The sequence below is a fragment of the Carassius carassius genome, chromosome 44 (genome assembly GCF_963082965.1).
Source record: "Carassius carassius chromosome 44, fCarCar2.1, whole genome shotgun sequence".
NCBI classification, from domain to species: Eukaryota; Metazoa; Chordata; class Actinopteri; order Cypriniformes; family Cyprinidae; genus Carassius; species Carassius carassius.
The window spans coordinates 3,939,942-4,228,299 of NC_081798.1; the positions used below are offsets into that span (position 1 = coordinate 3,939,942).

Consider the following 288,358-nt stretch of genomic DNA (forward strand, 5'->3'; position numbering starts at 1 on the left):
GGTCATCACACAAAACAGATGCTTGAATATGGAGCATCTAAAAAAAACATTCCTTTATTAACTTTAAGTTCCTCATGTTGCAATGTCATTCTGACAGTGCTGTGTGCCATTCAGAATTTAAATGCAAATACCTTTTTTACATTTCAGTTCAGTTACAGAATTTAAATTCAGACAATAATATTAAACTCCATCCATCCATCCACTTAGTATGTTGTGTTTTAAAAGATATTGGGGAAAAGTAGGTGTTTTTAATTCCAGGTCAGTATTCTGTGGGTGCAACCAATTCAAATTATGACAGATCTCCTGAAATACTTCAATTTTGAATTTCACCTAACCTTGAATCTTGATTAGAGGTCCCGTTGTGACTCATTGTCAGAAGCCGCCCAGTGGTGACTCAGGGGTCAGGATTTCATCAGCGTCTCTCTCAGTCTACAGTGATGTTGTACAGCTCACACACTGCTCCTGACCTACATATGTGCTCATGTGTTCCCTTTTAGGTTCCTTTAACTCCTCTGATTAGTTCTTATTGTGTATGCCAGCGGGTCGCTGGTTCTAATCAGGTGGTCTTTGGTCAGCTCTGCGTCTGGGACTAATCGAGCTGTGGTTTAACCCCTTCCTACAGTCACTTCAACATCTGAATCACCAAACTGGTGATGTCATCACCCTTCTTTTACCTCTTTGTCCCAGGTGAGTAGAAAAGCAGCCCAGGACTGTTTCTTTTCCACTAAAATTCCACTCTCAAGTCTGAGACCACATGTAAAATATGGATTCTTTTTTTTTTAACCCGAGAATAAACAGAACCCACCATCTAAAATAATTAATTTCAGAAGTGAAAGTAGACAATAAATAAGTTTTTTGGATAATATTCAGCTGGTCGTGTGATCCAACTTGGTGGTTCCCTTGAGGTGACCTTAAACCGTTTTTATCAGGCTACTGAAATGATTAGAATCTCGTGTTTGTGTACGTATATGATTTTGCAAATATGTATTTTATATTTATTATATTTTTCAAAACTACCATGGTGGCTGTTTACAGTATTTTAACATTTAGAAAAATGGGCCATGTACACGCACACACACACACACACACACACACACACACACACACACACACACACACACACACACACACACACACACACACTTATTTATTTATTATACACACTAGGGAATAAATAGATAAAATTATTCAAAATTAATTACTAGTTATGTTTTCCTTTTCACTAAACTTCATGAGACTGTGTTGAAAATAAACAGCTTTTATTAGGCTACTGAAATTACTGGAATAAGTGTACATGGTTTATATATACAAGTAAGTAGTGTAGTAAGTAAGTAAATTATGTCAGATATATATTTTTGTGATATCAAAAAATATGATTCATTCTGGCATGATAATTGCTGTAACTACATAATCTGGTTCTAATCTTTTTTTTTCTTCACTATTGCAGTGTTATTAGTAGTCTCACTGAGAAAATAGTTTTACATTATATAATTTCGATTTTCTGGTAGCATTTTAAATTGGTATGGTATGGTATGGCATTTATCTATTTATTTTTGTTGTTGTATTCCAGTTTTAGTTATTTTAGTTTTGTTTACATCAAGTTAAACTAAATGAAAATGATAAATGTTGCCTCGGAAACCAGCTGAAATAAAATTAGTTATTATATACGTATATATACACTTCTTTTAGAAGTGCTCTATCTCACCTGAAAACTGTTCATTGTAGTGATATCACAAAATTATTTGCAGCCATATACACTACTGATGTATACCATTGATACATATATCTCAAACTTTTTTTTTTAAAGTTCAAGCCGAGGTGGGAGGCTGAGCTCGAAGACTGATATCTTCTAACTATAAACTGGCATAGTTTTCTCACACCGTAACATCACTTTTTGATAAATCTGTCCATTTTGTGCATTCTTTCTCCTCTCTGTCTTTCTACATCAGTCAAGGAAACATATTTTCATGTGCCCTCCTGCTGAAAAACATGAGTGTATCTTGGGCTTTGTTTGTAGGCGTGTTTGTGAGTTATTATCAGACGGGTGAAGGCAGAAGAACAGAAGGCACACAGACATCAGAGCACCAGGAGGAACAGCATGTGACCCAATCCTCACACTCATGAAGATCACAGTCCGATTTCTATAGCCTATTAATAAAAACCATAAAGATCCCATTGAGATTCATAGGCTGATATAACTGACTTTAACAACACAATCCACATGCTCCTCAAATCTTTGATACAGCTACTGGATTAATTAAAAGAATAATTAACCCCAAAATATACATTTGTCATCCAAGATGTAGATGAGTTTGTTTCTTCATCGGAACAGGTTTGGAGACATTTAACGTTAAATCATTTGCTCACCAATGGATGCTCAGCAGTGAATGGGTGCCATCAGAATTAGAGTCCAAAAAATTGATAAAAACATCACAATAATCCACAAGTTATTCAATTAATCACTGAACACCTTGAAAAGCTGTGTGTTGTATGAAACAAATTCTTTACTAAGATGTTTTTAAGAGTCCTCTATCCATAATATGAATTAGAGAAAAAGTTGCCTCGTCTTAAATCAGAAGAGAAATAATGCACAGATCAAGCATTATTGTATAACAGTCCTAAACAATTCTAAACTAATATGTTGGTGGATTTTGATGTCAGCGACAACAGAAGATGGGCTTTTTTTTTTACTGAAAGAAGTGTTATTATGGACAATGGACTCTCATTTCAGCCAGAAGTGACAGTTTAAAGCTAAAAACACTTTAATAATGAATTTGTTTCTTACAAACACGCAGCTTTTAACTTCACAAGATGTTAATTGATGAACTGGAATGATATGGATTGTGGATTATTGTGGAGTTTTTATCAGCTGTTTGGACCCTCATTCTGACGGCACCCATTCACTGCAGAGGATCCAATGGTGAGTGAGTGATATAATGCTAAATTTCTCCAAATCTGTTTTTACATTGGATGGTCTGAGGGTCAGTAAATCTTCATTTTGGGTGAACTGTTTCTTTAAACTCTACACACTGAAGGTTCAGAAGTCGATCTGCAGGTGTTCGGCTGCCTTTACACCTGCCCAACTCAAACACACTGATGTGTATAATTGGTTGGGTCCTCTATTATGCCATTAACTGGTGGTTCTAAACATTTATCTATCCATTTTTCCTGCTGGGCATTTCTAGGCTATTAGCATAATTAACAAAAGTGCTTATTAAATGAGTCACCTCATACTGATCTTATTGCTCCTGTATTACTGCATATACTAATTGGAGGCCTGGAACGACTGGACTGTTGGATAGACAGATCTGGTGTCAGTCAGAGACATTAACAGGCTAATTATAATGCTAATTACAACAAAGGAAACTTAAATAGAGTTAATTTATTTTCTTCTCCATTATTCTGAACCGTGAGGCTATAAGGTTTGTTTTACTGTTATGAGCAACTACTGAAAATTGCTTTGCATAAATGGCAGTTCAGCTTAAAATAGCGGTTGAAATTAATAAATTACAGTCTGAAATGTTGATAAATGATATGGCCTTCTTCAAAACTATGAAGGCTGACCACACTGCAGATAGCTGCCAAAAAACACTCAAGCGCAAGTTTACAACTTCCAAGTATAAAACTATTTATTGCAGGCAGTGAAAGGCGAATCTTGAAATCGCGGGGGGGGGGGGGGGGGGGGTTGGAAACGAGTGTAAGCCCTGATGAACTGAACTGCTCAAGCTGAACAAATGGAAATACTCAGAGCCCTGGGAAGTGAGGTGTCTAGAGACGACTAAAATAGGTGCACCTGGAGTCCAAATTTCACTTGGTGCTACAATGAATAAAACATGGTCAGCTCTCGCTCTCTTTCTTCTCTCTCTTTCTCTTTGTTCCTTTCTCTCGGTTTCAGATTCAATTCACTGAGCTTTATTGGCATGACAAATAACATTACATTTGGATTGCCACAGCGGTAGCAGACAAACTGCGGACAATCGTTTTAATAAAGAGCAGGGCCTAATAAATGATGAATTATGTTCAATGAAATATGCCTCGTCAAGTATAATGACTATAATAACGGAAAAAGTATTATTTAACAAAGTGCAAAGAATACATTTGTTTTGGTTATGTGCTGTTCTTGAGATAATGGCACTCATATCAAAGTCATATCCTTTTAAGTTCAATTTACAGCCGTCTTTGTAACCTAAAAGCGTCACAAATATATTAATAAAAAATGGTCATCAAAGGTATTGTAGACTATTGTTCAAAAGTTTGGGGCCAGTAGGGTTAGGGTTAGGGTTAGAATTTTTTTTTTTTTTTGAAAGAAGGGTCACCAAGGCTGCATTTATTTGATCATAAATACAGTAAAACAGTAATATTATTACAATTTTACATAACATTTTCTGTTTTTATGTGTTTTAAAATGCAATTTATTTTTTTGTCACATGATCCTTCAGAAATCAATGTAATATGCTGATTAGCTGCTCAAAAAAAATCTCATAATTCTCAATATTGAAAAAAGCTGCATAATTTGTGTGTGTTAGTGTAATCTAGGATCCATTTTTCAGGATTCTTTGATAAATACAAAGTTCAATAGAACAGTGTTTATGTATAAAAACTTGTAGAAATCTTTTGTATTAGAAACACTTTTGATCAGTTTAATGAACAGAAATGTGAATATAGATTCTTTAGCTTAAATAATGCTAAAAACTCAATTAAGTTTGAATGTGCACTTAGGGCATTAATAGACCAATTTAATATTTGTATAAAAACTGTAGTTTAGCTTGTGTAGGCTTACATCAGTGATCCTCAAATCTGGCTTGCGAGATTCACTTTCCTGCAGAGTTTAGCTTCAACCCAGATCAAACAAACCTACCTGTGATTTTCAAATCATCCTGAAGACATCATTAGCAAAACAAGGTGTGTTTGATTAGGGTTAGAGCTAAACTCTGCAGGAAAGTGGCTCGCATGCCAGATTTGAGGATCAGTGGTTACATGGACATGCAAATCGCTTTTAGATTCACACCAAAACACCTTTAGGATATGATATTGCTTCAATTTCAATTTTGGTGAGAATGCAATTTCATCCAGCGGACCAAAGAACCAGATAATATCGGTAATGATCCCTAGGGATCTAAAACCAAAAATGTAACGTATAAATAAAGCACCCATGAGTGTTAGCAAAAAGTCTTATAATTGGATGTAGTTAAAAACGTCTCAAGGTTACGTATGTAACCCTAGTTCCTTGAAGGAACGAGACGCTGCGTCGAAACGCTTTTGGGGAACGTCCCTGACGAGACCGACTCTGAATATCGTGTGCAATCAGTCCATCGGAAAGGCGTGACGTCACGGGCGGGGTGACGTAGCGACCAGGAAGCTATAAAAGCACGTGCCGTGCAGCTGGCTTCAGCTTCGAGTAGGGAAGCAAGCGCCGGCAGGGGTGCCGGGAGTATGGCTCTGCGACGCAGCGTCTCGTTCCTTCAAGGAACTAGGGTTACATACGTAACCTTGAGACGTTCCTTTTCAGGAACTCGAGCTGCGTCGAAACGCTTTTGGGGAACGATGTGCCCACGCTGCCAGACTTCCAAATCCCTGCCTAGTGTGTAGTCAAAAGAGCACAGCTAAGACGAGAGAACAGAAGAGCCCGGCGTGGCTCGCATGTCAAGATCGTAAAATCGGACAAATGTGGAGGGCGTGGACCACCCCGCAGCGTTGCAGATGTCCAAGAGGGACACACCTGCTGAGAAGGCCTTGGAGGCCGCCATACTCCGAGTAGAGTGAGCCTTGGCCCCCAAAGGAGGGGGAAGACCAGAGGACTCATAGGAGAAGTTGATAGCCTCGACTATCCAACGACTAAGGGTCTGCTTGGTGGCAGGAGAACCCTTGTTAGAAGGACCGTAGCAAACAAGCAATTGGTCTGATTTCCTCCACAGGGCAGCTCTGTGGACGTATGCGTCCAGTGCTCGCACTGGACACATACAGTTTAGCTTCTCTTGGTCTGGCTCCCGAAAGGGAGGAGGACAGAAGGCCTGCAGTACGATAGGCTGTGGTGTAACAGAGGGAACCTTCGGAACGTAACCCGCTCGAGGGTATAAGAATGCTTTGGCCATACCAGGGGCAAAGTCTAAGTAGGTAGGGGCCACCGAAAGGGCCTGAAGATCTCCAACTCTCTTTAGTGAGGTGATTGCCAGTAATAGGGCAGTTTTAAGTGTCAGATGTCTATCTGAGATATCTTGTATTGGCTCGAATGGAGCTTTACAAAGAGCCTCTAGAACCACAACCAAATCCCAGGGGGGAACACGGGATCGTACTGGAGGTCTCAGCCTCAGCGCACCGCGGAGGAAACGTGTAACTAGGGGGTGTCTACCCACTGACTGACCATTGAAAGGGACGTGGAAAGCAGCTATGGCCGCCACGTACACCTTTAAGGTGGAGTGGGATAACCCCGCAGAGAGCCTGGCTTGTAAAAACTCCAGAACTGTACCAACTGGGCAGTCTGCTGGGTCAAGCTGGCGGTCTCTGCACCATGAAGTGAAGAGCTTCCACTTCAGGGCGTACAGTTTCCTCGTAGAGGGAGCTCTGGATTGGAGTAGGGTCTCAACAACCTCGGTTGAGAGACCAGCTGCTAACAGCTGTGCCCCCTCAGGGGCCACACCCACAGCTTCCACAACTCCGGGCGAGGGTGAATTATCGTGCCCTGCGCCTGTGAGAGTAGGTCTGTCCTGATCGGTATCTCCCACGGAGAGCCGTCGAGGAGCGAGACTAGATCTGAGAACCATACTCGGCCCGGCCAGAACGGGGCTACTAGTAGTAGACGGGCCCCGTCCCGGCGTACTCTCGCCAGAACTCCCGGGAGCAGAGCGATAGGGGGAAAAGCGTACAGACGAAGCCTCGGCCAGGTCTGTACCATAGCGTCCAGTCCCAGAGGAGCTGGATGAACTAGAGAGAACCAGAGGGGACATTGCGATGTCTCCTGAGTCGCAAAGAGGTCCACCTGGGCTGTACCAAATACTCTCCATATCTGCTTCACCACCTCGGGGTGAAGCATCCATTCCCCGGGCCTCGGCCCCTGTCTCGACAGTATGTCTGCTCCCACATTCAATCTCCCAGGAATATACGCTGCTCTGATCGAGAGGAGCTTGCCCTGGGACCACAGAAGGATCTGGTGTGCCAGCTTGTACAAGGGGCGCGAACGCAGACCCCCCTGGTGATTGATATAAGAGACCACTGATGTGTTGTCGGTGCGCACCAACACATGGTGACCTCTCAGGTCTGGGAGGAAATATTTCAATGCTCGATAGACCGCTAGTATCTCTAGGCAATTGATGTGCCATGTTAGATGGCGACCACTCCACAGACCGCGGGCAGGGTGGCCGCTCATGACCGCACCCCAACCGGTGAGGGACGCATCTGTCGCTAGCGTTACACGGCGACAAGGAACTCCCAGCACCGGGCCCTGATTCAAGAACCAAGGTTTCCTCCACATGTCTAAGGCACGAAGGCACCGCCGCGTGACCTTGATAACTCGACGTGGATTTCCCCTCGGGGAAAAGCCCTTGGACTTGAGCCACCACTGTAGGGGTCTCATGTACAGCAGGCCAAAAGGTATCACGTTGGACGCAGCTGCCATCAGCCCTAACAATCTCTGGAATTGTTTGACAGTGAGTGACTGGCCTTCTTTGACTCTCTCGACTGATGTGAGGATCGACTCGATCCGAGCAGGAGACAAACGTGCCTGCATCGTGGTCGAATTCCACACTACGCCTAGATAGGTGGTTCTCTGAACTGGAGAAAGTACACTCTTCTTGGCGTTTAGTCTCAAACCCAGCTCCCCCATGTGTGCGAGAACGACATCTCGATGTCGAGCCGCCATCTGCTCTGATTGAGCTAGGATCAACCAATCGTCGATATAATTTAAAATGCGGATGCCCTGCATACGGAGGGATACCAGAGCCGCATCCATACATTTCGTGAACGTGCGGGGTGAGAGTGCGAGGCCAAAGGGAAGTACTCGATATTGATAAGCTTTGCCCCCGAAAGCGAACCTCAGAAACTTCCTGTGTTGTGGAAGGATGGATATGTGGAAGTATGCGTCTTTGAGATCTATTGTGACAAACCAGTCCTCGGATCTGATTTGAGCTACAACCTGGTTGACAGTGAGCATCTTGAACTTCAGTGACATAACTGAGCGGTTCAGGAGACGCAAGTCTAGGATCGGACGCAACCCCCCATCCTTCTTTGGAACTATGAAATACCGGCTGTAAAATCCGGATTCCCTGTCTAGAGGAGGGACCACCTCGATGGCCTCCTTCCTTAATAGGGTATTCACTTCTTGTTCCATAGCCAGAGCCTGCTGGGGGCCGACCACAGTCGGTGTAACCCCGTTGAACTTCGGTGGTGGATGACCGAACTGAATGCAATAGCCTCTTTCTATTGTACGCAGGACCCATTGAGATACATTTGGCAGTAGCTTCCACGCTGCTAAATAATCTACTAAGGGAATCAGTCTCTCGAGACTGACCTCTGGTGTAAGAGGCCCCCGAAGGGGCGGCGAGCATCCCAGCTCCGCTACGCTCACGGGCGGAAGTAACTGCGAGTGGCGCTCGCTGGAGGCCGCTGCGCCCTGAAACTCTGGCAGGGTTGGCAGACCGACCTCCTGAGGGTACTGAGGTGAGACGGGCACCGTGTAATGAGGTGAACCGCGCTCTACCCCAGCAGGGGCTACCCTCTGGATCCTGGCGTCAGGATCTTTTCGTCGAGGACTTCTGGGCTTCGATGACAGATCTTAAATCGGCTTTCGCCCTAGAAGCCCCCGACTCAGAGCGTCGTTGCCCTCGGTCCCGACGTGGGGGAGCACGAGTGGCGACGCTCTGCTTCTGCGCTTCCCGGTGTGAGGAGCCGGTATGTGGCGTGGTCATCTCCCGCCCAGATGCACCACGAGAGCGACGAGGGAGGAAACTCTGGAACGCCGCCACCTGCTTGTGCGCCTCCTGGAACCTGTCGACGACAGTATTAACTGTGTCGCCGAACAGGCCCGAGGCTTGAAGCGGGGCGTCCAGGAGGCAGACCCTGTCTCGTTCTTTAATTTCTGACAGGGTCAGCCACAAATGCCTCTCCGCGGCCACTAAAGCTGCCATAGACCGCCCAATTGCGCGAGCGGTCTCCTTAGTGGCGCGGAGGGAGAGATCAGCGGTCTTTCTGAGTTCTTCAATCTCTTCAGACTTAATCCCCTCCCCCTCATCGACATCTCTCAGCAGGTCAGCCTGATAAGCTTGCAGGACTGCCATAGTATGAAGGCACGCCCCAGCCTGACCTGCTGCCACATAACCTTTGCCCACTAGCGATGATGTAACTCGAAGCGGCTTAGTGGGCAATGTCGGAGCCTTTAGAGACGAGGCCGAACCGGGTGACAGATAGCCCGCAAGCGTCTGTTCAACCCGTGGCATCGCTCTATAACCACGCTCTCCCAGCCCCATCACGTTGCCATAATATAGTGAATCAGGGCCAAAGAGGCGGGTCGAATACGGGTGTTTCCACGATCTCGATAACTCATCATGGAGATCGGGAAAATATGGAAGGCTCCGACGTGGAGGTGGTTGCTTCGGCCGCAGAAAGCGTTCGTCTAATTTGCTTCTCTGCGGCTCAGTCTGTTTTTCAGCAGGCCAGTCGATTTTTAATTTATCTACTGCCCGCGTGACCACCTCCAAAAGCTCCTCATACTGGGGCGACAGGGGTGGCGAATCCCCAGCAACAGTCTCCACATCGACCTCCTCGGAGGACGAGAGGTGAAGAGCTGATCCCTCACCCTGGGGGGAAGAAACCGACGAGCGTGCTTCCGAACCCAGGGTTTGGGCGCCGGATCTGGCAGATGAGGAAGGAGATAAGGACTGGCCCGTCTCCATTCCTTCTGACAGATCCACCTGCGAACCCCACGAGTGCAGCAGCCGCTCTGCCTCGGCAGAAGCGGGGCCAGCACCGCGAGGAACGCTGGTGAAGGCTCCCTCCTCGAAGAGAGCCCTCCGGGATCGAAGCGTCCGCATTGGCAAACGTTCGCAATGCGGGCAGTCGGCCCCCTCGAGAGCCGACTCAGCGTGCTTCGATCCCAGGCAAGCCACGCACAGCCTGTGTGTATCCCCACTCGTAATGTAGCGAGTGCAGGGAGGAACACACAGTCTGTAACGCGGCTTGGAATCGCCCTTCAAATGTTTGGTCTTTTGCTTCTGCTTAGGCATATTGAGCTGTTTTAGCGATCTTTTTAAGCTAAGGGACAGACAACAATAAATAGGACCAACAGGACAGACTTTTGCACATGCACACACAGAGCGCTTGCTGACAGATTCGAAGCTGAAGCCAGCTGCACGGCACGTGCTTTTATAGCTTCCTGGTCGCTACGTCACCCCGCCCGTGACGTCACGCCTTTCCGATGGACTGATTGCACACGATATTCAGAGTCGGTCTCGTCAGGGACGTTCCCCAAAAGCGTTTCGACGCAGCTCGAGTTCCTGAAAAGGAACAAGTAATTCTTTAGTAAAATTATGCTGACCATGCTCTTCTGTGGTCCATGTGGCGCTTTGACTGCCAGTCCAGTAGGTGGCAGGAATGCCGTTTTCTTTTTCTTCTGCTATTTTAATGGTGGTTGGCAAAACAACATTAAAAGGTGCATTTCTACCTCCTTAACTGCTTAAAAGTAGGTGATTTCAGAGAGGTTAACAATATCAAGTTAGCTTTGAAAACAAAAGATCCCACCCTCCATCCAAATCATTCTCCAAAGCCACGCCTCCTCCAAAACACATGAATGTGCACAGACAGACCAGAGGTTAACCAGCGACACGATGAGAGATGGTATTTTGATATTGATATGGAAACTGATATTTTGAAAAATGAATGACCAGTTTGCCAGTCACCAATATGTTGTATTATCTTTGGGATTTTACTTTCAGGGGCGATAATTAGTGTTTCTGTTTTGTCAGAATTCAGAAGCAAAAAGTTCTCACATAACCCCTGTTTGATACTAGTCAGACAGTTGATTAAAGAAGACAATTTATAGAACTCAATTTCCTTAAAGGAACAATACAGCTGGATATCATCCGCATACAGATGGTAAGGTATGTCGCTAAACTGACTAATTATGTGACCAAGAGGAAATATGTACAAGAGGAACAAGATAGGTCCCAAGACAGAACCCTGAGGTACCCCACACGACAACTCTGCAGTTTCAGACATAATCTGATTCACATAAACACTAAATTGAATTTAATTGAACAGAGATGACATAACTGAATTCAATGATGAACTGCCTTTAACTATCATTTTTTCATTATTGACACTGTTTTCCTAATGAATGTTGTTCAGTTGCTTTGACGCAATGTATTTTGTTTAAAGCGCTATATAAATAAAGGTGACTTTGACTTTGACTAAAACTTCTACCAGACAGGTAGAATGAAAACCATTTTAAAACTGATCCAGACATGCCAACCAGATCACAAAGTCTATTTATCATAATATTATGATCAATAGTGTCAAAAGCCAAAGAGATGTCCAACAAAACTAGCACTGTATATTCTTTCGAGTCAGCTAAAATCAAAATATCACTTGAGACTTTAAGTAACGCCATTTCTGTGGAATGTTTTTTACGAAAACCAGACTGGAATTTGTCAAATAACTCTCTTTTATTTCTCTAGAAAAAGCTTGAGTTTAAGGTTACTGTTTATTTTACATTTCTCTAAAGTTCTTATAGGTCCATCTCCTCCTCTTTGCAGTGTCTCTGGTCATACTAAGCTGCTTTTGTTGTGCAGAAGTCTTTGTGTTGTCCTAGGGCATTACTGAAGGTTCAGTTTTCTTCATTGGTTCAGATTTGACTTTTATCAAGTTTTATGCCTACAGTCAGCCTCTTCCTCTTTCTTTATTGCTCATTCTCAAATCTAAAAATAACCTTTCCATAAAAGTCTAGATTCCCTGTGTCATTTTGAAGTTTCATGGCCCTCATTTGTGTTGTCAGCGGCAGCAGTGTGACATCAGCAGTGATCCAATTTACATTCACATCCCCTATTTGACTTGGAAATATGTCACATTATGGAAGTAAAACGGATTGTAAAGTGGAACCTATAAAATGTCTTTTGGAAAACATTCTTCTTTTGTAGATTTTTTTATTTATTTATGTTATTTGTTTGATATTTTGTTACTTAATAATAAAATGCATTTTTTATGGATTTAGCATTAAATAACTTGTTCACTAATGGATCCCCTGCAGTGAATGGGTGCCGTCAAAATAGAAGTCCAAACAGCTGATAAAAACACCACAATAATCCACACCACTCCAGCTCATCAGTTAACGGTGGAGAAGCTGCATGTTTTTAAGAAACAAATTCATCAAGACTTTAAACCGTGGCAAAAATTGTTTTCTCTTTCCGTTATATCACTTTCTCCAGTGAAAAAAATCTCATCTGGATCAGAAGAGAAATATGCACAGATCAAGCAGTGTTTACAAGTGAAAACAAAATACATGTGTGGAGACTCAAAACTTGACTTTTATGGATTACGGACTTGTATTTTGGCCATAAGTGATGTATTAAAGTTAAAATGGCTTAATAATGAATTTGTTTCTCACAAACACACAGCTTTTCAATTCACATGATGGACTGGCATGGTGTGGATTACTTGTGGATTATTGTGATGTTTTTATCAGCTGTTTGGGCTATTATTCTGACGGCACCCATTCACTGCAGAGGAACTGGTGAGGATATATTTCTCCAAATCTGTTCTGATGAAAAAACAAACTCATTTACATCTTGGTTGGCCTGAGTGTTAGTAAATTTTAAGCAAGTTTTCATTTATTCCTTTATTTGTATAAATACTTTTAGTAAAAAGGTTTTTGTTTTCACTGAAACATCATGGCCTGACAAGCTTAATTTGTTGCCAGGCATGTGCACATTTACAACTGGCATATTAAAACTCAAATCGCTGGGCTGAATAACATTGTCAGTGGTCTTTAGTTCACTGATAGACTTAATCTGTGTTCGTACATGTGTATTATCAAGTGCTCTATTTATGGTATGATTATGCCAGCCAGAACTCAGCAGTGCATCTCTTATAGACCGTCCTAAATGGATCTCTCCTGGAGTGGAGCGGCTATTTCCATTATGCTACATTTGTATCTCACGCTATTATTGCTCAGATAGCACTGAAAGATGCAGTTCTGTTCTGGGTTTCTGTTACAGACCTTGATGGGTCTCCATTTACATTAATGGTCCCATTTTGCTGGATAAAAGCCTGCTGAGTTTGGCCTGTAGCTTAGAATGGCGGATCCTGGATCACTCGCTGTGTTTGTGAAAACACCTTTGCTTAATTTTTTAGTTGTGTTATTTTGGTGTTTATGGAAACAACCTGCACTTTAGAAAAAGGGAATTACATTTTATCCATCATAAAAGGTTTTTTGGAATCGCATATACTAAGAAATTATTTAGAATCCACATAAAAAACATGCTACCCCTATCAATATTCCTGCAAAATGTTATCCAAACTAGTATTTTTTTTTATATTTGTCATAAAATAATTTACTAGAAAATTATTTTACTGTTTGCTATTTATTCAGTTTACAGAAATTGATGTAGTTTATACTTCTGAATTGAATTTGCTTGTTAATTTAACAATTATTGTCAAATTTACAGTCCTTACGTACATTTTCTATTTGAATTGGCTACTATTATAGACTCTGATTATTTTGTTGATTGCATGCTTTATTTATGATGTTGTTTTTGTTTATTTGTTGTTGTGTCATCTTTTTACTTACCGATGTTCATCGATTGTCGCTGTTTGCGTGTTTAGGGTCCATATGATTCTATATAAATGATTGCATATAAGATTTGCTTTGCCAGACGTTCTCTTGGGGCAAAGATTGTGCAGTTCTTAATAAATAAAAGTTATGAGTTATGATTAAAAAAAATGTGATTTTAAAAATAATAATAATTTGCTAGTTGATAATTTACTGAACAATAACTCTTGCCAGAACAAGATTTTAGGCTAAACTCTAGATTTATTTTTTTTGCTTTTGCCCATTCAGGTGTGTTTTTGTATATTTTGAAAATATTACAAGCGAAAATGTTCGAAACTGCACCAGTTACAAAACTTTCCACTATAGTGAGCAAAAACCCAAATCTGACCGGCAGTCAGTCAGTCATTATTGAGTCATTGGTAAAGCAATTTGGGTTTTCAAAGATAAATGTTGTCCATGAATCCTGGATACATGGCAGCTGTTCATTTCCTCTCTGATTATACCTTGATTATTAACTTTCTCAATAATTAAATTATAACAGTGTATTCTTCAGCCATTTCCAAACATCCAAAAGATCCCAGCAGAAATCTTTGAGTGCTCCTGAAAATGCATTTCCACAGTTCCAGTTTTTTTTTTTTTTTAAAGAGAAGCGTTTCAGATTCAGTGTGGTTATTCCATCCATCCCAAATCATCAGCACACCATTAGGACACACATGTGCCGGTAATGCTATGTTTGGCAATGTGTTTAATATCTCATTTTTCCAGTATATGTCCATCAGCACATCTGCCTCTTTCATATAATTCCACTGCACGGATCTTCTTTAACAACTGAAGTTCACATGAAACATCCTGTATAACCATCTCTCGGTTATTTTGAGCAATCAAAATAAGCACTCTGACCCTTCGGGACCCCAGCTGTGATGGCTTAAGGCCTTCTGATGTCCTTCAAATGATTTGCCAGTAGCTCTTCTCCTGGCTGATGGTGACAGAGTGCCATACCGCCACACAGTGCTGCGTAATCTAATAGCGGGGCCAGTGCCGGCCGGCCCACTCTTACCCTCCGCTCGCTCTCATATGAGGAGGAGGGCTAATGTAATCTGTTCAAGCCGCTAGAATCAGCCGGTAATTAGATTTGTCTGTTCATGATGTGTATGTGGAGGACTGACTCATCTTTTCCTTAAATCTCTGCTGCACAGGAATGTGTCAAATAAACTCTCGGTTTGCCATTGAACTTTTCAACTTGAGCAGTGGAACCAAAAAAGGCACTGCTGTGAAGGTGAGGTGTTGCTTTCATGATTCCGTCCCAGTACACTTAACAAATGGGACAAGACCACCCATCAGAGAACCTCTACAGTGCTGAAAGGATGACATCCTTTTGTAGGCCAAAACCTGGAAATGATGTAGCATTTTAGCACTCCCAGTTCCATCATCCTGAAGTTAAGGTTTTTTTATGGGCTTTTGGGTAAATGCCTCAAATATAGTTTGTGGTTAACATAAACTCAAGATATTTTCATCTTTTATTCTATGACATAGATACATTAGTATACCCACTGTGATTTTTTTAAGGGTTTAATGAACAAAACTGGACTCTGAAGATTATCAGGAACATTAAACGTCATCACGTCAAACGGGTATCCATTAGTCCACTTTTACAGCCTGGTTGTGTTGACTCTTGCAGACTATTCTAACTCAAACCTTCATGGAAAATGCTTTTTAAATTAAAACTGAAGGAACTGTCCCATAGTGGTGATATTAAAGTCTTGTTACAGTGTTGTAGTTCATTAATAGCCTGCCTTTTGCTTTTTACTTTTGGTGATTGTATTTAGCTAGGCATCAAAATTCATGAATGTTGTATCAAAATGTTTTCATGTGTAAGAATCAAAAACTTTTTTTGGTCAAAGAGATTAAATTTTCTCACAGAGAGAAATACTTTTAACTGGGCTTTAAATATAGGCATAACTAATATAATATTGACTTATTTGATAGTAATTCTAAAAGTAAAAACATACTAGATTGTTAACAATCTAAGGGGATTTGAAATGTAATTTTAGAGTAAAAAAAACGTAAATTGACATTACCAGAATTCTGTGCCTGCGTGACGCTTCACATCTAATGTTTTTTCATTAATATATATATATATATATATAATCAGTTATGTAAATTAGGATTTTAATGTTACATGTTATTAAATGAATGTTTATTCCATTTTTTTTAAGTGTTTCATGTGTTCCCTTGATGGTGTTTTGTATTTTTATGACATTATGCACCTTTTAAATTAGTATTTACTTTAGCTTATGAAAAATGATTTGCTTGTTTAGCTAGCATTCTCTTTACCACCTGTGTTTCTGTGGTGGTTGTCAGTGTTTTATAAAAGTTCAAAACTGCTTATGATAATTCAGTAAGTCTTTTCTGTAAATTTTAGTTTAATCAGAAAAACCTTATGGTAGCATGTTTTTTTACAGTAATGTTCTGGCAACCACAAGTGTTTTTTTTTTTTTACCGTAAATTTAATGGATGGATGGATGGATTTATTAAAAAATTGGAGGGAACATGGATTTTTCTTAATAATCTAATTGATTAATTTACTGTTTTTGCTTTTTAAATAAGTGGTAGGTCTTCTATTAGATGTCAGGATATTGCTAACACAGATCCCGATATACCTTGATGCCTTCCTACCGCTATAAGAAGGTGAGACTACATTTTTCAGACACAGCCAATTTGAAAAGAGATAATTCAGACCTTATATGTTCCCTTGGTGACACCTGCAGGAGGCAAGGATATTTTATTTTTTTTGCAAGTGACATATTATAAATCACAAATTTCATTTACATTATAGTAGATGTTTTGCCAGTGGGAGTCTTGTAGTCGCCGAGCAGCTTTGAGATGAATGGGATTGCTAAAGGGTTGGTTTCTCCAGGCATTCTGGAATCTGCCTGGCTTATGATGTACTCATGCAGTACTGCAAAAATCCAAAAGGGGGCGCACAACATCAGCAGAGATAGGCTACTCACTGGAGGCTGAGAGTTAGATTCAGGTTCACAGTTCACCCATGATCAGATAATTAATGAAACCTTATAAGATGCCGTGTATCCTTTCATTATGCTAAATGGAAGCAAACAGATGGGATTGATTTCTAACTTTTTTTCGTGGCAAAGAAGTCACTGAATGTTTACTCTGCATGGTAAAGTGAGGACCTGAAATGAACTCCGTGGTTATAAATTGCTCATAATCCTCTGGAGATGGTCTTAATGTTATGATATTTGTCTGCATCATCAGAGCCTTTGTGTGTGGGTGTGTTCAGTAATTTTATAGCACATCTGTCGATGCGCAGTCTTTTCTAAAGCACTGCTTTCATGTGTGTTTCATTCGCCAATTAGTCTCAATGACTACACATGTTTTTAAAAGGATCTTTTTGTGAAAGTCTCAGCTTTTAAAGGACTAAAGTGAGATAACCCTAGGATATTAATTTCAGTGTACTGGCCAGTCATGGAATCCGTATCTGCAGCAGTTTTGAGCCAGCAGGCATTTAAAGTTTACAGTTGGGCTTCATATGGGACTTGATGACCTTCACAAGCTTCATCAGAGCAGGCCTGTCTGCAGCTGCAGAGACATTTCACATTCAGCTATGTTCTGTGTCGGGGACATTTACTTTTACAAGGAGCATGGGGCTCACGGTTTCTGTGGTTACATGGACCCTTGAAATGTGCAGGTCTTAAAAACTAGTGCAAGATGTTGTTTTTAAGACGAGAATGTTGAAAGTGTGTTGAGGGCTTGATAAAATGCAGAGCCTGCAGTTATTAATACTATAGCGGGAGAGTTTACTGAGCTTTACATACAAAATGAAGTGGATCATTACTACTATGCATTGTGCATCTTTCAATTTAATTATTTTTTACATTTCACACACTCACAAACACACACACATACACACACACACACACACACACACACACACACACACACACACACACAGTACAGAAACCTTATAATTTTAAATGTTTTTAATGAAGTGTCTTATGCTCACTAAGCCTGCATTTATTTGATAAAAAAATTGAGTAAAACAGTAATGTTTTGAAATGTAATTACAATTCATTTAAATAAAAATAACCATTTTCTATCTGAATTTATTTTAATATTCAAACAGAAAATTAGCATAGTTAATTAATATTTAATATAATGGAATATTTCCATGTGATCTTGTGATGAACTTTTAAAATAAAAGTTATAGTTAATAAAGTGCCAGAGGTGGATGAGAGCGTATTTCTGAGTCTTAATAGCAATATTTCCAAACAATCACAAAGCAAACATAGATTTATTTGATTTATTAAGACATTGTATTCGACTAAGTGAGGAGTAACACCTAACCTGAAGCAAAACTCCTGTGAGAAAGTGTTTGTATATTTGCGGTTTCTCCATCTCATCTAACGAAAATGCTCAATTAAAGCTTCAGCTGCCGTCCGACAAACGTACAGCTCTGTTTGAAGCTTTATTGGAAAGGTTTGCTTGTTCCCTCATGTATAGTTTTACACACACACACACAGCGGTTGCTGGCCGTGTGCAGCAGATCTTTCAGGAAAGAAAAAACAGATGTGGCCTCTTGTCTCTGTTAGCCACATCTCTCTTCAGGCCAATATACATTTCCAACTGACTGCTTTTAAGAAAGTGACCTATTACGCTGACAGATATATTTTTCAAACATTGTCCGGACTTGTCAAAAGATTTCCACGAGGGAGAGTAATTTGTTTGTGAACAGTTTATTAGCAACAGCGGAAACATTTCCTCTCAGAGCGTCTATTAGGGCTTTCAGTGTATGAATATGACTGCTGATGGATCTTATGCAGCAGTGAAGGACGAGATAAGACGATGTCTGAATGAAACAAATTCAAGTGAGAGAATCCAGCCATAGGGTCAACTCCAGTGAGTCACGCTGCCCTCTGCTGGCAAACACTTCATGTCAGGCCACTACGAGTAAAAGTAGTGTGAATCACATCTTTTCTGTCTATATATGACAGAAGTATAAGTAGCACTGGTATATTTGTAGCAATAGTCAACAATACATTTTATGGGTCTAAATTGTTGATTTTTGCCAAAAATCATTAGGATATTAAGTAAAGATCATGCTCCATGAAAATTTCCTACCATAAATATATCAAAACTTAATTTTTGATTAGTAATATGCATTGGCAAGAACTTCATTTGGACAACTTTAATGTAGATTTTCTCAATATTTTTTTTTTTTTTTTGCAGATTCCAGATTTTCTAATAGTTGTATCTCAGCCCAAATATTGTCCTATCATAACAAAGACATTAATACTTTTATTCAGCAATGATGCTTTAAATTGATTAAAAGTGACAGTAAAAACAGGTATAATGTAAATCACTGCAACCACTTTTCAACTCTGATAATATTAAAACATCTAAAACATCTATCTATCTATCTATCTATCTATCTATCTATCTATCTATCTATCTATCTATCTATCTATCTATCTATCTATCTATCTATCTATCTATCTATCTATCTATCTCATTGCAAACAGTGAGCATTTTGTCTTTTTCAAATTTGTCATTAAAATATTAATGAATGAGCAAGTCCTAGAGTGAGATAAACGCTGTACTGTAATGCTTGTAATATTATCTCTAAAATCTTTCTCATTGATTTTCATCATAACATGTCTTTACTGCAAAAAATAAAATAAATAAATAAACAATTAAAATACAATAAACTAAGGAAACTTCTCTTATTCAGATAGGCACATGCTGTTTTTAATATCAGCGAAGTTGAGTCATCAATCTATTTTAATATCGTTGTATTTTATAATAAACAAGCACAACTTTTTTGTTAATATTTAAATATTTTGTGACATGCATGATTGTGATGTACCTTCCCTGTTTTGTCTCCTCCTTTCTGTATACTGTTTGAGGTATAATCATTTCACAATCTCCTCCACAAGTCATTAAGCTCTCCATGCTCCATACATATATGCATAAAACTCCTTTAATACATGAGCACCATTAATCTCTGTAGCATCTTTAAAAGCAGAATTAAACTTTCATTTGTATTTTTCTTTGCTATGTGTCCGTTGAGCCCACAGCCTACTCTACTGCTTAAATATTAATCAGTGCTGAATCACACATTGAGGACTCTCTCTCTCTCTCTCTCTCTCTCTCTTAATGTGCACATCCGTCTCTAGCAGTTTTACACTTAATACAGCAACAAGCACCACCCCTCTTCTCTCATTTGATGATTTAGCCTGGATGATGGAGCGCTTGCTGTGATTTTACCATGCATGATCACTGCCCTTGTTCTTCCTCGACCTGCATTCCTATCAACCAATCTAGTTTTTAAGGTTTGATTTAGAGATTGGTTTTAGGCTAAAGACTTGGGTTGAACTGTTATGAACCTACAAGCTTCCTCTGACGTGTGGTATAGTTATTCGTTTTAGGATAAAGACTATGTTTATTTGTTAGGAATGTTGTGGAAAAAGAACTTGCCCTAGTTGGTCACCTTAAAGAACTACTAGCATGATACACTGTAATTTTCCCCTCCAAAGTTGTAAATAAAAAGTATTTGGAGTATGTTGAATAGTAGTATGCTCTATGCTCCGCTTCTCTCAAACGCGTTGTTTTCTACAAAATTCCCTCCTTCAGACAAGCGCAGTCTGCTCTGATTGGCCAACTGACCCAGTGCATTGTGATTGGCCGAACACAGCAAGCACTCATCAGAAATGTAACTCCCCTTTCCATAATCCCTAGCTTCATCTTTCAAAATAAATGTAAAGACAGTTAATAATGTGATGAAGCTCGTATGTGTTTGCAGTACACAAGCCGAGGACGGTTAAGACAGCTGACTCAACTGTGTGACCCTGTCTCTCTTTCTCTAACACATGCACAACATGCAAAACTCTGCATTTGAACAGTCAATAGCAAATACTTAAACTAATAAGAAAGCATACTTGCAGTATCTGATTCAGAAGCGTCTGAAGTCAGAATGACCTTCTCTCCTAGGTTCACGAAATGGTCGTCCATAAAATGCGTTGCTGTTCTGTTGTAAGTAATCTTAAAGATTCCTAAATGCATCTACTTTCGGAAGGCCAAATAAAGTGCTTTTGCTTTAGCCTAGATACACACAGCATCTCCCTGACATGGCTGCTTCAACTCTAACCGGTTACTGAAACCACACCTTCTTTCTTTGCGTGAACATGTGGGAGGCATTATGCAAATATTTCCACATAGTGACGTAGACGTGGGGGCGTGTTTGAATGAGCCGTTTTAGGGGGGCGTGGCGTCTTAACTTTGATAAATAATATCTCTTTGGATTTGAGATTTAGTCTACTTTACAGATCTACTTCATGCACCAAGAGCTTGTAACACTCCAAAGAGAAAGGAAAAATTGAAATCGGATCATATGACCCCTTTAAATTACAAACTAATTTTTTTTGGTATAAATAAATGCCTAATGTTATAACTGAATGACGTAATATCGTAAAATACAGCCGAGTTACCGTAATGATTGTAATATTACTCCTTAACCTTTAGGGAAAAGTTCTGGTAAGAGCTGGCATTTAGTTTTTACCGTAAATTTACAAACAGTTTTATATTGCTGTGCTCAGTTTAGAACATTGTAGCGTGTCACACACCCACACATCTCTGCAATTATCATTCTTTATCTAATGCGAACTGTAGTTAAGTTTCATTTCATTTAATGGCCTCCTTAATGGGCAATATCTCCAAAGTGTGCAGGTCCAGGCGGTCCCTCTCGCCGAGCAGCTCCGCCCCGCAGTCGAGGACAGACAGCGGAGAGACCGAGACATGTGCTGAGAGAGAGACAGCGCGCTGTGGAGGCAGGACCGCTCGTCTTTAGGTAGGAAAGACAGAAAATGTCATTTCGCACTTGTGAGAGCGTCGTCGGTCTGTGAGGAACAGCAAGTTGTTGACGCGAAGAAGCGACATTTAAAGCGCCACGGCATCAACTTTGCGCGTGATGCGGCGCGCGCGGGTTCAGCATCGCGTCTGTGAGAGCACCGCGAGACCGCAACCGAGATAACTTTCACACGGCAGTTCGTCACGGAAGTGTAGGCTACTTTTTCCTCTCATTGACTGCTGATAAAGAAGACCGACTCGCTTCAGGCGGCTTCAGAGAGAGGAGACGCACGGACCGCGCGCGCGAGTGTGGAGTACCGGCAGGATTTTTGAGCGCGCGCGTTCGCCTGAATGGATGCTTACGATCTGGCCACTTTTTTACGAGTCTGAGAAAAGTTTTTGAAAGCCGCTGGAAGGAAGAATGGACGCGAAAAGCGAGCATTATTGAAGTTTGACACGCAGCGCGATCTTCATGGAAACATCTCAAGCTATGGAGGTCGAGATGCTGGATGGACCCTCCGTGAGAAGTTCATTCGCTGAGCTTTGACTTTACTTGTATTCCTTCGCTGAAGAATGTGATCCGTGTGAATAAGACTCACCCACACGTGATCGTTCTTCTTAAGCGCACCTGTTATTATTAACTGAGCTTGTAATTATCTCCCCGTTTGCGTTGACATTATGGACAAGAACTCTATTGCGTATCAGATGGAGTTGACGCTTTTCATGGTCGTTGTCCTGTTTTGGGTCACCGTGTGTGCGGATGACAGTAAAATCATTTCAGACCGGTATGCTGTGTACTGGAACAGCACGAATCCCAGGTAAGAAACACCTCGGTTCATCAGGAGTCCATGGGAGTCGAGTGTACCTGCTTCTGCAGAGTCATGACTGGCAGGAGTTCTTTCAAACTACAATCAGGGCAGAGTTGTGCGCTTTTTTAGTTGGACCTTTTTATCTAAATATATACTTTTTATATACCTATATTTAAATTAAAAACCAAATATATTTATATAAATATACAGGTGATTCTTCAATTAGGTAAACTTGTGACCCTCCAGTGGAAAAAGGGCTTTTTGTGAACAACCATTATAACAGTTTTAACAGATTACAATTAAAAGTTTATTATTATTATTATTATTATTGTGCATCTTTAGTGAGTTTTTCCTAATTTTAAATAGTTTAAAATCTTTTAAATGTTGCATCTGCAATGCTTTATCTACATTAGGCTCGTCCTCTACCTAGACATTTAAATCTTTACTTTTCCCTTTTCCCCCAAGAACCTTAAAAATTCAGTTTTGGTGTATTCATGTCAAAGATTCAACACCCCAATATTTTCATTACCATCTCGTTGAACAAATGAGTTTCCTCTAAAAAAAAGTTTCTTACTAGTTATCATGCACATAAAAAGTCCATAGTTTTTTATATTATTCTTCATACATTAAAAAAAAAGATATTAATTTAATGGCAGTGTATTTTGTGCTTACTCAACATTTCTTCACAAATTTAGAAATATCATTACCATCACACATTATTAATTATACTGAAATCCACTTGAAATCTGATCAGGCCATGCTCAGATTTTTATTGTAGTACATGTTTTATTATAGATCAACATACATTTTAAGTTAGTGAAATGTATCCAATTGAAAAATGACCATATATTTAATTTAATTGTATTTTTATATGATCAGATCTGGTACAAGTTACGTAACTCAGTCTGAAACATGCAAAGTCCTTCCTTTGAGTTTTTCATGAGTGATTTCACACAAGAAACAATGAAGATTTCAAAACACACACAAACAGGCCTCAACTGGGCACTGTTTTAACAGCTTGTGTGTTCCATTTGAAAGTACTTACAGGGCTTCTCACAAAATCAGCCTCTCTATGAGCACATTGTAACTTTTATTGCACACTTACTGTTTGACACTGTTATGAGTTACTGAGGACTGTATGCTGCGTTACATTATGTGCCGTTGGTCCGTAGAGTTGATAATCACCAACATTATGCTAATGAATGCCTACTTTTATATCTTGTCAGCTTTAAAGACACTGTTATTTTGTTTTCCATTCTTTCATCATGGATGTTCCTGAGGTGGGACCAGTACTCTAGACCTTTCTTTTCATATCACCATATGGTTTAAATAGTCTAAGATGAAGCGGCCCTTTCCGAACACCCCAGCACCCCTCATCAGAGCGCTCTCCGAGGCCGTTTCTGGCAGAGGACGGAGCTTTGTGTAACCACACAGTCAAACATTACATGCCAGAGTTTTAACCAGTATGAGTAATTATTGAGAAGTCCACAGATGTTTGTTCACATCAGTAGTTCTGTGAAGAAGTTTTTTGAGCTTTTGTACTTTGTGCTGGGGATTGTTGCTTTTTGTATGTTTGCATGGAACGGGTTTTGAGAAAAACAATAGATTTGAATTTAGGAATCATTTTTACTTGCGTACTGTTTTTTTCCAGTTAATCGCAATAGAAGAAACAAAGAGTTTCTGTTAATGAGTGTATAAAAGTTTTTTTTTTGTTTTTTTTTATTATAAGAAAGTGATTGAACATAGCTTTAGTCTTTATAATGTTTATGGGCTTGATTAAAAAAAATGGCTTATGCATTATATAGAATAAGTTACAATAATACATTTTATATATATATATATATATATACATACATGTGTGTGTAATTTTGTAAAAATATATTAGACCCCTCCACCCTTTAAAAAAAGCAAAATTATTCACAGATCTAAAAGAATAAAGGTTAAAAACGTTTCCTGCTTCTGTATTCCATGCGTCAATACATTCAAAAAATTTAAATTGTGAATACGGCATGTCTGGATAATTATTTTTTTCTATATTTTTCCACATGTAAGTTTGTGTGTGCTGTGTTATGTCAGGGCAGTGAAATGTTTGTTCAGCTAAACTTCCCTCTGAATGTGTGTGTGTGAGAGAGAGAGAGCTCAGGGAAAAGCATCTCTATTATTAGGTTGTAGAGTGTTTTAACCCATGCTATCGATTTTACCGGTCAGCCCGTAGATCTATGAGATATACGTATCAGATCTTCCAAGTTTGGATTTTCAGAAACCCAGAGCAGATGTGCATTGTAGCTCTGTTGATTGGGCTTGGTTGTTTGAAGCCCTGCGAAACTGAAATTAGAGTTCGCTGGCTTCATTGTGATCTGTGGTTTTCCTGCATGCCACCATAAAAGCCAGCGGTTCTGTCTGGTGTGGTTTGAATCAGGCCCTGACGGTTTGAGTCTGTTACGTGGCTCAATTAGGAGTGTGAGACTGAAATGACTTGTGCTAAATGACCCCAATCAGAGCATAAATAAATACACTGAAATACATTTCTGCTCGGTATGAGTTGAGCCCGGAGGTGTCGATTTAACCCTTGTGCCTGTACGGTGAGGCCTTATGACGAGGCTGGTAGCTTAGAAGAAGCAGTTAAGGTGAAAAGTGAGTTTTCATGTAGGGTACGCCATCATGCAGATTGCCCGTGCAGCACTTTCGGACAGTTTCAGAACGGAGCTATTCAGGTCTGAAGAGTGATCATTTTCATGAATCCTTGCATTACATTAGTTTAAGCCATTTAGTGGACGCTCTTATCTGTAGCGACTTTAATTTCATTATTAAAAAGCAGAACCACATGGCATACTCTTTTATGGATGTTTTGCTAAACATTGCAAAATTTTTATAGTTTGATTATTTTGTATTTTATTTATTAATGTTATCAGTATTTTATTTAATTATTCTTTTTAATTAAAAAATATTAAAAATTTGAATTCATCAATTAAATAAAATATTTTTCATGTGCAGGTAAAAAATGTGCAATGGATTATTTTGATTTTTGATTTTTACAAATAAAGATTTTTAAACGGCTCTCTTTTAACATCCTGTTATGATATCCATATGATATATTTTTTTTAATCCACTATAATAAGAAACAATTGTACTTGAAGGGAAAACTTCAAGCTCCTTAAAGCTAAACTTTCTTCTTTGTATGGTTTTATTTTGCTGGCTTTTTGTCACAGTGTAATTGGTTCCTCAAGGTTATGAGGGATGTCTGGTGTCAGAGGACTCCTGTATGAGGGCAAGACACAGATCTGCCTGTATGGATCCACATGGATTTTATTCTCTTAGGGTCATTAACCTCTATTGTGATTAGAATGCCTGAAATGAATGACTTCAATCTTGACCTTGGCTGTTCGTGTCAAACTCCAGCTCCTGTAGGTGGCATCGCACCATGTTCTGCCCCAGTTTACCGATTTGTCCGCCATTTTGTGAACCCTCACACTTGCCTCTGGAATATGGTGCAAACTGGAGACAAAAAATGGAGTATGGGGTTAATGCAGTCATACTATGACAACTTACCAGGGATAGTTTTTTTTCTTTATTGTTTTGTTAGCAGCATTTTGAAACTTTTTTTAAAATAATTTTGTTACCGTTGTAATAATGATCTAGTTTAGTGTGGAAAAATCCAAGTGCTAAATGTCGTTAAATATATTATTTCAGTGACAAGTTATCGTTGTAATAAAGCCTGTCTTTTTAGACACTGGATTTGTTTGCTCAAATAATAGTTTTGCATCAAAAAGTGTGCTGAATTATTATTTTTATCTGTTTTAGTTCTCTATTTTATTTCTATGTGGCAAGTCATATACAGGTGTACCCAGTGCCCAGTTTATTGCGCCTGACATTAATAGATTTTTCTGTTTTAGGCAGCACTTAGAGTTAAGTCAGCTTCCACTTCTTTGTTTGTGCGTTCCTTCCGTACGTGTGTTTATAATTCATTTCAGGCAGCTGCAGGGTGGCAATTTACAGTCTACTTTCATCCAGACAGAAATACCTCAATTTTCACAATGCATGACCGAGTGTTTCTTCTGCTAGGACTGTGACCTGCCGTCCTGAGGGTCAAGGGAACAATTTTGCCTCTTTGTAGGAAAACACTCTGAGAGAAAACCCATTCCAACCACCGATTCGCCATCCATCCCGTGACTTATTGCAACTTTAGCATGAGATCGCCGTTTTGTTCGGCGGTTTAATCAAATTAACTCATCCATTAAAGTGTATAAATATAATCATTGTTTTTTTTTTCTCAATGACCCTCGTCCATTAATACGCAGTTGCAACAGTGAGGGAAAGCACTTAAACTGACAGCGCTCCGGGAGCAGTGAATTCGTTAGTTTTGGAAATCAGATTACAGTGGGAATGACGGTCAGCTGTGTCCACTTGCTAAAACAACAGTGCGTCTTTTAAGATGGGTGCATGCAGTCACGCAGCCTCTCTGGTGCTGCGTTTCTATGAGATTACGGGCTACTTCAGTTGTGGAACTGTAGGGAGAAATTCAGTTACTGAGGTCTATAGGTCACCAGTTGTTATAGCTATAATGCTTCCATTCGGTTTACAGCTGGACTTCAGAGTCATCTGCTAATGATTATCAATGACAGAATGTTTCATGAAACCTTTTTTTCCCCCCTAAATACATGGCCGAAAAGGGAATGGAGCCCTCGCCGGGAGTGAATAATGCAAATGGTCTGACACCATATTGCATCAAAAGGCTCTAACATATAATTAAAGTTTAAAGTCAGCAGTATGAAAGACATTTTGTAATCAGTACTCTAGGTTCAAAGTTGTGCTAAATAAAATGTCCCAGAATCGGCATATTCAGTTTTCACCATTAATCAAAGTTACATTACTGCAGGCTAAAATAAAACATCCCGCTGCTTCAGTCACTGAATGGTGGGAAACCGTTGTGCTTCTCTAAATTTGTATTGCAGGGTAACATAACCCTCTCCGCCATTATCTGCACTGTCCTGTCACCCTGCAACAAAATGACGGCTTACACGTGAACATTTACACAGATGTGACATGCTATCCAAACACTTTTTTGCACAAACAGACAACAAAAAACTAAAATTCAACGTTGATGTTTATTAATGCATGTTTGGTTGTGTTTTAAAGCTGAATATTTGAAGTGTCCTCGAGTCGTTCGAGTAGTTAATTTGTTTACGCCGGGTTGTTTTTTAAAACAGTGTTTTATTTGGCTTTCGTTCTTTTGTTTTAATAAATGCATTAGTTTCTTTTGTCTGCTTTCAGGAAGTTTCGAATCACTCAGTTTAGTCAGTACAAACTCTCTTATACTAAGCTGCAGCCGAAATGCTTTCGGCACAGGCGTCATGACGGTTAGTTTTCACACTTTCTTGACGCGGACACAAACAAGAATATATTCCCAGGACCTTACAGGGCACCTTATCACCCCTGCGTCCTCACCTCTTTGTGCGACAGTTTATTTTTGTCTGTTTTTATACCCAGCAACAGCCCCAATCACAACGACACCCTGCCTTCTGTATTACTCATAAATTTTAATGCCTGACCCACATTCACGCAGCATATTGGCAGTCACGTGCATCCAGGGAGCTCAAACTTGGTTTGAGGTAGGTGCTCTTTCATGGGTGGATCTTTCCCCCGATGGAAGAGAAAACGAATGATTTCAAAGCAGTGTTGCACACCGGTTTTGGTTTAAATATCAAATCTGAGGACTGGGTGTTTGTGTAAAGTCTTCTTGTTTTGCTTTCATCCAGGTGCCATTGAGTTCTCGGTCAAGTTAGCTCGGGACGCTCCTCTCTCTCAGGACCAAGGCCTAGTCTACAGTATTTATGAGGCACAGAGTGCCAGGAAGCCCTCCCTCAAATGGAATGGTGTGTTTTTAAGTGACGTGAGATGCTCTATTTATCACCAAACCTCTTTCTCATATGTATTGTGGTTCGAATTGGCTTTAATTATTATTATTTTTTATTAAAAATAATATATTGCTTTTTTACATTTTTTAAAAAAAAAATGTAAAATTACTACAAGCATGATTTTTGGATTTTTTTTTTAATCACATTTCTCAAAGTAATTTTTAAGACACAAGACATCGCATTGTTTAATTTGCTCATTAAACAAATGCTCTATTTAAATTCTTCAGGAACAATAGTTCTGTTGACCCAAATAAAGTCGGCTCATTATGTCCATCCTCAAACTCCTAATTTCTCTCCTCGAGTGAGTTTTATTTTATTTCGGAAATACACTCAGCTCTCCGCTAAGAAATGGAGGGTCATTTTATGCCTCAATCCTAATTTGTGAAATGGTTTCTACAAAGCCCATTTGTACAAGAGGTTTATATTTTATAATGCTTAAAAAGCCTGACTTTAATCATCTGTACTATAACGGAAAATGAAAGTCGTGCTGTAAGCATTATAGAGTAGCAGAAAGAAAATTATGTGCAATATTTAACAGGACCATGCACTCACTGTGTAAAAAAATACAGAATTGGGAATTTTAAACAATTAATTTTACTTATAAGATATTATGGCCCTTAATATAATCTAACAAAACTGAATGTTGTGTCATTATGTGGACAACTCAGTGTATCATTTGAAAGCTTCGAGATTTAGTATGCTGCTGTTTTCTATTGAGTTTCTAACAGATTTTCAAGTTCAAAATAGACTTTAAATCAGCATGCTCCTGAGATCATATTTCTTAATTGTTCTGAGAGATGAGATCATTTGAAGTTTTGAAATGTTTTTGAGGGCATAAGGTGTCAGATGTACACAGTCTGGATAGAGCAGTGCCGGTGAGAAGACTTTTGTGCTATTCTGTGCATCAAAATGGTTTTTTATTGGTTTTTCAAATGTATTTTCTAATTTAAATGATAAATAAAAATAAATGTAATTTTTTTTACGTACTATGAATAAAATTATGGCAGTAATCATTGCCAAATGACAGTAACGGTAGAATTTTTGAAACACATATGCTGTTTAAACATACGTTTAAAGCAAAATTTAAATTTTACAGTAAAATATATCAAGTGAAAGATATGTCCGCTTGCAATATAATTCTTAAATATGTGACGTAAATATTTTTAGCAATAGCCAAAAAACACTGTATGTGTCAAAATTATCGATTTTTCTTTTATGCCAAAAATCATTAGGATATTAAGTAAAGATCATGTTCCATTAAGATATTTTGTAATTAGTAATATGCATTGCTAAGAACTTCATTTGGACAACTTTAAAGGTGATTTTCTCAGTATTTAGATTTTTTTTGCACCCTCAGAATCCAGATATTCAAATAGTTATTTCTCTGCCAAATATTGTCCTATCAAACTATACATCAATGGAAATCTTATTTATTCAGCTTTCAGATGATGTATAAATCTCAATTTCGAGAAATTGACCCTTATGACTGGTTTGTGGTCCAGTGTCACATATATATAGTTATTTGATTGTTTATTCTTTCTCTGGGGGGAAAAAGATTGCTAAAATATTTTACTAAATTATAAATATCAGTAATCTGTAAATTGTATTACCACATTGATTTTGGCAAAACCCGGCTGTGATACTACATAAAAAATTGCTTAAGTAATTAAATGAAGTTTATAGGAAAATGTGATTGCTGATCTTGCAGTCACCCGATTGACTTTTATTTGATGTGAAATATATTTTATTTAGACTGTTTTGCATGTGTCGCCATCTCCCTGTAGCAGAATTAGTGCTGATGTGTTCAGTTGATTCACCTGTTTTCACTTTGCAAATGTCTCTTTTCACCAACGTGGGTGTAAAGCCACTGAACACATGGTTCTGTCTTCAAGTGAGAGGGAGGAGCTGCTCACACATCTCAGTAGGCCTTGACCTTCAAATAACTCGACATTTCTAAAGGAAAAGAATAGGAGAGCATGTGAGAAGTGGAACATTGCCCCTTTAGTCATCTGGGAGTTTTCTCTCTTGAACTGCAGATACGTCAAACCTGTCATTCTTGAAGAACCAGAGAAAATCCCCATTATGCGGGAAGTGTTGGCAGAGCAGGGACTTGGGTTTGGAAACAATCCATAAGGGAAAAAGGCAGAGCCTTACCCTGAATACCTGCTGCATGCTCACGTCCAGGGTTAGTGGGTCAGTTTTTAAATGCATGGCTGTATCACCTCATGCATGCTGCACTGCAAAATCTTAAGACGTGCTGTAGCTATACTTTGCTCAGACAGATCCAGCCCTGCATTTACTTAATGCAAAATTTTTCAATTTTTGTGCTACTTTGCAGTTATATTTTGACTTAAAAAATAAGATATACATTGTAAAATCCAATATTTATATACCAAACAAATTTTCTTTATTTATTTTTTATTTATTTATTGTTTTTGTGTGTGTTGTGTTTTATGTCTTTATGTAATACATTTTTTTTCAGTGCAAACTTATGAATTCCAGGAAATATCATATTTTATTCATACAATTAACACTGATATTATAATTAGACATACATTAACATTGCATATTGTTTAATGTCAAATATAGGCAGCTGTCCACACTGATTTTCAATAGTTGTATATGTTGTTGAGTAAGTACATAAAGATCTATGGAGATATTATGATATTACTGAATCCAAATCAGGTTTCATTATTTTTGTTAGAACAATTTACGATCGATTGATTTCATTATAGGTGCAAGTCAGAATTGAGACATTCCTATTACTCCAGTTTATGAAAGTATTTATATATATATATAATGATCATGCATTTGTAGAGAAATGCAGCTCAAAGAACAGTGTAAACTGGCAGCTTGAATATTATTAGATGCTTTCAAAATATTGCTTAATGCATTCGAACAGAGATGGTACGGTAGTTTTTGCTACGGGAGAAGCAGAATTAGTTCAGAATTTACTTTTAGTGACAAACTGTTGTTTTCTTTGTCAGGAGCAGGAGTGGACAAGCGAGTCAGTTTCTGAACCCCTTTTTTCGCTCCAAGAACAAAACCAATCATGTCTCATACTGAAAAAACTGCCATTTTAGAAGACCTCTGATGACAGGGTTCTGCAATCTTTCTTGAGAAAACTATGAAACTATGCTGCACAAGTTTATTTAGCAAACAGATGTTTACAAGTTATAATGGTGTGGGCTTATTTTTGAAAATTCTTTTTTGTTTAGGCATACACCTTAAAGTCTTTTACGAACCTTGTAGTAAAAATAGCTGTAGTAAAATTGATCATGAGTGATTTATTTTATTTTATTTTTTGCACAGCTTGAAAAAAGCACGGTGCACAAAATATTATTTGACTTGCAACATCTACAGATCCAAATTTAGAAAATGCGACACGTTCCACAGAAGCAACCCCTTTTTATGCCCCACTCGACATCTGTCACATACTATGCTGATATGCTGTAAAAATATAATAAACTTTCCCTCCCAAAGTGAAAAAATCCCTGATGTTTGTTATACCTGTATGTTTGTTACATTGAGGATCAGTTAGTTTTCTCAGCTTATTTGTGAAAGGCAAAGAGACACAGTAAAACAGAGAGAGAGAGAGAGAGAGTGTGTGCGGTACAGACTGTTCATGGAGCATGATGGGTATGATGATTGAGCTGTGTGCAGGCGGTACCGTGTATGCCCAAAACGGCCTCAGAAATGCCATGGCTGCCCCCAAATGTAGGTCACTGTGACAGGCAAAGCAAAAAATCAAATTCTTGCAAGCCTGCTGTGAAGCTGTAGTACCTTTGTTTTAATGTATATAGGAACTCTTGAAAATTTATTATTTTTTTAAAGACTTTCTGAAAAATGGGTGATAAATATTGCTAAATACTAACATTGCTAAAGTGCAATTGTATCAAAGGTTTTAAGTGCTATGTTCTTGCATACACAGGGATGTGGGTGTTGTGAGGACATTTGCGTTTTAGTCACAAATTTTTTTATACACCACTGGAACTAAATAGTGGATTTGGCTTCAGTGGGTCAGTATGTTCAGTTCAGATTTGTGCTGAAAATAAGTTTCACATAAAAACCCATTGAGAACCTCCCAGAGAAGCTAGAGAAGTACTTACCTTGCACATTTCCATGCCCATACAGTACATTATTTCACCGTGAGATGGCTAATCCCGGCGCAGGTGTGATCACGGATTGGTGTCTCACCTTTAGCTCTGTGAATGAGCACAGGACACTGGAAGATTAACTGGGCTGTGTTGTGAGTTTAAACAGGATTAGCCATTTTAACTCAGGTGCTATGCTAACAGGATTATGCCTATAGACTCCCTTCAGCTCCACCATTCCAGCATCCAATTGTGGTCCAAAACAAAGGTGCGTTTGACACCCCGCACATAATTGTTGTCGACAGACATTTGGCCACACGTTCAGTGTTTGTTTTTTGAAGTTTAAATACTTTGTAGCATCCCATTTTAATATGCTAACTACAAGTAAGACATTCATGAGTTAATTCTCCTGAAACATTGTCTCTGAGGCGCTATCAAAACAAACTCAGTTTGATTGCCAGTTTCGACCAGCCTGCCATAGCAACAGCGGCCTTCACCTATGGTGTGAGCTTGGGGGCGAGGCTGTCTGTTATTGACCAATCAGAAACATGGGTAACTTGTTTGAAAACAGTTGTTATATTCTGGAAGTAAATTGTGTTTTGTGATGATGATTCCAAGCTTCGACTTAACACAACCTGAACAACATTATATTCCTTTTTAATTTAACTGGATGTGTTCTTTGAAACGTTTCATACTTTGATGATGTGAATGCTTAGCGTCGTTGGTGTGTTTGGATGCGTCATAGTGAATGAGATGGATTCTCAGCGCCGTTTTCTGTTCACATGATGTTCTGGTTATAAGTATCACATGCATCACGTTCTGTGTGACAAGGCTTGATGACGGCTTGCAGGACTTTGGTCTGTTCAAGGCCAAACAGAGAGAAAATCCCAAGAGGGATGTGTTTTTAATCCAAGGATTTTGCCTTGAAAAGCCAAACTCCTCCAGAGGGCTTTGAGGTTCCTACAGAATTCCTCGGCTCCTCAGCCACGTCTCAAGGGGGAGGAAAGAAACTGCATGTCTGCTGATAAAGAAAGATTATTGTTGGAAATTAATTATTGTGTAATTTTATTGAAGTCTCGAATGAAATGCATTCATGAAACATGTATTACAAGCCAAAAACTCATCAAAGCATTGAATATATATTGCATAGCTTTTTATATGATTATTAAAATATGGAGTAGTGATTTGTTCTGATCAACCATTGTCACAAATCTTATGTAATTATGAATTGTGGTTACATTATTTTCATCACTGTACTAATAAATATGTAGCATGTTTTCGGCTTCTCTCTTTGGCTACATGCTTTTTGAAGAGTTTAACTAAAGCGATGCGTAACAACTTTTTTTAATATTACATTTTTCCAAACGCCACGTGGGAACTGTTCACGTTTAAGAAATAAAACATCCCTGATCTTGCAGAGGGCATCTCTAAATCATTTCTCTGACAGGTAAAGGGCTCTTAACAGGGCAAGCTGGAGTTCATCAAAGCGGGCGCTTTTATGATAGGACGTACCTCAATTCTCGTTGTGAATTTTCCAACCATTTTAAATATCAAGCCTCTATGCTTAATTACTGTATTGATATTGATTTTATGGATGCATAATTGTCATTGTTTAGTATTTCTGGGTTGATACTAAATTTTAGATTCCGGTACAATACCAGCCCATTTCCGCAATAGCAATATTAAATGTATAGCCCAATGCAAAAAAAGTCAATAGGGAGATATTATTAAAATAATAAATTTACCTATATTACATTTACATTTATTCATTTAGCAGACGCTTTTATCCAAAGCGACTTACAGATGAGGACAGTGGAAGCAATCAAAAACAACAAAAAGAGCAATGAAATATAAGTGCTATAACAAGTCTCAGTTAGGTTAACACAATACATGTAGCATGGGATTTTAAATAATATAATAAATAAAAAGAAAACAGATAGAATAAAAAAAAGAATAGAGCAAGCTAGTGTTAGAGGTCTTTACACATACACACACACACACACACACACACACATACAATTGCAAAATTAATGAAAAGAAAATAGAATACAAAAAGATTAGAAAGGTAGTTAGATTTTTTTTTAAGAATAGAATTAGAATAGTGAGTGTTAAAGTTAGAGGGTCAAATAAAGATAAACCTATATTAAATTTAATTGATTTCAAGCTGGATAAGAATAACAGAAAAAAACAACTATTTATTTACGCTATATAAAATGAATGAAATTAATTTAAATTGTCAAAGAAATCTCCAAAATTTCCAGAAATGTTTCCTTTTATTGAGCATTTAAATCATTTATTTTGATTAATATTGCTTATTTATTTTAGAGTGTGTAATTTTTTCCTTCTTTTTTTCCCCTCAGTATCCGAATGCCTGTGTAAAATGAGATGTCTTCTATAAAATATTGAGTCGCATTATTAGTAATGATGAATCATTTTTAAATTCTGTAATCAATGTTTTGCATTTTCAAACCATGCATTTATGTTTTTCCCCGACTCTTAAGCATTAACTCTGTATTCACACTTAACATCACACTACCTGAATAGAACACATTTTCATCAGTTACCAAAGTGTGCAAAATATTGTTATTGTGTTAACATAGTATTGTTGTATTGATTTATATATGTATTATATTATATTTATTATTTTATTTAATTTTATTTTTTTGTACTATGCAAATGTATAGTTTAAGGTAATTAGTGATACAGGAATACATTGGGGTTGGTTTATTCACTTCTTCATTAAACTTGGAGGGAAATGTATGAAACTTCTGAGCGTAACCTTTCTTCATCTGTAGTTTGACCCAGATAGTTAATTATGATGGAGAATTCTCCTCAACGCTGAGGGCAGTCACAAGGTCAAATGAACGATCCATTTCTATCCTTTTTCTTCCAGATGTTTGGAGTGAAGTGACAATGGCAACAATCACAGGAGATTCAGTGTCATTAACCTCTTATTCCATCACCATTAACCCTCCGGTGGAGGAAAAAAACTTAACCAAACACATCAGTGAGACACATAATCTGTCTATATTGCTGTCAGTTCCTAATGTCTTATTTTTGGGTCACGCAGATGTGCTGTTTCATTGTGCGTGCGTGTGTGTGTGTGTGTGAGAATATTCTCAACACTGATAGCTCTATTTCAAAACCTAGTGAGCTGCCTTGCTGCATACGGGCTACATAAGTAACTCCATCCTGAGAAAAAATGTGTGACCTCTTGTGTGGCTGATTTGGAATGTTCGTCCACATGGATGAATAGGAGATGCGAGAAGAACGATACTCTAAAAAGAATAAGTATACACAGCGCATTGAATAAAATGGTCTTATTGTTGAAAAAATACATGCAACATTATTAATGGTGAATATTAAATTTCTATGCTATTATGTCATATATATATATATATATATATATATATATATATATATATATATATATATATATAAACATTTTTTTTTTGCAAATTTAAGAGTACATTTATCAAAGTATAATTAGTTAAATAAATAAATAAAAACTTTAAATGAGGGCAGATGTACTATACATTTTAAATTGAGCATGCAGAATTAAATATCCAGTTACAAAAAAGTTATGTTGAAATAAAATATTAATCTCTCAAAAAAAAAATATTTAATTTTATTTTAAATGACAAAAGCATTTCAATTAAGATATACATCATTAAATTCAAAAAGTCTGGCTGTGCTTAATGGGTACATTTTTGTACCCTTTAATCACACCCCGTTCCCATTAAGCTCAGATCATGTTTATTTAAAAATTCTTATTTTAAGGAAAATTTGTAAAGAATAATTGTAAAAACTTTTTTTTTGAAGGTACAAAGTCAGTCACACACAAAAAACAACAACAGAACATTAAATCAAGGCATTCAAGTTATATATTCATAATGAAGTGCCATCTAAGCACATTTCAGCATCTATACTAGTTCACGTTCAGCTAAGTAACGCATTCAAATAATAAAATGACAAAATCAAATAAAACACAACAATAAAACATTTAATTAATGGGGATGAACACAGAAACTAGCTTCATTATGAAACTCTTTTTAAATGGATGTCAGCTTGTCTATAGTCTCTTAAGGGTGGAATACACTTCATGATTTTTCCCCGATTTTCCACAGATTTAGAGTCTGGAGAAGTTGATGCTAGTTGCCAAAGATCAGAGCCAGTCTGCAGATTTGAGTTAACAGATTTTATAGAAAATCGATTAAATTAATTTAAAGTGACAACCATCAATTAATATTTAATGTCTGTTTATGAAGTATTTACATAGATGTTCAACGTGGAAGAGCTTAAAGAGAGCACACTGAGCTTAATTAGAGCAGCAACAATTTTTAATAAATTTAATGTAATATTTATTAAAATGACAGGATTTGGCTAAATAAATAGTCTTGCTAATGTGTTAAGTTCATACATATTTTAATATGAACAATTCTTATTAACAATATCTATGAAATTATACTTTTTCTTATTGATGTCACACTGAAGCTGTGTGATTTTCATATTAGTGCACCCTTTAAGCTCACCTTAAAATAATATGACATCTTTACAAATGACAGCACTGTAAAACGACAGACCATAAATAAACTGTCCATTTATAATATTATGGATGTAAAAGTGCTTGCCAGTAATGCCTGTGAATTAATATTTAAGCATAGCACACAATCTTATACAGCTAGTCAGCTAACTGTGTTCGGTAGCATCTGCGCTGTGCTGCTAAAATTATCTTTTGGATCTAATGTAATTATTTCCCACATCCAAGTTCTAGGTTATAATATGCAACAGTTTGAATTTTAATCTCTTAATTTTACAGCAAGTAGTGAATATTACCCAAAATAAAGGATTAAACATCTAAAAAAACACACATTTAAGAGGCTTCTGTTTTGGTGAAAGTTTTCAGACAGCTTTCAAAATGGCTGCCAGACAGTGTCAACATACGGAGACCCTTAACTCAGTGTGCAATGATCTGATTTACCTGAAATTATAGGAGGTATATAGTAACAAACATATAAATTGGTTAAGACATCAAGTAGGATAATATATATTTTTTTCTTTTTATAATATTATCTCAAAAATGGAAGTGTGCTTAATGGGTACGTTTACTCTAAATATCCGTTATCAACTGATACTGATAAATTAAAAAATCTCTAATGTTGCCTGAAAACTTAAACTGCCATTCAAAAATTTGACGTTGTTAATGAACAAATAAGTCTGGAGCTGTGACAAACAGCTTGTGCATAGCTATGGCATATGACACAACGAATGGAGCTATTCCCATAACAGCTCATTTTTATCAGTTCTTTTGTCTTTGGGTCGTTATATTTGTCACAGATTTCTGCTCGTTCTAAATCAGATACAGATAAAGTAGCACAGTAAAGATTACATTCATATAAATGCATTAGTGAGAGCGATTGCGGGTGTGAACTAATTCTACCTGGCAGCGTCTCTCTCTACTAGGGGTGAAGCTGTGGGATTTAGTTATTAAAAAATATAAGTGAGTGAAGTGACATTCGGCCAAGTATGGTGACCCATACTCAGAATTTGTGCTCTGCATTTAACCCATCCGAAGTGCACACACACAGAGCAGTGAACACACACACACACTGTGAACACACACCCGGAGCAGTGGGCAGCCATTTATGCTGCGGCGCCCGGGGAGCAGTTGGGGGTTCGGTGCCTTGCTCAAGGGCACCTCAGTCGTGGTATTGAGGGTGGTGAGAGAACTGTACATGCACTCCCCCCACCCACAATTCCTGCCGGCCCGGGACTCGAACCCACAACCCTTCGATTGGGAGTCCGATTCTCTAACCACCAGGCCACGACTTCCCCCCATATGCTTGAACTTTTCAGTTTCTAAGCTATTTTATTGGGAAAACACAGAACAGTGATGACAATACATTTCCGCACTGAATGATTCTGTGTGTGGTGATCTGCGCATGATGTACAAGCTAGTATCTGTAGCCTATGTGTGTGCGTTACAGTGCAGCAGCACATTAGATTAGAACGGCGATTAACTTACCTGTACAATAAGCTTTTTAAACCATGCATTGTCCCGTTCAATTTCGAGCATCCCGTAATATTATATAATCACACGGTTTGTGGAGCGCTTTAAGAGTATGCATTTATATTTCGTTTTATCTGTTTGGAAACAGAGTGTAAATGTGAAAGTCCTTCAGAGATTTCTTATCCTGTTACGCCCTCTATAGGCCCAGTGATAGTCAGCGTCAAGCTTTAAGCGTCATGGCAGAGCACTGAAGTTGACTAGTCTATGCAGTGTCTGAGAGATCTTGGATTTTATCAAAAATATCTTAATTTGTGTTCCAAAGTTGAATGAACGTCTTACGGGTTTGGAACGATATGAGGGTGAGTAATTAATGATTTTCATTTTTGGGTGAACTATACCTTAATATTGTGAAATAACAATCTAAAATATATTAAAATAGAGTTATTTTACAGTGTTTCAAAGCTGAATTTTCAGCATCATTACGCCAATCCATATTATCATATGATCCTTCAGACATCATTCTAATATGCTGATTTGCTGCTTAAGAAACATTTCTTATTGGTATCAATGTTGAAAACAGTTGTGCTGCTTAAAATTTGTGTGGAAACTTTGTTTTATATATATATATATATATATATATATATCTTTATTTTTTTTTTATTATTATTCTTTAATGAATAGAAAATTTAGAAGAACAGCATTTATTTGAAATAGAAATGTTTTGTAAAAAAATGTGAAAGTCTGTACTGTCAATTTTGACCAATTTAATGCATACTTGCTGAATAAAAGTATTAATTTCTTTCCAAAATCAAAATTGTACTGACCAAACCTTTTAAATGATAGTGTATACAGTATGTTTTAAATAGAGTAGGGACTATTTAAAAGTTTTTTCTTTTCGATACTAAATGATTGAATATTATAATTTATGCAGTTAAAGAAGAAATCATATATTAATTTCACTGAGCTCATGGCAATGCATTCTGGTGCAGAATACATGCAATTCTGTCTGAGAGCCCATCAAAAAAGAGGCAGCCTGGGACGCCTTAAAATGCTAACTAGATTTGGAAGAGCAGTGTGCATAGATGGCATCTATCCTGCTCTGTTTTCTGCTTCCTTACTGCATCATTAGCTCATCTCTTTGTCCTTCATTTATTCCACATGTCTGGCTGTTGGTCTTCAGCGGCTCTGCATGTCAACACATCACGGTCAGCAGGATTAACTTTTTCCTCTCCTTTAGAGAGCCTACCATTCGGACACACTAAGAAAATGACATTTGCCATTCCCATATGCTATCCAGATCAATTCTCGACAGCTAGCATGAAAAAAAAAATCACACACATAGTATAATACACTCCATTACCAGGCGCTCTGCGAAAATGTCTTTTTACCTCATGTAATGGTCACAGGACTCTCTCTTTTTTTTTTTAAAACCTGTAGCCAGTGGTCAAAGTAGCCGTTTGCTCACTAGGCAGCGGAACACTTAGTGCTTTTGAAAAGCCACTGCCTTATGCTGCTGCTTCTGCTTGGGTCGAGGAAAGAGGGAATTTCATGGGTCATTAGCATGGTTCATAACCACGCCTAATGCTAAGGACTTTTCAAGATGTGATCTCGGTGGGCCTGCATTTGATGGTCTAAAAAGAAAGAGCATTTGGGACCTTGCCTGGATGTGGGGGGAAGTTTCAGGGCACTGAACTGCCCGCCTGGAGGGAGACTAAGAGTCGAGCGGTGACTCACAGTGCGTTGAGTGATCTAAACATCCAGAGGACTGGAAAGGTGAGAGAGTTGATCTTTCAGTAACCTCTCTGTGACATCTGGAGATCCAAAACTTCAGCCTCAAGATCCGAGGGTTTGCGCCCAGAGAGTGGACGCGTTTGATGCCTTCGGAAGAGTGTCAGGCTCATTCTGGTTTGATCCCTTCGAGTCTCCCTTTCTAAGTGCTAGTAGGTGCTGGCCGAGGCCGTTTTAATCTGTCTGCAGAATGGGCAATTAGGAAATCCTCGGAAGCACCGGGCCACTGAGCCCTTTATTGAGGAGCTCACTCCATACACAGGGATTAAATCGGCAGAGAGAGACTCCGCTGCAAGGGTCTTTTCTGCCACATTAGCTTTTACAAAAGGGATTTCGAAGGTCTAGGAACAGCAGCCCCCTCCTTCTCTCCTTCCTCCGTCAGAGTTTGGCTGCTGCAATTAACCGGAGTTCCCATAGAAGGTGCGTCCGTGGGGCCGACCGGTACGAGGGCCCCCGCGTCTACTGCACTACGCCCATCGAACCTATAATTAAAGTTGAGACAACTCTCAGGACTGCGGAGATGATGGGGGGCTAAAGGCGCTTTGTTCAAGGCCTTTTCGGAGGAAATCAACCCTTGTTAGTTGAACCAGTCTGCATGACTGATCAGCTTCAACAGACTATGGGTTTGAGATGGGCTTTGTGTGCCAGAGAAGGGATGGCATCAGTAAAATGCATTGAGGACTACTCAGATAACTTCAAAAGCCAGTGGCTCAAACCGGCCTGCATCTAAGCTGACCAATATAGAAGACTAGACTTTCAATTGTTATTTAAATGACACTTGAATAGAGTCTGTTTGGCTTGAAAAAGGAAACTGTACTTTAAGACATCACGGTACCTGTAAAAGGCTAATACGTATTTACCGTTTGGTTCAGGACAGAGGTATTGCTGTACTACAGGCTGTTTTTCAATATGTTTACTTTGTTGAAAATGAAAAGAGACATATTTTATCCATTAGACAAACTTTATTAAATCCGGAGGCACTCAGGGGAACAAAGCAGAGGGATTATTGCTCTTTTACAAACGACTAGTTTTATATTACGATATATTGCCTCTTTAGCCACTATGAAACTCATTGCTGGCTTTGCCGGTGTTTGCACTTTGCAGAATGCTGGCCTCTGCAGTACAGGCTTGGGTCGCGGTGGCACAGAGCACCAGGCTTGTTAATGCTGCCCTTAATCCCTGCCTCTCAGGGGGCCCTTTACCCAACACCCACTCCGTCCTCCACTCAAGAGCCCTGGACAGTGGTCGACACTTTCACTGTGGAATGGCCTCAGGGTATCATTCCAGTCACAATCACATCGCCACACTGAGTTATGGCAAATGTTAAACACTGGCTTTTGCTTGTCTGATATCTGACAGAAAACTCAAGACACCCATGAGAGTTAGAAAACTCTCTTGAGTTTTTCTGGTTTTACTTTGGTTGGCAGAGTTTTTAATGGCTGATGCAGAGAAATGGAGAGCAGGGTGACTGATGGCCTTGTTGTGCCTCCAGAATGAATTTGGAACAAAAGCTTCGCAGAACAAATTGAACGCCTGTCTATTTGTCTCCCCCTTGGATGTTTATTTATTAAATATTCTGGCTTGATTATGTGGCCAGCAGTGTTGGGAAGTAACTAGTTACATGTAACAGGTTACATCAGATTTTTTCATCCACCCAGCCTCACCCACATAGAGATTTAATTGACTTCTTTCATAAATTGAATTGACTGCTCTTTTAAACATATCTCCTTACACCAAATACACAAAATTTTATTTTTAGCAACATCAAATGATCCCTGTAAGATTAGCTTTTTCTTTGTTATATGCCAGTGTTTCCTGTCATTGTCCTTGTTATGATTTTTAATCTGTATTAAGCTTCAGAAAGATCTCATAGTAAAAAGAGGTGCTGAAATCTTATTTTGTGGTGGTTGTGCTTTAAACTTAAATGATTAGAATCTTAATTCAAGTGTTGAGTACAACTATAAGGTTAATCATGCCTGGTTTAAATGTTTGAAAATGTTTAGCAGTTAAAAACATAAGAAATTTAGAAAAGTAATCAGATGTAATCAATTCCACGACTTTAATAAGGTAATTGAAATTGTTACACTACTTAATACATTTTAAATTGTTTAACTTGTAATCTGTAATCTACTACATATGCAAAGTAACCTTCCCAACACTGGTGGCAGGTGAAAATTCAGTATTCTTCGCTTTGTTGAACATGTTTTTGCAAAGTTTTCTCCACTAAACATATAGACTAGAAGTTTTTGCAGGAATTTTGGTGCTGTATAGAAATGTATTCTGTTGCTTCTTCATTGTCTAAAATCAGCAGTGATAAGAAATTATACAGGTTTTTGTTTGGATTGGTGGACAAAAATCCCCTTGAGCCATCTGTGCAAGGGACACTTTTTGTATGTTTGTGAACTTTTGACTACAGTTTGGACCAGAACACACAAAACGAATGCTTTGATTATTGGTTACTAAGGGGTCGTTTACACGACAATGTTTTCAGCCAAAAACGGGAAACTTTTAATGCGTTTTGCCTGTTCGTTTACATGACACCGGCATTTGGGGACTGAAAACACATATTTTTGAAAACGGGTTTCAAAGTGCACGTTTTTGAAAAAGCCACAGTTATCTTTTCCATGTAAACACCCAATACGGAAATCTTTGAACACGGTGATGTCATTGCACATGTGTAGTACGTGTTAGGTATGTAGACATGCACAGTACGTGTCGGTTTTAAAGGCAAGCGTGAACAAACATAGACAACAATGGCGGAGTACATGGTACTGTTGTTGCTGCTCAAGAGTTTGCTAACGCTTCTTCCGCAAAGTGTGGATTTACTTCACCAATATTAAAACCAACAGCGGACACGCATCATATATAACATATGATGGCCACTTCCTTAGGTCACAGTGCCAACTACTGGCCTGGCATGCGTAAATACAGCATTTTTGGCCGTTTTCGTGGAAATTGGTTTGAAAACGTTGTCATGTATGCGTGAAACTTTTTAAAATGCAAGGGAAAAACTTTTGATTTTTGACTACATCGTTGTCGTGTAAATGTAGCCTTAGACAAAAGCTCATATCTGGGAACACAGTGACCCCTCTGCAAACTCCATGTTATGATATTACCGCACTCCAGAAAAAGACTCCTCTCTAATGAAAAACAAACAACGCTCTCTTTATTGTCTTTTGCTGGCCTGTGATTTGATATACATTGTTTAATTTCTGTCAAGTAATATAGCATGTACTCATGAAATGGAAGCATTTTTAGTACACGAAGACTGTTCATTATGGATGACTTCAGATCGCTGCATGTAGCCTTTTCATAAATCATTTAAATCCAAAGAATAACTGTTGTTCATATCTTACCCTACCCGCAGGAAATGAGACCTAGTTACACACTGGTTCGAGCTATTTGGATCCAAGAAGAAAGAAATGGAATGAATTATGCCGTGCATTTATGTAATGGCACTTTTAAAGACATGCTTCCCTGATCAAAAAGAACTGGTTCATTGCAGCCTCCGGCCTCCTGGTACATTAAAACCATTACACTGTAAGATACAGAACCACATGCCAGTGATTGATAAGTGTTGCTTACAGTAAACACGTGTATTTACAATGTATCATTTAAACAGGGCCCCACATCCTTCAAGCTCTTTTCGGTGGAGGAGGGTGTTGGGAATCTGAAACATGATATTACAGCTCAGAGCTTTCAGTCACTCTGTGTTTACCCTTGGCCAGAAATCACTCAGGACTTTGCTGGTGTGAATTCCCACCACTGTAACCCAAGGCTAGCACTGAATTTGTCGAAATGCATTACACAGGTAGTCATCAGCCCGGGACCATGGTTCCTCTCTTTTGGGGGTTTCTCTGTTGCTCACAGTAGCACTTGGAGGGAGTCTTCATTACAAAAAAAGAACAGCTTGCTTTTGAGGCCAAATGGGGGTAAAAAAACCCCCCAAAAAAACAATATGGCCCTTACTCCTGCACTAGGTCAGAACTCCCATATACTGTACCACTTTTGGCCTCTAACTTTACTGTCGTACCTATTTCTGATAGCAAATATCCTGGCAGAGAACATATTTTCTCATGTATCACGGCCTGCATTTGGTATTTTCTCAGGAAAATCACAGCTGTGTGCAGGACTGGATGTGGGTGCATGTATAAGATTTTGTAATGTGTGTGTTTTTCAAGAATTATTTAAAGACACATTTGCTGTCTGATATTTCAGTCAGTTTTCTGATAATGAAGTTTTAGTGATTCAAGTTCTAAAATGGTAAGATTATAATTTGTTTTCTTATAGCTCGTTAATTAATACAAATGCTTAATTTTTTTTAAGGTCTTTCAAAGCACTTGTGGTTTAAATGCTATTTAACAAATGCCTTCATATAATTTGATGTTTTAATATGTTAAAAATTCCCCATTTATTAATTTACAAAATGTTTGTGTTGTAAAATTTAGCTGAGTGCCTTAATAGCCAATAAACTGATTGATTCCTATTGAGTTTCCTCATGAAAAATGGTTTTAGCATCAAGTTCAATTTCACCCCTCTGCTTTGTTGAACACTGTACAGAGTAATGCTGTTTGTTGTAAGTCATTAACTAAAAATCCCACCTTGACTGGCCTATAGGTCCACAGTAAATGCTTAATCACTGCCTAATACTACCACAATCCTCTGTTTACGAAACTATTTCATGTGCAAGAATCCATCTCCTCTGATTTCTTTTCACCTTGGCTTAAACCCACCTAGTTCTTCCTTTCTTTTCTTCATTTTTTGGGGCGGCCATATGAGCGGGGCAGAGGACGATGGTAAAGGCAGAGCAATAACAGGAGAGTTAATGGGATTATGCAAATGAGAGCGCTCTTAAAGGGCCCATTTGAAGTGTTTAATGGAGATTATGGAAATGGTTCACTGGCTTCAGCGTTTGGAGTGGAAATGAAAGGCGGTGGAAAGGTTTTGGGAGGAGGTTTGGTGAGGAGGGGACACAAATAAATAAATAAATCCAATGGGCCTGCTTGTCAGCATTGTGGGAGGAGAAGGCAGGATGGATTGGGGGATGATCCGACCAGGAGGAGGAGGAGATGGAGTGGAGAGAGCGAGATATTTGCTCAGCTAGAAGGTTATTATGCTCTTTTTGCGGTTTGGGGCAGAGGTTCAGTTTGCTCTCTGATTTAATGTTAATGTTACAAACTCATGAAAGTTTGGAAGCGCACTCATAGACCATTCTCCCCAAGAAGTGTGCTTCATGCTGGGGAAATTGCGGTTTTGAACTTGGAATCAATCACGAAAGTGCAGACGATGTTGGATACCCTTCTGTGAAACTGGATGTACGTAGAATTTGTGCTTGGATCTTTAGTCATGTCCAGGAAAAAATTCCTGAATGGGGAGTTTATAACTGAGACTTTAGAGAGGTGTTCTTCCCTCTTTAGTCATATCCAGCCAGATGTTTGACTAATGGCATTAAATCTGTTCCACAACGCAGCTTATTCTACCCAAGAACTGCCCACTCAGAGAAGAAGAGACTGTCATTTACAGTGACAATCTGCAGTTTTTTATAACGGAGGCAGGTTTCTGAAATAGATTATAATAGTAGACCTGTTTGAAAAAATAAATCATAAAAATAATGGTTCTGCTAAAAAAACAAAGTTATTTACAGTTCTTTTTATCTAGATAGTTGACTGCAAAGTGCACTAACCTGGACCTCAAAAAAAGTTATAACTTTAGTTGTAAAACCAGCCGATCATATAAGAGTTTTTATAAAAAAAATGGTGTAGGATTTGTTTTGATGGAAATTTTCTGAAATGGCTAGTAATTTTCACACACACAAAAAAATACAAAGAAATGGCAAGTAACAGAGGAAAATTTGAAGCAAAAAGAGTAAAGACTGAATAGCACCGTGAAACAAGTTTGACATGCTGAATACGGAAATCCCATTACTTTTGTGTATCGTTAATGTTGCTCATGAAAACTAAAACTATAGCTTAGTAAAGCTATTCTGTTATTACCCATGCATAAAAAATGGCACGGTGCATGCATAATACTGGTAACAACAGTTTAACATTAACATCTACCAAAAAGTAAGTTGTCCATTGTGTAGTATTTCCTTGTTGGTGCACTTCAGTCATATTATTTTCAACAGTATATCGAATGTGATGACAAGTCATATTGAGTGTTTGGGGCGATCTGCATGTAAAATGATGAAAGGCATATTAGTTTAATTTCTTATTAACAAACTGCCCTTCTTTACATTGTTTTTCAATTCTAGATCAGTTTCACAAGGGACCTCTGTGAATGGACAGTGATAAATGTGGATACATGGACGGCCCATGCGTATACCACGTAAATTCATTACTTAATAAAGTAATTGCGAAAACTCTGGATGTTTTATTTCCCACACAGATACGCAGGACTTGGCCTTGTTAGTTAAAGCTGTCCCTCTGTGTTTTTTTTAAACAAAAATGGCTTCCAAAGTAAGCACCCGTGTGGCTAACATATTTTAATGTTGGAAAAGCTGACTCAAGTGTTTGCTTGTATTTTCTACAGAGCCCCGGCCCTGAGAGCAAATAAACCCACCTGATCTCAGTCCATTGCTCATTGAACTAAGCGAGCAGAAGCAATTGAACATGCTGCACATTTGAGACTAATTTTCCCTGCCGTTAATTAAAGGGGCTCCCACACATTGCATGGCTCGGCTGTTTGAGCTCAGGATTTAATTGCCACAAGACACTTCAATAAACTGCAAAGGCTGAAACTATTAAAATGGACACTTTTACTTTTGCTGTTTTGTGTTGGAACGATTATACATTGGGCTGTTTGATAAATTCAGTCTCACAGAAACAAGGAACACATTTTGAAGCTGCTAGCTGGGCTAACTCCTCATTTAGCTGGAATTTAATGTCCATGTTCAATTTACAGAAGCTATGTTGATGTATGTCATGCTGTAACTATATATTAGCAGAGCTGAATTTCCCTCTTCATATTTTATTAACGCCAGTGAGTGCTAACGCTTTTTTATTGCAGAATTTAATATGTATTAGCTACTTAGCGGCCTAGCTTTTGTTTGTTTGTGGAATAAATTGTCCGTGGCTAGATTTTGTCCCCAGCACTGAAAGTTAGCACATATATTAGCAAATAAACTCAATGTTTTCATTTTAGTTTTGGATTGAAAGTTAGCAAACACTCTATTACAGATCTGATCTGTTGATTAATACATGCATAAACAAATTCAAAATGATTAATTAATTAATATTCATGAGCTAAGACTTTTTGTGATGTCATGACTTTCCTCTACGACTGTTATAAACAAACTGGCACCCATCGAAACATTAATTACTCTGTTACTATATATACTTGCATCGTATGTCTGTCGTTTCTGTCATTGTTAGCAGGAGGCAGAACGCCACATACCCTTGGAAAGCTATCAAGCATTTTATGTGTTACTGCACTGCTGGTTCTGTAATTAAAATTTACATCGGTGTTTAGGAGTGCATGTTTATTGTAAACTTTCTGAGCAGTGATTTGGCACCACACAGGTTGAGATGTTTGTAAGCGCTGCGTTTAATGTAGAAGAAAGCTCATTAGAGGGTAGTGCATGTATCTTTACTACTAGACCGGCTGAAATCTGTTCATTATTTAAGAGGATGCATTATTTAATCACTCTCTGCTGCGGTGCAGTGCAATGCTGAAGATTAAGATTTGTTTTGATGAATGATTATAGTCCACATGAGCGTTCGTTGTAAATACATTGCGTTTCCCCCCCCCACAAAAATACAAATGGCCCTTTTTTGATTCTTCATTAATTTTCATGGCTCTAACATAAAACTGTTTCTTTTCTATTAATGTCTGTTTATAAAGTGTTTGAAGATGCAAAATGGAGTTTTCACAATTTATTTGTTTTTCTTTGTATATATAATTTATATATTTTTTTCGTAATTTATATTATTTACAAAAGAAATACATATGAATTTAGCTATAATTTCATATATTATAGATAAATTAATATTTATTTATTTTTATGATCTCTTAAAATATCTTAGTTAAGGCCGTACGATTATAAAATGTACATCTCAAATACATAATAATATTAATTATAATAATAATCAGGTTTTTTTATTACCCAAAATAATATTTTAAACATTTTTTCAAAGTATGAGGGACATCAAGAATTACTTTTACTTTGTTACAAAATCAAAATATAACTTTTATCCTTTTTTTTTAATCATGGATACTCCTAGTTGTCATTGACCTGTTCGTTTTCTCCTTCCTTATTTTTTTACACCAACGCCTGTCATGGATTTCGAACCCGTTACATCACCTTAGATGTGTAGTAGTGTAAGAAACAGCCTATGCTTTTAGAATAACAGTAACCTGTCATCCAGCCTCAGGGCCTGTCCTCCCCAGGCCTGTCCACGTCCTCCTGTGCCGCGCTCACAGAATTAACACTCAAAGCTGGAGGAGAATCCGAATCGGGGTCCGACAAAATGAGGGTGGGCAGCAGGCCCGACAGTTCTGGCTCAAAGAGGAGCTGTGTTGAAAATTTAAAACAGCCCCGGACATGTTATTCTGTCAGCAGCACTTCAAAGTCACCGCTGGTTTAAAAGCAGGAAGAGCGAATCAAATTGACTTTGTGAAGTACTCGGTACATAAAACCCATTCTTCCCGTCCCGGAGCCTGCGGTTCGGATGGAATCCGAGAGGGCCTCAGTGCCGATACCTGTGCCTTTCATTCACTCATGGCACCAGATTGATAGCGTTAAAAAAATAAAGCATATAGAATAACCGAACATCAATGCTAACTGTCTCTCCTGTCAGTCTTTTCCAGCATAAATTGTGGTAGTTGAAAGACACGAGTCACCTTTCGGATAACCCCTCACGCCCGGCTTTCCGTCAGCTCCTCTGGCTCCTCTGGAAAGCTTTGTCTTGGAAATAGCAATCAGGGGTCCACATCAGAAAGCTTCGCTCCTAGTCCCGTTACTTAACTTTCATTCCCTGAAATTGATATCGAGTGATGAGGTAGATGAATCGCCCTCTGGGACGTGGGGTCCGCAGCCCCTCCCGGACTGTGGTCTGGACAAATGAGTAAGATTTGAGAGATGGAAAGGTGTCTTAGAGCTAATGTGGTTCTATTTCAGAATGCTCTGAATATATATCCCGGCCAACTCTATTATGGTATCATCAAAGAAAAATAATGATCTCCACGTTACTGACCGAAATTGAAAATCTCTCTCATCTTCGTCATCACTTAAACCGTTCGGTTTCACCCTGAACCATCAGGCTTTTTTAAAATGATGTGCCTTAGATGATTTTCAACAGAGATCTGGGCCATTTGTATTCAGGCTTTGACTTGGACAGCTCTTGTTTTGCAATGATGGATGCAAAAGCGTTCCCGACCCCGCAGGCTTCCTGTGCGCCTCGTCCTTGGGGCCGATTTCCTTTGAGAGCGGGAGCCGCGTGAGCACTTGGGTGGTGGATGGACACTCGAGTCCTTTCCTGTTTGGCGTCTGTATCTTCCCTTCAACCTGTTGAGACACACAGAGCCTGCAGCCGTTCCATTTAAACAGCAGCCTCTCCGTCTCCTCTCCAACTTTCATGTTAACAAGTGCTCCCAGGTGGGAGTTGCCATGGCGATTTCCCCATGGCTGCCTTGAAGACGGGATTGGGGCGGAACGGGGAGCAGGTTTGCCATAGACAGCTGAAGCCCCTTCTTTCGCCCTCTCCCATTTCCTCTCTCTGTTTTTTATGCACTCAAAGCTAAACCTCACCTCTTAGAGCATGGCTATAAATCAGCGATTTGCGTCCATCTGCAAAGTTGCGTCACTCAACCAAATTGAATTGCGCATAAAACGCCTTCAATTTGGCCTGAAGTGCTCACTCACGGAAGTCTCCGGTTACGCAGCGATGTCCGCAGATGCAAATTGAGTGATGGCGCATGAGCTTTGTTTTCATCTCAGTTGAAATGTTCATCCATCATAAATTTATTAGTCATAAATGTGCCTTACATAAATGCGCAAGCTATTCGACACATCATTTGAGCTCATTCTTCAGAAAATTGAGCATCACTTGAGCTCGATGCTGTTAAAGGTGATGTCTTTCTGCATTAAACAGTAATTTTCATCCACTTGGATGAACTTTCTTCGCTCAGGCTTTTATTGTTCCTCCCAAGACCAACATTCATGGGTCAATGGGAAATATGAGTGCGCAATATGAGAAAAAACTATATATATATATATATATATATATATATATATATATATATATATATATATATATATATAGATAAACACATGATACACATGATAGGTAAAAATTGATAGCCTGAATGCACTGTAAGTCACTTTGGATAAAAGCGTCTGCTAAATGCATAAATTTAATTTAATTTAATTTAATATATATGTGTGTGTGTTTATATATGTTTGTGATTATATACGTGTGTGTACGTACTATATATATGTATTTAATGTCATGAAAAAAAACATTTTAAGTGCATACAAAAAAATGTGTTGATGAAGTAAAGTTCATGTACTTTCTGGTCTAGACTAGTGCATGCTGGGTAGTTATTTATTTATTTATTTTTGTGAAAGCTGGATGACCAGTGGAGTCTAGCTGGTTAAGATAGTCAAAAAGCTTAGTGGAACACCATGCTATTAACCAGTAATACTGGTCCTTCATGCTGGGGTGGTAATGGTAACTATAGTTAATCTTTTCAGGTTGATTTTCTATTGCAGACTAGCCTAGTAAGTTGGCAATCAGCTAGCGATACACTGCAGGACAATAACGTCTTCCCTTGTTTTCCTTGCAGAAGTGACTGTGTCCTTCCTTAGTCTGAGATGAGATAGATATGGTATAAAAGGATATAGAGTCTTCTCTCATAGGTGTTCAGCATTCAGACATCTTCCTGGGGCAAATGTTGATCTATCTACACAGGTCAGGATTACGGGATTACACTCGCTTCTCCATACGCTGTAGTTCCCTTTAAAGCGCTCATCCTCAGTCCACTCATACTAGAGGGTGTGCTTACTTTCTTGGAGGAGGAATTTGAGCATCTACAGCATCTTCTGTAACCTTTCTTAGCCCAAACCACAAAGTAATTCAAAATAATTTATCTGCACAGTGTGAAAACTCAGGGAGATAGAGAGATTAAATCCTGATTATAGTTTCTTTATATCATAGTCTCAGTGCTTGAATTGAAGACTTTCTAAAAAAGCAACATCAGGTGAACAAACAAAAAAATTATATTTTTATTCAGCAAAATAAGCATTTATAAACAAAAACATCCCTATTTCAAATAAATGTTGTTCTTGTTGTTATTCATCAAAGAATATTTTCCACAAAAATATTAAACAGCACTGAACTGTTTTCAACTTTAATAATAATAATAAGAAATGTTACTGTAGATGAAGGATTACGTGAGACTGGAGTAATGATGCTAAAAATTGAAAAATTAAATCAATTACATTTAGAAGTATATTAAAAACTTATATAAAATAACCTATACAGTATTTCACAAAATTGGGGGGGGGGGGGTTGTTTTGTTTTGTTTTTTACTGTATTTTTTGCCAAATAAAAATAAGAGAACCGTTTTTGTGTGTGTGTTTGTGACTTTTACCATCTAATCCTATCATTTAATTTGTGATTATTATTATTATTATATTTCTTTTTTTTTTGGAATTTATTGAATAACTGTACTATTTATATATATATTAACCAATTTTGACTTTTATTATTGTCCTTATTAATTGGTAAATGGAATCAGCTGACTGGCAACAACTATGTCATAATTTGGCACAGAATTTGTCAATTTTTAACATTAGCTAGTCGGCAGTGTTGTTGCTAATGTGGTGATGATGTTATCCAGAGAGACGGCTGAAGGTCTGGAATCCATGGCAGCTTTCATTGGCCAAGGCCCGACCATGAGGCCGTTTGACTGACATGTCAAACAACCAATCATAATTCGTTTAGTTTCAGTATCATATTTTGGGGTGTGGAAATGTCTCCACAATAACAGAGCGGTGTGTAAAATTCTCAGATGTATTTTAAAGATTCTATGCCGCAAAATTACATACTTTTGTGAATCCAGGATTTAGTTGACACTGATAAGCGCTTGGCATCACAGTTGTAAACACGACGGCTTTCTTTTTTTCGTGAGGGTTTTGGTGCCATGGTATCTTTGTTACCAGGCAGAACGTTAAAGAACACGACACACAATGTCTCCCAGAAATCTTTTATAATTCAACCAATCCGATGACGACTTTGAAACTCCTGAAGTGTTTCCACTTTTGTGTGCCATACGCACCAGACGTTCAGCCAACGGTATGTTTTTTTTTTATGTTACTGACATGTAAAAATTTATGTCAGGTCTTACAGAAAAAAATACAGTGACATACATTTTATATAACCAGCTACAGCTTTAAAAAGCCAGTGTTCCAAACATGTGGAATTGGGCCGAACTTGACACCAAGACCAGCACTGTGGCAGCAAACCTCTTCACGACCAAAAGAGCTGTCAGTAGGCCTGATGGGATCGTAACGCATTAGATCATCGTGTTTAGCGTTTCTAGAACTGAACTGTGGCATATCGGAGTGATGAACTGGAATGAATTTGCTCTTGTGGATTTGTGTCAGTTTGATCGCTGTCAAAAGCAGAAATATTGTAATCAATTTCTCTTCATCCTCTCCCCTTGTTTTTCTCCTTCACACTGTCTGCTACAAGAAATGTTTCTTTCTAAGAAACATTAATGGACAGCTGAGATGTCCTGCCCTCTGCCGAAGCGCTGTCAGACCTGTGTGTCTCCATTCGCCCCCGAGGGCAGGCCGGAATGTCTTACTGTGCGGAAAAGTGTTTTTTTAGGGATAGCGATCGGGGAAGCGGTCGGAGTGGCCTCCTCTGTCATTCACTGCGCAGGATGATGCGTATCCTGAGGGCCATTTCAAATGGCTCCTCTCGTCTCCTCCGTAGTATTTGGGTGGAGCTGGAAGGCCTGCTGGCTAGAGAAATAGTTTTTATTCAATGCATACATAATCAGGCACCCTATCTGAGCGTTCACCTTTCTCTCTCCCGTACACACACATTACTGACGAGCAGTTCTGCTCCGAGGCTGACGCACATTATACACTCAGTTACACTAACACAATATGCGGCTGGAAACACGCACATACAGAGTTTTACTTTTTGTCCTCTCTCTGTCTGTACCCCAGCTGCTTGATCACACACATTTGGGGACGTCACATATATCATGCGTGCTCACACAAACACCCAGACACATGTAAAGACTTCCCGGGCGGCGGCGCTGATTGGCCTCTGCTTTTATTAATGGGCCAGATTCCCAATACGCTTTGTGTATACCCAGAATGCTCTGCTTTGTTTCCTCCAAGGAAGACGATGGATTAGTTCGAAACCGATGGTAGCTGCCTTGCTGTCCAGTCAGCCGAAGACTTATAGGGACAGTTCACCCAAAAATGTTCACTCTCATGTTGTTCCGAGTTTCTTTCTTCTTTTGAACACAATGGAAGATATTTTAAAGAATGTGTTAAACCAAACAGTATTTTTTTTTTCTGTGGAAGTGAATGGTGGCCATCAACTGCTCGGTTACTAATGTTCTTCAAAATATCTTCTTTTGAGTTCAACAGAAGATCATTCAACAGATTTGAAAACTTTTTTTTTTTACTATAATGATGATTGAGATGTGTACACTCACATCATAATAAAACTGAAGTAGTTGTTTCTGAGTGGGACAGGTTTGGGTTTTTCCATTGGTTGTTGATTGGATGGAGGTAGATCTGAATGCAAGCATGTGAGAAAGTGGCTTGTGAGTTCACATCACCAGAGAAAAGTCTGTCATTTCACCAAGAGTTTATGTTTTGATTGTGAATTATTAGGCAAAAACTAAAATGGATGCATGAGATTAATTGTTCATAATACAATCAATATCATGTACTCTAGAGACAAAATAGACAGTTTAAATGGAAACTTCTTCAAAATTATATAAAAAGATTTAAAAATCATGAGAAACCATGTTCAGTTCAAGAAGCCTTGATTCCCAGCTGGTTTCGGACACATCCATCATGATGATTTGTGGTAGAGTTTTTTACCCTGATGTGGGTATCTCTTGTGGATCGAATCACTAGCTTGACTTCAGACTGAGTAATAGAACCTTAAGGTAAGAAGTTTTAGGCAAAAACATTGACCAGTTTTGAGATTTTGGGCTATTTGGAATTTCATAATATATTGTTTGAAACTGTAGTTGAACGAAATTTCTACTTCAGCAGCATTTACACCAAACAGTTTTATTCTTAACCACATTCTGAAGGTATTTTCAGAAGGATTTGCTCATATATAATTTACCTGATTTTATAAACATTTTATTCCTCCCTGTCTTATTTATTGATTAATTTTTCTGGCTGTATTTTCAGATTTGATACAAAAAATTCTTACCCTTCTGTAAAAAAAAAAAAAAAACCTTTAGCTCTAATATGTCAATATATAACTCTGAAATGAAACAAGAATCTTCAATCTGGTATAATCATGTGTTCAGAATTTTGTTCAGGAAATGTATGCAAATTAGCACATGTTTAATTAGACAGTTCCTCATTTGCATATTTAAATATAACATCACAGAAAACTCGTAATACAAAAAAAATCAGCTTGGGAAAAATTTTTTGTACTCCATTCACCTGGTGTGTCTTGCCTTAAATTTTAACAGGCAAAATTTACTTTCGAAGTTCTTCTTTAAATTTCAATGATTTTTTTTTATTTATTTTTTTTTTTGCCTCTATCCCCCATGCGTCCATTTTTTTTAAAATGGAGGCTCTGATATAATCTGTGGAGCTGAGCATGCGGGATACTGCTGTGATTTAGGTCAGTTGTTTCGTTTGTTTTTATGGGCCGTTCGTAGCTCCCAAATGAAGTAGAAAAGATAGGATGAACACGGCCCACAGAGAAGCCAGACAAATGTGCTCTCCTGAAGCTGCCAGATACGGAACGAGAAAACGAGGGATGGTGGGTTTGGATGAGGACAAACTAAAAAAAGCAAGTCATCCTAGTTTCGGAGGTCCTGTTCAGTCTGCGTGCTGTCACACTCCAGACAGCCATGGTGCTCGAGACCCTCCAGAGAGAGAAGCTCCGCCCCTCCCCCCAAAACCGGCTCTCCTTGTGGGCCGGCTTTACCCCTCGCCCTATGTCTCGTCTCTGTTTAACGTGATACAATTTGGGGCTTTCAGCTTGCATGCTTTAATTCTTAAAGACAGGCCTCTATAAATTATTCATGCTTCCTTCGCCAGCTTTCTTTCTGCATATGGTGCTGGAGTATTACTGATGTGTGTGTCCTTGTGTGTGTTTGTGTTTGGGGTGTGGGGAAAGATGGGCCACAAAGGCAAAGCTAACGAATGCTGGGGACTTAGCAAGCTTCCTGTTTAGCATACCCCTTCAGAGGACTGGGTAACTCTTTTGCTCCCTCTCCCTTTGTGTGTACATTTATAGCTAAGGGACTGGTTCCTTCGCCAAAATAACTATATCATTTTAGCAATTGCCAGGCCTCTGCTAGCAGGAGTAAGAGATCATGGAGAGGAAGGTTTTGACTTTGGTTTAAATTTACGCCTCACTAGGACTTTCTTGCTCTGAAACAAAATGGAAGGACGAGGTTGACTAGTTTACAGCGTGGATCTGGATTTGATCAGTGCATTTTTAGTGGTTCTCTCTTCTTTTATCTTTCTTAATATTCATAGTATATGTGTTTCCACAAAGTGATTATTATTGATATTCATGGATGAGGAATTCTTGTCCATTTTAGAGAAGTTTCCTGTTTTTGTGCAGTTAGTTTCGGGATCCAAAATTATTTTGTCTGTCTGTCTGTCTAGATTTAGGTTATGTATATTCATAGATAGGCTGAAGAGCCCTAAATTATCTGATTTGTGGTATGGATACACTCACACAGCAGGGTTACCATTCAGAAAAAAAAATTGCTGAATCATTTATGAATTTTTTAATGCTCTTTTTTTTCTGCAGAGATAATAAAATAATTTTTATTATTTAAGAGGTATTAATATATTAGCTATACATTTAAAAAAAAAATATATATATATCTATTTATTAGTTACATTTTATATATTTAAATATTTTGTTTTTAATTTAATATTTATGTGTTCACTTGGAGAGAAAGAGTAACAGAGATAGATAGAGACAGATATAAAAAAATGAATTAAAATAAATAAATAAATAAATAAATAATCTAACATACCTTAAATAAAAATTGTATTTATTTAATTATCATTAAATTGGTGTTTTAATTATTTATTAAATTGATATATATATATATTAATATTAAGTGTAAATGAAAATACATATCTTTCTTTAACAATTATATTTAATTAATTTCCATTTATGCAGATTTATTTACATAAGTTTTCATAACTTTACATAAAATTTCATGAATTATTTATTTACTTTTTTGATGCTGTAAGGTTGCTAAGACAATATGCATCTTCTCTTGTCTTTCTTTTCCCCATTAAACATCTCTACCGTCTTCTTTTTTTTCTCTCATGTATACTTCCAATTCCTTTACTCACGACTAACCTGAGCGGTGACATCAAAGATAGTAAATAGGGAAAAAAATTAAATTTGATGCTTTTAAGTGCCCTTCAGAATGTTACTATAAAAACATAATACTTCATATTGCTTGAGAAAAATAAAACTCCCATCAAGAGAGAAATGCTTTTTGCCCACATAATGGTGTAGTTATGGCATCTACCAGCAGGTGCTATGTGGGTGATCAATACACAGCAAGGGAGCGGACTTTCTTAAATAAGGAGTTTGCCGATAGTTAGTATGGGCCTCTCTAAAAATGCCATTTTAGGCAGTGTGTCACTATCGAGTTGGACTTGAGTTACAAAATGGAGAGTGAGACTGAAGCTGGCGCTTTGGTAAAGCTCATTTTTGGTGGGATGCTGGGCAGCGGCTGGCAGAGAAACTTAGTGATTAGAAGTGAATTCGCTCACTCTCTGGAGAATTATTAATTACAGTCATTTAAATGTACCCAGCGCTGGCCATGTCCTGCTCTAAACACAGTGACTGAGTGTTGTTACAGAGAAATGAGCCTAACTTACTGCAATTACAGAGTCTAGCTGTTAGAGCCAAGAAAATGCTCAAAGAAAAAAGCCATTTCTCTTTTGCAGCGTTGCGCACAATGACTCACAGCTGTGACTGGAAGGCCGCTGTGAAAGAGAACGAACACGCTCCTATTTGATAAATTCGGTCCGGTTTCTCTTGCTCTCACCCTGGCTGAGGTCCTGAGTGGGAGTGGACTTGTGGATGGTGTGAATTTGCTTTCTGGTGCTTTGGTTGGGAAGTTCAGAGGCGTTTATGCCTTGGCACACTCGTCCAAGCACAGTCTGTCTCGGTAATTGTGGATATAAGCGGTCAGTCATGCTTTTCCTGCCCACCAGCTAACTGGACATACACGCCACTGGCGAGGCCAGAAATATCAGAGTGAGTGGATCTAGCTGAAATTGGGTGGACGTCTGTTTGCTGGCTATTCTTAAATTTTTAAAATTTTCCTTAAATTTGTATCCCTTTTCTTTGCCTCTACAAGACTTATCTGCTCATTCACACAGGCAGGCACGCAGGAAACTGAATAAAAATATCTGAATTACTGATTTCCTACTTACTTTTTTACTCTTTTGTATTATTAGCACACTGAAATTAAATTCAATGAATGTTCAATGAAATTATGCTATTTTTTATTTTTGCTAAAAATTTAGCAAATAATGTGCAAGATTTTGACAATACACTAAGTGTCAGTGTAATAAAAAAATGTTAATAGTGAATTCTGAAAGTTATTAATTAAATGAAGTTTTATTGTTTTTCATGCTTTCTACTTAAAAAAAAATGTATGTATGTGTGTGTGTGTGTGTGTGTATTTTGTATTTGTAAATTAGTTTTTAAATTCTAAACCATAAACCATCAGACTACAATTGGTCAACATCATTTTTTTCCCATGCTCTTGCATGTAAACTAATAGTTTAATATGGCACTTCCATTCCAAGCAGCATTGATCTTTGTAAGGACATTATCAAAATGTGATTAATTATTTTAACTATACTTCGATACCAGAGCTTTATGACTTCTTTCATTCATATAATCACCATATGCAGTCTCTGACTCTGACAGAGCTTTTAGTGAGACAATTGCATTACAAACTGAATACACCACCAATAATTCAGCTACTGTTCAAACATGATGAATTCAGTGCATTTTTCTTTTCTGGAAACGTGCTTTAATTAGCATCATCACCATCATAATCAACCTTCCTACGCTTTCTCCTTCATTAAACGATGTGTTTAAGTAATGGTTTTGATGACCGCTTGATTAGCAGTGTTAAATAGTTGTTTGTATTTTCACAGAGTGTTGTTTGTTTTCTCACATGCTCTTCAGAAAGCAGTTTTTGTGTGTGTGTGTGTGTATGGAGCTGTAATTCATTTTTACGTCTGGATTCATTTGTGTGGACGGAGCTCTCGATGGTTTGCGTTCTCTCACCTCGGATGACACTAATGACTCGTCCCTGTAAGCCCAGAGAGCGGCACAAGCCGCTGAGGATGTGAGAGGCACATAATTATTGCTTATTTCTGAATCGCCTGTTCCTGTTAATTTGTAAATGTGCTTCTTACAAGCAAACTTGTCAGAATGTGTTTGCATGTCGCAAACAAGAGCTTTTCTTGTATTCTACACGATTATGCTGTTACAGATTTTTTCTGACCTTCTGTGTAAGTTCCAGCATTGACACTGTAACAGTCAGTAGAAAAATGATTGACAGTTCAGGCTGTGTCTAACAAGACAGCAGTGGTCAAGTCCAATTTGTCATTTTTTTCTACTTTCCATAGTGTGGCAAGTTTGTTTTAGTCGATCAAACAAAACAACATCAGTCTGTCATCATTGTCAATATGATCGTATTTGAAGGAAGTATTGAGTATTGCATTGCACAAAAAATACTAAACTCAGCAAATTAAAGTAGCCCAATATTCCTGGACACGAGAGAGACCAGAAATTAAAATTCTGTCTTTATTTACTCACCCTCAAGTTGTTCTAAATCTTTTCTTTTGTTTTCTGTTAAATACAATAGAGGATATTTTGAAGAATGCAGGTAACCAAACAGTTGCTGATCCAAATTGACTTCCATTGTAAAAAAATTTCTATACTATGAAACTCAGTGGGGACCAGTAGCTGAACAACAATAACCAGAAACTCATACAGGTTTGGAACAACTCAAGGGTGAGTAAATAATGAAAGAATTAGATTTTTTGGGGGTGAACTATCCCTTTAACTAGCATAGTGCATATAATTCAGTCTTAGAAGAACTGGATGAGAGATTTGAGTTTGTTTTGACATCTCTGATTACTGATTGCAGATGACTTTGGAACTGTGAGCACTGTTCGAGATGTTGTTGAGATCTAGTGGTGACACATGTGAGAGAGCTTATTAATTATTCACAGCTCATTAATATTTGAACAACTTTTGTCTGCCAAATAAAAGTCATATGGTACAACCAACATGCTGAAACATAGGAAAAAAAGAGCCCCGTCACAGACCCTAATGACTGTGTGTCAAGGTCAGAGAGTTTCTTAAAATATTGGATAATTTGCCCTTTTTATGATAAAGCAAGACAAGTTCAGAGTGTAGCCTAAATAGCCATGTAATGTGACACCAAGGTGTAAGGTATAAAAGTTTATGAAATACATATGACACCAACATTAAAAGTCAGAGCACATTTTTTAAATTGATGTTTAAAAGTGTTTTCTTTTTCACTGGCTACGTTTACATGCAACCAAATAATCTATTTTTATTTGGATTGACGGTTCAATCGGACTGAAAAACCTTCATGTAAACACCTTAATCGATCCGATTGAGCTCAATCGGAATGAAATTTCAATTAGATTGAAGGGGCTGGTCTGTTCCTCTTCGAATAGGATTGAGAGTGCATGTAAACATCGATCGGATTGAACCACGAAACTGAAAAGACTGTGCATGTGCAATGACGCAGAAATAACGTAATTGTCGTATGACGTGCGGAACGAGCTCTCTTCCTTTTGCTTAAAATGTTGTATAAATGCACATCTTGTCAGTATAAAACTCACCTTTCACTCGGCATCTGTGAAGTGGAGCTGGAGAAACGTTTTGGATACTGATCCACAGGCAACCTGGTTTGGGCAGGGGGAGGGTTTTTTTTTTTGCATGATAAATATGAGCATCACAGCACAGCAGTTTATATGTATATATATCCATAAATTGATGAAATATTAATTCTGCTGTTAAAAACAAATAAAGAAACTGTGTAGGAGAGTGGTTATTATGTGCAAACAAAGATAAATTCGCTTTTCACTTTCACTATTTGTGTAGTGTGAGCATGTCAAAAAAATATATTCTGATTTGAAGCTTGTGATATAAATGCGCACATCAACCCGATCACTTTTTTTAGCGTTCATGTACACACTACATTCAGATTCATCAATCAGAATAAATTCAGTTCGATTGAACCAAAAATTGTGCATGCAAATGTAGCCGTTGTCCTATACAATTTAATTGTCTCGGTTTAATCTCTTTTCAATCTGACTGCCATTTATTGAGTCATTAAAGCTCATTTGTAATTTTTCTTTACTCTATGGGCCATACTGGACAGGAAGAGGCATCTCAGACCTGATAAATGTCTTTTCCGATTTTTGTTAGCATGCAGTGATTCATGCTCCTGGCAGCTTTATCCACCCTTCAAAAAGCCCATGAGTCAGTTCCTTGTCAAAGGTGTTTGCCACATCTGACTACACACGGAAAAGCGCTGCATAGTGCTAATCCTATAGAAAAGCTGAAATATGATGTTGTGCGCTGATCTATGAGGATTACTGTCCTCTAATTCAGAGGTAATCCCCTAAAGTGAATTCACTAATGACATTAGCACCTTTTTTTTCTGCTGGAGGGAAAATGGAAAGAAAAAGGCATCGCTTAAAGGACTGTGTGACCTCACATTGGATGTATCGATTGTGACATCACATCTACGGTTGGGAATCTTAAGAAGTTTTCCGGTTCCACTTCTGCCTAATGATTCTGATTTTGTTAGATATTTTTAAATAAAAAATATTAATGAAAACTAATAAACAGTAGTAGCATGAAGACATGACATTTTACAACAAAACATTGCATGCAGATCATTTTTATGACTGCATTCTGTCCGTTTTTTTTCATGCCGATTCCCTTTTCATTGGATTCTGCCTGTTTTCCATTTTTATGAATTCATTCTGTCCGTGTTTTCCATTTTTATGACTGGATCCTTTCAGTGTTTTCCATATCTGTTCAATTTTTATGACTGGATTCCGACAGTTTTTTCCATGATGATTCCATTTTTATGACTGGATCTTTTCCATAACGATTCCATTTTCATGACTGGATTCCACCTGTGTTTTCCTCGATGACTGCATTTTCTCTTATTGGAGTTTCCACATTTTCCACATCAATTCCATTTTTATTGCTGGATTCCATCCTTGTTTTCCAATGTCAATACCGTTTTTGTAAATGGAGTCCACCTGTTTTTTCCCATGTTGTTTTCACTTTTATGACTGCATTCCGACAGTTTTTTTTTTCCATGTCGATTCAGATTCCACCTGTGTTTTCCATGTTGATTCCATTTATTATTTTATTTTTTTATTTGTTGATTGGATTTTAGCCATTTTCCACCTCAATTCAATTTTTATGGTTGGATTCTGCTTGTTTTTTTTCCATGTCGATTCCTTTTTTAAGAATGGATTCCATCTGTGTTTTTCACAAAATGCCCTGCTATAAAAGGATCCACTCCCAGTGCTTCACCCACTTCACACCAGCACTGCTTGCAGAAACAAAAGTAATGAATTTCACACACTTCCAGTCTTATGAATAAAACTGGTTCTGGATAAGATCCGGTTCACAGTTCCCAAAAATCCCAACAGTAAAACATAGTTAGGTGTGGGCGGAGCTTCAGAAAGAATAGAGGATCCTGATTTCAGTCTCAATTATAAAGTGGTGGGCTTCCTTCCAGTGTCCTTGATGAGCTTCTTATTAATAACCAAGCACATGTTCAGGTTCTGATGAATTCAAGAGCACGTATCTGCGTCGCCAAAGTGAGACCCCTACCCCAGCCCCCCCTCTTCTCTTTCATTATTGCTTTTCTTTCCCCAACCTGCTGTGTTAAGTTGCATGAGTTGGACGTCAGGCTCTCTGGCAAACACGCTTGCTCGGTCTGTCAGATGTGACGGTGGGAGAATCGGTGGGTGATTAATGAACTCATGTCTGTTACCGAGTTCAAACCGTCTCCGCCAACTCATGGGTGGATGTGAGAGGCTGACAGCCCACGGCGGATTAGCCAGCGCTGGACTGTTTCCGTGTGGCTCTCAGTTCTGGAGCCTGAGGATTTAATCTGGACAAGAGAAACATGGCCACACGCCTCAAAAAATAGTATCCTTCAGCTCGATAGGAACAGCGTTTTGGCCCACGTTCTTATGCACTACCCGCTGAGCGTATTTACATGTCGTACAAAAGCGCGCAAGTAGACGAGTTTGTCAAATTCAGGCCCTTGAGCTTACTTCTGCCACAGCTGATCCATGTTTAGATGTTAAAAGAAACATATAGTTGCCATAGAAACCTTAGCAGGCCTCAGGCATAATGTACAATCAGCTGGTCATTATGAATAAATCCCAACAGGCTGAATCAGGGCTTGAAGGGGTTTATTCGGTCATAATGATGTCTGACTGTAAGTAATCCTGCTATTACAAGGCTACCTGCAAAATAAATAAGGTAAACGGACAAAGAAATAAAATAAAATTGTATCATTGTATTAACAAAGAGATGAAGTGAAGGGGTTATGTTAAGGCTTCAATTTATTTGCTCATATACAGTATAATATGCAAGGGAGCAATGTTGTTAGAGTAGACTACAAAAGCAAAAATGTATTAAATTGAAAATGTTGAAGATTTTATTTAAACAAATGTAGTAATAATAATAATAATAAAAATAATGTTCCAGAGTTATCACAATATTCTTAACGTTGTTCATTCAAGCTGTATATACTATATACTGTACACATTTTTATGGAATAGTAATTATACAGATACTGAGAAAATAGTGGTTCTTATGACAGTTTTTTTAGTGATGATATCAATTCTAAATAACTTGATATAACATACTGAAGGCCTTTTTAGTGGCTATTTATAATGAATTGATATAAATCTAAAATTCAGGATTCAAACTTGATGATTCGTTAAAATAATTATCTCATGAGGCATTTTCTCATGATTCAAACTGTAATCTGTATTTGTTTTAACTGTCATTATTTCACAGTACATACAGTAGCATTTAATTCAGACTGCATATTCAATTCACAACTTGAGTGAAATATGATTTTTTTTTTGTCATTCTGCTAACAAGTTGTGCAGAAAACACTGGCATAACCACAATAGAAACAATTACAAATGTGTATTTATAAGCATTTAAAGGAATTTCAAATTACAGTCATGCTCTTCTGCTTTGCTGTAACATTATACTGCCACGATAAATGAAAACCCATTGCAGTGTTAGACCAAAGAATGGGCACATGCACTCTAAATTTACAGACTTTAGGTCTCCTCAAGACCTTTTCAAGGGTCGTCATAGTTGTCTCTTCACACGGCTGTTTCTTCTCAGTGCTGGCTGCAGTTGCTCTAGAGACAAAACTGAAGGGTTTTTCTTGGATTCTGTGCTGTTCCTGTGGGTGTCTCTTTAGATTAACTTTGGCTGCTGATTTTTTTCCCATCAGGAAGAAAATGGCAAGAAAAATGGTGTTCTTTAACCCTGGGCAAATTTTCCAGGCCTGCTAAAGTGCTCCAATAAAAGGGGCCCCTTCAGTCCCAAGTGAAGCCTGAGCGTAGTTTATGGCCGCTTGCAGATATGGATGACTAGATTTCAGTGGCCTTGTTATAACCGCACTTTCCAGCTCCATTTTGTTTTTTAAAAAGCTGCTTGCTTATTATTCCGTTAATAAACTCACAGGTTAAAATTTAATTCAACTTTTATGTACAAGTTTCTTAGGTTGTCAGAAATGTTTTTTTGCGTGTTTCCTCTTGAAGCTCTTTCAAACCGGGCATCAGGACAATATGTTGAAAAATCCTTATCCAGTGAAAATACAGACATTCAGACATGCAGAAATTCTTTTCAATAAAAATCTGATGAGGCAAAATAATGTAAAAAGAGAATGTTTCTCAAAGTATGAGATGCCATGAAATATGCCACAAAAAAATCAATGATATTCAAAAGTGAAAGCAAACAGACATTGTTTTGTCTTTTGATTCATCTCAGAATAATTACATTTAAGATTATAATTATTATTAAGATTATTCTTAAAGGTCTTAAAGCAATAGTTCACTCATAAAGAAAAATCTTTTTTTACACAGCCTCATGTCTTTCCGACTATCCATGAATTCCTTACTCCCAAGAAAAGCCAATTTTTGAAGAATTATACTGGTCACAGATTGTGAAGAACCAGCTGAATTAGCATTATTTTAGTATCATTAAGGCTGTTATAGTTATTATTGTTATTCAGAATTAGATTTTATTTTTGTATTTTCTGTTTTAATTTTTTTACATTTAATTTTAAAGTTTTAGTAATTTAGTTGCATGTTTTTGCCATTAAAAAAAAATTTGTATACAGATTTTATTCATTTTTATTTCAGTTTTAGTTATTTTGGTACATCAAAGTAAACTAAATGTAAATAGGATTTTTACTAAAGTAAGTTTTACTATATATATATATATATATATATATAAAACCCTGGGAAAATTACTACTGTAGCTTTTAAATATCATAAAATTGGCCTGTGTATGCTTTGTTCTAAGTCTTCAGGAGTCATACAGATGCTTTTTGTGAGGATCAAAATCTATGTTCACACTGAGTCTTAGTGCTCAATTCTCAGATCCAATTTTTTTGTATAGCTGTTACTTTGTCTTTGAATTCTGTGGGGAAAATGTGGATTTGGTAACACTTTCACTGTGCGCCATCATACAGTAGTAAACACAGAGGATATAAAGTAAGCCATTATGCGTTTATTTATAGTATGATCTGCTGCAGAATTAATCGAAATTATGCACAGGCAACTTGAAAACAAATTAAGACAAGGACATGACAAAAGAAAGCAGAGTTTTGAAACTTTTATGATACGAGTCCTCATGTTTTGCTTGTAGAGTTGTCACTGTTATACACGAGTTCTGACACATTACACACACTTCCACTGATTACATTTTGCTACTGTCTTGATAACTTTGGGTTTGTAAAATCTTTGAAGCGTCTTCCGTCAGCGTGGAATTATGATGAATGACGATCTAGAGTGATTACATTGCAAAACATCTGAAATGGATCAGATATAGTACCACATATGGAAGTGGCACCAACCAGAATTGAAAAGATCAGATTCCATGCAGTTTGTGCTGTTCACACTGTCATGACAAAAACAGATCTGAGTCACATGTGAGCAAAAAAAAAAAATCAGATTTGGGCAGTGTTGGGTAAGTTACTCAAAAAAAGTAATCCACTACAAATTACTAATTACTTCTTTAAAATTGTAATTTGATTACATTACTGATTACTGCATTTAAAAAGTAATCAGGTTACTAATTACTTTACTTTCAATTTTACTTTACTTTTTAAGTTATCAAAGCTAGAAAATACACTACAAAGAGAAACTCATAGTTCTTTCAATAATTTAATAATGACTGAAAAAATACACAAGTAGCCTATTATTATTTTATAGCCTACACTCCAAATATCTACAAAAAATTTTTTGGTTTGTTTTGTAAAATAAATAAAACAAATAGGGTGTGCTTTCTGCATTCAGTCTCTGTGAATATCTTCCTGAAACGACTCACTGAAATGAATGAGAAATACAGTATATCTAAAGAAAGCTTGAAGTGTCTATTATTAAATGAAGTCATGTTAAAAACAAATACTCTTTGATAAAATAATCCTTATGAAACCAATGCGAGGTACAGTCTTTCCTGTCTGAGTTCCCCTATAATGTGTTCGCGCACATTGTGTGCTATAAGATAATCATCTACGCGAAACCAGGCTTGAGATGTGCAAACATGGAAATATTCACATCACCTCCATATGCAAAGAAAGATTTAAGTTTATCTTGGCTACTTTATGTTTTTGGAAGAAGACGCGCTGTGAGGAAAAAGCCTTGAATTGTGATGCCGAAGCTGCTTGATGCTGCAGATGATCTCATTCTGATGATTTTTACTTCATCATTTTTAACACTGCATTTGTAATTTAAAAAACTTAATTTTATTGGCATGAGTAACTGTAATCTTATTACATAAATTTAAAATGTAACCTATGACTTTACTGCGTTACTAGGAAATCGTTACAGTATAGTTACTTTGTAACACGTTATACCCAACTCTTGGGCCACATTTGCCTGCAGTGTGAACATAGCCAGTCATAGCAAGTCAAGACCAGTTCAGTTTGTAAATGAATAATTTAGATTCATTGTAAAGATCTGAATCAAAAGAGTGACTCATTTACAAAAGACATATTGCTACATCTCTTCTGAATGCCTCATGAAAGAGTCAAACAGGTTTTGAACAATGTGACATGAATTGCTCATATTTGGACAAATGCTTTAATCTGCTGCTTAACAAAAACTAGTTTTCGCAGAAAAACAAGAGGTGCCATTTTTCCATCGGTGTTTGCACCGTTGAGGGATCCTGCCTGCCTTTTGACTGATCTCTGGCTTGAAAAATCTCACTGGAGCAGCACCGAAGAGAAAGGCCAGCAAGTAACAAATTATTAAGCCGTGTTACTGCTGCCGATTCTCAGAGATGTGTCAGAAAAGAGGCTTTAATGAGCTTCTCCAATCAATAATCCTTTAACGAGGATAAGAACTCTCTGATGAAGTGGGATGCCGAATTCCCCTCCACAACATCCTTTTCCGCCTCTCACTCACCTGCTTTGTTTGTCTCAGTGGAGGCACGGTCACAGAACGCAGTGCTCCCCACATCGGCAATCTGCAGTTACACAGCGCCTCTCTCCCCACATTAGCGAGCTGCAATCACACAACGCACCCTGCATCGGCAATCTGCAGTCAATAGGCCGAAAAAGACTTTATTTGCGAGTATTGACAAATGGGATGATGAAGTCAGGATGGGTTCTCTCTCCCAACTCGGCTGGAAGTCTCATTCCATTTGGATCGAGAACAGACAGTGGTTGTTAAATTAATGATTCGAAAGACTGAGTTTGGGTCGAGATGGTAGGGATTGTTGAACAAAACATGAGAATTCAGTCATCATTTACTCACCCTCATTTTGTTTCAAACCCGTATGCTGTTATTTAAGTCTTTTGAAGAAATACAATATAGCTTTAGTGAGGAACAAGGAAAATTCAAGAGATTAATAAAACATGGGTTTGGAACAACATGAGGATGAGTAAATAATGACATTTTTGTGGGTTGAACTATATCTTTAAGGCTATATTGGTTGCAGTATACTGTATTTTTATGTTTTTAATCGTTTTTTGTTTTATTATTGTGCAGAGATATTGCAAAAACAGATATTTCCAAATTTCCATTTGGAGCCATGTCAGACAAGTAGATTTTTCTTATTCTCTCACCACGATCGTCATAGACACGCACATATTTTAATGCTCTTTCAATGCATTGCTCATTTATCTTGAGAACAAATGAGGTAAGTTATGACATTTTCTCGAAAAGATAGTGGAAAGCCAGAAGAATTCACCTCAGGTTTCAAAGATGAAACTGCTGACACAGATTCTTTGTTTCATTTCTTATTCACAGAGTGCAGGCACCCCTGTTGATTAATAATTCTCATGATTGATCCTCTTTCGCCAAATGACTGGATTGCAACAAAAGCTTGCAGAGATTTCCAAGAACAACTGACCTCTCTCTTTCTTCCTTTTAATTTCTTCCTGTGCCTTTTTCGGGCAGACTCTATCTTAAAGCTGAAGTGTGTAATTTTTCTGTCACTACTATCACCAACTGGAATAGTGAAAGTGATGAGTGTTTTCAAACATTTACAAAAGATTTCCATTGGCCGAGTCAACCATTAACCCCGCCCCAACTCATGCCATTGGCTGAATCACTGTTGCTGGTTGGGATCCTCAAAAAAAACCGAACAATGTTTTGAAAACACTTCAGTGGGTTTAGTCAGCCTACATATGGTTTATTTTTTATTCTTTTTTGACTAAATTTTTAAACTGAGTTAGGAGAAAGCATGGTATATAAGTATATATAAAAATAACATTGTTTACCTTTCAGAGATGGAAAATTATGATTTACTCACCTTGATGTGGTTTTAAACTTGCATGATTTGTGTCTATGTGTTTTTCAGAGGAAAGAAAATAATTAGGGCTGAACAATAAATCATATGTTAATTTTGATCAGGATTTCTAAAGAATAATCATCTGCAATATTTGTGGTTGTTTATCTTCAGTTTCATTTTAATTTGGCATTTGCATTATATTGCAAATGCCATGCCTCCACAAGCTTTCATGGTTGCTGTTGCCAGATGTTAAGGTTTGAAATCTCCCAATCAGAGCGTTTCTCTTAAATCGATAGATTTTCTGCCCAGTGGTTTGCTTAATCTTCCCAACCTGGCAACAATATGCACACACTCTCTGCATTACGGAAAAAGCACTAATGAACTAAAATGCCGGCAACATTTACATGTTGTGAGAAGCATTGACTGTAGGTGGCTGTTTCACTGATGCTGTTGTCACTGCAAAGTTGTTGCAATGATACTGTGGACTCAGGGCATCAGACAGGAGACTGTCCACGTTTAATGTGATTACTGTTGGATCCCACTGTGAGTTCACCTGCTGGAACATGTCCTATTATTGAAGTAAGAGGGAATGTACAGAAACTAAGTGTCACTGGGAGCTGATTCATTAGGCCCTATAAACACTCAAAACTCAACTACTTTATTGAACCATTTGGTTTCTGAATAACAAAACAAAACAAAAATGCATCATAAAAAAAAACTGGACATGACGGAGTTCAGAACTGTACTGCTAGGGACCCTGAGTGATTGCCCAAACCCTGTGGGGTGGTATTTTTAAGGATTTTGGAGGGGGGCTGTGGTGCATGTTCCCGTCAAAAGAAGGGTTGCCTCTCCACGCAGCCAACTGCTACTCAAGAGTAAGGCCAATGTTGCCTGTGGTAACCTCACAAAGCCAGCCATGGTTAGGTCATTGGAGGTTGGAAGGAGTGCAACACAACTCTTTTTTTTGCATAGATAAGGGGAGGGAGAGGGGGGCAGGTGGGGTTCAGGATTATGGGGATTGTCCTTTGGAAACCTTTTCATTTTTTCTCCAAATCTGATTAGCCTTTGAGATGTGTTTAGGCAAAAAGGGAGAGAGGGATGCAAGAGGGGGATGAGAGGGGTTAGATCTCTCATCCTTCAGCTTTGTTCACCTGCTATAGAAAGACTCAGTGTTTCACAGCAAATTAGGCTCTTAAGAGCTGTGGTCCAGAGGAGCTTGCAGCACTGACTGCCTATGTTTTGGTTTGCAGGTAATGAAGGGGTACATGTGTGTCTCTGTGTGTGTGTGTGTGTGTGTGTGTGTGTAGCAGTAAATTGTACAGTAAAACTTGGCAGCTGTGTAGCATATTTTTAGGTTATACAGATTGATTTTTGAATTGAAAAAAACTGCTCATTTTATTAATATAAATAATATTTATATTACTATATATTCACATTACCATATTACTTTTTTTTTGGTGAAACAAAAATAATAATGTAATAATTAATAATGTTCTGGTTCTTGTTTTCTCTCCTTGCAATACAGTTAACGGTAAAAGTTTTAAAGCATCATAAAAGCATTTGTAAAGTTGCTGATACTTATTTAAAGCCATATGGTTGGTTTTTGTGAGGACCAGACCAAAATTTAAGTCCGCCCTAACAACATCCTGGCTCTCATTCTGTTGACTGACTTGAGAAGATCTAACTCACAAAAAGGATTTGTTTACAATGTCTACGATTCCTGATTGAACTGTTCTTAGAAGTCAGTTGATTCAGTTCTCAAAAAAAAAAAACATCTGTCCATCACCCAAAGTTACTGTATTACTTAAGAATTTTTTAATCATAATGCGTACGTCACTTTTATGTGTTTTCTTTAGAAAAGATATAGAAAAAGAGCAACCAGCACATTAAACAGAATATCTCCTTTTGTCTTTCTTAAAAATGAAAGAACATCATACAAGATGAGAGTGAGTAAATTATGAGAGAATGTATATTTTTAAATGAACAATCCCTTCAGGTCATTCTAAAATTTGATCTAGGGTTCTTTTGAAAGCGTGTGGTACTCCTGCATTATACATGCTTTATCCAGCAAGAGGGGCCCATTCCCTGTTTCCACAGTGCTAAACTGGGCTCAGCGCCCACTCTACAGTAAATTCATGACACGGGCATTTGGCCTACGGTCTCTCCGACTGTGGAAAAATGAGCGGGCAGGAAGCTCTGAGCCTTTGTTCTCGCAGGAAAACACCATGGTCACATGGTATATGATGGCACTGATGCTTAAACAAACGTAAAAGGAGGGAAAGACAGACCGAGAGAGAATATAGATGAGTGAAATTTTGCACGCATGAAAGATAAAAGATACGAGACAGCTGTGTCTGCAGCCCATAGGAGCTTGTTTGCAAAGTCATTTTTCATCGCTGGGTTTCAGACCAACATTATGTTTCTTGAAACTACACAAATTTTCTGTGATTTCTTGTAATGATATCTAATCTTAATTGCATGTGTAACTGGTCATTTTTTTGCTCAGCAAATAGCTGAGAAGGGGGTAGTTCTGTCGTTCCATTCGCTGACTTTTTCAAACCCATATCCACATCTGTGTTTAATATCCTCCTTGATTTGGCGTTCCAATGTTTAATGGAAGTAGTTATTGTCATTACTTTGTACACATTGGCTGATGTGTTGTTATTAAAATGACTGTAATTTATAGCAAAATGCAAGTGTATGTTCGAGTAATTGGAAGTATAAAATCTCTGATGGGAAGCCAGTAAATGTACCGTTTCCCAGATCATGAGCAATTCATATGAAAAATGAGCCCGACGTATGTAGGGTTCCCTGTCACTCACAATGCAAAAAAGTTGGAGGCCATTTCATCTGTGCACGATACTTCTCTTAAAATCATCTCTGTATAATATATCGCACATTCTCGAATCCAAAAAGAAGCCTTAAATGCTTTCATCTGCTCAGTTGGATTACTCTAAAGCATTCTTTAAGGAACGGGAAAAGAAGAATTCCCGAAAGATAAAGGATCCAATATTGCTGTGCTGTTCTCCCCTCAATAACTCCTTCAGGATCAAATGTTTTACAGAGAGAACACCTGCACTTGTTCTTGACAAAAGCAGAAAACACTTGGATAAGTGGAGCTCCATGTCATCATTAACCCAAGACCTACATTCCCCCTTCACGTCTCTAAAACAAACTCCTGATTCTTGTGAAGCTTCGCACCCCTGCCGAGCTGCTCTTGAAGTTACGGGCCGTCCTGCGAGGAAGAATGGAGACTCTATGAGAACTGAACTCTTTCAGTCTGGTGGGGGGGGGGGGGGCTCTGCCTCTGCCTCTTTGTCTGGATGGAGACGGATTCTGTGACCAACTAGTGTTTTATTGGTTAGCGGAGAGCAAGAGGCTCTGTTGTATGTGTCCTCCTGAGAAGTGTGTGACTGAATATTCAGCTCTTCCCTCCCTGTGGCCTCTTCTTTGCCATTGAGGAAAGATACACTGTGTGTCTAAACCTCATTAGAAGAATAGCGAGCGTGTTGTTTTTTAGAGAAAGAGAAACCCAGGAAAGGAGTAGGTGGTCTGGTCAGGCAGCATCCTCCAGCAAGGAATGTCTAGGGTTCAATAAGAGTTAAGCTGTATCGACGGCATCTGTGGCGTAATGCCGATGACCTCCGAAAATAATTACAGCTTGTCCGTTAGCTGAATTTTTTGACTCACATGACTTTTAAAAGTTATGTGGTGTAATCATCAAGTAAAAATAATTAATATTTTGAATACGTTTGATTGCACTGTATGCATCTTGATATTTTTCAAAATGTTTTCAAGGCAATTTATTTACAGTATTTAGTGTCAGGTAATGGCTCTGTTGATGTAGTTAACCTACAACAGTAGTTTAACCTCTAAAATGACTATTTAGACAATATTTAAATGCTCAGATACACTTTCATAAAACAGAAGATTTGACAAAATTATAAGCTGTACAGTTTGGCTTTTAAACCTTTCAAATGCTGGCGCCGGTTACTTCCAGATTTTCTCAAATTGTGATTTTGAATAACTGTGGAATGAGTCACAATTATTTTCTGTGGTAATTAACATTAATCAACAAACACTGTTGATTGAGCGTAACTTTTGACACCAAGGCTCCAAGACAGTTGAATTTTCAAACAGCTTCTCAACAAAACAACTAAAAAAGAAAAGCTCTCATAAAAACCTTCACATGTTCGTGATTAGTTTGTACTTTTTATCCAGTCGCAGTGGAAAGTGAAATTTGATTGAGTTCACTTCCAGTTTTCCTCTTCAGGAAAAATACTTTCCAATGGCTCGTCATTAGAAACATGCACGTATGTGACCTTAAAAACACTCTGATCTGATCGGTTATTGTTCAGAACATCCAAATGTTTGGAACCACCAACAATTATTGTTTGCTTTAGAAAATGAACTGTTTGTTTTTATGAGAATTTCAAGTGACTTAAAAGAAAACATTTAACTCAAAACTAAATTTGTGTCAGACATCCTTGAAACGTTTCTAATTCCATTTTTTTTCTCTCTTTCTTTCTCTCTCTCTCTTTCTGGTTTGTCTCAACTTGGATTGCTGCTGTCATGGAAAAGGTATGTGCTCCAAGAGATAATCTTGTTTTTTTTTTTTTTTTTTAATGTCTAACAAGTAAATTCTTCTATTACTTTTTAATTTTTATTTATTTATTTATTTATTGCTAAATCCATTTCGTAACAAGACACAAATGCTCACATTTCCGACTGAAATAAAATATTTGGTCACACTTTTTTTTATGGGTCCAATTCTCACCATTACCTACGCCTTAATAAACTCCTAATTTGTTACTTATTAATAGTTAAGGTATTGGGTAGAATTTGGCATGTAGAATATGGTCATGCAGAATATGTGCTTTATAAGTACTAATAAGCAGGCAGTATGTTAATAATAGACATTCTAATAAGCAACTAGTTAATAGTGAGAACTGGTCCCTTTATTAGTTTATAAGTTTTACCGAATATTCAATGAAAGTGAAATTTAATTAGTTAGGAATTGATGTAGAATAAAAAATATATATATATACTATTTTGATGGAAAAAATAAATGTATTAGATTTTTCGTTATTTAATTTTAACATGTGTGACTGTGGACCACAAAACCAGTCTTAAGTGTCAATTTTTCAAAATTGAGATTTATACATTATCTGATATATTCCATTAATGTATGGTTTATTAGGATCGGACAATATTTTGCTGAGATACAACTATTTGAAAATCTGGAATCTGAGGATGCAAAAAAAAAAAATCAAAAATCATGAGAAAATCACTTTTGAAGTTGTCCAAATGAATTATTTACTTAATATCCTAATAATTTTTGGCTTTGGATATTGGTTTTTTTGGTTATTGCTAAAAATATACCCCAGCAACTTAAGGATGGTTTTGTGGTCCAGGGTCACATATTTTACTGCATATCGCCCAGGTTTGATGATTTATATATTCTTTGTCAGTATGGTTCTGCTGAATGCTAAATATAAACACACACACACACACACACACACACACACATATATATATATATATATATATATATCGGGAAAAAAAAAACTGAAACCCACCCTAAAGCCAGAGCTTTTGAGGGTGAGATCTTCTCGGCAAAGAGTCTGTGAATCCCCAATGGATGTGGCACTCCAGACTTCAGTCCTTTTTCCTGAGAAACTACATTATCTGCAATGCAGGACAGGTTCCTGTCTCCCTCAGCAATGAGTAGTAGTGTGCTTTTTTAGTTCTCGATGGACAGAACTGCTGAACGTGAACTGTTTTAGTGTCGCATCAATACACCAATTAGAAGCAAAGGCAGTGTGCTTTTTAAACCACACCACAGATCTTCAGCTGGTGTAGTTAACCCGGAGCGGAAACCCCACGTTTCTAGCCTGCTCGTCCTTTTGAAGATCACTCATGAGGTCTGTAACATGGACCTGGGGTTTGTGGGTTAGTGGATAAGCCGAGTCGCTGAGCTGAATATGAATGTTTGAGCGTGTGCAGTCATGCAGATGAGTGAATGTTTGTGTGTGTGTGTGTGTGTGTGTGTGTGTACATACTGAGGGTTTGAGCCTGAAATGCACTGTTTATTTATCAACGGTGCACAATGAAATCTTGTTTTCTTTGAAAGCAAAGATGATGCTCCTGTCTTTCCCATGAGAAGTCTACAGTGTGCGTTTAACTGTCCATGGCTTGTACATAAGTGTTTCGTATATGCATTAAATTAGAAGCATGAGAACGCGACAGGTTCTTGAAAGCTTCGTGGTCCTGCACATAACAGCGACCTCATGATTTAAAAGTAATTTTTGGCCTAAAATTTCTCTCCTGAGTACTAAATGAAGATGAATGGCTTTCCTCGCTCTCTCGTTGCTCCCTTGTTTGGGCAGCTTTGCTCTTGTCATGTACAGTTCTGCTCAGTATCGCTCAAAAACGGTAAAAAAAGGGCCCAAATGATGTCTAAGATATATTATCTAGCGGATTTGACAGCATAAGATCTTTTCCAATCTAATGGCTCTTTATTGGCCTAATGATGAATTTCTGTTAAAGCGTCCAGCGTAAAACAATCTCTAATGGCCTCGTGTCATGAGAGAAGAAATCATTGCGGGGGTCAGCGCTGGAATTTTCTAGCTCCGCCAGCGCTTCTCATTTAGCATTCGCTTTGTCAGTCTTGTTAAATAATTGCCGTCCCTGGCTGGGAAGCGAGTAGGTTCTCCTGTTAATATAAGTTTAGTAAGAGGCTCTTGACAGCGATATTCCATAATTCAATTAAAATTGATTCAGTTTAGTCTGTCTGGGAATATGGTTTTTGCTTCACTCCTCGTAAATCGAGAGCAGAGCTGTTCTGCTTCGAGTGATGCTAAGTCACTGTTGACATTGCAAAGCTGTTTGGAGTCACGGTCACATGTACAAACACAATTTGGACGAGAATGTAGTCGCTTGTGTCATTGACGTAATTTGAGAATATGCAAAGACATTGTATTGTTTCTGTGTAGCTACCCATAACACAGAAAATGCAAGAGTGTCTCAAATGGTTTGATCAACAAAAAGTAAGACCAGTTGCTGTTTGTTTGTGAAGGGCAAGACTCTGTCTTGCAGTGGTTTAAGCGGCCTTTTTGTGAGCAACGTAGCTTATTTGAGTGTTATAATCTGATTGATAACTACAGACAAGTCGTTTAAAAACAATCTAGTCCGTTAGTGAGTTTGCCCAAAAAAAATTCTCACATTAAAATGAATTTATTGATGTTTGTAACCTTTTTGACTCCAAGGACCCCCATTGTCCACAACATGAATTTTTCAGTTGTTTGTGCTTTACTGGCTAAGAATTAAGGATACATATTTTTACTTGAAATTTCTACTTAATAAAATATTTTAGAGCTTGGCATAACTAGAAAAAATATATAACAAAAACGTATAATAACAAATGAATCATATCAAATTGTACAACTCTCTTATGTCAAGAAATCACATTTTATAATTATTTAAATAAAAAGAAAATGTTTTGAGGGTGGTGAATTAAAATAAGATTTTTTTTAAGTAACTTCAATGATTTTTTTGTCTTTATTTTAAGTCTCAAATAAGAAGCCCTAAATGATCCTTGACTGTTGCGTTTTGCATCTTTTTTTTCTTTTCTTTTTACATTTGAAGTGATGTGTGAAGTAGTCGTCTTAGTTTTAAAAAGTTTTAAAAAGAAATCTTGAGGCATTTTTTTTCTATTTTGTTATTTGTAAATGTATAACTTGCTTTGTACACCAAGAAACATCTCCATGAGCTGAAACAGGGTTTTGATTCTGATTAGTAGACTTGTCATTCAGTTTATACACCGTCTAGTTGATTGTAAAAACATAATATCATACTACGATGAACTGATTTTACTTAGAAGAATGGATGACTAAACTCATCTCACAGACAGAGAGTCTGGAGATTTTGAATCTTTTCATGTAAGGAAATGGTTTTGGGTTAGTACAGAGAAGCAGACTGAAGGCCCCTCTGAGGTGGTCCACACGCTTCCTTCGCCGTTGCTCTCCTGCCAGAGGATTGGATTTCTTCAAGCCAAAGTCCTCAGTTTGTCTTTTTGACAGAGGAGAGCGGCTTGCGAGACTTTTCTCTGCAGATATGCCTGCTCCTAGGTTTGAGAGAGCTTTATGACTGGTCTTACAAATGTCTGCTGTCTGAACTGGTGGCTCATCTTGGCTGTAAGAGCAGATGCATTCAGACATCTTTTGATGGACAGTGGGCAACTTTATAAACCAGTATTTATTATATTACAGTCTCCTGTAGAAAAAATAGTTTTGTTTTGTTTTATTTTATTTTATTTATTTATTTATGTTTTATTTAATTGTTTTGTCTGGCTTTATTTAATTTACATCTGTGAGTAACTATAGAATGAGTTATTTTCTGTGGTTATCAGAATGGATCAACAAACACCGCTGACTAAGCGTAACTTTTGAAAAAAAAATTTCTCCTTCTCAAGTTGTGTTCACAACATTCCCATGTTCATGATTAGTTTGTATTTTTTATCTAGTGGAAAGTAAGATTTGATCCAATTTATTTTGTTTCTTCTTTAGAATGATACTTTCCAACAATTCTTTTCACATGATTAAAGGGATAGTTCACCCAAAAATGAAAATTATGTCATAAATAACTCACCCTCATGTCATTCCAAACTCGTGATACCTCCGTTCATCTTCGGAACACAGTTTAAGATATTTTAGATTTAGTCCGAGAGTTTTCCTTCCTTTGAAACTGTGTGTACGGTATACTGTCCATGTCCAGAAAGGTAAGAAAAACATCATCAAAGTAGTCCATGTGACATCAGAGGGTCAGTTAGAATATTTTGAAGCATCGAAAATACATTTTGGTCCAAAAAAAACAAAAACTACGACTTTATTCAGCATTGTCTTCTCTTCCGTGTCTGTTGTGAGCGCGAGAACGAGTCAATCTTTTGTTCGTTATCTGGCTCGGCTCTGTGTTCATCTTCAGTTCTCTCTTCACAGCAGTTCAGTCAGTGTACTGTTTGAGTAAATGAATTACTCCGGGATATTGGTTTGTTTTAACTCAGAGGGAGTGTCAGCCACATTAAACAAGTTAACAGCTTAAGTCATTTGTGGATTAATGCGTATTGGAGACGCGAACCATTTAAAACGATTCAGTTCGATTTGGTGAACTGGTTCAAGAAGATCCGGTTACATCGAATGATTTGTTCTGGAACCGGATATCACAAACTGCTTTGTTTTGAACTCTCTCTCACAACAGACACGGAAGAGAAGACAATGCTGAATAAAGTCGTAGTTTTTGTTATTTTTGAACTAAAATGTATTTTCTAACTGACCCTCTGATGTCACATGGACTACTTTGATGATGTTTTTCTTACCTTTCTGGACATGGACAGTATACCGTACAAACAGCTTCAGTGGAGGAACTGAGAGCTCTCGGACTAAATCTAAAATATCTTAAACTCTTAACGACATGAGGATGAGTTATTAATGACATAATTTTCATTTTTGGGTGAACTATCCCTTTAACATTTCATCAAAAACATGCACGAATGTGACCTTACAAACACTCTGTTTGTGGATATTGTTTCGAAAATTTGAATGTTTTAGAAATGATTATTTGCTTTAGAAATTGAAAAAAATAAAACTCAAAATTTTATTCTAAATATCTACATATAAAATGCAGTTTTAAATATGTATTTATTCATTTATTTACATAGAGCAAAGAAAGGGATTTTGGCCATTGAGGTTAAAGGGGCAAGTCCCTGTTTAGGAGACATAGCTGTCTCTCTACCTACTGTCCGGGGATGTGGACGTGAAGACCCTTTCTACCAGCTGCCCCTCTGTCATCTCAGGGGTCAAAGGTTAAGCTGTGTGGCCACTCATCTGGAACCAGCAGCCATCACCAGATGCCTTTGCTGATACCATGGTTCCCTCTGTTCAGACACACACATACACAGCAGCAGTCTGCTGAAGGCCATTCATAGCTGTTTTTAAGTGGCACCCAGCTGTTGGAGAGGCAGTAGGAATCTCACATTCCCTCACTTCTGTTTAGAGCTCAGTCTGGGCTTAGTTAATTGTTAAACCAGATTCATCAGCTGATGGGCCCCTTTTTGAGTGGTTATGTGGTAAATCCACTTACTGAAATAGACTGTTGACAACTACAAAGCAGAGGACACCTGAGATAGCACTTCAGTTTCAAGGTTTTGTGCTTGGTTTGAACATAATATGAGGCCTGAATGCTATGTGTATGTCAGGAAGCTGGGTTTTACCAGGGAACATGTGTTACAAAATATTATTTTAATGAAAATCTTGAAATGTTGACTTTAAGTGGTTGGTTTAGTAGGTGATAGTAAATGTCATTAACTTAATTTCAGTAGAAGTCAGCGTAAGAACAAATGTGCTTGTGGGTTTAGGGTACATTTGCTAAAATTAGAGCAGTTCTTTTCTTTCTTTTTTTCAGTTTAAAATTTCATAATTTGTGGATATACAATAATGTACAGAAGTTATGTTTTTAAATTAATTATATTTTTATATTTTTATTTTGCAAAGGTGCATTATACTGATCATAAGTAACCATAAAGAAAAGTATTTCTAATAAATAAATGCTGTTCTTTTGAACTTACTATTGATTAAAACATACTGAAAGAAAAAAAAAGCAGCACAACTGTTTATATCATTGATGGAAATAAGAAATGTTTCTTGGAGCAACAAAGCAGCATATTAGAATGATTTCTGAAGGGTCATGTGACACTAAAGACTTGAGTAATGATGCTAAAATTTAGCTTTGCATCACAGCAGTAAATTATATTTTAAATCATATTACATTACATCACAGTTCTTTTAAATTATAATATTATTATACAATACTACTGTTTTACTGTATCAAATAAATGCAGCACTGATGAGCATAAAAAAACTTTTAGCAAAAGTATTAAACCAACCTCAAATCAATTACAGAATTTAAAATAGATCATTTTAATCATATTTTATCAATACTTTGCTGCAGTTAATAAACTATATTATCAGCATTTTCTTTTTTCACTGAGCTTCACTGGGCAATGAATTCTGGGATTGCCCTCGCTGAGAGGATGCATGGAATGCTGTCTGCCAAAATCAGGCATCTACCTTTTGGAACAGCCTTTGATGCCCTCAAATGCTGTCTGCAGAGGAAGCTCATTGGCTTTTGGAACAGAGCGTGAATGTGTCCATGTGGATGACTCTGTCTGTGTTGCGCTGGATGTGTGGATAGTGAAGACGCAGTGTAGTCCTGATCACCTGAGTCCCGCCGTGGGTCTCTGGGTGATTGGGAACGTCTTAAAAGATGGCGAAGCGCTGACCGTGGAACAGCGTGATCCGTCACTGGCTCCTCACAGATCGCCTTTCATCCCCTCTTCAGGGCATCCTTCAGCCACTCTCTCCATAGGTGGGTTAATCGTCCCAATCACTGGCCATGACACTGTTTGTCTGTGGGATTTGCATGAAATTTTAATGAGTGATTGGATTAAAATGGCTAGGGCCGTGCTCCCAGCAGCCTGTAGCATGTAATCCCTGCCGTGGCAGGCTAGCGATAAGGGCACGTACTGGCCCAGTGTGAGCAAAACCCCTGAATGGCCAAGAGCAGCAGCGCAGACGCCCAGATACAAAGATGCACAAATCCTTCTCTGATTGGCCATGCTTAGAGTCTGCAGCTTTTTCATTGGCTCACCAGAAACCATTTGAAAATCACCAGGGTGGTTCAGTGGTGGAGTGACATTCACTATCTGAATCATGTAAAAAGAAGAAGTTAATTTTTCTTCTGATTGGAGAAGAAGAAAGGGAAAAGAACGTAAAAGAATGGGGAAAAAAATCCACATTTGTTTTTCTTTATATCAGGGCTTCATCCCTTTATCGAGCACCCCCTATGCTTATTAATGTTTATTATATAAATGGTAACTGTAACCTTTTATATCAATATAAAAGTAATAGGTATAATATAAATGTAAAAAAAAACCACATTTTCTAATACAATTTAAGATATTATAACAGTAATATAATGTACTGATTTATATATTATAAATATAGTACTTAATTTTTAAATTATTTATATGTATATATGTTTTATATATATATATAGTTGTAGTTTAATTTAATTGGCTATATGAAATAAGAAAAGATAAATAAAACTTTGGATTTCAAAGTACAAGAGAGAAAAAAAATCATTTAGCAATTTAGACTTTTAGTCAATCTTATTTTTGCAGCATTTCTACCAACTCCAGGTGTATGCAAATGCTTCTTGGGGGAAAATCCTTGCCCTTTTCACAATAAGGAATCTCAGAGAAGGTGTATTGTTGTCCAGCCTCTTTGATTTTCCTTCCATATCCAGGACTGACAGGCAGCCACCTCAGGGGTTGTGTGAATACAGCAGACATGCACCCAAGCAGAACAAATCTTCCCTCCCTCTGCCCCCCTCATAGTACTATACCTCAGGACACTTCAAAAGTAACCTGACCACTACACACATTCACAATATGCTGAAAAAAACTACATAAAAAAGGAAAGAAGGGAGATGGCGTTACTCGCACTGAACACGGACCCTTTATTTGAATTTTCTACGGTTTTGAGGCCGAACTCATCGCTGAACTAAATAGCAAAGTGGCTACAGAAAAAGTGTCTACTCAGCAGAACCCAAGTATTAAAAAATATTCTTCCAGGTTATAAGAGCCAGGATGACCTACAGATAGAAAAATAAAACATAACCATGTTATTTCCAGACCCAGTGCTGTTAAATAGTTCCATCCCAGAGCCTGAAATGTAATAAAGTTCACGGCATGTGTTCAACGCTGTGAATCTGTAAGGACATTTCTCTCCATTCCTCACGTTTCTGCTTCTAAAACCCAGATGAGATTGAATTACCCATGGAAATCTGGCACAAATATGCAACTTTTTCCGCTCTTTTAGTTTTTCCTGTTATAATGGATCCCTACTGTGAAGTTCCCCAATAAAGACTAAGAACAGACAGGTTAACGTGACCATGTTGCGTCACGCTAGTGCTATAGCATCCTGCAGACAACGAACTTGTGACATGGGAAAGGTTTCATTTGAACAGTGGGGGTCGATATATAAAAGGGGTCACATGGAGTACAGATGAATCTCTGTACATGGCGGCACATTGTATTTTGTTGATTTTTAGAGTTTTGCCTGAGATTGAACATACAGATCAGATAATCTAGCTGTTTGTGGCAGAGAGAACGTGCTATTTAGAACATTAAGAGCTTTTGCTCTGCGGTGTATGTTTCAGGATATAATATTCATGCATTCCAAATGAGTGACCGAGAGAGAGAGCAAATGCAAGCACTGATGGAGTTCACTGAGACTGGAAAATCCTCCAGTCCATTGGCAAAATGATAGAGGCCTATTTTCAGATTAGGCTGTTATCCAGGGCTTTTAAAAGCTGAGATCCAAACCGTATTTGTAAAAAAAAAAAAAAAAAAAAAAAGAAAAAAAGTCTCAGATATCATCTTTATCTTAAAGATTTTTGATTTGTGGCCAAGTTTTTCCCTGGGGATTATTGGAAAATTACTATGTGTCTTATGAAGAGGCTTTTAGCGGAGGTGGCCAGCTTTCTGAAATTAATACATATTTCTAGTTGTTTTTATTATTTAATATTCTTTTATATTTGTTATTATTGTTATTATTTATTATTTTGAGAGCATTTCAATAGCTTTTGCATAGGTCTAAACCAAAAATGAGTTAATAATTATATATTGTAAGAATTAATTATATACTGTAATTTGAATACTCCTTAAAATATGATATGCTAAGTAAGACATGTCAACTTATGTTTTTACATTAATTTAACTAATGAAAAGAAATTCAAATTAAACTTTAGAAATTCATATATATATATATATATATATATATATATATACCAGCAAAAACAGAGAGGGGGGGAAAAAAGGGGTCGTCTGGTCACCCTACTTTTAGCACAACTGGTGCGTCATTAAGTGTCTTTTTACTATTGTGAATAGGCTAAAACAAGAGCCTTGTCTTCTGTGTGTGGGTGTCTAGTAAATACACTCCTGTCTGTCATTCACTAGAGAGGTGTTATAGGCATTGAATTTCAGTGTCTGAAGGGCTACAAATCAATGGCATTGACCTGAGACTTTTATTACCTGCTGAGCAGAACTGATAGACAAGTCTTTACTGAGTGTCTCGTTTGATCAGGCGTTGGCAGGCCATTGGTCTCTCCACCCGTTCCCATCTTTCTTCAGCCTGTTCTGTGAGCTTTCCACCCATTTCTCCCTTTGTGTGGCTTATGTTGTTTAATTTTACTGTTGTGTTTTTAAATCTCACAGTTGCAATTTTATTTATCATAATTGTGACTCCAGATCTCTCACTTGCAACTTTGTCTGACACTTGTGACTTACTTGTAATGAATTAATTGAGTATCTATTTTTATGAATAAAAATTTGGAAATGTAATTTATATTTGTACTTTTGTAGCTGCTTTATATTCCATATCTCCCAGCTGTGACTTTATATTTTACTATTCTGACATTATTTATTGTAATTGTGACTTCAGATCTTTCAGTTTCGACTTAGTCACACAGTTGAGACTTAATTGTGAATTTAATGCAATATCTTCCATTGCGACTTTATTGTCACTACCATTTATGATATTTTGTGTTGTAACCTTATATTTGGTTTTATATTTTATAGAAATTTTTACTTCATATCTCACAATTGCAACTTTGCTTCTCAGAATAATTATTTAGCAGTTGTGACTTCATAGCTCACATTTGCGACTTTTTTATAATTGCGACATTATATCCAGCAATTGTGACTTCATATCTTGCACTGTAACATTTGATTTCACAATTCCAACTTTATTTCTCATCTTTTTTTAATTCTGACATTATTATAATTCTGACTTCAGATCTCACAGTTGCGACTATTTCTCATAAGTACGACTTTCGAGACTTGTGTGTGACGGTTGGTGAATAATTCAAGCTGTGAACATGCGTTGATGGCCCATCACATTCAACACTGAAGAGGGCCCATGTGGAACCTTTTTAAGTAATTAAATGTCATGACCAATAATGGGAGATGAATTTCTCAAGCTGTTTTATGGCCAAGCTCCACAAATTCTTTACCAAGAAAAAAAAGAGGTATTTGCAAGAAAAAGATGTGTTTGCGTCTGCTCCTAAATCAGAACCAAGCGACATTTTCTTAACCTGCTCCTTTCTGTTGCTTGGATCGATTATCCCCGCTTCAGAATTGACAGATGCTGTATGTATGTGGGCCGTTTTTTAAGAACTCAATGGGAGAGCACCTCTCTAAGGAGAGAAACCTCTAGACTCAACCCACAGCATTCTGCAGAAATCTTTTTTATTTTTTTTTGGGCTGCTGCCCCATTCAGACCTGCCTCACATTCACCAGCTCACATGAAAAATAGGAGAGAATGTGAACCGGATTGTCCTGCTTGTTGGCCATTCATTTATTAACACAAACAAATGGGTTGGGAAATAGGGGCGGGACTGGTGGGGGAATGGAAAAGAAAGCGGTCCAGAAGTGAACCGCAGCGATGTAGCCAAAATGAGGGGGTTTGAGACCGGGCCGACCTGACTGCATGCTGGGATCCTCAAAAGGCATTTGCCTTCCCCCTTTCTTAACCCCGCCCACACGTGGAAAAGGAGGAGGCGTCCCGGCCTGCTTTGCGCAATCGATTGGTCATGGCTGTAGGGCAGGTTAAACAGCTTGTGGGGTTCAAGCAGTGCCCGTCTCCCCCTTAGCAGATGTCTGGGAATCTTGGGAAATGGAGGTGGCTGCTAAGGCACAGATGCATGGCTGCGATTAGTTAGTGGTGGCATAGCTTAGACTAATTTTTGAGGGGTAGAAGCCTTGTGGGGCCTTGGATTGGCTCAGAGCTGAGTTGGGGTCACGGGTTCTCCCGGGTTGTGGTTACTGGGCCATGCTCTCTGACTTCACGAATTGAGTTGCTCGCTTACTTAACGAGGACTCTCTCAGCTGCATATCTCCCACCGTCTGTGTATAACATGAACACAAAACATCATTAAACAAATACTGACAGCAGAGGTGCAGGTCCACTAATTCGGCTGGGTAGAAATGCTGCACTCCTTAATGAGAGACTGAGTTTTGGTGACTGTGTCAGGCATTATTAGGGGCAGAGGGCTGGAAGGGGTTCATGTTCACTTCAGGCTTTGTTGCTTGCAAAGTGAAATAAGCACAGTTATTTTATCACACCCCAGGTTGCGTACGCAGGAGCAGCTCCAGTCTAAAATAAAGATGTCAGACCCCTGTCGAGTTCCTTTGACTGTGTTTTCTTAAGCAGTTCCGTTTATTTTTTTTGTCTAATTAAAATCTTCTCCACTTTTGCAATTGTCAAACTGCTTTACAAGAGATCCGTGATGCCGTCCAAACATTTGCCATTTACTCTTTTTGGGAAAGCTTCCAAAAAGCTAATAAATACGGATCACTGCGCTCCTATTGAATTTTGAGAATATATTTTGTCTATGTTATGCTATTCCTATCAAATATAAGCGTTTCTTCAACTATGGGCACTTTTCCACTACATTTCCTCCACAAAGTCATTTGCGTCTCAGGTTACATCAAAATGTATTTTTAGTGGTTGAAATGACATTTTTGGAATGATACAGTAGGGCCAGCTTGCTAAGGCTAATTTCACCACAGTCATTTGATGTGTCCTAAATACACGCAATTACACAATGTTTTCACACTTTTTCCATTATTTGACAAAATCACATAATTACTGAAAAAAAAAAATATTCAGGTCAAAAGTAATACTTATCTTGATTTTTCTATGTTCCCTCACACATTACATCATATGCCAACTTTCATATCAAATTCTTTACTCACATGATTATGAGCAAAATGTTGTTGTGGTGGAATTCATGCAGTAAATGTTGCAAGAACATATCCATTTAAATTCATTCACACTTTCAGCAGAAGTAGACTGCACAAGTCCAAGCTGTGCTGGTCTTCTTGGAGCTGGAGGCTCTTGGTACTAAAGGTAAATGTTTATTGGATTTTTTTTTTAAAATAGGCAAATTAAAGAAACTTCCAATGATTCAATGAACCTCTTTGGAGGGAACATGTTTGTTTTCTTATTGAACTACAGGCCAGAAAAACATAATCTAGTAACTCTGGCCATATCTTCTCTTATTTCCATCCAAAGCACCTGAGAGCTCCAACACTTATTAGCATTCTTGGAAAAAACTAGCTGTCAATCCATCATAAAACTTCTGTTTAAGGCTGGAGCCTTTTTAGCAGCTCTCAAGGGCCTGTTTTGGTGTGCTTAAAAAAAAAAAAAAATAACAAAAAACATAATAAAAGTGGGTTCGAATTGATGTGTGCTTTTGTATAACTCAAACATGGGCTCAGACAAGGCCTTATTGTCAACCGATGTAAAGTGACAGGGAAAAGTGTAAATCATCCATTTAGCTCATGCTATGCTGGCACACAACAATGTCTTTGATGGAGACTTGTAATTGGGAAAATCTGGCTGTGGTTAAGGGCTCCAGTTCCCCCCTCAACAGCACCTCCTTGCCCGCACCCACCATCTCCACTGGCCCCCTCAGAGCTTCCAAATCATCCAAATCAAACAGCCATGTAATTTCCAGCAATTGTGGTATGCGCTGTGCAGAGTGCTTGCTTTATGAAACCTGAAGCTTTGGTGAGAGAGTCACTGGGTACAAAAAATGCAAAGGGTTTAAATTTAACCTACAGCCTCACGCTAGAGTTAGCCAGCTAGTTAAACCAGTTAAACTTTATTTTTTGCCTTGGTGAAAAACTGTATTTTCTCAGACAAACTAACATTAAATTAAGTCACAAAAAACAGGCAATATATAGTTGGGCAATAAATTATATCATATGATAAAATATTTGTTTATATCGGTGATCAGCTCTGCCCATTTTATCTAACAGTCCAGCTGAAAAAATAATGGTGACAACCAGTAATAAGTCTGCATGTTCTGCATGTCTGTGTGTGAATGATCGGCATAGTTTCATCTACTACACAAACTCAAACACACGTGACACTCAGTGTTTTCAGCGTCTGTGTCTCAATATAAGACATGAACACACAAACTTTATTTCCAGAGCAGCTCTGACAGTCACACTTCACCTGCTTTACATCATATAATTTGAGAGAAAAAAAACTAGCATCAAACACACTGAAACTCAAAGATCTTCAGGAGAAACCTCCAAATTAAAAGTTTGGTTTAACTTGAAGAAAAGTGATAGTAATAATCTTTTTATCTTCAAGGAATATCAGACAACCAAGATTTTCATCCATTACTTTATTTATACAGATCTGTTGTGCAGTCTCCTATTTGACCAAAATAAAAATGCAATGTTATGTTGTAAATTAATTATTTGAATGTGATTACATTTTAAAAGATTGATTAAATTGTTAAAGCTTCATTCATTATTAATTAGTTGTCGTCAGTTGTCGGGAACACTTTTTGTAAGCGAAGAAAACAAAAATAATGACTTTATTCAATAACTCTTTTGTCAACGGTCTCCTCTGTGTCACTCCATATCACTGTGCTGCATTTCATTTTGGGGTGGAGTAACCCTTTAACTGTGAACAAACAAGTTACCTTTACATTCATTCTCAAGGTCTAAGTGAGCATTTAGTGAGCATTTAATTTCCCATTATTCGGTTGTTAAGTGATGACTTAAGAAGCGCTGTTTCCGGGTCCAAGCCTCAACTCGCTTCATGCTGAGGGGTTAACATATGCAAGTGTCAGTATCTGTAATGCGAGTGCAATTCATAGCTAGTTTCAAACCAGATTATAGCTTAGATTGGAGGTGGCAGGGGTTTTTCTGTTTTTTTTTTTTAGGATTTAAGGAAGTTGCTTTGACACCTGTTTGGTGTCTTAAATGTTGCTGACCTCTTTCTGCCCACCCTGAGCCCTTTCCCTGCAGGTGAGAGTGCATTATTAGCAGTAGGATAATTAATTGTTAGGCACATAAAAGGCAGGTCCTGGCCCTTTCAGAACCCCTGAAGGAGCTCTTGTCCACTGGAAGCTTGTAAATCACAGAGGCGGCTAGGGTCAGCCCGGCAGTCCTTTCCTTAAACGGTCTCCAGTGCAACACTAAGGCTTGATTCATGTGAAGAAAAGCCTCTTTCAGCAGCAGGTAATATATTTTATATATTATCTTGCTTGAGTCTTGAGTCCCTCAAAATCAGATAAGATCCACTTGTTTTTACAATGAAAGAGTTGAATGCCACAGTGGCCTTGAGCGAGAACCTGGGTGCTGTGGAAAGAATCTTCTAGATAAACATAATTACACATGCAGCCTTGGGTCTAGCCATGGCCAAAACCTGCAAACGGGAGTCTCCATTTGGAGCAAAGGGGTCCAAAAAACAGTTGTCAGATTGTCTTATTATTTATTTTTGATTTTTAGTCATGTGGTGCGTCCAGAAATTTTTTATGACAAAGCAAGGTTATTTCAGTTTTAAAAGTGTCATGTTGTTTGAATCCCAAAGACTTAATTATATTTATGAGTTTATTACAATTTATTGTTATCAGTTTGGACTATTTACCAATAATATTTTAAAACGCACGCATTCATCCTAAATTATATACTCAATATGTTGAAAATGTTTCTTGTCTCATCACTTCAGTTATGAACTGTGTAAATTATATCCTATGTTTTCTAATCAAATCAGTGGTGGTTATGACCTTTTGAACTCGTTTTCTAAGATTATTTTATTTTTAATTTTTTTTATTATGAACACTCTTTGTCATTGCTCTATGTCTGTAAATTAGTTTGAACCAAATTTTAGGAAGTGGCTACATGATCCACATGATCATATAAAGTATCTTGTAATTGATGCGGTCTATAATTAGTGTTGTTTATTTTTATTTTCTAAATTGTTTTAGTAACCAATTCAGTAAAGGAATTCAACAAATGAGGTAATAGCAATAAATAAATGCTTTATAAAGTTCATAAACAAAGAACACTGCATATTTATGCAATACGATTGATTTTAATTGACTGTTGACAGTGTTTATTGTAATATGTTGTAAGAGTGCACATTTTATCTCCCTTATCAGTTTAAATGAGTAGCTAGAGATAGTAAGCACATACAGTACATTTCAAAATAAGAGTCTCTGTGTGTTGGGTTTGTTAATAGTTATGTATAATCCTGCAACATGCATACCTTTTTTGTTGTTGTTTCTTCCTGGTTGATATTGGTATTTGGACATGACAACATTATTTAAGATATTATTAATTAGATTCAGTACATATATAAGCATTAACCCCTGTATTGTACCAGTGTAGATTGCTCCTGGTCAACTGGACTGGATGTAATGAACAATATGCAGGGTTTTGCTCTGCAAGTTTTTAAATGTATGGAGAATGATGAGCTTTTGTCTTGTGGCATGCAGTTGGCTTTAATAACATACACATGAAGAAACCATGCACACAGACACACACACACACACACACACACACACACACACACACACACTGGTGTGAAGGTGTGGAGAAGGGAGATCATGGCACACAGGGCAGATGGCAGGAGGCAATGTGTCACCATCCACTTGAGGAAACGCCAGATACAAGGGCTGTGGGAGCCCGAGTCTCCAGCGGGCAGATGGGAGTTCTCTTCAGAGAGGGCCAAGCAGACAGCGTCATCTCATTAGCCAAGCTCATTACCCCAGTAGTACCAGATCACTAGATCTGCCATGCTCTGCATAAGCAACCCTGAGCTTCAGAGTCTAAAAGTCAATGCAGACTGAGACTCAACCATCAAATCTAGAGCTAATAGACAGTTGGGTTGGAGCAAGACCAACATTTTGGCTTTGGTACAATACTTGTCTTTGATACCTCACTATCGATACTTTAGACAGCAAATAATTACAAAAAGAAGAACAACAAAATCTTTGTTAGTTCTTGGCTCTAGTACTTGTTTATTATTTTGTAAAAATAAAAACAAATAAATAATAAGTATTATTATTATGCAATTCATGTATATAATGACATTTATATAATATTTATAAATAACACTCTTTTATGAATCATTTATGAATGAAGAACTATTACTATTGTTAGTAGTATTATTAGTATTAGTATTTATACCCTACATGTAGGACACTCCATATTTGTACCAAATGATAATATTGCATCTCTACAAATGTTTGGTACTGCTTTTTTTAGAATCTGGAACACTGTGCAACTCTAATAGACAGTAAAAGTAAGTATGAACAAAGGCATTTATTTTGACTGTTAACCCTTCATTTTCCTGGATTTGTTTTGTTACAGTCACCCTGTGTTAACAGATGGCTTTTTTGATTCTTTTGGCACACATGCTCACATATAACAAAAAAAAAAAAAAAACTGAAGCGAATTAACCAAGAACCTTTACTAGAATGCCCCCCCCCCCCACACACCCTTGAAATTTCATACTTGTCAAGATCAGTTGTTTATTGATATAAAAAAGCATATGAAAATCATGTCTCATGTTTGTGGTATGTGGTTGCTGGAGATCTCTCCCCGTTGTTTGTGTGTGTAAGCATGTATGTGTGTGTATCTTGCTTCAGATGTGTTGCAGGAGAGTGTATTGACGTTTTCAGGGGCCCGTGGGAGGCTCACACTGGAGCATCCTGCTCTTTCATCTGCTGCTCGTGGAGAAATGCGGCGAGAGAGAACTCACAGACAGAATTGAGCAAAGGAGCCTGTCATTCTCATGAAGTGTGTGTGTGGGTATGGGACAGCTGTATGTGTTTTACTCTTCCATGATTGCCCTGGGCTCCAGGCTTTTTTTCTTCTTCGTGTTTTCGTCTCTGTCCTCTTGTACAGAGGAGAACGTGGATCAGTCAAACACAGTGGCCTAATTTTGTCTCAGGGAACCACTCCAACTGCAGGGGAACTTCCTGTGTGGAATTCTAACAATGTCCTTTAGATGAGATATGAGCTGGTGTACGGATCTCTGTTAGTGTACTTCATCACAAAGGTCTACACAAGATAAAGAGTAAATAAACGGTATAAGCATCCTTTGTACGATCCAATTATAGATGCAATGCAACTGCACGTGTAGACGTGAGCTTTCTGTGAATGGGGATTTGAATAGCATAAATATTCACTACTCCAGGAGGTCTTACCAATTATTTAGTACGAACAGTGTGTGACGGTGATGTGAATGTACATTCAATTTCAGAATTTATCTCTCTGATATAGATTTTGCCATTGATGAGAAGATAGTACATTATTTAATTATAAAACAAAACAGAGTAGAGTAGAATAGAATAGATCGGACTTAACTGAACAGGTGAGAATCGATCAGAACTTTGTAAAAATTATCAGTCAAGAAGATGAAAAAACAGAATATAGAGTACTGAACATTTTAGAGTAGTTTTATCACAGCAGAATAGAATAGACAGAATGTATTAGTATAGAATGGAAAATAATATAACAGTTCAGTAAAACTGAGTGGAATGAAGTATAATAGATAAGTCCAAAGTGGAATAGAAATAAAATAGATCAGGAGTGAAAAATAGAACAAATAACTTAGAATATAAAAGACTTAGAATATTAGAATATAAATTAGAATATAAATAACTTAGAATATAAAAGAATAGTCTACAACAGAATAAGAATGTGTTGTAGAGCAGACCTAAATTGAATAGAATAGATTGAAACAGGTTAAAATTGAATTTGACACAAAAGAACAATAGAATATATCATTTAGCTTTATGACAGAATAAATAAAGAAATATGAAATGAATAGAATAGATTAGTATAGACTAGATCTGAATGGAACATACTAGAAAATATTAGTCTAGAACAGAACAGATGTGAACTGAACTGAACAAAATGTAATGGATAATTTTGCAGTTGAATAGAATAGAATAGAATATATATTTATTCTAGCAGAACTTAATAGAACAGAACATGTCAGTCTAAAATGGTAAATAATGGAATAGATAAGGCTTGAAGAAAAGAGAACAAATAGAATAGAAATAGAAAGCAGAATATTATAGTTAATTTTACAGTCAAGCAGGTCACAATCTGACAGAATAGAAAAATTATATTACAGTAGGATGAACTAGGTAATTCAGTCTGGAAATGAATAGAAGATAATAGTTGGGTCTAGAACAGAAATGAATGGAATAGAATAAAGTAGATTAGTCCAGAATAAAATAGGTCATGGTTGAAAAATAGAACAGAATATTTTAACAGAAGAGAATAGTCTAAAACTAAATTGAATTTATGAGTAGAACATAACTGAATTTAATAAATTGAAACAATAGTGAAATGAAAAGAACAGAATGCAATGGAATAGATAAGGCAAAAAGAAAAGATAACAAATATAATATAAAAGACCAGTCTTAAATTGAACCGAGCTAAACGTTACAGATCATGTTACAGTCAAGCAGAGTAGAATCTAATGGAAGAGAACAGAGAAGGCTTTATTGTGACTAAGATATCAACAGACTGGACGGATGGAGAACAGGGCAGCACATTGCTGTCTGAGTGCCAGTGTCCCACATCCCATGTGTGTCCTTTTGGAATGAGTTCCAACAAGGAAGGATGATGTGTGAGCAGATACAGGTGGCACAGGGACACAGCACAGATTACAGGATGGTCGCCGTTCTGTTGTGTGAAAGACGCCTGCAAACTCTCAACCTGATAATAAAATGCTGTTTGAGTTCGCAGAACCAGACACACCCAGGCCTGGCATAGGTGGGCTTTAAAAAAAATTATATTACGTAAAGGCACAGTTCACCCAAAAGAGACAATTCGGTAACGCTTTGTTTTATTTATTTTACAAGTATGGTAGACCTTAGAACTTAACTCCACATAGTGAATTTAAGACTCTATGATATCCATTATATTTTTTTCTTTAATCTGTGTATACACGATATATACAATTCAATTGAGCTTTTCAAAATGTAATCAGAATGTAATTAATTGAAAATATAACAGTTATTTTAAAACAAAACATTGCATTTTGAGGGATTTCGTCACTATCGACATGCATTTTATCTATGAAAACTTGTACATTTTGTGTTAAATTAAAATTCTCTGTCCATTTGGGATGTTTAAAAGCACAGTTTATATTATGTAATCCATGACACAAACAGGCATGAAATATTTGAGAATCTGTTTGATAGGCCAATTTTCTTTTGTTTTAGAAGTGAAGGACAGCAGATTTTTGGCCAGCGCATCTTTTCATTACATCATGACCAGCGGTGATTAACATCGTACTCAGCGCTATTTCCTAATGTTTACGCCATGTAAACATATTACAATAATGGGAAAATGTATTATTTATTTTCCACCATAGTAATTCAGCACGAGTCATCAGAGAGCAGCGGTTTGAGGCTGGGTGGCCAAATTGTTGCTCAGGTAATTTTAGCTGTTTACGTTTGGTTCATTATTCTGGGCCTCTTGCATTCTGTCTCCGACCGAAATTACCCTCCATTACGGCCATTTGATATTGACTTTAATTTGAGTGCATGTTATTTTTGTATATATCTCATGAACCATGCACATTGATTTGATTTGGTTTTTGTAGTTTGGTTTAAATACACCCACGCCCCTCGACGCACAACAACAACCTACAGCAAACGCACACTCGCATCGCCTCCAGAGACACTAGAGATGAGACGTCTCTAATTATCGTAATGTATCCCTTTGTGTTATTGTCACTGTGACTTTCAGAGAGGTGGCAGAATGTCATTTCCAACTGGGATCTTTTCTTTCTCAAACATCTTTTTTATGAGACCCCTGGGTAACATCTCTAGCGTACAGGGTGATGGCCCTGTGGTGCATTGTGGGAGTGAGCAGAGATGTTTGAACAGCCGGCCTGTGCCATGTTGAGACCTCACATGCGACTCCGGAGGAAACCGAACCCGGATGGGGACGGGGCCTCCGCGGACACCTGATGTTCAACTAATTGGCCACGGGTGAGCGGTGTGAGTCTGTCGACAGGGCTCCGAGGCATCAGAGACGAGCTGATATTAAAGTAGAACGCATCCTGCCTTATTACCCAAAAAAGGCTTTGCGTGAAAGCCGTCGGTAGGATTTTATTAAATTATTTTCAATGCTTAATGGAAACTCTTTACCTGTGGAACAGCATCCATTACTGTGCACGAGGGCTTCGGGGCTCTTTAGAAACTTGACAAAAAGCTTCCCTCCCCTCCCCATCTGCTTAAAGACAAAAACGGGGCTGTGAACCTCAGAGCTTTTTGTGTGCTCTTGGAAGATTAGAGCATATTTTCATAAGCCTTTTTAATGAAATGGAAATTGATGAACAAGAAATGCAGCAGAGACCCCCCTCCTCATCCCTGATCTTGTCCAAAATGTGTCAGGGTGAGGACATCCCTCGCAGGGTTTTGGATTTTGTTGCTTTATCACTCGTCCGCAATGTCTTTCAGCCCTTTCCAGGAAAGCAGTCGAGACCCTTTGTGTGTTTCTGTACTGGTTTGTTTGGTTTTTTTAATATTCATACTGGTTATCACAATGCTCCCCGTTGAATCAGTGGATTCACGTGATTGGCTTTTGAAGGCAGAGTCTTAGATGTGCTTAAGACTGACAGCGTCTCAAGGATTATTAAAGATGTGCCTCTTTTAATGCCCTGTCTTGGCCTCGTTGTGTTTCTTTCTTCACACAGAGGAAAAGGAGTATTGTATGGTCACACACAGTGTTGCGATGTAAGCCAGAGACCAGAGACAGCATCATGCTAATAAGTTTAAATCAACCATTCATTATTCATTATTTTTGTTGAATAAATTGTGGTTAGCATGCATTGTAGCATGCTAAACATGCTAGGTTATTTATATTTGTTTATTTATTTATTGATCTATCTATCTATCTATCTATCTATCTATCTATCTATCTATCTATCTATCTATCATTTATTTACATTATTTTTTCTTGCTTTTAAATTATTCCTCCATATATATGATTATTTATTTGCTTTTAATTAAATACATAATTTATTCATTCATTCCTAAAAGATCCTAAAAAGAACCATAAAAGAACTATAAATAAATAAACTAAAATGAAAAAATTGTACTATGTAGACTTCTTTTAAGACAGAAACAACTAAATTTTAACTAAGATTAAAATAATACTTTAAATAATACTAAATAATATATACAATAATACTAAAATCATGCTGTTAGTGCCAAATACAAGTAAAAATTGTATTTGGCATCAGTAGATGGTAACTTTACAGGGAACTACAACATAACATGGGGCCTAAATTGTAAGCATGATAGTCTGACCCTCGCTGAATAGATGAGCGATTCAAATTGATGACGCACAGACCATGTGACCCAGCTCGCACATTTTCTAACTCTTACCTCAGTGTAAGCTGCCTGAAGTTGTTTTCTCCGAACTCCTTGTGGTGACACATATGTGAAATATTCCTCACATTTAGCCGCTAAAACAAATAAACAAAGAGCTAAATCACGACAGGTCTTCTTTACGTTTTTGTGACAGGTGCAGTTTCACCGAGAGACTGAGACTAGCTGAAAATGATGCTGAAAGTTGCACAATCCCCTCACAGTTCGGCATTAATATGCAGGGGGAAAAGAACTAAAATAATCCCTCTCTCATATAAGGGCAAGAATATATTTGAATAAAAATATTAGTCATTGCCAGTAAAAACAAAAAACTAAACAAAAAAAAAGCACTGAAATTCTTCCACCCGCCATTAGGTGTGGCAAAATGTTAATTTTGGACTCAGCATGTGGCATTTTCTCCGCGTCCCATATTTGCATCCGTCTAAAGCGAGAGAGGTTGCTAATGCGAGCTGACTGGCATTAATGGCTGCTGACTCGACCATGTGTTGCCCACGAGCTGACGAGCAGCAGGCATCGGCCTTGTCCAGGGCCGGCAGTCCAACAGACAGACCCTCAGATTGGGGAGCAAAGCACCCCACTTTCTCCCCTTGAGTCCCAGCCCTCCCTCTCTCCTCAGCAACTCTGATTGAGCCAGACGTAGGGTGACCTGTACTGTCAGTCAAATCTTCCCGCAAGGTGCTTCCTGTCATGGGCTCGCATGTTTTGTCCACAAACACTCCAGAGTGATCAACGCTCTCTCTCCCTGAATGTCTGGACACACTCAACTGCTGGTTTTAGTAGCATATTAGATTAAAAACTAAATCAGAAGTGTAAAGCTTGATGTTGTACACCACATCTGCTCATAAATATTTAAATCTAATGATAATGACGTTGCCATTATGCACATTAGTTCCATTACAATGCCTTGCTGTCTATTTAGACAGCATCGTAGATGTGTGCTTGACGCAAATGCTACCATCCAAGATAACTTGTTTTGGCAGCATCACATGCATGCTTTGTTGAGAGGGAAATCCCAGAATGCATTGTGATGAGCACTGTCCAAAAAAAAAAACAGAAAACAAATTCAAGATGGTGGATGAGCTGAGAGAATAAATATATTTTCATTATTTCAAAGAAATATATTGTCAAAAGTAGTTCACACTAATTAAAAATAATTTGTCTTACCCACTTTTGAATTTTGTCTTGCTGCACTGGCAGATTTTTTTCCACTAGTTTTTTTACTTTTAACGTTTATACTTAAAACAAGTGTAGGAATTCTATTTTAGTGCAGAAGTCTTTTAATCATACACATACAATAATGCAAAAATATGTATTAAGAATTATTTTATTTTTTTGCAGTGAGAATGTCGTTTTGTTAGCTTAGCAACATGGAGATTTTGGATTATCATCTCCAACATCTTCATAAATTTAGTCAATGTGTATCAATACATTAGATCTGTGCATTTAGTCTTAAAAGGATAGTTCAACCAAAAATGAAAATTCTGTCTTCATTTAGTAACCTTCTTATCATTCCAAACTTGTATGAATTAATTACAGTACTTCTGTGGAACATAAAAGAAGATATTTTGAAGAATATTGGTTACAAAACAGTTCTGGTTACCATTGCCTTCCATTGTATGAACAATGAGTCATTCAGGTTTGAAACAATATGAGGGTGAGTAAATAAAGACAGAATTTTCATTTTTGGATGAACTGTTATTTTAAAGTGACAGCAGTCTATTAAAATTGGTTTATGGATCATTTGAGACTCTGAGTGAAAAAGGTTCCTTAGATTATTCAAATGTTCTTCATACTAAGAATATATGGTTAATTTAAGAACTGATTACCAAAAGGTTCTTTCGTAACAGAAAACACATCACTGCAAAAACCCACTTTTAGAGTCTTAATTTTTTAAGACTGCATAATGGAGATACTATTGTTTGGTTTTATATATATATATATATATATATATATATATATATATATATATATATATATATATATATAGAAGCATCTTGTGCCTCTTTCTGACAATGCAGCCAGAAGTTCAAGCGGATGTAGCAGAGTATCAGTGTGAATGTTTAGTCGATAAATCATAGATGAATGAGGACAAACGATTTTAAACCAACGGAGCTGGACCCTTGGGCTTCGATTGCTGCCCAGTAATAAGGTGTCAAGTGTGTAAACAGGTATGACAGATCCAGATTTGAGGTGACAGTTGAAGAGACGGTGAGTGAGCCACGCTGCATTCTGACAGACTTCCTTCCCTTCCCTCATACACACACTGGGATCGTTGGCCAATCTCAGTCAGCCATTGTGACATGTACACCTGCTTCGCCTTGATAGGCAGTTGAACCTCAGGACTGTCGGATGTGGCCACCCTCCTACCTGCCTTGATAGGTGTGCCACTCTTGGATACCCACCAAAGCTGGCAGCCACCAATGCTTCGTCACCCCCCATCACATCAGTCAGTCTCAACTGGCGGGGTCCGTCCTGCCACCGACCAACCCACCTTCCCGCTGACAGTCCGTCACAGGCAGAAGGCGCGTCCGTCATGGATGCACCTCCCCATTGTGCCATCAGTGCCTCTCTGCACATGGCTAAGCACAGCCCCTGCTGCCACTTGGCGGGAGGGCCCACGTTTTAACGCTTTGTGGGACAATCTTCCATATACACACTCTCAACCTCAGCAAGTCACTGTTTACACGAGCCTTGCTACTGTTTTTCATGCAGTTCAGATAAATGTTTTGTCTGCTGCATGACAGATGTGTGTTTGTGTATGTTAGCTACATGCTAACCTTTAGCCTTTTGCTGTTGGGTGCTATGGGTCAGAGCAGGCCTTCAGTGAATTTAATTCTGATGGATCGTGGCAGTCTATTGCCTCAGGGATCAACAACCCAAGAGGCCTTGGGAATTAATACATGATCACTGCTGTCCAGATTTGGGTTTTCAGCACAGCAGGCTGTCAGTACCAATGTTAACAATGAGGAATGAACTTTCAGAGAATGGAATTGCAACATTTTCTGAAAATGTGGATGGTGCTTGCATGTGCAGGAGGCACTATGATGCTTCAGTGCTGCTGGTGGTTATCTGGGTGTCAGGGTTGTGCTCCATTCAGAATTTGATTTGTGAATTTGAATTGAGGTATCGCACAGGATGTCGAGTTGCAGTTTGAATTTAAATGTAAGGAAATGGACTAAATTCACAGAAATTAAAGGAAATTCACAGAACTGACTTGACAAATCACATCTATCTACACTTTGACCACTTTTTTCTTTAATGGCTAATGGAAACTTTCACACCACAGACTGAACAAAATTAAGTATTTCTTGGTAATTGCTTGACCTGTTGCTAGGTTGATTTCAAAGCATCCCCCTTCTAGTTCACTGTAATGAGTCCCTACATATGGCTCAGGTAACATATTCAGTATTCTGTAAGACGGTTCAATTGTTTCTTCGATTTAGTTGTTTCTTACACAAATATAAATGCTTTTCCACAACAAGAAGTATTCTTTGAGGTAAAGAAAATTGTCTGAAGCACCAGTAGCAAGGGATGAGTTGCAATCCTAAGCTTAATATTTGGGGTTATGAGTTTGTTCAGATCCCTAACCATAATTATATGCAATATTATTAGTGATAATTGCCTTAGCAAACACTCCTTATTAAACTGTGACACCAAAGTTATAATCAGGAAAGTTTGAAAGGTCAGGAAACTCTATTTACAAAGTTGTCCCATCATACGTCTAAAAACCTCAAGCCAAAATAATCTTTCACACAAACAAGAGCAGAGTTTACCTGTCCTTGAGTGAAGGCCTACTGGAAAAATGAACCCCGAGCACCTTGCCAAGAGGCAAGTTCAACCTGCCAAGCTCTGCTATGAGGACAGACGACAGTGCCGGCTTTGATGTGGAAATGAATGGATTTATTTTTAAATTTCTTGACGAGGTGTGGCGGGTGTTCTCAGTGGCCTGTGACAGTGGCAGTTGGCGGGTGCCGCAGGTAGAGACCTCGATAGATGTCTATGTTTGATCCACATTTACCCACTGGCACTTCGACACTAGAGTAGACCCTGGCCAGGAATACATGATCACTTCTGGAAAGAGAGAAGGGAGGAGAAGGAAAGGATGCAACCTTGAAAGCTTGTCTTCCATACAGATCGGCGTCTTACCAATACTGCGCTTAGATCATATTCTTAATGAATTAATTTGCTTTGTACAGTGAGGTTGACTCTGTTTAACATTTTCTAGTTTTCTTAGTACTGCTTGATATGACTTGTATCTATAGCTAATGGGGAAAATGACATGATGATGGATCTTTTTATTCGAAAGTGCATTAAAATGCAAATTAATACTATATATAAAAAGACTTGAATGCACATGTTCTATGAATTAAAATTTATTTTTGAGGCATATTCAAGTTCTTGAAAAGGAAACTTACCACTACGTACTAGTTTGATATGATATATTATTCAAAAAATACTGTTAGTAGTTTGGAGACATATTTTTTTAATTCTGAAAGAAGTCTCTTATATTTTGTATATTTTTCTATATCTTTATATAGTTTGTATTTTAATATATTTTATAATGTAATTTATTCCTGTGATACATTACTCCAGTCTTCAATGTCAACTGATCCTTCAGAAATCATTCTAATATGCTGATTTGCTGCTCAAAAAACTTTCACATAATCATAATCTAAGAAAACAGTTGTGCTGCTTAATATTATATATATACAAGTCATGTGGTCCAACAAACATGAAGAAATAAATAAAGAAAAAACAAGAAATTATGTCATGGAAAGGACATGGGCTTCCAAGCAATGTAAGCAGATTTGGTAATCACCCAAAAGAATATTATCTTCAGAGCATCTTCAGAAAATCCAATGTCTGTTATCTTTTCTAGCATTTTAACAAAGTTACTCCAGCCATGTTGAAGCGTTTACTACAGAAAATGCCCACATGCAATGTTCTCAGAGACTTTTACTGACAGAGAAGTGAAATGAAATCTGGAAAAACCCTTGCAAAGCGATGATGGCACTGAATACTCCCACATCCCTCTTCACGCCAAGGAACAGGACGAATTTAATTTTGTGACAGTCTTGAATTGCAAATGTGGAATAAATGCTTGGCAGCCCTCCAGAAGAGTGAGAGTGCACAGTGCCTGACAGGCTGGTGTGTCGCATTAGTCAAATGAGATGTGAAAGCTGAACCAATCATCTGATGCAGGTCAAAAGCTCCTCACTGTGTCATCCTGACAGCTCCAGCCAATGAGGTAAGCAGGAAAGTCGTCGGCCACTCTGGCTGAAACACAAAAGCTTTGATCAACACAATCTATTAGCAATTAAAGGCCTTAATGAAATAATCTGTTTACACGAAACGGAGATCCCTCGGCCGCTAGTGGAACCAATCCATCATCCAGAACCATTAAAGTCCGTCCTGCTGGCGATTTCTCAAATTCCTGGCCATTTTAATCTCCTGATTTGAGGCAGTAGTGAAAGCCTAATGCTTTAATTCAGCTGGTAGGTGGCGGAAATGCGATTGGAGATGTGGCTCTGTGCCGCAGGTGGGAGAGAAACAATTTAGTGGGCCTTCCGGTGGCGCTGGACTTGCCGAGGCCCAAACCTGATTCATCCGAGTGCTTCTGTGCACGAAAGCTAATTGAAGTGATAAACTGCTGACCATCTGCCACAAGAGAGCATCTTCTGAGTGAAACCGGACACGCGGGGCTCATTGATCCATGCTAATTCCGCAAGAGATGCTATTAGATGAACACTCGGCCACATACGTGTGGAAACGAGCTTCTACTGATGGACAAACCAGTACGTAATGGACCCCTTCACTCACAGCCTCACACCCGCATTACTTTTCACTGCCCAAACGCATGTAAAGCCTCTCAGAGCCGATAAAGAAATTAGCCCCTGCACTTCTCCATCCGCTGTGCCTCTGAGAAGATTGACCCCTGAGTCGCTCGCCCATCTCCCGATGTAGACTTCATTTTATTGGTCAGTGCCGGCTAGCTGAACGTTAGCCTGTCAGACTGAAATAAGGATTGACAGAGTGACTCAAGCACTTCAGGTCACTTAGTTTACTCACTTACTCACTCAGTAACTCATGTTTATCGCTTTATAGAAGAATACTCTAGTGAAAAATAAATACAGATGCATCTCAGACAATTAGAACTTTTATTTTTTTACTTATTTCAAAGAGTGAAACTTTCATGTATTCTATAGATTCATTACATGTAAAGTAAAACATTGAAAAAGTTTTTTAGTTTGTTTGTTTTAATTTTGGTGATTAGATCTTAACAGCTCATGAAAGTCAAAAATCCAGTATCATAAAATATTTGAATAGTGCTCCAAAATTTACTTTGCTGCATTGACTTTGGACTTGATAAAACACAATGGACCGACACCAGCAGACGTCACAGCACCCCAAATCATCACTGACCCCGGAAACTTCACACTGGACTAACTTGAATTCTGTACCTCTCCCGTCTTCCACCAAACTCCAGACCTTGATTTCCAAATGAAATGCAAAATGTACTTTTATCTGAAAAGAGGACTTTGGAGCACTGAGCAATAGTCCAGTTCTTTTTCTGCTTGCCCCAGGTGAAATGCTTCTGACGTTTTCTCTGGTTCAGGAGTGGCTTGGTAGCTCTTTTCCTGAAAATGACTGAGTGTGGTGACTGTTGATGCACTGACTCCAGCTTCAGTCCGCTTCTTGTGAAGCTCTCCCAAGGTCTTGAATCACTTTGCTTGACAGTATTTTCAAGCTTGCGGTCATCCTTGTTACATTTTTTTGACATTTTAGTGACAAAGCTGAAATCAAAGCTTTTCTTTTCAAAACAACATGAAATCCACATGAAAAAAAAAAAAAACACTTGGCATGTGTTTTACATTTAAATATTTTGTTGCATAGATTCTTTGTCGTTGACCCAAATATTTTAAATGTTATATAAGATTCTATGACTATATTCTATAAAAGACACCTCACTTGGGTGGTGGTCTTGTGTAATATTTTACCCTATTTTATTTATTCATTTGTAATTGGTTAAACTCTAGGTATTACAACCCAGCCTGTGTTGCAACACTTCCCAGTCTCCTGCATATTGCTTAAAGGGAGGTTCTTGAGTGTTTTAATGTGTTTTTGGCTTAAAAAGACAGCAGTGATTATTAGGAGCAGATCACTTGGTCTACCGCGTAATTTAAGAGGGGTGTTTGAGGATTTGCAGCATTAGTTCCCTCCTTTTCTAATTAAGGCTGTTAAACTGAACATATGCTTGTGTATATTTTCAGTCCAGTTGTAATGGCTCCTCCCAAGCGTTTCTGCCGTGTGCCACACCACAGGCCGGATCCTTTGATCTCTGCCCGCTCCGGCCCTCCAGGAACCTCTAGAAGAGCGGACCGTTTGCTTGCAATCGCTGATGTGGCATGTCGTTAAAAAGTCTTCATTCTCACTACCAATAAACAGCCAGAGCTGGAACGTATTAGTAGCTTTGGGAGAATTTAAACCAGAATACAGCCCTGCTCCAGAGCCACAGAGCTGTTTATTTGTCATTGCCGTTGCCATGTTTGATATCATTCGGAAAGATTCTTGTTTTCGCTTTTGAAATTTTCTGATTGGACATGCCTGGGTTTTTTGGGTGGGTTGTGCTGAGGATTTTCTGGCAAGAATTTGCATAACAAAATTCCTGTTTTTGGAAGAGAGACGTTTTGATCACTGGAGGTGGTCAAGTCGATGTACTGTTGTTAGTAGGCATTCATACTCGACTGGATGGACGGCTTTTGGAGAAACCTAGTCTAAATCTAGCTGCCACATTGAGTCACTGTGAATTTGCACAAAGGGCTCTGTTGCTTATGTGAAAATTGTTAAATCTTATTCAAAATGAATGGCTTGCGGTTGTTTTGCACTGTCAGTGAGAACTCCCTTTTAGTCTTTCTGTGAACTTAGCTACAATAATAATAATAAAAAATAACATTCTGCACAGGACAACACTTTTCATCAGCCCTGTGATTAATGACAGCAACTGCTGTAGTATTACATATTTAATGTAGTTTTTATGTTTGTACACATGCAAAAACATATGTTCTGTTCACAAACCTAGTGAGCTCTTTTACAGACGAAAATAAATCCAAGATTTATCCTAGTTTGCCTTGTATTTATGCTTATGCTGATTAAATACATTCATAATATATATTATAATATATATTATACTATAAATAATGCAATAATTGCTCATTATTAAAAACTGTTGGTTAAATATTCTCAATTTATTATTCACGATGGAAAAGTTTTGCTAAAATAATAATAATAGCAATAGTAATAATAATAATAATATTAAATTAAATTGTTGATCATCATTAAATACTGACTATTTAACCCAGTGTATGTGTTGTGTATAGTTATGCTTTTGATACTTAAATATACTCATATAATTCATTCAAGATGTAAATGTATTGCTAAAATGACAATGAAATAAATGAATAATAATTAACACAATAATTGATAAGTATTAAAAACTATTTAACAACAAAAATTGTGTGCCATGTATATTTATGTGAATTCTAAGAATTTATTATTCAAGTACAGATTAAATAATAATATATACAATTAATAAAAATTAATGCAAAAATTGATCATTAATAAAAACTGACTATGCATTGTGTATATTTATGCTTACGTATGCTACTTAAATATGAAAGTGTATTATACATATGAATATAATTTATTCAAGACAAAAAAGTATTAATTAAATAAAAATCTAAATGAATGAAAAAATTAAAGAAAAAAAAAGCTACATTTTTTACCCAAAGTTTGTGTGCACCATGTATACTATGCTTTGTATTAATGCTGCTTTTTTCACTTAAGAATGTGTGGATGGTGTGTAAGTCATTGTCTGAGTGTGCCAGTCATTTACACTGGCTTCTGATGTGAATACAAGGTCTGGGTGGAGCTTTACATCAGATAAATGGAGCGGCTACTCAATTCAGGCCAACGGCCAACGGCTCCTTCAGAAACAGCAACTCATTAGAGCAGCGCTGAGACCAATCAATACAGCCATTAACCAAGAGCAGCACTTGAACAGGATCAAACCTGCTCAATTGGTCAGCATTGCTGCACTCTGCAGCCGCCCCCTTCTTCACTCCTTTAGAAATTCCTCTCCCTCTCTCTCATATTGATAAATCACTTTACTTCATTTTCTGATCTGTTTATTACTGAAAGATTGGTAGCACTCTCTCCCTCTCTCTCATTCTAGGACCTTTTTGCTGAAAATGGCTTTATGATCATGATTATTGAGCCTAGTCTAAGTGTCCAACAAAGTAAAAATGTTGATTTATAGCTGTAAATAATAATTAGAGCCATTATACATAGAGCATACATACAAATGTACATGTTGGACACTTCAGACAAGTAAGATTTTTTAGTAAATAAAAATTTTCAAAAATACAGTAAAAACAGTAACAGTGTATTACAGTATTACAATTTAATTGTAATTTATTCCTGCAATGGCAAAGCTGAATTTTCAGTATCATTACTCCAGTTTTCAGTGTCACATGATCTTTCAGAAATAATTCTAATATGCTGATTTGCTGCTCAGGAAACATTTCGTATTATTATCAGTGTTGAAAACAGTTGTGCTGCTGAATAATATTATTATTATTATTATTATTTTTTTTTTATTAACTTGATTTGTTGAGTAGAACATTCAAAAGAACAGCATTTATTTAAAATATAAATGATTTTTGACATTTGTTTTTATTGTCATTTTTCTTTTATTTTTTAATTGAATGCATCCTTGCGGAATAAAAGTATAAAAAAATTGTACTGACCCAAAAATAAGCTACTTTATTATATGATAAAAATTTATAATTACCAAAAATATAATACAAAATTAATTATAGCCAAACATTTTTGCTTTGCAAACATACTTTACAACATGAATTTTTATATTAAGCTAGGGTAGTGCTGAGAATGCAGCATGTATTTGAATTGCATTATATATTTGAACAAACAAAACCATTAAAAAAAAAGTATTTTTGAACGCTGAATCTAAAAACAGGCCAAAATCCCTGTAGTTCCATTCTCTCTTCTCCATTTATTGGCTAATTTGGTACTGCATTATTTTCACCTTCTTTTTCTATTCAGTCTTGGGGGGGGGAAAGGCCAAGGCTCACCAACCTCATTAACACACTTCAATTAGAATAATTAAAAAAAAAATTAATAAGTGAGCAACAGTTTGTGAAAATTTAATAATTCAGTTGCTTATCCTTAATTCCCCAGGATTTCATTAGGAAGTGTAGAGGCACCTAAGAAGAAAATCACTCTTTTATTTGGCTTCATGCATATTGTATTTTAATGAATTGTAGTTTTGCGCTGGAACGCTGTGATGGTTCTGCATGTAATGCGTTGGGCGGGAGGTGAGTGGAGAGAATGTGTGAATGGCATGGTATTAACGCACAGCTCATCGGGGACCTGAGCGCCAAGAGCCTTTATTGTAGATGCGGAAAACCACAGATGGAGTTTCATTACATTCTGCTTATGGGCTTGTGGCCATTTACGACATTTAGAATATCTTATTTAATGCTGGCTGCATGTTTTAATGGATTTCTTGTATTTTAAAGAGGGATAAAATAGTCAGGACAGATCTTTAATACGTGATTGGCACTTTGTCATTGTAAATCCCGGTCAGATGGGTGGCGGGAGCTGAACTGTTTGGAGAGGATAGTGTGCTCTGACCCCTCTGACCTTTGACCTTCGTCTCATCAGGTTTTTGTCCATAACTGACAGGAAGGTCAAAGGCGTTTCGCTCCAGCTGCGGCTCATGAGCTGAGCATCAAATGTGGATATGTTTTTGTTTCGTGCATCAAAATTCCTCAGCAGAACACTCGCTGTTGGACATGAATATAATGTATCAGCCAGGCTGTTGTCTCTTTGAATAACTTAGGATGTCCATGTCATGTTTTTATAGTTCTGTTTGCTTTTTAAATGGTTTTTATGCTACAAAACTAGATTAGCAATCATAACATAGTAAGACGTGCAGCTTTGGAAGCTACATTCAAGACTGAAATGGTCACATTAAAGAACCAAATCTGGTTTTCTTTTCCTGTTTCAAAGCCTGATGTTTTCCACCTCAAATGCAGTGTATTTTTCATAGAGCCTAAAGCAGAAATGTGAGGAGGTTTGCCTTCCAGGCTGAATACAGGTTTCCTATGTAGCATCTAACAGGAGCCTCTCTATATATGGGGGAGGTGGGGGGAAGATGAAAAAAATAGCTGTGTAGCCTCTGAAATATTTAACCCAAGCTAATTGGAGAGCACTTCCCATTTCAGGACTCCTCAACCTCTGAAAAAAGCAAGACCAGATCAAAGACTTCTGCTCTTTCCCTCCGGATACTGATGAGAGAGAAAGAGAGAGAGGACGCAGATGCAAATAGAGGAGGGCAGTGCTTGAAAAAAGATGTATCCTCAAGAGACGGAGAAAGAAAGAGAGAGGGGCATGTGTAACTAGCAGGAAATGGGAGAGAGTGGATGGGGAGGCAGAAGAAGGACAGATGTCGTGTGACGCTCGCTTCATTCGACCTAAAGAAACAAACAGGACAATTGCTATGAACACGCTATATGTAATTCATGATAGAATTTTTTCATTTTTGGATCCACTCCAAAAGATTAATTCTGATTCAAGAACAATATGTTGAGTCTCAGTTCACACTTTTTATTGAAAAGAATCATGTCAAGTGAAAGATTAATTCACAAAGCAAACTAGTGACCATGTGTGTTCCCTTTGACCTTCATCTTTCCGTCCTACTTAGGTGGCTTGTTTTACTCACTTCCTCAAAACTGTTATATCTCCCCACTTTATAAATAAGAATGGAGGTCAAAGGTCAGAAGTGGTTATTGCCTCCTGTATCAGAGCCTTGTTATTATAAAATAGAGATGACACTTTCACAGGTCTTTTGACCTTTTTGCAATAGATCCAGAACTTAAGCAGTCCCCAGTCGCATCCATTCTCCCATCCAGAACTGTGATTGACAGCTGGGGCTAATTTCAAAATCTGGCCAGCCTGCCCTATACCGCCTCCATAACTTTATTTGGTCAATAAAAAATCAATACAATGCTCATCTCTAATCGGTCTCTCTGCTGCTTTCATCCCTGCCTCATTACCTTTCCTGGCAAACAGCAGCAACACACACAGCGTCTGAATGCTGTCAGCACATCTGGATGCCTCTTATTAAATTCTCATTCATGAAAAACTTTCATATTTGACTTGAGCTCATGAATGCAAAAATTTCAATGTAGAATTTTCTAATGAAACTATTTCCAGTTGCAGTTCTTATTTTCTTTAAATGATGCTGATTCTTTAACTTCTGTTTAAGTTTCTAAAAAGAAAAATGTTCGTATGGTATGAATTTGATTAAAAAGAAAAGATTTATAAGAAGCATTTGTACTGTAATTGGACTACACTGGCCGTGCTGTATGTTTTTGATTCACTAAGAAGAACCGATTCAAAAGAGTCATTTGTACTGCAACCGGACTACACTGGTTGTATGTTTTTGATTCACTAAAAATAACAAATTCAAAAGAGTCATTTGTATTGTAATAGGATTACACTGGTCGTGCTGTATGTTTCCGATCTATTAAAAAGAACTGATTCATAAGAGTCAGTTGAACTATAATTGGAATACACTGGTTGTGCTCAAGTGACAACCTTCCGCTCTCTCTCGTGAAACCAAACTGGAAGTGACTTAAACTGTAATTCGTCAACTGGCCGCTAGATGCTGGCTGCAAAAGGGAGTCAATCCCATAGATTCCCCATTTTAAAATGGCCAACTTTACAACAACAACAACAAAAAAAAGCTTTTACAGCCTGGTTCAAAACATTATTTTGGTCTGTATAGCTAATTTTGCCCTTACTGACAACTGTGAGGGGGGTGGATTTTTTTTTAGAACTTATCCATTAAAATTATATTAAGCCTTTTAAGTTCTGCATAATTGAGGCCGTGGCCATATGAGTGGCAGGTGGATTGCCACTGCTGACACCACCTTTGAGCTAGGTGTGCATGGTTTCAGCAACCAGCTCCCGCCTCTTTGCCCATTTTCAGTTATCCGGTAGTGATGCGCAGTGACATGCTGGCAAGATGGCAATGGCCGGCACCACCCACTTTGACCTTCAAAAACATTCTTTGGAAACCTACGGGTGATGTCACGGACACTACGTCCATGTTTTTTTTTACAGTCTATGGTTGAGCTGTATGTTTCTGATTCACTAAAAAGAACAGATTCATAAGAGTTATTTGTATTGTGATTAGACTACACTGGTCATGCTGTATGTTTTTGATTCACAAAAAAACATTTCTTCTGTAACCAGGATACCCTGGTTGCATTGTTGTTGTTGTTTGTTTGTTTGTTTGTTTGTTAGTTTTTGATTCACTAAAAAGAACCGGCTCATAAGAGTAATGTGTCTGGGAATCCATCTACACTGTTTACACTGTATGTTTTTGATTCATTGCAAAGAACCTGCTCATTTATTGTCATCTTCCTTGATGATATTTCATTTCATGTGTTTTTTGTCAGCTGTTTAGAATGAGAAGTAGCGATCATATCAGATTCATGAATTAATTAATCTAATTGTTCAAACAGTTCATAGAAAGCCCTGAAATTGTTTGTGATTCATTTTGACAATTCACTGAATCTTTTAAAACAGAGTCACATCATGATCTGATTTTCTGCACCTGCGCACCACATCTACAAACAGCCAATTGCTGAAAGACATTGCCGAGGTCAGAAACCGCCCAGCTGTACCTGTTTGAGAACAGCACTGATTCGTCATTAGATGCTCATCTCGTGGCCTCTCTCAGCGCCCTCCAATAAAATCATTGGCAAAGGGGTTTAAAGGGCCCTGTGGTGGCAGGTGTTTGTCCTTGAGTGGTGTAGCACGGACAACGCCGGTGTGATCGGACCTCCCCTCACCTCAAACTGATTTTCTCAATGCTAAAGAGTCTGCGAATAATGTTTTATCTGCTGTCTCCCTCCTTCCGTTTCCTCCCTCATTGTTTGACTGTGGGGAATAATGTTGGAGATAATATTAGGGTTCTGCTGTTTCCCCTGAGCACATACCTATTTCCAGATCCTTCTGAGGGGTCGCGATTCATGCAGGGAAGGAAAAAAGGCGTCCTTGTTTCAGAAATGAGTGTCTTCCTGTGTGAGGGCATATTTATTTGCTGCGTACCCAACAGAACAGCCTCTCTCTCTCTCTGTGTGTGTGCCAGAACCATTAACTTTTAGACACCATATGTTTAGTCTCTATCAGTGGTTAAACAGTACTGACACTTTCATACAGTTGTCTGGAAAGTAATAGCACTTTTTAATCTCCATTTCATTCTTACAAGGATAGTTCACCCAAACATGAAAGTCTGTCATTTACTAATTTTTTTACTGTAGTACATGTTATGGTTGACATAATTTATTTTATTTAAAACTCTAAAAACCTACATTTACATAAAAAATAATAGCAATTGACACCTGAAATGAATAAAAATGGCAGTTCAACACAAACTTTAATTCCTTGTGCAAACAATGATTACAGTATTATTTCTGTTTGGTTCCTTGTTACTGTTATGACCCCAACCCCTTTTTCCATGTGCATGATTTGTAAACGAATACATTTTGATATTTGCAGTATACAGTATAACCAGCTTTATATGTAGGGTTGGATATCATTTGAATTTTAACAATTCCAATTCGGCTTATCGATTCTGATTCTTTTCGATTCCCAGTTTCGATTCCAATGTGATTAAAAAATGAAGTCAAACTTTTAAATATCAAACATTCTTATTACGTTCAGGTACAAGTACAATAAAAACGCTCAAAGTTTAAAAAGATGGCCATTTGAGTGGTAGGTGGTAAATAGGTGGTAGATAAAATGGCATTGTTACTTCAACAAATGCGTTATCTCATATTTACTTTTGTAAACACTTGATTAGGTTTAGGGTAGAGTTTAGTGTAGTTGTTATGCTATATTCAAAAGCAATAGAGCATTAAACTTTTAGCACCACTTACCGGACAATTCATTTCTGAACTGCTCTAATACGTACAACAGCCAGTGTAATCAAACGCTGCCAGTGTAATCAGACGCTGGATATTTCACTTTGAAAGTGTTCCGAAACATGCAAGAGACAGCGCAGTATAGTCTTGCTGAAATGTCACCAGAGACATGTTTTTCCAATGAGCCTGGATTGGTAATGACAGTTTGTTAAATCAGATTTGAGGTATCTTCTTGCTTCTGTCCTGAGTCCTATATTTAATTAAAAGGGATCATAAGAATAAGTTTATGCTAATTTATGCTGGAACTACTGTTCCAAAGACATGTTTTCTCACTGCACTGATATTTGTTGTGGTGCTAAAATTGTCTCGTTGTAGTGGGCAGATTGAGACATATTCTTGGAAAGCACACGGTGGGCAGCAGGCTCTCTCCATGCACTGATGACACACAACACCATGCTCAATTAGCCCTACTGTTGGCTTAATGACCGCTGAGAGTCAAAGACACGGTTTTGCAGGATGCTGGAAAGAGGTGAGAACCTGGACAGAGCATAATGTCGGCCAGCACTCTGGGATTTCCCTTTTCAGTTCACTGCTCAGAGTGGACTGGATCAGGTGCAAGGGATCATAGCTGTATATATACGGGTTAATGACATGATACTCAAGTTTTTTTTCTGGATCTATTAATATTTTAAATATTCTTAAATACCTTGAACAAGGCAAAGCTTGAAAACAGCTCTATAATGAACGTTTTTAATCAACATGTTTTATTTAACTTCTGAAAAATATTTAAATAAAATATTAATACTTGTTTGGCATAATGTTTTATTATTATTTCTTAGGAAAAACATAAAAATGTTGAAAAAAATCTTTTGGTACCAATTCAAAGTCATGTGGGACAACCAAAAATTAAACAGGGAATTGCATCATAAAAAGGAACCTTACAGACTCTTATGACTGTGGGTGAAGTAAAATATGAAGTAAAATATCTGATATTTTGACTGTTTTATGGCAAGGCAAGTGTAATTCGGGTTTATGGTATTTAGTGTGTCCCCGAAAACCTTGATAAACCTTGATTATAAAAAAAACAAGGATATAAGACTTACACTATTATAAATATTACATTTTTATTAAACAGTTTTACTGAAAATTGTTTTTTCAAAACCACATTAAAACAATGTAAATATGACTAGCATATTTCTTAGATCTTGTCACATGATTTAGGATTGGATTTTAAATAGGATTTTTCTTTTATTTATCATGGACACTATTGTTTGTCATTGCTCCAAAATCAACCAGGCCACCTTTAGAGTTTAGGATTCTTCAAAAAATTGTGCTTCAAGATGATTTTTAGTGGATGCAATTAAAAAAAAACATGTAGTTAGTTGTCAGCCATGTTCAGCAAGCACAACGCTGGTTTTCTTTGTGTTGATGGACTGTTGTACCTCCGTTATTAGTGAGTATTTTCATGGCCAAGAGCAGCTTGCAGTGAGCTCAGAATGACGTTTCCTTAGAGATGAGAAAATGGACAGATGGAGGGTTTGGATGCTGTTGGCTCAATTAACGCACATTTCAGTCCCGCTGCAGCTCTCTGTTGCGGACAGCCAGTCCCAACCTTTTACGATTACAGGGTTCCAGCCAAACAAGGGCCAGCCTGAGAGATCACCGAGCTTCATGCAAAAAGAACTGCCATTTTTTGACAGCGTGTTATTCACGCAGAATAGCGAGGGTGTTAAATGCTGCAGTGTGGGGTGACCCTCTGCTTGAGAAGGACGACACTCCTATCGGACTGTGATTAGCACTTCCCTTCTGGATATAGACAAGTTCAGGCACACCCCTAGGTTGGATAAATGGTTTTCCATTCACGCCTTGCTGTCAAGCGGCAGAAGGACCTCAGCCCATGTTGTTAATTTGTTGTCTGTTATTGATGCCGCGGGAAGATGGTGGAGCTATGGGAATTACAGTATAACTGCTCCCTAATAAGCACACAGCAGGGAAATGATGCTCCTCTGCGTCCTGACCCCAGACCTCGGGAACACCACTGGGATCACCTTGCTATGATTAACACAGAAGCTGAAATTCACAAAGGAGACTTGACTAACAGTGTATCGCTTCCTTCCTTTCATTCTTGCGTGTGCTCCTTACTTCTGTCAGCCCAAATCGATGGGTAAATCTCGATTGTCACTCTCCCAACCGGTTTCACAGGCTGCGGAGCTGGAGGTCACGGCCCCCATCGATCCATCAGCCTGGTTGCCGTCTGGCTCGCTGATGGATACGGTCCCCCTAGCTTGGATGAGGGCTTCTGAGAGAGAGATTTGTCCCTAGCAAGTGACTTCCCCATCTTGTGTTTAGCTTTAGGCTTCTGCTGTCAGCTCATATTGTAGTTCTTCCATTCTTTTTTTCTACTAAACACTCATTTTTAATCAGCTAAACACAATTTTGTTCTCGCAAACAATACCTGTTGGCGTGCTAAAGGTGTGTCAGCATCAGTATCATGTGGTATCATGTTTAAGCCATAGAGTGCATTGTTGTAGCATGTTGCTGCTCTGCCCAGAAGGGTTCAGGAGGAGTTCAGAAAGGTTGGACTAGATGTAGACATTGTACGACTTGGTTGGGTGGTTGGGTTTCATGTAGCATGTGGCATTGAGCTGTAGCCTGTTACACTGAAGCTGATCTGGCTGTGTTTGTTTCCCTGACATCCAACCCTCAGCTTAACCAATAACAGCTGACAGCTGCCGCATATCGAGCCCTGAGGAGTTCAGAAGGGTGAAAAGGTTTGATTTTAGATGAAATGTACTTAAAGGTAATGTAATGTGGAATGCTTTTAATGCGTTGCTCAGTGGATGGATAGGCCAATGGCATTAGTGTCCATGAAAAAGAATCTGTCAAAAATCTAGCGCAAATCATTTTTTAAAGAGATGATTAATTATGATTTCCAAAATATGAAGGATTCCACACCACTTGACATTCTTTTTTTATTTTAAGTTCAGATTACCTGTGTGTGTGTGTGTGTGTGTGTGTGTGTGTGTGTGTGTGTGTGTGTGTGTGTGTGTGTGTGTGTGTGTGTGTGTGTGTGTGTGTGTGTGTGTGTTTGTTTGTGTGTGTGTGTGTTTGGAACTACATGAGTTTGATTTGGTGGGGAAAATAAATTAAAAAATTCATATAAATAAGCAGTTGTTTTCTAACAAATAACACAAATTTGATCTTTCAGTTTCTTTTCAAGAATTTTGTTATTTTAATGCTAAAAATATCAATATATATATATATATATATATATATTATAATATTATTATTATTATTATTATTATTATTATTATTAAAAAGATGTTTATAATAGAACAGGTAAATACAGATATTTCAATACCGTATAAATACATAGGAAGAACACTGAGTGTGAGTGTTCAGGACACAATAGAACTCTTCCTCTTCATCATGAATGAGTGTAGACTATGGATGGGAATTGCTGCGCTAATCAATCATGAAAATGATTATCAATGAACAATGACTTCATTTTGAACAGTGCTTAAATTGCCCTTATTTTAGCATGCAACATTCAAGTTCACTTGTACAATTGTGTTCTGTTAACTCATGTGCAGGTAGGATGCATTAAGTTAGGGCTATTTAACACGCTAGAAAATGCTTCAGTTTACCCATTTCGATTGTGTCATACCAACTATGATTTGGTTGTTTGAAATACTCATCATCTTTTTAAAATTACTTTTACAAATACATTGATACTTTAATAATAAAACATTATTAGTATTATTTTTCCTCATCATGTTTTCATCAATTTGAAATGAATTGCTTTAATTAGAATAATTTGAATAATCATTTTACTAAGTTATCAATGTTCATCCTTAGTGTAGACTATGAATTGGGAACACGTTCCATTCACCCCCACCTTCTCTGTCAGTGTCACTTTACCGTACCGCCTGCTCACAATGGCCAGAGAGTTTTACTTTGATCCTGGCACACCTTTGATTCCAAAGCCTTCACAGAGTAGTATTAAGCCGGCAAACAAGGGACACCAGAGTAGGCAAGTAGAGGTGCTTGATAGTTGCTTTCTGCTGTCAGGAAAGGTCTTAAAGACATAATTTACCCAAAAATGAAAATTCTGTCATCATTTACATTGAAGAACATGGGTAACCAAGCAGTTTCTGGTCCCCATTATCTTGCATAGTATAATATAGTATAGAAATCAGTGGGGAGCAGAAACGGTTTGGCTACCCACATTCTTCAAAATATCTTCTTTTGTGTTCAAAAACTCATAACAACTTGAGTGTGAATAAATGATGAACGAATTTTCATTTTTAAGTAAAAAAAGAAACACTTTTTTTTAAAAATATGTTTCCGTTATTCTTTTGGTGAATGTGGTCTGGAAAAATTTTCCCTGAACCAGGAACCACTAACATGAATGAGCAGGTTATGGAATAGTATCTTCACCAGATAACTAATGCAAAACAAAATTCAAGACGTTCTTCCTGGTTGAAACTATTGCCAGTTGCCGGGCCGGCTGTATTGTACTTTCAGTCTTTCATCAATCCATCCACACCAGTCCATCCACTTTAGGTTTCTAATCCCTGTTTCCCATGAAGAGATCCTCCTTGAGCTGATCCAAAACCACCATACTTGCTTCTCACTGGTGGAACAAACTCTACTCACTACATTATAACGAATCCTGAAGACACATCTTCTATATGCATTTCACACAGAGTACTTTGCATCAACCATCTTTTGGCATTAAAATATTACGGTCAAGATTTACTAAAGAAGCGCAGTATCAAATTAGTGCTGAAGAGGCATGGACAGTTATTTTTGCATCTGAGTTTTCCTTTCAGACGGAAAATTTATGGGAGGAGAGTATTCAATTGAATCACACAATGCTTTTTACTAACATTTGCGCTTAATTACTGGTATTTGCGCCATTATTTAACACCAAAAAAGCATGTTCAAAACTATTTTAATTTGCCCTGTTTTGCATCATCTTTTTCCCTAAAAATCCAGAAATGCAGGAAAAAAAGGAAAGGCAGACTTATGACTGTGTCAAGATCAGCACAGTATGTCTCATAAATAATCAGATAATTTTACATTTTTATAACAGGGCAAGGTTAAATTAGGTGGTAAAATGTAACGTGGTGTGACTCTGAATTATTAATTCATAATATGTTTAAAAATGTATTAAAAAAATACTTTTTAGTACTATTTACCTTGAAATTGAATATGTAAACGCTTTGAAGATGTCTGGGTTCATATGTATTTGAGGTGTAAAATATAATTTGGAATCTATTACTTGAGTCAATTTTAATCAATACATTTCAGATTTCTTGAAAAAGGTTTAAAAAGTCTTTTTAAACAACATGACGAATGAATACAAAGTGCACAGTTCTGAGGACTTATTTTAAATATTGTATTGTATTTTAAAATAGAACCCCCCCCCCCCCCCCTTCATGGAAACTCTTATATGCCATTGACCCATATGTAAGATATCTTAGCCATTATTTTTGCCGTAATGTGATATTGTTTGTAATCATAGTAATTTGAAATTATTACATTGTAGTATGTTCCATTTTTGCTGTGAGGCATAGCTTAGCATGCAGCAGGGGTTCTCATCCAATCCCAGGAATAGCCATTAACATGATTTGTGCACTTTATTGTAAGCCAGGTTCGTAAGAAAGCATCTGCTAAGAACATAAATGTAAATGTAGACGTGTCATGTACAAGGTCATGAAAAATGCATTACCTCTGTCGGCTAAGCACTCGCCCTTTTCATCAGCGTTGGCCGCCTCAGCGTTCTGTAAAAAATATAAAATAGCCCTTGAAAGAGAGAGGCCCTATTTTCTCTGGCTCAGATTGAAGCATTAGGATGATTTTTAGATATAGTTTACATATCCTTTCTATGCATTTTACATTTGCTTTTTTTTCTGATGTGATAGACCTCTGATCTCGCTTCATTACTTTTCATGATAAGGTTGTGCCCTGCGATCTGACCGAAACAGAAACCGAGGGGACTCCACGGGGATCCATTCTCACTCTGTCACCTTACACAAAGAAAAACACAGCTAATGCATGACTACTACATGAAAGGGCAAGAAGAGGAGGACGAGTCTGGTGACAACAGACGTATCTCCTAGTCTGTCATCTCATCACTGTTTAAGAGTGTTTGGGAAAGAAAACCTAAGCAGACCCTGTTGGGATGGTGGTGGGGGATGCGAAGGAAGGGGATCCTGGGAAATGGGCGGTAGTCATGGCTTGGGTTACTTGTGTTGTGGGCCTCTCCGCCCAGGGGGCTGCACCACACTGCCACCATCTTCTACTCCTGTGGGCGTTTCAGACACACTGATCCAGTCGCCTCAATAGGCTTGGGTTTCCCGTTTCCCCGCTGGCCGATGCAGGCCGCAGATAACTTTGTCTCCATGCTTGTATCTTTTATCTCACATCTGGGAGTCTTGCCTGGGAGCTGGATGATGACTACAGTGGCTGCTTTGTCTCAGCCCTTGTCATTACAAGGCTCAGGTTGCGGGCGGAGCTGGCGGACCTCCACCTGAGCTTGAGAGCCGTCCCATCGTGCACACTCCCGAACATGCTTGGCCGTTGGGTTTTTAGGGGGCGTGGCCTACCTGGCGCAGGGTAAAGTGAGGGGGGAAAACACATAGGTCTTGATGACTCTGCAAGTTCTGATGGTTATCTTAGAAATTATCCCTCTGTAATTGCTATGAAAGAATGTTGCCTGAATGTTTAGGTGGATTTCACTCCACCTCCCAGCTCGCCGTGCCCGTGTGCCCATGCGAAATGCACCCAGGGTCTCCAGCCCATTAGCTTTCCTGTGTATGTGGATGTTTAAAAGCTCTCTGTTAAATTTACAAAGCTAGAAAATAATGTAATAATGTTTCATGTATTACAGGATGGCATACTACTTAAGTGACAATTATAATATACAGTACATATATATCAGAACTACCAAAACCTAAGCTAAACCTAAAACAATGCAATAAGCATTAACTAAATAAAAGAGAAAAAAAGGTATATTACTGCTTACAAAAATTTGTAGAAACTAAAAAATATTATTAAATGTCATCTTAAGTTAATGTGAGGTCTGGGAATGTACTTTCACTTTTTTGTACACAAAAAGTAAAATTAAATATAATCTAGTGGTTTTTATTAGTTTAAAGTTTAACCAATAAACAGCCTTTTAATACTGCATTTTTGATTTGTAAATGATTACAGTTTGTCTCTCTCTTTTATATATTTATATATCTATCTATATATATACAGTACAGACCAAAAGTTTGGACACACCTTCTCATTCAAAGAGTTTTCTTTATTTTCATGACTATGAAAATTGTAGATTCACACTGAAGGCATCAAAACTATGAATTAACACATGTGGAATTATATATGGAATTATATACATAACAAAAAAGTGTGAAACAACTGAAAATATGTCATATTGTAGGTTCTACAAAGTAGCCACCTTTTGCTTTGATTACTGCTTTGCACACTCTTGGCATTCTCTTGATGAGCTTCAAGAGGTAGTCACCTGAAATGGTCTTCCAACAGTCTTGAAGGAGTTCCCCGAGAGATGCTTAGCACTTGTTGGCCCTTTTGCCTTCTGTCTGCGGTCCAGCTCACCCCTAAACCATCTCGATTGGGTTCAGGTCCGGTGACTGTGGAGGCCAGGTCATCTGGCGCAGCACCCCATCACTCTCCTTCTTGCTCAAATAGCCCTTGATGCCTTCAGTGTGACTCTACAATTTTCATAGTCACGAAAATAAAGAAAACTCTTTGAATGAGAAGGTGTGTCCAAACTTTTTGTCTGTACTATATATATATATATATATATATATATATATATATATATATATATATATATATATATATATATATATATATATATTTGTGCTGGGCAACGATTAATCGCAATTAATCACAATTTTCTTAAATACTGTATATACTGTGTGTGTGTGTGTCTGTGTGTGTGTGTGTGTATTTGTGTGTGTGTTTGTGTGTAAACACACAGTACACACACATATAATATGTACACAAAAACTTTTATTTTGGATGTGATTAATCACTATTAATCATTTCCCAGCACTAATAAAAATTCTGAGTGAGAAAGTGGTAGTATGAAATGTTTTTTACGGTAATTTTAAGCATAAATTTTCTATTTTACCTGTCAGATATCACTATGACAATTCTCTTTTAGGTTTTCAGAAAACTAGTCAATCATAAATAAATCCACCTGTGAATCATTGTGCACATTTGGACAAGGAAATCTATAATACCTAAAGGAAGCTTTTCCATTCATCTCAATGGCTGTCACTCTCAGCTGTTGTATGTATTTTGGCTAATCACCTGAGCAGTGAATGCCATATGACTATCTACTAGGCAGCTGAAGGAAAGTTTTGCTACAATGACGCTAACACGCTAATCACCAGCAACTATCCTGCGCTGAGCCGTCACAGTCAACAGAGAGAAGAGAAAATGTGAGCCTAGCGAAATAGATTTAATGTTAAGTTTGAATACACAATCAGTTTGGAATGGAGAAAGATTTTTGAGGAGCCCGGGTTTCAGCTTGAAGTTTGCAAAATAGCAGATGTTAGCAAAACTGCTAATTGCTTGTGTCATTATTATCATCTCTCTCATACACGCACTTGCAAAAACACAATGTTTACACTCTCTTTGGATATTATTTGCTTTAAAAGTACCTAAAGTCAAAGGATGCCAGTAGTTTTATCATTTTTCCTGCACTTTTGTCTCACTCCCTTTTGTAAGTGAAAGAAGAAATTTTGAAAGCCTTTAAGCAAAGAAGCCGCAGATTACACTCAATGGCTTTTTCTCACTGAAAATAGTTAGCCACAGGTTCATTTTGGGTTAGCGCGTCATGTTGAGGATCTTTTTAAAAACCTCAAGAAAAGCACAGAGAACAGTGGTTAGTGCTTTTAGGGGGAAGAATCCAGCACAAGATGTTTGACAGAGTGGGACGACGCTGAGGAAATGGCGGTACTCATGGCGAGAAAGAAAAGAATACATCAAGCCCTTTTAAAAGAGGCCGGACAAGATGAGAGCGGCCCGAGTGGATGAGAGTCCGTCACCCAATCCTTCTCCTGTGAACCGGGGCAGGCTTATAACGCTATTACACTGCACTTTGCTAATGGTGTTAAAAAAGACAAAGAGGGCAGGTCAGGGAGAGTGGGACGCGTGATACACTTAGCTTTAGAGTGCATGGCATTACTATCATTTTCTGTTTGATGCCCTCTGACAAACCCAGTCCCTTTTACGCCAAGAGGCAGAAACCCGAGAGCAGCTCTTTTGTGTGTTTGTTATGGGAGTGACAATTAGGCGGAGGACATTAGTTTGTGTGTGTGTGTGTATGTCCGTTTACAGGCTTGTATGCATGTGTTTAGTTTTACATGCATGTCAGTGCGTACAAGCATCTCGCTCCACTCTGGTTTGTTTGTTTGTGATGGCGTATTTTCTAAGACAGGTGTTTACTCACCCCATGATGAGAAAAACAGCATGTTATCACACTGTGGAGAAAAGCGCTCACCATCACACAGCGCGGATCCCAGCAGCCCCCTAGAGGACGTAACGCGCACAGAGAGTGGATTTCATTCCCTTTAATCGCAGTAAGCTGGTGCCATGCCATCAAATACACACTTCACACCACCTGAAAGTGATTACATATGACGGAGGTATAAAGGGTTAACATTGCACGCAGCCTCTCTGTATATATTCCATGCATCAATAGTTCAGATGTTTTCAGAATATATTATTTACAGTATGTACTACTATTTGAATGTAGAACAGATTGGACACTTATTTGATCATAAATACAGCAAAAACAGTAATTGTGTGAAATACTATTACAATTTTAAAATGTAATTTATTCCTGTAAATAAAGCTAAAGTTTAATAAATTAATAAAAACAATTATATATTATATTTGATTGTTATTTTATATCCTAAAATTATAAGTATATGGTATGTGTATAATTACTGTATACATTAAAATATGTTTGTGTATATACATAACCTTTGTATAAGTAAATATTATCTCATAGGGATTGTGTTTGTAATAATAATCATTTTAAAATGTTATGTTGAAGTGTGCAGGTGTTGTGTGATGAAGTTGCATTTCCAGTTTCCTGTTTTCTAGGAGTGTGTGCCTGAGAAATCCTTGTTAATCTCTAACATCTGCTATAACCACTACTGCTGTTACTCTCTCTCACACACAAAGGCCTACAAATGTGTTGTAGGTGTTGTAGGGAGTCTATGTGTCGTGGGTGGTTTGTGTTGTTTTAAGCATTGTGTGTGTTGTTGAAGGTGTATGGTGTGTATTGGTTTAGGCAGTGTGTGTTTTTTTTTGGGGGGGGGAGCAGTGAGGGATAAAGACTGGATGCAGAGTGGCTTCTCAACAGGCATCTGCAGGTACGAGAGAGAAGTTTCTTAGCTGAGCCATTAAATCCTAGAACCTTATTACACTCGCCGTTAGAGCAAATGGTGACGAAGAGATCCAAACGCGCATATTTAAAATAAATGGCAGACATCCTCAGCTTTTAATAACAGTTTTTTTCTTAAAGTTAGAGAAAAGATAACAGTAAAAAAACTTAAATATAGTGGCATCCCAAGTGTCTGAGACCACGCTGGGATTAAAAATCTGAATTAAACCTGAAAGTTTTAGGATTGAAAAATTCATAAAGAAATGTTGTGTAATGAATTGTTTGCATTATAATTGTTTGTGAATGAATTTATTTGGATATTAGAAATATACTGTGAATGCATTACTGACCAACATTTGATTTTTATTGTTATTATGTGTTGGTATCATCCAATATTTTTGTTATTGAGATGTTATTGTGCTTGCTAATTTTCACAATTTTTTACATTTTGATTTAACATTCACATAATTTCTAAAAACACTGATAATTTAATAACAACTAACTTTTTTTCTCTCAAATTTCTAAATAGAGATCTGTTTTTATACTGTACATTGTTTTTGTGAATTATAAAAGTATAGATCTGTAATAACATTTATTAGTTGTTTACCATCTAATAATTCAAAATACTTAACCATTGTAAAAATAGTAAAACTAATCTGTATCAAACGTTATGATTATGGGGGTCTCCGTTTTTTTAAACCCTACTGTATAGAAATATGAATCATAAAACAGCATTTCTCTTATGATAAAACACTGAATCTATTTCAGTATAATATTGTGTCCTCATTCAGGAGTTGATTGCAGAGTCATGGCTTATTGTTCACACTCATACATGTGCACAAGTGACCTGGGTCTAAATCCATTTCCGGTCACTTCCCAACCCCAATTTTTAGCATTTTCCATGGATTCTGTCCTGCTCTGGTTGATTACAGGCAAAAAGCCCAAAATGAAAATTTGTGTTAAAAATATTAATATGCATACATACAAGGATGTAAACATACAGAGTAGGTGAAGTGGAGCCGCCATGTGTTAAACATCCTCCATTAGCAGCCCATTAGAGCCGCAGTACAATGACAGACAGCATCCCAACGCCGCTGCTCTCTGAGCACACTTTTGATGATAGAACACCGATTTGCTTGCTGTCCTTTCATTTGCTGGACTGCACCAGTCACTTCTATTTTCTCCCACCGACTTTCAGTGACTGAAAGGTCTCACAAAGCAGGCAGAGGCATAAAAATGTTATTAAACATGGGGGCGTAGTGTTGCAGTGAGGACGGGGTACTTTTATCTAACAGCGGTCCAGAGTAAACGCCGTGTGAAGAGAAGGTGGATGTGAACATGAACCTTTCTAAAGAACACACAGAACCTGGAAAATTACAGACACACAGACCTGCTCACCTGAACGTATAACTAGACTTTTGTGTTAAAGAAGGGGCACAAAACAACTATTACTTTTCCTCTCACACAGGGCACATGTGTTTTGTCCTCTGGGTCTTGTGTCCTATTCTTCTTTTTTGTTTGTTTTATTTTTCTCGTCCAATCCCCCCTTGACAGAGTTTTTTAGCCCTGGCTGAACGTCAGCTGGGATAACGTTTGCATAAATGCTGTGATAGAAAAATTGCTCAAGCAGAGTTGGAATAACAGGAGAGATTGCTGGGAGATGTGGAGGGAGGAGGGGGCCATGGAGGTCTCAGCGTCTGCCTGACACAAAGAACAATAAACATGTTCCACATGGGGAGAAGTGGTCCACAGACCAAGCCCAAGCAGAGCATGTGGAAATGGGTTCCAGACCCAGAGCCTTCGGCACAAAGGACAGTTCTCACACACATGCACACAAACACACACATGCTAAACGCATGCCCTCTCCCTCTGTTTGGTTTAAACACCAGCATGAAATGTGTCACTAAACTCCTGACACCAGAACTAACCTGCCATCATAATCTCAAAACTCATGCGGGCCCAGTACATAGCCCTGCAGCATGCCCGAGGTGGTGATGCATTTGAGGCAGAATTACCCCTGAAGTGTTTGAGTCTTGTGCCAGGTTATTAGCTGGCTGTGTTTGACCTAAACTATTATGGCCAGGTCATTGGTTAGTTGCAGAATAAACGCACATATTTGCTTTGGCTGCAACTGAACTAAAAGTTTGGGACAGAAAAACAACAACAAGAACTTCTAAATGAGGGCCAAACTCAACAAGACCTTCACAAACTCATCATTTCTGTTTGACCTGGCAGTGCTTGGCAAACTTTAGCATCTGCTCTATGGCAAACTGTGGCACACAATTTTATGAATCACTTTGCTTAGAGGGAGGGGCTTTCTAAAGAGGAATAAGATTGTCTGATTTCTCTCTCCTTCCAGACAGCTAGACTGTCCAATAGCACTGAGGTAAACCTCCACCGTACCGCAACTTTCGGTGGTTGGTGTAACACAATACATAAGATGTTTCATTTATAAAACACTCAAAACCACTTTTCCACTTCAATAGTCCAGTCCTGAAATTCACAACATTGCATGAGAGAGACACATTAAATATTCTAATGGTCAAACTGACTTTCTTTGTACCAGTCAGAAGCCTCTAAATACCATGATAAATCATGGATTCTGTCTTACATGGACTGCTTGCTTGGCTTTAACTTCTTCCAATGAAGATGCTTCCTGCCATAGGCCTGGAAAAGCATACTCTTCTACATGCAAACATTTGCTAAAGGAAGTTCTGAAATCTGGATCTGAGGCTCTCTGTCGGCCAGACGCTGCCGTAAATCACGGCACTTCAAACCCTTCTTTGACCGCACCGCCAGGAAAGTTCACCCCGAGAGTCACCCTACTCCTAAACACGCCAAACGAGAGTGGTTTGGTCTGATTAATTGAAGTCCCATGGGGATGATAGCAGCTGAAGACTGAACCAAAGACCCATAGACCCCCAAAATCCAGAGATAGATTTCGGCACACATACATTCCTCCAGATGGAAAGAGAAAGAAACTTAGTACAGGTTTTGCACCAAAGGCATACATCACCATTAATTAGAAATTTCTTTAATTAGAAATTTTAGAAGCAATCAAGGACATATATAATGAAACAAATTAAACAAAGCTTTCAAGGACGTATTTAATGAATCAAAGTGCATCAAGAGAAGTTTATAACATGGATATACTGCATGCTTCAGTGTTTTTTTGCTTCACCATAATTCCACAATTTTCCTACTACATCAGCTGCTTTATAGTGTTCTTTGAGTTGCCTACTTGGTTCTTTAAAAGTTAAAAATATAATGTAAAAAAAGAAAAAAAATTATATAAAAAATTATATAAAAAAAATATATATATATATATTGATTTAATATTATAGGATCTGGGTTTCTGGGTTCCTTTTGAATGAACTTGTGTTATAGGAATTAATTTCTCTCAGAATTTTCTCCTAAAAAAACAGAAGGAACTGGGACAATTGTAGACATAACATTACATAGTATATCATGACAAATGTGATCCCAATTTGAAACCATTTTTAAATCTTTTATGAAAATTGTGATATTGAGGATCTTATTCTTAGGGTAGAGTTCTGAGGAGCAAAATACTTTAGCAGAAGTCCCATTTTGTTCTCCATTCAACTTCACTGTTGTCCTGAAATGATGATATCTACTGTGCGATTTTTCTTGCTTAGGAGAAAAGGATAAAAAAAAGTTATTTGTAAACCTAAATAGGTTATTTTTGGCATCAGACTGTAAAAGCTTTTTGGGTTCTAACTGGATTGTAGGCATGATGAAAATATCTCACTGTGAAAGGGAGGTTATACAGCTCATTTAGAGCTGATATGAGATCAGTTGTTGATGTAGCGGCGGAAGAAGAGTTCAGGGAGGTCTGATCGGGCCTGAGCTCTGAGGACTCGAAAAGGAAGTAGACCAGTGACTACAGTGTGATTTATGAAGCGAGCTCACCTAACTGCATGCATTAGCTCTCTCTAAACATTCTGGGCTCACTTATTGATATTTCCATCTGTCATCTCCCCCCTCCGCTACCCCGTACCCACCAACCACTGGCTGTAAGGTCATTTTTTATACAGAGATACTTTTGAATCAAAGGGAATGACGTGTTGCCTCAGTGTGTCGGATCATTTGGCCGACTCCTCCAGATTTAATGACATCTGGGAGTGAAAGGGGGGACGGGGCATTGATATTGATTTGTTAAGGCGTAATGCACCGTATGAATCTGAAAGAGATATGCCTGACCCGCGGAATGTGTAGTAATGATAACGCACTTTGCATTAAAGGACCGCTAACACATGTTTTTATGGCAGGGTGATTAAATTAAGAGCTCCGTAAACATCAGGAGGGTCCTATGGCAGAGTTCTGCTCCCATTACTCTTTGCTTGGCTCTCGATATCGTTTACTGGAAAGCCGTGATTAGAAGCAAGATGACACAAAAACGCATAACAAGAAAATAAGACAGAGTACACACATCTCTGGAGAGAACGAAGCATTACTCTCAGGGAGAGAAATATCGAAGTGCTCTTTGCTGAGGCGGTATGAGATGAACATGGGTTGTTTTTTCAAGATGTTTTATTGAGTTCATTGGATACAAGGCGAACTAAGACAGCATCAGTGATGTAGTCCAGGGCTGCATTTGCCCAAAAGCATCGTAAGCTTAAAGGGATAGTTCGCCCAAGAATAAAAATTCTGTCATTAATTACTCACCCTCATGTCATTCCAAACCTGTAAAACCTCCATTTATCTTTGGAAAACAAATTAATTATTTTTTTATTCTATTTTTCTTTGCGCACAAATAGTAATCTTGTAGTTTCGTAAAATTACGGTTGAACACCTGATGCATATGGATTATTTTACTGATAACCTTGCTACGTTTCTGGACCTTGATTGTGGTAATTACATTGCTGTCTGTGGGAGGGTTAGAGATCGCTCAGAATTCATCAAAAATATCTTAATTTGTGTTCTGAAGATGAACGGAGGTCTTACGGGTTTAGAACGACATAAGGGTGAGTAATTAATGACAGAATTTTCATTTTTGGGTGAACTATCCCTTTAAGTACATCATAGACCTATGACCATCTTTTGGGAAACGCAGCCCAGGTCATTGATCATATAAGCATGGGGGTTTAAAGTATTGCTGATGGCCAAAGAAGAAAGTGACACAAAAAATTTGAGAGAGGGATAAAGTCATTCATTGTGACGGGGGTTGTTCTCTGGGCCTCGGTGATAAGGCGAGGAGATGTAAAGCTGAAGGAGCTTCAGCTTGAACTTGTGCTGCTACAGCTGGTGTTTGGCCTGTCTTGGTCCTTTGACAGTAATTCCAGACCTAGATTAGCTGTCATCTGATGCCAAATCTCACTCCAAACACGCACCACCCCCCCACCCCCCTTCTGCCCCCTCACCTCTGGCCCCGGCCCTGCCCTCTCTCCCCTCAAAGACCTACAGAAAAAGAGTTGTGTGATGTTCTGATCCATGTAGACAACAGTCGGCAAAGTGAAGCAGCTTTTGAGTTCTCTTACAAGAGCTCTCTCGTACTGCGTCTTAGCTAAGACGCTACGGGAAAAGCCTCTTTTCATGAAATACTGAAGCAAAAAATTATCCTTAATTTTGTATTTTTGTAAAGCGCATTTGCAGCAGTACACAGCCATAGGCGAGACGTCTCGTTCGCTCATTGGCTTGTTCTGCGGCAACTGCACAGCCTATCGAGCGCGGGCTGATGCAACATCGCGCCCTTCTTGCCACTTCCCGCCGTAACGGGTGTGGCCCAACCTATAAAAGGAGCTCGAAAAGGCTGACTCACCTGATTTTTCATCTCTTCAGCGAAGCTCACGCATCGCTGGATCACGGAGGAAGCAAGCGCCGTCTGAGAAAGCACATCAGCAGGACGAGCCATTCTGAAGCTGCTGGCATCGCCGCCTTCCACTGCCGTTCCTGCTGCGCTATCCGGCGCCTATATCCTTTCAATTCTGTTATATCCAAGCTGTTCTTTATGTGTGTGTGTGTGTTCGCCCTGCGACACACCCAGATGTTTCCCGAAAAAGGTGTAATTTCTGGTGTCCCGGCCACGGCCGATGGTGCTATAAATGTGGTGACGATGCCCACTGCTCAGTGCCCATCTCCACATATAAGCACTGCCCTTCACACAGGGCTCGCGCCCATAAAAGCAACTCAAGTCGATCACGCGCACTACATAGTAGACGTGCCCACTCCTCAGTGCCCACAATCACTATGTCACACGCGTCATGTGGTTTCTGTAAAAACGAAACCCGTGCAAATTCGTCCGGCCACGGCCGATGGTGCTATAAATGTAGTGACGATGCCCACTCCTCAGTGCCCATCTCCACATGTAAGCACAGCCCTGCACACAGGGCCTGCGCCCATAAAAGCGACTCAAGTCGATCGCGCACACTGCATAGTAAGCGTGCCCACCCCTCAGTGCCCACAATTACTATGTCACACGCGTCATGTGGTTTCTGTAAAAAACAAAACCCGTGCACGCTCGTCCAGCCACGGCCGATGGTGCTATAAATGCAGTGACGATGCCCACTCCTCAGTGCCCATCTCCACATGTAAGCACAGCCCTGCACACAGGGCTCGCGCACATAAGATCGACACAGATTGGTCGAGCGCGCCACATAGTAAACGTGCCCACTCCTTAGTGCCCACATACACTATGTCACATACGGCGCGTGGCTTCTGTAAAAACGAGGCCCGTGCACGTACGCTCTGCACAGGCAGACAGCGAGTTGAAAGTGGTAAATGTGCACATATGCAGCCCACAGTTACTCGCAGACATATCGAGTCCCACGGGACCTGCTCAGCCTTCCCCCAGTCGGTTAAGCGCCGGGACGGGGTCGAGGAGGAGCGATCTGCCCGCTGTGATCAGCGCGCTCCCCGCCTCAAATGCGCAGCACATCCGAGCGCCGCCGTTGCCCGGTCAACAGAGCGTGCTTCGCATCCAGCCCTTAGCCATTCATGCAGATGCATGGTCAGCGCTTCCAGGGGTTTCGGATTGGGTGCTACGCATTATAAAGAGAGGCTACTCGCAACAGTTTTTTTTTTTTTTTTTGACGCCCTCCGCGCTTTTCAGCGCGCGTCGAAACTACGGTCAAAACAGAAGTAGCACACATACTTCGGGCCGAAATATCAAAACAGTTGAGCAAAGGGGCTGTAGAGCCTGTGTCTCAAGCTCAAAGCGAGGGGGGGCTGTACAGCAGATACTTTCTGGTGCCCAAGAGAGACGGGGGTCTCAGGCCCATACTGGATCTAAGACAGCATAACAAGGCATTGATGAAACGCAGTTTCAAAATGCTTACGACCAGGAAACTCCTCGCGCAGATTTGCAGAGGGGACTGGTTCATGTCAATAGATCTGAGGGACGCGTATTTTCAAATACAGATAGCGTCAAACCACAAGCGATATTTGAGATTCGCCTTCGAGGGCCAGGCATACCAGTTTACAGTCCTCCGTGGCTCCTCGTACGTTTACGAGGTGCATGGATGCATCGCTCGCTCCTCTCAGACTCAGAGGCATACGAGTGCTGAATTATTTGGACGACTGGCTGGTTCTGGCCCGATCACGAGCGGAGCTCGTGGACCACAGGGCCGTTTTACTCGATCACCTCGAGAAGCTCGGCCTCAGTGTCAATTGGGCGAAGAGTTCGCTGAACCCCAGTCAGACGATCCTGTTTCTGGGTATAGTTCTGAACTCGTGTTCCATGACGGCGCGGCTGTCACCACAGCGCGTGATGGGCATTCAGCGCGCAGCGAGTTCTTTCCGCTGCGGCGCGACCGTGTCGCTCAAACACTGTCAAAAGATGCTGGGTCTCATGGCCTCAGCATCTCCGGTTCTGCGGCTGGGCCTGCTCCGCATGCGCCCCCTGCAGTTCTGGCTGAAGGCTCGGGTGCCGCGCAGAGCGTGGGCATCTGGCCGGCTGCATTTCAAGGTCGATCAGAGCTGTGTTGCGGCTCTAGCACCTTGGACAGCGAACGGCTGGTACCGATCAGGTGTAAGCCTCGGGACTTCCCCGAGTGTGAAAATGGTGTCGACGGACGCCTCCACTACGGGATGGGGAGCGCTGCTCGAAGGCAGACCGTCCTTTGGCCTATGGTCAGAACAGGAAAAGCTCCATCATATCAACTGCCTGGAAATGCTGGCAGTGGAGAACGCGCTGACGCGCTTTTGTCCCCATATCAAGGATCACCACGTCGTAGTCCGTGCGGACAACATGTCCGTGGTGTCCTACATAAATCGCCAGGGCGGTCTCGGGTCCCGAAACCTGTGCAGGCTGACGGAACGCCACCTGGTTTGGGCTCAGCGCAACGTGCGCTCGCTGAGAGCAGTGCATGTGCCTGGACTGCAGAATCTGGGTCCAGACAGGCTGTCCAGAGGCAATGTTCCTACGGGCAAATGGTCTCTACACCCGCAAACAGTCCGGCTGTTGTGGGAGAGATTTGGCATGGCGGAGGTGGACCTCTTTGTGTCCCACGAAAACGCTCACTGCCCCGCGTTCTTTCCAAGAACGAAATGTGACCGGAGTTGTGGTCCCTCCATGTGTGGGCGCTCAACGGTTACCCGCTGATCTCGCAGTGGGAGTGCTAAATACCATCACTCAGGCTAGAGCTCCGTTGACACGACGTCTGTATGCCTCGAAGTGGTCGGTGTTCTCCAGCTGGTACACAGCTCGAGGTTATTCACCCCTTAGTTTTGAGGTGACGGAGGTCCTCTCCTTCCTACAGGAGCTGTTGGATAAGGGCAGAGCCCCATTCACGCTCAAAGTTTATGTGGCGCCATTGCGGCGTTTTCTGAAACGGCGTCCGGTCAGTCAATAGGAAGGAACGATTTAGTCATCCGGTTCCTCAGAGGAGCTAGGAGGCTGAATCCTCCCAGACCTCCGTCAGTCCCTATGTGGGACCTCGCGGCGGTTTTGGAGGCCTTGAAGGGTCCCCCTTTTGAGCCTATCCAATCGGTTAGCCTTCAGCATCTGTCGTTCAAGACAGTATTCTTGTTGGCTCTCGCTTCTGTGAAGCGTGTGGGTGATTTGCACGCGCTCTCGGAGAGCCAGTCTGCTTGGAGTTTGGGCCCAATGACTCAAGGGTCATACTCAAACCTAGGCACGGTTGTGTTTCGAAATCCCTCAACACACCGTTTCGGGCTCAGGTTATTGCCCTGTCTGCCCTGCCGGTGTCAGGGGAAGATAGAGACTCGAGTCTTCTTTGCCCTGTCAGGGTTTTAAGAGCTTATGTGTCTCGCTCTGCTGCCTTTCGGCAGACGGAGCAGCTGTTTGTCTCGTTCGGTGGACGTTCCAAGGGAATGGCTGTTTCGAGACAGACTCTATCCAGATGGATAGTTGACACCATAGCGTTAGCTTACGCTTCCAGGGGCCTTCAGTGCCCGTTGGGCGTCAGAGCACACTCCACAAGAGGCGTCGCCTCGTTGTGGGCGTAGTCTACTGGGATCTCCTTGCAGGATATATGTATGGCGGCAGGTTGGGCCTCGCCGTCTACATTTATCAGGTTCTATAACCTGGAGGTCCCCGCCTTGCAAGCAAGGCTGTTGTCGGTATAGTCGAATCAGGGCCCTGAGGGGAATTCTGAGTTCACGAGCGCTATGCGCTGCCGACTGTTATATGGGCAGTATTTCGTAAGACCCGCATTGCCACATTGGTCAGGCCTTGCCTCGGCTGTGTGATGTCATATTGCCGCATCTACGGATGCTGCTAGATATAGGACGGAGGGCTTTTTCCCTTTTCTGTCCTGGACTCTCTGTGAGTCCCTCAGGTGACTGTGCACTGTAAATCCTGGGCGTTGCTTCAGGTTTAGAGTGAGGCGCACGAGTGAGGCGCACGATTCACTCTGGTTCGCTTCGGCGATGAAATAAATCAGGTGAGTCAGCCTTTTCGAGCTCCTTTTATAGGTTGGGCCACACCCGTTTCGGCGGGAAGTGGCAAGAAGGGCGCGGGCTGAGGCTGTGCAGTTGCCGCAGAACAAGCCAATGAGCGAACGAGCCGCCTCGCCTATGGCTGTGTACTGCTGCAAATGCGCTTTACAAAAATACAAAATTAAGGATAATTTTTTGCTTCAGTATTTCGTGAAAAGAGACTTTTCCCGTAGCGTCTTAGCTAAGACGCAGTACTCGTTCGCTCTTCTAGAGAGAACCGAGGTTACGTTTAGTAACCGAGTACGTTTTCTTTGTATAACATGTGATTTGATTTTTGGGGGTAGGATGTTTTATAGTTTGTCAAAGTCTTTAGTTTCATTCCATAAACCTGCCTCCAGATCCAATCTGGTCTCATAGCAAATACGTAACTGGGGGCACTTTTTCGCGAGACACGAAATATGTACAAATAAGGACATATCACTGCAGTTTCCAAAAGAATTGACCACTAGATGCAGTAAAACTCCGAAACCTTTTATTCCTTTTCAGACAAATTTACAGAGTTTAGATTAATAAAGGGTAATTTTCGCACAATTACTTGAAGAATATAATGTTATGACTTCAAAACAATATTAATATGCTGGGAGATTTGAAAACTGATGCATTAGCATCGCTCATATCCAGCTTCATATCTTTGGGTTTTCAGAGGCGTTAGGTTTGTTCGGTAGCTCACGGAGTACGGAGACGGACTTCAGAGGTGAGGAGTTTCGGTTTAAATCACTTGTAACCACAGTTCGACAAAGCATTTCAAATCTGCATGTAAGGAAGTTGAAATGGGACAGTTACATCAACAAATGGATTTTTATATCAGTTGTGCATTTGTTAACTCTATCGGGTAGGTTTAGGGTTGGGTTTGGTGTAGCAACGTAATAAAAACACAGAAATACGTACCTAGATAAGCGTAATAAAAACATGCCAGGGTTCACGTAATGAACCCGTGTTTTAGTGTTACTCAGTGGACATTTCCCTTTGAAACTGCGGCGAAACGTTTAGTCAGGTATGTAAAACTGCACTGTAAAAACTGTGAAATTAATCAAATGAAATTAGTTAATTGCACTCAAATAATAATGAAAGTTCATTGGACTTAATTTAAATAAGTTCTGTAAACTCAAAATTGTGTTGTAGTAAGGTGAACTTAAAATTATTTTCTAGTTCCCAGCATGCTTTGCATCAGAAAACAAGGAAAATAAATGTAGAAATTAAGTGTTATTTTGTGTGTTTTTACACAAGATTAAATTAGAGGGACATAAGTTAGTACTTAAATGTTGTGTTATATTAGAATTTACAAAGGTTTCTGTTATGTTGGTTTTGTAGTGTTACCGTTGTGGTGAAGAGTAGAGCCTGTGGTTAGGTTGAGGATGGACAGCAAAAGACAAAATTTGAGTGCATTTCCCACATTATATGAGTTGAAAAATAGAGAAGATTTTGAGTTAATTACTTCCTAATTATAAGTTGAGAAATGTCAATATTTATAAGATGACATTGAGATAATTAAGGCAAGTGGAAATGTAATTTTTTATTTTATGTAAACTTAAAACATTTAAAAACATCACTTAAATGTTTTTATTTTTGAAAGTTTTGGAAAACGATAAATGTAAATGAAATATATTATTACTTTTTTCTTTATGGTTACTTTACATGACATGCTTTTTAATATATTGTTTCATTCTTGCATCGTCTGTATTTTTATAAAGCAAGGGTTGCTGCCTATGTAGGAAATTTCTAATCTGTCGTTTATGAGATTCCATTCCAGCAGGTTTTAGCACAGACCTTTTGTGTATAGGCTTTTGTTGACTTTTGTTGACCCTGTGTGTTTCTTTTGATTTCATCTCGTCTTTGTTTCCCTTTGATATTCTCTTAAATTGGATGAAGCACCCGGGTATAGCATCTCATAGTGTGAACACTTGATTTGAGTTTGCTGTCTTGTGTTCTGTAGTGTCTGTAGTGAAGGGGGCTGCTTTGATGGTTTGGAAGATGGAGGATGGAGCAGGTGTGTCAACCGCACTGGTGACAGACCATTAGAGTCTCTCGGCTGGAGCTGTTAGATCTTATTCATGTAATCTTCACACTGTGGACAGAAAAAGAGGATCTGAAGAACTCAAGTTCACACACGTTCATGTGTGTGTTTTGCTGTGTCTGTGTCGACAATACATTCTGTTTTCTTGTGAACTGCAAGGCTTCATATCATTATCGGTAAAAAAAAAAAAAGGCTTCATCAGAAATAAACATGGTGATACATGTGACTTGAGGGTGAGTGAACGATGACAGGATTTAAATTTTAAGGTGAACTTTCCCTTTAAGTGTCCGAATGCTTTTTAGTAACTCTGCATTCGACTGCACATGAAGTCACAGTTCCACTGAAGTAGCTGCAGTTTCTGCGTCTCGAGTCCTACCTTCCTGCAGGTGCTCAATTTGTGTCTAAATTGCCCCAGCCAGCAAACTCATTTCAGAAGAGCTGGGCTGAAGCCAGACCATGTGAAAACCCTTAATGAAGTGGCTTTCTCACTCTGAACCCCTGTCAATCTCTGCTCATCCAATTCCACTTGGTCATTCCAGTCATTTTGGCCCTTAGTGCCAAGTCCCCCTCGACCAATCCCATCCTGTCACATACAACATGGAAAATATCTGCACTATGAGTGACAGGAGCTACTAGCAATTTCTCTTTCGAGTTTTGGGTTAAAAGATTGCACGTTCTCAATCTTCGGACTGTCATTGTGAGAACTTTTGCAGTTTTGTCGATCTCGACTAAGTTGTTTGTCTTTATTTCCTCAGATTCTTGCATGGTGAATACACAGTGGAAGTGGCCATCAACGACTACCTGGACATCTACTGTCCACACTATGAGGACCATCTTCCTCAGGAGCGCATGGAGCGCTACATCCTTTTCATGGTCAACTATGACGGCTACACCACCTGCAACCACCACATGAAAGGCTTCAAGCGCTGGGAATGCAACCGCCCAATGAGTCCGAATGGGCCCCTCAAGTTCTCAGAGAAGTTCCAGCTGTTCACACCCTTCTCTCTGGGCTTTGAGTTCCGCCCAGGTCACGAATACTACTACATCTGTGAGTAACCTCCTCCCTTCTTACTCTAATTCTTTAACTTCGAACCCCTCGTCTGCGTTTTCCTGTGACCAGGTGTCAGTATGGCCCCAAGGTGCAATCATTCATTGAACGAATGGTTCTTGGGTTACAGGAACTATAGAGGGTAAAGTAAAGGAAGACTCGATAAGGATGGGCAGACTTCACAACAACATCTGATCAATAACATATGCCACACTGTTCAGTCTGCTGAAACCTGTTATTTGGTCTCTAGAGACCTATGGCTGAATGCAATAAAATATATGCCAGTCCATCTTTGGTTAATGCTATAACGATATGTTTTAGAGAACCGAACACAAAATGTAACTGAAACTTAAAATTACAGGTTGCACATCTTGAATTTACATTAAATAAATCTGTTATGCACAATTTTGTATATAGAGCAGGATATTGTTTGTAAATGGCTGGCTCATCTGCAGTAGACATGTTTTACCAGAGTAAACAAACAGTAACATAAGTTTCCCTGATTTGACATCGCAAAGGATAACACTCAATTGTTAAATCCCTTTCGATTTTTGTGTTATTTGCATGGGGTTTGTTTCTGAGGGACGATTTTCTTGATTTGCTGAAGATTGAAGGAATGGGTCACCACCCAATAAAAAAGTAATTTATTTAAAATACATTATTTTATAGTTATAATGAAACTTTATTTGGAGTATTTCATTGTTGATGAGGATTGTGTGATCTTTGAATAATATCTGCCTTTAAATGCAAGATATTTAAAGTGTATCTAAAGTATACTTGCAATAGTTCCACTTTAGCACAATCAAATATATGACACTTGACCTGGTCATAAGGGTAGATTTTTGTTAGAATTGGACGATATTTGGCTGAGATACAACTATTTGAAAATCTGGAATGTTACGGTGCAAAAATTATAATAATAATAATACTGAGAAAATCACCTTTAAAGTTGTCCAAATGAAGTCCTTAGCCATGCATGTAAAAAAAAAAAAAAATATATATATATATATATATATATATATATATATATATATATTTATGGTAGGAAATTTCCAAAATATCTTCATGGAGCATGATCTTTACTTAATATCCTAATGATTTTTGGCATTAAAAAATCAATCATTTTGATCCATACTAAAGACTGGTTTTGTGCTCCATAGTCCCATATATAATTCAGTATACCATTCATTCATTTTTTCATTTCATATTTTATTTCATTCTTTAAAAAAAAGAAATGAAAATACCATTAGTTGGACTTCAGTACTTCCGCACAATTAAAGTACATTTAGTACAAAATTAGTTTTTCCAATTTAGCAGACTTTAAGTAAGTATTTGTATTAATCAGATAAGTATGTAAATGTATTTTTAGTATACCTTGGCTGAAATAAATGTATTTTAAATAAATACTTGTATATTTATTTTTTACTAGGGTTTAAAGAGATAGTAATTAACTCATCATCATCCATCTTGTGTTTCCAAACCTGCATGAAGCTGAAGTTTCTTCAGTGGAAAATAAAAGAGAAATTTAGCAGAATGTTCATGTTGTATACAATGAAAGTGAATGGGGACAAAGGGCTTTTAAGAAAAGGACTAATTATAAGCACCATAATTTTGCGTTATAATGTGCCATACAGATTTGGAATGATAATAATTTTTGGGTAAACTACCACTTTGATTGAAAGGTTTTGACGTTCGGCATGCAAGACATTGTTACCTTTCTACCTAATACTTGGACCAGTAGACAGTTGTGTTATATTTTCACAGAAAATATTAAATCCACTGTGCATTACCAAGAACTAGTAAGTCTTTTTTTGACTCAAACTATTGTTCATGTGTCCACGTTTAACACATTTCTGTACAGTAGGAAGCTTTTTCTCTATAAAACTGTTATGTTGCATTTTGGTGCGGTGTGCCAGGTGGACCACTCTTTTCCAGCGCTGGCCACTTTAAACATAAAAATAAATTATACTGTCATTTAAATGTCTGCCACGCTCTATTGCATTCATTGAAGTCATGTTTGCTGCAGTTGGAGACATTTATTATAGTGATTTGAATGTCTAGGACTTTAATCAGAGGAGTCGAAGCAGAAAGTCCGGTTCTAGTTAAGTCACTTGGGAGCAGAGTTTGGCAGTGTCCTGGTGTCTCCTTCCTGATGAAAATGTCAATTTGTTGAATGGCATGTGCAATATTAGCCGTGCACTTTGCCGCTCTGAGTGAGATCGGTGCAAAACCAGTTACCAAGGCCATCATGCGTAACTGTCCAAATTATGCTGATTGGTCAAATCATATTTAACAGGAGGATCCTGATGGGGGTAATTGCATCCACAGCTTCTGGGGTGCCAGCTATTACCATTTTTCAGATAACAGCTAAAAGCCATTAACCTGGAGGAGGAGTTTTTGGCTCGGGATGGTGCCCGGACGACAGGCCTGACACCTCGTCCTCCTGAGGCGGCCCGCCCACTGCCTCAAGGTCAGACCTTCGCCCGGCCGGACGAATCGAGTGGGGTTCTGCTTTATCCTGTTCTTTTGCTCTCACTTGCATGACAGGGGGGGATTTGCCGGGGTGCATCTGTCCCTGTTTCACTAATGGTCTTGTGAAAGGTGTCCTTTGGCCTGATAAAAAGGGCTCCCGCTGGGCACAGGCAAAAGGAAAAGGCTCAGGGCAGCACGCAGGATGCATTAATGAGGCAATTTCTCCTCTTTTTTGTTTTTTTCCCCTTCTTTTTTATTCTCACTTATGCTTTTTTCTGTATGTGTGTGTGTGTGTTTATTCCAACTTTCAGAGAGAGAAGGGACTTTGAGAGCAAAGTTTTCATGTGATAAAAGAGTGCAGCTTTTTTATTTTAAATGAATGCAGCTCATTATGTAGAACAGCATGATTTCTACCGCTTGCCATGCTTGCCGTGTCCCGGGTTGCCTTAGAACTAGCCCTGTGCCCTCAGAGCTCAGCAGTTCAGAGGTTTGGGGCTCAGGGGGACCCAACCTGCAGCTCCGCTTATGACTATAAACCTCCCATTGTGTGTCAGGACACCTGATGCTGAAAGCATAATCACACAAATTGCTCTTTTGAAAGCTAAAAGCACATTTGTCCTAATAATCACTGAAGACTCGTTTCTAATGGTTCGTGGCCATCTGTTGTATCTAACAGCCAAAGATTTAGAGGTCAGAAATAAAGAGCAGGCTTTAAGGTTAAGTATGAAAATCTGAGGGCTTTCTGTGCTTAAAGGAGTAGTATTACCTTTTACATCTACTCTAAAAAAGATGTTAACTTATCAACACCTTATGGTCTAAAATATCTTGCAACCGAACACATCAAAGTTTCAGTCAAGTTTGAATGTACTGAAAGTGAAAATGAGATTTGATAGCTGTGGCAGACAGAAATGTTTGTCTTTTCCTTACGCAAAGCTATTGTGTGTGGCTTTACGACACTTTGAATATAGCGCACAAGTCCTATTTCCAACTTTTATGGTACTTTTTGTTATTTTTTAAAGCTTTATAGTGTAGCTTCAGTTACACTTTCTCTTTCGGAAAATAGCAACTCACTGAAGAAGATGAAAAGAGTTTGGGTGAGTAAACAGAGACAGATTTTCATTCTTGAGCAAACTTATTCCTTTCACTTTAATGTGATTTGAAAATGTGCTGCTCGTTTGACCCAAAGCAGGCGCAGGGTGTCTCGAGTGGGTATCGCTTCAAATATCATGGCTGTCCAGGAAATGTGGTAGGCGTCACAGAAATGTCGCCAAACCAGCGGGGCGTCCCAGACCTTCCTTCCATCCATGGGACGTTGTCACCCCTTTGCGAGGGGAAAACGGAGACACAGAAGAGGGTCAATCAAAGAAAAAAGAAAGGAAAGAAAGAACCCAGGGTTCAAAGTTTGCACTCGAGGCCGGGTGTTTCTTATGCCTGTCCTGAGCTGTTTTTAATGCAGTCCGGCCTGTCGCTTGGTGCGAGAACCCGCTATTGTGCACCTTTTGTTCCAGACAGCGGCCTGGGCTGAGAAGTACTTAGTCTGGCTATTCATCAGACGAGGCCAGCTCCTCCTCCAGAGAAGTGTTTGGCTACTATCAATATTGTTGCTGTCATGGCCCCTGGGGTTATGAGGCAAAGGGCTCTGCCACGGGGTTACGGGGGGGTGACCGAGGCTTAGTTTGGTTATCCCACAACAATAGAGGATGTCCATCACCTTTGGTTGGACCCCGCCTCGACCCACCGGAGAGGGTGACTGAGTGAATGGCAACTGTGACATTCTCACAGGCCTGTCTGCTTGAATACAGCAAATGGGAATTTCAGACACTCCCAACACACACACTAACACACACACAGCGCACCAGATCTCTGATAGCCCACTGTTCAAACACACAGAAAAAAAAAACTTCTAAAAAATCTAAAATCTCTTTTTTGTCACTTTTCATCATACTGTACATAATTAATCATAGCATAAGTTTATTTTCGAGTGAGTGTTTTTTTTCTGTTTGATAATTTCTTAACTAAAGTGGTTAAATGTGCCATTTTTTAAATGTTAAAATTCTCTTTTATCCCACAGAGCCAAAGTTAACAATTTGTTGGTTGGTTCCTCTGAAAAGTGTGTAATCACTGTGTCTCTGAGGCACTTTCAAAACATTTCTCTGTTTGTTTGAGAATTCCAACCAGCCCGACATAGCAACAGTGATGAACGATGAACAGAATTTGATAAAAAATTTAAATTAAAACAGCAGCATTGTGAAATATTATTACAAATTGAAATCAAATCGTAATATGCTGATTTGTTGCTCAAGAAAGATTTTGAAAACCATGATTATATTTTTCAGGATTCTTTTACCAGTGGAAATTTCAGAAGAACAGCAGTCAAAAAGAAACATTTTGTAACAGCATAAATGGCTTTACTCACATTTTTTATCAATTTAATGCATTTTGGCTCAAGTAATTTCATGTGTTTGGGGTAGATCTCGTATTTTTCTCTGGCCAATAAAAGATGGGGTAAGAGTCTTTGAGAAACCTGTTTGAAAATAATAATTTTTCCATTCCAGTCTTAATACTTACTTAAAAGAAAAGCATAGTACTACTGTTTTTCTATGGGGTTTTTTTCTATATGTTTTTTATTAGTATTATTATTATCATTATTACAATGCTACTTTTTGGTACTATTTTTTGTTTAGTCTTTTTTTGTTGTTGTTTTATAAAATGCAGTAGAAAGGAATTGTATGAATAACAAAGTGATTACTTTGTCCACTAAACTAAAATGTAAGCTTAGATTTTGAGTTATTTTTTATAAAAGCATGAGAACACTATGTGCCAATTTTTCGTCCACACACTTAAGAACACCTGTTAGAGCAGAATTCACCCAAAAGAAGCTTTTGTGCAGAACACATCAGCTCTCCATTAGCTGAGCCGCTGAGTGATTTGTGGTAATTGCTAAAGGAATTTTTATGTATCTGAAGAGCAGACAGAAAACTGTTTCATGGCAAAAATCATGATTTGTTTTCCATTTGCGATCTTGAAAAATTAGCCAAAAATCCATTTGTGTGCTTTTGAAGGAGATGAGGGGAAACGAGCATCAGAATGAAGTTACACTTTCAATGGATAACTGACTCGAAGTGCTTTCTTTCAGCCATGTGTAGCATGTGTGTGTGTGGGGGGGGAGGGGGGTGAGAAAGAGAATGAGTGAGTGACTCACATGGCAGAGTAATGGAAAATTGTTCATTGCTCTCCAGGCAGATGTTGTGTCTGGTTCAGAGAGTACAACAGCTCCTGGTTGCCATGGTGTCAGCAGACATGGCTTTACCAACGAGACTGAATCTTACGTGTGTTTACCATCACAGCAACACATGGCCTTCATCTTGACTTTTTCTGTTTTGCAGTGCTTTAAAGCACAACAGTACGGTTTCTGAAGTAAAAAGTAAAAATCTAACAGGAGGGACGAACTGGGTCATGCTAACTTGAATAACCTATATATTCACTTGTGAGATTATCAATTTATTGTATTTTATTTTTTAAAGAAGTTTTTTATCCTAACCATGCTGCATTTATTTGATGAAAAATAAAAACAGCAACACTGTGAAATATTGTTACAGTTTAATATAACTGTTTTCTATTTGAATATTTGTGTCTTGGAAGAAATATTCCTTATTATTATCAATGTACAAAAAAGTTTATATTTTTATGGAAACCATGGTACATTATTATAAAAGAGCATTCACATTTTGTAACATAATTTAAAATATTTTTATTTTATTTTTTATCAATTGAATGCATCTTTGGCTAACTGCAATAAAAGTAGTAATTAAAAAAAAAATCTCATACTAAACTTTTGGATGTATAATTATTTCAGAATAAATTTAAAATATATAACTATATTAATACTTAATTATTATGGACTGTAATTAGTTGTACTTTTTGATTTAATTACATCATTCAGTGTGTGATGAGTACTGTAGAATAGATAATTCTTTCAATAATTTAAGTAGATGCGTTTGTTATTCATTTATTTATTATTTATATAGTGTTTATAACACTGTGCTCTGAGCTCCTTACTGAGGGTTTTTTTTTTTTTTTTTGCGGCTGGGTTAGTTGGCCGTTCTGTGATTTAGGTCAGCCATTCGGATATTACACTTTAAAGCCATTTCTGAATATATCATGTCAAATAACATAGATTTATCGCTCTTTGAGGAATATTAATTGTCATTTTCTCTGTGTCTCCACAGCCTCACCACACCCCAACCTCGGTGGGAAGCCGTGTTTGAAGCTGAAGGTGTACGTCAAGCCTACCAGTAAGTATATCCCAGTGTCTGCTATCTGTCCATTTGTGTTATATATGGTCATACTCGCAAATCAGTACCAGGAACCTCACATCCCAGTCCTCGTGTCTCACTTGATTGAACCCAGCAGGTCAACCCTGGAAGTTCTAGGGACACCTGTATTAACTCCAGCGATGGGTGAAATGGTTAGCTTTGTCTGGCATAATTTATCTTTAGGAATTTCGTTCCCATTGCTCTAGACCTCCACTGATGACTAAGACTAAGCTTGTTTTATGGGGCCGAAGGCTTTATGGGGCCGATCATTCATGATACCAGAAACAGTGGAGCGATAGTGTTGCCCCTCAGGGGCACTTGCTGTAGGAAGCTATTCATCTCCCATAGGCCAGATAACAATCAAAAACGTTGACCTGCAATTAATCAAGCTAAGCAGGTCCGGACGCTAAGAGACCTGCAGGGGTTCCCACACACGAGCCACCGACACCAGGATAGCCTGCAGTTAAACAGAGGCCTCAGTACAGGTAGACGTGCCAGCTATGTGTAACACCGCTTAAATCTTTCTCCCTCATGACTGTGATGTGTCAGACATGTCCAGAAAATATGTTTACTAAGCCGGGCTTTTATATACAGCCTTTGCATGTATCTCGTCTAGACCTGCTCAGCATCAAGAAGGACCTTACCCTGGAAAACGGTTAGAAGTAAAACACGGGTATGCTGCAAGAGGTGGACATGAAAAGTGTAGAGTGACACTACACTTGTTTAAAAAAAGCTTTTCAGTGGAAATTGATATTTAAAAAAAAAGGTTTCCCCCATATAGTTGAGAATTCAGAACCAGTTTTTATCCAATAGATAGCTTATATTTTTGGGTCCATAGCTTGACATGTCCTGATATCAGAAAGAAAAAATGGCTACACTTTGTTTTGACTGTCCTCAAGAAACATTCTACTGACTATAAGTAACTTTGCAACTACATGTCATCCAACTCTCGCAGGAGTATGACTGTTAAGTTAGGATTAAGGTTAGTAGAATGATTTACGTACGTACATGTTCTTACAAAGTTACTTATAGTCAGTAGGATGTCTGTTGGCGACTGTCAAAATAAAGTGTTAGCAGATATTAAGCAGACAGACTACTGCTCTAATGACTGGTAGATGTCATGTAGTTACAAAGTTACTTATAGTCAGCAGAATGTCTAAACTGGGCACACTAAATCTCACATAAAGGGATAACTCACCCAAAAATGAAAAGGTTGTCATCATTTACTCATCCTCATGTCATTCCAAACCTGCCTGAATTTCCTTCTAATGTTAAACAAAAGAAGTTTGCTAGTTTAAAGAATGCTGGCAGTTTGAGCTTCCATCATGTTTATGAAATCATTAAGGAAACTGAATCTGATTCCCACCACTATTTTCCAGAGTCATCATTTAGGGGTCGTGAAAGTTTGGAGGAGAAGCCTGAGCCCATATGACAGCCCATTAGCGTGATGTAATTATTAGCAAACAGAAGTGTTCCAGAGAGCAGTTCAGACAATCACATGCAAATTGAAATAACGATTCACCTCTCACTCTATCATTTATCTGTTTACAAGAGCACTCGTGACTCCATCCAGCTTCTCAGAGATAATGTACACTGCCTTTCACTGCAATTAGTTCTCATGAGAGTGTGAGAGTCACAAACTGACTGAAGTTTAGTTGATTGCTCAAATTCCAATTCATGGTCTCAACGTTTGTCCACCGTCGGGCATCAGAGGTGTAGAAAGTTGTTGCAAAGGCCGAATATTGTTTCATTGGGGAGTGGGCTTTGGGGTGTTTTCATGAAATATTTATATGTGCATATCCAGGATTGAGAGTAGCGAAAAGAACAACAGATGCCTGTCAGAGAAAAGCTTTATCATCCGCCGTGACCCCTTTGTTTAATTTCTCCCTCTCTGATGGAGTGGAATCCTAGTCTTGTTGTGGACACAAGGGTTAATCTAAACCCCAGACCCCATTTTAATGTTTGTAGGGATCAAGGAAGGGAATTGTTGGACCTGAGACAAAAGCCCAATGAAAGGCAGGCTGGGAAAAAGTACAAGGATGGGCCATGGGCTAGAGGAGGCGGCAATGAGGGAGTAAAGAAAACAGAGCCTTTACAATGAAGCTCTTTCTCATTTTTCATATAGACAAGATGAAGATGTCCAAATCTGAGTGAAAATAGAATCTTAAAGGTGTGATGAAGCTGAGGTTCTTGTAACAGATCTCTTACTAATAATAAAATCTAAAAATAATTAGCAATTTGTAATTGTTTGTAAAGAAGCATACTTATAATGTGTGTTAAAATAGAAAGATGCAACATATTAAATAGATTTTAAATCTATATCTATATTAAAATTAAAATATATAAAAAAAAAAAAAAAAAAATATATATATATATATATATATATATATATATATATATATATATATATATATATTTTTATATATATATTCACACATATTAGTCCAGCAAGTCTAAAATGAGCCTAAAATAAATAAATAAAGACATAGCACTGGACCAAATCATATGATCTGTCCCTCTAATTTATATTTTCTAAAACATAATCCCTTGTGGTTGTTTTCTAGATTTTCTAGGTGATGTTTTTTTTTTTTTTTTTTACTGTAATTAATGTAGAGCAGACAGGAAGAGGCAAAAGTGCAACAGTAACGAAAATAATGGATTCTAATTATTAATGTACAATTGTTCCTTTTTTTCTTTTTCTTTCTTTGTCAGATGACTCTCTGTACGAGTCTCCAGAGCCGTTCCTGACAGATGACTCCAGCGGTGGTTGGGCATTAACGCCCAGTCTGTGGCTCATGCTTCCCTTGTTTCTGCTCCTGTGTCCCTCATAGCATTATTATCCTCTGAGCATGACCACGCCCACCCAACCTGCTTCACCCCGCCCCTTCATGCATCACAATGATACGCCACGCCCCTTCAGCTCTGGAGTCCAGCCAACAGACGTTGACATGGATTTTTACCTTGCCTGCAACCCTGCAGGAAAGCCGCTAACCAGCCCTCATTTGCAGTGACAATTATGCCATGCCCAAATTCAGGCATTCCTGCTCTTGCTCGACTGACAAAAGACATGTGAATTGGCCAGCTTTTTTTGAGAGCGCTTTACTTTTCTGCCAACATCCCACCATCATCCGCGTGTCAGGAGACAGATTCAACCGACTGCCATCTGAATCGCTCTGTTTGTCTGCTTTAACAACCTACCTGAGCCTTCACTGTCATCTGAGCTCAATTTCCATGTTTGTGAGAGCATGTGTGAGTGTTGATGCTCGTGTGTTTGTGCTCATCGGTGCGTGTATGCCGATGTTCGCATATGAACAAATGTACAGAGCAGTCACTGTCCCTTACACAATTACTAGAAAAACTTATTCCATTACTCATTGAGAGAAGAAGACAATTCTATCTGTGAATCTGCCAAAGACACTACTACAATAAACTTTTTTAAAAAGGGGAGTGGGGAAAATACTGGCTTTGGTAGGAGATTACATGCAACCATGGAACATTTCAGGCTTTTAGAGTCATGGGAGGGGAGTGACAGACAACAGTGTAGAATTTTCTATTATTATCTCTTTTTTTTTTTGTCATACAAAAAGAAACAAAAAAAAACAAGAATGTTGCATAGATTTAAAAAAAAGAAAACCTAGCTAAAAAATTGCCTTTTTTCACTGGTGCTTAATCTGAAATGAACTTGTCTGTCTTGAACTGCAAAAAGATCATTTTCTTAGTTATTATTTTTTACTTGTTTTCAAGAAAAAGATATTAAAACCTTTGCAAAACAAGATGCATTTAATTGTGAAATAAAATAGTGTAAGATATATTATTTCAAATAAAGTCTTGCATTGAGTGACATTTTAAATTATGGAGCTCCTGAAGTGACCTTTGTAAAAAAAAAAAAAAAAAAAAAGACAAGAAAATAATTACCAGATGAAAATGAATAAAACATTTTCTTGTTTTGTCACACAATAGAGCAACAGTTTTTCTCATTCACATTAAGTGAACAGAAAATTGTTATGTTTTTGTGCAGAAGTTTTCCACATCTTCAAAAGTGTTTACAAGATTTTTTGTACATACAAAAAACTTTCTTAAAACACTTTAATTTGCATATAGATGTTGCCTGTGCAAAAGTTTCTTGTGCACATTGCAAACAAAAAATAATAATAAATTCTGGTCCATTGTGAAATCATTGTGCGTATAAATGTTTTTTTTTGTTTGTTTGTTTTTTTGGTTGTTGTTTTTTTTATGCATGTATCACTGAAAAAAAATAGTGTAGGATTTACTTTTAAATAAATTTCACACAGAAATTGTTAGACATCACAAAGTTACAAAGAAACGACGAGCAGATTTTGGAGTAGAAAGACTACAATTTTTTTTTTTCATTACATTTTTTACAACTTTGAAACATATTTTTGTACAATGTACATGCTTTTTGTGGCACTTTAGGGGCTCCATAGCAAATAATAATCTTTCCTTGCTTAAGCATAAATCTTACAAAATTTTGTGAGGTTTACATTTAAGAATTCTTTTTATTTTTCCATAATAATAATAATAATTCTAGAGATATAAATTGAAAAAAAAAAGTGAGATTTATTATTTCAAATAATAATTGTACACTGAGTGACATTATATTTTCTCTTTTGGAAAATTATGGTCTTAATATCTTACCCAAATATACACAAGACGAAAATACAGATTAAGAGAATGAATTTCTGCAGTGTATACAGTGCCAAGTGGAAGAGGGGATGTCTGTGTCGAGAAAGTGTTTGTTGTCAGGTCAGCTTTCTAACTTTTGTCCCAGCCTGTGTCGCTCTCTGTATCTGCCTCTCTCTCTCTCTCTCTCTCTCTCTCTCTCTCTCTCTCTCTCTCTCTCTCTCTCTGTTTCTCTCTCGCTGTCATTTTTGAATGTGGTCCGTTCTATGTGCCGCCCCTTCACGCATAGATCTCCCACACTTGCACTTCCTCCCTTTATCCGTGCTGAGGAGGACCGCTGAACGAGAGGCCCCGGTCCCCATGACATCGCTGTGACATCACAGGCCTTGGCGTAAAGACTGATGGACCGAGGCCTTGCACTGCAACTAGAAGCGCTACATGAGACTCCATATGAGGGATTCGAAATCCACATAGCACTTCTGATTTTGAGACAATTTCATGAAAAAAAAAAGAACAGAATGGAGAAACTATAAAGATGTGGGAATATTTGTGCGTTGGAATTGTTTTGTGACTGTAAAAATATATGTCATGAAGATTTCAAGGCAAGTCGGCATGGATCGTCTAAAAGAATGAGCAACGTTTTTTAAATGTTTGTTGGAACTTTTATATTTTACTTTTTTTCCTGTGTTATTTTTAACTTTTCAAAAGAGCAGCAGAAATTATTCATATGTGATATGAAATTATAATGTAGGCCCTTGAATTATTAGAGCAACGTTGGTACCAGTTCTGCAGTTACATGAGTCTAGACGAGTCAGATGTTGCTGTTGTTGTTGTTGTTGTTGTTTCCTGCTTGTATCACGATGCATTCTGGTACATGTAGTCCTGAAAATGTTTTTTTTTTCTCCAAGTGTTACTATGAGATTATTTTTATTTGTTAATCATGTGGATAAACATATTTTGAGTTCGTATAAAATGTTCAAATGCTCTGGCAAAGGACAACTACAAGAAAAAAGGATAAAATGAAATGAAATAAAGCTTTTTGTTTAAATCATAGTCTTTTTTTAACAATCATGAAATGTGAGTTTGTAGGCTTTAACTCTGTGGAATGAAATTCTTTATTTTCTATTTTATTTTCATTCAGCAATGATGCATTAAAATGATCAAAAGTGACAGTAAAGAAAATGTTCCATTTCAAAATAAAGGCTGTTCATTTTATTCATCAAAGAATCTTAAAAAAAAAAAAAAATCATAGTTTCCACAAAAAAAATTAAATAATCATCATCATAACTAATAAGAAATGTTTCTTAAGCAACAAATCAGCATATTAGAATGGTTTCTGAAGTGACATAAGATACACTCTTACAGATTGGAGTAAAAAAAAATTTATTTTGCTTTGCATCACAGGAACAAATAAAATTTTTAAATATTACTAAAATATATTATTAATATAGAAAATGGATTGTTTTAAATGGTAATATTTCAAAATATTTATGTTTTTACTGTATTTTTGATCAAATAAATGCAGCCTTGGTGAACAAGAAACTTCCCACTTCCCATTGAAAAAAAAAAAATCCCCAGTCTTGTGAATGGTATTAAATAGAAATTAAAAGCTAAATAAAAAAAAATGCATATGCAACAAACTGAGCATGTTCCAAACCGTGATACACTTAATTTTTTATTACTTTTCAGAACTGAACAATATATAAGTTTAAGTTAAGTGCCTTTTTATGATGTTGTTGCAGTGCATTCCTGAAATAATATATATAATAATGACTTAGAATATGGCTAAATCAAGGCAGTTATCAAGCTTTTGGATGTTTTCATGTGGAGTGACTCTATGACGCCTTGTGTTGCTCCCTCTGCAGGCTGCTCACTAGGTTTGGAAAACTTTAAGGGATATCAGAAAATCCAAGACCAATCTGTCTTAGCTTCTGATCAACATTATTTTATTTTATTTATTTTTTTATTTTTTAAAACGATAGCCATTTTTCATCAGGGTTACTCGTATTTTGATGAAAGCAAAGGATCTCAGACCAGGCCAAATGAGCTCCAGAGACGCCTTCAAAGATAAGGTAATGTATCAATCACACAGAGACCAGACAACATTAAAGCTCTTCCTTTGGTTTTTATGTTTCTTACTTATAAAAAAAATAATAATTTAAAAAGAAAGATTATCCACCAATTTAGCCGTGTCATTCAATAACTTAATCCCTGCTGGCCTTGTGACCCTCCAGGACTCTGAAAACTTCCTTTCACACTGAAAACACATTTCCTATTTCTAAACGTCTCATTCTCTTCCTCTATTTGTCTCTCACTGACATGCATGGACAACTTGAGTCCAAAGGCTCAACGATTTGGGAAGGGATGGCAGTAAATGCATCTGAACGGCTGTAGTTTGCAGTAATGTTTGTGAGAGGGTCAGAAAATGGAGGCTGATAGGACTGAGTGCTGTGCTTGGTCACATGCAGCGATGGAAAGCACCGTGCCAGGGGAGTCTTACCGAGGAGAGATGGGGGTAATTGTGGAAAGATTTGGACAATTTTCCCCCAATTTGGTATTATCTGTTTCCTACCAGACGGCTGAAACAGGAAATGATGGAAGATTCTAGAAAATACCCCTTTCTATGACACCAGGGCCTGCTGAAAATTACACATCTTGAATATCGCCTTTAATGCATCACATTATAAAATATGAAGTATTTATACATTAATAAATATGGTATATGAAGGGGCTTATATTTCACCATATGGAAAACATTTTGTGTCAGTTTAAATGTCAATAACATTACATAAAACCATTTGACAGTTACATTCATATTATATAAACAGAAAAACTTGTGGAATTTTGTTTATGTGGAAACAGTCTTTCAAACAAACGTTGTAAAATATAAGGAAATGTTCATTTTGCACCACAGTCACTGAAGTTCTATTTTTTATGGTTTATTTAATTCAGTTAGCCTATCTGCTTAATTTGCAAGGGGTCAAAGGTTAAACTTGTGTGAGACAACTTGAGATTGGTTTGAAACAGCATACTTCCCAGCATTGCATATGTTTATGCACAATATATGAATGTTCTCTATGCATGGAATATCTGGATGAGTTCACATTTGTACAAAAAAAAGAGCAGTAAACAGCTAGAGAGCACTCTGTGGAATGTTATATCCCATGTTGCAATGCATTCCACATGACCTTAGTTTTATGACAGGTTTAACTTTTTGTTTTATCAGAGTGCAACAAAAAAAACCCTGATTGTTTTTATTTACAGGATCAGCAACTGGACAGCACTCAGAATTAAAAACGCCTACATGAGCTCATTAGTATTCATAGGATTTCATACATAAAGCATTGCTCTTGCACATAAATCTTTTCATGTCTGGACAGATACACAAATGTACAATCTTATGTTATAGTTTGTACATATGAATAACTTCAGTGATGTTTAAAATCCAATTCATCATAATCTATTTTAGTGTATTTTACGAAGATAAATGTTAAATAGCGTCACATTTATTTAGCACAGTTTACCATGTATACACTGTAAAAAAAATAATAATTTGAAGTTGTAAACAAAACAAGATCACTAGTGTATGTTTTACTAGAAAACACTTTTCTACTCCAAAATTTCAGCTTTAACTCAGTGTATTCTTTCTGTATCTTTGTAATTGTTTGTGAAATTTACTGGCAAATTATTTTCACTGTATGATTTATTTTACATTTTAACTTGTTCTATATGTATTTTGATATTGCAGCAGTTCCAGTATGTGTTGTGTGATGTCTGATTTCTAAATTACACTGTAAAATCAGTGATTTCATTTATATTTCAAACATGTTAAGCTTTAAAGCTTTTTTTTTTTTGTCTTAAAAATGAGCAAAGATAATTTATTGCACGAGTACATAAAAAAAAAACCTTTCCAAACTACTTGGCCCAATGCACGATAAGGATTTATAATTCAAGCTGTCTGGTCAGATTATGTGGGAAATGTCAGTTTGACATCATTTGTCTTTGCATGGTTACATCACATCCTCAAGGTTTGGCAATTGAAGTGCATGAGTGCTGTGGTGGGAGATGCATTAATAGTTCTGAAATCCTATAGCCATAACTTTAGGATTATTACAACATTATTAACAATGGATCGTTCAATAAGTCATCCATCTGATTAATCATCCGAAACCATGCATAACTACTGTAACCCAATTTTTTTATTATTTTAAATGAGTCAAAAGACCTGCTCAAAATACATATATTCCTATTTTCATTAAGTCTGTTGTTTATGGAGGGTATGATATTTGATACCCTCCATATTTATTTAGGTATTGATATTCGCTGTGACAAAATGATCAGCTGTAACCATGGGAAGACAAGTGCCATCAAACCATCATATTTATCTATATATATCTATTATAAGCTGAAGAGCTAAAGGTCAAATCATATAATTACCAAAACAATGTTCCTCCACGAGTAGGCAAAATCTTTCTTTAATAAATTAATTAATCCATACAAATTGTGCAAATGATTTATTGAATACATTTGCCAGTCACTATTTTTGGGGGGGGGGGGGGGGGGGGGGGGGTTCTCTATCATTAAATGATAAGCAAGACATCGCTATGGGATTGTGTGTGAGTTCAGAACTCAGTCATCTGTGACACTTTAGGTTTCTGAAGCTTTCAGTACGCTGATATTGTTACTTTTTATGGACCGTTTAGTTACGTTTATGTTACATTGTCACTATTTTTGTCACTATTTTTTCCATTTCACATAATATAAAAAATAGTCAAAGTATCCAAGTGCACACAGCGACAGACAAGAAATCAGCATTACAAACAGCAGCACTTTGCTATCATTTTCCAAACCTCCCGCTAACTCATGTGTGACAGAAAGAAAAGTGAGCAGCCTCCAGAAAACAATAAACGAAAGCACTCTTTGCTAATTCGCATATTGAGTGCTGTATCTCTTCAGCTGATTGGTATTCTAGTGTCCGCCAGCGTCTCTCATCTCCGGTAAATTTGCTGTGAACGGTGACTGTGTTCCTGTCGCGTTCCAGTGTGCCGCCACTCCACTGTCCTCTTGTGCGATAACAAAGCTCAGCTTGACCTTTAAGCAATCAAAAGCCCAACAGTCGATGTCCTATCAAACTCTCAGTGTGAGATGCCCATGTCTGGTTCAGGATAGAGCTGGTAGATTGCACCCTAGGTACCCCCTAACAAGATAAAGAAGGGGCAACTAAGATGTCTTACTCTTAACAAATCAAGCTCAGCGATCTCATGGCCGACAGTTATCCTGCTGCAAGTCACCCAGCGTGGACCTAACGCACAAATAACACGAGAAACAAAACTAGTTAAAGTCCCTTTAGCGGGATCTGTATGACCATAAAAAAAACTCCAACAGAGACTAAAAGTCCTGCTGCAGGATGTCAAAAGAACATTTCGTCAAGGTTCAGAAATCCTGGAGTATATTCCTAATGTGAAAAATGTCAAACCAAAACAGAGGCCCACATTCCGGCCCGGAACGCACATTTTTCAAAGGAGAATAACTGACTGTTACATTGTTTTTCAGATCAACAAGTATGTTAACTTAGCATGTTTCTTAAATATCTTACATATTATGGTATTTTTATGCTTCAGTAGCATCAAAAACTTACATACAGCACCTCCAACATACTTTTGTGCCAAATTGTTAGGCTACTTTTTTGTAGAACGAGTTACTTTTATATCAAATTGGCCCCATTAGCACATTTAGTTTTATAATTTACTGGTAATGTTACAACTTTACAAACCAGAAGAATTGACAGAACTTATTTACCAGTATATTTGAAAAGGTCCTGTTCACACATGTTCTCTAAACGGTATTTTACCAAAATTGTATTTATGAAACTTTTTTAAAATAGGAAATTTGGTTACTTTGTGTTACATTGTTTTTTTTTGTGTTGTCATTTTTTTTTGTTACATTACTTTTATTCATATACAAAGAGGCAAAACTTATGGACTGCAGCTTTAAATTGGGTTTCTGTTACATCATTGTCTTTTTAATTGAAAGGTATTTTGTGTAAGGCCTACATGGTTACTTTTTACTGAAAGATAAAATACTTTTGCATTACATGATTCATATTTTTGAAACTTAAGTTTGCATTGTTACTTTTTATGAAAGGTAATTTACTTTTGTTACATTACTTTTATTCTTAATTGAAAGTCAATTTACTTTTGTTTTATTAATGGGCCTCCAACATTAATTTTGCCCAGGGGCTCCAGATGTCTGAAGAACTGGCTCTGCGTTTATGTTACATTGTTACTATTTCTGGAAAGTTAAAACTGCCTTTTGTAACTTTTTATTTTTGGTTAAAATGATCCATAATTAATTATTGAGCAAGTGCTCAACCATTCAGTGTTCAAAACTACTGTATCTCCTTACCTTAGCCTGATTCACAAAAGTAAGCTTGTAATAATGTTTTCTAATTTAAGTGGTTTGGCTCGGTTTCTGAGTTTGCTGCAGTTCATCTTTGCATCACTACATCACATCTGTATTCATAAATAAGTATTCCTGGCTAGTAGGCTTTTTTGTAGCCTCTTTTCACAGCAGCGGTAATAATAACTTGTCTTTTAAGGACAAATTCTAAGTAATATAAAAATTGCTTTTTGTGGTTAAAAGTAGGGCTGGAGCAAAATATTTGATTATTCGAATATCCATTTGCTGGGTTGGCATTCGATTTTAAATTTTGAGATTCCACCATTTATTTTATTTTTTTTTAACACCTGGCAACGGTTTGCATTCGCCCTTGAATATGAATCGCCCATGAGTAAACGTCATGATTCAGTTCATCTGGAAGAGAAGACAAAAATGCCAAGACCTCAGCTGTGTGGGAGAACTTTAAATTAAGTGATGACAAGACAAAGGCAATGTGCCAAAGATGTGATTTGAAAATGACCTACAGTACCACAACAACACATCAATTTAGAAAAATCTGTTAGAGTTCTGTTAGTACTATGCCTATAGTATATTGTTGGTGTAAAAAAAAAAAAAAACGTGTGAAGTCAATTGGAATATTCATAGAATATTCATCGGTTCTCGACATAATAAAAATGCAAACAGACAGACACAAAGAGATTCCTGCCTTTATTACATCGTGTCTACACTGGACGCGACAGTTGTCCTGTCTACACTGGACGTTACAAAGCAACCATTGAAAATCATTTGAAATTTGTGTCAGTACGTCATAAATAGAACGCAGCAGCGGTTTACTGTCTGTAATTTGTCAGCCTCGTGTGCCACATCCAGTGTAGACAGCATAATAGGTTCTGTTGAATTTTGTTGCGCCCTGCTCCGTATATAAAAAATGGTATTCGGACCAGCCCTAGTTAAAAGAACCATTTATTTCGATGACATTTGAATAGTAAGATAATTAGAGATTAGACTGTACAGAAACTGAAATCTACAGATAATTCTAATACACTAAATACACCCGATTTATTGTAAAACTTTTTTCAGTTGGTCAGAACAAAACTGACAGACATTTTACCTACCTAGCATCTTATTGTTATTTCCAAGAAGCAGTATCTGTAAATTTGTAAAATAATTAGATTCATCCCTGCTAAGGAGCCGTGATGATGTAAAAAAGATAATTCCACAAATAATTGCAATTGCAGGTTTCAAACAGAGATGGCGATTAAGTGGCTACAGCTTTAAAGGAATAGTTTACTAAAAAATTAAAATGTTATTTTTATCTGCTTACCCTCAAGGCATCCATTCTGCGAGTGAGAAATTTTCTTCTTCTTCTTGCTTTACGGCAGATCGACTTATAAGTGCATTACTGCCACCTATCTCTCAAATGGACCACTGACATTTCCAGTTGAGATTGTAGATGATGTCAATGGTCCATTTGAGAGATAGGTGGCGGTAATGCACTTGTAAGTCTGTAATCTGACGTAAAGCAAAAAGAAGAAGAAGACGCATCATGTGCAGGCTGAATAAAACATGAACACGCTCAGGACAGCTAAGACATTGCGGTGAAAATCAGAGGTAAAAAACTATATAAATACTGTTTCGGTTCTTCCACAGACCGATCGTTTTGTGTCTTTACACATTAATGTATTGTCAAGAGCTTCAGGGTTTAATTTCGTTTTTTTTTTTTACTCTCAGAGCCGTGATTTCCATTCACTTCCATTATATGACTGACAGACTACAGCGGTTTGAGTTAAACATCTTGGTTTGTGTTCTTGGATGCCCTGGGGGTAAGCAGATAAACCCCAAATTTTATTTTTTGGGTGAACTATCCCTTTAAATTAGGTTGTTACATTATTTAATTTTTAATTGAAAAATATTTTGTTACATTGTTACATTTTAATGAAGGTTAAATTACTTTTGTATTACATGATTAATATTTTTGGAAACTTAACTTACTTAACTTTCGTTTTGCTTTGTAACTTTCTATAAAAAGGTAAATTACTTTTGGTTTTCTCACAGAGATCTTTTCCTCCAGAGTGGAAGTGGATATTACAAAGTAAATTTAACAAGTAAAGCTATTATTTAAAAATCCTTATTTGATTATGTAACACACATAACTTGTAATACATTACCTCAACACTTTAATTTAGAAAGGTCAAGAGATGAAATAAGATCTCCTCTTCAATATAAATTGGAAGTTGATTTGTATTCCCTCCTCCATTACAGCAGCAAACCATCCCAGTTCTTGTTGCACTGCACTGTGGATTCATGCAATTGGAAAATTAACTACTTTCCATTTGCCTTCATAGTTTTTATTGTTCTTGTTTTCTCATGCTTTACAAGATATGCTTGAAAGAACATAAACTCCAAAACATTTCCACCGGCCTGTTTCTATCTCCTCTTCATCAGGGCTTAAGCCCCAGCAGTAAGCAGTTACATCGCATCCTGTTTGCCACATTAAGTTCCTGCGCTTAACAATATTTTAGCATAATTAACAGGAGTGAGCCAATCTGCTGCTCATTGATTTCTTCTCTTTCTCTCTTCCTCTCAGAAACACACATTCAAAAGAGGGTGAAAGTCTGGCTTGCTTTATTAATGAGGACCATCTGTGCAGAGGCACAGTGAAGGAGAGAAAGAGAGAGGGAAAAGACTAAATGAAAGCGGAGAGGGAGAGAAGAGGAAAGGACAGAGTGTTGAGAAGGAGCTGAGAGAGCTCAACACAGGAGTTTGGGGTCGGAACTAAATCTGATAAAGATCCTGGGTGAGTCTAAAAACTGTAGGAAGACAAGGAGAACAGTTTGTCTTCCTTTAATGTCTTCCTTTAAACTCATTATGATAAATCAATAGTTCACCCAATTGTTTACTCACTCACATTTTTCACTCCAAATTTTAAGATTTTTACTGAAGACAATCGAAATAGTAATGGTTTATAGTAGTTTTGATTTTAAATGTTGGTCTTTTCCTCAGACAAAGCCTTCATAATATATATATATATATATATATATATATATATATATATATATATATATATATATATATATATATATATATATATATATATATATATATATATATATAAGCTATAAATATTATGTTATAGTATGTTGTTCTACTTTGTGTTCCACTGTATAAAATTACAGCATATGGGTTTTAAATCATAAGTAGCACCTGAGTAGTTAATGACAAAACTTTCATTTTCATTGGGGAAGCAAACACTTTAACACTTCAACAACTGTTCACATATATTATAAGACAAAGATCTTTTTTTTTTTTTTGCCACACTCTGCAGTCTGTTCAGTAAGTACCAGTATTCATAAACTGAGAAACTGAAAAAGAAACTGCTAAGCAGGTGTGACGGCTTTTTGTTAGCTTGTTTTCATTTAAAGGCTTGAATGCAAACTTTAACTTTGGATCAAACAGATGGTTTAATTAACAACAGTCTGACACTGCATTGACGATGTGAATATTATAAACAAATGAATACACATACATATATGGACTATTTCTTAGGATTTAGAATTGTAAAAACAGAAAAAGAAATTAAGAATATATCATTTCTGCATTTCACGGTCACTAATGAAATTTTAATACATTTAAGAATATATCATTTCTGCATTTCAAGGTCACTTATGAAGTGACCTGCATTTTAAGGTCACTAATGAAACTTGATCATCAGTTTTAGACAAATTGGTTCAATTCACAAAGCTCAACTGCTGGGCAGCATGCAAATATTAAGACATTTAGAATTAATTTACATTTTCCAATTTTACTTTTCACACAGTTTTTTTTATACATGAGACTTTTGGACCCAACTGTTTTTTATTATAATGCTCAACAGATCATTCAATTCATTCAGATTAGTGCTATCAAATCGTTTAATCACGATTAATCACATCCCAAATAAAAGTCTGTGTTTACATAATTCAGGGCTGGACTGGGACAAAAAATCGTCCCGGGCATTTTTGCCCAGACCGGCCCACTATATGATCATAAACACCACCCATCTTTGCACGCCCTTAATTATATGCATACCAAGTCCTATTCATTAAAACCACTAATGCCATGTAATGAGTGAGTATAGGAACGAGTGAGAGTTAACAGATGAAATAAGTCAAAATTGTATATTTATTAATACAGTTGAGCTATACTCCACAGCGGTGAATCCTAAAACAAGCTATAAGCGGCTCTGGCATAGCAATACCAGTGTTTCTTACAGGATTTTTGTTAAAACTATGGTGGTGTGTCCTCGGTCCATCTAGGGTGGTTCGGGGGCATGCCCCCCCGTGAGAAAATTTTGTGCATTTTTATGTTAAATTCATTAATCTGGTGCACTTTGAGAGTTCAAAATTAAAAGCTCCAACCCATATTCAGTGTGCAAATTAAACAAAGAAAAATTCAAACCTCTTTTAGTTACAGTGTCTATTTACATTACACCTATACATAATAATAGTTATAATATTAATCCAATGACAGTAATAGCCATATTTTGTAAAACAAATGCACAAAAAAATTAAGGAAACTTTCTTAATTAGTTGTACCAATTTCTATACTTGAAAGAAATAAGCACATGATCTTTTATTTTGACGCAAACTGCATCAAGCTTTTATTTTGGCGGAAAACATGGTTTACAAACGCCTCTTATTAAATTTCTAGTGAATTGCGGTAATCGTCAACTATGCAGATGTGGAAATAATCTACACTCATGACATGGCCTAAGTGTTTTGAAAGTAGTTATGCTTACCGCAGGCTCTACACTTTCTCATCTCTCTCCTGATCCTCCATCCTCACTATCATCATCTGCCACAGGAGCTGATGAAGGTCAGAAAACATATATTTTGACACAGTTTACAGTGTATGTTTTAAGAGCCTGGTTCTATTTTTTTCACGCTATTTATCTGCACATTCCTTGCGCTTCTTCTCCATCTTTTTTTACAGATACACACTGACACTGCTGCCGCTCGCTCACTCGTTTAAAGTTGTGATTGGGCCAGCCCAGTGTCAATCAAGAAAAGAGCCAATGGGCTGCTGATCTACGTGTTTCATGGGCTGGTCTGTCAGAAAAAAAAACTAACACTGACTTTGACCAATGCATTACACAGGTACAAACCCAGCGCTGCCAATTAAGCAAAACAAAACAAAACGAATGGGCCGCCGATGTACAAATTTTATGGGCCGTTAAAAAAAAAAAAAAAAAAAAAGTGAAAGTGAAGTGACATTCAGCCAAGTATGGTGACCCATACTCAGAATTTGTGCTCTGCATTTAACCCATCCGAAATGCACACACACAGAGCAGTGAACACACACACACACACTGTGAGCACACACCCAGAGCAGTGGGCAGCCATTTATGCTGCGGCGCTCGGGGAGCAGTTGTGGGTTCGATGCCTTGCTCAAGGGCACCTAAGTCGTGGTATTGAGGGTGGAGAGAGAACTGTACATGCACTCCCCCCACCCACAATTCCTGCTGGCCCGGGACTCGAACTCACAACCTTTCGATTGGGAGTCCGACTCTCTAACCATTAGGCCACGACTTCCCTCATACTCAAAAAAGTATGAGTATGAGATATATCGGCCCAAAAAGCACGTCGGCCCACCGGGCAAATGCCCGGTATGCCCAATGGCCAGTCCAGCCATGACATAATGTATATATGTGTGCTATTTATGTTTATAAAATGCACATATACATGTTTATATTTAAGAAATATGTTTAATAATGTTTAATATATATAAATATTGTGTGTGTGTTTGGATATGATTAATCAATTTGACAGCTCTAATTCAGATGGTTAGAAATCCACTGTAAGTTGCTCTGGATAAAAGCGTCTGCTAAATGCATAAATGTAAATGTTATGAAACTTGAATTGTATTTTTAATGCATTCATATTTGAATGTAAATGAACTTCTAATCTCTTAAGCATTATGTTAATGGCTTATTAAAGGAGCCGTATGTAGGATTGTGGCCAAAACTGGTACTGCAATCACTATAAAAATACTGTAGAGCGGTGTATCCCCTCCCCCTTTTATGTCATAAGTAGGCTAACAAATAACCAAAACATTTGCCACAGCAATTATAACACGGGACAAATTCAATATCACCAATGGCTATCACAGGGTTGTTTTCAGTTCCATCAGAAAATATTGTTAGAGTAACTAAATTACATTAGCAATGGTCATACAGGTCAACTTGCAGCATGTGTAACTTAGTCCACGATATACGTGAAGAACAAATGACGAATCATTTTTACTCAGGTAACATTAGGCTACTGTCTCAATTACGTTTCAAATTGCCATAATGGGCGTGCTAATGTTGTTTTCCTCAGCGTCTCAGCATAATGACAGAGAAACGGGCTCCTATAATGCATTGCTAATGTTAGCATACGTCCATGTGAGTTAACGTTATGTTACTTTGCACAAACATGCATAACTTTGTTCAACTGTCATGAATATATGAAATGTCCATTGACATCAAGTACAAGTTAGCCAAGCACAGATGATTCTTACCTGTCCAGGAGAAAATTAGTAACGTTGGCGTCTGTGTTCAAATTCTTCTCCGTTTTCAGCCGTCTCCATCTTTCAAAAGCATCTCCAATTCAAATTCTGGTTTTATTTCGGACTTTGTCACGACGAATTTCTGAATTATAACGAGGTCTTTTTGATTTAGTAACATTAGACATTTTTATCCGACTGGAGTTAGGGTAGGTTACAGCAAAGCTGGCAACATGGATCCCGAAACACTACTGACTTCGTGATTGGTAGATAGGTGGAGGGAGGCACGTCAGGCCAAAACACAAAATGACAACATCAACATCAGTTGAGGGCTGCAAGTCCACTTTTTAAATGACAATATCCTGGCCGGACTACTGTTGTCAGTGATATAAGTATTTGAAATGAACATGATTTCTTAATGTCTAGTGACACATCAGGGCCATTTTATGATTAATTGAAATAGATTTCTTACATACAGCTCCTTTAATAAAAGATATTATATAGTGTTACCCAATTCTATTTTCTTCTTTAATTTGCTTATTTATTAGTGCCGCTCTGCACCTTTCTCTCTGAGGTTTTAAATTGGAAATAGTTAGCTGATGTAACATAAATTCATTTGTCATTCACCAATACAATCAATGTACAGCAGGTAGAGGAATTAATCATTGTTAATGATCCCGAGGCAAGCTCTTAATTAGACATCCAACTGCAGGTTTGACCCAAATAGATCTCCATAGCAGTTCATATAGTTAATAAGAAGACATCTGTTTGCTAATGCCTGACTTTTAAATAGAGATATGCAGAAAACCTGTTTTCAGTACAAACCGCACATCCAACAGTCTGAATAATCATTTCCACCCTGCAAACATATTCAGTCTAATGACCGGCCTCATATAAACCTTTTTACACTTTCACAGGTCCATTTTACTGTACACCAAGTGCACCAAATAAAATCTTCTATAAAAGTATTACAATATGTGCACTGTTTCACAGTCGCTTAAAGAAATGGTTTCTGCTTGAAATTTCCGATTATTCTTTGATTGTTTTAAGCGGGATATATATGCTGAGCAGCAGATGAATGCATAATGGCGGTGGGCCGTTGTAAAAACATGTTTAGATTAGATATTTCCACAAATGTGGCATAAAAAAAAATCAGCATAACAATCAGGCCCAAGTCAAAGACCTACTAACTGTCACCACAGTAATACACAAAAATCTGCAGATATAAGTGGGCCGGGAAATAAGCTGATTTCCATTCTAATGGACACTCTCGGAGGGAGCAAAACTCCAGGCACGAAGGTTTCTCGTCGGCTTACTGGTTAATGAGCTCAGTTTAGAGATGCACGAAGAGCATTTATGAGCATCCACAGGGAAATACCCCAAAACCCGATATCGGTTTCGCGGTTTGTTAAGAAGAATAGCTCTTTTTACGTGACACGTTAATGGTTCTATGTAATACAAAAATATCTCAGGAAAGGACAACTGAAAAGCACACATGCAAAAAAAAACATGCATATAAAGTGTCCTTTGTGTGCCCATGGGAGGCGGTGAACGCTCCGTAAACACGACACGCTGAAGATCACGACCCTCAATCACAAAGCACAGGCTGGGGTGAAAAACTTGAAATGTCCTCCAGAGATGCCGTAATTGCCTGTTCCTCTTTTGCAATAATCCAATTACCTTTTCCATCTGATTATATTTGGAGAGTATTATGTTATGTTTTTTGAAAAGGGCAAGCTGGCCATGCTATCAAAGTCACAGGACACGTAATTATATCATACCACTGGGTCACCATTGTAGGCTGCGGGTGGCTCGGACAGGACAGGGGGAAGATTTTGTGTCCCTGAAAGCCGAACCGCAGGCCCATCTAAAGAGCTTTAATTAACCAAAGTCACCTCTGAGAACCACACACTGACGGAAGATTATCAGTCTCTGTAACATAAAGGACTAAAACCAATTTTGTGATAATTAGGCTTTCTTTACCAAAACTGCTGGTCTACTCGTGTGAGTAAAGCAAGTAATCTGCATAGTGACATTTTGGTTCTTTTGTAGCGATCTCCTCAGTACACAAACACTGGAGGAAACACTGTGGGATGGTGGAAGGTAATGGAGATGCTCTAATTTGGTTTGTGTTTTTTGCTTATTAAATGTATAATCTATAATCTAATGTATTATGTATAATGTAAATCTGCATTAAATCTACATAAAATGGTGCTTTACAGCATACTGAGATCCAATAAGACAACGATCTAATAACGACCCAATTTATATTAGCTGTCTTTAATTATGTACTAAATTAAAACTAAATTAAATAACATATTCCGAGTCAAAGAAATACATCTGAATTACATATGAATTATAGACAGATATATGTTTTTATATTTCTAATTGTGTAATGTAGCAGTTGACAGTGAATTCAGATTGAATTATTCAGCTCAACTGGCATATAGGTTATGATGAATAATGTATTATATTGTATTAAATATATTTTGATAATTTATAATAAATTTGTGTCCTACCCCAAGGGTGTAGTTCTAACTATAGATAAAAAGAATTATTTCAATATTTAATACATATTTTATGTATAATAAACATAAACTTGTTACATTATTTAATATTTATTATATAAATATATACTTTTTATTTTTACCTATGTATTGTATTTTCTCAATATATTATTATTATTTTTAAATCAGATGAAAAGACATCTGATATATTGAAGAAAGAAAGAAAGAAAGAAAGAAAGAAAGAAAGAAAGAAAGAAAGAAAGAAAGAGAAAAAAGAAACCAAATTACCCCTCTAGTCCTAATAAATAGTTGACAGGCTCATAAACTAGATTTATAAAATATATATGTTGTGCATGATTTCTATATCTGTAAATGCTTCAGTCATTTAGTGGCTCATTGACACCTGGAACCAGACTAAAACGTAATCCTTGTGGTCGCAGCTGCATTTGATCGCTCTTTTTAAAGCGATGTTTTTCTGTGCGACTCTGTGGCCTGGTCCACCACAGACCTAGTCTACTAATGGGCCTGCGGCCCGAGCCGCAGCGCTGTAATCTCACTAATTGCTAATGTGGAATGATGAAACATGCATGAGCTTTTGTTCTGCCTCATGTCTGAATTCTTTCTCTTGTTCAGCAGAACTCTGATGGCTCTCTCTCTCTGTCTTTCTTTCTCTCTCTCTTATATTCTCTCTGTGCATTTTCTCCAGCTGCTAGAAATAGTCCATTAGCCAGCCCCATATTTCCCCCCTTTAGAATCCAATTTGTGGATGTAATTGCACTCGCTCTGTGTTTTTATTTTTTTCTTCCTGTAATTGTTCTGCATAGTTTGCGTAGTAGAGTCACAGAGCGAGACTTAAGTGTTTATTATAACAAACAGGGTCAAGAGGTCAAATTTGATGGGGTAAGTCTTTCGCCAAAACACGCAAAGCGATACACAGTGACCTTTACCCTCATCTTCTCTCTTTTCCCCAATGCAACAAACTCCCCCATGAGCAGGAAGTTGAGTTAATAATGCATTACAGGCTCAAGAGAGAGTCGCTTTTTATATCAAGTGTTTTGACGTTTGTCTCCTGTGATCTAAAGCAGAGCTGCTCTACTGGTGAGTTGCAACCTGAAAATGGGTCGCAGGTCTGTTTTGATTTGGAAAAACTATGCTGAATGCATCCTCTTGTCTTTTGAAACACGTATGAGTTACTTCCTTCTATGAAAAGCAAAAGGAAATATTAACAGTCAAATGTCCAGCCTACTTCTTTCCATAAAATACATTTTTAGAGGATAAAGATTTAAATTTCAGTTTAAATCTATAATTATGTCATCAAAAGATTTTATTTTATTCCTGTCACAATTAAAGTTATGGCCAGTAACCATTAAATGACCAACTTCGCTTTCAAAATATTAATAAATAGTATATATATATTTATATATATATATATATATATATTTTTTTTTTTTTTTTTTTTTTATGGTAATACTTTAGATTAGGGAACACATTCAATATTAACAAAGAGTGCATTAATATGTGCCTAATAAGTAATAATAAATAGCCAGTATGCTAGTAATATGCGTGCTAATAAGCAACTACTGTAATTAACAGTGACAAGTGGTCCTTGAAATAAAGTGTTACCATTTGCATTTAAGTTGTAGTAATTTGAGTACCTTTACATAAACTTATTTCAGTATTTGCCACGGCAATATTTGTAATTTTCTTATACATTAACTTTTTCATCGAATATTTGATTTCAGCATTATTTAATTGATCAAAAAAAAAAAACACTTTTTTAGTACATTTAATTAACAATAGCAACTGTTCCCCATCCACTTTTATTTGATGGAACTGAGCAGCATGTACATGTTTCAGAGCATCTCCTTTTGTGTTCCAAAAAAGAACCTCATACAGATTTAGAATCATTTTCATTTTGGAGTGATCTCTTTAACATTTATGTTTACTCTTCTGCAACAAACAATTTCAATACTGTTGGGTCACTTGATGTCCATTGTAAGATTGGTTTCGTAAGCAAAACCAATAGTTAACCGCTGAGCTGAAGCACCATTTGACAAGAACGTTTGTATTGGTGACATGTACACCACAATGAAGGGAAGATTGAAGAGAGAAGGATGAGTGAAGACAGAGGCCCAGGCCAGAAAGAAAAACTATCTGTTGTCTCCTCAAAAAACTTACTGGGTCTTCTATCTCTTCAAGAGGACAAAGAAGAACTCGCAGTTCTGATTGTGAATTCCGAAAGGGTGTGAAGGGACGATGCCCTCACACACGCCGTCTGTGCAGGTGTTCAGGTGAGCGGAACTGAAATCCCCAGAAGCCCGTCCCACAAACAAAAGGGGGCGGGTGGTCATCAGTGGAAGTCATTTACATCCATCATGTTTCACAGACGGACGCAAAGCTCTGGAGATAAACACTCCCTCCTGCTCGTGGCTGCCTCGGGGTGATGTAGAGATGAACTGAATGTAAAGAGACATTAAAGAGATGGGGAACCTCTGTGAAGGACAATCTCGCTGATATAGAAACTGATTCAGCTGATACATTTTCCTCCAAAAGTTTTTCTATTTCTGTTTGTGTGGGTGTGTGTAGTGTGCGTCATTGAGAGAAGGTTTAAACTGATGTAAGGTTGGAGGATTATGGAATAAAAAAGGACCCGGTGCAGAAATGACTCTGGATTAGCAGCAAAACTCAGTCCAGAAGCACATGAGCTTGAGTCTTATCTGAACCAATCACAGCACAGTTACTTCTAAAGAGTTCATCATACACTTTGATTTGACCGGAATTGGTTCAGGCTTTTATGTATGAGTAAGAGTGCTAATGTGACCATATTATGAAAATGGCCAATCTCAATCATACAATTATTTCTAGCCACTTTTTAACAGAATGTAAAAATAACAAATATAAATTTTATTTTATATGTGAGGTGAAAAAAAAAATACTACAATTAAAAGTACATGGGAATATTTATGTTTTTTTCCCCAGGGGAGCAACGTTGAGCGATCCCAGTGATAAAAGACCCATTCATGTAAGTATAACTGCATCAGATTTCTGTCTTTTGTTGGAAATCAGCACATAAGTGAATATATAAACAACACGAAACATCAGTATTATAGCTCCGCCCATGGCTCGCATCCAGGAGCTCGGCTTTTTCCAGGGAGAATCTGAAAGCTCTATTTTTCTTTTATAAATATGATAAAATTAAAGACTTTTTGGAGATGAAGGATGAAATACTACCCTATAGGTACTCAAGATTAACAAGATTAGGTGAAACTGTGTATGTTATGTACCCTTTAAAAATATAATAAAATCAGTTATATTGTGAAATTTTATTACAGTTTGAAACAACACATTGTGCTCTATTTGAAATGATCTTTTTTTAAATGTATTTTAAAATTTAATTTATTAATTTGTTATTTATGTATAATTTTACAACATCATTACTTCAGTCTTCAGTGTCATTTTTAGAAATCATTTGAATATGATTAGATTTGGTGCTCTAGAAACATTTCTTATTATTAGCAGTGCTAAAAAAAATAAAAATAAAAACATTATGCTGCTTAATAGGTTTGTTGAAAGCTAGATTTTTTTTTCAGCATGCTTTGATGAATAGAATTTCAAACGACCAGCTTATCTGACACGAAAGTTTATAACAAAGTTCAAATTGTCAGTTTTATTCATTTAATGTGTCTTTGGTGAATAGAATATAATAAATTAATCTGACTATTAAATGATAATGCATATTATTGAATTGCAGGAAGATGATGGAAGTAATATTTCAATGTCAAATCTTTACACAAAAAATACTAGATAGAATACATGGTAAAATAAATGGTATCAGATGGAAATGTTATAAACATTGATATTTACTATGGTATTAAATGTTTACCATAATTACAATGGTATTTATATAGTATGTTTTTCAGACAGTACATATCTGAAAAACCATGATATTGTCATACTGTAGTGTTTTCTTTGTGACTAAAAACATAGGAAACCTTTTGCTATTTTTGAAGTTAATGCTGGTGGAATGCTACAGTACGAAACTACTTTTGTACAGGACAATGCTGTACTTAAAACTATGATGATGAAAAAATAATAGTTTTGTTACTTCAACGTCTTGTGAAAACCTTAAATGTCAAGCTCTAGAGAACATTAGTGCGATCTTGAAAAAACAACTTTTGTCATGTCAAGATCTACGTCATTAGCTTGAGAAAAACAAACAAAAATGTAATAATGCCTGCTTTACACAGTTTGAGGGTGGACGAAGAAGGGTAGCCATCCTGCCTGTAGAGCAACGCTGTTTTAAATACTAGAGTCGAACCCTGCACTGCAATAATGACCCACAGCTGTACAGAGCCGCTCTAAGCAAGGACAAACCCGGACTTTAAAGAAAACCAATTAGTCTTCAGACCTGTCTTCCCTCGTTATTATTCCTGCTCTACAGGGGGAGATGAAAAGGTCAATTACACTTTGAAGTCGTGATTAAACACCATCTAGGGAGTTTTGAGATGCATTCTTTGTGCTTTTATTCAGCATTCGAAATTATTCCATTTTTTATGCACAGAAAAAAATACTTTTAGAGTTTGAATGTCAGAATGAAATATCAGTGTGTGCCAGAGGAACAACAACCAGCGTTTATAGTGTTCTTTAAAGAGAGGGTCTGGTTTCCTCTACACACACACAGTCCATTCACACACCTTCACACACTCTACATCTGTTTTAATAGCTGGACATTAGGTCAATTTCAGTAAAACTGTCCTTGTTCCTGCATGCATTAACATTATGACCAATTAAATCATTTTTTTGTTATGTGCACATAAATCATTTTCTTGCATATCTAACAGATAGGGTTACCATATGGGCCATTTTTACAGGACGCACGCTTGCCAGGATTTCTACATTGGCTAAAATATCCAGGTTTTGGCTGTTGCACTGCGCAGATTGATCGTTGTATGGCATTATTTCACGAGAGCTAGAGAGCAGGTACTTTGGTATCATACAACGATCGGTGCACAGCTTCAAGTCGAACGAATGAACAAACACGTGCTGATTTACTACTGATACTCAACTCCATCACATTATTTGATAAATTGGATATTGAATTGTTTCCACTTGTTTTAAGATTTAGGTTATCAGTAATTTAAAGAGAATTCGATCACAAAGAGTGCTTTGTTAGAGTGAGTTGTTCTGTGCTTGTGATAATAGTTTAATTGTGGTATTTCTTTTTCTTTCTTTCTTTCTTTCTTTCTTTCTTTCTTTCTTTATTAATTTATTCATAATAATGTAGTGTATATTTGTAAAAATATATATTTTTTGTGAGTTATAGTTATGTAACATGAAATGATTATCGGTTTATCGGTATCGATATTTATCGGTATCAGTATCGGTATTTAAAAATCTAAATATTTAAATGTAAAATATATAATTTATTAGCTAATGTACATTTCCCTATTTATCATTGCTATATTTTAAATTAATATATATTGAGTAAACAAGCTCATATTTTATTATAACAGTTCTCTTACAGTTTTAATAGGTATATCATTTTTATTTTTATGTTATGGGGAAAAATCATAATGATTTTAAGGGGAAATTTTGGAATTGTTTAGTTGTTGTCATCTCATAAATAGTGTGTTGTGGGAAATAATATTTGCCTATAAATGCAGTCATGCTCAACGCTACAATATTTTGTTTGATAAAATAGTATAAAAAATTTACACTTATAATTTTTTAAATCCTATTTCTACAACTGTGTGACAATTTATGGGAATGGCCCACATATTGTATGAATTCAGTCAGTACATGAGAAAAAATAAATGTAATATAAATGTATTAATAAGAAAATTATTTTAAGGAAGACTTGGCCACTGAAACTTGACTGAATTGAAGATCACAAGTACAGAAGTGATTTTAACATGAACAGACTAATTGGTCACCATACCAAATTACAGGATTAGATTACAAAAAGAAAGTTTTTCTTTTTCTTTTTATTTCTTCCTGATAATTCTTGCTCGTCGATGTATCAGGCATGCTTCTTTCCTCGAGCAGTTTTAAATGTGATCTCCTTATCAGCAGTCAATCGTTTCAGCAGCGCAGGCTTTACAGATTTCCACATCTTTAAAATGGAGCTCATGGATCATATCTGATGCTAAACGTGCACAGATAAAGTGTTCTTAGATATGCAGTAAAAGGGCTCAAATCAATGAGGTATCCCACTTCTGAGACAGCACGTCTCGGAAGACGAGGTCGTTTAACCTTGACGTTAAACGCTAAATATCCAATTTATGTTGGGAGGAGAGAGCAGCAGCGGGGCATCGTAATCCTCTCTGACTGAGAGATGAATGCTAGTGCAGCTTTAGTGTGGGTTCAGGGGTGGCAAAGGAAATCAAATTCAAACACCTCGCTCTCTCTCTGAGCGAGAGCTTTTGTCTTTGAACACTCTTAGAGTGATTGAGGTTTACAGCACAGAGAAGCGAGCCTGTCACTCACAGTCTTAATGTTGTCCAGAAGGAGGAGGGCCGCATAGCGAATGTGAGGAAGATTGTAATGAAGTTGGTGTATGCAACAAGTTGTCACAAATGGCTGGGCCTGGTTAGTGCAGCATATGCAAACTATCTCATGTCTTATACACTTATCAGCGACAACATTGGTCACTTACACGCTGTAAAGTTTCAGGAGTGCAAACAACATTTAAATACAGGAGTGAATCATTTTGTGTGTGTACAGAACAGAAGCCTTGTAAAATAAAACAGGCTGTATTACATTTAAAATTATTTGACCAGAATATCAATATGGCTGAACTTCGTGCCAGTGTTTTCAGCCTATCTGTGCTTTTTCTGTAATGTAGAGAGTGCATATGCACCTTGATTGCTAGGTTGGGAAATTAATTAAACCAGTGGGCAGAAAATAGATTTTAAGAAAAAGAAAAACTCTTAAAAAGATTTAAACTCTTGACATCTGGCAACCACAACCATAAAAGCTTGTGGGGGCTTGTATACATGCAAGATAATAAAACTGGCTAATTAAAACTATTTTTAGCATAACTAACCACCAGGCAAATACCGCAGATGATTGTCCTTAAAAAAAAATAAAGAGAATCAGAAATCGTGATCACAATTAAAATATGATTTGTTGTGCAGCCCTATCTTAATTGAACCAACACTGAACTGACTTAAATAATAATGACAGTTCTTGTCCTTTAGAGCTGTTTTACAGCAGAATCATAACTGTCTCCGTAGTTGAGCTTCCACAATTGTTTCTGCTCTTTTTTGTTCATCACTGTGGAGCTATTGAAATGACTTTAGGTTTTATAATGGCTGACTGATTTTTCAAAAAAGTAGCAATGTGGCAGTTAAACTGGTTTAAATAATCAGTAAAGTCTTCGTTTTGATTGGCCATCTGAGTTGACACAGGAAAAACAAAGAGAGAGAAAAAAATTCCACTGACTGACAGACATGCACATTATCCAGAACAAAATAAGCATTCCTTAGTCACTGGTTTGTTCATTTTTATGGTCAGATGACTGGAGAATAGGTTTTGCTGGTTTGACAGGTTTGTGGCACAGAACGTGAGTCCAGAGGGAGAAATTACTCCAGTTTTCTGGGTCTCAATCGTAACAGCTCAGCGCTGAGCAGATCTCCAGTTAATCCTGACAGGACAGGAAAGCTTGCAGAGACAGCTCTATACCGCACCACTCACTGCACATATAAGTGCATTCGCCAACCACCAAAGACACACGCAGGGCTTAAGGAGAAATCGCTGAGTCTGCCACCCTAGCATTGTGTCAGCGGTGCTGGTGAAGCAGCGGCAATGTCCAGGTCTGTGCTGTAGCCCTGTCATCCTCCTGTAAAGAAGGGCAGTGGGCCAGGATGCTGCAAGGAGACACGCCATATACATTTTTCATTACTTTTAGCAGTACAAGGCAAGAGGCTCAGATACCAGAAAGAAAAGCCAAACAGATATGATCAAAGAAAAATGCTAATTTCACTACAAAATGAATATTAAACGGGATTAATATTTATATGGGCATATTTGTTTTGGGGGCTTTTCATTTTGGCTTTGCAGTGGTTGCTAGGAAGGTCTGGTTTTGTATATTTTTATTTTCCAAGCTATTTATTTTCTGTGTGTGTGTGTGTGTGTAATGTTGGAGGTTTATATCATATTAAACACATTTTGTTTTTGATTGCTGCTGTTTGTGGCTTATGTAACTGAATTTAAATTTTATTTTTTCATTTCTCTCTCTCTCTCTCTCTCTCTGAAATACAGTGATTACAACACCACTACAGAAATACCATCCATGAAAAACCTTTATATACACTAAAAACAATGGCTCTTTTAAAGTCGTCAACTGAGGTTTTTTGAGGAACCGTAAATGGTTTTACATCACTGAAAAAAAAAAACTATTTTGAAACCTTTGTTTAAGAGTTTATGGAACCTCTTAATATTTTGATTATTATATATGTTCTTTACATTAAGAAAAAAAATTATTTTAAGGACTGTTTACTGAAAGGTATTTTAGGGAACTAAAAACGGATCTATGGCATCACTGTGAAAAAAAAAACTTTTGAAACTTTTATTTTTAAGATCATACTGTATAGGAATTTCAATAATGTGAAGCAAAGCAACACTATGATGTGTCATGAAGTATTTCTCTGTGCTACTGCACTTAGGTCTTAAATCAAATTTGTGACATTGATCTTGTGATGGTAAATTGATCAATGATGATTTTATAATTTTAGAAAATTTCAGTTTCAATTGAACACTTTTGTTTTTTATTTTCTGTTCGTCAAGGAATCTTGAAAACCTGTATCACTGTTTTCACAGAAATATTCAGCAGTTTATTTAACTGTTTTCAGCATTGATAACCTAATAAATGTTTCTTAATCAGCAAATCAGCACAATCCGAAAGATTTCTGAAGAATCATAAAGGAATAAATTACATTTTTAAAATATATTTAACAATTTTTTTTTACTAATACTATTAGTACTAGTTTATTAATACTAATGCTATTTGAATTATTTTTCATTGAAACATTCATTAAATACTGTTATAATGAGAATTCCTGATTTGGTGGCTGACTGCATTGGAATAGAAGAGTCAGAAGACAGAAAATGAGATTTTAATACAGAGCAAATCATACCTCTGCATCTGATGAATAATATTTCAGTGTTTCTCTGCAAATTATGAGGCACACATCTGTGAATGATTAATTCTTAATGTCTTTATCTCACAATACAGAGCATATACAATCATAAATCTGATGTGAACTGAACATGGCTCACTAATCACAGACTGTCTTTGAGACTTCACTTCATTTGAATATGGCTGTTATGTACTTTGTAAACAGTGTTGTTGGCAGGAAAAAATATGCTAGACACTTACTTGGCTGTAAATTGCTGCTCTGAAAGTAATTAAAATAATTGCAACATCAAACATTTTGTTTCACATCTTCCTCAGATGTTTTGACACTTAAATGAACACATCTAACATAATGAAATCCTTTAATGATATTTTATAAACTTTTCAACAGTTTCTTTAACTAAAACATCATCATATTTCCCCCCAAAACTATTGTTTAATAAGTTATATGAAAGGAATGCTCTGGGTTCATAACAAGTTAAGCTCTATGGACAGCATCTGTTAGAGAACGACAACGACAAACGGAAACAGAAACTCTATGGGGCAAAACATTCTACAGGTTTTAAAAGCAAAAAGGTTTAATTATTATTGTAAGCTTTAAAATGCTATAAAGTTTGTAACTTGTATATATATATTTATTTATATATATATAAAATGTAATTTTATTAATTATTTTGCAACTTCATAGTCAAAGGCATTATACCATTGTATTATTGAATTAACAAAATTATAAACAAATGATGTAAGTAAAATTCTGTTTCTCTGGACATCTCCATCCTGTCCCCCATCATGTCTGGGTCAGAAACCCAACCTTGACTCTTCGTCTGGCTGTCTGAGTATGAGCGTCCCTAGGGTCACACTCCCGCACCCTTGAGCCCTGACCGCAAGGCTCTGTGGCACATTCCTGCATGCTATCGCCTTCCACAACACGTCACAGAAGCTCCAAACTGCAAGGAAAAGACTCTTGTGATTTCGCCCCTCACCAACTCCACCCAGCCCCGCTTAATTCAGCTCTAACCAAACACCTCCACACTTCCCCCTCACCCATTCATTGAGGGCGTCATTTATTTATTTTCATTACGTCTCCAGTGGCGGCTGTGCTTTGATCGGTCAGCACTGCGTGGGTCATGCGCCTGTGGTGGCCAGGTGCTGAGTGAAGCCATTTCCTTTGGGCCTAATTTCTTACACCACACAGCCCCGTTTTTGTTGAGACTGGACATCCAAGCCCGACTCCATGTGGAGTGTCCAATGTCCCAAGCCGGATTGTTGAGAATAATTGATGGTTGAATTAAAGTACTGGGCTGAGATGGGGAAGACATCTCGTCTTGGTTGATCCATATGCGGCTCCCATTAGAAATGTTCTATTTGTGTGGGATTCAGATAAGTGTTCATAAAAAGTTATTATTGAACTGCATTCAACAGCATACTATTCCATGAATCTTTTTTTTTTTTTTTTGATAGTGCGATCCACTGCAATTGCTTTTAAAACCATCTAAAGTAGTTCTGTCTTCAATACAAAGACTCATCTTAAAGATGTCGCTTAAATCAGTGTAGCAGGATCTGTACCAGTAAATCACACCAACTCTTGTGGTTGTCTAAGTGGCTTAATTCTCCTGACAGGGCGCCATGACTTCATTCTCATATGATGTTCTGAGTTGGAGGTCTCCACATTTCCAAAGATCATAGTCAAGGTCTCTCAATTCATCCGGTCTCGCTTTTAAGCCAAATTTTCTTCACACATCTGTCCTCGGCTTTGAAAGCAAGGTCAGTTGCGTTCTTTGTAATACAGAGTTTATGCTTTCGAACGTTGCGCCGTTTGACCCAGCTCTTCAAACAAGCAACCTGGTAAGCAGTCAGAGATTCACTTACCCCTTTAACGATTAGTTTCACAGGAAAAGCAGCAGTAGGAAAGATATAATTCAAACTCACTGGAACACGTCATATTCAGTCATCCTTAACCGCATTTGTAATCTGGAAATGAGCTTTCTTGCTTTTATAATACCTCAAGAGAGGTCTTTTGTTGGAAATTATTGAGGGGTCTACAGGGAAAGTGAAAGCTAAGCTCGGGAAGAACACCCGTGTTGGGTTCCCTCAAAAGGGACGACTCTTGTCGGGACCACCGCTGCGATTCTTGCCAGCCTGTTTGGTCCATTAGCTCTGCTGGGCCTCCACCACGGGAACCTCATGTTGCATTTACTGCCGTTCTCACCACGGGTCTCCCACCGGACCCGGCTTCAACCGTTTCACCCTGACTCTCCTTCTGCTTCAGGAAGGGGGTGGATCAGCGTTCTCCTGTGGATGCTATCTTTTCATCCAAGTTTTTTTCCTTTGACCTCTTTCTCTTCTTTCCAGCTGTGAAAGTGTTTATATTAAAGTGTGCAGAGAGCTCTCCCAGAGGTGTTGTAATAACTCAGTGTTACAGTGGGAAAAAGGGATATTTAATGTTTAGAGAAAAAATTAAAGACAGAAGGTGAAAACCATGAAGATAAAGGGGAGTGATCAAGTGATCCAGAGGAGCGAGGTTGGTTTTTCTTGGGTTAGGCTTGATGAAGCAGCAGTACCGGTAGTTGAAACAGTAGTTTGATTACTTTGTCGAGCAAAAGTTTTCTTTTAAGATGAAGCGAGCAATGTTCTTTCTCAGTGGACTATTTTTCTTGGGTTACTGAAGTTAATATGGTGTACGGGGGTCGTAATATGGAACTTAATGTAGAAATAATCCGATATTTTGTCATGTTGTACTTAAAAATGCAAAGCTTGCATAAAATCACTGTTTGGAACTTCATTTAATGAATAATGGATTTTTTTTAAACAGTATGTGAAATAGAACACATGAAACAATAAATGTTTTGCATGGCCTGAGCACATTGTTAATTCATAGAGTGGTGTCCAGTTATCATCTTAGAAACTTAAACTTAACTTAAACTTAACTTAGTCATTAAGAATGTTGTACATACTGTATTGTATACTACTAATGTTTTTGGCAAATGCAGCAGGTTAAACTCTATGCAAAGTAAATGTATTTTCTTATAAATTAACAATTAATATTTAATTATTGTGTATTGAAAATATACTGAATAATATATTCTGTTACTATATTCATAATGTATAAAGAATTACCACTTTTCATATATTGTGACCATATCTTTATTTCTATATTTTAATGTATGTAATTGAATATTTAATATTCAGTAATGTCCTTCATAATACGTAGATGTACATGGGACAAAACATGGGATTGTGTGTGTGTGTGTGTGTGTGTGTGTGTGTGTGTGTGTAAATAGGATGTAAAGTGCACTGCAATATATATATATATTATACACTAATCAAGTATTCTGGTTTTGTTTTCCAATTCAAATATGTAAAAAAAAAAACAAGACAGTTTTACTTGAGAAGCAAAATTGCATTACATATTAACACCATAATAGGTTCATAGATCATAGACTGTCTCTGAAATATGGGTGCATTTTGTCTTATTGTACTGGCAGATGTATTCTCTAAAAAAAAAGGAACAAAAAAAAAACGCCAAGTCTTAATAGTGCTGCTTTTGAAGTAGCTAAATGTATTTGTTTCTTTTTTTAACTGGGGCAATGAGTAAAAAAGAAGACTAATTACAAACTTAAGAAGTCATTTTTCATAGTAACTTTTAAAAGGTAGTCTATCCAGTGCCTGATTAGAAATCCTGTAAAATTGCATTGTCTGAATTGTTATTAAAACCTAATGTTTTTCAAATCATATGTTACCTATGGTAGTATAAATGAAATTATTGTGAAATAAATATATATATATTTTATTATTAGCTTACATTTTGCAAGTAAACACTAGCTGATTAACCTTTTTTTTTTTTTTCGTTTTTATCCGATACCTCAAACAAATTATCCTATACCTTACACACTGCTTCAGGAAGCTTCAATACATTTATGAATCTGTTCATAGTTTTGAATCAGTGGCTCAGTGGTGCAAAACCTTCAGAATTTGATTATTTGCCACTCTAGACTTTGGCCATGAACGAGTGTCTAATGATCTCTGTTTAGTAGGAACATTTTTATTAAATTTTTTTCATTTTATTTGTTTATTTTTATTATTCATTTGTTTTGTTGTATTATTTTTTTTATTATTTGTCTATTTAGCATTTTGCCAATATTGACAGGAATGGGAATTCTACTTTTTTCCTTGTATTATAAACTGAGTACCCATGAGGTAAACATTTGCATGCAGGTTGCATATTTCCAGGTGTATTTGCTAGTTTGGGGAAGTTTGGCTTCTTGGGTCATCTGGGTATTATATGCATACAGAACATTTGCATATTGGGCACAATATATGTAATGCATACTGGGAGTTGTTGTTGCTATGCTGTTCCAAACATTGCCAATGGATCCACATGATTCTTTTGTTAAACATGGAGTTTGTTTTTGTAAAAACACAAGTGCTCACAGGAGAGCGCGTAAATGTGTACAGTGATTTTCTTTTTAAATACAAGTCTGCTAACTGCTGGTGAATTCTCTCTCAGCTGCTGTCTTTCAAACAGTACTGTTGCTGCTTGTTCAGGTGTACAGTGGCTTGGCTTCTACCGGCTAAATATTAGTTCCTCAGGCATTGGGAAGTGATCCTATTAAAACAGGCCGTGGAATGTGCCAGTTCTCCACTGCTGTCTCTCCCCCAAATTTGACTGACAGCTGGTAGGGCCCCTTCGCTCTCAGATGCTTCGAGCTGTCAATCAGCTGTCTGTTTTGCCCCACAGGTCGCTTCCTGTCTCTAAGGATTTGTGTGTAGTGCTAATGTTAATGCTAATGTTAAAACAAAGACAGTGTATTGGCTTCTTATTTTCAGCACAGTATAGCCAGCAAAGAATTTGGATGTGCCAATATTTTTGTGTCCTCTCTGAAAGCAGAAAGACTGTCCGATGGCAAATACACATATTTATTCACATAAAAATGAATGCAATTTATAATATCTTTTTCAAAGGCTTTTAAAAGTGAAATCCAGGTTATTGTGGGTCTTTCATAACCACAAACATTAACATCATAACAACAGCTTTCATGACCACAGAGATTTACAACAGCTACTCCATAAAATCATTTCATAAATTATATATTCAAAAGCCACTTCAGCATAAATAGCTTTTTTTCTTTCTTTTTTTTTATAAATTGAATACTTTTACTGAGAGAGAAGGAGGGAAGTAAATGCAAAACTTTAGAATTCTTTAAAACTTTGAGAATTATTAAAAAGTAGTTTTGGTTTGACTTGAGCTCAGATTTTGTGAGCCGATGCAAAGTTTGTTGCCTTGGGGACAGCAATAGTAGGCACACACAGGAAGTGTAGAAATCTCCAAATGATTGACAGGGAAGCATTTCCTGATGCATGAAGAGCCATATGCCAGCAGTGTGCCAGCATCCTTCAGACCAAAGACATTTTTATGAGGCTATGTTACATGTGACCTGCCCACACACTTAACATGGACCCACAATGCTGTTTCTCCATTAAATGCACTGCCTCAGCCCACATGTGTCGATATAAAACACCTGATTTGAATATCAACATAATTTCAAGATGTTTAAGTAGCCTAACAATAGTATTGTTTAGATACTATGTAGTACTAGTGTTGTTTACTACTGTTTTCTTCATAGTATAGATTAGATGTTTTCTTCTTAATAGTATTGTAAAATTATGATAACATATAATGATTCAGTTTACTTCATAAATTGAATATAAACATGAAAATGCAAAAACACATTGATGACCATTCTTTATTCATTATTTTATAGAAATAGAGTTTAAAAATCTTGCAGATTTTTTTCTAGAAGAGGTAAGTCACCATCTTGTTCCTTGATCTTGATCTTGAACGCACTTGACATTTTAATTACAATTTCCAAATTCATAAATACAAACTTCCCAGACTAAAACGCACTGCAAGCATTGTTCCTTGTTTTTAAGATCTATTTGGGACCGGGAAAAGAGGACACTTGACGTCAGACTTAACAAGCAGGTACACAGCATGCTTCAGATGTCCCTTATGTATTCAAAATATACTATTTTACCCAATATTTATGATGCAATTTTATGCTTGTAAGAATGTTATGTTATAAGCTAGCAACATCCTAATATCATGCTCTATTAAAGGGTTAGTTCACCAAAAATGAAAATTCTGTAATTATTTATCTTAAGATGTTATTTTTTATTTTCTTTAAACACAAAAAGTATTCTCTTAGCTTCATAAAATTATGGTTGAACCATTGATGTCACATGACTTTCCAGGTTTGGAAAGACATGAAGTTGAGTAATTAATGACAGAATTTTTGGGTAAACTATGCCTTTAATATCAACTGTGTCCCAGTTATTATGCTAACATTTACATTAAGTTATAAAAATGTCCAGCTTAAATATATATATATATATATATATATATATATATATATATATATATATATAATACCACGGTAATTAAGAACAGTTACTAATGCAGCGTATTCAGTATCTACTGTACGACTCATTCGGCTCAAATTTATTTTTTTTTTTTTTTCACAAATGTTTATTATAATTTTCAATTTAAGGACAAAACAAATAACACACACATAAGAAATAAAATAAAGACCCTCCCCCCACCCTAAAACCCACCCTTCACTCAATTACAACAAAATTATTTTCTACAAATCACAGTCTTTTACAAGGCATAAAAAGGGCCACCAAATGTCTTTAAAGTCCTCCAGTTTTCCTTTGGCAATATATGTCAGTTTCTCCAGCGCCAAATTACTGGACATCAGTTTGATCCACTGTTTCACTCCAGGTTTTTCTGTGTCCTTCCATTTCAAAGCAATAACATATTTCGCCTGCACCAGGCAAAAGTTTACAAGTTTCTTGTTCTTTGTGTTGCATTTGAAGCTATTTGGAAAAATGTGTAATATACAGAGTTTACCATCTAAGGGCATTTTACATTCAATTAGATCAGAAATTAGTGCACAGATTTGCTTCCAAAAGATTTGAAGTTCCTCGCATTGCCACATACAATGATATAGTGTCCCCTTTTCTTTACCACATTTGACACAATCATCTGGTATATTAGGGTTGAAATGATGGAGTTTCACTGGTGTGATGTACGTCCTGAACAACCACTTGTACTGTACTAATCGGAATCTTGTGTTGATAGTTAGTTTTTGTGCAAGAATACATCTGTTCCCTTTTAATGCAGAAACTCATTTGGATTGTGTAAGAAAATCTCTCAGAATTTGTTATCACACACACACATGGATAACTTTACCTCATCGGGACACTCCAGAGGCTTTCATTTACACCCACTCTCACCTCTCATTAGGATGCATTAACAAAGAGTCCAGATTTTGTTTAAATAAAGCAGATTCTGAGGCGATAAAGGCCGGCCCAGCATCTGTGGGGCAGGTGTGAGGCCTGATCCCAGCGCTCCTCGTGGCCTCTGTCACCTCTCCTCCACAATGAAAGCCCTCGGATGGCTCTGGGGAGCAGCGGAGCGCTCAGCAGCCATTGATCGCGTGAGGTGGAGGCAGCCGTGTGTGTCATTATTGGAATGCAGTATTCCTCCTCCTGCTTTTCATGTCTTCACACTCGCCGAGCACACCATCGACCATTCTCTCTGCAGCATTAGTCTCTCCAAAAGAAACCAATGTGCCGCTAGAACTAAACTTGAGGAAGTTTCTAAAGTCCACCTGCCACACTCATGCTTACCTTGCTAGTTATCCATCTCTGCCGCCTTTTTCTCCCTTAGGTTGTTGTTTAATTTGAACAGCTTGAGGCAGTGTCTTGAAGGATGTCTTGAAAGATTTTCTATCTGTTGTGCAAGTGTTCAGCATCTTAAACTCTGAGCTGACTAAAGTGAAAGGTCTTGCCACCCATTTTCTTGGATTCTCCATATGATGACAAGTCAAAATGATATAACTGGAAATAAAATAGCTGTTCTTTTAAATGTTGTTAGTTTTTACTTCATATGTGAGCAGCTGCTCATATTCAAAATAGCTGTATTCAAATCAAGGTTATTAGAGAAAACTTAAACTGTAAAAATGTTAACTGAAAAAAAAAATAGTTGGGGGGGGGGGGTTAAAAACAAACAAAGGCTAAAATTGTTATCTGGAAATTTTTATTTTGCATTTTAAACCTGCTAATAGAATAATTTTAGTTTTATAAACTCAATTTTCTATGTGCTTGTGTTTAATTTTAATTAAAGTTTTTGTTATTTTGTGGGGGTGGAGAGGGGCGGGGTTGTGATTTCTATTTTTGTTAATATAGTTGTTTTATTTACTTTTAGTTTTCATTATTTTACTACATCAATTTAAAACTCGATGAAACTGTGAATAATTGAAATGAAATAAAATTGTGTTATCATTCACTCACCTTCCACTTATTCTAAACCTTTATTAATATGCTTACGGACACAAACACACACACACACAAACAGCAGACAGTAGCCACTGACGTCCATAGTATGGGAAAAATACTATGGAAGCCAAAGTCTACCGTCAACTATTTGGTTACCAACATTCTTCAAAAGATCTTCTTTTCTATTTAGCAAAAGAATACAACTAGTAGAGGTTTGGAACAAGTGTAGAGTGAGTAAATGATGACAGTATTTTTATTTTTGGGTGAACTATCCCTTCAATATTACCGCAAGAATGTTTTTTCATAAACTGGGTGAGAATCTTGTCAAAGCATTGGCCAAAAATCTGAGAATGTTTCCTGACAGCTGGTTAATACTATAGTACTGAATACTTATATACTATTCACTGGAGTATTTATAGGGAACTCCAAAGTACCTCAAAGAAGCCTATGGAATTATTTCACTGCATTTATAAAGCTCTGCTATTTTCTGTCAGTGTTAGCAATTCCCACCCATACAGAAAAAAATACAACTTTTCAAAAAGTTTTAACGCAAGTGTGTTCATGCAAGTGTGTATCCGAGTGCTCATGTGCCAAACCTGCCTGAATTTTCCTGCCGGCACTGTTGTCTGATACCCCATAAACCCTGTCAGAGGAGGCAGCAACCCCCTCCCAGCCCCCCTCCACATGGCATTTTTTAAGACTAACTCTGCACTAACCCGGGTGCCAACTGCCAAGGCCTGCCGCATTGCACAGTTACTGCACAAACCTACTAATGATTCTCTTTTTTTCCTGCCAGAGCGTTTCCTCCCTCCATTAACCTGTCAATTAGAGCTCAGCTCCAGGGCAGCCCAAAAAACAGCGCCGGTAAACGCACATGTGGGAGAGGTGTGGGGGACTCAAAGAAACTGACTGTGATTGAAACCCACTCGTCCCCCCCTGCTCTTCGGACCCATCCCGCTCTGCTCTCTGGGCTCCGGCTGCCCTAACAAGCTCTGACACGCGGCGCTGAGCACAGGAGCAGGCCTGCAGGGCAGGGGAAGAGTAGCGCTATGCTCATTGATAATCAGGTCTCGTCCCCTGAGCAGCGGTCAAACAGAACAGAGCATCTGGGCCTGCATGGCTAATCCCACCCGCATGGCTCTGCTGCTACACCTGCCTCGGTGTCAGAAAAGTGTCGGTTTTGTAGCCCGTTATGTCTGCTGCTCTGTTTAATTGGTTTATCTGTTTGCAGAAGTACATTAGCGTTCTGGAGTCTGTGCACTCTTGCGGATGGCAAGGTTTTTGTTTGTCTTCTCCATTATAATGGACTCGCATTTTATCTCATCACACCGAGCTGTTTTCTTCTGTTTTCATTGTTCCGCTAATTGGGAGAAGATCTGATTTATGTAGGCCTGTACCCAGATAGGAGCTTTGATTATGGCATTGCTGATTATTAAAATGCATGGCTCACAGAAAAGCAAAGCCAAGCGCGACACCTTAGAATGATAAACCGCAAGATGACATTCACTTGATTCCTCATCCATTTCGTGAGCTTTGGCTGATAGGTTCTGTGGTTAATTGACTGTGTCTGATTGCATTGTTTACTATTACAGTATTTATTAATGTTTGGATTAAATTTTATTTTTATTTTATATTTAATTTAAGTTGCAGTATTTTTGTAAGTTGGTTGTCATTTTTTTTTTAATTAGTTTCAGTAATTGTAGTACTTTTTAGCTTTTTCAGTTAATGATTTCTAATTGATTTAGAAAGCAGTTTTACTTTCTGATTCTGTACTTTCTTATAGAATGTACTGAATTTAATTAACTTCATGAAACTGTTTCCGAAATACATTATTTAGTGTTGTATTTTCCAAAAATATCATAAATGATTAATTCATAAATACGTCACGTTTTTCAGGAACCACACCATTTGATGTGTTTCTTGCTAAACTAACTCTGCATTGTAATAAATGGACCAAATAGCCTGATATGTAAAGAGGATTATTAACATTTATGCATTTTTATATTTTCAGTTTTCTTTTTAATGTAAACTTTTAAATGAATTCATTTACTTTTCAAGGTGACATTTCTATGTTTAAAGTTTTCAGCTTTATTTTAAGTAGCTACTTGTAATTGTTTTTAATAGTTTAATACAATAACAACAATTTCCGATTCCTGTACTTACTTATAAAATGTAGTAAATGTGAAAAGTACTTTTCAACTGTTTATGAAATATGTAATTTATTATGCAGGTGTGCAGTATTTTTCACAAATATAATAAATTATTAATTCATAAATAACGTTACATTTTAGGAGTCAAACTCACTTTGAACTTTTTACAAGCTAAACTAAAAAATGTATATATATGATATGATATGATATGATATTTGTAGAGTCTTATTGACCTTGACATTGACCATGGTGTAATTTGTAATTTTTCTACATATTGGTCACACAAACTTTTTCAGATATTTATAATATATGCTATTTAGTTGTTGTTGCTTTTTTTCTACATACTACCACTACTACTACTAATAATAATAAAAATACTTCAATTAATAAATAATAATATGTAAATAATTAAACGCATTACTTCTCCTATATCAAGGCAGTTGTTCTACCCTGACATTTTGTACCCCCCTTCCAACATTTTTTTAAAAATTATTATTTAATAAATAAATAATATAAAAAAGTAAAATGTGCTGATTAAAGAAGAGACATATTAAAGTTTGTGGAACTATGAATTGCATTTCAAAGTTCAGTTAGATAAATTGATGAATTAAATACTTTTCAGAATCTGATCAGAGCCAGTATGTCATCCATGTTGTTCATCATGAACACGGAGATTTCGGATGCCTTTCTTGTTTGACGTACTGCTATTAGTTCTGTTTAGGAGGAAGGTGCACATATTCGGACGCAGAGATTGTAAAAGGCCCTTCTCAATGTGTTTTGAGCCAAACCGTCACAGACTGTGACATGCTGACACATACATGTTGACAGACAGCTCATAAAACACACATACATACACACACACACACACACTGCAAAGGTATGAACAAGGTTCAGCTTTGGATGTTCAGACAGGTATGGAAGCAGGAGCTCTGGTCCCCAAGGCTTGAGGAAATCTCGATGTACTTTCTGAATTATTGATGCAATGTAGACTATGCATAATGCAAAATACATGTGCTGGGGTGACCTGGGGCAATGCTTTGGAGGCAGGCAGGCAGGCTGTTCTCAGCACAGCCAAAATGGGCACTAGATCCCAGTTTAGAAGCCTCACCTGACAAGACCTGCAGCACTAAAGTGAGTACAGCTCATTGTGCTGTAGAGAGGTTTTATGCCCACTGTTCAGCTTTACACTCTTGCCATTAGATATAGCATAGCATTCATTTATGCAATGGTTCTGGCCATCAGATCATTTCTATAGGTTCCTTTTTTTTCTGTGAGAGCTTGGGTTTTGTGAACCAAATCTGAACAAATGAATATTTCAACACATGACTTAGTGCTTCTCTAGACAGCAATAATTTACCAGGCAATTCTGTTCCATTCACATCGCTATGTTTGTTGTCCTTGGCTGCTTTATTGTATCATACAGTCTGTTGGGCAAATCTCAACATTTTAAAATGCATCCCAACTGTAAATCATTCAAGCTTTTATTGGTGTTGTTTGATGTTTGATGTTGCTCATACTTAAAGTTAGGGATTTCAACAGACCCTGTTTTGTTTTAAAAAGTAAGTCCAAAAGATTGGATTTTTGGCTCAGCAGATGATAAAATAGTTGGGGAAAATGACTTACTGAAAGAGAAACCAAAATATTATTGAGATTTGCAGGTGGGATCTGTTAACCACATAGCAACAACCAACAAAACACTCATAAAATCCAAAAATGTAATTGTGATCTGTAACTATTAGTATCATTGTGTGATACTATAGTTTTTAATAATATTTTGAATTAATTTTTATATTTACATATTTAGTTGTCTTTTTCATTTTAGTTAAAAAAAATTGTCATTTATAGTTGAGTTTCTGTTCTTTTTATTCATTTTTGTCCATACAGTTTAAAAATAAAGTACTTAAAATAAAATAATTAAATTAAACTAAAATATTTTTAATTCATTTATTTATTTCATTTATTATTCATATATTTATTTATTTCAGCTAGTTTCCAAGACATTTCACATTTTTATGTAGTTTAGCTTGTAAAAAACTGAATAAAAACTATGTAGACAACCAGAACATAAACATTGAGAAAAAAAAAAAAACATTGAACAAAATTACTAAGTTGACTTTGCAAGTTAGATTCAGAATAGAAATTCTAAGTGTTTTGTCAAATGTAGTTATTGAGTTCATGCTCAGATTTCCCTAGTTATGCATTCCAGCATCTTTTATAAATCATGCTTCTGTTAAAACATTCTCTTATCCATCATTTGCAAAAACAGAAACTGCACGGGTTCTGATCCTGATTGTGTAAGGAAACAGCGGAAAGTGAAAGGCCAGTGATATACGAACACTAATTCATGTTAAGTGCACAGGGAGCAGACGCACAATCAGACATTACTAATTCCAACCCAGAACTGTCTATGAACTTTCTTTGACCCTCTCCATTTAAATGCACACCAACCTAGACAGACAACGAGACCATCTCCCTCCCTCCCTCTCTTCCGGCAGACGCCAGTGCTTTGATTGCCTATCATGAAAGCAAATATGTATACCTTATAAAGACATGACTAAGGTCAGAATAACAACACATAGGGGTCCGATCTCCATATCCAATAGATTATCTTACAACAGGGCATTTCACTTCAAACTTAAGATATACATTTATTGAAGATGCTTACAGGGCTATATTAAGTCATATGTATTGATTTTTTTTCATTTTTTTTTTTTCAAAAGACACTTGTCTAAGATGCACATATGTGAGAGATGTGTTAAGAGTAGGAAATGTGCAAAGATCATGCATAAAATACAAAACTTCTTCAGGTTCTTCTATAGGGGTATAATGATTTCAGTGTAGCTGAATTAATTTTGAAATATTTTCTTGATAAAAGTTCACAGTATTTCTTTTCCAAGTAGAAACACGATTTCCAAATATATTTTGAGATATATAAATGTAATCATTTGTGTATGTCATCTTAAGGAAAACCAAAAGTAACTAAAGTAGTCATATTTTGATACGTTCATTCCAAGTATTTGTGATGTATAACAGTATAAACGTATTTGTGATCTATTATTATATTTGAGATACTGTAGATTTTTTAAATATTTTGAATTAGTTTTCACATTTATATTTCCCGTCTTCATTTTCATTTTTAATTAGATGTGTTTTAGCCATTTTTATTAGTTTTTTAAAAGGGTTTTTTTTTTTTTTTGATTTTTGCACTGCAAGAAGCCAATAAGTAAGTGCAAGCAAATCTCTTCTTTCAGTAAGTCATTAAGATTAATATAATTGCATATTGAAGCATTGCAGAATCAAACTGCTGTTCAGAATAGAAAACTGAACTTGTTCTGAAGATTGTTTCTGAATCAAACTGAAAAATAAAGAACTGCAAATTGAATCAGTTCACTGTTGGCTCAAATATTCACACCTCTGACTGTTTATCTCAAGACATATGAGAACCAGAAAAATTATGCTGTAAGCTGCTTTGATATTCTTTTCATAAAATAATACCACAGTTAAACTGAGTGAACTGAATGTAAATGTCTTAGTTTTTTATTTCAATGCATTTAAAATAAACCTATTCAAACTTTAAATTCAAACTATTGGAATTCATGATCCAAGAGTCATATCTCTCCAATAGACATTATTAATCATCATTCTAAAATGAAAAGATGCTATATTTTTTTTTTTTTTTTGCGAAGAGTTACCCGAGGAATATGAAAATGAGGAACGTTTTTTTAGCTTCGGAAAAGTTTTAAGAAAAGTTCCTTCATTTGTCTCCCCGCTAAGACCTGAACAAGCATACAGCCATATTGAATTGTGGAACAGGAATGGCACACGGCAGCAGAGAGCATTGCTCTCATTAGGGACGGAATGTAATAAAAAAGATGATGTCTGCAGGGGAAAAACAAGCCCTGCTGGTCGATATGTTCCAGCCAGCGAGTGTCCCGTTTCGGTTGATGGAACGTATTACGATGGAATACAATTTTAGCTCCTGCATTTTCTGAGCATCCCTGGACACCGAGGTAGAAGAGAATGCCGACGCCTGTGGAACAACTGAAGTGCTGGATTCTTCAGAGCTCTGACAGGATACCTGAGCAGGTGACATCCTGTTTGTCAGATTCAACGCTCTCCTGACTTTGCTAGAGCGAGCGGAACAATCATTTAAATCTGTTGTGTAGCAGGACCTCTGGGTCCGAGGCTCTCAACTGGTGAACTGCAGGTCTGCAGTGAACAACAGAGAAAAACAAAGCACAATGCAAATAATAAAATCTAACCAACCATACGCTAAATAAATAGGATGGTCAGAGTTAAAAATGTTTAGCACAATTTCAGTTTTTGATGTCAAATGGTATGCAGTGCATATGTGTGACATACCAGCTTCTGGATGTCAATCTAAGAAGGCTCCGAGATGTGAAAAATGATAATTTTTCTCTACACATATGAACTGTCCAATGGTGTTTTTGTTAACACTTTATATTGATTCGCTTTTGATGTTCGACTAATTGTCGAAAGTAAATTTGCAGCTACATGTCTACTAGCAGTCTTTAGAGTATTAGTAGACCATTTTTATTTTCACAGTCCCCAACAAACATTCTGTTGACTAGAAGTTAGTTGTCACGTAATTGCAAATAAATAAGATAATTGCAGAAGATACTATAAAGGAAAAGTTAGTATAAAGAAAAGTGTTTGGCAAATGGACTTCGAAAAGCAACTGTTGTTTGTTTTTTGCTTTTTTTTAATGCATTTTAATTATTGCTTCAAAAAAAAAGTTATATCATAAAATATAACTAACATTCTGATAACGCATGAAAAATCAGTTTAAATTTTTTTTTTATTAATTTACTATTTTACTAAATTTCGAACCTTTGAAAACCATGAGCAGAAAAATTTCAAAAAAGGTGTTTTTGCTTTGATGCCATAGAAGATAATTTTTTCCCTTAAGAGACCAGGGGTGCGTTCTCCGAAACTACCTTAACGCTACGTCGTTCTTAAGTTGTACCTTAAGAAGTACCTTATCGTTAATACGTGGTTTCCGAAACCTTCTTAGTTAAGTATACCTTCTGTAAGTCATGCGTTCGTAAGGTTGGTCTGGAGCGCTCTTAGCTATACCTTATCGCTGCTGACGGTTCATACCGCTAGTGGCCACCACTACACAAAAAGATTTTTTACATCGCAGTTTAATTACACATAGAAAATTTTATATGAACATTTAATATAAAATCTGATTTAGTAATAAAATTACATTTTTACTTTACTTTAAAATTATACACATAAAATACTTAAGTTGTTATAGCCTACACCCAGTGTATGGAAGTGTTTTCATTAATAAAGTTTCCATACACTAATGGTTGTTAGCTTTTTTAATTACTATCCTAAGGCACATCAGCTGGCGAACCATTTGACAGAAAAGGCTTAGGAGTCTATATAAAGAAAGATTAGTTTACACAAACTTTATAGCTATGGCAGCGAGACAGCGAGTACTTGTTTTAAATCAAAGACGGCGGCGTCCGCGGAGCCAGTTAGTGTATGTCAACTACTTTATAAGAGAGAACATTTTAGTCCACTGACTACCATGTCAGAAGAGACCATTGTAAAACATTTTGCCTGCCACGGGAGCAAATTCTGCAGCTCTTGCATCTTGTTGGCCCAGATTTGTCAAGACAAACTCGACGGAGCTACCCCCTCAGCCCCGAAATTCAGCTGCTGGCGGCTCTTCGTTTTTATGCCGTGGTGGAGTTTTCTGGAGGTTGTTGGGGATGGATATGGGCTGAGTAAGACCTCAGTGTGGCTGGGCGATCTCTTTTTGCAGACTTTTTTCCCCGACATAGTGAATGTCGGTATATGTCTCTCATGTTTGCGCTTTTATTGAGGAAATCATCCAATTACACAAATGAGCGATTTACGCCAATAATGTGATACGGCTGGTGGATAATCAGCAGTGTTGGGAAGGTTACTTTGGAAATGTAATAGGTTACAGATTACAAGTTACCCTATTTAAAATGTAATAGTAGTGTAACTTTTTCAATTACTTTATTAAAGTAATGTAACTGATTACTTTTGATTACTTTTTGATTACTTTTAAAAATCTCTAATAAATGTTTATTTGCAACCGTTAGTCAACATTTACACTATGCAGGTTTAACCTTAAAGTAGAGCTCAATACTGTCAGACTTTCACCATCCTTCATCACTTGAATTAAGATGATCAAATTTGAACATCCACCACACAATCAGACTTTAGTTCTGCATTTTACTTTAAGATTGATCTAAAGTTCAATGCAAATTTAAAATCATAAGAAATTGTTTAGTGAAACTTTTTTTGAAACCAAATCTTTGCATAGTTTCAGGAAACACTGCTTCTAACAATAGTTTGGAAAGAAAAAGTTAATTAAAAAATAATAAATAAAAGCATATACATCAACTCAAATATGTTGATCTAATAAGCATACCTCCTATTCTGTGTACTAAACTCCTGAAACACTGCTGTCTCTTTGTATATGATGATAGTTTTCTCAAAACAAGTTAAATGCTCATGAAGTGATTCATGATAGAGATTGTGTTTATGTGTTCATGTACTAATATATCGAGACGGCAGAGGTTGAAAACACTCTGAGCTTCAGTAGGCCTATGTATAGTAAATGAAACCGCAAGTCTGCATCAATTTCCATGAGGGGTGGACTGCGAAAAAAATGTCAGACCAGGAAATCTCTAACTCATACAAACAAATTCATGGACAACACTATTTTTTGTATGGACCTGACATAAAAAAGGTTTAAATCTTTAGTTTGGGGACATGCAAAATAATTAAAAATTCTCTGCTGAACTGCACCTTCACTTCCATTTTTCTTTTCAGTCTCTTTATTTTGCCCTGTTATCCATCTCTCTCATGACTTTAATACTCAAGATTTAACAAAACTATAATTTCTAAACTGCCTACATGTCAAAATGAGTGCATCACTTCAATATATTTATAGAAAAATCCTAATTCATGAGTCATGTTTTTCCCTTACACAAATTTACCATGCTTTTATTATATAAAAGTACATTAACCTTGTTTTATTTATTTGCAAATGGATTACCATTTGTATTTGTTTTTAAATAAATACATTTGTAAGATAATTTTTAATTTGTGGCATGGTGTATTGTGTGCTTTGTGGCAATAGTAACCTTTGTCTCTGGATTAATAGCAAAATATTAAAACATAAATTTTCGTAAGGGTTGTGTAGTTGTCTGTCATAGCTTCCCCTAAACCTATAATAAAATCTCATTATTTTTCATCTTAATTACTACTGTAACATTATAATAGATAATAATGATGTCGTTTATGCAGTATTTTGAGTGAGTGTGATCAATGTGCTGTTGCTCCTTGACTAAGTGAACAAATACAAAACTACAATAGCATCTTTACAGATGAAACTGGCCTGCACTGCAAACCCTGAAAAGTAGTTTTGCTTCTCTGCTCCAGCTGTGCGCTACAGTCCACTCCGGTCTCTCTCTCTTGAATTGATTACTCTGAGTCTGATCCAAACCGTTCGGCGGAGGCGCGGAGAGCGCGCGACCAACCATTGCCAGTCACAACTAACCGATCCATTAATTATTAGAGATGTAATTATCGAATGGCGGATTCGGAAATGATCGATTTAGTACAGTACATTCGGCAGGCAATTATACAATAATAATATTAAAATAGCGGGACAAATCGTCTGCCAGGCCACCGGGAATTGTCCTGGTTCTCCCGATGTCCGGTCCGCGCCTGTTCTCCACAGACATGCAGAACGTGCAGGATTCATAATGTCTTTTGCGGCTTAATATTCATAGACACTAGTCCATGCTTTGTTTCAAGTGTACTGACCTACTTTTGATTTATTTGTCCAAAATGTGGCATATTCTGTCCGCGTTAGGCAATAGCAATCCCGTTTTTATGACTGGATTCTACGAACCAGACTATGTTTCTGCATCGCGGAAATTATAGGGCCGTGTGTCTCAGAAGAAATCATTTAAATCTGTATGTGGATGTGTGAAATATTCATATGTAATCCCCTTTGTAATCTTTAAAAATTTCATAAGTAACTGTAATTTAATTACTCACTTTTTCTTAGTAACTGTAACTGATTACAGTTACATTTATTTTGTAATTAAATTACGTAACGCCGTTACATGTAACTAGTTACTCCCCAACACTGATAATCAGCATACGTTGTGGAGAACATTAACACACTTATGGCCGTGAGGGTTTGGGATTGTACACTTGCTAAATTAGAAACACATAGGCCTACTCGTATTTATTTCTGCATGTACTTATTTCAATAAGCCCCGATAAATGCAGTTTGCACTATTTCTAAAACGCTTCTTTATAAAGAACATTGTTTTCTCAATACTTTACCTTTACCGCTGTGAAGGAAAGAGCGCACAATCGATCATCGAGGCGTTGATATCAACTTATTCAGCACCTCCACCATGGACAGCAACTGCTAAGGTCGAACTTAAGAAGGTTTACCTTAAGCAACATCCTAAGGTATAGTTCGGAGAACACACGTAGCAAAGGTATACCTGTAGTTAAGGTGTACCTTTTGAGTATTCGTAGCGCGCTAAGAGACAACGTTATCGGAGAACGCACCCCAGTTCTTAAAATACACAGTTCTTAGTGTGAAGAACATTTCAATAATCTATAGGACATGTTTCCACTATAAAAAACCATTTGGAAAGTTCCCATGGATGTTGAACGTTCTTCATGGAGCCATTGATGCCCATGTATTGACTACAATGTGTTTTGTTTGGTAAATCACTGGCTGATGAGACCATAAAATCACTAAAACTCAAGAGACATTTCAAAACCTGTTGATAATTATGCATTTTGTTGGGTTTATAATATTAGCAATATTAAAAAATCTCATTGTCCATTTTGTTACGATATTGTAAAAACCACTTGAGAGCCAATGTACTAGTTCACAGTTAACATCCTCCCATGCTCTGAAAAACTGAAAAAGAATCTGCACTTCTACACATTTTTATGAGAAGCTTTTTTAATCCGGAGCATGTTGTTACTGGAGGAGGATATCAGATGGACGGCAGCAGCTAGAACAGAGGTGAAAAAGTTACTCAAACAAAAGCAGAACCTCATAAATGTGTCGGCTGCCTGGCAGCAAAGTTCAAAGAAATTATGAGTGTGGAGAAAAGTCATTTTTTCTCATACAGCCCATAAAGCTTTGCCGATGCAGAGATTGCCTGCAATGTCATGCACTACAGACATTGGTTAACAGCATGAGGATAAACAGTAACACTCAATGTGTCAGGAGGAGAAAGCCGACCCACAACCTGCAAAACATCTGCAACTCTGCCCTTTAGCAGCTGATGGAATGTTCTTGCAATCAAAACCTCTGCTTTGTATAACGATCATCTTGATGTAGCGCCTTTGTCATGTATCTCACATAAGCTCAGGCTTTAGACTGGAATTCAGTGAAAAACTCACTCACCTCATCTCACCATGTGTAGAAATGCACATTCTCACCGCTGTAACCCACAAACAGACAGCAGAGATGTCATGTTTAATACTTCACTCACAATAAATTTGGTTAATTTATTTGCAGTAAATTCCTCTATCTTTTAGTGGATTAGTAAACCAGAGTGGAATAACACTTCATTTCCCAGAATGCCCTTACCTGTTGAATTTATTTGAATAGTGTGCAAGAGTAAAATTCTGGAAGTTAAAGTTTAATTATTTTTCTTCATAAGAGAATTTATTTTTAATGATAACTTTAAAACCTTTAAAAGTAGATGTAGTTTGAGCAATGAGGATGTAAACACTCTCAAACTACTTTTAATATATGTGTGTGTATTTGTATATATGGTTTATGAAGACACAAATGTGTATAATGACATGGGTACTACAACGTAAACATGGTTTATGAGGACACTTCCTGTGTCCCTGTAAAACAAAAGGCTTAAAAAACATACAAAACGGTGTTTTATGATATTCAAAAATTGCTAGAAGTTTTCTGTAAGGGGTATGTTTAGTGTGTGTGTGTGTGTGTGTGTGTGTGTGTGTGTGTGTGTGTGTGTGTGTGTGTGTGTGTGTGTGTGTGTGTGTGTGTGTGTGTGTTCTTGTTTTTGTGACATATCAGGACACAACTCTGTATAATGATATGGGTATGACACAGGTATTACAAGGAGACGGTGACATATGAGGACATAACCCATGTCCCCATTTTTCAAAACGCTTATAAATCATACAGAATGAGTTTTTTTGAGAAAGTAAAAATGCACAAAGTTTCGATAGAATATACAGTTTGTACAGTATAAAAACCATTACGCCTATGGGATGTCCCCACTTTTCACAAAAACAAGTGTGTGTGTGTGTGTGTGTATGTGTGTGTGTGTGTGTGTGTGTGTGTGTGTGTGTGTGTGTGTGTGTGTGTGTGTGTGTGTGTGTGTGTGTGTGTGTGTGTGTGTGTGTGTGTGTGTGTGTGTAAAATATATCATTACCTCGTATCTGGTTGGTATGGTTCATGGCTTATAACTCTTCAACAAAGACGTATGGAAAATGAATGGAAAAATACTTCTAGAACCAAGGCCACTGAAAAAAATGGGCAGACATTGTTGCAATTCATTGTAATTCCGTAAATTCAACTTGCTGTAAGGTGTGTAGCGTGGGACCATTAAAATTATGGATGATAACTGTCAAATGACCAATATTTAAAGTTGTTATTACAGTTAACTTAAGGTAAAACCAAAAAAGGCACACTATAATGTACAATATGAAAAAATTATATTTATTTTGTGAATTGCTAATGATTACATTTCACTGTATTATTAAATCATTAGTGTTTTTAAAGCTTAACCAATATCGATACATTTAAAAGTTAACAATTATTATGCAAAGAAACAAAACTCTCATTTTACAAAACTGTCATATCAATATAAATAATTGTCTTCTAAAATTCGTAGCTCTATACTCTTACTGCATATGTCAAAAGTTCTCATTTGTTTCAGTGTCTCTATATTAGGGGGAAATATTAGACAAGGTTGATCCTAAACATCTCCTGTACAATGAAAGAGCACTTTCTGAGCAATAAAAACCTCCTCTGGGTCAGTATGCCCATTTAGCTGTGACTAATGATTTACACTGATATTGTTGTAACACAAAGACACTTGGTTGACATTTCAGAATGTTTTCAAGAAACCCAAGAACCGGTTGTCACTGTGCCATGCTTTCATTGATCCTCAAAGTACGTGTCCTAGTGTCCTGCTGCGTTCTCGCTCTGACAGCAGATTCCCTCTGTGCACAAGTGACAGCCGACGACTGAAAGCAGATGCAGGTACATCTTTCCGCTCTTGTTCTAAGTCACCTTACCCTCGCCATAACAGATTCTGCGTTCCACTTTCCCTATTCACTTGGCTCAGATCATCCCAGGATGGCAGACTGTCTAATGAATGCATAAGACCCCTTCAAAGGCATTAAGAGGAAGCCATGCTTTTACAATATATTTAACTGCCAAGCCTATTTGGAGACATTCCAGAGGCCATTTTCCCACATCAGCTGAAGCCCCAGCCAGATAGTTTTTTTTTCTTTCTCCTCCTCCTCTTTTAGCACCATTTGTCCTGATTGTTAAGGTGATGATAATGTCCTGGCTCCAGCTCAGGGAATTAGAGATCATTTAGATGAGACACTGCCCAGCAACAATGCAGTTTTTTTCCAAGAAAACACATTTACAACAGATGTTGTAAATAAAGTTTTGAGGGAAAAAAAACAACAACAATGAACATCCGTCTTGATTGGTAATTAGATCATATCATTAGATATTCACCATCTTTGCCAGGCCCACATGGAATCTGTACACATGCATCAGAATTCTGCAAAATTGGATTTCAATTGGATTTGACTTAAAGGGACAGTTCACCCAAAAATGAACATTCTGTCATCCTTTACTAACCCTCAAGTGGTTCCACTGCTGTACAGATTTCTTTTTAACGTTGTTGTAGGTTTGGAAACACTTGAGGGTGAGTAAGTGATGACAGAATTTAATTTCCTTTTCGGGTTACCTATATCGTTAAGTTTTACTTTCCCTAGATCATTGAAGTTATTAAATATTTTGGGTCGTTTTTGAGGGTTTACTCTTTATTTCATTATGTTATTGGCATTCCTTTACTTATTTTTTATATATATATTTTTTTATATGAACTGTAAAAATGTTACAGTAAAAACTGGTTTCTTTACTATATATGGTGAAAAATTGTTATAGATCTAACATAAACATTTACTGTAAAATACTGTTAAATGAATCATTTTTGGAAAGAACAAGTCATTATATCATCTGCAGTGAAAAAACAATAACTTGTCATTCCCAGAATTCCCGGTGACTGCTTACATTTAATGGCGTTTCGATTAATAATAGTGTTTTTAACAGTTTTTTTTATCACTAATGTATATCTGGTTTTATGTTATTTCTAATGTTGTTCAATTAATGTTGTTCAGTTAATTCTTCATGTTGCTTTCTCTTAACTACCTGTTTTTTTATTTTATTTTTAGGGTCAGTATAATGGTACAAAATAGATTTCAGTAGCAGCATGGCTTTACTACTTCAGCAGAAAAGTACTGTTGGATTTATTATTATTATTTTTTTTAAGTTAAGTCAAGTTAAGTTTTTCTTCTTCTTGGATTTGACTAAAGAAAAATGACTAAACAGTAGTGCATGCCCTAGCAACACTAGTGTTATGAGTTCAATTCTGTATAAAAAAAAATATTATATATATATATATATATATATATATATATATGTGCTAAATTTGTTTTCATATTTATATTTTATCGCTTATATTTTACAATTTACAATATAAAACTAATTATTGTACATTTCATTAAGTGATACAACACATCTATCTATCTGAACTACCAAAAATCTGATTACCTTAAAATGCAATAATAGTATAATACAAAATAAATAAAACACACATTATGAATCAGAGTTCATTGTGGCCTGTCCATAATATGTCCAGTAATGTTACAAAACTATGTAACATTAAAAATAAATAAATGTAATTAACTAAATAACATAACGTAAAATTTGACAGTATTTTACAATAAAGCAATGTTATACCATTTACAGTTTTTACAGTTTTCCTGTCAAAATGAAAATATTTTGTTCAGTGTGCTGTGAATGCAATGGTTGCTTTACATGTCAGCAGGACAGCCTCGTCCTGTCTTCCTCTTCAGGGCTACAAAGAGGAGCACATTTTAACAAGCTAAATCCATTTTGCTGCAATTTAATAAAATATATTAATCAAAAGGAAATAATTTAGATCACTCAAATTTAGCAAACACGCAGAAGATGCTTCAATTCTCGTTAATCGATTCAATGGGAAAAGAATACTTCTAGTCAAAATGCTCCTTCCATTATGAGTCTTCCTTAAAAATCGGTATGCCTGTAAATACAGACGAATGTGGTAGGAATAATTGTAACGTGTTCAGAAGAGCAGAGCATCTTGAGGGGTCTGAGAGTTGGAGTGATTTTAAAGGCATGCTAAAACTCAGCTAAATGCAGCAATCAATACAGCGCTATACATGGAGAGAGAGAAAGAGAGAGAAAGAGAGAGAAAGAGAGAGCACAGAACAGAGGGACGTGACCTAACTGCTCTATAGTCCAGATCTCTTCCTTTGATTCACTGTTTTCCCAAAAGTGCCCATGCGGAGCAGGAATGATTATATGTCTGCTGATTGCATTACAAAGGCACATCTGACTTAATGTGTACCAAAACAATCTTCTCACTGCTCCTCATAAATTCTTCAGCTGGAGAGGTTAATGACCTCCAACCTTTTCTGTTGAGAATATCGTTTGTTTGTTTTTGTTTTTTGGTCCACAGTTGGTGAGAATCTGGCAGGGCAGGGGACATTTTATTTGGCTCAATGGCAAGGTGTGCATGATTTCTTTGAATATTCTTTATTTTAAATGTTTTCATTTATAACAATTGTTTAAAATAAAAGGCTTAATTTAAAGCTGTGTAAGTATATTTTCAGTATATTTTATGCAACAACAACAAAAAATGCAGTTGTAAATTATTTTTGTTCAGCAAAACAATATGCTGAATGTCATCTGAAAAAGTCATGATGTATAGGCTCACGTTAAATGATTATCATTATTATTATTATTTGATATTATCAATAGTAAATATTAATGTAATACTAATTATTCTGTATATACACAAATTTGGGTCGAATTTTTTATGTTTTTGATAAGTCTCTTATGCTCACCAAAGCTGAATTTGTTTGGTCAATAAAACAGTAAAAATGTTTATATTTTGAATAATTGATTTAAGTAAAAACAGCTGTTTCTGACTTTATTATAATTTAAAATGTTAAAGCAGATCTAAATTTCCAGTCTTTTACTGTCTTCTCCTCTACATGATTCATAAGTAATCACTCTAATATGAAAATTATTCATATTTAAAAATATATATATTATTGTGGTAAATATTTTTCAGGATTCTATGATGAATAGAACATTCAAAAGAACAGCATTTATATAAAAGATAAATATTTTGTAATATATATATATATATATATATATATATATATATTATCCAAATGATTTCAATTCATATAAAATGTCAACTTGCTATAAAACATGTTCAGAAAACAAGAAAGTCATGTTACTTCGCCAATTATATGTGAAAGACCTCAGTTTATCATTTCTTGATGAAAGTCAAAGAAGTTTGCATGCACTATTTAAACTTCATGACAGAAGAGACATTGTTAAGAAATCTCGTCTGGCTGTTGGTTTAAAGTAACTTGAGTTGCTGCAGATGGTTTTTTGGACTGGATGCAGTAACTGTCCTGTACAATAGGACAGCAAAGGAAGGGTAGCAGAGGTGTGACGTGGGAGTACTTGGAAATGTTGAATCGATTTTGCTTGGGAAGCTCGAGAAGTATTCCGGATGAGTCGTGGGGGTTTGATTGCATACATCGGGACTGAACTGCAGTAGTTAAAGTGAGAGCAGACCAGAGCCTGCACCAAATTTTGAGGAGATTCTCTGTTAAGAAAAGGTTTTGCAGAAGAAGTCTTGATTGTGGTTAATATGTCAGAGGTGGCAAACAAGCTTCTGTTATTTGTGATGATACCTGGTTGCAGAATGTCAAAATTGAGTATCATCTAAGTTTGGCAGACAATTTAAACCGGTACAAATTACATAGAATCTGGAATAAACATCGAACCATGACTGCAGTGTTCATAATTAATTAATTTGGCAGATGAGATGGTACTTACAGGACATAAATAATAAATGAACATGCGGGAAAACTATCAAAAACTGCATATGGTTGTTGAAAACGACCTCAGAGCTTGTCGTAGCACCTGATCAGTGACGGACAGAAACACATGATCCTGCTTATGCTCTTGAGTATGTGTGTGCTGTAAGGAGCACAGGGTTCAAATCAATTGGCTTAGCTGCAACAGAGCTTGATGTGCTATTGACAGTGTCAGATCTCCATGGCCATCAGATAGAGTTAATGAAAGTCAGTATGCAACTTCATCAAATGTCCTCCTATATATGGACGTGTGTAAAAAAGCTGTGAATTATGTTTGGATGATTATTTTCAGATATTGAATATTACTGTAATTAAGATTATTCCTGTACTACTGTACTATTGTATCCCACTAACCAAAAAAAACAAAAACATGAATCAAAAACAAATATATACCAGACATGACGTTATATAAATTGTTATATTATATATATTATAATATGTATTGTATTTTATATATATAAATAACAATTAATGATGAGAAACTTTTAAATGAAATGACTCTAAATCTCTGTAATGTGGTGTTTTTATATACATATATATATATATATATATATATATATATATATATATATATATATATATATATATATATATACATATATATGTGTGTGTGTGTGTGTGTGTGTGTGTGTGTGTGTGTGTGTGTGTGTGTGTGTGTGTGTATTAAATGCATATGTATATTTAAAGCAATATATATGACTTGATTTTTTTTTAAATACTTAACTTTTTATTTAAGTAATAAAATAATACTAATTCATCATACCAAACTATTTAATATTTTTAATGGCCTTTTTTCATTATGATATCACTTGAACCACCTGATATTTTGGAAATACAATACAAATAATTATAATAGTAATTTGAATTCAGAAAACTTTAATCATGAAAGAGGTATCACATCATTATATATATATATATATATATATATATATATACATGTGTGTGTGTGTGTGTGTGTGTGTGTGTGTGTGTGTGTGTGTGTGTGTGTGTGTGTGTATGTGTGTGTGTGTGTGTGTGTGTGTGTGTGTGGCATTTTAATCAATTTTTGAATAAACAAATAAAAATATAAAAATTGTCACTAAATAAAAAAAAATATCAATATAAAATAATAACTTAATTAATGCATTCACAATGCAGCAACAAGTGCTTTATTGCTTTTATAAAATGGAAACTACAATTAAAAGGACACAGATTCTCATTAAATTGATCATTTAATATCTATTTCAAGTGTGAATCTTTCACTGGAAGATAAAGCCCCTGCCATCTTGTGCAAAGTTAACATTTGGCCTTCATATAGTGAACATATGTTTCACATCATAGCTGTAACCATATTGTGTGTTTTAGCATGACTGGAACACTGTATCTGAACTATCTGTTTCATAAAAATTAAGCGGCCCTATACAGTTTAATTTTATTGTACTAAGAACGGATCCACTACTTTTTTTCAGACAAAACTTGGCATATTTATATGATTTATATTATTTATAGTTGCGGTCGGAGAGGTGTTGGATCAAAATAGGCCTCTGTAACTGTTTTTCCTGACTCTGTGCTGCCAAAACTATTAGTGCAGTTCTGGTCTGTGGTGGGCCTCTGGGGGCCAAGACAATGAGATACAGGAGCTGTCAAAAAAATAGTAAGAGGCCCTCAAAGAGAGCTGCGTATGCACTTGTGTGTCCTCGCTGAATTAGTATTCCAGACCTGGGTGCTGATAAAATTCTCCCAGCCAAATGATGATGGCCAACTTTTCAATATAGTAAGATTACATTTTTATTGTTTCATCTATATGTGCCTGCTTGTTTTGCCTCCGGGAAAAGCTCTTTGTTTTGATACACATCTGAATATTTCTCAGATGTGATTTTTTTAAAAAGTCAAATAGCTCCCATATATAAGTCGTCGTTATTTTTTATCTGTCACATCATTTAGCGGGCACTTTTATCCAAAGTGACATATCACGCAAATAAAATCTGTTACAACATTACGTTATTCATATAGAGGGAAATGTGTCTAGCACCTGTACCGCAGCTGGCTGTATGACAGACCTATGATCTCCACATGAGCGCAACGCCGAAGGAATTTATACAAACAGTTCCCAGGGAGTTTCTCAATGTTACTAATTTTAGGATACAGTAATTATGAAAGGCCTTTAAGCACAGCCAAGCACCCTGGCTATTAGAAATGTACTTGTTGAAGGTTTGTGGTTCATTGGCGAACAGATGTTGCAGGACCCACATGATTAACACTAATTGTTCCAGATGAAGAATAGTCTAAATAAATTAATGCACAGATAAAATAATCTCTTAAACTCAAATGGTTTGTGTTGGGGACAGAAATTTACTTTTCCATTAAGGGGCCCTCTGGAACTGATTTCCAGGGGCTTTTTTATAAACCTTTGTAAGAGGTGAGACAGGCTATGGTAACTTTCAGCCAAGGGATATGATTGGACAAACATTTCATGATCCTACACTTTCCACAGATGATACATATAAATACATTTAGACCACTTAACTTAGTGATTGATATGTAAAGAGAGAGAGAGAGAGAGAGAGAGAGAGAGAGAGAGAGAGAGAGAGAGAGAGAGAGAAATATCAAATCACCTAATCAACAGCTTTTAAATGTATTTGGGTTGATTTTATATCAAATGCTTAAATTTAACCATCAAACAATTAATCACAATACTGGACTGTTACCAATTACATAAAAAAAAAACATAAAGTCTTCTTTAGGTGGAACAGAAGCTGCATTTATGTTTATTTATACGGACAGTTTAATGCTGTTCTTGTCTTACACAAAAATAGCATAATGTAAATACTTATAAAAACTAATTAGAGGGTGACGCTGCAATATCATGACAAATTATTAATGTTAAGTAGGCTACTGCTATTGATATTGTGGTACTGATTTCAATGTAGCTTAATTTAAAAAACTAATTTTGTTTGTTTGTTTTTTTGGGAAAAGCAATGCCGTGATTTGACTACAGAAAAAAAAGGTAAAAACCATTTAATAATGTGTTTATTACTTTCCATGGATTAGAAAATCAAGACTTAACATGTTATTTCGGTAGCATGACAAACAACATGGAACACTAATACGGTCCGTGTCTTCATGTGAGTTATAACGTTACTTTCACAAAACCTCCCGTTATAATCACCAAAGAAGTCTAAATTACAAAATTAACCTCTTACTTACACCTTTTCTGCACTTTGTTGTTTATGATGATGATAGAATTCACGAATGCAGATTCAGAATTCAGTCAGTGAGCACTCACACTGAACAAAACTTCTCTGACGTTGCGTTCCTTAGTTTAACAGAAACATGTGTGATTGGCTGTAATGGTCAACGCTGTTGTAATGTGTGCAAATCTACTGTTAATGTAATGCTACAATCAGCATTTTCCTTCATTTCATATTTTACTTTAATCGTAACAGCCGTAATAGATGGAGGATAATACTGCAGGAACATTTTGGTCCCCTTGCCTTGAATTTGGGGGGCATTTTTGTTCATTTTGTTAATGTTTTTGCCTCAATCCCCTGTTAATTTGCGGCACTGTTTTCTGTAAGTCTAATGGGGAAGGATGGTTTAGATGTACAGAAAAGTTTTGAAAATCTATTTTCCTCATTAAAGTTACAAGAGCACCTCTGAACACACAATCTAGGGAGCCATTTGAGTGCGAATGTTTTCATATTCAAGATATGCACTGATGGCACATCCATATTAGTGTCCAATTGAAAATAAAAATGTGTTGTGTGATTTTGATGCTGAAACTATATAAATGCAAATGGGCGCAGGGCCTGATGGGTGTTTCCTCTCCCTGAACATCACCTTTCAGTCTGCCTGACTGTTGCACAGAGATTCATGAACAATTTGAACAATCAAATTGATTCTTTTATTATTTAATTTCCTTCTCCTTTTAAATGGCAGTCAGCTACTTTTCCAGAACAAGAAAAGTCTGATATTTTAGTACTCAGAAGAAAAAGAATTTTCAATATTATAATGGCCTTTGAAGAATTAGTCCAAACAGCAAGAAAATTTTCAAAGTTGTATTAGCTTGTTTATGAAATAAACGAGATAAAAAGATCCTGTTAGTATTGGTAAAACGCTTGGCGTTACACACATCTTCCTCTTGGGGGCAGACTGTAACTTATTTGACCATTAGCTAGAAAAGCCTCCTAAAATGAAGTGGAATAAACAGAGCTATAAATAACATAAAATGTAAATATAGCTGTAAATATAAACACATTGTGAATGAATATTTCAATTAATGTTTTATGCATCTGTTGGTACTTGTTTTTCAATGGACTCGACACTGAAATATCTCCTTTGGTGGTGGAAAATGGCAATGCATTTCTATTACAGCCCCAGCATCTGTTTGCAGTCAGCCTCAGGTGCAAGTGTTTAATTTAGTTTACCACTCTGTATCTAGTTATTCTGCTCCCATAGCTGGAAAATTGATTTCCTTGCTTTGCACTGTTCATTATTCACCAGCCAATGTGTCTAAATGTGCTGAAACAAAACATGAAACACTTGTGGAGTTTAATTAGCTCTCTTTGCACTTACCTTCCTGTACAAAGTGACAGATCATTCGAGAGGATAGGAGAGGAGACTGGTCTGAACTGGTCTTGGTGGCATCATTGGCACAATGATGTGTAATGTAAGACAGTGAGCTCAGAGAACATAATCAAGGTTAACTGTTTAAAATGTACATTATTTCTGTGGTACTACAAAAGTCTAGAAAGATGCACGTAACTAATAACAATAAAAACAAATACATTCAGTCTGGCACTGGTCATTTGCACAGTTTGCTTTGACACGTTTGGTTTTTAGATGGAGTAGCCTATAATGACTAGGCTTTATACATTGGTCCCAAAGGTTTCTTAACACTACATGCACTTAAAATCCGTATTATATATATAAAATAATTTATTTGTTAAAAAAAAAATAATGTTATATATTGATCATTATTAATAAATATAATATTGTTAATAGTAATAATACTACTATTACTGACAATAATAATAATATAGAACATTTATTTAATATTATAAATAGAAAATATTAAAATATTAATTCATATATATGAATTAAGATTGTAATATTTTAATATTTTCTATTATGCAAGATCCTTAATAATTAATATAACAGTATTATTATCAATATTAATAATAATATATTATTATTATAAATAATTATGAATAATAATAATATATTATTAAAAAGTGGATATATATATATAGAGAGAGAGAGAGTTATATAGTTATAGTAATAACAGTAATAACAACAACATCAATAATGCACAATAATGATATTACAGTAAATAAATCTAATATTTCATAAATATTTGTAAATTATAATTAACAATTCATCATAAATAATAATTATAATTTATTAACATCATATTATTACATTATTATAATATTCTGAAGTGTCCAAATGAGTTTTGGGGATGCATTTTGTATTAGCAGTGAATTTGAACTATTGTGTATGTTGGACTTAATCTTGGATCAAACTGTCAGCCTTAAATATGTCATCGTGATGTCAGTTAAATCATTGTTGTTTACCAGGTCACTCTCTTTGACATGCTATCTAAAAGTAATTCTGGGCAACAGTCCCAGTTGCCTTTAATCTGCTCTGTGGATCACCACCAGCAACAAACATTAAAACTTAGTCCCATTTACAGGTGCGATGAGTCCATCCACATGAGCAGTCAGGTGGCAGAGTTTTAGCCATTACGGTCTGTGCTGCTAAAATGTGCAAATTATTTTGTATACTTGGATATAGTCCCTAATTTAAGCAAAATCCTATTGTGCTTTGTGCTTTTTGTTTAATCTTACTTTTTTTTGCCATTCCAGTTCCATCATGGCCCACAGGCTGACATCAAAACAGTCCCAATTTAAAAGCTCAAAAAACAGCCACGGCTCTCCTCAAAGCACACATGAATCTGCTCTAATGGACCTCACACTCATTTACAAAGCTTGTAAAACCTCTGGGGGGATTTTCTGCATCAAATTAGTCTATGCAATTTGAGGCACTTAACAGTGGTCTGAAAATGTGGTCATTTACTTCACCGAATCCCAAACAGATGAATCACCAAGGGGGATAGGCCTTTAGAGCCAGTGAACTTACAGAACTTACAGTCATTTAAAAGTCTTTGTATTTCCAGTCTGGCTTCAGGAAACAAAAATCATGTTAAGCAAAGCATATTTGGAAGGACAGGAGGAGTCTGTGTCATAATTAAGGCCATGTCTCGTTCTCTTTCACTTTCTCTTTCGGTGAGCAACATTCACACAGTTTACGGCAAGATCCTCAGCAGCTGCCACTTAATGGGAGGATTTTATAGGCTTCTGTCTGTACCAAACATAGCTGTATACATTTCAGGTTTCAGCTGTAACAGGGTCAGTGGTTTGTTGAGTTTAAGAGATGATATAATGTGTCGCTTTTTTGCTTTATGATTTATGGCGACTCATAAACACATAAAATAGCCTGCATGTGGCTTTAAGCACACACAAGCATTTCATACAGCACTCCAGAAGCTGGACCTGAAGGGGAGCTTAAAAAGATTTTCTATGACTTGGTGTTTGCTTCCATCTAGTGGTTTATAGCATAAATTGCACATGAGGTTAAAGATACATGGAGGCAACAAACACTAAAAGGGATAGTTGACCCAAAAATATAAACTTTATCATCTTTTACTCATCCTCATGTTGTTCTAAACCTATATGCCTCTATATAACTTCTGTTTAACATAAAATAATATATTTTGAAGACTTCTGGTTACAAAACAGTGGCTGGTAGTCATGGACTGCACAATAAAGAAACTCATAAAGGTTTGGAACAATTTGTGTGACGATCGTGCACTAGGAAAACATGAGGAGAGGGAGAGATCCAATTGCAGGTATATTTTAATAACAAAAAGGGTAATCCAACAAAAACAGTCCAAGGAGACAAACAAAACAAAAGAGGGAACCGGATGGAACGGACAGGGAACTCGGAGGACGAGAAGGCAAGGGTAAGTCTCGGGAGACGAGAACATTAGTACACGAAGGGTAAGGACTCCATACAAACAACAGGGAAAGACAGGTATTTATAAAGAGACTAATGACAATAGATTGCCTGCATCTGTGCGATTAACTGGAGTGCAATTACTGTGAAGACAGGACCAGACTAGAGGAATTATAGTGCCTATGGTGAAGTGCCTAAGGAGAAGTGAGCTCACTAGTGGACACCCAGGAAAACAAAGACTGACAGCGTGACATTACCCCCTCCCCTACGGAGCAGCTGCCAGATGCTCCACCTGAAACCCAGGGAAACCCAACAGATAAAGAAGCTAGGAGGGAGGTGGAGCGGCGGAGGACTAGGGGGAGGGACGGAGGGCCAGAAAACATAGTACACAGAGACAGGAGAACCAGGTAGAATGGGAAAACAGAGACAGCAGAACCAGGTAGAATGGGGAAACAGAGACAAGACAACCAGGTAAAATGGAAAGACAGAGACAAGAGAAGTGTAACACAAAACAAGGAGTGCAGGAGGGTGGTGGACCGGCGGAGGATCAGGGGGAGGGACGGAGGGCCAGGTCCAAAGAAGGAAACTGACAGAAAAACAAAAGAAAACAAAAACACAAAAACATAGGTCCATGAAGGACATCACGTGATGCCCACCCGGGCGGAGCAGAGGACCACCACAACCATGTGGTCAAGGCAGAAGCCCCCCCCAGGGCGGAGCAGAAGACCACCACGTCCTTGTGGTCGAGGCCGGAGTCCCCCAGGGCGGAGCAGAAGACCACCACATCCTTGTGGTCGATGCCGGAGTCCCCCAGGGCGGAGCAGAGGACCACCACAACCATGTGGTCAAGGCAGAAGCCCCCCAGGGCGGAGCAGAGGACCACCACATCCATGTGGTCAAGTCCAAAGTCCCCCAGGGCGGAGCAGAAGACCACCACGTCCTTGTGGTCGATGGCGGAGTCCCCCAGGGCGGAGCAGAAGACCACCACATCCTTGTGGTCGAGGCCGGAGTCCCCCAGGGCGGAGCAGAAGACCACCACGTCCTTGTGGTCGATGCCGGAGTCCCCCAGGGTGGAGCAGAAGACCACCACTTCCTTGTGGCCAGACCAACGGGAGGACGAAACTCTGGTAATCCTATGGTGTTTCTACTGGATTCCAGAAGATCGGTGCTGACTTGACTCTGCTCACGAAGATTATTGGTGACTTGCATTTGTTCCTGAAGATCCCCGGTGACTTGACTCAGTCCTTGAAGATCCCCGGTGACTTGACTCAGTCCTCGAAGATCACCGGTGACTTGACTCAGTCCTTGAAGATCACCAGTGACTTGACTTGACTCTGAAAGGTCAGCGGTATCTAGCCTTGTCTCTGGAAAGTCCATGGTAGCTAACCCTGACTCAGGAAGGTCAATGGTGACTAACCCTGACTCTGGAGGGTCCACGAGCACCTGACTCGACTCTGAAGGGTCAACCGGAACCTGACTAGACTCTGGAAGGTTAACAGGAATCTGACTTGATTCTGGGGAATCAACTGGAACGTGACTCGACTCTGGAGGGTCAACAGGAACTAGCCCTGACTCTGGAAGGTCAACGGTGACTAACCCTGACTCTGGAAGGTCGATGGTGACTAACCCTGACTCTGGAAGGTCGACGGTGACAAACCCTGACTCTGGAGGGTCCATGAGCACCTGACTCGACTTAGGAGGGTCCACGAGCACCTGACTCGACTCTGGAGGGTCAACCGGAACTTGACTCAACTCTGCAAAGTCAATGGACACCTGACTCAACTCTGGAAGGTCAACAGGAATCTGAATTGATTCTGGGGAATCAACTGGAACGTGACTCGACTCTGGATGGTCAACAGGAGCCTGACTTGACTCTGGAGAGTCAACTGGAATTTGTCTCGACTCTGGAAGGTCAACAGGAACTAGCCCTGACTCAGGAGGGTCAATGGTAACTAACCCTGACTCTGGAAGGTCGATGGTGACTAACCCTGACTCTGGAGGGTCCATGAACACCTGACTTGACTCTGGAGGGTCAACCGGAAACTGACTTGATTCTGGGGAATCAACTGGAACGTGACTCGACTCGGGATGGTCAATAGGAGCCTGACTTGACTCTGGACAGTCAACTGGAATTTGACTCGACTCTGGAAGGTCAACAGGAACTAGCCCTGACTCTGGAGGGTCAACGGTAACTAACCCTGACTCTGAAGGGTCCATGAACACCTGACTCGACTCTGGAGGGTCAACCGGAAACTGACTCAACTCTGGAAAGTCAGTGGGCACCTGACTCAACTCTGGAAGGTCAACAGGAATCTGACTCAACTCAGGAAAACCCACTGTAACTGCCCTCCTCTGCAGTGGCCCCGAGCTGGCGGCCATCTTGGGCAGTGGTGTTGGCTCCGCACACGTGACGTGAACAGTCCTGGGAATCTCTAGGATTTTTGACAGCCTGGAGAAATAATCCAAGAATGTCTCTGCTGCCATCTTGGGCATTGACGCTGAGCTGGCGGCCATCTTGCACTGTGGCGCTGGACTGGCGGCCATCTTGTGCTTTGGCGCTGTGCTGGCGTCCATCTTGCCCCTTGCCGCTGGGCGGAGCAGAAGACCACCACGTCCTTGTGGTCGATGCCGGAGTCCCCCAGGGTGGAGCAGAAGACCACCACTTCCTTGTGGCCAGACCAACGGGAGGACGAAACTCTGGTAATCCTATGGTGTTTCTACTGGATTCCAGAAGATCGGTGCTGACTTGACTCTGCTCACGAAGATTATTGGTGACTTGCATTTGTTCCTGAAGATCCCCGGTGACTTGACTCAGTCCTTGAAGATCCCCGGTGACTTGACTCAGTCCTCGAAGATCACCGGTGACTTGACTCAGTCCTTGAAGATCACCAGTGACTTGACTTGACTCTGAAAGGTCAGCGGTATCTAGCCTTGTCTCTGGAAAGTCCATGGTAGCTAACCCTGACTCAGGAAGGTCAATGGTGACTAACCCTGACTCTGGAGGGTCCACGAGCACCTGACTCGACTCTGAAGGGTCAACCGGAACCTGACTAGACTCTGGAAGGTTAACAGGAATCTGACTTGATTCTGGGGAATCAACTGGAACGTGACTCGACTCTGGAGGGTCAACAGGAACTAGCCCTGACTCTGGAAGGTCAACGGTGACTAACCCTGACTCTGGAAGGTCGACGGTGACAAACCCTGACTCTGGAGGGTCCATGAGCACCTGACTCGACTTAGGAGGGTCCACGAGCACCTGACTCGACTCTGGAGGGTCAACCGGAACTTGACTCAACTCTGCAAAGTCAATGGACACCTGACTCAACTCTGGAAGGTCAACAGGAATCTGAATTGATTCTGGGGAATCAACTGGAACGTGACTCGACTCTGGATGGTCAACAGGAGCCTGACTTGACTCTGGAGAGTCAACTGGAATTTGTCTCGACTCTGGAAGGTCAACAGGAACTAGCCCTGACTCAGGAGGGTCAACGGTAACTAACCCTGACTCTGGAAGGTCGATGGTGACTAACCCTGACTCTGGAGGGTCCATGAACACCTGACTTGACTCTGGAGGGTCAACCGGAAACTGACTTGATTCTGGGGAATCAACTGGAACGTGACTCGACTCGGGATGGTCAATAGGAGCCTGACTTGACTCTGGACAGTCAACTGGAATTTGACTCGACTCTGGAAGGTCAACAGGAACTAGCCCTGACTCTGGAGGGTCAACGGTAACTAACCCTGACTCTGAAGGGTCCATGAACACCTGACTCGACTCTGGAGGGTCAACCGGAAACTGACTCAACTCTGGAAAGTCAGTGGGCACCTGACTCAACTCTGGAAGGTCAACAGGAATCTGACTCAACTCAGGAAAACCCACTGTAACTGCCCTCCTCTGCAGTGGCCCCGAGCTGGCGGCCATCTTGGGCAGTGGTGCTGGCTCCGCACACGTGACATGAACAGTCCTGGGAATCTCTAGGATTTTTGACAGCCTGGAGAAATAATCCAAGAATGTCTCTGCTGCCATCTTGGGCATTGACGCTGAGCTGGCGGCCATCTTGTGCTTTGGCGCTGTGCTGGCGTCCATCTTGCCCCTTGCCGCTGGGTTGGCAGCCATCTTGTGCTGTGGCGCTGGACTGGCGGCCATCTTGTGCATTGGCGCTGAGCTGTCGGCCATCCTGCACTGTGGCGCTGGACTGGTGGCCACTTTGTGCTTTGGCGCTGTGCTGGCGGCCATCTTGTGCATTGGCGCTGAACTGTAGGCCATCCTGCACTGTGGCGCTGGACTGGTGGCCACTTTGTACTTTGGCGCTGTGCTGGCGGCCATCTTGCCTCGTGGTGCTGGGTTGGCGGCCATGCCACGCAGCGGCGCTGGGTTGGTGGCCATTTTGTGCAGCGGCACAGGACTGGCTGCCATCTTGCACAGCGGCGCTGGCTCAGCCAGTTTGCGTCTCCTCTCCCCTCTCTGGTCATAGTGGGGAAATGGCGGCTCCCAACCGAACCCCGGGTCAACGGGAGCCCACAGTGGAGATCGCTGCCGGACCTCCTCTCGACTGCTTGCGCTGGAGCGACCTCCCCTGGTCCCACGGAACACAACTTGGCGAGTGCCCTCAAAACCATTTCTCTCCCGCTTGATGGCTGGGGAGGAAATTGTAGCAGACATACCACTGGATCTCTGCGATGGAGTCCTTCTGTGACGATCGTGCACTAGGAAAACACGAGGAGAGGGAGAGATCCAATTGCAGGTATATTTTAATAACAAAAAGGGTAATCCAACAAAAACAGTCCAAGGAGACAAACAAAACAAAAGAGGGAACTGGATGGAACGGACAGGGAACTCGGAGGACGAGAAGGCAAGGGTAAGTCTCGGGAGACGAGAACATTAGTACACGAAGGGTAAGGACTCCATACAAACAACAGGGAAAGACAGGTATTTATAAAGAGACTAATGACAATAGATTGCCTGCATCTGTGCGATTAACTGGAGTGCAATTACTGTGAAGACAGGACCAGACTAGAGGAATTATAGTGCCTATGGTGAAGTGCCTAAGGAGAAGTGAGCTCACTAGTGGACACCCAGGAAAACAAAGACTGACAGCGTGACAATTTGAGGATGAGTAAATAATAGAATTTGACTAAATTGATTTGTATGTTTTTATTTTGGGTGAACTATCCCTTGAAGGTGTTCTATTTGTTTATTTATTTATTCATTCATTCATTCATTCATTCATTTTTAAACAGAAACAACAAATATGCTCAATTCACCTCCACAGCCGTACAGAATTACATGGTTGGTCATAATTCAGAATCTGCTTGCTGACACATTTATTTTCCTTTCCTAATTTTCTTTTCTTTTGACCTTTGACTCAAACCTCTGTTTACATAAACAGTATGAATTTATTTTATATACAATATTTGGACTATTTTAGACATGGTCTGAGCAGAGAGGACAAGTTAAAAAAGTGAAAATCCATATGTAGTAGTCATATGGACTATTATATTATCATATGGACTATAAATAAAATTAATTTAATTAGTCTCATAATTATTGCTTCCGTCCGGTTTCAACTGAACAGATGAGTTTGAATGTACCCGAATGCCCGTATACGTAACTAATTCCATTTCCTCAAAGGCAGTTGCTCGGCTGACACATGCGCCATGAAGTCCCAGATGTACATAACCTGGATGTTGACACTCCTGCTTCATGGGTATTTTGGTATTTATTTATGAGCCAATAACAAATCCCATGTGACTCATAATTCCATATTAAAACTCCTTCCAGCAGCAAACAGGAGATATACGATAGATAGATAGATAGATAGATAGATAGATAGATAGATAGATAGATAGATAGATAGATAGATAGATAGATAGATAGATAGATAGATAGATAGATAGATAGATAGATAGAATATGTGCATGTACAGGTACTTAAATGTAATTAAAATCACTTAAAATCCTAGAGGGTACTTTTAATTACTTTAGGTCTAAGGCTTAGGTTTACAAACCAGTTTGGGAACCTCTGTAATAGAGTACTAAATTAACATTAGAGAGCAGCAGTGAGAGCAGCACTATTCAACTTTTTGCTTTACTAAAGCTGTGAAATTAGACTCATTTAATAATTTGCATCTTTTCCTTGGCCTGTCTCTCATGCTGGTAAAACTGGTAATGAGGTTCCTCAGAGATCAGTTCTTGGAGCTCTCCTCTTTTCCATACACACTTTATCGCCATCCAGCTGTTCACTATATCACCATACCAATGTTTGATCACCATCTGACCTTCAAATACCACATTACAAAGACAGCTTGAATGCAACAGCATTACTGGTCTTCAATTGCCCTCATACCTCTCTTTATCACCTTATTCTAGCTAAAGGTTGTGTGGGTCAGCTTCAAGACGCTGATGCTTGCTTGCAAATTAGTCACAGGTTCAGCAGCACCCTCCTACCTCCACTCACTTTATGAATCTACATGCTCACTTAAGATTGGTAAGCGAGTGATGACTTGTCTGCACCTGAAAAATACTTGGCAACTGTAAATATACAACAGGCAACAAAAAAACAATTTAAACTTGGACTTGGACTCAGCTACTGGTGTAATGTAACAGTGTTTATTGTATGTTGCTATTGATTTTGGGAACTGCTGTCTGATTCTGAAAGTTTATTAGAGAGAAAACATCAAGATCATGGAGACAAGTGAGCATGACTTACAGAATGACCTGTGCTGGGGTCATATAGAGGTCAAAGAGGTGAAATATGTCAGGTTCATGATTAATGCCACTGTTAACACTGCCAGGATATGAAAATAATTCAAATGCATATATATTGAGAGTATTATAGGGTAAATCAATGCAAGTTACCTCATGTTCTAATGTAACTCGATTTGCCCAGCATTGTAGGATCCTACAATAGTGGAATTACGCTTGAAAACGCCATTTGGTATGCTTGGGCAAAGCACTGTTTGGGACATATTTAGGATAGTTTATGAGCTTTCTGTTCTTGTGGTGGCTGTTACATTTATGTACTTTTGTACATAACGGTTGTAAAAGTTGTATATGTCTATACCTCACATCCTCATTTTCATCTGCGTTAAATTTAATAATTTGTTTTTTAATTTTGATTTGGTTTATAACACTAGCAAGCCGTCATCCAGCTAGGACGAAACTGAAAATGGAGCTGTCCGCGGTGCTGAAGTGAACCACGCACAAGTGACTTTTATCTGATAACGGGAAACTGTAATATTTAAGATGATTCAAAAGTGATACATGTAGAGCAAGAGTTTTAGGAAATTAGTGGGGGATTCCTTATGGAGCACTATTTAGAATAAATGCAGTTATTACATTTTATGATAAAATACCACTTACAACTAAACCTTAACAAAGTAAATTAAATTAATCTAGTAAATAGTAATTTGGTTCGATTGGTGTTTTTTATTCATTTTTAAAGAATCGGCTCATAAGACATAAGACTGCACTGTATGTTCGTATTTACTGAAAAGAATCGGCTCTTATGAAGCTGAGTGTTTTGATTTACAAAAAAGAACCGAATCATACGAGTTTTCAATGTTCGACAAGCAGTATTTCTGAATAAAATCCGATTATCGGTTCCCAAACCAGAAGCTCATTCGTTATTTTGATTGAATATTACGCTTCCCAATTGCAGTATGCAGTGAAAGCCAAGGATTGGAAGAGAGGCTGAGAGGGCGTGTGTGTGTGTGTGGTTAGCGTGTGACAGACCCCCTCCCTTTCTCCACCCCTTACCAGCACAAACAGCAGTGTGATATTTACATTTCAAACGACATTTACTCCACCTTCACCCTGCTAATTCACAACATCATACAATAATATTCAAGAAGCATCTGATAAATAAGACGCTGATCTGTTGTTTTCATTCTGGCGAGGACCAAAGCAAGGAATCGTTCATCGTCTTGTCGCTTGTGACATCGGGATTCGGGAATCGCAGGATTATGATGTTTTCTTGATGTTGTGTGTCGTTGGAGGTTTGGGTTGGATCTATGACGCCCTTTGGAAGCTGAAGACCCACTTTGAAAACAGCATTTTTAATTGTTTTGATAGAGATTATTCCAAGCAAACCGAGCAAAAATCATAATACTTAAAATATATCTTCTCGTGAGTGTAGGATATCGATAGATATACTGAAAATAAAAAGAATTTGGACATCAACTCCAGCCCGCAGTGATGCTCCAGTGTCTGGACTGACTTTTAATATGCGCACTCAGACGGAAATGGAAACCTGGACATTTTAAATCATTGATCACTTGGAACTGAATCATAAACATAAACTTGCAGCCATATCATAGCTCAAGTTGACACCCAGATGTGAAAGTGATCGCGTTTTCTGGGCTTCCCTGGTCTAAGGGATCACTTGTATTCATTATAAGAGCAGAACAGTCTTCTGAGGGTCCATCATGCCCACCTCTCGGTCCGGCGCGTGCTCGGTGGAATACTGGGTCGATGGCTCGCGCCGAGATGGGACAGTGGAGGATTTCTATAATATGGGGCCAGAATTAGGCAGGTAAGTGTATTACTGCATCCACTTTACATTCGTTTTGAAGATATTGTGTAAATACGTAAATACACACTATGTACCACCTATGATTTTATTTTTAATTGCATGACCTGTATTGTTTTTATGGCAATACTGGTTCATATATGTATCTGTAACATGAACCAATATTTGAGTGTCTAATAGTTGGTTTGTGCCAAAAAGCACAAATACTCTTTAGCCTGCAAAAAAAAAAAAAAAAAAAAAAAAAAAACTTAATTATAGCCTATCATTGTTAGAGGTTGACCTATACTCGGTTTGACACACACACACATATATATATATATATATATATATATATATATATATATATATATATATATATATATATATATATATATATATATATATATATATATATATATATATTAGTTCTTCTACAATGTTTGTGAGATATGTGAGCATCATAAGCCAAAAATTTATTATTACTAAAATCTTCATAATGGATATATTATTTTTCTTTTGTTTAAGTAGAACTTGTTATCATTGTTGTTGTTGCAGGAATATTATAACTTGAAAAAAAATCTGAATAAAGAACAATGGTTTTCGTTTTTGTTTTAAGAATTTGTTTACATAACATATGAGTGTGTACTGTGTATATTTATTATGTATATATAAATATAAACACATGCATGTATATATTTAAGAATATATATATATATATATATATATATATATATATATATATATATATATATATATATATATATACCTCCCAGGGTTGTAGATGCAAAATGTTGAGCAGTTGATGCTGTCACCTGATTTTAGTCTGGCATCTTGGCTGTATGGCCTGGTGTGATATTATTCAGCACAGAGAAAGACTTCTATGGACCTAATTGTTTTTTATGTATCTAGTTGCATTGTATGACTGCAAGTACTTTGATGTTTATCACTGATTATGCTGAGGACTGTTTGTCAGACACTGATGTGTTGAAGTGTTGGATAACAAGGGAGCAGATGGTGAAATGTTGACCTGCTCTTTGAGTGCTCGTCTGATTGAGTCATTCTCTGACCATGAAAAGCAAAGACAAGATCTGGGAGACAACATGAAGACACACAAATACTATAGTGTATAACATAATGCACCGGTGAAAAACCTTTGTGGTCTTTATAGCTGAAAGTTTGGACTACCAGTTTAATTTCCTTCTGCGGGTCTTGTGTAGGTAAATGTAAGATCTATAGGACCTTTTTAAGAACCTTTTTAAGAAGTAAAGAAAATGTAAGAAATTGAACACATAATATATATATAAATAGTCCCTAAATGTTAGTGTCCCATATTTACAATGTGTCAAAATTAGAAAATCAGAAAATACAGAAATAACTTTTTCTGTACCTTCTGATCACACATCACACAAGGTGATATGGGTTTATGTGTGTTTTAATGGTTTTGCAGTACAAATTTCTGAAGATTCTTAAATCTTCTTATAGTTCACCAAAAAAGGGGGGGAGGTGGTTGTTCAGCCAAAAATGAAAATTCTGCCATCACCAAACTTGTATTGGAACAAAAAATCTTTGTAAACTTTATTTTTTTTTTCCTTCTGTTGACAACAAAAAATAATAATTTTGGTAACCAAACAGTTGCTGTTAGCCACAGACTTCTATAGTTTCTTTCTTCCTTTTGGCTACCAGCAACTGTTTGGTTACCCACATTCTTTAAAATATCTTATTATCGCATGAAATAAACTCATACAGGTTTGGAACAACTTGAGTAAATGATGACCGAATGTAAATTTTTGGTTGGAACATGCTTACAAATGGGTTTTTGATTAAATCCAGAACAGATATCTGCTAATGGGCTCAGAAAATGATCCTAATTTAAAGTGAAAAAAGTTTTCATACCCCTTTGACAGATATTTGTTTTTGTTTTAACCACAAACTCACTAAGGAGGTTTTTTTTTTTTTTGCATTGCATTGCATTGCATTGCTTGCAACATTCATTGACATGAATTTAAGACTTTCCCCCCGATTTTAGGCCATAATTTGGTCAATGGTGAATTAAACATGCAGTGTAAATCTCTTACACCCTGTAATTCTGTATTCTTGCCTTGAAGATTTTCTGTTCTCAACAACACTGAATGTTTTGACTCAGTTGCCATGAACATAATAGTGGTGATGGGGGAGGAAGAATGTAGGTAAGAACCTCCATTATTAGTTGAGCGGTGGAGGTCAAAGTCGTGAAATGCCAACACTTTTCTTTCTTCAAACATCTTAGTTTTATTAGCATCTTCCAATCTGTCACTTTATGCAGTGTGTTTGTTTATAGAAATTGCTATAATGCAGTTATTGAATTTAAGATCTTTATTTAATTACAGTGCTACTAAATACAGATCGCTTTGTGTTAACCACCAGGGGTGCCACATCGGTTGTGTTTCGCTGTGAAGAGAAGCAAACTGAGAAACCTTATGCTGTGAAGGTCTTGAAGAAAACTGTAAGTTGAGTTGCGATTATAAAGATATTTTCATTTTTCCTGATATCCCAGAATGACTGTTTAATGTTATGTTCATTGTGTCATCCACTCAGATTGACAAGAAAATTGTGAGGACAGAGATCGGAGTCTTGCTGCGTCTCTCTCATCCAAATATTGTAAGATATTTATGTTCCTGGCAACATCACATTGTTCACATTGTTATGAAATATTTCACATTCATTGTATTCTGTGAGAATATGGATGAGCTCGTTCTGACGTGACTGTTCTCACTTTGTTGTCTTTCAGATTCGTTTGAAGGAAATTTTTGAAACCGAGACAGAGATCTTTCTCATCCTAGAGCTGGTGACAGGTGGAGAGCTCTTTGACAGGTATGATGTGCTCCATAAATGAAAGACAATTCAAATGTGAAACAGGTTTTCTGACATTCATCATCGCTTTAAAATAGTTCACTCCAAAAGATGAGAATTCTGTCATCATAAACTCACCCTCATATTACTCCAAAACTGTATGGCTTTCTTTCTTTTGCAGAAACAAGATATTTTAAAGAATGTTTTGTGTGTCCCTGCAATGAAAGTCAATGGCATCTAAAACAACTTTCACTGTACAGAAAAAGAAAAGATTTAGCATTATTAATTCACGAGTATATTTTATTATTTATTATAAATTTGTTAATATTTCTAATGTTTAACATTAATTTTTTTTCAGTTTGCATTTTAATTTAGCTTTTTAAGCTCTACTTTTATATCAGTCAAGTAATTTTAGTACTTTATTATTTATTAATGCATTGTTTAAGTTTCCATATTTGTTTTCCATCTAATCTTTATTTTTTGTGGAATTACAAATAAAGGTGAAATAAGGTAAATATTTATTAAAATAAAATGATAAAAAATTACTTCAGCCTTATTTCAGTTGCCAAAAAAAATTATGGTAACACTAAGTATTTATGTATAATGCATTATAACATTTGTTTTAATGCCTTAATTATACCTTGTACTGCACCTTATAATGCACTGTACAATCTCATGAATAATTGTAACCACAGTTAATACATTTTACATTATAATTAAAATGCATTATACCCTTTAAACCCGTTTATAATGCATTATACAGAAAGGTTACCAAGTAAAGTGTTACCAACATTATTTTAAGTGTTTTAGTTAGTTAACTATAACAGCACTGCACAGAAGAAAGAAAATCCAAATTTGGAACAACATGAGGGTCAGTAAATGATGGCATCATTAAGCTATGCGATTTATCAAGAGATGATCTGCCACAATGCAATGATATTATGAGGGCCTAATGTTTCTCCTTAGATCTTGCGTTGGTCCTCAGCCCAGGAATCTAATTTATTCTTTATCGTCAGCACCTCCCTGGCTTAGGGTCTTAAAGCTCAGTGGGCTTTCTGTCTTTTCTTCTACCCAGCAGTGAGACGTAATTGAATAAAACAAGTTCCCGATAATTGGTTTAAGTGGGTTTGGTGCAGAGCACGAGCAGGATGTGTTTGCCTACACACATCCACACACTGCTAAACAGAGCACTAAATGCTGCCAGATCCACACACACAGACGCCTAAACTTCAGCTGTTCATGTCTGAAAACATATGATAGTCTATATACGTGCTGTGATGTTTTTTATGCTGAATTTGTCATGTGCTGTTTCAGGATTGTGGAGAGGGGCTACTACAGCGAGAGAGATGCAGCTCACGTTATCAAACAGATCCTGGAGGCTGTGGCGGTAAGACCAAATGAATCATGGGATATAATAATGTGCTTTTCCGCCACACAGAGATTTGCTATTCATGTTTGAAAGCCAATAATGGTAATGTGGATGTTTAGCCTTTAAAGAGGAACACAAAATGGCTCTTTTGAAGATAAGATGTACTGGGTAGACATACTCTAATATTCACAATACAAAAGTGCAAAAATGCTACTTTCAGAAACTGCCATGGTTTTGATGCCATTCACTTCCATTGTAAGTGTCTCATGTAAGCTTGACAAGTGCTTTTCTTTAAAAATAAAAAGAAGTATCAAAATTATTAAGCCACATATGCTGTGATGTTCTATAAGAGTACATTAGTGCAAGTCCATTTTTTCAGCGGCACTGGTTCCGGAAGTATTTTTCCCATTAATTTACCCATAGGGATTTAAAAAAAATGCTTGTTAAAGCATTATAACCATAAACCAAACCAACCAGCTATGAGGTGATTCACAACATTAAAAACCTTGATTTGAAGCAAAAAAAATTAATGAAAACCAGACAAAAAGGCAAGTCTCAAGACTGTGTACTTAATACTGTAGCTGTATGTGAATGTAAACGATCTGCAAAGATGTAAAGACAAAAGTATGCAAAATATGATGTTCTTGTTTCCCAAAAGAAAGAATAGACTCTGAACAACCTGGACTCTGACAAGCCTAAATGAGTTGTCAGTAAAGGTCTTTGCACACTGAGTCCGAAATTCTCAGCTGAAATTTGCATGTTAAAAAACAAATACGACCTTACGTTGATCACATTAATCACATTTACACACTGCCTCCAAAACTTTCGTCCGTCATGAAAAAATTCTGACCAGGTTCGATTTTCTGCCTTTTCACATTCCTTAACAAGTATTTTGATAGGAAAGGATGACGACTACGAAACAACCAAAAACTCAGTGTGCAAGGACCTTAATTCGAATCGCACTTCCAACATGCACTGTACGCTGAAGACCAATCACAACAGCCTGGGCCATGTGACCAATCAGAGTACACTCACAGAAAGGAGGGGTTTGGAGAGACTAAATCTTAGAACTGCTTCGAACTAACTGTTTGAGAATCGTTGGAAAATGAGGTGATATAAAATGTATATTTTGAGAAAACTAAAGTGTTTTTTGACCTTGAATGCATGTAAATCTGTTCTTTTGAAACAAGATTAGAAGGCTTAAAAATGGCATAAAAGTGGCACTTTAAGCTAATTGCAGAATATGCCTATATATACAAATTATGCCATTCGCAATGATTCACGGAATTGGGTGGAGTGTCTCTTTTGATGTGTTTTGCTTGCTGATTGGAATTTTCTGTGCAGCATCGTGGGTAATGTAGTTTCTCACCACAAATTCTGCTTTCAAACATGATTATTTTAAAAATCAATTGAACGAAGGTGAAATAATATAACCAGCATTATATGATGGTACGTGTTATGAAGGACACAGTTATTTAAATGCATTCTCAGCCGGAGGATTACTGTGTAGCCTATGTGTTGGCATGTCTGAACACATGTCCAGTGATGGGCTGACAGTGGAGGGGGTTGGAGATGTGGGTCAGTCTTGTCGTCACTCAAAAGTGAACGGTAGAGTAAGCGGATGTGTGTGCAGAGCTGCTAGTGAAAAATAATCTTCTCAGGAAAAAAAAACCTTGCAATTTTTCCCCCCGGTTTTTAATCTCTCTGAGCAGGAGGAATGTGGGCTGGCGTTACATAACAGCTCAGCAACCTGACAGAAACAATGCAGAGGCCACATTTATGTGTTAAATGTTTGTGTGTGCCGATCGGATCTGCTTAATTCACATGGTCTATAGCCTTATTCGGACGGGACTAGTTTTACAAACTTGGTCATTTTGTGTTTGTGAAATTTGAGAAATTTGTGTTTCACAGGCGTACTTGGTAAATAATCCCGTACTAATCTGCTACGTCTGTGCTTCTCTCACATAACCTCTGTAATAATTCCAGAGCAAATTACCTACTGTTTTTCAACAAACTCAGTGATCCTCTGAGAAGACTAATCCCATCTGATTTTTTTTTTTTTACAGGGCATTTCTTTGTGTGTTTTGGCCAATGTGAATTAACGTAGTCCGTGCACGTTTGATATATTTAATGCAAATAAATCAAATATATAAAAAATTATTGATAGATTTAATAAAAAAAAATCATATTAAATAACAATAATAAAATAAAGAGCCAGATCACATATGTTAAAAGGTTACGACTGGCCACTGTAATATCAGTGTCAGTTAAAATACCTTTAAGGGACTTTGGTTAAGATTATTTACGTTCATTTCTGAACTCAATTAGGCTACATAATGGTTTAATTACATATACACCTTTGTGAAAATTAAACATGGGTTTATAAAAAAAAAAGTTAAACTTAAGTAACCACACTTTACCATGGTTTCACTAAACTAGCCATTTAGCTTCACCATGGTATTTGTGTGATTATACTAATAATAGTAATTAATCCAAATGACTATCCACCTTTTTCTTGTCGTACAAATGGGCGCGGCCATTTGTAAATTCTATGGGTCTGGCTTCCGGTCTCATCTGCATCCACTCCGTACAGCTATTTTTAGCTGAACAATAAGCTACAGTTTGTCTTGCTGCTTGATATTGAAAGTTGGTGTGTCTTGTCATATTGTATTTTCTTAATTATAAGCACACTGGTTTGTACTGCAAACCGTTTTACCGTTTACTGCACGTTGTTATTCTCCTCGTTATTTACCTAAAGTGGCTAATGAACCAGAACCGCATTGAAGAAAAAGGAGGACAGGCAATGCACGCATGATCTCTGTGCAGGGGCGGTTCTAGTGAGGGATGTGTTGTGGGCCTATTGCAGGCCTGCTTCACCAGTATCGTGCCTGACACGGCACTGCTGATACTGTAGGTGACATAGAGGGAGACCACCAACAGACCAGGCTCTTGTTTTCACGACAACAATATCGATACTTCATGTTGAGCATAAATATAAAGCCTACTGATAAAGGACACCGTCAACAGTATTGATGGCAAAATAGACTATGTTTGACAGGTGCAATATTTGAAAATTGATAATTATTAATTTATTTTTTTCAAATGTATCTGAATTTGTACTTATGAAAATCAAATAAAACAGGGGATAAAGGTGGCCAAAGGGGGAGAGTGTCCAAAACAAACGGGGGATCTGGTGTCCTCGTCGTGCTGCGGGGTTCGTGTGGTTCGGGCAGTGTTCATAGAGGAAGGGTTCAGGTAAGGGGCGGAGTCCGGCGGCCGCACGCGCTCCACTCTTCGGTCCGGGGCGCAAGGGGCGGCGGCTTCCTCTAGCGGCCGCATCACTCTCGTTGGCCGCGGCGCTGGCAGGGGATGGACGGCCCGGCATCCTGGCTCCCATCCGGATTGCGGGTCCAGCAGCTCACGTCTCTGGTGGTGTGGGAGTCCCTCAACGCACCCTTCCTGGGCCCACGAGGACACCAGTGTGCATGCACGGGGAAGAGACCGGTCTCCCGAGGAGAGGCGAGTTGGGCTTTTAAGAAAAACCTCACCAGCTGCTAAATTCAAATCTGCGTTCACTGGCTGCACAGAGCCAAAGACACACACATTTTTAAAGCCCCTATGATTATGTTGAGTATATGAATGCAAGGACCAATCCGAGGCATTCAGAAGAGTCATTTCTGAAACACGCTGTTTTGTCACTGCTCTTGCTGGCTGATTGAATTCTCTGGCTAATTCTCTCATCAACAAAGTAAAGCTGTATGAATGTAAGTAAGATATTAATTTCACAGTAGTAAACAGCTTTAGAGATTATTATGGGAGTTTTTGAGAGTGCATGAACTCGCTGGACTGAAGTGAAGATGTTCGTTGATAATGTAAACATTCTTTGCTCCCTTTTTGTACAATAATAAAAAAAAACATCTGGTACTTGAATAAAAAGACGCATTTTTATGCAAAGTTAATATATTACACTATTATGTTAGTTCTACTTGAGAACTAACATAATCTATAAAGGTGCAAAATGCATGTACTTGCACATATTTGAGAATGAAGATATTCCGTGATATATTTTGGAATATTTTGAATAAAAAGAAAAAATTAACAAGACCCCTGCTGAAAAAAAAACACCATTAGACACCAATAGAACATTTTTATGGGGATGTAGCTCAGTGGTAGAGCACATGCTTTGCATGTTTGAGGTCCTGGGTTCAATGCCGAGCATCTCCAAACATTGTTTGGGGGAAGTCGTGGCCTAGTGGTTAGAGAGTTAGACTCCTAACCCTAAGGTTGTGGGTTTGAGTCTCAGGCCGGCAATACCACGACTGAGGTGCCCTTGAGCAAGGCACCTAGCCCCACACTGTTCCCCGGATGCCACAGCATAAATGGCTGCCCACTGCTCCGGGTGTGTGTTCACTGCTGTGTGTGTGCACTTTGGATGGGTTAAATTCAGAGCACGAATTCTGAGTATGTTATAATGCGACTTGTATTGGTTTTGTACTGGAAACTGTAATGAACTCTGTGGGTCTCTACTGGCAGAGATGGGCACTCGAGTTAGTGACTCATTCTCGAGTTGCATTTTTATAGACTTCAGACTTGACCCAGACTCGAGGAAAAGGACTTGTGAAAAATTCTAAAAAGAAACTCGAGTCTTAATCCTTATTTAACTGATATACAAAAGGTGGACCGCATCCGCACCCTGGCATCCATCCGGACCTGCCTTTTGTTTTTAACCCCCCTCATCAGAACGCTCTGTTTGAATAGGCATGGTGGATTGTAGACTTGGAAGTATACGCCCACTGATATGATTGGAAGTTGTATATGATTGACATCCTACATACTTTAGGTGGATGCTGCTTTGATTTAGGTTAAAAACGCATATATACTCAGTAAATCAAAAAATCTGTTTAACAGACAAAATTATAGTAGCCAAGTAATAAACACAGTTACACCTGTGTGTTGCAACATAGCTGTCAAATTCAATATAGTTAACACAGCACTGTCTTTTAGTTTAAATCTTTCTGAAAATCCGTGTGGAATTGTGACTTGTTTGTAAACACATCTGCAGTAAAATTAAGTGAACAAATGACAAACAAATGAGTTCGGTAACACTTTAGAATAGGTAACACCTATTAGTTGCTTATTAGCATGCATATTACTAGATTATTAGCCATGTATTAGTGCTAATTAAGAACATATTAATGCCTTATTCTACTTGAGCTTATTCTACATCCCTAATCTTACCCAATACCTAAACCTAACAACTACCTTACTAAATATTAATAAGCAGCAAATTAAGAATTTTTTGAGAGAAATGTGTGATGAAATAACGAGAGGATGCAAGGTGCAAGTTAACAAGTTTAATAATTGAGAGTCAGCGTAAAGACACAGGTCAGGGACAAACAATCAGGTGGTGGTGATGCGGGGACGAGATGGCGATCCGATGGTGGTGCAGTGAAGAGCGTGAATAGAAACCCAGGAACCGTGGAACATCCAGACGACACGAGGAACTGACAAAATCCAAACGACACGAAGAACTGACGAAATCCAAATGGAGAACTGGGCTTGACGAGACACGAGAGCAGGACACACACCAGGGAACAACCACAACGATCTGACAACATGAGAGGGAAAATTACTGACATATAAAGGGAGGTGAAATCAACGACAGCTGGTGACACTAATCAACACAACGAGTAACCACACCTACACAATTACACTCACACAGACACCTCAGTGAGAGACAGCCGATTCATGAACCGTGACAAAATGTCGTAGTTAATAGTTAACAAGTGTTACCTATTCTAAAGTGTTACCCAGAGTTCTTACTGACTTGGTCTGGAATTAAAAATAAAGTTCATCCACTCTTTCCTAATGTTGGGATCAGAAGGAATGTTTTTCCACATCTTCGCACTTCACAGCATTTTCTTATCTTCAGTGTCATCTTTATTGTATGGGCGGGGCTAAACAGGCAGCAATGTAGAATCAGGAGTTGATCTTCTTCAGTGAAGGAGGTGTTTATCCATACTAATACATCATAAAGTGGCACATTCCACAAGCTGTCGTTTTGGCAGACTAGCTTCAATATAAGCTGTTTTTAGACAAATGAGAAAGTGGTGAGGTCTGAAACAAGATGTTTTTTATAGTACAATGACCTTTTATATGTGAAAAGATCAAGTGAATTTTGATTTCTCAGGTCATGACCCCTTTAACACAAATTAATCATCAAAAAAGGACGATTTAATAAAATGAAAAAATACAATTTAATTAAAAGAAATTACAATAATAAATTTACAAAATAATTATTAAAAAAAAATTATTAAAATATATAAAAATAATAATATAAAATAATAAAATAATATAAAAATAATAATAAGATGCTGGAGAACAGAACTGTATGAATTAAAACAGAACTATAGAAATATCCCTTATAAAATAATACTATTATTTGCAGAAGTACATTTTTAGTATAGAATAGTAATATATCTCTGTCTTAATTTATTCAAGTTGTTTCGGTGAATAAACAAATGAATAAACAAATTTATTCATTTGTTTTGGTGGTTTGTCCCGAAAGGTGCAGTAGGAGAGCTTGGAAAATACTAACTTTAGCCTGATTGTCCCACCCTTCCTGCAAATTGCATTCCAAAGCCACGCCCCCTGAACACATAAACGCACACCAGATGACCAGAGACAACATTACTACATCATGTGTCATTCTCTGGTGAGAAAACTTTATAACACAGTTAGTAAAAGTACTACATTACCAGGAAGGAAGATCAGGTTGTTGATGTTTGTCTGCCATTCTCGCTTTGTTTACACAGCGTACATGAACACGCTGATGATGTATCCTGTCTGCGCCAACAGGGTACGCAGAGGTATGCAAATACATATTTGACAGGCAGGTAGGAAAGCCAATCATAATGTTCAGACCGAACATTTTGTTTGAATGAATATTTCTTGGTCCTACGCCTTCCACAGAATATATAAATACATATAAATACATTTAGACCACTTAACTTAATGATTTCTACCGGGATGTGAAGAGATTTTCAACCAGCATAACAAAAACAAATTCTGAAGCCAATCAACTATTGCACATTGAAGATCTTTGAGTTTCAGTGTGTTTGACGGTGGCTTTTCTCAAATGAAATTTTGTAAAGCTGACTTTCAGAGCAGCTCTGGAAATAAAGTATTTAGGAGACGCAGACGCTGAAAACACTGTGAGCATCACGTGTGTTTGAGTTTGTGTAGATGAAACTGTCACTCATTCACACAGAGACATGGCACTCACTTACTGTCACTTTTATTTCTCAATCTCAATATGATATTGTTTATCGTCAAGCCCTAGCTCAGCTAGCCCCCTAGAAAATGCTATTTTGACTTTGCAAACCAACTAGCAGCCACAGAAACAACTTCACATCAGTCTGCTAAATCACCTCGGAACACAGTGGCAACCACAAAGCAGCACCCTGGCAAACACCTTAGTGTTATGGTGGTGAGTCGACTCACAAATGTAGAAATCTAGCATTGTTTATAATTTTCCAAATTATTCAGCCTGATATTTAAACATCAAATAAAAACACCACCATCCCAAACCTGTTCGAAGCTTCTTACAGTGTAACAAAACTCCAGAAGCTTATTTCAACAGAGCAAAGAGTGTGTAGTAGAACTGACTCACCTCCGGTTTTCACACTAGTCATGTGCTAAAACACAAGAGTGACTCCTGCCGCATTCAATTTACACTCTGTCATTTGCCAAACACTTTCTGTACTTCTGTAGGGATCTGCTAGGCTCACATTTACCAGGAAATCATTGTCTCCTCGCCACCATGATGTACTGTTATATTTTTGGAATTGTGTTAAAGGAACATCATCTGTCTTGTGCCTACAAACACAAAATGAATTAACACGGGCTGACACCGTATGAGTCATCCCCGCACTCATCAGACTGCAGATCACAGACATCCATGCCTCGATAATGGAGAACAACCCCATGATCTCAACAGAGTGCTAGAAAAACCACTTTAGGGAAGACAGGAGGCTTGAAAGGTTCAGGCATCTCTCATCCCAGAGACAGTCTGAATTCTGCAGCATCTGGAACCCAGAGATTGAGCCAAAAAGTCTCAGTCACCATGCAAAAGCATGGAAAAGTGCAACAAGGATATTCTTAAAGTGGTTCATTTTATGTTCCACAGAGAAAAGAAAATCATACAGGGTTGTTATGACATGAGGGCGAGTAAATGAGGAGAGAATTTTGATCTTTCAGAGAATTATTCCTGTAAAGTGAGGAGATGCTGAATACAGAGTCTGTCTCTGCCTTCATGACAGCTGTTTTAACAGAGAACTGCTCCAGACTGCTTCACTGAACTCATCTTCCCCACCTACACTCCATCAGGACTTCAGAGAACCGTGGATGTCATCTACAGTCACACACAATCAGACGCACAAACCTGTTCCTAGAGCTGTATAATAATTCTTAATGAATTCAATAAACATAGCAAATTACCTATTAGAGCAGCTCTGCTAAATGAGGGGCGGAGGGGGCTTTGCAGAAATGCTGATTACTCTGTGAGATGAAGAAAAATTCTTAATTTTTTCAATGTTGCTGCAGTCACATTTGGCAGGTTTTCACTGTTGATCCAGTTAATCCATGATGCTCCTTCCATGATTTAGTGAAATCCGGCAGATTCCACTGAAATTTGCCAAGGAAACTTTGTTATAAAGGAATAGTTCATGTAAAATTGAAAATTCTGTCATTGTTTACTCTCCCTTATGTCATTCTAAACCTGTATGACTTATGATATTTTGAAGAATGTTAAGATTGCATTTGTCCATATAATGAAAACATTGGAGATTGTTTTTAACCCCACCAGTGTATGGGGGTAGAGCATTAAAAGTAGCTAGTGTTACGTAATCATATTACTTTTTAAAAAGTAACTTGTAAAGTAATGCATTACATTTTAATTTGTAAGGAAATATCTGTGTTCATTTTTCAATTAAGTAATGCCAGTAAAAAAAAAAAGTCCCATGCCTTGACTGACAGCTCTCACGTTATCATGTAAAGGTCCTTGCACATTTCTGAAATTTTCGCATGTGTTTTTTTATTTTTTCATATTCGTCACTCTTTCCTATCAAAATGCTTGCTGTGGATGCAAAAATGCAGAAAATCGATCCTGGTCCTAATTTTTTTATGATGGATGAAATTTTTGGAGGCAGTGTGTAAACGTTCAGGCGAGAATTTCAGACTGTGTGCAATGGTCTTATGTGCAAAGGATTAGTTTGTGCTGTGTGAATATGATGCCTACTGTAGTTCTAGACTAAATATGAACATGTATTTACTCATCTCACTTGCACAAAAACAAATTCAGTATTCCTCTAAAATGAATACAGACAGTTAAATGCCATCTCTGAATATTATACAAACCTGTGATAATTAAATATGTTAAATAAGACAAATATAATTTATATATTTAATCCTATTTTACCATTGTCTTTTGCTACTGACCTTCAATGATCCAATTCAACCATGCTAAGCAAAAATACACATTTGTTTTTAGTTTTTGTTATTGCTGAATAGTGTTGAACTTTTTTCTCTTGTGTCATATTCTTAGTGCGATTTGTTTGAGCTGCACCCTCGACTGTACAGACATGAATGTACATTTCCATCAGCCTGATGTGTATTTATTTAACTTTTGTTGTGAAAGGACATAAAAGCTAAAAAAAAAAAAAAAAAAAAACTTATTTGTTTAAAAAGCAAGGCCTTTCCAGATTAAAAAAGTAACTTAAAAATAATGTAATGCATTAATTTCCGTAAAACGTAACTTGATATTATTGTCATTTTTATTACAATTTTGCATTAGAATTTAATTTTTATATTTTCTGTTTTCATTTACATTTTTTATTTTACATTTTTACACTTGTCATGTTTATTTTTCATCTAAATGAAGTAGTTTTTATTATTTTTTAACTAAATTAAAAGTATAAATGTTTTTCATTGGGAACTGATTTTTGTTATTTCTATATTGTTTATTTTTAAGTTAATTTTTTATTTTATTTCAAGTAACATTTATTTGCTCATTTTAGTTTTAGTTAACTATAATAACCCTGGTTGTGATACCTCTGTTCTGTTTATTTTGCAGTACTTACATGAGAATGGAGTTGTCCACAGAGACCTCAAACCAGAAAATCTTCTCTATGCTGACTTGTCAATAGATGCCCCTCTTAAGATAGGTAACAAACTGTATACTCATACTTTACATTGAATCAGTTACTATTTTGATGCAGAAAAAATTATCTTTCATTAATGAATGGATTTTATTAATTCAATCTTTTCTGTAATGTCCACAGCGGACTTTGGTCTTTCTAAAATAATCGATGAGCAAGTCACGATGAAGACGGTATGTGGGACCCCCGGTTATTGTGGTGAGTCAAAATGTAATTTAAAAAGTTTTATAGGGTTTTAATCACCCTATTACTGATGTCCTTATTTTTACACGTACCGCTGAGATAAAAGTCATTTAGTTGTCCACAAGCAAGCAGTTCCAGTGAATGACTAATAAAGTTTCATCAGTCAATTCATTTGCAATCATTTGCCTCTATTCTCAAATCCAGCTCCTGAGATCCTCAGAGGAAATGCTTATGGTCCTGAGGTTGACATGTGGTCGGTGGGAGTCATCCTTTATATTTTGTGAGTAATGCATTCATGTTTATTCATTTAGTGGTTGCATTAACTGACTTGAAAATGCACTGTATACCCATATTTCTCAGAAATATGAGAGGAACAGACTAAAAATTGACATCATTTGACGAATCAGTTCATGGAACATTCCTGCAGCTCAAATAATAGAGTGGTGCTCTCGCAACGCCAAGGTCATGGGCTCAAATCCCAGGGAATGCATGAACTGATATAAATGTGTACCTTGAAATAGGGTTATTATATCGAGATTTCCTTATTCCTTATTAGATCAAATTCATTTAGATGTCCGCATGCAAATTCCAGCTTACTGTATGACAATTTATCTGCAATCATTTACCTGTATTCTCACATTCACTTAGCATATGCATATAAGTGATTAATATTAAGGTGCTAATGTCATTAGCAGTTTCACAATACAGTTTTTTCAAGTATACCAGGATAACATAAGGCAAGGGCAGACACTTTTAATTTAACTAGTGAGTAAAAAAAGAGAAGAAAATATATGCTTTTTTTAAAAATGAATTTAGTGCTTTTATTCAGCAAGCATGCATTCATTTTCACTTTGAGTGTGTGATTAGTGATTAGTGATTAGTGAAGTGACATTCAGCCAAGTATGGTGACCCATACTCAGAATTTGTGCTCTGCATTTAACCCATCCGAAATGCACACACACAGAGCAGTGAACACACACACACTGTGAGCACACACCCGGAGCAGTGGGCAGCCATTTATGCTGCGGCGCCCGGGGAGCAGTTGGGGTTCGATGCCTTGCTCAAGGGCACCTAAGTCGTGGTATTGAAGGTGGAGAGAGAACTGTACATGCACTCCCCCCACCCACAATTCCTGCCGGACCGGGACTCGAACTCACAACCTTTCGATTGGGAGTCCGACTCTCTAACCATTAGGCCACGGTTTCCCCTTGACTTCAGTGTTCTGTGCTATCTGCCTCTGTTCTTTCTTCCTCTGCCCTCAGGCTGTGTGGGTTTGAACCATTTTTCGATCCAAGGGGGGATCAGTACATGTACAGTCGCATTCTAAACTGCGATTACGAGTTTGTCTCCCCCTGGTGGGATGAAGTGTCTCTCAATGCAAAGGATCTGGTAAGTACAGTACTGTGTGCTCACACATCATTATTGTCTTGTTTGTAATGCTGTTGTTCATGCACTGCTGACTGATTTCAGATGGGATGAGAAAGAACAGTCCACATCTCCATCAAAATATCAAAAGCTGACTCAGATGCTGATTTGATTATTCAATCATCCGAGCTTTTCCGCTCTTTGTTGATTCACCATTAGCTGTTGGTTATGTTTGTTTGATGTTGTCTGTAGGTTAGTAAGCTCATAGTGATGGACCCTCATAAACGGCTCACAGTGAAACAGGCTCTGGAGCACCCATGGGTGCTTGGAAAAGCAGCACGATTCTCCCACATGGACACAACACAAAGGAAACTACAGGAATTTAATGCTCGGCGCAAATTAAAGGTCAGCCACCAATAAAAGTGTCAAAAACTTGAAAAAAATGTAGTCTACTGTCGAGATTTGTAATGTCCTCTTTGTATTCAAGATGCTTGCATATAATTTTAATTTTAATCAAAGTTATAATTCAACTTTTAAATAACTTTTTTACTTTTATATGTGTATATCCTAATCTTTAAATATATTTATCAAGGTAAAAATATTGGGTATTATTCATTCATGCATATGAATAATGACTGACATTTTATGTTTTTTAATGTAGGCAAATGACTTTGATTTGGTGGACAAAAGTATTATTATTTTTGACAATAATTAAATATTCACAGGCATTTAAGAAGCTTTGAAATTTACTCTTTTTAATAAATTATAAAATATTATGCACAACTTAAAGGGATAGTTTACCCGAAAATGACAATTCTGTTATCATTTACTTACCCTCATGTCATTGCAAACTGATAAGACTTTAATCTTTGAAAGACAAAATTTTTTTTTTTAATTAAACCTGGAAGGTTTCCATCCCTCATCATATAAAGTAATCATAGCTCTTCACAAGAGTTTTATTAAACAACACAATTCATATGAATTTTTATGATGCCTTTATGACCTTTATAGCTTCCTTGGGATTTCAATTTAGATACACAATTTTTTAGGTTTCATTAAAAATATTAATATATAATTTGTGTTTCGAAGATTAACCAAAGTCCTATGGGTATTTTTGGGTGAAATGCCCCTTTAAACATTTTTTTTCATTACTTTCATTATTTTAATGAGGCTTCTTTCTTGATTATGATATCAAGAGAGTCGTGTCAAGCTGAATTTTTTGGCTTTATGCATCAAAATCCATTTAAAAACATGTTGTGTGTTCATGCCATTGTGAACACGAATTGCATTTTTTAATATAGTTAATATAGTTATAATTAATATACAGGCCAAAAAATAATGCCATTGATATTTAAAGAGGTATTTCACCCAAAAATGAAAATTCTGTCATGATTTACTCACCCTCGGTTTGTTCCAAACTGGCTGTGAAACATAAAATAGAATATTTTGAAGAATGTTTGCAACCATTGACTTTCAATATACGGGAGAAAAAAACACTATGGAAGTCAATGGCTACCGTTTAGTTGCACACATTCATCAGAAGAAAGAAACTCATACAGGTTTGGAACAACTTGAGAATGAGTAAATGATGACAGAATTGATATTTTGGCATCAAATGTTGTTCAGTGTAGCATATTATGCTATGATTTCTAAACTTTTTTTACTAGCAGAATCGTGAGTATTCTATTGAAGCAGTGCACAGTATTCATGAGTTATTCTGTCCACAGGCTGCTATGAAAGCTGTGGTTGCCACAAGCCGGATGCATGAGGGCTCACGACGACGGACGGACAGCTGCGAGATGCCCAACGCCGACAAGACCTCACGCCAGAGCAGCATACAGAAGGACAACACGCTGGATTCTCAAAGAGAGCCCATTCCCATTAAAGAGGGATCTGAGCAGGCTGAAGACGGGCCCCAGAGACCCTCGAGTGGCCCCCTCCACCCTACCCATAAATCTAAACCTCCTGGCCCCCCTGGCCCCATGCCCACTCGCCCACCCCTGATAGCAGAGGGACACCGGCAGACCTCCGTCCTTCCAAAGGCTCCAGTGGTTCGGCCCAGGGTGCCCAAGAAGAGCTGCTCAATGGATCCCGGAGGCAAACACGAGCCTTCGCCAGTGAGCACCACCCCACCAGGTCCCAAGAACCTCAGTAATGGTTTCACCATGAGCTTGGAAGCGGGCGGCAGCACAGCAGAATGTCAGTAGCCTGGATGATCTATAGATTTGGATTCACGTAGAAGACAAATACGATGCTTTGACAACACACTGAGAATTTCCTCTTCCATTTTTTCATCATTTACTCATTTACTATTTTGATACTGAACTGATGTATGATGAGCTCTTCATATGGAGGCATGTGGCTTTCTTGGCAACTTTAGGTTAGTGGCACAGCAAAAACTTTCATTTTTCTCTTTGCACAAGCATTGTGAATAAGATTGTCTCTCATCAAAACTGAAATTCATTTTGCTCTTTCTTCTTTTGCTATCATATGCAACTGTTCACATAATCCTCTATAAAGGTAGTGAGGATCATGTATCTGTGATGTTGTGATAGTATATATTTGTTTAGGAATGATTGATAAAAACCCAAAAATGTATATTGCATACACTATTCATAAATTAATATATAGATAGATAAATATATATATAAATATATATATATAATGTATCTTTTTATGTCTTTCCCCAGTTTTAATTCAGACTTTTTGTATTAGCACATTACAAAAAAAAATGCTCTGATGGTTTGTAAAAGCTCTAAAAGACTAATGGAAGATATATGTAACGGATTATGTTTCTCCCGGCTCATCTTTGGCAGAATTGATGTCATTCAGGGTTACCACCCCCTTCTTCTCTCTTCAAGACTTGGGAAGGTTTTGCTGAAAATTGCACCTAAACTGCCACTGTACTATAAGAAATCTTCTCTATGAGGTGGAATTAATACAGCCACACTGTCTACCTCTTCTACTGTACAGGGGCTTCCAACTTCTCAAATAGGAAATTCTGTAGAGATCTACTTTTAGGATAGTAGGCAAGGAAGAATATTTTTCAATGTTGAATGTCGAAGGGCTGTTTTTGTGAACTTTATGTAGGCTACATTTATCTGCCTCTATGAACATGTAACAGCATTGTGAAATGTTTCGATATATAATATAGTTGCTTTTGTTATTCTACTTTATTTTGATCTTTGCCAAGCAAGAATGAATGCTTTGTACATACTGCTGACATAAACAGTAGCCTAATTAGACATCACTGGAACATTATGGTTATGTATGAATAATATTACTATTTTGCAGTTAAGCTAAATCACAGAATTCTGTGTTCTAATGCAAGCCGGTGTAGATGCTATTTATGTTTCAGCAGAAGTTTCCATGTTTCCAAGATTAATAAATTGTGCTATCAGATGCTTTCTACTTTTTGAAGTGAGTTTATATGCTTTTTAGTAGCTCACATGCTGACCGTGACAATTTCTGCTAGTACACGTCAATCTATTTTTGGTTTACTGCTTAAGGTGCCTGGATAAGGTGTCTAAGAAAAACTATGACCAGAATGTTTTTAATATTATTGCTCTAATTGGCAGCATAAAAAAAGTAAAGACACTGAAACTATAAGCCAGTGTAAAAAACAAAAAAGGGAAAAGAAAAGAAAACAGCAATGCACATTATTTACTTATTTCCTGGCATGATGCTATAATAATGGTTCAACTGATGTCATGCAAGGGTCGCACGTTTTGGATATAAAAAATAGTATAATTTTATACTATAAAGTTTATAGAATAAAATAGTTCAATTTTACATTAATATAAAATTACAATTACATAAAACTGGCAATTTATTTTATCATTTTATTTATGATATACTATCCAATGGTACAATTAAAATACAGATCAATAACAACTGACCCCCCCCCCCCCCCACACACACACCCATATATATATATATATATATATATATATATATATATATATATATATATATATATATATATATATATATATGTGTGTGTATATATATATATATATATATATATATATATATGTATATATATATATATATATATATATATATATGTGTGTATATATATATATATATATATATATATATATATACATATATGGGTTATATATATGTTTATATAAACATATATAAACATGGCAGAGCTACAAAAAGATCGTGTGCTGTGCTTCGATGGGGTCAGAGCCATTGATGGGGTGTGACTCCGCAGCATCCCTTCCTCCAGACGGGAGGAGTCGTGTCATCACTTCCGCTTGAGCGCGAGACACCCGAGCGTGCCCCTTCTTGGGTTGAGATCGCGCGTGCGAAGTAGGTAGGGCAGGTCTCCGCTTTGTTCTCTTCACGATTTGTGACTCGCTCTACTACAACGACGGTCAAGGACAAAGGACACGGAGGTAAATATATATATTTGTGCTTGAAAATTGTCGTTTTTTCAAATATAATATGTAACTTCTTTAAATGTGCGGACTGCACGTTCCCAAACGTTCACGAGCACGCGACGGTAGCTTCGATACTGGCGAACGGGCCTCAAAAGAGCGGCCTAGCGTTGAAACTATCATTAAAATTAGTTTAGGTAATAAAGTATCCACTCTGTGTGTGAGTAATGATACTATTGCGATGTTGTTAATATTTATTTATTTGTAATTATTCGCGCTATTCGTGCAGCCTAGCTTAGTTTGGTTAGCCTAGCCTGGTTAACCTAGCCTAGCATACATGCATACATTTAGCTAACGGTACTCTTCATAGTTTTGCCTTTGTTTTTGGTTGTAGAGGAAATACGTCGACGACTAAACGTTTATTACATTGTAACTTGTATACTAAGGTGATTTTTTTGTCCTTATGCCAGTGTAAACAATGAATAAAAAATGAAATGGTCTAAACCGATATATGTAACGGTTCGTAACGATGCAGAGTTCGTCTTGGCTCTAAAAGAAAATGTGTATCCACTGCAAAGCTGTTTACAATTTTTTTTTTTTTCCAGACTAAGATTTTGAAGCTGTAAGGTATCTACATGGCCGTCAGAAGAGGACACATAAGGTATTTAAAAGTAAGTATTTACAATCTAATTTTACGTTAATTTCTTCAAGTGAAATGGTGAGTTATCTTAAAACAATTCAACATGTTAAGGTATTTATTTTGCCCATTGAGCTACCGTTGTTTAGTTTTTTGTTTATTCACTTATTTAATTGACAATTAGAAAGAATTTCAGAGACGAGTTTCAAGTGGTTATGCACAGAAATCTCAGTAAGGGGATATTATCGTCTGCAAAAAATAAAACTTGGTTATGGCCAAAATAGATTTGGAGGGCTGAAGTTATCTTGGTACTTTATCAGTGCTTCTCTGGTGCATTTTGACAGTTTTAGCATGTATTTTATCCACATAAAGTGAATAATGTACAACAGCTAAATGTTAGATGTGTGGATGCACTTCACCGTGACCAAAACTAAAAAGTAGAAAAGCACGTTCAGCTAAAATATCAAAAAGTTGCTTGTTAGTGAGGAAGTTGAATTGCCCAAATTTAAGTAACGTTACTCTATTGGATTACTGCCAAACGAAAATTTAAATTTTGGTTTCTGTAAAAAAAATACTTTCATTTGATTAGTTTCAAATTTTTTATTTTTTTTTATTTTTTTTGCATAGTACAAGTATAAAGGCCAGGAATTACAGTTAGCACCTAAACAAAAGTGCAAATAGCTATATATAGCATGGTGTTATTAGGTTTATATTTATATCATGTTGCAACTGATTTGTTGCTGCAGGTTTGTGAGGTTGAGAACCAGGGTAATGACAGAGACTCACACAAGAGTGGCAGCTCAGTAAAGGTAAAATTGGCCATTATTTTTGTGTGTAGACTAATGTCGGATGTTGTTAGTCATGCTACTTGCATTTTTAATTTTTTTTAGGTTTTAGTCTGCCAGTGTAAGTTTTCTTGGTTTGGTCACAATGCATAATCTTGTCTCTAGCAGGAAGAATACGACATGCCGAATGGTTACGAGGACCACATGGGCGATGAGCCGAGTGATGCAAAAACCAACCTGATCATCAACTATCTGCCCCAGAACATGAGTCAGGAGGAGCTTCGGAGTCTCTTCAGCAGCATTGGCGAGGTGGAGTCGGCCAAACTCATAAGAGACAAGATGGGAGGTACGTCTCAACACAGTGAGCCAGTGTCTTTCTCTTATGTGTGATACATGAAGAGAAAGGCTGTTTATTTTCAGAACTTCTTGTCTGTTTTCAATAAGATTTTTATCGACACCGTTTTTTTTTAAGTTACAAGTTATTTTTCAGTATTTTAAAGTACTTTTCTCAAATTCTTTTGACCAGTTTATTGAAGCTTGGGTCATATTTGTGGCAGCATTTCACTGTCCACTTGTGGTATTTTTTTTAATGCTCCAATAAACATTTTGTTCACACAATTTCATTTGGTTTACCTTTTTCTTTTTTTCAATTTGAAAAGGTGTAAAGATGGTACTGGTCCGATTCAATATCATTGAGCTTTTGATTAGATTTGAAGTACTCCCACAATGTGCCAAGATTTTATTTGACTTTGAAGTCAGACACATTTGTTTTTCTGTAAATGTTTTCTTGCTGTGGAGATTGCAAAAACTCATTTTACATTTTGAAAAATACCTTTTTTTATGGTGTGGGCATCATGCATTGTTCTGTGCAAAGTGTTTAGGCAAATGTGCTTTATTCTTTGGGTTGTTGTGTTTTTGTTTTCCTATTTTTTTTCCTATGTTTTTGAGGACAATTTAATTTCCAGTTGTATTGTGGAGTACCTGGACAGGCCTATTGATGTCAGTCTGGTGCCATCTTCATGCATCTATGCCATTAGCTTTGTTTGATAGTATTTTTTTTTGTTTTTTGTTTGTTTTTTCTTGCCCAAAGCATCCCTCTTTGGAATTTATTATACTTAGAAATATGTTGTATAGGTGTACTGATGAATGTACGTTGTATTTTATTTACTTAAACGTTTATAAATGCCTAATAATGTTTTTGTTTTTATTTTTAAGGAGGTGTGAAGGAAGGTATTTGTTTTTTTTTTCCTAGAAACTATTTAATGATGTTTGGATTAGATTTCTGTATCCTAACTATTTTCTTGCCTGATGTCAAACTTTGTTTTTGAAGATGATGTAACTATTTTGTTTTACAATTGTCATTCCCAAGAAGAGCTTGCATTTGTTTCTTTTGTGTTTTCTTTTGCAATAGTCTGCAGGATGTGGACGAACGTTTGTTATTTTTATTTTGTTTGTTTTCCCTTTTGTTTTCTCTAGGCCACAGTTTAGGGTACGGATTTGTTAACTATGTTAACCCTAATGATGCAGAAAGGGCAATCAATACACTCAATGGCCTGAGACTACAGTCTAAAACTATCAAGGTAACGTGCAAAGAGGTGTTTTTGTATCCATGTTATATTATAGATGCCATATTGGTAAACTAGACTCAAAGCAGTTAGGACGGCGTTCGAGTCCTGCCTGCTTTCTGTAAGGAATGAACAACTTCATGAGTTTCAACAATGTTTTTTTTTTATTTTTTATTTTCTGTCTTTGTTTTCCTTTGTATTTCTTTTTCCTGACATTTGACGTCTCAAGATTTTTGCTCTCATAATCTGTATGATTGGCTGTCTTTGACTGAGCATGGTTTAATTTCGGTACAGAATTATACTGAAGTCAGTGACACTTATTTTGGAGTTCCTTTTAAGATCAAAATATGCTGTTTTCATTTCTCTTGCATGGTTGTGGTGTAAAAACAGAGCGGTAAATGTTAGTAGTCATCTGCTTGAGTATGAAATTGTGCCGAACAGAAGCCCTGCGCTGAAGTCCCAGACTTTTTTTTCTTTTCTTTTTTTTTTTGAGTATTATAGACTTGTAGATATAGACTATATATACCTATATGAAGTACACAATCATTGTAATGTTTTTGTTTGGGTTTTATTTTTGTTGGGGTTGTTTTTAATTTTATTTCATATGTGAAACTCAGATGTGAGGCTATGTTTTGGCTACACAATGGAACAATATTGTTTCTTCAGTAATGGGGGCAAACATGATGGCTTAATATTTTTGTTTAATAAGGCCTTAATGAAGTGGTTTTTAATGCAATGTTTTTCCATTAAATTAGGTGTCGTATGCCAGGCCGAGCTCTGACAGCATCAAAGATGCCAACCTGTACATCAGCGGTTTACCCAAGACCATGACTCAGAAGGATGTAGAGGACATGTTTACCCAGTACGGGCATATCATAAACTCCCGCATACTGGTCGATCAGGCCTCTGGTAATTATTCTGTCCTGCACCCTGCAATTTTCCATCGTGAAAGTATTCTGGGTCTCAACTCTCTTTTTTTTTTTCTCTTTTTTTTTTGTGGTGCTTTCTTACCTGTTAGGCCTGTCTCGTGGAGTTGCGTTCATCCGTTTCGATAAGAGGTCTGAAGCGGAGGAAGCCATCAAGGATCTTAATGGATCCAAACCAGCTGGTGCCTCTGAACCAATCACAGTGAAGTTTGCTGCCAGTCCAAACCAGACCAAGAATTCCCAGCTGATCTCTCAGCTGTACCCAACTCAGTCCCGTCGGTTTGGAGGACCTGTTCATCATCAGGCTCAGCGCTTCAGGTGAGAAAGCCAAATATGCTTCCTGTAGTTTTAATGTTGTCCATTAATCAGTATGTTGTAGTTGTTCCATCTGATTCTTCATTGCTTGTAAGAGAAGTGTAATCAATTCCCTGAATTATTGTTCTCAAACAGAATAAATCAAGACAACGTCAACTCGCGTGGTTTGCTCACAGATGTAGTCAAAGCAAATAACACAAACTGAAACAGACTGGCTGTATTACATTTATTTGATTGGAATTTCTCAATAGTTTCCATGTCAATGTTTTAGCACATCAGCTCTTTTTCTGTAGTGCCAGGTTGGGAAGATTAAGTGAACCACTGAACAGAAAATGTATAGATTTAAGAAAAAAAACTCTGCTTGGAGGATTTAATCTTTAAATCTGGCAACTGCAACCATGAAAGGTTGTTGCCAATGCAGTATAATGAAAATGCAATATTAAAATGAATCGTTTTCAATTTAAATAATAAGCAGGCAACATTGAAGATGACTCTTGTCTTGGCTGTTGTCTTTTCCATAACTGATCCCGCTGTTGTCCAGTTTGTCACTATGAAGCTACTTTGACACAGTCTGCATTATATAAAGCTTTATAGAAATGAAGGTGACTTGACTGATTGATCTCTTGCTCTGGCAGGTTTTCACCCATGAGTGTTGACCACATGAGCGGTGCCTCTGGGATGAACGTGTCCGGCAGCTCTTCCTCTGGATGGTGTATCTTCATCTACAACTTGGGTCAGGATGTCGACGAAGGCATCCTGTGGCAAATGTTCGGTCCGTTCGGTGCTGTCACCAACGTCAAGGTCATCCGTGACTTTAACACCAACAAATGCAAAGGTTTTGGGTTTGTTACCATGACAAATTACGAAGAGGCTGCAATGGCCATCGCCAGCCTGAACGGATACCGCATGGGAGACAGAGTCCTGCAAGTGTCGTTCAAAACCAGCAAGTCTCACAAGTAAAGGGACTTATTTTTTTTTTTTTTTCATAAAAGAATTTAAAAAGTTAATTGCGGTTTGTTCTAAAGATTTCAGTTATTGTTGACTGTCTACATAAACATAATTCATACATCTGTGTTGGGGTGAAACAAGTTTATGCTCTCTGGTGTTGAGCAAAAACTAGAATGTTGCATTAGTGGTTTTGTCCCTGATGCCTGGCATTTATAAAACCCTGAACAATTTAAAAATGTCATAGATAGATGTATATATATATATATATATCTATCTCGAAAGATCAGCTTTCTTTATTTTTTTGCCAACACTGTTACGATGCCTTAAAAGAAACCATGGCATTGTTTCTCTTTCCCTTCATCACAGTGGACTTAATGGTCCCATTTTCTTCATTATATTATAATGTGAAAAGCTTTTAGCTTTATTGTCAGTAAAAACTACCCCACCTCTTGTAGACCTTTGTAAATAGTGACTAGTCCAATTCTTCAGTGCTCCAGCTCACCCATCTGTAAGGTAAAAGATCGTTGGAAGGACCAAAGAACTTGGAGTGTAAAGTGTATGCCTTTAAGTTTTTTAGTTTTCCTGTTCAGAAATTAAAATCTAAAACCGCAAGTGTTGTCTTTTTTTGTTTTATTTTGATTTCCCTTTTTCTTTCTCCACTGCAGTTTGCTTTGATTTTAATCAGTTTTTTTCATTTGATATTAAAGTTTTTGCATTTAACCACATTTCTTTTTGTCTGGTTTTATTTGGGAGGTGGTTGAAATAAGCTACCTTTAAAAATTGGTTTCACGTGATCTTTTTAACCAGCGTTGAATTCACTCCCCACATGGATAAATTGGGAGTCTGATAAAAGCAGGGTTGTAGGCACTTGACTGCAAGCTGTCAGTCTAGATTTGGTTAGATCAGTTTTCAATTACACATTTGCTTGCTTAATATTAATAATGCATTTTAATGTAGTGTTTTACTCTGTACTTAGTCTATCCTAAATGCAGCTTTGTACATTTTAATGTGAACTTGTGAAATTTCAATCTGTTTTTTGAGATGCTGTCAAGTTATGTAAAGCCACACAAAGGTGAAGAATTGTATTTAATTGTTCTCACACAATACTAGTACACATCCGGTTTGCAGACCAACACTATACTTGTTTGCATGTTCATATGTTGGTAGGATTGATTTCAGTAATTGTACACATCATGCTTCGGGTCTTTAGAGGTAGTGTGACTTGAGGACCTGTAGCATGATGTTCCATGTTTCATTCAAATAAATGCCATTTTTTTGTCGTAAAAATGTTTTAATATTTTCATTGTTATGCTAAATGTTGACAAATTAATCTGCTTTTATTTGCTGATTATATTTGACAAACTTTCCACACTACATTACATGTTTTATATTATGAAGAGTTGTCATGTTTTAGTTGAACAGAGAGGAGACAGACTTTAACATGTGGAGTATAAAAAAATGTATTTTTAGGAATTTAGTGTGCTTTTCAGTAGCTTATGAGGATAAGCCTCATTTTCACCACAGAAAAAAATAAAAAGGTTCAGGTGAAAATGGGGAGGTGACAGAAGTCCAAAAGCTGGTATGTTTATTTAAAACATCCAATTAAAGACTCCTCTTTAAATTTTAGTTATAGTTTAACAGTGTTTTTCTTAAAGCTGTTAAGCAAAAAATACTGAGGAATATTTTTTGCTTTGCAAGACAAAAATACTGAGGAATTACATATATATATATATACATTAGGGTGTGTAACGGTACGCAAAAGTCATGGTTCGGTACGTACCTCGGTTTTAAAGTCTCGGTTCATTTTCGGTACAGTAAGGGAAAGAAATGCAAATATTAAACTGCAGGTTGTTTATTACTATTAACTTTTTTTTTTTACAATTTGTTTACACTTTTTTTTAAATACTTTTTAATAAAATATATATAAAATTAAAAAAAGAATAAATAAAATACTGCTGCAAACTTAAAATAATCTCAGTCTCAAACCAATATCATATAATAAAATATAATGAAAAATATAAATAAATAACTATGATTACAGTTCAACATTACCAATCCCAGCTTGTAGGCCTGCTCATATTTAAAATATATATATAATTTTTCCAAAGTGTAAAGTGCAGCATCAACAGTTTCAGTTTTTTATTGTGTTGGACCGATCGGAATTAAGAGCAAAGGTCTGTTTAAATGACGACGGGAGCTACGTTTGAATTACAATCGTTTTTTTCCTAGTTGTAGTGATGTTCACACTCGCGTGATGCCCTTTGAAAACCTTAGGCCGGTGACACACTGGCATATTGCACCTGTCAAACATAGTCTATTTAGCCGTCAATACTGTTGTATTGAGTAGGCTTTATATTTATGCTCAACATGAAGTATAGATGTTGTTGTCATGAAGACAAATCCTGGTCTGTCTGCGGTCTCCCTCTATGTCCCCTACAGTAGCAGCAGCGCGCCATCGCCGCGTCAGGCACGATTCTGGTGTGTAAAGACACAGAAAACGTGAAGCAGCCGTCACACAACTGACACGCAGCAGAAACGCCACGCTCACGCCACGCAGCCACGAAGCCCCTGTTCGTTGGCTCTCAGTGTCGTTTGCGTTTGGATGTCTGTGGGAGAATCAACACCGGTGTTGTGCCTCGTTCCACGCTCTATCAGAAGAGATGAAGAGAGTCTTCGACCGGGCCGCTACCTGCAGGGAGGCCGCCCATCGCCTCTCGGAACTCCGGCAAGGATTTTCTTCCGTCACTGACTACTCCATCGAGTTCCGCACCCTGGCGGCCGCGTGCCAGTGGAACGAGGTGGCGCAGTGGGATAGATTCCTTATCCGACCGTGTTCAGCAGGAGATCTACCTCCTCGAGCTGCCCCCTACACTCAATGGATTAATTGAACTGGCGTTGCGAGTTGACGCAAGGTTTAATCGCCTGGGCCGCCAAACCAGTCCTTCCAGATCTACCATCTCTCCTGTTAGGGGGCGCTTGAGTCGAGAGAACACGGTCAGTTCTGTCGACGATCATGAGCCCATGCAGGTGGGTAGAGCTCGGCTGTCCCGGAGGGAGAGGGAACGGCGGAGGTCCCAAGGACTGTGCTTGTACTGTGGAGGCTCGGCTCATAACACTTACTCATGCCCGGTAAAAGAGCCAGCCCGATAGTAAATCTGAGGCTACTATCGGGTGGGATCTCCGCTGAGAAGTCCTCACCAACATCATCGACCCTCCTTCCGGTGAGACTGCGGTGGAGGAATCAACATCATGAGTGTCAAGCCCTTCTGGACTCCGGAGCCGAAGGTAATTTCATTGATTCCTCACTTGCACATCACCTGAACATTCCTGTCCTTCCTGTGTCTCTCCCCATCCATGTCACCGCACTCAACGGCCAGGAACTGCCTCACGTCACGCACCATACATCACACTGATCACGTCTGGAAACCATCAAGAAACCATATCCTTTTTTCTCATGGACTCCCCTGTTGCTCCCATTGTTTTAGGTCACCCCTGGTTGTCCAAAAATAATCCACGAGTGGAATGGGGTTCTAACACTGTCACATTGTGGAGTGAAAGTTGTCATGAGTCTTGTCTGGTTTCTGCTTGTCCTGTTGTCCCTGTTTCTGTCTTTCAGAAGGAGACCATGGTTTTGCCAAACGTGCCCCTTGAGTATCTGGACCTGAAGGAAGTGTTCAGTAAGTCCTGTGCTGCTTCTCTTCCTCCACATCGTCCCTACGACTGTGCCATAGACTTAGTGTCAGGTAAGTCTCCGCCTAAGGGCAAGTTATACTCTCTTTCTATTCCTGAGAGGGAGGCCATGGAGAAATATATTTCTGATTCCTTAGCCTCTGGGTTCATCCGTCCTTCCTCTTCTCCAGCGGGGGCGGGGTTCTTTTTTGTGGGTAAGAAGGATGGTTCGCTGTGACCTTGTATTGATTACCGAGAGTTGAACAACATTACTATTAAGAATACTTATCCTTTACCACTCATGTCTTCAGCTTTCGAGAGGTTGCAGGGAGCATCTATATTCACAAAATTTGATTTACGTAATGCCTATCATTTGGTCCGCATCAGGAAGGGGGATGAATGGAAAACCGCCTTTAACACCCCTAGAGGGCACTTTGAGTTCTTGGTGATGCCGTTCGGGCTCTCCAACTCGCCCGGGGTTTTCCAAGCACTCGTGAATGACGTGTTGAGAGATATGGTAGATCAGTTTATATATGTCTACCTGGATGACATACTGATTTTTTCTTCATTTCTCCAGGAACACGTTCAACACGTCAGAACTCGTCTGACGTGTTGAACGTGTTCCTGGAGAGATGAAGAAAAAGAGGTTACTAGAGAATGGGCTTTTTGTCAAGGCGGAGAAGTGCGTATTCCATGCACAGTCTGTTCCCTTCTTAGGGTATATCGTTTCGTCCGAGGGAATACGTATGGACCCTGACAAAGTTAAGGCTGTGATAGATTGGCCATCTCCAGACTCCCGTAAGGCCCTACAGCGGTTTCTGGGGTTCGCCAATTTCTATCGACGTTTCATTCGTAATTTCAGTCAACTAGCCTCACCTCTGACAGCCTTGACCTCCCCCAGTACTCCGTTCAGGTGGTCGGACACAGCTGAGGCTGCATTCACTAACCTCAAGAACCGCTTCGTTTCGGCTCCCATCCTTGTGGCCCCTGATCCTACACGGCAGTTCGTGGTGGAGGTCGACGCATCAGAGGTGGGGGTAGGAGCAGTGTTGTCCCAACGTGCTGCTTCGGACGATAAGGTACACCCTTGCGTGTTTTTTTCACATTGACTATCTCCTGCCGAACGTAATTATGACATTGGCAATAGAGAGTTGTTGGCAGTCAAATTAGCGTTAGAGGAGTGGCGCCACTGGTTGGAGGGTTCAGGGGTTCCCTTTATTGATTGGACCGATCACAAGAATTTAGAATACATCAGAACTGCGAAGAGACTCAATTCCAGGCAGGCTCGGTGGGCACTTTTTTCGGTCGTTTTGAATTTACTCTATTGTACCGCCCGGGTTCCAAAAACGTCAAACCCAATTCTTTGTCACGTCTTTTTGATCCCTCCGCCTGTCCCGTTACTCCCGAGTGTATTTTGCCTGAGAGATTAGTGGTCTCAGCACTCATATGGGAGGTCGAGTCGAAGGTTGCCCACCGAACCGTTTATTTGTGCCGGAGGAGTTAAGGTCCGAAGTTGTCCAGTGGGGTCATTGTTCTAACGTGGCTTGCCACCCAGGGATAAGTAGAACTAATGGGTTGGTTAGACAACGATTCTGGTGGCCACGTATGGCTCGCATTGTCCGCGATTTTGTTTTGGCTAACTCAGTTTGTGCCAGTGGTAAGTCATCTAACCGACCTCCTGATGGTCTTCTTCAACCGCTGTCTGTCCCTTCGAGACCCTGGTCCCATATCGCTCTAGATTTTGTTACCGCCCTCCCGCCCTCTAATGGCATGACGGTCATTTTGACCGTAGTGGACCGGTTCTCGAAGGCGGCACATTTCATTCCCTTGCCCAAATTACCCACAGCCAAGAAGACAGCGGTCACTGTTTTAGATCACGTCTTTCGGCTTCATGGCCTCCCGGTAGACGTGGTTTAGGACAGGGGATCTCAGTTTATATCCAAATTTTGGAAAGAGTTTTGCAAATTGTTAGGGGCGTCAGTTAGTTTGTCGTCGGGTTATCATCCCCAAAGCAACGGGCAATCTGAGCGAGCCAACCAAGATTTAGAGAGGACGTTGCGATGTTTGGTCTCCAAGAATCCTTCTTCCTGGAGTCAACAACTCTCTATGGTGGAGTACGCCCACAATTCGTTGCCAGTGTCAGCTACGGGCCTCTCTCCGTTTCAGTGTAGTGTAGGGTACCAGCCACCAGTGTTTCCCAGTCTGGAATCTGAAGTCGCGGTTCCCTCCGCTCACGCGTTTGTCCAGAGGTGTCACTGCACCTGGACCAGAGGCCGCAAGACTCTGCTCCGGGTGAAGGAGCGCACTAAGGCCAAGGCCGATCGCCACCGGTCAAAGCCTCCCGTCTACGTCGTGGGTCAAAAAGTGTGGCTTTCTACCAGTAACATTCCTCTGTGATCCGTTTCTAATAAATTAGCTCCCAAATTTATTGGCCCGTTCACTATCACCAAAATCATTAGTCCAGTGACAGTCCGCCTCAAACTACCTCCTGCGTACAAGAGGATACACCCCGCCTTTCATGTGTCCAAAATTAAACCCGTGTTTTATGCACGTATTAATCTGCCTACTCCGGTTCCCCCGCCGCCGCGTCTCGTAGATGGGGAACCGACATATTCGGTTAATTGTATTCTGGACTCGAGACGGAGGGGACGAGGATTCCAGTATCTGGTGGACTGGGAAGGTTACGGTCCGGAGGAGAGGAGGTGGGTACCTGCTAGGGACATTTTGGATCACTCCCTTATTGATGACTACAACCAGCAGGTAGGCCCTTCTGGGAACTCCAGGAGGTACTGTCAAGGTTGGTAAACCGTGATCTTGGGGTGTTTACACTTTGTGGTGAATTCTGTGTGTTCCGCGTCTGCACTGATTAGTTGTGGGCGTCTCCGTTAATTGTATCAGCAACGGCTGTCACTCATTACTCATCCACTATATAATGGCTTGTCTCACGTCTTGTGTTTGTGAGATCGTTGTCTAATGTTTGATGTGGTTCTCCTGTTCGTTGGCTCTCAGTGCCGTTTGCGTTTGGATGTCTGTGTTTCCCTAGAACCTCATCCTCTCTCCGCACATTCACTCAGCCACAGACACTTACCTTCGGCTCTATTCCCCGCAGTTCCTGTGCCATCCTCTCCTGCTGCTTCACGCCGTCATCATCCGGATTACTCACCTTCTCTCCGCCATCAGCTGGATTCCTCACCTCTTCACCATCCCCTCGGAGTGTCGCTGTCTCATCATCATTGTTTGTTTATGTACTCACTTTATATCTTCTCATTAAATCAGTAAACTTGCATTTGCTTCCAGACTGTCCTTTCACCCACCGTCACAGGTACAAAAACTTTATTTTGAATTGTTGATTTTTCTGAGCCTATTGGCATATATTTGTTCGTTTGGTTCATAAACATTTCATTCTGATCTGTTTCTCATAAAACATAAGTTGTGTTTTTTAATTCATAGCACATCATAATTTAAGAATCTTTTGACATTTGCATTGAAAAACAAGACAAAAATGTTAGCATGAAAACCTTTTTGCAGCTACAGTGAAGTTATTTTCATATTTAAGCAAAAACTAATGGAGATCTGTTGGAAGGTGTACTGTGTTTTCTAAATTTAATGTATTGCGTATTGTCTCCTAAGACGTTTATATTTACAGAACATAGTTTTTTATGTTCCCATTCATTTTCTTTTCTCCCATTCATTCATTTAAAAAGTCTTAAACTTACCTTTAAAAATTGCAGAAGCCCTAAAATTCTGTTACAAAATTCATACAAAAAGTATGTTGAAAGTTGAACACAATTTGGTCTAAAGGCTTTAATAATTGGGTCAGCTGTGCTTTGGACCATGGTCATGTGTCTATGTCATGTCACCACTGAAATAGGTTGATTGGGCATAACCTCAAAATGGCTAATTTGTCATTAATGTTCTTTGGTCTGATCATCCTGAGCTCTTAAACCTGAAGCAAGCAGCTCTATCTAATTTCTAATCTAGTGTTCTCTGAAACCAAATCCGATGTAAACCATCTGTCCACACGTTCATGGCGTTTGTCATAACATCACCGCGCACACACATTACATCCATTTTTTTATTTATTTATTTTTATTACGAAAATGTTGCAAGTTCACTACACAAAAATACAATAATGTATATGTAAAAAAAAAAATGTGCAACTCAGTCAGCCGTGTTGTTGCACGTGATGCCAGATAATTGGCTTTTAACTGTGCATTTTAACATGTCACTCAGGTTCCTTCCCCATTACCTTTAGGAAGTTGTTGAATGATGTCACATCAGCCTGAACCTGAACGGCAAAATTCCTGAATGCATGCCAGCATGCAATAACTGCTGTACCTCCAGCACCAGAGGTGACAAAAGCAGGGGGAGGGGTGACTTATTTTTGGTCGGTCCTTGTGAATAGAAGTGGTTCCCTTGAATAGGGAAAGGAACGCTGCCTAAATGTATTCAGCTGTACAAAACAGCCAATATCAGTCAGTTTTAAAAAGCGGAAAACAGAAGAACCAGAAGAAGTGTTCATTCAGTACTGCTTTATGGCACAGTGGTAGAATGGAGGTTTGTGGATATAAGGCAATCGTCTGGTGACTCAGACCTGACATATATTATAGTAGACTGTGGGTCGTTCAAAAACTGTGTCCCCAACCACTTCTAATATACAGTCTTTCCCAGCCAGCAGTGGTACTTCAGTTAAAGGCACATTCTCCATGTTTTGAGCCGTCTGGCTGTACTGTGCAGCTCCATTCGCGTTCGCCTGACAAAAAATAAATACAAGGGCATATAGCATTGTGAAACTTGTGGTATTTAAATATAAACTAAAGTTTCAGCATGATGCTAAAAAAGGATCGGAGAGCATTTGGCTAATATTTGATCGGAAAAAATCTGGAATAAGAGGGTGCAAAATCACCTTTAAATTAAGTTTTTAGCAATTCTTATTATTAATCAAAAATGTAATTTACAGTAGGGAATTTATAAAATATCTTCATGAAACATGATCTTTACTTCATATCCCAAAGATTTTTGGCGTAAAAGAAAAAAAATAATTTTGACCCATTCAATGTTTTGTTGGATATTGCTACAAATATACCAATGCTATTCATGAAATTATCCTGTGCTCCAGATTTGTTCAAATAGTTTTCCTACAAAGAACTTTGTCAAAATACTAAATTTGAATAAAAAAAAAATAAATAAATAAAAAAAAGTAGATTTTTTATTAAATTTTTTAAAAGGTCCATTTTTTTATTATTATTATTATTATTATTATTATTATTATTATTATTATTATTATTATTATTATTATATCAGAACATATATTTTCTTCACTTTATGTCCCCTAAAATATATATATATATATATATATATATATATATAAACAGAAATATATATATATAAACAGAAATGAAATGCCTATATAATTACAAACATGCTCAGCAAGTCATTACATTCACATTTGAACACGGGGAATCCAACCTTGGCGTTATGAGCACCGTACTCTACTGTTTTACGCTACAGAAAGCTTATACGTATGAACTTTGTTTTGAATGTATTTTTTAAATCAATTCATAGATACAGAAGAAGAAGAAAAAATGAGTGTCATGTCATTGACCCAAATACTATAAACAGAAAACAGCTGTAATCTTACCGCTCTGTCAGGAGGGAAGTCTTTTTGACACAAGTGACCAATGATTCCAGCTGCCAGAGCATCTCCCAGCACGTTGATCATTGTTCGAAAGCGATCTCTTTAAACCAGAATGAGTACAAATCTTTATTCTTGACCCTGTTATCACTATTTTACTCATACATTATTTTAGTATTTACTCTTGTTTACTATTTATTCATTTAGATGATCTATTGATTACAACTATTAAGAACTGTATTATGTTTTTTTGTTTGTTTTTTTCAGAAGATAAATATGGCAGATATCTCAACTTACAAGATCCAATCAATGGCCACAATCAGCGTGATGTCGTCCGCTGGCAATCCGACAGATGTCAGCACTATCACCATGGTTACAAGGCCTGCCTGAGGGATTCCAGCAGCACCTATGCTGGCAGCGGTCGCTGTTATACTGCAGGAAATCAGAACAGTAAGATTATTAGGATTTTAGTGATTCCTGATAGAACTGATCGTGCTAGATGAGTTGATCTATCAGATTATTTAAAGATGGTTAACAATGCATGCATAACATTTGCTGAAATGACATATTTAATAAGTATTCATTTTTTTTTTTTTTTTTAATCTGTAAACTATAGATGGCAACTTCTTGATTATAAAGGAAGGTAACCAACAGTGCACTCAGTAATGTAGTAAGTTTGTGCACAATGGGAATAATATTTATTTCAGATATTCACAGTTTGATTTTACATAAAGCACACAATGAATGTGACACAAATATGACATCGGCAAACTGGATAAAGTGCTGAATACAAGGATGTAACGTTGCACAGACAGAATGTTAAACACAGTTACACAGTTAAGTTTTTATGCCGTCTACAAATCCACACTTCAGAGGATCTGTGAACTGAATTTCACAAAGTTTACAAGGTTAGTGAAATTAAACGTTTCAAAGACTTGTTTAAATGGAATGTGCATCTGCTGAATGCTGCCTATAGATGAGAAAGTATTATTACATTTGTCTTTCTGTTACTATTTATAGAAAAGCAAATGCTATTACTTTTTGTATACACTTTACTAACACTGTTTAAAAGTTCTGTGTAATAATTGATTAGTCAAAAAAAAGTGTTAAACAGAAAGTACTGAAGATGGGGAACAGGAGCTCTGTGCACACAGGTGCTAGCGGTCAACCACAAAACCTGACTATATTTGATTACATCTTTGGCTGTCTGCAAGTACCTGATGGTGACCAACTGTCCGAAATCCAGTTCGTACTCATTGACCTGGGCAATGAAAATAGCAGCGACTGCTTCATACAGTGCCGTTCCATCCATGTTAATGGTGGCTCCCACTGGCAGCACAAACCTGGCAATCTGCCTGTCCACTCGGCAGTTCTCCAGCAAACATTTCATTGTAATGGGCAGCGTTGCTGAACTGTGAAAAAGATAGAATATCTCATGTTTACAAGGTCATGAGGTCAAAGCTGGTTTCTACTTTAGTTAGGACAAGCCATCACAGAATTGCAGAATCTAGTCATGAAAGCATAATTTAAGCTTAATTTAAGTCCCGGAATTTGCTACATTTTGGATGGATAAATCCAAAGTAGGTCAGCAGACACATCAAAACGTGATATGGACTAGTGTCTGTGAATATTAAGCCACAAAAATAGTATTTAAATATGAATCCTGCATGTTATGCATGTCTGTGTGAATGGCGCAGAAGCATCTCATTTAATTTAACACACATAATGAAGTGCATGTGACGCTCGCAGTGTTTCCAGCCTCTGCCGCCTCAATATATGAACACATGAACATGATCTCTAGAACTGCTCTGAGACTTCACTTGAAGAAACTGACAGAAATGACTTCTAGTACTTCTATTACTCATAAAATTACCATCAAAACATTATTTTTCAAGGAATATTTTCCAGAATTTACTCAGCAGAAAAATGTAAATACAAGGTATTTCTGAAAAAATAAATAAATAAAATTATAATACATTAATATATATATATATTTTTATAAAATCAATTATCTGAATATGCTTTTGATTATTACAATTTTATAAAACCAGTAAAACAGAATTCAGAAAAGTAATGGAAAGCACAGAGTTTGGTAAAATAAAACTGAATTTGAGAAGTAATATAAAACATTTCATAGGGCCTTAAAAAAAATTTGTGTGTGTGTGTTAAACTTTTAATAAATTGCTGTTAAATTGTGTAAGTTTCATGATTTATATTAATTATACATGCTTTTGTAATATATATATATATATATATATATATATATATATATATATATATATATTACAAAAGCATGTATAATCCAGAAGAATTTTTAATAATAAAATGTAATTTGGGGAAAAAAGACACGGAATTTGAGAAAAAATAAAAATACAATTGATTTCATAGGCCCCTAGTTCTTCATACCTGGATGATGTGGCGAGAGCGATGACCATGGCTTGCAGAAGACCTCTGATGTATGTGAAAGGATTTTTCCATGTCAGAATGAAATAAAAGAATGGAAGCAAGATGAGGCCATGCACAAACAGGCCTGCCATGACCGTCATCCCGTACCAGCCCAGCTTCTTCCCAAGTGTGGAGGGATCACTCATGTCCAGGATTTTACCAGCCACTAGGAAGATGATCCCAAAAGGAAAATACCTGTTGAAAAATACAGAGAAGCTGCTAGGAATTATACGCATATGTTTCTCAGAATGTGATGACTTCAACAGTCAACATGAAAAATTGCTGTCCAGTCATTAATTTGCCACATTGTCATAATTTTCTAACTTTTATGTCATTCCAAATCTGATTTTTTTAGAACACTTTGATTCTATGGACATTTATTGTATGGTTCAATGATTCTTAAAATATATATTTTCAGTTCTGTAGAAAGTCAAACACATTTGGGACGACGTAAGAGTAAGTAAATCACAGAATTTATATTTTTGCATAAACTATGAATAACTATTAAACTCAACTCAACATGAAAACTAAACCCATTTTACTTCTTTAATGTGATGCATTTTGAGTGGATAAAATTCAATGAACAAAAAAACGAATACATCTGTCAGCCAGTCACATTTGAAACAGTTACGATTTCTAAAAAGTACTAATAAATGTATTTTAAATAAACAATAACCAGGTCAGAAATAAATTTCTCATACAACTGAATATTGTTTGTTCCACAGCTAACCATATTTTAAGCATGTTCATAGATTCAGTTGTTTTCACAATGAACAGATTTATGCAGATTCTAAGCAATTTGAATAAATGCATTTAAAAATATGACCACAAATAGTTGCATTGAATAGATTGCAGAAATCATACCTGTTTCATTGATTAGTTAATATTAAAACTGTGTAATCCAAATAAATGGAAATTTTGAATGCAGTTCAAATGGGATACATCTTCAAATTAGGCCTAAGTATTTTGTTAAGTGTGTGACAGCCATATACTAGTCAGCATCTTGGAGAAGTGTGAGACAGCTCTTAAGCGCAGGTGATCCATAATCCCTGCATGTGGCTTTAACACACCTTCACGCAGGCAGCCGTTGTGCACGTGCCTGCTGCATGCTGGAAACTTTCACTCAGATCCTCAGCTAATGGTATCTGAGCCCTCAAACTTCTCAATGGCAAATCCTGGCCAAGTATTGTGTAAAAACTTAATTTCCATTACAAACAGTTTTTTTTTGGAACTATGCCTTTAAAATTAAAGGATTGTTTTGATTGCCATGATGTATGAGGATGAATGAGTGCTTTCTCTCTTACCATACGGCTGCATTAATAATCTTCATCACACACTCATTGATGCACTGGCAAACGTTCACCAGAGGAGCTCCCCGTTTGCCCATTTTACCAAGCAAGAGACCTAAATGAAAAGCCCTTCATTATAGTTCCACATTTGACCATGATTTCACTTAGTGAAGATGCTTCATTAGGTGAAGGCAGATGTTTTACCCATCGTGGCTGAGAAAATAACGATGCCGAGTACGTTCATCTGCTGACTGTTGCCTGGACGGTTCTTGTACTCGATGTCTGGAGGTGGCGTAAGTTCCAACTGCACCGTCCGACCCTTTGGATGGTCTTCATCAGGCATCAGGTAGACAAAATTTGGGCGTCCTGTGTTCACTGGTGTTTTTATGATTGGAATAATGTCTGTCTTGTACTGAAACAACAAAATATAGAAGAAGGTTTTATGTTTTCTTTGCTTATACAAACCTCGGTGTTACAAACAATGTTGTAAGTATTCTAGGTAGTTATGAAGGGATTTTTAATTGTTATGCGGATGCTAGGTAATTGTTTACTGGCCGAGTCCATTAAGCCCAAATCTGTATGATATCCTGATCCTAGTGTGCAAATCTAATGGATTTTATCATCCAAAAGGGGAAAATCTATAAGAAGTTGCATGATTTGAGGTATCGTCTGAGGATGCATATATTTATCCACAAAATAGTTCACCCATATTATTATGAATGGGAGAAAGTGCAGGGCAACAGAGTTGCATCAGTTGGGTTCCAAAATTAAAAACTCTATAGAGAAATAGATTTTTACCTACAACTGGTAAATCTTTTAGGACAGACCTGTCGTAAGCTCTGAGGCTATTAATCGATTACATATGCTTTTGTTGAAGCCATCCATTCACATGAACTTATTTTTAAAATATTCACATCGAATAGCAGAATTTGTGGTGAAAACTACATTACCAATGATGCTGTACAGACAATTCCACCAATCAGAGAGTCGCAGGGAGCAAAGCCCACCAAAAGTGTTCTTTAGCCCCACCCACTCCCATGAAGCACTGCAAATGACTTAATCGAGTCCACTATGAGAACAGTTAAATATATGTGTGTGTACAGTAGATATATATATATATATATATATATATATATATATATATATATATATATAAAATACCTACTTGAATGAGGCAGTACAGAAATTTCAAAAACTGCTTGCCAAACTCATATTTAAGTAGCATATACTTCCAATCAGCAACAGAATTGAACATTCCAAATATGGCTGCCAAGTGCACTGACTTGTCTTGGAAGGGACTTTAGTATTATTCATGCTCATAGTACAAACACATTACATTTTTAAGCTCACTTAACAGCCTTCATCTTAAGGTGTCTGTTTACTCACCTGCTGAAATGTGGCTTCAATGAGATTGGACGGGATCATATTCCTGAGGATAGAAAAGAAGTATAAGGTTTAGAGCAACTGGCCATATCTAAAGCATATGATGCCTATTCATTAATTGTTTCTTTATGAATATATAGTACAGCACATTTATACTTTATATGACATGATGTACACCCATGCAGACTTAAACACTTGAGCTTAGCTATTATCAGATATAGCTGCACAAGACTAGCTGTGTTTATGGGCAGGGGGGAGTGGGAGGGTCCTGCTCTTCTTACTTGGCGCTTTGTGCAGATTACTAAAAATACCCTAATCACTGCTATAATAGGATTGCACTGTATAGGATGGCTGAAAATCCCCAGACATGGCCAACTCTTCCAATGAATGGCAGTTACAGTGTCAATGAGACATATTTCTTGTCTTTAATGAACGTGTCAATTAAAATGAGGAGAAATGTACCTGAAAAGCTTACTGCTTTTAGTAATAAAAAGATGACATTAAAGGGGAATTTAACCTACAAATTTAAATACTATAATCATTTGCTCAACCTCATGCCGTTCAGCATATTTTTCTTCTGTGTAAATTGTGTAAAATGTGATTTTAGTTTTTTATGTACCACAAACTCATACCATATTCTTCTGAAGCAATACTTCACTTATGTGAAGAACATACTGTTGAAGTTTTTTAAGTCTTATTTTATGAACTGGATCAACTGATTAACTGAAAAGATCTAACTCAAAGAACAATTCGCAGTCACAAGTAATGAACATGCTAAGGAAGGCTAGGGTGAATTTGATTGGGTTCTTCACACAGAGCCATTAAATGGCTTCAGAAAGCATAAATACTATGCACAAATCATTCAAATTCCTTTTAGGATACGTTTGTTCTTTTTTGAAGCCTGAATGCTCTGGTCCCCATGCTTTGTAATTGCATGGAAAAAAAATATCTTTCTGTGTCACAGAAAAAATGTCATACAGGTCAGAATTTGAGAATAGAACTGTCATGTTTGGGTAAACTTTCCCATTTATTTTCCAAGTACTACATATTCCTAAATCAGCAGTCCTGAAACCACTGAACCATAAACCATTAATGATCCTTAAAATCAGATGGAAATAGGTTGATAAGGAGCCTTTAACCCCATATCTAGGTCTACTCCTAAAATCTGCTTGGCTGATATGAATATTAGTTCAGGAACTACAAGGTTGTTGTTGCTACAAATTAAGACAGTCATACCTGACCAGATCCAGCAGGGCATCTGCAGACGTTATGACTTGTCCACCTCCCAGTCTGCTGCTTTCCAAGTGTGTCCCATAGCCAGGTTTGATGATGAGAACAAGTACAATGCCAACAATTACTGCAATGAACGTGGTCCAAAGGTAGTAAGTGACCGTCAGCACTCCCATCCTGCAGCAGGCCTTCGACTCCATAGATGACAGTCCAGACATTAAACTACAGGCAGACAGTAAGAGTTGAGATCTTCACACACTTTTTATGTTGGATAAATGCTTTATATAAAATATAAAGATGAGAATGAGTCAAATCTTCACCTGGAAGTAATTAGGGGAAGAATCAACATTTTAAGTATCCGCATGAGCAGCTCACCAGGGAAGGAGAAATAGATTTTGGCCTGGTTACAAAGAAAACACAAAAATTACTTTTCAGATGATAAGCAATTTTACACAATTTCTAAATTTCACATAGTATAATAAAAACATCAACAACAGAAAGAGCTAATGTTTAGAATATGGTAACATGGCGTTAAACGTCATCTAGTTTTACCATGTATTATTTTTTTTTCATATTTAGTTACAAATTTTAAAGTTGAAACAACTCTTTTATGTTACGTTTATTTAATCAAATGTAAAACAGTAATATTGTGAAATGTATTAAAGGTCCCATTTTTCGTGCTTTTTTGAAGCTTTGTGTTTACAGTGTGCAATATAACGTGTTCATGCTTCGCGTGTAAAACAAACACAGTATTTTTCACACAATTCACTTATCTGTATACCGCTGTTTTCACTGTCATAAAAACGGGCTGATGACTTCCTTGTTCTATAAAGTCCCTCCTTCAGAAATACATAACGAGTTCTGATTGTGCCAGCGGTTCCTGTGTTGTGATTCCACAGCAGCTGAGCGCACGCGGCCCTCCTGGAAACGCGATTGGGCTAGTTTTGGACAAGTTTTGAGAAGCAAGTGGGCAGGATTTGTTTTGAAAACCTGGCAATCCGAGAAAGTAAAAGAACGCACGTGCTGGAGATGTACTTATAATCACAGGAGCGTTTTTACTGAAGAGATGCGCATGAAAATCGCATTTGATTTTTTTGCACAGCCCTAACATCTAGTTAACAAAGCTAAACAGCGTTGCCCTTTGTGTAATAAGTTACCGAAACTGTTAAACGCACCAACTTAAATAATAAAATACACTTACCGGTTGTGGTCCATAAACAACGCCTTCTCCAGACAAAGAGGGAACTGCTCCATCTTTCAAGAATAATCTTTGTGCGAATCCGGCATTAAACTGATTGAGATTGAGGAAGCTGTCCTCAGCAAAATGTGCTGCACATAGTTTTACATGAGGATTATAATTTTCGGGAACCGAGTTAAACATAAATTGTAACCATTAATCTCTAAGTACAGCGTCCCTGGGAAGGCCAAACAAAGAGGATTGGACTCTAAGATGAAAATAACAGCGTTTCGACAACATGGCGACAAACAAAAACGCAACTCTTCCTCTTCTCCGTCGAGCACAACAAGACCACGCCCCCTTTTTGTGTATTCATTTGGGCGGAGGTTAGTCAAAAAACTGTTTTAGTGACGTCATTACTGCAGGAACTAGAGGGATGTAGTCCTAACGGGTCGTTCGTTGTAGGCGAATTCTGTTAAATAAAATATCTCGCTTGGCATTGAACTTTGAGCTTTAGAATTTTACAGATATTATTTATACTCTAACAACAACATTACACACTAACTAAAGTTTAAAACATGGTATCACGAAGAATGGGACCTTTAATATTGTGTCAAATAAGCATAATTTCTGAAGGATTTTAAAATGTAATAACGTTTTACAATTTTATGGCTTTTACTGTGTGTGTGTGTATGTGTTACACACACTCACACACATCCACCAAGTAATTTCTCTACCAATACCGAGCCGATTATTCATAATTCTGATGCAAATATGGATAGTTTGGTTTTCTTAAGGAACAAAATTTTTTTTTAAAAACTTTCATTTGGTACATTAATATAAAATTAGAGGTTAAAATGAACAAACTAACATCAGAGCCCAAACTATTCTAGTCAACTGCTATTAATTTTCAAATATAATAATCACACTCAAATGTTTGTAAACAACTCTGTTTAACTCTTTTTATAGGCTATCTAAGAACCAATTGTGAACACTGGATAACACTTGCATGGTAAATGTAATGTAAAGTGACATTTATCATTTTATTGATGTCTTTCTGCTGTGGAAACACTGATCGAATGATTACACGGGAGTTGACATTTCAACAAGTTGTACTGTTTTTTTCAAAATACCTTCTGAAGTTCATTCATGTTTATTTCAGGCTATAACTTGAAGAGGCTACACTTAAAAGTGTCAAAACTGCATTTATTGTTTGAACTTATAGCCTTACTTGATTGGTTTCTTATCAGAAGTAACAAAGCACCAACCAACCTGTGATTATTACTGGATGGGAGGCGAACAAATAACCATTTGGTGATGGGTAAAAACTGTGGTAAACCTGATGTGAGGAACGGGTGATTAATAGGGTCAAATAAATGCACTTTTTAAAGTGAGCTTGCAGTAATGCATTACTAGATAACGATTTTATTGACCGATACCGCTTATTGGCCGATACATCAGTGAATCGCTAATATAAAAAGCACACTTCTCCTCTTTCCAGAATTTTATATTTGTTATTAAAAGTATATGTTATTAAAATTATGATTATATTAAAGTATATGTAATAGTAGCCTACTGATGCTTGTGACTATAATGTAACTGGGTAGGATGAATTTGCTTTCTGAGAGAAGTCCATCTAAGCCAATTCCCCGAACTGTTGCTATTTGCTGTTCAGCAGTGTCAGGCGTCACGCGCAGTGAGACCTTCTCTCACATCAAGCTGAATTTGTCTCGGCTTAACTGCTTTCTGTCTGGGATTAGATCACTGAGCACAGATGTCCTTAAGCACTTCCTAACATTCAAACCTACACGCCTCATTTCATCACAACAAAAACCAACAATACTGTTTTAAGTTTTTTCTTTTCAATTATAATAGTAAAAATTTAATTAGTATTGAGAAGTGACATTTTCTTTTAACACAGTATGAGTTGCACTATGATGACACATTTTATGTCCCCTTTTGATTAAAAACGAATGAAATATATAAAAAGATGTGTTGGCTGGATGTTTGAGGTGCATCTATGAAGATGCATCACTAACAACCTTAAAACAATTACAACTTTCATTGACATGTCCAGAGTCATTTATTTTTCTAAAATTCTAGTTTAATTAGCCTTACTTGTGTGGAGAGGTCCAGACCCCTCAGCATGAAGCCCAGTACGCATCCTGTGATCACGGCTAGAATAGAGAGTGTCAGCAGCCCATTTTGCCTCATGTAGTCCTTCACATATTCTCTGACACCGACCGAGAACGTGCTTGCCATGAAGTCCTTCATTCTCTCCAGCGGAGTTTTAGCAGGTCCCGCCGGAGAGAAGAAGACGGCAGGCTCGGGCGGCGCCTCCTCGGCTTCTGTGGGTATCAGTAGCTCCTCCATGGGTGAGACGCTGCGAGTAACGCAGGAGGGCAAAGCGTAACCTGTCCTAGGGAGGGATTAAGTCATCATGCATCCATCCAGCATCTCAAGACCACGGTCAGGAGAAACTAGGAGACTAAGAGGATTAGGATGCAGTAATAAAATCTAACACTTGCCTGTTGACAGTGGCTCTGTGCCATAATTCTAGATTTTTGGCATGAAGTGATGTCAAATAACCCCCACTTTTTGTGTACCATAGCAAAGGGTGAGATAGTAGTCATTGTGCTGTTCGCGAACCTAATTCATAGTGAGGACAGGTAAAAGATCTGTCTCTAAAGCCACAAGGAAAATCGGCATGTGCCTTCACATGATCTCGTTACGACTGTGTCCTTTATGCACAGGCTCAATTAAATGATTTTTCTTTGGACAATAAGAACATTTGCAATATATTCAGTTAAGTTTATTATTCTTGATACAGTCTGCATTTTACAGACTCTTTGACTTTGACACTGCATTTTTTTTTTTAGTTCATGCAATCCCTGGGAATCGAACCCATGCCCTTTGCTAGTGCTGTGCTCTACTACTGTTTGAGTTCCAGTAAGTTTTCACAAATAATTTACTTCTCATCAGATATACTTTCATTCACACTTAAATGTGTGATCATTAGTAGTGGGACTTTTAATGTATCCTATAGTTACTCGAATCTTTGAATCCCTTCACTAAAAAGATTTATTCAAATTCATTCATTGATTTGTTCAGTACGCCCATTTCTGCCACAGAACAATATTATTTAAAGTATACTAAAGGAATTAAATTAAATTAAATTAAATTAAATTAAATTAAATTAAATTAAATTAAATTAAATTAAATTAAATTAAATTAAATTAAATTAAATTAAATTAAGTTAAGTTAAGTTAAGTTAAGTTAAGTTAAATTAAATTAAATTAAATTAAATTAAATTAAATTAAATTAAATTAAATTAAATAAGTCAGAATCACGGTATAAAAGAAATTGAAAGATATTAACCCAGAGTTATATAAAAAAAAGAAGTTAGAATTGCCAGATATAAGCAAATTTTGTCTAGAAATTCTGAGTTTATTTCATAATCCTGACTTTGTTAATATGTAATATCAATGAAATATATATCAGATGAGCTGTCTTTGCCATGTGTAAAATCTTGCATTGAACCGTTGTAAACAAGGCCAGGTTTTCTGGACACAGAATGCTAGTTAATGAAACCTTGGACACAACAGTAATCCAATTCAGCCATAATCCTGTCATGAAAAAAAGCAGATTCACGTGACAATGGTGTGTAATCAGACAGTGCTAATGGGTCTCATGGATCAGGACCTGTAAGCATCCGATTGTGGCACACTCCAGGTTAAAGGAGCAGACTGATTACATGATGATCTGGAATACTTCCAACTAGGCTATAATTATTCCAACAGTAAATAAGAGAATCCAAAATTAGATAACCAAGAAAATCACTTTAAATTAAGATGATCAATAATTACATTAAATCTTGCATGCATTTCAAAAATGAGTGTTTTGCAACACTAACATACTAAATCTTCAGGACCACGATGACCACAGGTCCGATGACGTGCCTGGGGTGGTAAATCACAACTTAAAACATGTTTTCATAAAAATATTAATTGCTAATGAACTGAAGTAATTGTATAAGGTGGCGTGAACACAGATTTTGGATAAAATATTTGTCATTGTTTGCAGACAGTAACACCATCCAAACAGTGAAACCACATAATAAATAACCGATCTACAAACATTTCTAAATTCACGTAAAACACACAATCTATATATATATATATATATATATATATATATATATATTTTTTTTTTTTTTTATTGGTAAGTTAATCTATTTTATATAATCTATTATTAATTCTACAGTAGCCTATTGAAGAATGCAATCATTTAAATTAGTTGTTTACTGGCTTCACATAGGCACTGTATTTTTATTATTAAATATATCTCTCTTATCTATTATTAAAGTTATGCTTTGTCTGACTGTACACCTTAACTGTAATAAACAAATCGGTAACTACATTAACATTAACTAATAATGAACTGCACTTATAGCAATTGTTCATCTTTGTTCATGTTAATTTCCACATTTAATAATAATACATTTAATAAAATCTTGTTAATATTAGTTAATGCACTGTGAACTAACATGAACAAACAATGAACAGCTTTATTTCTATTAACTAACATGAACAAAGATGAATAAATACTGTAACAAATGTATTATTTACTCATTGTTAGTTCATGTTAGTTAATACACTAATGTTTAATAAATGAACCTTATTGTAAAGTGTATGAACGTTGTTCTCCCGAGGCATGCTGTCGCACATCTGACATGCCACCGTGCGCAACAGAGAACACTCGTCGACAAATTGAGCCGCCTCGCCATTCTTTCAAATCGACTCTCTGCCAAGAGACCCGCCTTCCTCTGACTCTGATTGGTCGTGAACCTGAAACAAACCAATCAATCCAACGATGGCAGCGAGTATTACCCAATCAGGGGCAGAATAGGACGAGTCTTCACAGAATGCCGGTGGGATGATTTGCATGAGATGCTGCATTGAAGACAACTCCGAGAATACGGGACAAACCCCGTCCCGTATTGATTCAAAACGCGACGCGCTATTTTATTCTCAATCACGGGACGATTCCGTATTTTAAGGGACGGGTGGCAACCCTAGGTTTGTATAATATTCTGAGTTTGCATTTGACTTTTTTTTATTCATACTGAGGAATACTGAATCTGTTTTTGTGAGTGAGATGAGTAAATACATGTTCACATTTAGTAGTAACATCACAACGCCTCTGCACTTCCGATTTCTCTCAACATGGCAAATTTAGATCTGTCAGTCAAGACATGGAAAACAAAAAGAACTGGTCAGTGGCATAGCGTCTGGGCATGCAGGGTATGCACGTGCAAATGGGGCCGGGCCAATAGGGGCCAATTTTTTTTTTCAATATATTTTTTATGCATATCATGTGTAGTAATTTCTTATTTCTCCGTAATGACTAATTTCTCCGTCATTTCTTGTTTGCGTTTATAATTTTTTTTTGCTCTCCGCGGCTGCCATAGACTATGACTCATCGTCGCGCCAAAAAAAAAGAAAACACAGTGTGAGTGGTTACTATAGCGGCTATCTACGTGAACATATTAAGGATGGACAATATAAACATAAAAGTGGGGCTTTAAAGAGAAAAGAGAAGGTGGAGAAGTTAGTCACGACAAAAAAATTATTTGCGGAGCACCATGTCGCAAAACCAGGGGCGTAGTTTATGGGGGGGATGGGGGGGAGGTAACCCCCCCAATATTCAAATCCATCAGTTAGAACCCCCCCAATATTTCAACATGAAAATCACAGTAGATCAAATGAAAAATATAATATGAAAAAATAGAATTCATTTATTTTGTAAAAATAATTTTGTTCATAATCAAATATGAGTATGTCATAATAAATCAGACAAAAAATACTCCCCCTCCATTGAACCGAGTGGTAACGCCCAACCAATGAGTCGCACTTTCACCAAAACAAGCGAGTGGTGTTTGAATGGGAGAGCACACGGTTAATGTTAACGCCAAAAATGAAGAGAAGCGCTGCACAGCGGACTATATTTAACTGCTGGTCAGAGAGGGATGCAAAAAAAATTAAAGCATGTACTGAGAATGAGGTATGAGAATATTGTGTAATAGTTAGTACACACCACATATATTTTAGCTAGCTAATCCATTGCAATGTATTTAGCTATAACTATCAGTATAACAAGTTTCCAAAGCAGCTGTCTGTTTTGCTAGTGTATTTTTCAATAGTGTCTGTAATTATCAACGACAAAAGTATTCACGTCGGTGTTTGTTTTCTTACTAAATTAATCTGACTTTTGAACGAATTGGATGAATTAACGATTTAAGTGGCTAACTCATTAAAACAGTGAAACACTGCCGCCTACTGGCGGTTTCAATACTTAATTTCTTTCTTTTGATAATCTCTACTATGTTAGAATTTTATGAATGATGATTATACACAAATTTCATAACGTTATGAGGTGTATAATCTCTTAACATGTTTTTATAACAGATTCGAGGTAAATATAGCTGCAGGGTAGAAAAATCAGCAGAGGGAGAGGAGGAGCAGGTGATCAGGTAAAGAAGATGCCATTCAATCAATAAAATAAAATAAAATAAGATAGGAAACAGTATAGAAAAACAGCAGTTTTGTAAAGTTAGGCTATACATTAATGCCTTTAATGTTTTAAAGATGTGTTTCCCTTTAGAAAAAAAATTAAAATGCATTAAGGTGGAATGTAAAAATGTTAAAATAAATGTCTAAATGTTGTCTCTTTCATATTTGTATATGTTGAATTTGTGATAGATAGATAGATAGATAGATAGATAGATAGATAGATAGATAGATAGATAGATAGGAAGAAATAAATTATCCAATAACAATACACATAAAAAAAATTTTTTTTGAAAAAAATAACGGGCAGCATACAACGTTCAACCCCCCCAATGTTCAAACCAAATCTACGCCCTTGCGCAAAACAGACTATCGGGACTGGCAATTCTTTCCATCGAGAATGCACGAAGCCGTGAAACACCACGTTCATCGTGAATTAATTTGCCGAAAGAAAGGCCCGGAGAATGCAACTAAAATGAGTGAGTAGTTTTGTGTTGTTACATTTTGGTCGCCATACCAAAATGACTGAGTAGTTTTATGTTTTTACATCTTGGGCCGCCATGCCAAGATCAGTTGATTAAAAAGTGTTTTCTTTTTTCTTTTTTTTTTTGCATATGGGCCCGGGACTGACTTGCTACGCAACTAGAACTGGTGTTACTTATTTGAAAAAGTAACTCAATAAAAAGTAATGCATTAATTTACTAGTTACTTTACAAAAGTAATCTGATTACATAACTTGTGCTACTTGTAATGCGTTGCCCCCAACATTGCCTACAATTCCACAAAATGCTATATATATAGGCAGCTTGCTAGATTTTGAGACAGTGATGTTATGGGTGAAAAGTTCCTTTTAATACACCATCACACATATCAGTTCTCCAAAATGGACAAAAAAATCAATTTCTTTTAATCCAAAAAGTTCAGAACAAAGGAAGAACCACACTTAAGTAATGGTATTTTGACAAATCTCACTGCTTGCAAGCAATAAGTGGTTGTTAAACATGAACTTCAGATGCAAAAACACAAAGTCCTATTTGAAATCTGACATTTAATTGTCAATGTTGAGTTTGCACATGTTCCTTGTCAACCCCTTCCTGTTTAGACAGAGACTTGTCATTGGACAAGTGAATCACTGAGGTGTTACAGCAAATCTGCATTATGTCCATGTAGCAGTGCTTCATTAATCTCAGTCCAGTAACATGGATTATTACTTGGTAATATAGTGTTAACCCAATGTGATATTTCATTGATAAACATTTGCTGGAGTCCAGTGCCCAATTATGATGTGTACATGTGCACTGATGACCTCTTCCAACCGGCAGGGCAATGTGGGGCAGTGGGAACTCATGCAGTTTTTATAGATGAAGAAATTCTGTCTCGTCCCTAGAGTTGAAGGTACAAGGTGTATCTTAAAAAATAAAAAAGTAGCCCATCTTCCAAAGGTCCACCATGTCCAGAATAAAACTCTGCACAAAATGAGAGAAGTAATGGTGAACAACATTTGTAAAGCTCAAACACAATCAACATAAAAAAATTAGTTTGAATAAACGAGCTGACACTGATTAGCTACTTGCTCTACGTTTATTTAAAATTAACAGCAAGACAACTAGCAGTGAATGTGCTTGCCATTAAATGAATCACACACAGTGAACAAATCCTTAACAACAAAAAAAAACTTTGCAATGAACGTGCTTTGTTTTAAATAAATCACACACAGTAAACAAAACCTTTTAAAAAAGTAGGCTACCTACTTAAATTCTATAAGAGCATAAAAATGAATGAGTAGCCTAGGCCTAAATTATAATGATAAAACTAACTCCACCTCCGTTTCCCTCGTCAGCTGATACAATTTCCCCCCGGAGTGCATCTTTTGTCTCCTCCAATCCATCCCCCCCATTGCCTCTGTGTCGTGGGTCAAGGAAAGATGACTTTGCCAAAAGCTCCTGAGTGGCTCCCGCCCGCCATCCGCTGATTGTTTTGCGGTCTATGGACGATGCAATGCTTTGCTGTTGCGAGCCGCAAAAAAGCCCTAGTCTGTTCTAGAAAGGATGCAGCAAAGATATTTAATGCTAATGTATGAGGCATAGGCCTACGCTGAGTTTCACGATGAGATGCGCTCTAGTTCTCAGTGCAAGTGAACGCGGCGCTCTGGCGCTTCCATGCCACGGTTATCATTGTCTGCTATATTTGCTTTTTATTTATTAAAATACATGCAATTGGTTGATGAAACATTTATTAAAATTAAGATAAAATTTGTACAAAACGAAATTCGTTTTTAAGAAAGGTTTTCTACAAAGCAAAATTTTATGAAGTGGTAAATATCATGTCTGACGATTTACAAAACTTCATTAAGTGGTAAAAACCATGTCTCCCAAAATATTTCGCATCTTATGATCATATCTAAAAAATGAAAATAATTTTTGATAAAAAATGTTTGTAAAAAATATTTTAATGACACGGTTTTGGCGGTTATAGAGTTCTAATGACGGTGTTCAACAATAACCGCCGGTCTCACGGTTATATACTGACCGTCACACCCCTAGGTATTTGATCTTTCAGGCTGTTTCACTTATGAGCGGTGCATGCACAAAGCTGATCTCATATGCAATTCCCCCAGAACTGCTAGATTAAAGTGACTATTACGTTTTGAATATAGATATTTTTCTTATGGAAACACATCGATTCTTTACAGGAGGTCTTTGTTGATTGCCAGTAGTATTAGTACACAATAAATACTAAATGGCTAAACCATGTTAATGTGTGGTTCCTTTAGTTTAACTTGTTTTCCTTTTTTTTGTGTGTGTAGTAGGCTAAACCTACCATATGTTTAATTTTCATAAAGGTACATATGTAATTAAAACATTATGCAACTGAGTGCATAAATGAACGTGAGTAATATTACCTGATCCTGATATTATAATAGTCGGTATTAAAAGTTTACGTGATCTTGCTCTTGATTTTATTATTTTTTTATTATTATTTCTTTGCCGGTAAGCAAATATATCAAACATGTGCGTGGTAAGAGCAGCTACGGTAATTCACGTTGGCCAAAACACACAAGGAAACGCGTTGTGAAATAAAATATCACCGGCCATCACAGACATTCGCATTCGGACGGGATTAGTTTTCTCAGATGATCACTGAGTTTGCTGAAAAACAGTAGGTAATTTGCTCTGGAATTATCACAGAGGTTGTGTGAGAAAAACACAGACATGGCAGATTCGGACGGGATTAAAATCACCAAGTACGTCTGTGAAACACACATTTCTCTAACGACCCACTGTAAAACTAGTCCCGTCCGAATAGGGCTTAATTAAATATGCACAAATCTTCATACATTTCACTCTCTGGTCTTCGGATGAAGATTTACTACTGCTCACAGAACCGTGCTTCACTGAAAGATCTGCATGACAATCGCAGCATTTGCCTAATCACGATTGTGATTTCATTTCGATTTATCTTGCAGCCCTACTATTTACGCTAATTAAAAATAACATTCTCTTGGCGACAGATGCTATTTACACAGAGCAAACCACAATTCGGTATACACCAAAGAAAATAGCAGTATTTTTAATGATATGCTATTTACACTACGTGCGAACAGCTATAGATTCTATTTTCGTCATGTTAAAATAACAGGATTTTTGGCTATTTATACTACTTATTAGGGCTGCAACTAACGATTATTTTGATAATCGATTAATCTGTCGATTATTTTTTTTTTTTTTTTCGATTAATCGGTTTATGTACTTATATCTTAGTTTTTCCATTTTTTCCCCAAGTAAATTATTAATAAATGGTCTTTATCATTCAGCATAGATTTAAGAGATTTTAACCATTTTGCACTGTCATATCCTCATCAAAAATATACCTGGAGTTGTTTTATTGTGTTAGTAATCCTTTGTCGAACTCTTCTGCAATCAAAACACTGACCCATACTCTAGCAAATTTCACAAGGAGATTTCAAATAATGTTTTCACCATGGCAGTCCTTAGAGCTCCTAAAGTAGTTTAACATCCCGAACAAAGCTTATTAAGGAATCTTTCAGAACATATTTTCACGAAGAATAAGGATAAAACAGAATAAAATTGCAGTGCATTGTATTTTATTATATACTGGGGAAAAGCTTTATAGCTTTTGCTGTGAAATTGTAAACAATCCTTCAAAAAAAGTGCCAATGGCATGAAACCTGAATGGAACTCACAATTTAAAGTAAAATCCATCAGAAGGTTGTCCAGAAAAAAAAATAGGACACACACAAAAAACCTGCTGTGTGAAAAAGAGCAGTGAATAATACTTAGAAAAAAAAGTGCATTTCAAATATCTACATTTACCTCTCTCATTCAGTCATAATTAGGCTGCACGACTGAATTTTGAACTGGTAAACGACAAACTGATCACAGAACATGTTTGTAAAGCTTTAAATGTTAACTGTTAAAAAGCAATGTTATCAGCTTTTACGACTAAACATTTGCAAACAACATTGTACTGGAGAATCTGCACAAATGAAAGTCTTAGGGGCCGTTCACAAATCGCGCCTAAAACGCGTGGAAAACGCTAGGCACACCGCTTTCTCCTTCTTTCCAAAGCGCTCGCGCAGAAGCGCCCCTGAGGCGTCTGCCTTTGCTAAGCAACCATGATGTGCTCTCTCCTTGAAGACGCGGAAATTTCAGCAAAGGATAAATGGATTTGCAGCTCAAAAAAATCGCTTGCAGTAGCTCTGCTACTAAATTTATTTCAAAATGGAAATCCATATACAACTATGATCAGCTGCTCCTTTCATCTTGACTGAGCTTTTAACGTTGTTACGTGAAAGGATGAAGCTGATTGGTTAGTTCTTGTCACATGACCCGCGGTGCGGTTGCTGCATTCTGAAAAGTTGAAATGTTTTTAACTCAATGCGGTGCGGTGTTGGAAATAACGAACTTGAGCGCGCAAAAGACGCGATATGTGAACGTCCCCTTAAACAGTGCAGTAGTGCAGAGTTTACAGGTTACTCTTCTTTTTTAAAGGCTCAATGTAAAGTACTCCCACATCACGCTGAATGCTGCAGACATAGACATCATATGATGTCTATGGCTGCAGAGACGCTGTTCGGGAAGCACGTGACATAAAACAAGGCCAGCTATTGGCTATTCGCTACTTCTCCTGTTGTACTGGCTGAGTAAAACCTCCGGTGGCTCATTACTGCCACACTTTGGTCACCGCAGATTTGAAATATGCACGAAATGAGCCGCTTACGGCAAATAAAAGTTATTTAGCAACGAATCGATGACTAAATTAGTTGACAACTATTTTAATAATCGATTTTAATCGATTCGTTGTTTCAGCTCTACTACTTATTGCAAATAATTATCTGCACCTCAGTATTGTATTACACTATAAAACAGTATACAATAATAATGCATTAAAGGTCCCGTTCTTCGTGATCCCATGTTTTAAACTTTAGTTAGTGTGTAATGTTGTTGTTAAAATATAAATAATATCTGTAAAATTCTAAAGCTGAAAGTTCAATGCCAAGCGAGATATTTTAACAGAATTCGCCTACAAAAAACGACCCGTTAGGACTACATCACTCTAGTTCCTGCAGTAATGACGTCACTAAAAGTTTTTTGACTAACCTCCGCCCACATGAATACACAAAAAGGGGGGCGTGGTCTTGTTGCGCTCCGACGGAGAAGAGGAAGAGTTGCGTTTGTGTTTGTCGCCATGTCATCGAAACACTGTTATTTTCATCTCAGAGTCCAATCATCTTTGTTTGGGCTTCCCAGGGACGCTGTACTTGGAGATCAATGGTTACAATTTATGTTTAACTCGGTTCCCGAAAATTATAATCCACATGTAAAACTATGTGCAGCACATTTTGCTGAGGACAGCTTCCTCAATCTCAATCAGTTTAATGCCGGATTCGCACAAAGATTATTCTTGAAAGATGGAGCAGTTCCCTCTTTGTCTGGAGATGGCGTTGTTTATGGACCACAACCGGTAAGTGTATTTTATTATTTAAATTGGTGCGTTTAACAGTTTTTGTAACTTATTACAAAAAAAGGGCAACGCTGTTTAGCTTTGTTAACTAGATGTTAGGGCTGTGCAAAAAAAATCGAATGTGATTTTCATGTGCATCTCGTCAGTAAAAACGCTCCTGTGATTATAAGTACATCTCCAGCACATGCTCCTGCCCACTTGCTTCTCAAAACTAGCCCGATCGCATTTCCAGGAGGGCCACGTGCGCTAAGCTGCTGTCGAATCACAACACAGGAACCGCTGGCACAATCAGAACTCGTAACGTATTTCTGAAGGAGGGACTTTATAGAACAAGGAAGTCATCAGCCCGTTTTTATGACAGTGAAAACAGCGGTATACAGATAGGTGAATTGTGTGGAAAATACTGTGTTTTTTTACACGCGAAACATGAACACATGTTATATTGCACACTGTAAACACAATCAAAGCTTCAAAAAAAGCACGAAAAATGGGACCTTTAAGTAGAAATTATACCCTGATAAAGATATGTATCATCATTTAAATCATCAGACGCAAACAGATAATGTGCAATAAAATAAACACTTAAAAGTGCATTTGGATGTTTTCCTTCCACTAGTTTCAAAGCCAATAACCCAAAACATCAAAATTGACCAGTGCATGAAAACTGTTTTTGCCTGTAGTGCCTTGCCTTAAAGTCTAAAGCCTATTAAAGCTATGTTCCAGTCTTTTCACAAAAATACTTGAATTAGAGTTATTTGTGGTACCATAGGGAGTTGTCAGTGTTCGTCACTGCCAGCACTACTGGGAGGTCGACTGCGTATTTGACTCCTCAACTGCTCTATAAGCTCAGGGTTCTGCTGCTGCATTTGCTGGGCAAACTGCTGACCACTGTGACAGAAAAAAACTAGTTAAGACCCACTGAATATAACTTGAAATTTCCTGTTTGGAAGTAGAATGAAACCTATGAAAATCACAGGATAGTGATGTTAAAACTTACGCCTGTATGAGGCTGGAGAGATCATTGGGACCACCTGGAGCACCTGCACCTCCTGCTCCAGCTCCCGCTGCTGCTCCTGGCGAGGTGGCTCCTCCCATAGGACCGTAAGCCCCAGACATCATACCTGACATCCTACATAGGCACAGAAATAGCTGATATACATTTCTGCTAAGAACAAAGTCTTACGTCAAGTTGGTACAACTGCCCCAAAACAGTGATGCATTGAAAATTTCAGCAATCAAAAATATTCTGCAGAAATAGTGCTACTGGCCCGAGCCTATGAGCCCCGCCCGGCCTACTTTAAGCCCTGGCTCGCACTGGCCCGACAGTGGAAATGCGGCTATTAATAGGGATGTTACAATATTATCAATATCATGATATCGTGAAAGCAATGTGTGGATGTCTCAATATTATCATGATCACATGAACATATGAAACCATAGAACTACAGGGCAAAAAGTGTCCTTCATAAAAAACATTTATCATTCCCACATAAAAGGTCTTGGGCTATTATGCTTTGGCACAGTATATGTCAAGCAAACTAATAAAAGCACAATATGGCTTAATCCCTTCAAGTCTGTTTTCTCTGTGTGTTTCAAAACGAAGCACACATATTGTTGAGGCGATCAGCTCGTGATTCTGTGTTTTCCATGCCTCAGACCGGTTCAGTTTTCACAGTGAATGAATGCAGTGAACTCTATTGCAAGTGCTGTGATTTTAGCGAGCGTTTGGGAATGCAACGGCCACCAGTTGGGGTTTATTTTTATGGTACTATTTCACAAGATTTGTAGCGAGACACGTTTTTATAATCTTGTTTTTACTGAAGTTAGAGTTTTCTACTGCCGTTTCCGTCAAGATAAAAGCTTAAAAGTGTAGTATGAATTCCTGATGATATTATCGTATTGTGAAATTTTTATATTGTTACATACCTAATCTTTATAAATGGCAATTTATTCCTAAGCTCATTGAATATGAAATTATTCAAGTATTAAACATCAAGTTCTTAAATTCCATTAAAAAAAAAATCCACTTCATGCAGAGCGTGAATATTATGTATATAATAAATGCTGTATTTAAGATTTGTCTACTCACATTTGCTGCACTTGCGGGTTGTTCATTAAATTAGATGCCTAAAGAGAGTGACATTGAGTTAGTGATGAGAAGAAGCAAGCATTAATGATGAACATACAGATGTATTTCTACTGACCATGCTCATGAAACCAGGGTTACTCAGCAAACCGGCCAGGTCAACTCCACCCAAACCCCCTGCCTAACAAAGAGAAACACATGGGCTTCAGCACAACTCTGTTTTCCACAGAGAGAAGAAAACTATTATCAGGGTTGTTCTGTGAACTCACTGGGCTGGGCTGTCCCTCCTTCATCTTCTGTTCTGCTATTTGCAGGTTGGCTTTGTAAGTGTCGTTGTCAGGGTCCAGCTCCATCGCTTTCTTGTAGTAGCTCACAGCCTCTGAGTATTTGTTCAAACTTGCAAGAGCAAGCCTTGTTTTTAAGCAAAACACAAATTAAGAAGTAACTGTGACACCAAAATCTTTCCATTAATATCTTATTTATTTTTAAATGAGGGTATCTGCAGGGTTTTTGAAAACAAATTTAAGTATTTCGAAACCTTAAGACCTACACAAATCAAAATTAATACAGTATGTCCTTTCAGAACATGAATCATGTATCTCAATTTTTTGCGTGATTAAATAGGCTGCACTACATATTCAGGGAGGATTTAGTGTTGCTTTGAATTAAATGTCAGATACAGTTTATTAAATAACCAAAGTACTGATGATAACTAGAAAAAATAATGATGCACAATGCATAACAACTCTGGAATGCACTAGGAATCTTATTTTGAAATATCAATGCTTTCCTAGTTCCAATTGTTCATAAAAAGAGATGAGATATGACATGCATTTTTTGTAACCATCTACAACATATAACAATATAAACACTATAAAGGTAAAAACTGCATAATGTATCAACAGAAGATGAATTCAAATGTTCTAAAGGCTCGCGCTTGGACCACAGGGCTGCATTCAGACTTTGAACAAGCTTATTTACTTAAATCATAACTTTCTGAAACATATCAGACTGTACCATGATTATTGCTTTTCTCAATTTTATAAAGGTGAAGTCAAGACCTGTGGGAACCCTGAAGTGCAAAAAAAGGTTTAAACAATTGGCCTTCAATAATTTATCTGTGCACAATATTTTAGGGGGAAAAATAAAAACATCACAATTACCCCATCCTCCCATACGCTTTACTGTAGTTTGGATCGATTCCAATGGCTCGTTCACAGTCTTGAACGGCTCCAGCATAGTTTCCCAGTTTGCTGTAGGCTGCAGCTCTAAAGATCATTTTTAACAATTATATTAAGTTTCAAATAATAAAAAAAATTCTTCAAAATATAAAATATATAAAAATTAATAAAATACTTTTCTAATCATTCTTGAATAATGCAAATACTACAGCATTACATTTTTTCTTTTTCGGATTTAATGAAAAGTGCATATACCTGTTGCAAAAGTAGACAGCATTTTGAGGATTCAGCTGGATGGCTTTAGAGTAGAACTCAACGGCTGCACTAAAGTTCTCTACCTTCATCTGATCGTTACCTGCAGATACAAACATGCAACACTTTCAGTGAGAAGACCATAGGAAGCATCCTAAAATGATAATGTGTGACGGATGGTCTTACCATCTGTTTTAAGACGCTCTGCCTCTGCTAACTGCTCCTCTGAAGGTGAACCAGAGGATGGGTTGGTCTTAACTTGAGGTGTCTGCAACATAGAACAATGTCTTAGGTGAAATCCATTCAAAGCTATGAATACCATTCCAAAACAACATGGATTAGACCTGGGGATTTCAATCTTTTAAATGCCATGGACCACCAGATATCATCATCATGTGTGGTATCCCCATCCTAAAATGTCAAAGATGTCTATAAAGTTTCTTACATAAAGACCCATTACTGTAAAAATAGTTTCAACTCATTACAATACTGTACTTTAACAGTAGTGTATTTTTTATTTTATTTAAAAATAATTATTTTTTTTTTTTTACACTTTCTCTAAACATTTCTCCGGACCCCTATCACTCCCTTGCTGTCCCCTGGTGGTCCTCAGATCCCAGTTTGAAAACACCTGGATTGGATGACACTAGTGAACAGCTTTTACCTGTTTGGTTGCAGTGGCAAATATCTCTGGCAGAGACTGACTGACTGCTAAACTCTGGTCCTCTACAGAGACACCAAATGCCGTCTCCAGGCACTGGATGGCAACTAGATAAAAGGGTAATTAAAAAAATTAATTTAAAAAACTAGGAATTACCCACCAATAGCATAACATTGTCCAGCACTGATTCTGGCACTGAGGTTTTACCTTCTAAGCTTTCTTGAGCATCTGATGACAAACTCCCAGAAGACAGCTGATCATGGAGAAACTGAATGATGGAGAACGCAAGATGCTTTGTGTCTGCCATTCTGTCTTGAGGACTAAACCTCACCAAATAAATATGTGAAGGAAACCTACGAGACCGGGATGTGTGTTATTATCACTAAAGACAACAACAGAGAAAAACTGCATGATAATGGTACGTAAATCAGAGAAACCTCAGTTTGGAAAGAATGATTTGGAGCATATTTCGAATGTTACAATGTATTTATTCCAGTTTTTACTGTTCTGGAGTTAATACTTTCAATAAACACTCAGTAACTTACACAAGATTAAAACTAGAAACAGCAGCTTACGATAGACTTACAAATTAACTACTTTCAGATGTGTAACCATTGCTGAGAAGAACTGGTAACTTGTAAACATGTTATAGTAAACTGGTAAGTCAAAACAGTTATTATCAAAGATGGAACATTCTAGCACAAACTAGCTGTTAGCTCATGCTAATGGCTTCCATTGGTTTACAACGGGAGTGCTAATTCTCTTAGCATTGGCTTCAGTTCGCTCGTGTGATTTAGCATTCATAGAAAAGAAGATTTAATGAGAATTGAAAGTGAACAAGCCGCCATTCACCGTTTTACTCTAAAAGCATTCAGGATGTTATTTGATTTAGCAGATTCTAATAAAAAGTGTGTTTAATTCACACTCACCAGTTGTCTCCTCTAAAGAATCTCTAGCCAGCAGAGTGCTGACGATTCATGTGCGTGCGCGCGCACGTAACGCGCGTGCTGTCGCAATTTGGGTTAGCGCTCAACTCAAGTGCTGTTTTCGAAATTCCCTACTATCATACTAATCTTACTATTTCTGCAGTATCCAGTATGTGCAAATGTGCAAATGTTCTGTATGCATGGAATACCCGGATGAATTTGCTAAATATAACTCTGTACACTGAAATCAGTACAGAAGCTGTGTTCAGAATGGCATACAACCATTCAACTCATACTAAATTGCAGTATGCTGTGTGTATACTGTGAATAGTAAGTGGATGTTCTGTATGCATGAAATTCCCGTATTACCGGCTACATTTACTGAGGTTTGATGTATGCATCTGAAGACACTGCATGGGATACTGTTTCCCAGAACACAACAGGCTCCATTAATGTTACATCTTCATGAGTGAACTGGAGGCAGGGAATAGTAATTATTAATGTAACACTTTTATACACACACACACACACACATACATACATAATATGTTTTCCACTCATTCCTCCTCTTGATCATGATCACATAAGCCAGTCGAATGTTTCCTTATTAGATGTAATGTTTTATTTAACCCTGCGTTTCCCATTCTCAATCGTGTAATTATACCTTCTATTTTGCTATTTCCTTTACAAACCCTCCTACTTTCTCCTGGATTCTATAGTAATGTCTACCTGTTGGCAAATTTGCTTGTGTACATTCTAACATTATGTAATGAAACGTTATGTGACAAGCTGCGACCATAAAGAAGTATAACTATAAGAAACAATATGGCCAAAAAAGAATTTGGTCACCCTCCCGTTTCTCAGATGTAGGATTTATTAATTTATTTAAAAAAACATTCATGTAAAATGCTGAATATAGAAATATTCCATGTAAATGCAATTTTGTTGATAAATATGAGTTACACTATATGAATTGATGAACTGTACACAGTATGCAATTGTATGTAATTAATAAAAGGAATGTAGCAATAAAAGGCCTATAGGCACTGATGATTTATGAACATGTTTGAATTAGTAATAACTCTATGAATTATGTTAATCATTAAGGTAAAATAACATCCCAACATGATTTTGTTTATCGGGCATCCAATTATTATTATTATTTTTTATTTTTTTTTACCTTCAAAAATGCATGTTGGGCACCATTCACTTGCATTTGATGGAGAAAGTCCTCAGATATTTTTTCCTTCAAAACCTTCATCTCTCTTCGGCTGAGGCAAGAATGTCATGTACATCTCGTACGGAAGGCCTTGGATTGTAAACTCGGTATGTCTCCGTTTATAAAGGTAACACAAGAGGGCAGCACAGTCTTAACTCTCATTAGAAATGTGCAGCATAAATGTGGCTTATTCTATTCAATATGCGTAATATATGCAGGTTATTTGTTTAGTCATTTGAAAGATTTGTATAAAATAACTTTACTTATTATAATAATATATTGGCTGACCAGTCCTTTTAAATCTGATGGCCTTTATCTAATATCTGATAATGCTGATAAAGTCATAATTGTCATTATTACCCCATAGTGAGCAACAAAATGTTAAACAACAATCAGCATGCAAAACGGTTGTGAGGGACACACGTGATTGCAGATTAGAATTTCCTCGAATATCCCGTTTTATAATTAAATTAAAAACAATGCAGCCACATGCTTTGCTTCTGTCAAGCAATTATCCGTCTTTCTTTTTTCATCACAATGTCAAATTAAGAGAATTAAATTAAGAATGTCTCAGTCTGTTATGCATCAGTCTGTAATTAAGTGACTGCAAACAAAGTCTTATCATAAAATTTATTTGAGTTTAAGTAGAAACATTACCAATTCTCTTTCTGTGGTCTTACACAACACATCACAAGTCTGCTCGTTGCTCAGTCATGTGAACCGTTTTCTGATCTCTGGAGCATTTGCTCCAAGAAGCTCAGAATACTTAAAAAGGTAATAGGCTTTAAACCCCTGCCACTCATCAGCCATATTCAGGCAAGAACCAAGCCACTGTTTATAGAGTGTCACACACATTGTTGGCAGCTAAAAATGAGCTACTTTTGAAAAATTCTGACATGATTTACTTAAAAGCAAAAGTTAGGCAGGTCGACCCAGCTGCTCAAGTGCACTGGGCTTTTATCTTCAATTTGATTCTCAAGAAGTCAAACCCTTAGCATCCTGTGAAGTGAAAAGCTGCAGGTTGGTAAGAAACAAATCTATCATTAAGGTGTCTTAACCTAATTTTTTGCCAAAATAAGAGTCCAAAATCCATAATAGTGCTTCCTCCAAAAAAGTCCATCCTGTGTAGTCTTCTCACTTCAAAGTCCACCAACATATTTGTTTAGAACTGTTTTCACATATAAACAATGACTGATCTGAGCATATTTCTCTCCTGATTCAGAAAATATGACTTTTTCACTGGAGAAAGCAATATTATGGATTATGGAAAGTATTTAAAAAGTATTTTTCTTACAAACATTTTTTTTAAGCAAAGCAACAGAAGAATCATCAGTTTCTCATTTCTCAACAACAAACAGTAGTGGTGTTACTGAAAGAATCATTGTTTTATTAAGCAAATCATTTAATGACTCACTCATAAAGACACTTGTCATAAAGAACTCACTTTACGTCATGCACTTGCTTTCCTATTTTGAAATGTCTATACTTCACTACTTTTTAAAAGTAACTGCATAAAGTATCGGCAGGCTTTGCCATACAACTTCCAGGCACATAGGAGGGTCCACAGAACATGTCATAAAACAGCAACAGCCAGTGCGTGGGTTTTTAGATGTCTAATACAAGACGCACTGGGCTCGTAAAGCAGGGGTGGACCGGTGCAGTGCCATCCGTAATCTTTCTGACAGCCTCATCTCTTGAGCCCACTATGTAATGGAATCCAATAATTTGTGGGAGGTGTGAATGTTCCTTAAGACGTTTATCATCCTCCCAGAGCTCATAGAGAGATCATTACGATAACAAAGGCCTTCTTACAGGAACCCATAGCTCATAGCCATTCTGTGGACTTGACAAGAGGTATGTTTCCATGTAATTTCCTGTGAGAGTTTTCTGTCAGAGATTTTCTCTTTTCTTTAGCCAAGGTTTATTGCTCCCAGTTATGGTGGTCTGTCACTCTTAAAAAAATCACATTCAGTCCATCGAAGATGAGTTTTTTTCTTCGGGACAGATTTGAGAAACTTAGCATTACAACACCTGCTCACCAATGGATCCTCTGCAGTGAATGGGTGCCGTCAAAATGAGAGTCCAAACAGCTGATAGAAACATCACAATAATCCATAAGAAATCCATTCGACTCCAGTCCATCAATTAACATCTTATGAAGTGAAAAGCTGTGTTTGTAAGAACCAAATTAATCATTAAGGCATTTTAAATTTAAAGTGTTGCTGTTGGCCACAATATGAATCCATAACAATAATGCTTCCTCAAGTGAAAAAGTCAATTCTCTGTTGTCCTCTAAAATCAAATCTAGCATAATATTTGTTTAGGACTGTTTTGGAGCTGTGGTCACATTTAATATTGAAAAAAGGAGTTCACTTTTCACTTGAGGGTGAAAAAAGTTCTCCACACATATCACCACATTCAAGTTTGTCTCACGAGTCACGAATGTGACACATTGGCCAACAGAAAATATGCTTTGTTTAAAAGTGACTTCTGAGTGAGTGGTGTTTCATGACTCATGCATCTCTACGCTTTTGACAAAAAACCTTGTTTTGCCTGCAAAATTTAGCCAAAATTTGTCTAATGTGACCAAATCTTATAGATTTGTCTGCCTATTTTACTATTTATTCCTATTAGCCTACCGATGCAAATTTTAAAGGTCCAATAATTACATCCATCTCTGTTAGGCAAAAATAACAACAGCATCAGTAATAGAATTAATTATTTTCAATAGAGTGATATCTTTTGTCTCCTCTGTAAAACTTGGGAAAGCAAGGCCTTGCTGTAGGATGTTTGTGTTTGGAAACTTATGTAGTATGTATAATTTGTCACTGTTCGTGATTCATGTATTTACTGTGCCAAAAAATCTACATCTTAAGTTATGAATATAACCTCAAATATTAAGAAAATGTGGATACCTTCTTGGTCAAGGCTGTCTGTTATGAATTCCTTTTGAGACTGATGTGAAAAAGGTGTGCATCAGTGAAAACTCTTTGACAGATCACAGTTAATAAAATTTCTGATTTAAAGCTTCAGTATATGGACACTATTTTATTCTTAATATGTAAGACAAAATGACATATTGTATATTTATATATTTACATATTTCATAAATTGCGATATTTGTTGCCAAAACATTAAAACAAATCACAATCACAAATCCAACATAATAGCACAAATATCATCTTACAAACTAAAAAACAAACTGTCTTTCAGTTACGTTATTTTCATAGTGCCAATTTAATATATGAATCCAACTATAAAGGTTTGATACATGTCACAGAGAAAAACTGACATTTCACTGTGATTTTCTTTGCACTTAATAGATCTCAAAAGAAAAAATTTCCCTTTATTATTTCAGTTTCTTTTAATTAAAAAAATCCTCACGGTGGAATGTTTTTGCAGGTGCTGCCAAACCTAATGGTTTTTGGCAGACATATTACTCTCTACTGACCACTCTCATGAATTGCAAAAAATATTGGTCTTTGATTTTGTTTCATGCCCTTTAATGTGGTCTAGTTGTCATGCTCAGGCTGAGACTAAGATAATCTTTATAATAGTAACCCATGATGATGATGACTGAGTGACAACAGCAGACACACAAATAATAATTAACCAAGAACTGAATAATGGAGTGAGGAAACTAATGAGGGCAACACAGGAAGAATGTTGTATTTCTGGATTAGAATTATGTTCCGGACTAGGTTTCAAAAAGGACACAGTAAGCTTATGAAAGGCATATCCAAAGAGTTGTGTGAGTCTCATCTACAATAAACAAATGTCAGTTGCTTGTGTAGTTCAGTATATTTATGCCTCTATTCTACCCCAAGGTCTTAAAATATCTTATACCAGATATTATTTCAAACCTCATGAACCTTTTTAGACAAAAGAAATACTATTCCTTTTGGAGAGAGGAACTTTGACCTGAATCCACTGATGAAACAGCTAAAAGCACTAAAAGGATGGAGCAGGCTGCTCTGACGGACTGCTTGGGAGTTTTTAAAATGGGAAACAGTTATTATTGTTCAAAGGCCCATTATGCACAGATGGTGGTGAACACCATTCAGACTCCCTTTAAAAAATGATTAAAACCATATTGACCTCACTCTAAATAACTTACAGCATGCTTTTATTAATGAAGTATTAATGACAGTTCGATGAGCACTTTATTAAACAGGTCAGACTATATTATGTTAGCTTTTGTTCTGTTCTTAAAGAGGGCATGGAATGGAAATTGTGTCTTTTCTTCCCTGTTGTGATGTAGGCTTCTTCTGAGAGAAATGGCATCTTGAACGAGAAAAACAATGGGTGGCAATTGATTGGATTGTTGTCCTTTGCTAATTGCTGCCAGTGACCAGTCAATTTTGATTTCATGGTGAATTTAAATGCTTCCTTTGAGGTGCTTTAGTGTTCTTTAAAAGAACTGCATTAGAATTGCTAAAATATGTAGGCAAAAGCATTGACTTCTCTGACATTTTCTGAGGATAAAAGATCCTCAGAGAACACCCAAGCAGAAAGACTTTTAGGTTATTTGTGGTGGGGAAACAAAGGTTCTACTCAGCTTTAGATGAATGTCTACTCAGTGGGACACTGGACTGTCAATCTTGGCAAGTAGAACTTTCCAGCTGTTTTCAGAGAGCATCATTTGAGACCGAACACTCTGACAAAGTCAGATCAGAGGTCAAGGCCATTTGAATTTTTTTTTTTTTTTCTGGTAGCTTTGCTTTTGAGATGATGACGATAAAATGGGAGGTATGATTGCGAAAGTATTAACTCTTGGTGCATAACTCACCCTGCAGGGTTTGTTTAACATGAACAATACCACAAATAATTCAGCTTGTAAAGAGATTTGCTGTTGTTTTTTTTTTGTAAAAGCATCAAGACTTTTAGTGTCTGGGAGATGATAAGATGATAAAAAAATTTTTTTTTAAAAACCTGAGTGGCCTGTTATGTTTTTTTTGTCTGTGTTCTCTGTGACTTAGTTTTCGCCTGTGTCTTGATTTGATTTACTTGCCCTTCATAAATTAAGTCATTATCATCTGTGTATTTAAACTCCTCTCTTCTCTCTTTTAGTTGTATGGTCTCATCAGTTTGTGGATTTTTAGTATTTCCCTGTCATTTGTATTATTAAAAGATATTCCCTTCTTTGTCATCTTGCCTGCCTGTGGATTAATATACACGCCAACGACAGAAGACCAGACCAAAACCAAAGTATTTTTGTTTGCTTTTGCATTCAGTGCAGCTGAATTCAGGGAATTATGCTGTTGTTCTCCTGCTGGAGCAGGGGAAGTGCCCTTTTGAGGACCATACACTGGATTTCTTGGACCCCCGATTGATTTTATTTCGTAGGAAGACTAAATTATCTGGGAAGGTCCTTAAGGGAGCCTTGCTGCTTTGTGGAGCGGGTGCTTGTGAACCATGATTTACCATTCACCATCTTCAACGCCAACTCCCCAGCCCCACTCCCAAACCAGAACCTAGCCAGCCTTCACCCAGTGTAACGGAGTTGAGCCCAAGAATCTGTGCTGGTGTGTGAGCCAGCTACATCACTTGACCCAATGGGGATTCTCGTGTAGCACGTGGGCAAGGAGAAAGGCCTTGCCCACATCCCTGCCTCAGACAGTGAGCTACAGATGGCAGATTGATTTTCCTTTTAACCATTTATCTTCCTTGGCCACCTTGGTCAGTCGTTGACCATCCACTGCCTCAGGACTCCACTCCTCTGGTTTTGCCTTGTCACATTGTCCCCCTTCTCTGTCAGACTCCTTCTTCCCATGTGCTTCACTTTTGTCCTCAGGCTCCACCATGGTCTTCCAGATACCTGCCTCCACTTCAGTCACCGGAATCTGCTGTTTTGCTTTGGCCCTACAGAATCCTCATGGTCGCCTAGGCTCCACGACTGCTTGGCTCTGTTTGGGTCACCATCCATACTGGCATTGTCGCAGGAGCTCACACCCTCTGATCCTCCTCCCAGGTTTTCTCCGTAGCTCCTCACTCCTGCGACTCCACAAACACACGCCTTCCCTGAAGTAATATTTTCTGTGCATTAATAGCCTTTTTATTTTCTCACAGATAATATTGTTGGCACCACATGATAAAGCCATTTCTTTCAATTAAATATGAATTTATGTCCTAACCATTCAATCAAAACCATGACCACTGATAAACAACAGACTTTTAACCAACATAACAAAATAGTTTTTAAACCAAATCACCTGTACTGCCTTTAGAATCTCACAGGTCACATGAATCCTTTTTTACTTACTGTTTAATGACTGTTTAATACTTGCATACTCTTATTTATTTTTTTTATATTTTATATAGTACGGAAGTAGGCATATTCAGACACCGCATTGATTTCTATATCTGCAGTCTTGAACGTTCACTGAAATCTCATTGGTCCAAAATCTTTTTTCTCAAAGCTGTACAATTAATATCACTAATCTTGTGACTGGCTGTGTGTCATGTTATGCCAAATTACAGCTTTCGTTGTTTAAAAAAATGCTTGTCGTGGGAGTATTGCGTATTGCGTCTGATTGGGGCATGATGAAACAGATTAACGATCCCAAAATATCTGATTTGTTTACATTTCCCACACTTTCAAAGGAAGTCGGTGCAAACATCCGGCCAAGGAATGATGAATAAATATTTCTCATTCCAAGTTATCAAAATGATTCCATTCCTTATATGTCGTCAGCTAAAAATAAACCTATTATTTCTGAGGAACAGTTCCCAAAACCATAAAAGAAAAAAGGCAAACACATTTAAGGTAATGTCACAGGTACATAAACTCTATCAAAAAGAAATAGATCAACCTATGTCTCTATAAAATATATCTATCCATATATACAGTACCTATCTCTGTAAATGTCCCAAGAACAGCTTGTGTCCAGACAGACACACAGAAACTCTCCCTTGTTAGAGGCCAGCAAGAGGAAAGAATGAAAGCTACAGCGAGAAAGCCTTGACTGATGGAAAGTGAATGATTTCATTCATTAAAATGACAAAATGTGAGAAAAGAGCAACCAGCCTCATTAGAGCATGAGATTGAAGTAGGACAGTATACAGCTTTGATGCAATTGAAGCAGCAAGAGTTGTGTAAACAGAAAGGCCGATCTTCTGAATGCCCACATTCATATATGTGAAGCGACCATTAAGTCACAATAGATTTGCTCTCTGCTTTCATGCTTCTGAATCTACATATAATTTCATGCAAAACAGCCACAGAACATTAACTAGTATAATCATCTTTGCTGTTTTCGAGTGCACATGTTTTTCAGAGAGACACAACATAGTTCAGGGGATACAAAATTATATGTAAACCTCAAGGTTTTGACCTGTGTTTGATCGCTCTGAATAGTAAATCGTGAAACTTAATTTCAGAGTCTTGCTTGTCACACTGCACTGTTGACAGGCATCCTCTAGCCAGTGATGTGGAAATGATCTCCTGCACACTAGAGACTAGAGGTGAAAGCAATCAGAGAAGTTTGCCAAAGTCATTAAATGTCAAATCTACTATCAGTCCAGCTCATTATGTCCACACTGATTGGATTGCAAGTCACCACCTCAAGTTCTTTTTTTTTCTTTCTTTGATGTATTCAAGAATTCCCACTTTCTTGGTAAACCTGGATATATGTAATTTACTTATTAAAAAGTATGATAAAAGCATGATTAGACCAAAAAGTCAAAAAAGTTGTGTAAATGAATAAAGTACAAAAGATTCAGCTTTTAAAACTGAGATTTATATTCACTGTAAGTGTCCACACACTGTGTAGTTTATTTTTTTTGCAGATCAGTACTTTATTTTTTGTCCCCATATAGATCTGTCCTACTTCTTCTTATGTCTCCATGGTGTATGTCTTAATACATTAGATGCTATTCTAAACTCTCACTGTGCAAAAAATATATGAAATAACTATTTTGTTAATTTTTTTCACACTTTTATTAAGTGAGTATATCAATACATTTGAAATCATTTTATTACTTTGGTTTGGATGATGATGACATCAGAGTCTATTAAGACTACTCTATGTTTCTTCTATGTATTCAAAACATGTTTTGTATTGAGTATTTTTTCATATTATAAAATGAATGCATAAAGAAAATGTTAAAAAATAAAAACCTCTACAAGCTGTGTCTCTCAGCAGCAGCATTACTCTGTATTTCATCATGAGTCATCATGAAACAAATTTTCACCCTGCCTACTATCCAAATGCATGTAATAGCTCTTACTTTGAATGATTCATCCATTCATGTTTCTTTTTTTTAACAAAATGCCAGAGAAAATGACTCCAAACACTGAATCGGTTGAAACTCCACCCATTCAAGCTTGCATTCATCTTCCTCTATTGTTAAGTGCAACACCCACTCCTCAACATTCATCATCCAAACAAAAGCCGAAGCATTAAACCAAATCCCCATTTTACATTTTTCACCATGATTTCAAGTGTCTGAATCTAGAACATACTTTTATATAAATTCTACTCATTTCTACTCGTTTATATATTCTTTATATAAACTCTGCTGGTTTTCTTTAGCTTCCATCAAGGTCATTAACTGTAATCAAAAGCAACTAAATCCATTGGCTGTTTGAGCTGTACTTGAACTGAACATGCATTTTACCTATATGATAGAACTTAAGCTTCCATCCATGCCCCCCCCCCCCCCTGAAATAGTGAATATGAGTAAACAGGGCTAGGTTTTGTAGGGATAGTTCAGACAGTAATGGTATTATAAAGACGTGCCGTCTAGCACAGGCACAGTGAATTCTGGGCACGCAGCCCACTGGGGCTCTTGTGCGGCACACAAATGGATGCACTGGCAAGACACTCTGTCAGGGCTGTGCTTTCAAAGAGCTGTCAAAGCCCATCGATGTGAAGCCTCTGAAACAGTAGGTCGAGCAATGTCTCACCTCAGGCTTCTGTGCTGGTAAGGAGCGTATGTCTGTCTGCTGTTCAAGAGTAAACTATATGCCAGCTTTCAACAATATTACCGGTTATGTTATTCTTGGTGCTTCTCCAATTTCATATAACATCTGTTCCCATTCTGATCACTTATTTTACTTAGAAGGAGATTATGGTTTTTGGTGCCATTGGCTACTAATGGCCATAGCATTAAATTATGCTGAGAAGTGATTTAATGTGGGTGAACAGTATAGTGCTTTAATGCCCTTAGAAATATAAACTGTTAAATTTAGTTAACTTCTTTGTGTGCATAACCTGTAATCTTATATTTCTTAAATTATCACAAGTGCTTCATATTACATGGCAGTGTTTCCTGCAGCAGAAGCGAAAACAACACAACCCGTGTAGTCTGACAAGCAAATGATTCCTATGAATCAGTTTTTTTAAAGTCTTGTAGAAAAAGATTTAGGAATGAACCATTTCAATCCTTCACTGAAAGAATCATTTTGATTTACTTACTGAATTTATTGACTGTTAACTTCTTATATGGTAATGTAATAAAATGTATATAGACCTACTGGGGAAAATATGAAAACAAGAAGCAAATGTGTTCTTTCCAGTATGTTAATATACCATTGAAAGTCTGAGGTGAAATAGCTGTACTAATACAGTACATATTTTTTTAAAATGTATGATTTCAAAAAACTACAATAAATGCAAACACGAGCTTCCAAAAGATAGAAAATTTTATTTTCTGCCTGTATCATATGTAAATGTAATGAAATGCAGACAGCAACACATTGATTCCATGGTGTTTTATTTGGATTCGATGCGTTTTCTCTCTCTGGAGGACTGAATGTGCAGGAAGTCCTTGCAGCTGCTATATCATTTGATGGAATATTTCTTTGAAGTAATGCCATGATGAACAAGGAACTGACTATTACTATTGAAGGCTACAAAGTTGATTTTCTCTTCTTTGTTAGTATTAACCCATTATAAAAATCTAAAGCAAAATAAGCCTTGACTAAATCTCTGAATGAGGTTTGCATAAAAAATGTCTGTTTAGAGAAATGATGCTGTGTATGGGCTCCAAAGGATTACATGAATTATAATATAAATTTGTTGCCAAGTATCACAAAACAATATTGACATTGATTTCATTTAACTGGAACATTTGATCTCTAACATCAACATTTAATTTACAGACTGATAATCTTCTAAATTAGTTCTCAACTCTCAATTCTCAACACTATGCATTTCATACAAGCAAAACCTAAAAACTAATGGAAATGTATAGCTGTCGGAATGGTTTGTTTTGGTCTTTGCGTGCCTCTAAAAGTAAACTGAACTGAAGCCAATTGCATTTCTGCTTTTTGAAAAAAAAATGTCAACGATAAACTCCCTGAGTTACCGTCTTCCGCCATTTTGGAGAGTACCCCAGAACATAATAACAATAAACGTAATCAGCGTTGTTTATTTACAATGATTGAACTTAAACAACGGTATCTTGGGGAGAAGAATTGCTGAATAAATAATATAAATTGCTGAATAAATAAATAATGCTATTAGGGCTGCACGATGTGTCGTTTAAGCATCGATATCGCGATGTACGAATCCACGATAGTCGCATCGCAGGATGTGCGATGTAGGCTGTCGTAGTTGATCCGTTATTCATTAACTGTACGGGCCAGCTACTCCCCTGCCCTTGACGAATGTGATTCGCGGATTATTTGCACAGCTTAACCATCATAGAGTGAAAGTTTATAATTGACAGGACTGAAAACCACATGCAAGTTTAACAGGGCAGAGAGAGAGGGAGCGCGAGAGAGACAGAGAGAGCGTGCGAGAGAGACAGAGAGAGCGCGCGAGAGAGACAGAGAGAGCGAGAGAGAGCGCGAGAGAGAGAGAGAGAGAGAGAGAGAGAGAGAGAGAGAGAGAGAGCGCGAGAGAGACAGAGAGAGAGAGAGAGAGAGCGCGCGTATGAAGGTAAATCAGTAGCAAAACTCGAGAGGTTGAAGATCTGATTTTGAGAACTTGTCATATTAATATTTGTATTTGTAAGTTAAAATTTACACTCACATCTCTGATGTGAAAAGCTGAATCTTTCAATTTGCACACACAGACAATGATCAAAACACCCGTGTTTTGAATTGGAAGTTGTAGATTAATAGATACAAATGTGTAGAATGACATTCACACAAAGAAAATGACATACACACATGTTTACGACATATTTACTTTTGCACTTTACTTCAGTTTCGCTGCACAACGTCAAGTCGGCACTTACAACCTCTCAGATCTGGAAGTACAAGTTAAAATCCTAGCGCTCTGACTTTTGCTACTCTTTTTGCGCTATTCTGTTGCAAAACTCACTTGTGCACTTGTATATGCAGATGTGAGAGAGCAGAGCTGGGGGCGGGGCTTTGATGCGAATGAAGACATTTTATTGGTCGATGCCCGACCAATGAACAACGCCAATTGTTTTCACTGAATATCCTTAGCTTTGACAGGATTTTAAGACACTGCATTCATTTTGCCATTCAGGTATTATCTAATAGACAAATAATGCAACATATTTTATATGTATATCCCACTGCATATCACTCTACCAGAGTTGCAATATAATGCTGTTTTTATTATTTTTATGTTTTGTAAAAATAATTTTAACTTCTTCATTGGGTTAAATTCCTAATTTGCTTGTCAGTAATGAACCTTTTTAAATGCAACATTATTATTATTTTTTTATAAAAATCGAGTGTTTAATAATGTCTAAATGTACATTAAACAGCAAAACCTAAAAATGAGCACTTATGACCAGAAATACTGTTTTGAACAACTAGTAGAGCTAAATACATGTATTTATTAAACATCAACAAGGTCATCTAGTGTTTAAGCAATGGAATTGCATATGAATATTATCTTTCTGGCCACCAAATGCCTCTAATTTAAAGCGTGCCTCTTTGCACTGGAATTTAAACCTAAATACTACAGTTATTGTAGTATAAATAATAACCATATTAGAAAATGTTATATTTCAAATGGTCATTCATGGACCATAATTATTGCGCATATTATTTAGTACCATGATCTCTTCAAATTAACTAAACAGGACTGAGTTAACATGTAGTACAGTTATTTTATTGGTTAAAAGTTATACTTAATTGTTTAGTCACATTTTAACTGCCAAGGAGGAGTATGAGAACATAATGCTGTTCCATTTTCCAGTATAAAATGCTATTGTAACGCATAGTCATTAGTCAACGTACAACCCGAATTCCGGAAAAGTTGGGACGTTTTTTAAATTTGAATAAAATGAAAACTAAAAGACTTTCAAATCACATGAGCCAATATTTTATTCACAATAGAACATAGATAACATAGCAAATGTTTAAACTGAGAAAGTTTACAATTTTATGCACAAAATGAGCTCATTTCAATTTTGATTTCTGCTACAGGTCTCAAAATAGTTGGGACGGGGCATGTTTACCATGGTGTAGCATCTCCTTTTCTTTTCAAAACAGTTTGAAGATGTCTGGGCATTGAGGCTATGAGTTGCTGGAGTTTTGCTGTTGGAATTTGGTCCCATTCTTGCCTTATATAGATTTCCAGCTGCTGAAGAGTTCGTGGTCGTCTTTGACGTATTTTTCGTTTAATGATGCGCCAAATGTTCTCTATAGGTGAAAGATCTGGACTGCAGGCAGGCCAGGTTAGCACCCGGACTCTTCTACGATGAAGCCATGCTGTTGTTATATATATTAAAATCCTGTCAAAGCTAAGGATATTCAGTGAAAACAATTGGCGTTGTTCATTGGTCGGGCATTGACCAATAAAATGTCTTCATTCGCACCAAAGCCCCGCCCCCAGCTCTGCTCTCTCACATCTGCATATACAAGTGCACAAGTGAGTTTTGCAACAGAATAGCGCAAAAAGAGTAGCAAAAGTCAGAGCGCTAGGATTTGAACTTGTACTTCCAGATCTGAGAGGTTGTAAGTGCCGACTTGACGTTGTGCAGCGAAACTGAAGTAAAGTGCAAAAGTAAATATGTCGTAAACATGTGTGTATGTCATTTTCTTTGTGTGAATGTCATTCTACACATTTGTATCTATTAATCTACAACTTCCAATTCAAAACACGGGTGTTTTGATCATTGTCTGTGTGTGCAAATTGAAAGATTCAGCTTTTCACATCAAAGCTGTGAGTATAAATTTTAACTTACAAATACAAATATTAATATGACAAGTTCTCACAATCAGATCTTCAACCTCTCGAGTTTTGCTACTGATTTACCTTCATACGCGCGAGAGAGACAGAGAGAGCGAGCGCGCGAGAGAGACACAGAGAGCGAGAGAGAGCGCGCGCGAGAGAGACACAGAGAGAGAGAGAGAGAGCGCGCGCGAGAGAGACAGACAGAGAGTACATTAGAAGTACCATCAATGTTTATAGAAATGTATATGGATTTATTTTGCATGTAATTTTTTTTTCTTATGAATATATATGCATTTTTGTTTTGTTTGTTTCTATTCTGCTATGTACAATGCTTTGGCAATATGTACCTTTGTATGTCATGCCAATAAAGCAATATGAATTGAATTGAGAGAGAGAGCGAGAGAGACCGAGAGAGAGCGAGCCGTTTTCAAACAACACGAGCGCTGTCTTGCTCTCTCTTCCTCGTGCATATTAATCAATTGACACGATGGTGTCGATGTTTAAATCATTTAAAATTAGAATGTAAGTGTGCTCACCCCATTTTTGTTTTTAAGAAAAAATATCGCAATATATATCGCAGAAAAATAAAATATCGCAATGTCATTTTTTCCCAATATCGTGCAGCCCTAAATGCTATTATTGTTTTCATTGCACACAAAAAGTATTCCCATAGCTTTGTAACATTACGGTTAAACCCCTGATGTCACATGGATTATTTTACTGATATCCTTGCTTCTTTCTGTGTGTTGATCGTGGTAGGACCCTTGCTGTCTATGGAGGGTCAGAGAGCTCTCAGATTCCATCAAAAATATATTAATTTCTGTTCTAAAGATGAATAAAAGGTCTTACGGGTTTGGAACGACATGAGCGTGAGTAATTAATTACAGCATTTTCATTTTTGGGTGAATTACACCTTTAAATATGTGAAAGTACACATTTTAAATATATTTTTTCAAGGTATCTCAAACTTTTTTTACACTAATAATACATTTTATTAAGTTTTTGCTGGGCTGCCACTCATAACAATTTACAACCAGAGCATAAGTAAATATACCATATCTGCATTTCATTTTGTGTCCTATTTTGTTGAATAAATGCATAGTTCTAGGCATTTAAGGCTACAGTATACATTGGATCTGAGTTTCCTTGGAATTCATCCCATAACTTGAGTTGCTGAAACTATACAAACTGAGTAAGATTTTGACTCTGAAGTAGAAGAGTGCTGGTGCTGGTGTTATTCAATATGACACATTTTATTTATTTATTCTCTATTATACTCACAGCCAAAATAAAAAGCAGGACATGGAACAAAGTTTGTTTTGCCATGATATACTGTGCACAAATGAATGAATAATGCATGATAGAAATAGCCTACTAATTCATCATTAAACGTCAAAGTCTCACAATTTGTCAAAGTAACACCATCGCCTGCTTAATTTGTAAAAGTCAGCAACAAATTTTTTCCAAGATGCCTCAAACATGAAATTGTGAAGCATGAATAACTGGCAAAATGTTAATAAGACTGATGGTAATGTCCTCAGGATAATCATGCGTACAGTTGAGACAGAAAAAAACATATCTAAAAATGTAAACTGTCATCTTCTATGTGCACTATAGTAACAAACCTACCATCAACACAATGCCAATAACCAAGGTGAAGACATTGTGCTGTTTTGTTTTACACTTCTGTCCTGTGAGTTCAGTTAATCAAAATAATAGATACGTGAATAGAAGACATCTCCTCTCATTCCCATCTAACTCCTGCTGCTGTCTCAGGGGACATACAACATTCAACATTCAAGTCTGATGTGTCTTGTGAAGCTTTTGCCTGATTTATATTGTAATGAAAACACATACAGACCAGAAGTTCACCTTTCAGAGTGGCTTCTGCATATCTTACAGTAACACAGGGATGTTTGCAGGGATAATTTGCTCTGTCCACTTTTTAAAATGCATAAACAACACCAGAGTGGGGTAAAACATTTTTGATTAAATATTAGTGGAAGTTCAGTGGTTTCATGCTCTCAGTATTTCACACAACATGCATATTTTGGTTGGCACAAACCATGTTTACTTTCATTGCAAGTGATCCCATATTTAATAATTATGTTGTTTTGTTCTTGTTTTTTGAACATGTCAAGGTCATGAACCTGTTCTTTTGGCATCTGGCTAGTTTGACTAGCTTTTACTACTTTGCTTGACCTTTGACGTAAACAACAAAGGATATGGGAAGCTATTTCTCCACTGAGGATGCTTATTATGATGCATGGTTTCCCATCTGATGGATGACTGGTTGAGCCTGGGTTGTCTCCAGAACTTCTGCATTGGGAGAAGACTTATCATTTCATGCAAAGGAATGCATTGGGGCAGATTGCTTTTGTTGCTAGACTGCTGAGCTGCAATGTTAATGAAAGCAGTCCTCTAACACAAAACTGACTGAAATACTGTTGACGCCAAGCGTTCTTAGCCTTTTGTCATCTAGGGTATCCGTGCAAGACGACAACTATAATCAATAATGTCCAGATGTGCCAATGTAAGTGATGATGTGATTCTCAGGTTAACGTTGTACTTGAAATGCGCTGGTTTTGGCACCATTTTAGACATATTTCATCAAGCTGAAGTGTAAATAAACGGTAGCATATTTACTGGCTGAGCAAGGAGAACAGTACCATATGGTACAAGCTTGTGCCAGAGATTTCATCTGTGCCTATGTTTTTGAACAGAACTGTTCACACCTCATACTTTGGTATCCTTTCATATTTGTCATTAATTCCTTACAAACTCACTATAATCCACCCGGAGGAAATATATGCTGTTTCAATGCCAATTTCACGGCTGCTTTGGTGATGCATTGAAGCTCTACTTAAATGAAAATTACAATAGGAAAATAAATAAAGCATTTTTTTTCTAGTAAACAAATTATGTTTTCCTTGCCAGAGAGTTTGGATCTGAGCAAATGGACCTCCAACTTCACTAAAGTTTTGAAAAAGCGTTGGTGTTTACATTAACACCAAAACCCTATATGATGTTAGTTTTGAAACCAAACTCTAATTTGTTTTATCATATAAGACATTAGCTTCTAAAGACTTAACATGAGGTAAAATTGCATTAAAAAATGCCATTCTCATGAACAATAAGACCCAGCCTGCCAATCTGGGATGGTTCAGACTCAGAGGCAACAGTCTATAGCTGTAATGTAAACAGCCTGGGAATGGTGACAGACTTAGGGATCATTTACCCAAAAATTTAAATTCTGACATTATTTACTCAACTATTATTTACTATCATTCAAAACCCGTAAGACTTTTACTTCATCTTAATTTTTTGCATTATATTTCCATTTTACAATTTTTCATTACCATCAGTCCATTTACATTTTGGCAGACGCTAAAGAAGCGACAGGCTATACCTTTTTTTTTTTTACCAGTATTTGTGTTTTG

At 37.4% G+C, this 288,358-nt stretch overlaps 5 protein-coding genes across 12 annotated transcripts; 3 read left to right on the forward strand and 2 right to left on the reverse strand.

Moving 5' to 3' along the window:
* The first annotated feature begins 21,511 nt into the window (after positions 1-21,511).
* Positions 21,512-143,930, forward strand: LOC132126626 (ephrin-A2-like). Its single transcript, XM_059538000.1, has 4 exons — positions 21,512-22,434; positions 133,013-133,305; positions 140,007-140,072; positions 142,806-143,930. The coding sequence occupies exons 1-4, from the start codon at positions 22,295-22,297 to the stop codon at positions 142,922-142,924; spliced, it is 618 nt and encodes a 205-aa protein (XP_059393983.1). The 5' UTR covers positions 21,512-22,294; the 3' UTR covers positions 142,925-143,930.
* A 65,879-nt stretch (positions 143,931-209,809) lies between these two features.
* Positions 209,810-229,948, forward strand: LOC132126678 (calcium/calmodulin-dependent protein kinase type IV-like). The gene is made up of 11 exons (XM_059538100.1): positions 209,810-210,602; positions 212,982-213,060; positions 213,153-213,215; positions 213,346-213,428; positions 214,722-214,794; positions 224,909-224,999; positions 225,117-225,191; positions 225,381-225,456; positions 226,439-226,565; positions 226,794-226,946; positions 228,269-229,948. The coding sequence occupies exons 1-11, from the start codon at positions 210,496-210,498 to the stop codon at positions 228,746-228,748; spliced, it is 1,407 nt and encodes a 468-aa protein (XP_059394083.1). The 5' UTR covers positions 209,810-210,495; the 3' UTR covers positions 228,749-229,948.
* An 813-nt stretch (positions 229,949-230,761) lies between these two features.
* Positions 230,762-236,218, forward strand: LOC132126771 (ELAV-like protein 1). Of its 8 annotated transcripts, none has more exons than XM_059538251.1 (9): positions 230,762-230,947; positions 231,535-231,600; positions 232,313-232,375; positions 232,520-232,697; positions 233,567-233,581; positions 233,828-233,931; positions 234,672-234,825; positions 234,935-235,160; positions 235,793-236,218. In XM_059538251.1, exons 2-9 carry the CDS (start codon positions 231,565-231,567, stop codon positions 236,115-236,117), a joined length of 1,101 nt encoding a protein of 366 aa, XP_059394234.1. In that variant the 5' UTR covers positions 230,762-230,947; positions 231,535-231,564; the 3' UTR covers positions 236,118-236,218. The 8 variants fall into 8 exon arrangements, with proteins under 8 accessions (XP_059394234.1, XP_059394237.1, XP_059394238.1 ...); XM_059538250.1 differs by having other exon boundaries at positions 230,763-230,947; positions 232,517-232,697; XM_059538254.1 differs by lacking the exon at positions 232,313-232,375 and having other exon boundaries at positions 232,517-232,697.
* A 7,833-nt stretch (positions 236,219-244,051) lies between these two features.
* On the reverse strand, positions 244,052-255,327 carry LOC132126613 (excitatory amino acid transporter 5-like). The gene is made up of 11 exons (XM_059537976.1): positions 255,052-255,327; positions 252,077-252,156; positions 251,763-251,978; positions 250,530-250,572; positions 249,348-249,555; positions 249,159-249,258; positions 247,816-248,049; positions 246,627-246,821; positions 245,707-245,841; positions 245,416-245,512; positions 244,052-244,527 (listed from the first exon to the last, which is right to left on the reverse strand). The coding sequence occupies exons 1-11, from the start codon at positions 255,304-255,306 to the stop codon at positions 244,363-244,365; spliced, it is 1,728 nt and encodes a 575-aa protein (XP_059393959.1). The 5' UTR covers positions 255,307-255,327; the 3' UTR covers positions 244,052-244,362.
* A 5,208-nt stretch (positions 255,328-260,535) lies between these two features.
* Positions 260,536-270,706, reverse strand: LOC132126837 (small glutamine-rich tetratricopeptide repeat-containing protein alpha-like). Its single transcript, XM_059538380.1, has 12 exons — positions 270,597-270,706; positions 269,875-270,020; positions 269,671-269,774; positions 269,193-269,274; positions 269,010-269,109; positions 268,737-268,841; positions 267,843-267,984; positions 267,692-267,754; positions 267,577-267,614; positions 266,485-266,616; positions 266,252-266,375; positions 260,536-260,968 (listed from the first exon to the last, which is right to left on the reverse strand). The coding sequence occupies exons 2-11, from the start codon at positions 269,972-269,974 to the stop codon at positions 266,264-266,266; spliced, it is 978 nt and encodes a 325-aa protein (XP_059394363.1). The 5' UTR covers positions 269,975-270,020; positions 270,597-270,706; the 3' UTR covers positions 260,536-260,968; positions 266,252-266,263.
* Between the last annotated feature and the right edge of the window lie 17,652 nt (positions 270,707-288,358).

Bases quoted from the DNA above. Each gene is read 5' to 3' on its own strand.
- LOC132126626 (XM_059538000.1), top strand. From the start codon at position 22,295: ATGGACAAGAACTCTATTGCGTATCAGATGGAGTTGACGCTTTTCATG. The intron at 22,435-133,012 runs GTAAGAAACACC...TTATTTCCTCAG, and splicing joins TGGAACAGCACGAATCCCAG to ATTCTTGCATGGTGAATACA. The intron at 133,306-140,006 runs GTGAGTAACCTC...GTGTCTCCACAG, and splicing joins TCACGAATACTACTACATCT to CCTCACCACACCCCAACCTC.
- LOC132126678 (XM_059538100.1), top strand. From the start codon at position 210,496: ATGCCCACCTCTCGGTCCGGCGCGTGCTCGGTGGAATACTGGGTCGAT. The intron at 225,000-225,116 runs GTAACAAACTGT...TAATGTCCACAG, and splicing joins AGATGCCCCTCTTAAGATAG to CGGACTTTGGTCTTTCTAAA. The intron at 226,947-228,268 runs GTCAGCCACCAA...TTCTGTCCACAG, and splicing joins ATGCTCGGCGCAAATTAAAG to GCTGCTATGAAAGCTGTGGT.
- LOC132126771 (XM_059538250.1), top strand. From the start codon at position 231,565: ATGGCCGTCAGAAGAGGACACATAAGGTATTTAAAA. The intron at 232,376-232,516 runs GTAAAATTGGCC...TCTTGTCTCTAG, and splicing joins AGAGTGGCAGCTCAGTAAAG to CAGGAAGAATACGACATGCC. The intron at 233,932-234,671 runs GTAACGTGCAAA...CCATTAAATTAG, and splicing joins TACAGTCTAAAACTATCAAG to GTGTCGTATGCCAGGCCGAG.
- LOC132126613 (XM_059537976.1), bottom strand. From the start codon at position 255,306: ATGGAGGAGCTACTGATACCCACAGAAGCCGAGGAGGCGCCGCCCGAG. The intron at 250,573-251,762 runs GTATGACTGTCT...TTCTATCCTCAG, and splicing joins GCCCTGCTGGATCTGGTCAG to GAATATGATCCCGTCCAATC. The intron at 249,556-250,529 runs GTGAGTAAACAG...TTGTTGTTTCAG, and splicing joins TTGAAGCCACATTTCAGCAG to TACAAGACAGACATTATTCC.
- LOC132126837 (XM_059538380.1), bottom strand. From the start codon at position 269,974: ATGGCAGACACAAAGCATCTTGCGTTCTCCATCATTCAGTTTCTCCAT. The intron at 267,985-268,736 runs GTAATTGTGATG...CTTAAAAACAAG, and splicing joins AAAGCGTATGGGAGGATGGG to GCTTGCTCTTGCAAGTTTGA. The intron at 266,376-266,484 runs GTAAGTTTTAAC...TTTCTGTCACAG, and splicing joins CTCTCCAGCCTCATACAGGC to TGGTCAGCAGTTTGCCCAGC.